The sequence below is a fragment of the Hemitrygon akajei genome, chromosome 1, assembly GCF_048418815.1.
Source record: "Hemitrygon akajei chromosome 1, sHemAka1.3, whole genome shotgun sequence".
Taxonomy (NCBI): domain Eukaryota; kingdom Metazoa; phylum Chordata; class Chondrichthyes; order Myliobatiformes; family Dasyatidae; genus Hemitrygon; species Hemitrygon akajei.
Window position 1 is genome coordinate 5,705,512 of NC_133124.1, and position 242,664 is coordinate 5,948,175.

Genomic DNA, 242,664 nt, shown 5'->3' on the forward strand with positions numbered 1-242,664 from the left:
ATTCCCTAAAGGTAAATTTTCAGGTTGAGTCTGTGGTGAGGAAGGTAAATGCAATCTTAGCATTCATTTCAAGTTGACTAGAATATAAAAGCAAGGATGTAATGTTGAGGCTTTATAAAGCACTGGTGAGGCCTCACTTGGAGTATTGTGAGCAGTTTTGGGCTCCTTAGAAAGGACGTTCTGAAACTGGAGAGGGTTCTAAAGACTACGCAAATGGCTTGTCAGATGAAGAGTGCTTGATGGCTCTGGGCCTGGTATTCACTGGAATTCGGAAGAATGAGTGGTGACCTCAATGAAACCTATCGAATGGTGAAAGGCCTCAATAAAGTGGATGTGGAGAGGATGTTTTCTATGGTGGGAGAGTCTAAGACTAGAGGATGCAGCCTCAGAACTAAGGGCCATCCTTTTAGAACAGATGAAGAGTTTCTTTAGTCTGAGAGTGGTGATTCTGTGGAATTCTTTGCCACAGACAGCTGTGGAGGCCAAGTCTTTAAGCACATATAGGGCAGAGGTTCATAGATTCTTGATTGGTTAGGGCATGAAGGCATACAGGGAGAAGGCAGGAGACTGGGGCTGAGAGCGAAATTGGATCAGCCATGATGAAATAGCAGAGCAGACTCTTTGGGCCAAATGACCTAATTCTGCTCCTATATCTTATGATCTAAGATCACAATTCTTCCTCATTCTGATGTTTGGTCTGAATAACAACTGAACCTCTTCCTCTTGCTTTTATGCACTGAGTTACTGCCACATGATAGGCTGATTAGATTTTTGCATTAATGAGCAAGTGTGCAGGTCTGCAGGTGTACCGAATGAAATGGCCACTGAGTACTTGTTCTAATGTAAAGAGCCGCAGTCTACAAGGCAGAAGCATTAAAAATCTTTCTTGTTTGAAATTCAGTCACTCTTAATTTATTAGGATTTTATCCTTCAGGAAGACATGACATTCAAGCAACAGTTTAACAAATTTCCCTTAAATACACTGAACACAGCACTTCAGTGAATTAAGTGACTCCATTGACCAGTGCTAAGGCCATTACATTTCTGTTTGCAGAAAAGCTGGGCATCAAAAGAAAGTTGGGCAAGAATATCAGTTCTGCCTTTATTTATTTAAGTGGCAGAAAGGGTGCAGAGATTTACCAGGATTCTGCCTGGACTAGAGGGCATTGATAGGTAGGCCTCCGTTAGTCTCGATAGACCCTGGATTTGGACCTTGTGAAGTTTCCAGGGCGCAAGCCTGGGCAAGGTTTTTTTTTTAAATGCAAGACCGGCAGTTGCCCAAGCTTGCAAGTCTCCCCTCTCCACGCCACCAATGTTGTCCAAGGGAAGGGCATTAGGACCCATACAGCTTGGTACTGGTGTCGTCGCAAAGCAATGTGTAGTTAAGTGCCTTGCTCAAGGACACACACGCAACCTCAGCCAAGGCTCAAACTAACAACCTTCAGATCACTAGACCGATGTCTTATCCACTTGGCCACGTCCAACACATAGAGGCATGGATAGAAAGGACAGCCAGAGATGCTTGCCCAGGGCTGAAATGGCTAATATGAAGGGGCATAATTTTAAGGTGTTTGGAGGAAAGTATGGTGGGGAGGGCAGGAAAGATGTGAGAGGTTTGTTTTTATTATACACAGATTTAGTGGTGGGTGTGGAATGCCCTATGAGGACTGATAGCAGAGGTGATAAATAATGGGCATTTGATAGGCATATGGATGATAGGAAAAACAGAGTGTTATGTAGGAGGAAAGGGTTAGATTGATCTTAGAGTGGACAGCATAATATTGTGGGCTGAAGGGCCTGTAATGTACAGTGTCCTATGTAGTACTGAACTAACTGGACAAGGCAAAAAAAATGGAACCCATTTAAAACAAACACGAGGGAAATGCTTTCATGACTAATTTAGTAACCCATCATTTAGATAACAGTGACCTCTTTAGGCTTGCGTTTGATGTTTTCCATTCGGTTGGGGGGTCTAACAGCTGTGATTCTCTTGCTGCTTCCTTCTCCACTGACAAGCCCGGTCTCTTTATTCCAGCTTCTCAGCAACTCTATTAGCTCCTTCTTCTCCAGTTCGGCTTGTTCCACCTCCTGACGATGCTTCCTTTCTTCGGCTACCAGTGTCCGCATATCCGACATCATACGAGACAACTGGCTCTGAAAGTACAAGTGGCAGCCTGAAATCAGGACTATAAAACACTTCACTTGACTAGTAAAATGTCAAAGAGAAACACCAGAGTGGGTAGGGGAAAGTTGTTAAGAAAGCATAATGGTGTATTGCTCTTCATTAGTCGTGAGATTGAGTTCAAGAGCTGTGTGTACATTTAGGATGACTCCATTGCATTTCTTTGTCTACCGTGAATGTTTGCATGAAAATTAATCTCAGGGTAGTACATGGTGATTCCTATATTTGATAATAAATTTACTTTGAACTCTGAAGTTATATTACTGCTCTATAAAACTGGATGGACTACACTTGGAGTATTGTGTCACCTCATTACAGACAAGAAATGGACACTTTAGAGAGGGTGCAGAGGAAATTTACCAGGACGCTCCCTGGATTAGAGAGCACGTTTTATGAGGATAGGTTGTGTGAGCTAGAGCTTTTCTTTTTTTGAGCAAGGGAGGATGAGAGGTGACTTGGGAGAAGTGTACAAGAAGATAAGAGGCTTAGATCAAATGGACAGCCAGATACTTTTTCAGAGGACAGAAATGACTAATACAAAGGGACATAGTGTTAAGGTGATTAAAGGAAAGTATAAAGGAGGATGTCAGGGGTATGTTGTTTTTTTTTAAAATACAAAGTAGTAGGTGCGTAGAACACACTGTCGGTGGCATTGGGGCATTTAAGAAACTCTTAGGTAGGCACATGAATGATAGAAAAATGGAGGAAGGAAGGGTTTGATTTATCTAAGAGTAGGTTAAGAAGTTTGCACAATATTGTGGGCCAAAGGACCTGTTTTGTGTTGTAATGTTCTATGTTCTACAACCAGTAGTAATGTTTTGTATCTTACTAAATATGTGCTTTGTGAAATGCTCTGCAGCCTTTTGAGGATATTGTCCATAAGCAAATTAAAAGACCAATGCTGCTCACTTGTAATTGATTTTTCATATCACCTCATGGCTACTTCCCGACCTAACTCACTGACAAAGTTACTCTTATCCAAACCTAAATGTCATATATCCAAAACTTTTAAGTTTCAGAGTTATTTTGCTTTTGTGCTGAACTCCTAGTTATCAATATATTTTGGAGCAAATAAAACTCAAAGCTGTTTTAGAGCTTAAGTTAAAGGAACACTTAGGAGGCATGATAGAATTCATCCTGCAGTTTGAGATGGCTGTGGAGGCCAAGTCATTGGGTATATTTAAAGCAGAGTTTGGTAATATTTTGATTAGTAAGGGTGTCAAAGATTACAGGGAGAAGGCAAGAGAATGGGTTTGAGAAGGATAATAAATCAGCCATGATGGAATGGTAGAGCAGACTCAAGGGGCCAAATAGCCTGATTCTGCTCCTACGTATTAGAAAATATTCAAATAAATATTAGTTCAAAGTTTATTTTGGTTGAACACTACATATTGATATTACATATGTTAAATTCATCTAGTCTGCACTCCTAGTGACAATGGATGGTTTGATATGGGTGCTCAGGATTCTTAACCAGAATTGTATTTGAGTATGGATTCATGTTAATCGAATTATAGTCTACTCCTGATGGGCAAAGAAAATGTCTCAAAGATAACATCAAAATCAGCTGGAAGGAATTCAGCACGACATGTAAAAACTGGGAAGACATTGCATTTAATAGATGCACCTGGAGGAAATCAGTTCAAGAGGGAGCTGCTACAGGAGGTCGACCTACTCTGTGCCACAGAGGACGAGTGGCAGCTGTGAAAGGAGAGACTGAACAACCAAAAGACCCAACCACTCACCACAGGCACCACTTACTCTTATCCACCAGATCACGTGGATCCCAGCCCACCAGTACACAACCACTTAGAACAGGAGTCCCCTACCACTAACCATGGACCGCAGGTTGGGAACCCCTGCCTTAGGACAACATTGGCTCGAGTGAATGCAATACAAATTATAGTTAGGACACCATGCCATGCATTTCCAAAGCATTTACAGTCACAGCTACCTATCTAGTTTTGTAAAATGTCTACAAGTAAGCATACTAACTTTAAGCTCCTCGATTTCATTTTGCAGGAAGCTCTCTTTCTGTACCATGTGTCTTCTTTGAGAATCTAAACGGGATTCCATTTCATGCTTTACTTCTTCAACTTTACAAATCATCTCAGACCTTCATGTAAAAAGGAATTATGGAGAATATCTGAGGTTAGATGTATGTTACCAAAGATGCATCAAGCTTTGACTAATTTCTGAAGCCATCACTAAGGATGGTGGGTTAGAATCTACCTTTGTACACAGCTCCAGTGTACACTTTTCACAATGTTTATTTCCATCCTCACTACCCTATTACAAGTTTAGATCCCCTTCCATTGCATCTCATCACCGACCAGTTGTAAAACCTGCACTTTTACCCATCTGTCTTCAATTCCACCAGCAAAATAAAGCTCATCACGTTCTTTCTAGTCAATTTCAGCATTGAAGATTTTCACATTACCCTTAAATTTTGACAAATCCAAGATGGTCAGTCATGTCAAATTCTTCTGACAGTCACATTAACATAATAAAACATCCAAAAACTCTTCAAAATCAAAGTCTTGAAGTATATTTATTATCAAAGTATGTATGCAGTACACAACACTGAGAGGAATGACCGCAGGGGTACTCTTACCGCTGACAGCCACAACAAAAGAAACACCATGGAAGCTTTCAAAAAAAAAATCAAACACCCAAAGTGCAAAGAACAAACAGCAGAAAGTGAGCGAATGACACACAGAATATCAAACATCAAACCACAGAGTCCTTGAAACAATCTTGTAATGTTTAGTGTAATTCAGTTCAGTTCAGTTTGGAATTGTGTCCTTCGCTGACTACAGGCTGCAAAGCCAGTCTACCCTGATCAAAATCACACAAACTAGCAAAAAAAAACGAGCACCCAGAAACTAGAACCATAGATAACATCAACTGCAGAGAAATTGCAAGCAATCAAGATCCAAGGATGAGAGGTGTACAAGATGATAAGAGACACAGATTGAGTGGATAGCCAGAGAGCATGCCCCACACCACGCTCTCTTCGGAGTTCGAATGCACCCGATGCATGGGAGCACGAGAAGAAGCAGCAATTTCATTTAAGACAATAGACAATAGGTGCAGGAGGAGGCCATTCGGCCCTTTGAGCCAGCACCACCATTCAATGTGATCATGGCTGATCATCCACAATCAGTACCCTGTTCCTGCCTTCTCCCCATATCCCTTGACTCTGCTATCTATAAGAGCTCTATCTAACTCTTGAAAGCATCCAGAGAATTGGCCTCCACTGCTTTCTGAGGCAGACCATTCCATAGATCCACAACTCTCTGGGTGAAAAAGTTTTTCCTCAATTCTGTTCTAAATGGCTTACCCCTTATTCTTAAACTGTGGCCTCTGGTTCTGGACTCCCCCAACATCGGGAACATGTTTCCTGCCTCTAACGTGTCCAATCCCTTAATAATCTTGTATGTTTCAATCAGATCCCCTCTCATCCTTCTAAATTCCAGTGTATACAAGCCCAGTCGCTCCAACCTTTCAACATAAGACAGTCCCACCATCCCGGGAATCAACTTCGTGAACCTACGCTGCACTCCCTCAATAGCAAGAATGTCCTTCCTCAAATTTGGAGACCAAAACTGAACACAATACTCCAGGTGTGGTCTCACCAGGGCCCTGTACAACTGCAGAAGGACCTCTTTGCTCCTGTACTCAACTCCCCTTGTTATGAAGGCCAACATGCCATTAGCTTTCTTCACTGCCTGCTGTACCTGCATACTTACTTTCAGTGACTAATGAACAAGGACACCTAGATCTCGTTATACTTCCCCTTTTCCTAACTTGACACCATTCAGATAGTAATCTGCCTTCCTGTTCTTGCCACCAAAGTGGATAACCTCACATTTATCCACATTAAACTGCATCTGCCATGCATTTGCCCACTCACCCAACCTGTCCAAGTCACCCTGCATTCTACTAACATCCTCCTCATATTTCACACTACCATCCAGCTTTGTGTCATCTGCAAAGTTGCTAATGTTACTTTTAATCCCTTCATCTAGAGATGAAGTTTTAAAAAGGCAGTGTTTTGTGGCAGTTTTTTGAGCTGAACGGCACCCAATCAGTCAACGGGATTTATTAGAAAGGGCGAATAAAAATAAGGCGGGGCAAGCTGAGTGGCAATTCTGTGAGTGAGCCAGTGTTGGAGTGGCTTTGGCTCATCAGGCTTGGGTGAGGTAAGTATCTGGTAAGTTTCTTCTTTATTCTTCATTCCTTGTCTGTTAGGGCACAGTTAGTGCAGTGAGAATGGCTCCAGGGACTGAGAGATGTGGAATTCTGGGCGACCTCCAGCCTCCCTGACAACCACATTGTCACCGAGCTGCAGCTCCTCTGAGAATGTGTTAAGGAACTGGAGCTGCAGCTTGATGGCCTCTGGCTCATACAGGAGACTGATGAAGTGATAGAAAGGAGCTCCAGGAAGGTAGTCACCCCTATAGGCTGCAGGACTGTCAGGAAGGGAAGTGGGCAGCCAATGCAGAGTCCCCCTGCGGCCATTGCTCTCAATAACAATTACACCACTTTGGATACTCAGCAGGCCAGGCAGTGTCTATGCAAAAGAGTATATTTGATGTTTTGGGCCGAGATCCTTCAGCAGGACTGGAGAAAAGAAAAGATGGGGAGTCAGAGTTGCAAGGTGGGGGCAGGGGAAGAAGAAACACACAGTGATAGATGAAACCAGGAAGGACCAAGTAAAGAGCTGGGAAGTTGACAGGTGAAAGAGATACAGGGCTGGAGAAGGGGGAATCTGATAGGAGAGGACAGAAGGCCTTGGAAGAAAGAAAAGGGGAAGGAGCACCAGAGAGAGGGAGATGATAGGCTGGTACTTACCATATTACTTATTACCCATTACTTATCATGTGAGGAGCATTTAATGGCTCTGAGCTTGTACTCACTGGAGTTCTGAAGAATGAGGGTTGGATCTACTGAGTGTTGAAAGGCCTCAACAGAGTGGAAGTGGAGCGGATGTAGTCAGTGAGTCTAACCAGAGGACTCAGTCTCAGAACAGAGGGATGTCCATTTAGAATGGAGATGAGGAATTTCTTTAGCCAGAGAGAGTGGTGAATCTGTGGAATTCTTTGCCACAGGGAGTTGTGGAAGCCAAGTCATGGGTATATTTAAGGCAGATATTGATAGATTCTTGATTCATCAGGGCATGAGGGGATATGGAGAGAAGGCAGAAGATTGAGGCTAACAGGGAACTGGATCAGCCCTGATGAAATGGTGGAGCAGACTTGATGGGCCAAATGGGCTAATTCTGCTCCTTTATTTAATGGGCTTCTCACTGCTGCCATCAGGGAGAAGGTACAGGAGAAGCAGGACTCACACCACCGGGTTCAGGAGCCCCTCAACAATCAAGCTCTTGAACCAAAGGGGACAACTTCACTCAACTTCACTTGCTCCATCACTAAAATGTTCTCACAACCTATGGGCTCTCTTTCAAGGACTCTACATCTCATGTTCTAGGTATTGCTTTTTTACCTATTATTATTTCTTTTGAATTAGCAGTTTTCTTTTGCAAACCGGTTGTCCGCTGTCTTTCATTGATTCTATAACGGTCCTTGGATTTACTGAGTATGCCCACAAGAAAATGAATCTCAGGTTTGTGCATAGTGACATATATGTACTTTGATAATAAATTTACTTTGAATTTTGTACTTTTTAAAATTTGCATCAATGATCAACACAGTCCAAGGATTATGTTGTGGGCAACCTGTAAATGTCACCAGGCTTCTGGCGCCAACATAGCATGCCCACAACTTATTAACCCTTACATGTGTTTGGGATGTGGGAGAAAAGCGGAGGACCTAGAGGAAAACTACATGGTCATGGAGAGAATGCTTAAACTCCCTACAAACAGTGTTGGGAATTGAACCCTGATCTTTGGTGCTGTAAAGCATTATGCTAACCACTATGCTACTGTGGTGACTATCTTTTAAGCTTTAAATCCAACTGGATAAAATTGATGTTACTGCTAATTTATTAACTGCTGCTGGGGCGGCACGGTAGGGTTGCATTTAGTGCACCAGTGTTGCGAAGATCAGAGTTCAATTCCAGCTGCTGTCTATAAGGAGGCTGGATATTCTCCCTGTGACTGCATGGGCTTCCTCTGGACGCTCCGCCTTCTTCCACATTCCAAAGGCTTAGGCTTAGTTAGCTGTAGCATGACATGTTGGTGCTGAGAGTGTGGCTACACTTTTTTTTAAAGATAAACATCCCTGGACTATGCTGACCTTTGACACACATCACTACTTCACTGTACATGTGACATATAAAGCTAATATTTAATCCCTTTTATCTTTAATAGCTATGAACTAGAAATCCAGTAAATGTTATCAGCCTAGCATTCCTTATTGTACAGAACACACGGATACACTGAAAGGCTTTGAGCGTGAGATTAAAAATGGAAAAAGTTAACTGGTAGTTATAAAAATCCAATAAATACTAGGAATTTAGAATCAAAGTTCTTGATGGGCTAAAGATAATGACCAACACAACAAGGTCAGGATTGTGAAGAGATCCGTTACATACCTAAGCAATTCCAGTTCTGTCCTCAGTTCTGCTATACAATTGTGCTGAGCGTCGTCTGCACTGAGTATGGCATAACCACAACCATTAGAGCACTCCCGGCTTCGGCATTCGCACACTGCCATGTGAGATTCCAGATTGCGTCGTTCTACTTGAACAGTACAACCTTCGCAGGAAAGTGAATCAACAAACATCGGACAAGTGTTAATAGAAATTACAAATATAGAAAAGAACAATATTGGAACATGCAATCAGTACAAGGAGGGAGTAGCATTCAGGACCACAGCAATCTTATTGAAACTTCTGAAATAGAGTTCAAATCTCTAATGTCTTAATAAAAGGATTAGCAACAATATCATCTTATGTAACAGGGCTTCTTAACTTGAAAATACAGGGTAAAGGTAACTGAATGCAGTAGTACCCTGTAACCATTTTCAAAAAGTGGCTAAGGTGATAACATTTTGCAAATCTGACACCAGGGAGAACACCTCGAAGTTCAAATTCAATTTATTATCAAAGTATACACAGGTCACCATATACCACCCGAAGATTCATTTTCTTGCTAGCATTCACAGTAGAATAAAGAGAAACAATAGAAGCAGTGAAAAACTACAAAGATGGACAAATAACCAATGTGCAAAAGAAGACAAACTGTGCAAATACAACTAAATAAATACATATATAATAGGTAACATTGAGAATATGAGTCGTAGAGTCCTTGAAAGCGAGTCTGTTGGTTGTGGAATCAGTTCAGTGTTGAGGTGAGAGAAGTTATCCACGCTAGTTCAGGAGCCTGATGATTGAAGAGTATTAACCGTACCAGAACCTGGTGGTTTGGAACCCAAGTCTCCTGTATCTCCTTCCTGATGGTAGTATTGAGAAGAGAGATTGACCTAGATGCTTGTTTCCTTGATGATACAGTCACTTTAAATATCTTTTTCTGGCACATGATGTTTTCAGAAATGTTCAGTAGCATGGGTGCAAAGAAAAAGAGCTAAATTAAGAAATGAAAGTCAAAGTTCCTCACCAGGAAACTGCAGTCACTGTGGATGGGAAATAACATCTCCTTCTCGCTGACAATCAGCACTGGCGTACCTAAAAGATACATGCTTAACCCAGTGCTCTACTCTCTCTACACACGACTTTCTGGCTAGGCACAGCCCAAACATCATCAATAAATTTGCCAATGATGCAAATATTGTTAGCAGAATTTCAGATGGTGCCGAGGTGGTGTACAAGAGTAAGACATACCAGCTGGTTGAGTGATTTTGCAACAACAATCTTGCACTCAACATCAGTAAGACCAAGGAATTGATTGTGGACTTCAGGAAGGGGCAGTTGAACCCATCAGTTCTCATTGAAGCATCAACAGTGGAAAGAGTGAGCAATTTCAAGTTCCTGGGTGTCAGCATCTTTGAAGAACTATCCTGGGCCTAGCATAGTGACGCAATTACAAAGGCAGCATGACAGTGGCTAGCTGTATTTATTCAGAGTTTGAGGATGCTTGGTATGACATCAGTCAGAAATTTCTACAGTTGTATTGCGAAGAGCATTCTAACTGATTGCAACACTATCTGGTATGGAAGGCAGCTGCACAGTATTGGAAAAAGTTGCAGAAGGCTGTAATCATGGGCACTAGCCTCCCCAGCATCGAGAATACCTCAAAAAGGCGGCATCTATCATTAAGGATCCCCATCACCAAGGCATGCCCACTTCTCAGTGTTATCAAGGTGGTGGTACAGGATCCTGGAGACACACACTCAACATTTCAGGAATAGTGTTTTCATCTCCGCCATCAGATTTCTGAATGGGCAATGCACCAACAAACACTACCTCAGCATTTTTTCTACTCTCTTTTTGAACTATATTTAATTAAAAAATATATATTTCTTGTTACAATTTATAGTTTCGTGTATTGTAATGTACTTCTGCTGAAAAACAAATTTCATGATACAGGTCAATGATATCAAACCAGATTCTAATAAAATCCAGTGACACGTACATTTCTAATCATGCATTGAAAAAATATCAAGTATTAATGGTAGTATTTTGGGAATGGATTACCAAAAATAATTAAATATCATGGTTTAGTAAAATGCAAAGCATATTTTGAATTTCCAAGTATTACATTAGGATTTATCCTGGGCCCAATATATTGAAGCAATTATGAGGAAGATACATCAGTGGCTATATTTCATTAGGAGTTTTAGGAGGTTTGGTATGTCACCAAAGACACTTGCAAATTTCTACGGATGTATAGTGGTGAGCATCCTAACTGGCTGCATCACTGTCTGGTTTGGAGGGGACACTGCTGCGGATCGGAAAATGCCACAGAGAGTTGTAAACTCAGCCAGCTCCATCGTGGGCACCAGTAACCTCAGCATCCACATCTTCAAACTGTGATTCCTCAAAAAGAATGCATCCATCATTTCAGACGCTCATCACCCAGAACATGCCCTCTTCTCACTGTTACCATCAGGGAGGAGATACAGGTGACTGAAGACACACACTTAATGATTCAGGAATAGTTTCTTCCCCTCTACTATCAGATTTCTGAATGTCCCAGGAACCCATGAACACTACCTCACTATTTTCCTTTCTTTTTGTACTATTTATTTTTTATATCTTCATTGCAACTCAGAATTTATTTTGTTTAGAGATACAGTGCAGAACAGTCCCTTCTGGCCCAAGAAGCCCAGCAACCTGCCTATTTAACCCTAGGCCAATCACAAGACAATTTAGAAACATAGAAAACCTACAGCACAATACAGGCCCTTTGGCTCACAAAGCTGTGCCGAACATGTCCTGACCTTAGAAATTACCTAGGGTTACCCATAGCCCTCTATTTTCCTGAGCTCCATATACCTGTCCAGGAGTTTCTTATCATATCTGCCTCCACCACCGTCGCCAGCAGCCCATTCCACGTACTCATCACTGCCTGCGTAAAAAACTGACCCCTGACATCTCCACTGTACCTACTTCCAAGCACCTTAAAACTGTGCCCTCTCGTGCTAGCCATTTCAGCCCTGGGAAAAAGCCTCTGACTATCCACATGATCAATGCCTCTCATCATCTTATACACCTCTATCAGGTCACCTCTCATCCTCGTCGCTCCAAGGAGAAAAGGCCAAGTTCACTCAACCTATTCTCATAAGGCATGCTCCCCAATCCAGGCAACATCCTTGTAAATCTCCTCTGCACCCTTTCTATGGTTTCCACCTCCTTCCTATAGTGAGGCAACCAGAACTGAGCACAGCACAGTACTCCAAGTGGGGTCTGACCATGACCTATATAGCTGTAACATTACCTCTCAGCTCCTAAACTCAATCCCATGATTGATGAAGGCCAATACACTGTATGCTTTCTTAACCACAGAGTCAACCTGCGCAGCAGACTTGAGTGTCCTATGGACTCAGACCCCAAGACCCCTCTGATCCTCCACACTGCCAAGAGTCTTACTATTAATACTATATTGTCATCATATTTGACCTACCAAAATGAACTACTTCACACTTATCTGGGTTGAATTCCATCTGCCACATCTCAGCCCATGTTTGTATCCTATCAATGTCCTGCTGTAACCTCTGACCGCCCTCCACACTATCCACAACATCCTCAACCTTTCATTTACAATTTACAATGACTATTTCACCTGCTACATGGTACACCTTTGGAATGTGGGAGGAAGCCCACGTCACAGGAAGGATGAACGAACTCCTTACAGATGTGTCCGAATTGAACTCCGACACCCCTGAGCTGTAATAGTGTTGTGATACTGTTAATACTTGTATGGCGGGGTAGAGACACATCCCTACCAAAGGCAGTGTAAGGCACTCCTTCCTTCTGATAGCCTGCATGTCATCCATGGACAAGGTGTAGCCCCTGAACAGGGTCACATGGGAGCAGGTGGTGGCTGGTCGTATGAACAGCTGGTGCAGATCACAAGTCCTGGTTATGCGACTTCTGACGCCAAGCAGACAATCTCTGAAGAGCATTGATAATGGCTGGGGTCACTTGTCTTGCAAAGACATTGCCCAGAAGGAAATGACAAACCTCTTCTATAAAAAATTTGCCTAGAACAATCATGGTCATAAAGACCAGGATCACCAATGTCATTTGACAAGACACATAATGGTGATGAACAATGACTGTACTACTGCTACAATACAATAAATTACACAAAACATGTCAGTGATGATAAATCCAACTCTGGTAAATAACATTCTTCCCCACAAAGGCAATTCCCATTACAGTTTTGTTTATGGAGGAACGTTAAACTCTGGGAAACTTTACATTCTCCGTTAACAAGTAGTGGATACAGCCCGATCCATCACAGGAAAAGCCCCTCCCACCATCTCCAAGGAGCATTGTCACAAGAGAGCAGTAGCCACCATCCAGGCCATGCTCTCTTCTTGCGGTTACCACTGCAAAAGAAGTACAAGGAGTCTTAGGTCCCGCACCGTTAGGTTTAGGAACACTTCAATCCTGAATTGGAGTGGATAACTTCACTCACCTTAACTCTGAAATGATTGCACAATCTATGGCCTCACTTATAAAGACTCTACAATTCATGTTCTCAGTATGTATGTATTATTAGTGTTTTTGTATTTGCACAGTTTGTCTTCTTTTGTACAATGGTTGCTCGTCAGTCTTTGTGTGTGGTTTTTCTATTGTACTTCTTTGTTCTGTGAATGTCTGCAAGAAAATGAATCTCAAGGTAATTTATGGTGACGTATACATACTTACATAATAAATTTACTTTGAATAGTGACATTGGATCATTAAGGGCCAGAACGTGATTGGATATTACTTCAACATTCCATTTGTAGCTTTGCCTTTTCTCGGCACTGTAGTGTCAACCTTCTTCATATATTCTATTATTCAGTGGCCTTTGGAGGCATAATATCCTCAACTGGTTAAAGGGAAAGGTTGAATAGGTTAGAACTTTATTCCCTGGAGTGTAGCAGAAAGAGGGGAGATTCGATAGAGGTATATAGATAGGGTAAATGCAAGCAGACTTTTTCCACTAAGGTTGGGTGGGACTGCAACCAGAAGTCAAGAGCCAAGGGTGAAAGGTGGATTATTACTGAGGATCCCACCCATCCATCCAGCATCCTCCAACTTTCTACCATCAGGCAGAAGACTCCGATGCAAAAAGACAAGAACGGTCAGGATGGGAAACAGTTTCTTCCCCCAGGCCTTTAGGTTTCTTTACTCCTTGCCACATCATATTCAAAGTGTCACTGGTTCATCTGTTCTGTATCTTACAGTATTTAATTTATGCACTTTAGTTCATTATTTATGTGTGATTCATCTGTAGATTTTATACTTACCTTCATATGTTATTGTGTGCTTTACACCTTGGTTCAAAGAAACATTCTCTCATTTCTATATACATTATATACATGTATATTTGTTGTGTCCAAATGGTTGTTGTGATGTGTCTAGTGTGGTAGTGTAGTGGGTAGTGCTTGTCACTCTCAATTTCAGCTTCCACCGCTGGCTAGCAGTCTTGTGAAAAGGAGAGCTGAATGTGTAAGTCTCTCCCTGCCAGTACACGGCCTCTCCAACAGCAAGCCTCATGTAGTGCCTCCTCGCTGGCGACACATGGAAACTGAACTCCTTTCCGACTCAGACTGAACTACAGAGGATGGGGAAGAGGTCTGGCCCTGTACATGTAGCACGTAGGCCTTCCAGTGTGTGGACATGTCCTGGTACTTGTGAACCAGATCCCCAGCTATGGGTAAGTAGCCCCACTGCCTTGTGGGCAGCCTTGGGAGAGACGAAAGCTATGGGAGTAAACCCAGACCGCAAATTCGGAATGGAGCCCCTCAGGCAGCTGGACATCTTTGAACAGCTCCAGCAGTCAAGCTGGTGCCAAATGTATTGCTCATAAGCTTTCCTTTGGATTACACTGGTGAGGTCAAGAGCGGATCGTGACTGGGCATCTCAGGATCTCCATACCTTCTACCCAGGCTCATTGTCCTTCAAGACAAATGGATGCCAACCAGTTAAATGATAACAAACTACACACACAAAATGCTGGTGGAACACAGCAGGCCAGGCAACATCTATAGGGAGAAGCACTGTCAATGTTTCGGGCCGAGATCCTTCGTCAGGACTAACTGAAAGGAAAGATAGTAAGAGATTTGAAAGTAGTGGGGGGAGGGGGAAATGCGAAATGATAGGAGAAGGCCGGAGGGGGTGGGATGAAGCTAAGAGCTGGAAAGGTGATTGGTGAAAGTGATACAGAGCTGGAGAAGGGAAAGGATCATGGGACGGGAGGCCTCGGGAGAAGGGGGGCGGGGGGGGGAAGCACCAGAGGGAGATGGAGAACAGGCAAACAACTAAATATGTCAAGGATGGGGTAAGAAAGGGAGGAGGGGCATTAACGGAAGTTAGAAAAGTTAATGTTCATGCCATCAGGTTGGAGGCTACCCAGCCGGTATATAAGGTGTTGTTCCTCCAACCTGAGTGTGGATTCATCTTGACAGTAGAGGAGGTCATGGTTAGACATATCAGAATGGGAATGAGACGTGGAATTAAAATGTGTGGCCACTGGGAGATCCTGCTTTTTCTGGCGGACTGAGCGTAGGTGTTCAGCGAAACGGTCTCCCAGTCTGTGTCGGGTCTCACCAATATATAAAAGACCACACCGGGAGCACCGGACGCGGTATACCACACCAGCCGACTCACAGGTGAAGTGTCGCCTCACCTGGAAGGACTGTCTGGGGCCCTGAATGGTGGTGAGGGAGGAAGTGTAAGGGCAGGTGTAGCACTTGTTCCGTTTACAAGGATAAGTGCCAGGAGGGAGATCGGTGGGAAGGGATGGGGGGGAACGAGTGGACAAGGGAGTCGCGTAGGGAGCGATCCCTGCGGAAAGCAGAAAGAGGGGGGAGGGAAAGATGTGCTTGGTAGTGGGATCCCGTTGGAGGTGGCGGAAGTTATGGAGAAATATACGTTGGACCTGGAGGCTGGTGGGGTGGTAGGTGAGGACAAGGGGAACCCTATCCCGAGTGGGGTGGCGGGCAGAATGGGGTGAGGGCAGATGTGCGGGAAATGGGAGAGACGTGTTTGACAGCAGAGTTGATGGTGGAAGAAGGGAAGCCTCTTTGTTTAAAAAAGGAAGACATCTCCTTCGTCCTGGAATGAAAAGCCTCATCCTGAGAGCAGATGCGGTGGAAACGGAGGAATTGTGAGAAGGGGATAGCATTTTTGCAAGAGACATGGTGGGAAGAGGTAGCTGTGAGAGTCTGTAGGCTTATAATAGATATCAGTAGATAAGCCGTCTCCAGAGATGGAGACAGAAAGATCAAGAAAGGGAGGGATGTGTCGGAAATGGACCAGGTAAATTTGAGGGCAGGGTGAAAGTTGGAGCAAAGTTAATGAAGTCAACGAGCTCAGCATGCGTGCAGGAGGCAGCGCCAATGCAGTTGTCAATGTAGCGAAGGAAAAGAGGGGGACGGATACCCGTATAGACTTGGAACATGGACTGTTTCACAAAGCCAACAAAAAGACAGGCATAACTGGGACCCATACGGGATAACAAACTTGACTTGAAATGTTTAAGGGGAACATGAGAGAGGATGTCTTCGCTCAGAGGGTGGTGAGATTGCAGAACGAGCTGCCAGTGTAAGTGTTGTGATACAGGTTCAATTTTAACGTTTAAGGGAAATTTGAAATGGGTGCATGGATGGGAGGGATATGTCAGGCTAAGGTCCAGGTGCAGGTCAATAGAACTAGGCAGAATTAATAGTTTATCAGAGACTAGATGGGGCAAAGGGTCTGTCCTACTATAGCACTCTATGACAATGGCAAGAGACTGTCTGTTACCAATTTCAGCAAGCACAAAATCATTTGAATCACGGCACCAAAACACACAAAAAGATGTTTTTAGAAGAGATTAAGAATTAACACTGCACTGTAAAAAAAATTCATTGTTAAGTACATACATACCACATCCATAGCACATGTAAATGCCACCTAAAGGAAAATGGGTAGAGGGAGACTTCAAATACTTGTACAAAGAAATGGAAAGTGGAGCTTTACTTCAGTTGCCTAAATCATTTGAAAACTGCACAGCACACAAGAGAGCACATTCATTATACTGCCATTACTATCGTGCAGATTCAAGGTTGTTTATTGTCATTTCCTGTATACAAACGTAAAGGAGAACAAAATAATTGTTACTCCAGATCAGACACAGCCCAAAAAACCCACAAAAGATGAAAAACACAATAATAATTTTTAAAAATAATTAAAATACTTAAAGTGATGCTAGGCACAGGAATGTCTGTACATAAGGTGACTGACAGGAAATGATAAAGTAATGGTGGTTGGGGATGTGGAGGGGTGGGTTAGTGGGTGGAGGTGTTGAACAGCCTTACTGTTTGGGGAAAGTACCGTAGATTCCGGACTACAGAGCGCACCTGATTAAAAGCCGCTGGCTCTAATTTTAGAAATAAAATCAATTTTTTAATTGTACAGGCCGCACCGGATTTTAGGCCGCACCGGATTTTCGGCCGCAGGTGTCCCACGTTGTAATATGAGATATTTACACAGAAAGATATTACACGTGAGGATTTTTTAACTTTTAATTAAATCCATATGGTAACAAAAACAAATACATATTGCAAATGCTTTTTTTCGAACCGTGCCCGTAACGCGGCTACTTTTAAATATACGTTGCGTATACTTCTTTACTGAACAACATTCCAATATCTCCTAACGACTGGTAAAAAATATATATACTGCAGCCTACCAGGAAAAGTTATTGATCGCCTTTAACTTAAAAGCAGCGTTCGCTCAGATCCAAAGCCGCTCGCGTAATGCGCTCCCTCCCTCCGTCCCGTTTTATCGCAAACTGGCATTTTTCCCACAAGACGCGGCGAAACCGGGTGTGACGTCATAGCATCCCGCGATGTAGTACAGAAAACAAATATAGTTAAAACTCTTCTAACTTTAACTAGAAAATGAATTACTAAGCGAAAATATTATAAACTAAATAACTGCCATAAAGGCAGCACAATGCTTTTCTTCGAGTGTTTTCCATGTTGATGAGGGTGAGTACAAATGACTGATTTACAATAATTTAATTGTGAAAGTGCGCTTGATTTATCATACAATTTCATTGGACCTCTGTGAACTACTCATCAATTTTATTGGTCTACTGTTATGAGGCAAAATGTTTACGAGGCGGCATGAAAAAAAATCATGTATTAGCCGCTCCGTTTTAAAGGCCGCAAAGTTCAAAGCTGTTCAAAATGTGGGAAAAAAGTAGCGGCTTAAAATCCGGAATCTACGGTATCTGTTTTTGAGTCTGGTGGTCCTGGTGTGGATGCTTCATAGCCTCCTCTCTGATGGGAGGGGACAAACAGTCCATGAGCAGGGTGGGTGGGATCCTTCATGATGTTACTGGCCCTTTTCCAGCACCTTTTTGTATATGCGTCTTTGATGGCAGGTGGGCTGGTGCAGTTGATGTGCAGTGAGGTGTGATGATACTGGAAACTAATCTAAGAAAAACAGAAATTCAAGAGATTCTGCAGAATAGCACACAAAATACTGGAGGAACTTAGCGCGTCAGGCAGTAGCTATGGAAAGAAAACAGTCAACGCTTTGGGCTGAGACCTTTCATCAGGATTCCTAATGAGGTGCAATGTGCTATCATAGTCAACATTTTTTTACATTGTTTAGAACCATTCGGTGACTTAAAAGCAGCAAAAACCTTGCAGGGCAGTTGCAAGTGAGATAGGAGACAGAAGTACATTCAAGAAGTTGAGGGGAAAGGGAATACTTTCTAAGCCAAAGAATTTAGCAATGGGTTCATTCACTCTCCCACACAGGTTTCCTGTCATTGCCAGATATGCCAGACGACCAATCATTCAATAAGGAAGTTCTTCTTACAAGTTCAGCTAAAATGGTGGCCAATGAAAGAAGCTCTGTGCAATGCACACAAATTGCTGGAGGAACTCAGCAGGTCAGGCAGCATCTATAGAAAAAAGTACAGTCAACATTTCAGGCCAAGACAGTTCGGTGGTCCAGCTCAAAACATTGACGGTACTTTTTTTGCATAGATGCTGCCCAGACTGCTGAGTTCCTCCAGCATTTTGTGTGTGTTGCTTGGATTTCCAGCATCTGCAGATTTTCTCTTGTTTGTGAAAGAAGCTCTGTGGTTATTTATTAAGAACAAGGTTAAAGGTCCAGAAATTCAGACCCATGAAGAGGATAAATCATGTAGTAAGTTAGGAATAAAACAAAAGAAAGAAACCAAGGTTTCAGGAGGGGAAGCAGAGGGAAACATCAGTAACTTCATCCTTATCAGAAACAAATTCAGAAGTGTTAAATTAATGATATTACTTAAAACATTTTTAATTATTTTGTTTTCTTTGCTGCCCATCTACTCCATGCCAAACTATTAATCTGCCTATTCCCATGATCCGCACCTAGACCACAGCCCTCCGTACTCCTACCCTTCATGTACCTATCCAAACTTCTCTTCAATGTTGCAATTGACCCTGCATCTACCACTTCCACAGGCAGCTCGTTCCACATTCGCACCTCCCTGAAGATAAAGATGTTTCCCTTAAACATTTCACTTTTCACCCTTAACTTATGTCTTCTAGTTCTAGTCTCACCCACCCTCAGTGGAAAAAGCTTGCTTGCATTTAACCTATAACTTTCATAAATTGGTAAAACTCGATCAAATCTCCCCTCATTCTCCTATGCCCTAGGGAATGAAGTCCTAACCTATTCAACCTTTCCCTGGAACTTAAGTCTTCAAGTCCCAGCAACACATTTGTAAATTTTCTCTGCATTCTTTCAAATTTATTGATACATTTCCTGTAGGTAGCTGACTAGAACTGTACACAATACTCCAATTTAGGCCTTACCAACATCTTATACAACTTCAAAATAACATCCCATTTGCTTCAGATTGCATTGAAAATAAATCTGTATATATATCTTTCTACACAATTTAATCAATTATTTCGGAAAGTGACACACACAAAATGCTGGAGAACCTCAGCAGCTGTTTGCTAAGACCCTTCATTAGGACTGAGAGGGAAAGGGCAAGATGCCTGTAAATTTCTCCTTCGGGTGGAGAAAAATTACCCCCCTCCCTTTTCTCCACTCTGACCTTTTACCATTTCTCACTTATCTATTATTTCCCCCTGGGCTCCCCCCTCCTTCTCTTTCTGCTATTGTCCACTCTCCCCTCCCATCAGATTCTTTCTTCTCCAGTCCTTGACCTTTCCCACCCACCTGGCTTCACCCGTCACCTTCCAGTTAGCCCCCCCCCCCACCATCTAATTCAGGCATCTCCCCCCTCCTTCTCAGTCTTGATGAAGGGTCTTGGCCCGAAACGTCAACTGTTCACTCTTACTCGTAGATGCTACCTGACCTATTGATTTCCTCCAGCATTTTGTGTGTGTTGCTCCGGATTTCCTGTATCTGCAGACTTTCTCGTGTTTGTAATGAGTTAGGGAAACCAATTTAAAACAATAGTTAAAGGCAGTTCTAACTAATAAAATACTGGATTAGTATAATTTTGTTACCTTTCACTTACCAGCATTTAAGCAGGGAACCCGGCTGTATTCACACTCTCTTTCATGTCTGTCAATCGCTTCTAAAGAACAGATTGTTTCACAGCCATGTTGTTTATTTCTGCACCACATCTGTAGCCGATTCAAATCATTTCGCATGTACCTATTGTCAAAGATTAAAAAGGAGAAAATAATTTCTATTTAGTCTTACAGGATACGTCCCAACATATTGATGAAGTTATAAAGAAGGAAAGACAGCAGCTATACTTTATTAGGAGTTTGAAGAGATTTGGCATGTCAACAAATATACTCAAAAACTTCTATGGATGTACCATGGACAGCATCCTGACAGGCTGCATCATTGTTTGGGGGGGCTACTGCACAGGACCGAAAGAAGCTGCAGAGGGTGGTAAATCTAGTCAGCTCCATCTTGGGTACTAGCCCTCAAAGTACTCAGGCCACCTTTAGGGAGCGGTGTCTCAGAAAGGCAGTGTCCACTATTAAGGACCTCCAGCACCCAAGGCATGCCCTTTTCTCACTGTTACCATCACGAAGGAGGTACAGAAGCCTGAAGGCACACACTCAGCGATTCAGGAACAGCTTCTTCCGCTCTGCCATCCGATTCCTAATTGCACATTGAATCTTTGAATGCTACCTCACTTTTTAAAAAAAATACAGTATTTGTTTTTGCACATTTTAAAAAATCTATTCAATATACATAATCAATTCACTTGTTTATTTATTATTATTTTAAATTTTACTTATTTTTTTCTCTCTGCTAGATAATGCATTGTATTGAACTGCTGCTGTTAAGTTAACAAATTTCACGTCACATGCCGGTGATAATAAACTTAATTCAGATTTTTATTCAATAAAATTATTTTTATTAGAGAGCATCTCTGAAGATCTGTCTATTGTCCAACATATTGATGCAATTAAAAAGGAAAGACAGCGGCTGTATTTCATTAGTAGTTTGAGGAGATTTGGTATGTCTCCAAGGACTCTTGCAAATTTCTACAGATGTACAATGAAGAGCATTCTAATTGGCTGCATCATCGTTTGGTATGGAGGGGTGGCAGCAGAGGCTTGGAAAAAGCTGCAGCCAGTCCAATCACTTTCCACCACAAATCTATGGAAGCTTGTCGAAGTTCTACATGTCATGCCAAATCTTTGCAAGCTCCTAAGGAAGAGGAGGTGCTGCTGTGCTTTCTTCATTATTGCCCTTATATGCTGGGCCCAGGACAGGTCCTGAACCGCTCCGCCTCTGATACTCCAGCTTCTTTCTCCTGAAGTTAATAATCATCTCCCTGGTCTTGCTGACATTGAGTAAGAGGTTGTTGTTGTGGAACCACTCAGCCAGATTTTCAATCTCTCTCCTATATGCTGATTCATCACCACCTTTGATTCAGCCTGCGACAGTGGTGTCATCAGCAAATTTAAATAGGGCATTGGAGTTGTGCTTAGCCTCACAGCCATAAGTATAAAGTAGAGGATAAGCATGCAGCATTTTGGTGCACCCCAATAACCCCTGCTGCAGCGAGAGCTTATTTATTTATTTAGGGATACAGCATGGAACAGGCCTTTCCAGCCCAACGAGCTGTACACTTGATTAGCACAGGTCGTCACTACTCAGTCTAGGCCTGATGCCTTCTGTGGGTTCACCCTCCTGAAGGATGCTCTCACATTGGCCTCAGATGGAAATCTCAAGGTCTTCATGGGCTGTGGGAGTTGACAAGCTGTATTTTGTGTTTCATGACTGAGAAATTAAAAGTACCGAGCTTAATATATTTATAGATAACTAGATATAATAAAAAGATTGTTTTTGGAGTGGGTTAAGGTCAGCACAACATCATGGGTACTGCAGAAGTGTTCAAATAGGCCCTTGATTTGGCACAAACCATGCAATTAAATCCATTCTCCTTGCAACAGTGCCTCCAGATCAAAACAAAGCTCTAAAATTAATAACTGAGTAAAATGGAAGATTTTTTGTAATTGTATTATATATTTTATTCCAGCACAAAGTTTCTCAACATTGCAACCCAAACGATTCCAAAAACTGGTTTTTAAGCTTATGAAAAACTAGCATTAATAAGAAAATGTGTTTGAGTTCAATATCAGTGACTTTTGTCGTTGATTGTTGGCGAGTAATAAGTAGTAAGACAAGTACTTGAGGACTGTTTTGCTCTATGCGGTTTCAAGCATTCAGACTCGGAGATGCCAGCAACTCAAGTGATGCTATGGAAGTGAAAATGCAAGAACTTCACTACTTCAGCAAGTTAGGAATTCAAGTCAAGTTGCTTTTTTGTCATTTCCACCATAAACTGCTGGTATAGTACACAGTAAAAACAAAACAACATTCCTCCAGGACCATGGTGCTACATGAAACAACACAAAACTACACTAGACTATGTGAGACAACTCAAGGCTACACTACACTACGTAAAACAATACAATAACTACACTAGACTACAGACCTACACAGGACTGCATAAAGTGCACAAAACAGTGCAGGGCAGTACATAAATAAACAATAAATAAGACAATAGGCGTGGTAGAGGACAAATTTCAATATAATAATAAATGAGGTAGACGTCTGTATAGAATCTGGGTATTCAGAAGTCTGATGGCTTGGGGGAAGAAACTGTTGCACAGTCTGGTCGTGAGAGCCCGAATGCTTTGGTTCTTTTTGCCAGACGGCAGGAGGGAGAAGAGTTTGTATGAGGGGTGTGTGGGGTCCTTCACAATGCTGTTAGCTTTGCAGGTGCAGCATGTGGTGTAAATGTCTGTAATAGAAACATAGAAAATAGGTGCAGGAGTAGGCCATTCGGCCCTTCGAGCCTGCACCGCCATTCAGTATGATCATGGCTGATCATCCAACTCAGAACCCTGTACCTGCTTTCTCTCCATACCCCCTGATCCCTTTAGCCACAAGGGCCATATCTAACTTCCTCTTAAATATAGCCAATGAACCGGCCTCAACTGTTTCCTGTGGCAGAGAATTCCACAGATTCACCACTCTCTGTGTGAAGAAGATTTTCCTCATCTCGGTCCTAAAAGGCTTCCCCTTTATCCTTAAACTGTGACCCCTCGTTCTGGACTTCCCCAACATCGGAAACAATCTTCCTGCATCTAGCTTGTCCAATCCCTTTAGAATTTTATACGTTTCAATAAGATCCCCCCTCAATCTTCTAAATTCCAGTGAGTATAAGCCTAGTTGATCCAGTCTTTCTTCATATGAAAGTCCTGCCATCCCAGGAATCAATCTGGTGAACCTTCTCTGTACTCCCTCTATGACAAGAATGTCTTTCCTCAGATTAGGGGACCAAAACTGCCCACAATATTCTAGGTGCGGTCTCACCAAGGCCTTGTACAACTGCAGTAGAACCTCCCTGCTCCTGTACTCAAATCCTTTTGCTATGAATGCCAACATACCATTTGCCTTTTTCACCGCCTGTTGTACCTGCATGCACACCTTCAATGACTGGTGTACAATGACACCCAAGTCTCGTTGCATCTCCCCTTTTCCTAATCGGCCACTGTTCAGATAATAATCTGTTTTCCTGTTCTTGCAACCAAAGTGGATAACCTCACATTTATCCACATTAAATTGCATCTGCCATGAATTTGCCCACTCACCTAACCTATCCAAGTCACCCTGCATCCTCTTAGCATCCTCCTCACAGCTAACACCGCCGCCCAGCTGCATGTCATCCGCAAACTTGGAGATGCTGCATTTAATTCCCTCGTCTAAATCATTAATATATATTGTAAACAACTGGGGTCCCAGCACTGAGCCTTGCGGTACCCCACTAGTCACTGCCTGCCATTCTGAAAAGGTCCCGTTTACTCCCACTCTTTGCTTCCTGTCTGCCAACCAATTCTCTATCCACATCAATACCATACCCCCAATACCGTTTGCTTTAAGTTTGCACAATAATCTCCTGTGTGGGACCTTGTCAAAAGCCTTTTGAAAATCTAAATATACCACACCCACTGGCTCTCCCCTATACACTCTACTAGTTACATCTTCAAAGAATTCTATAAGATTCATCAGACATGATTTTCCTTTCACAAATCCATGCTGACTTTGTCCGATGATTTCACCTCTTTCCAAATGTGCTGTTATCACATCTTTGATAACCGACTCTAGCATTTTCCCCACCACCGATGTCAGACTCACCGGTCTATAATTCCCTGGTTTCTCTCTCCCTCCTTTTTTAAAAAAGTGGGGTTACATTAGCCACCCTCCAATCCTCAGGAACTAATCCAGAATCTAAGGAGTTTTGAAAAATTATCACTAATGCATCCACTATTTCTTGGGCTACTTCCTTAAGCACTCTGGGATGCAGACCATCTGGCCCTGGGGATTTATTTGCCTTTAATCCCTTCAATTTACCTAACACCACTTCCCTACTAACATGTATTTCCCTCAGTTCCTCCATCTCACTAGACCCTCGGTCCCTTACTATTTCTGGAAGATTATTTATGTCCTCTTCAGTGAAGACAGAACCAAAGTAGTTATTCAATTGGTCTGCCATGTCTTTGTTCCCTATGATCAATTCACCTGTTTCTGACTGTAAAGGACCTACATTTGTCTTGACCAATCTTTTTCTTTTCACGTATCTATAAAAGCTTTTACAGTCAGTTTTTATGTTCCCTGCCAGCTTTCTCTCATAATCTTTTTTCCCTTTCCTAATTAAGCCCTTTGTCCTCCTCTGCTGGTCTCTGAATTTCTCCCAGTCCTCAGGTGTGCCACTTTTTTTTGCTAATTTATATGTTTCTTCTTTGGACTTGATACTATCCCTAATTTCCCTTGTCAGCCACGGGTGCACTACCTTCCCTGGTTTATTCTTTTGCCAAACTGGGATGAACAATTGTTGTAGTTCATCCATGTGATCTTTAAATGCTTGCCATTGCATATCCACCATCAACCCTTGAAGTATCATTTGCCAGTCTATCTTAGCTAATTCACGTCTCATACCTTCAAAGTTACCCTTCTTTAAGTTCAGAACCTTTGTTTCTGAATTAACTATGTCACTCTCCATCTTAATGAAGAATTCCACCATATTATGGTCACTCTTACACAAACGGCCTCGCACAACAAGATTGCTAACCCTTCCTCATTGCTCAATACCCAATCTAGAATGGCCTGCTCTCTAGTTGGTTCCTCGACATGTTGGTTCAGAAAACCATCCTGCATACATTCCAAGAAATCCTCTTCCTCAGCACCCTTACCAATTTGGTTCACCCAATCTATATGTAGATTGAAGTCACCCATTATAACTACTGTTCCTTTATTGCACGCATTTCTAATTTCCTGTTTAATGCCATCCCCAACCTCACTACTACTGTTAGGTGGCCTGTACACAACTCCCACAAGCGTTTTCTGCCCTTTAGTGTTATACAGCTCTACCCATATCGATTCCACATCCTCCAGGCTAATGTCCTTCCTTTCTATTGTGTTAATCTCCTCTCTAACCAGCAATGCTACCCCATGTAATGGCGGGAAGAGAGGCCCCGATGATGATCTCAGCTGACTTCACTGTCCACTGCAGGGTCTTGCGATCCAAGATGGTGCAATTTCCGAACCAGACAATGATGCAGCTGCTCAGGATCTCTCGATACATCGTCTGTAGAATGTGGTGAGGATGGGGGGGTGGGAGATGGACTTTCCTCAGCCTCCGCTAACAGTATTGTGAGAGTAAACACAAAGTACACTGTAGATGCTGTGGTCAAATCAAGACGTACAAAAAAGCTGGATGAACTCACCAGCAGGTTGGGCAGCATCCGTTGAAAGAAGCAGTCAACATTTTGGGTCAAGACCCTTCGTCAGGACTAAAGAAGGAGAGGGCAGGGGCCCTATAAAGGTGGGGGGAGGGTGGAAAACTAATCAGAGGTATTGTGTTCAATTCTGGTCACCTCATTATAGGAAGGATGTGGAAGCTATGGAGAGGGTGCAGAGGAGATTTACCAGGATGTTGCCTGGTTTGAAGAACAAGTCATATGAAGCTAGGTTAGCAGAGCTGGGACTTTTCTCTCTGGAGCGTAAAAGAATGAGAGGGGACTTGATAGAGGTCTACAAGATTATGAGAGGCATAGATAGGGTGGATAGTCAGTACCTGTTTCCCAGGGCACCAATAGCAAACACCAGAGGGCAAATGCACAAAATTAAGGGAGGGAAGTTTAGGGGAGACATCAGGGGTAGTTGTTGTTGTTGTTGTTTTTTTTTTTTTTTTACACAGAGGGTTGTGAGTGCCTGGAATGACTTGTCAGGGATGGTGCTGGAGGCTAAAACATTAGGGGTATTTAACAGCCTCTTGGACAGGCACATGGATGAAAGAAAAATAGAGGGTTATGGGGTAGTGTGGGTTTAGTACTTTTTTTAAGGATTATATGGGTCGGCACAACATGAAGGGCTGAAGGGCTTGTACTGTGCTGTAGTGTTCTATGTTTGCAGAAAGTAGAGACGCTGCTGGGCTTTCTTGGCTATGGAGCTGGTGTTGAGGGACCAGGTGAGATTCTCTGCCAGGTGAACACCAAGAAATTTGGTGCTCTTAGCGATTTCAACGGAGGAGCCGTCAGTGTTCAGCAGGGAGTGGTCACTCTGTGCTCTCCTGAAATCAACAACCTTCTCTTTTGTTTTGTTCACATTCAGAGACAGGTTGTTGGCTCTGCACCAGTCTGTTAGCCGCTGCACCTCCTCTCTGTAAGCTGACTTGTCGTTCTTGCTGATGAGACCCACCACGGTCGTGTCATCGGCGAACTTGATGATGTGGTTCGAGCTGTGTGTTGCAGCACAGTCGTGGGTCAGCAGAGTGAACAGCAGTGGACTGAGCACGCAGCCCTGGGGGGCCCCCGTGCTCAGTGTGATGGTGTTGGAGATGCTGCTCCTGATCCGGACTGACTGAGGTCTCCCAGTCAGGAAGTCTAGGATCCAGTTGCAGAGGGAGGTGCTCAGGCCCAGCAGTTTCAGCTTCCCAATCAAGTGCTGAGGAATGACTGTGTTGAATGCTGAACTGAAGTCTATGAACAGCATTTGAACTACGAAAAATTTGAAGGTATCACCAATTATCTTGAGCGTTAGAATGAAAACATAGATTTGGAGAATGCAATTATCGAACACATTGTATGGAGACAGTTTATTATCTGCACTAGGGATCACTGCTGATCAAAAGACTCAAAAGTCAATCAAAAGAACATGGCAGTGTGCACTGGATGAATTCCTCCATCGATAACTACTTAGAACTAATACACAGTTTTATAGTACTATAGTAGTATTAGCAGTGTTTTAATTTGTTCTTTCATTTAAATCTATAATTTATTACTCACTGAGATAGTAGTTTGTCTTTTTTTTAATGCCTTTTTAACCACTTTCATTAAACTTTGGCTAATTGGGCCAAAATATACTGGTCCTGATTTGTCCCAATTAACTGGAATCCGTTATATTATCAATTGCAGTTTGGAAAATTACCTGAATAGTGGTCGAAGCATGGATGTGTCCAGGGTCTGCCGATCTTCGGGGCAGTTATGGTTCTGTATGAGCCACCCATGAATACATGATGTACAGAAGGCGTGCTCACATGGAGCCTGTAATGGATTCTCCAACACATCTCGGCAAATGCAACACAAAAGACCTTCGTTTACATAGCCGATAAATCGTTCAATATCATATCCCATTCTATCGCAGAAAACATGAGTTAAAAGTTAAGATAACACACAAAATGCTGGTGGAACACAGCAGGCCAGGCAGCATCTATAAGGAGAAGCACTGTTGACGTTTTGGGCCGAGACCCTTCGTCAGGATGTTAAATGTTAAGATCATAAGACCATAAGACATAGGAGCAGAATTAGGTCATCCGGCCCATCGAGTCAGCTCCGCTTTTCAATCAGGGCTGATCCTTTCTTTTCTCCTCCTCAACCCCAGTTTCCGGCTTTCTCCCTGTGACCTTTGATGCCATGTCCAATCAAGAACCTATCAATCTCTGCTTAAAATATACCCAACAACCTGGCCTCTACAGCTGCACGTGGCAACAAATTCCACAAATTCACCACCCTTTGGTGAGATATAAGTAAGTGTAACACCCTGGGAAAGGACTCACTGCTAATGTAATGGTCTTTCTGTTGAAGCAGTGTTTGGGTTATGGTTAGAGATAATGGGTGCTTTGGAATGAGAGCAGTCCTATGAGGGAAGTGTGTTTTTGTGCTGTGTGCCTGAGAGCGAGGTGATCTGGGTCTTTTGTTCGGCAAGAGATGGAGAGAAAAGATGCCAGAAAGGAGAGGTTGTAGACACCAGCAAGGAGTGGACTTGGAGTGGGGCCAGGAGTCAATGAAGCCCGGGGAAATCGATCGGGGAAAGGGAAACCATGAGCTCCAACTTGTGCAAATTAGACTGTTTCATTAAAATGGGCCCTTTTCTTTTTGTTTTTCTTTACTAACCTTTTAGTCAAATTAAGAATAACAAAGCTAAATCGTTTAATTGTGTATGGTGTACTGTCTGTTATTTCATGGTACTGATTTGTAACAGGGTAACAAATACACAGCATGCACACAAACAGGAGGTTTTGCAAATCAATTTCACACGTTTGGTGGAGCCAGAGATTGTCTTCCCTAGAATTACGCAGCCGACAGAACCTGAGGGTTACATAAGCAATTTACATTTTTTTAAAAATACCACTGAATAAAACAGAAGGATGGAACTTACATCAGAGGGATATGGGAACAGCGGTGCATACTTCCTTGAAAGTGGCATCACAGGTAGATAGGGTCATAAAGAAAGCTTTTGGCACATTGGCCTTCATAGGGTATTTCTATATTGAGTACAGAAATTGGAATGTTATGTTGAAATTGTGTAAGAAGCTGCGGAGGCCTAATTTTGGGTATTGTGTGCTATTTTGGTCACCCACCTACAATAAAGATGTTAATATTGAAAGAGTACAGAGAAAATTTACAAGGATGTTGCTAGGAATGGACGACCTAAGTTATAGGGAATATTCCCCAGAGCACAGAAGAACGAGGGGAGATTTGATAGTATTCAAAATTATGAGGAGTATAGATAGTGGAAAAAGCCTGCTTGCTTTTTATTGCCCTTGTTTTTATCGCCGTATGATGGAACTTGCCCTGAGTTTGTAGAGATCATAGGTCAAGGGTGAAAGATGAAACCTTTAAGGGGAACAGGAGGGGAACCTCTTCACTCTTAGGGTGGTGAGCGTGTGGAACAAGCTGCCAGTGGAAGTGGTAATGCAGGTTTGATTTCAGCATTTGAGAGAAATTTGGATAGGTACAGGGATAGGAGTGGTCTGGAAGACTACAGTCTGAATGCAGGTTGATGGGACTACGCAGATTAATAGTTCAGCATGGACTAGATGGGCCAAAGGGCCTGTTTCTGTCCTATAGTGTTCTGACTCTAAAACCATAGAATTTTGTTCTGAATAATACATTTAATTTACACATCAAAAATTATCCCAAATATCCAACATTCAGCCAGAAAAATATCCACAATTTTGCAGACTTCATAAATGTTATTGTGTAAAGCAGCAAGTGGATTCCTTATTTAGAATATAAAATAAAAATTATTCCATAAGACCTTAAGACATAAGAGTAGAATTTGCCATGGACAGGGGAAATTGTGCCTACCCTGTGCACATTCATAACTTGCATCTATTATTCATAATCTGCAAGATTATTTTTTTTAGTTCCTTGGTTGGTTTGGGAGAAGATGAGATAATTTAATGCATGAACAGGTTTGCAGTGACTTAAAAATAGTATACTTTGGAAGAATTTCACCGAGACATCAACATTTCTGGTCTGCGGATCTGCTGAGGAAGTCTAAGGCCCAATTTCTACGAGTCCAAGTTCCACTGGAGGCTGGTGACCAAAGACAACTTATCCTGAGTTAGAGGAGTGTGTGTACGGAATCTTGTTGTGTTGTTCTGCCGAACACTGTGGACATGTTATGTTGGTGCCAGAATGTGAGGCACCACTTGTGGGCTGCCCCCAGCAAATCCCTGGGAGTGTTGGTTGTTAATGCAATGACACACATGATAAATAAATAAATCTGAATCTAAAGTATTACTCATGACTATATTTTCAAAACTAATATCCCCTATTTAATGCACTTGATTACATTGCTTCCAGAGTTAGAACAGTTTTACATTTAATGTGATTGCCAGACATTCAGAAGCATTGAGAATGATGAAAAATTAAACAATTAAGTGTTACCTATTTAAGTAATTCATAACACTGTACAATAAAGCTTACTTACCCAGATCCTTCACAACTATTCCTCACCAATGAGATTGACAAGAGTTGCTATTCCCACTTTGTATCGGTTCTGTGAACAAGGCTGCAAGATACAACATTCATATAACCATATAACAATTACAGTACGGAAACAGGCCATCTCAGCCCTTCTAGTCCATGCCGAACGCTTACTCTCACCTAGTCCCACTGGCCCGCACTCAGCCCATAACCCTCCATTCCTTTCCTGTCCATATATCTATCCAATTTTACTTTAAATGACAATACCGAACCTGCCTCTACCACTTTTACTGGAAGCTCGTTCCACACAGCTACCACTCTCTGAGTAAAGAAATTCCCCCTCATGTTACCCTTAAACCTTTTCCCCCTAACTCTCAACTCATATCCTCTTGTTTGAATCTCCCCTACTCTCAATGGAAAAAGCCTATCCACGTCAACTCTATCTATCCCCCTCATAATTTTAAATACCTCTATCAAGTTCCCCCTCAACCTTCTACGCTCCAAAGAATAAAGACCTAACTTGTTCAACCTTTCTCTGTAACTTAGGTGCTTATTCAATTCTTTTTGTAACTCTCATTCTCCTTTACAACTGTGATATACATAGAACATAACAGCACAGCACAGGCCCTTTGGCCCACAATGTTGTAGCAACCTTCAAACTTACTACAAGTATCTGTGCTGTACTTCTTTATGACTATCAATCTTACCCTTCTCTCCTCTGTGGCCCTCATATTTCTATCATCTATGTGTCTATCTAAGAGTTTCTTAAATGCCCCTAATGTATCTTCCTTTACCACCACCTACCGGCATTCCACGCTCTCACCATGTAAAATTTACCTCTGATGGCCCCCCTATACTTTCCATCAATTACTTTAAAATTATGCTCCCTCGTATTAACCATTTCTGCCCTGGAAAAAAATCTGAGGCTATCTACTGGTATGTATATTACAACTCCTGTTGTTTTCCCTTGTACGACTTCAGTGCACTGTTGTAATGAATTGAACTGTACAAACAGTAGCATGACTGGATTTTCACTGCACCCTTGGTACGTGACAAAAGTAAACCAATTTATTACAAAAATACCAATACTTTAATAATGAAGCGCTCTCAGCAGTTTACTATAATTTCTGCTCTTATGCTGTTCTTCATCTCATGTTCTCGATATTTATTGCTTATTCAGTATTATTTCGTTTTTCTTTTTGTACAGTTTGTTGTTTTTTGCACCTTGGTTATTTGTCCTTTTTGTATACAGTTTTTCTATTGTGTTTTTTTGTAGTTAATGTGAATGCCCATAAGAAAATTCTGCTCCCGTGTCTAATGTCATTTGGTCCATCAAGCCTACTCCACCATTCCATCATGACTGATTATTATCCCTCTCAACCCCATTCTCCTGCCTTCTCCCCATAACATTTGATAATAAATTTAAACATTTCTTACTAAGATTACCAACAGGGTTTTACTTATCCAACAATCTCCCATACTGAAAATATTGTCTTAAACTTTCCTTCCCATCTACTTCCTGCATGGATCTACAACCAGACACAGCCTTATCCCATCATCTCTCAAACTGAAAGGACCATCTTCTACATTCCTACCTCTCTTACCTCCATTATCTCTTCTCTTTACTCTAAATCAGCCCATCACCTTCACCTTCCTCCCTCTGGTACCCTGTCTCCTTTCCCTTATTCCTGGACTATCAGGACATCTCCTCTTTTCATTACTACCATTAAGGTGGTGGTACAGGAGCCTGGGGCCTGATAGTGGTGCTTTGCAGGGGTCGATGTTGTGACTGTTTCTTTCTATGTTGACTTGGACAGCTTTGTGGCCAAGTTTGCAGATGGTACAAAGACCGGTTGCGGGGCAGGTAGTGTTGACGAAGCAAGGAGTCTACACAAGGACTTGAAGAATAGGCAAAGAAGTGGCAGATGGATTACAGTGTTGGGAAGCATACAGTCATGTACTTTGATAGAAGGAATAAAAGCATAGAACAGACTATTTTCTAAATGAGGAGAAAATACAAAAATCTGAGGTGCAAAGACACTTCGGAGTCCTTAAAGGTTAACCAGCAGGTTGAGTTTGTGGTGAGGACGGCAAAAGCAATGTTAGCATTTATTTCAAGAGGACTTGAATATAAAAACAAGGATGTAATACTGAGGTGTTATAGCACTAGTGTAATGTAGTACTGATACAACACAAACAAAATGCTGGATATTGTATATGTTGCTTGGATTTCTAGCATCTGCAGATTTTCTCTTGCTTGTAACACTGATACATTTGACTTTAGCTTCTCCTTCTCAAATTTCAGAGTTAATTTCGATCATACTGTGATCACTTTCCCCCAGGAGTTCTTTTACCTTAAGCTCTCTAATCAATTCCAATTCATTGCACAACACCCAATCCAGAATAGCTGATCCCTGTGGGCTCAACCACCAGCTGTTCTAAAAAGCCATCTCGTAGGCATTCTAGAAATTTTCCTTTCTTGGGATTCAGCAACAGTCTGATTTTCCCCAATCTACTTCATATTGAAATTTCCGTGACTATTGTAACATTGTCCCTTTGGCATGCATTTTGTATCTCCCGTTGTAATTGGTAGACCACATCCTTACTACTCTTTGGGGATCTGTATATAACTCCCATCAGGGTCCTTTTACCCATGCAGTTCCTTAGCTCTACCCACAATGATTCACCACCTTCCAATCTTATGTCAACTCTTTCTAATGATTTGATTTCATTTCTTACCAGCAGAGCAACACCGCCCCCTCTGCCTACCTGGCTGTCCTTTGGATACAACCTGTATCCTTGGACATTAAGCTCTCAGCTATAATCTTTTTACAGACATGACACATCACACATGCCAATCTGTAACTGTGCTACAAGTTCGTTGACCTTATTCTATATACTTTATGCATTCAAATATAACACCTTCAATCCTGTATCATTCCTCTTTGATTTCGCCCACCTCTTACGTTGCAACTCATCCTGTTGACTGCAGTTTTGTCCTATCAACAGCCTCTCCTCACTACACAGTCTCCGTTTGTAAACCAACCACCTCATCCTCAGCATGATCACTCCAGTTCTCATCCTCCAGCCAAATTAGTTTAAACCCTCCCAAACAGCTCCAGCAAACCTGCCGACAAATATATTGGTCCCCCTGATGTTCAGGTGTAACTCGTCATTTGTACAGGTTACAGCTTCCCCAGAGAGATCCCAATGATCCATACATCTGAACCCTGCCTTCTGCACCAGTTTCCCAGCCACACATTCACCTGCCAGATCATCATATTCTTCCCCTCACTGGCACAAGCAGCAATCTAGAGATTACTACCCTGGAGGTCCTGTTTCTCAGTTTTCTAACTTGCTACCCACAGTCTCTCTTCAGGTAATCCCCCTCTCCCTTGAGAATGCCATGGACCTGATCTGTGACAGCGATGACCCTGATACTTAGATGGCAATGTACCATTTGGGTGTCTCTTCCGTGCCAAAAGAAACTCACCTCTGTTCCTCTGACGAAGATACCTCTTTATCAACACAGCAGTCCTCTCCACCTCTCTGCTCTTCTGAGCCACAGCTCCAGACTCAGTGTCGGAGCCCTGATCACCATGGCTCCTCCCGGTAGGTGGTCCCCCTCAACAGTACAACACCATAAGACTTAGGAGCCGAATTAGGCCATACAGCTCATCGAGTCTGCTCTGCCATTCCATCATGGCTGATCCCAGATTCCACTCAACCCTATAAACCTGCCTTTTTGCCATATCCTTTGATGTTCAGACCAAACAGAAAACTATCAACTTCTGCCTTAAATATACCTACAGACTTGGCCTCCACTGCAGTCTAAGGCAGCACAGATTCACCACTCTTTGGCTAAAATAGTTCCTCCTTACTTCTGTTTTAAAAGGTCGCCACTTCATTTTGAGGCTGTGCCTCTTGTCCTGGATAGCCCACCATAGGGAATATCCTCTCTATATCCACCTTATATAGTCCTTTCAACCTTCGGTAGGTTTCAATGAGATCGCCATGCATTCTTCTAATTTCCAGTGAGTACAGGCCCAAAGCTGCCACACACACTTTCATATGTTAATCCCTTCAGTCCCAGAATCATCCTTGTAAACCTCCTCTAGACTCTCTCTGATGACAACACATCCTTTCTGAGATATGGGGCCCAAAACTCCAAGTGCAGCCTGACTAGGTCTTATAAAGGCTCAGCATTATCTCCTTGCTTTTATATTCTATTCCCTTTGAAATAAATGCCAATATTGCATTTGTCTTCTTTACCACAGACTCAGCCTATAAATGAACCTTCTGGGAGTCTTGCACAAGGACTCCCAAGACCCTCTGCACCTCTGATGTTTGAACCTTCTCCCCATTTAGATAATAGTGCACACTATTGTTCTTTTTACCAAAATGCATTATCGTATATCTCCCAACACTGTATTCCATCTGCCACTTTTTTGCCTATTCTTCCACTTTGTCCAAGTCCTGCTGCAATCGCATTGCTTCCTTAGCACTACCTACCCCTCCACCTATCTTCATATCATCCATAAACTTTGCCACAAAGCCATCAATTCCATTATCCAAATCATTGACAAACAATGTGAAAAGTAGTGGTCCCAATACCATCCCCTGAGGAACACCACTAGTCACTGGCAGGCAATCAGAAAAGGCCCCTTTTATTCCCACTCACTGCCTCCTGCCTGTCAGCCATTCCGCTATCCATGCCAGTAACTTTCCTGTAATGCCACAGGATTTTATCTTGTTAAGCAGCCTCATGTGTGGCACCTTATCAATTGCCTTCTGAAAATCCAAGTAAATGACATCTACTGACTCCTTTGTCCACCTTTGAAGAACTCCAACAGCTTTGTCAGGCAAGATTTCCCTTTACAGAAACCATGCTGACTTTGACTTATTTTATAATTCGTCTCCTAGTACCCTGAAACCTCACCCTTAATAATAGACACCTACTTTCCTAACTACTGAGGTTAGGCTAACAGGCCTATAGTTATAATTTCCTTTTATTTGCTTTCCCTCCTTTTTAGAGTGGAGTGACATTTGCAATTTTCCAGTCCTCTGGGACCATGCCAGAATCAAGTGATTCTTGAAAGATCATGACCGATGCATCCGTTATCTCTTCAGCAACCTCTCTCAGGACTCCGGGATGCAGTCCATCTGGCCCAGGTGACTAACCCATCTTAGTTTGCCTCACACGTTTTCCTTTGTAATAGCAAGGGCACTCACTCCTGCTCCCTGACACTTACAGGTCTCTGGCACACTGCTAGTGCCATCCAGTTAAGAAGGATCCAAAGTACCCATTCAGTTCATCTGCCATTTCTTTGTCCCCCGTTACTACATCACCAGCATCATTTTCCAGTGGTCCAATATCAACTCTCACCTCCCTTTTACTCTTCATATAACTGAAAAAAACATTTAGTATCCTTCTTTATAGTACTGGCAGGCTTGCCCTCATATTTCACCTTTTCCCTTCTTATAGCTCTTTTAGTTGCTTTTTGTTGGATTTTAAAAGCTTCCCAATCATCCAACCTCCCATTCACTTTTGCTACCTTATAAGTCCTTTCCTTGACTTTTAGGCAGTCTTTAACTTCCTTTGTCAGCTATGGTTCCCTAGCCCTGCACCTTGAATAGTTTTGGAGAGTTCTCTCCAGAGAGGGATAGGAGCAGACAATTTGGGATAACATTTAATTGGGGTGGGGGAAATATGATGCTATTAGGCAGAAACTTGGGAACATAAATTGGGAACTGACGTTCACAGGGAAATGGTTCAGGGAATATTTGCATAGCGTTCTGCATAGGTATGTTCCATTGAAGCAGGGGAAGGATGGTAGGGTAAAAGAACCATTGTATACAAATGTAGAAAATCTAGTTAAGAAGAAAAAAAAGCTTACGAAAGGTTCAAGAAACTAAGTACAGTTAGAGCTCTAGAAAATTACAAGGTTGCCAGGAAGGGGCTTAAGAATGAAGTTAGGAGAGCTAGAAAGGGATATGAGAAGGCCTTGGCAAGCAGGATTAAGGAAATCCCCAAGGCATTCTACAAGTATGTGAAGAACAAGAGGATGAGCCATGTGAGAATTGGACCAATCAGGTGCGAAAGTGGAAACATGTGCATGGAGTTGGAGGAGGTAGTGGAGGTACTTAATGAATACTTTGCTTCAGTATTCACCATGGAAAAGGACCTTGGAAATTCTGGGGATGACTTACAAGGATGAAATGCTTGAGTGTATAAACATTAAGAAAGAGGATATACTGGAGCTTTTGAGAGAGTTCAGAGGAGATTTACAAGGATGTTGTCTGGATTGGAGAGTGTGCCTTATGAGAATGGGTTGAGTGAACTTGGCCTTTTCTTTTTGGATCGACAGAGGATGAGGGGTGACCTGATTAAGATGATGAAAGGCACTGACTGTGTGGATAGCCAGAGGCTTTATCCTACGACTGAAATGGCTAACACGAGCAATTATGCTATGAATTCAATTTATGATCATTGTCTCCCAAAGGTTCCTTTATCTTAAACCCTCTAATAAAATCTGGATTATTACACATCACCCAATCCAAGTCAGCCTTTCCACAGGTAGGCTCAAGCACAAACTGCTCTAAAAAGCCATCTCACAGGTATTCAATAAATTCCCAATCTTGTGATCCGACACCAAACTGATTTTACCCATCCCCTTGCATATTAAAGTCCTCCATTACATTTGTGACATTACCCTTATTGCATGCCTTTTCCAGCTCCCTTTGCAATCTCAACCCCATACCCTGGCTGTTATTTGGAAGCCTATATATGATTCCCATAATGTCTTTTTCTACCCTTGCATTTTCTTAACTCCACCCACAAAGATTCAACATTCTCTGACCCTATGTCACCTCTTTCTAAAGATGTAATTCCATCTCTTACCAACAGAGCCACACCACCACCTATGCCTTCCTGCCTGTCCTTTCAATACAAAATATATCCTTATAGCCTTCTTCCAGATACGACTCAGTGTTCCCACATCATACTGACTAATCTCTATCTGCGCCACAAGTTTCTCCACCTTATTCCGAATGCTACTTGTATTTAAATACAGCACCTTCAGTCTCACATTCTTCACCATTCAGAATTTTGCTTCTGTTGTACAATTTAACTCTTGGCTCTGTCTGCATTTGTAACCATTGTCTTGTCCTTCCTTACATTCAGATTACACCCATCATCTACTTAGCTCCATCATACTGTCCCCATCCACCTGTCATATTAATTTAAACCACTCCCAACAGCTCTAGTAAACCTGCCTGCAAGAACATTGGTCCCCCTCGGATTCAATGCCACCGTCCCTTTTGTACAGGTTACACCTGCCCTAGAACCAGTCCCAACTATCCAGAAATCTGAATCCCTGCCCCCTGGTCCAATTCTTCATCTATGCATTTATCAGTCACCTTATTCTACTCCATTCCTCACTGTTGTGCAGCACAGGCAGCAATCCTGAGATTACTACCCTTGAGGTCTTGCTAACTCCCTGTATTGTTTTCAGGACCTTCTCCCTTTTTCTGCCCCAGTCATTGGTACCAATACGTACAACTTCTGGCTGCTCACCCTCCCATTTCAGGATAGCGTGGACATGTTCACAAACATCGCGGACCCTGGCAACTACCATCCATGTTTCTTTTTCACGTCTACACAGTCCCCCATTACTGCTGCCATCCTCTTCAGTTCCCTACCCTTCTGAGTCACAGGGCCAGACTCAGTGCCAGAGACACGACAGCTGTTGCTTCCGCCAGGTAGGTGAGCCCCCCCCAACAGCACTCAAAATGGAGTATTTATTGTTGCAGGGGGCGGCACAGGGGTGCTCTCCACTGCCTGATGTTCTCCCTTCCCTCTTCTGACAGTTACCCATTTATCTGTCTCCTGTTGCATAGGGGTGACCACTTCCCTGTCTATCACCTCTTCACTTTCCCTAACAAGCTGAAGGTCATTGAGATGAAGCTCCATTTCGTTAACACTTTCCAAAGAGCTGCATCTAAAGTTGTGTACCTATTATTGAAGGAAATAGCCACAGATGTACTCTGCTCTGGCTGTACATTTCCCCTCCTTCTCCTGACAGTTACCCAGTTACCTATCTCCTGAAATCTAGTGGTGAATGCCTCCCTGTAGCTCCTGTCTATCACCTCCTCATTCTCCCGTATGAGTCGAAGGTCATGGAGCTGCTGCTCCAGTTCCTTAATATATTCTCTGAGAAGCTGCAACTCTCCGCACATGGTGCTGATGTGTTTATCCAGGAGAATGGACGTCTCCCAGACTTTTCACAACCCACACACAGTAGAAAACACTGCCCCAGAGCCACTCTCACTAAACTACTATGCCCTAACAGATGAGGAATGAACAAATAACAAAAAGAGATTAACTTACCAAATACTTTACTTTGACCAAGCTCAATGAGTCAAAGCCACTCTAAACACTGGCACACTCAAAAGAATGGCCGCTCCACTTGCACTTGTGTTATTTTTGTTTGCCCTTTCCAATGAATCCTTCTCAGTGACAGGTTGCAGCTAAACTCTGAGAAATTGCTGCAAGGCTCGACCTTTTAAATCTTGATCGCGGATCTGATTGAAAAGGTAGCTCTATTTATGCATTCCTGCTCAGCTATTGGTTGCAGCCAAACTGTCGTAGAAATCCTCCAGCATTTTGTGTGTGTGGAACCAAACACAATAGGATCCTTCCACCTCCCATGCTGAGCGGGCCCTCTCCCACTCTCCACTACCCCCTCTACCTGAAATACACTGTGGACAACAGCAGCTATATTTTATACTGAGAGGGTTATCCCCCACCTCTATCCCAAATGTACGACAATGTCTAGATTTCATGAGGAGTTTGAGGAGATTTGATATCTCACCAAATTCACAAATTTCTACAGATGTACTGTGGAGAACATGCTAACTGGTTACATAACCAGCTCATATGGAAAGACCACTCTACAGGATTAGATAAAGCTGCAGGAAGTTGCAAACTCTACCGTCTCCACCACAGGCACCAGACTCCCCAGCATCAAGAACACCTCCAAAAGGCAACATCCATTATTAAGGGTGCCCAAAGTCCCACACCCAATGTTTCAGGAACAGCTTCTTTCCCTCCATCAGATTTCTGAACTGTCAATGAACCCTTGAACACCATTTCCCTATTTTTTAAACTCTTTTTGCACTGCTTACTGATAGTAATGTTTTATATATTTCTTATTGTAATTTAGTTTTTTTATTATGTATTGCAATATACTGTTGCCAAAAACAACAAATTTCATGACATATGTCAGTGACATTAAACCTGATTAAACATAGAAAACCTACAGCACAATATAGGCCCTTTGGCCCACAAAGTTGTGCCGAACATGTCCTTACCTTAGAAATTACTAGGCTTACCCATAGCCCTCTATTTTTCTAAGCTACATGTATCTACCCAAAAGTCTCTTAAAAGACCCTATCGTATCCACCTCTACCACTGTTGCTGGCAGCCCATTCCATGCACTCACCACCCTCTGCGTAAAAAAACTTAAACCGACATCTCTGTACCTACTCCCCAGCACCTTAAACCTGTGTCCCCTTGTGGCAACCATTTCAGCCCTGGGAAAAAGCCTTTGACTATCCACACGATCAATGCCTCTCATCATCTTATACACCTCTATCAGGTCACCTCTCATCCTTCGTCGCTCCAAGGAAAAATGGCCAAGTTCACTCAAACTGTTTTCTTAAGGCATGCTCCCCAATCCAGGCAACATCCTTGTAAATCTCCTCTGCACCTTTTCTATGGTTTCCACATCCTTCTTGTAGTGAGGCAACCAGAACTGAGCACAGTAATCCAAGTGGGGTCTGACCAAGGTCCAATATAGCTGCAACATTACCTCTCGGCTCCTAAATTCAATTCCACGATTAATGGAGGCCAATACACCGTATGCCTTCTTAACCACAGAGTCAACCTGCGCAACTGCTTTGAGTGTCCTATGGACTCGGACCCCAAGCTCCCTCTGATCCTCCACACTGCCAAGAGTCTATATTACTATACTGTACTATATTCTGCCATCATATTTGACCTACCAAAATGAACCACTTCACACTTATCTAGGTTGGACTCCATCTGCCACTTCTCAGTCCAGTTTTGCATTCTATCAATGTCCTACCGTAACCTCTGACAGCCCTCTACACTATTCACAAAACCTTTGTGTCACCAACAAACTTACTAACCCATCCCTCCACTTCCTCATCCAGGTCATTTATAAAAATCACAAAGAATAAGGGTCCCAGAACAGATCCCTGAGGCACACCACCGGTCACCGGCCTCCATGCAGAATATGAGCCACTTGTCTTCTGTGCCTTCTGTGGACAAGCCAGTTCTGGATCCACAAAGCAATGTCCCCTTGGATCCCATGCTTCCTTACTTTCTCAATAAGCCTTATCAAATGCCTTGCAGAAATCCATGTACACCACAGATACGGCTCTTCCTTCATCAATGAGTTTAGTCATATTCTCAAAAAATTCAATCAGGCTCATAAGGCACGACCTACCCTTGACAAAGCCATGCTGAATATTCCTAATCATATTATACCTCTCCAAATGTTCATAAATCCCGCCTCAGGATCTTCTCCATCAATTTCTGTATAAAAATGATTCTGTATAAAAAGTATGCAAGGCAACTTTTTCAGTGTAACTCAGTACAAGTGACAATACCAACAAATCTATCACCAAACACAGGCTTTCGAGTCAACAGTCACCAATAAACCCAACAAGGGATTCCGAAGTAATTACCAGAAGTATCAATAACACATCATTACTTAAATAGCATTAGGTGAACATAGCCCAGCACATCACACAAACCAATCTTCCATCCTTGGACTCACTTTACACCACACGCTGTCGGAGCAGTGCTGCCAGGATAATCAAGGACATGACCCACCCAGCCAACACACTTTTTGTCCCTCTTCCCTCCGGGAGAAGGTTCAGGAGCTTGAAGATTCGTATGGCCAGATTTGGGAACAGTTTCTTTCCAACTGTGATAAGACTGCTGAACGGATCCTGACCCGGATCTGGGCCGTACCTCCCAAATATCTGGACCTGACTTGCACTACCTTACTTTCCCTTTTCTATTTTCTAATTATGGTTTATAATTTAAATTTGTATTATATTTGCTTCGATTTGTACTTCAGGGAGCGCGAAGCACAGAATCAAATATCGCTATGATGATTGTACACTCTAGTATCAATTGTTTGGTGACAATAAAGTAAAGGTACTTAACTACGGGAGCTAAACGTGCAGAGAAAAGGGCTGTGGTAGACAGAATTGAATGGATTTTTAAGCAGGAGTCTTCAACCCTTTGGTACATTCTCAATCATCCAGTATAGCCACAGTATCTACAATATCTATCTTGTAGATATCTATCAATATCATATATAACATGTGTAATCAACTCCCTCAGCATTACCGATCACTGACCAGCCAACCCTCTCCCAAGTCAAAATCTCACACTCGTTGCCCCTCACACGGCACAACCCCTCCACTTGTTACTGTTCACACACACCCTCACATCAGACACAACCTGTTACCCCTCACACACTCCCTGCCCAACACACAAATTCCCCACTCATTACCCCTCGCACAGCCCCTGCCCACCAGACACAATCCACCCCACTCATTACCCCTCGCACAGCCCCTGCCCACCAGACACAATCCACCCCACTCATTACCCCTCGCACAGCCCCTGCCCACCAGACACAATCCACCCCACTCATTGTCCCACACACCAGATATAAACGCCACATTTGTTACCCCTCCACACACCCTCACACCAGACACAATCTTCCACAACACCCAACCATGTCTTCCTTCGTCAGCCCCCCACCCTCACCGGCCTCACACCCCATCAGCCCTCGCTAGTCCCCCTTCACCAGCCCCTCAACCCATGATCACCCCCCCCCCCCGTCAGTTCCCCTCACCCACCCACACCCGGTCACCCCTTGTAAGTTCCTCCCTTCCACTTCATCACTACCGCTGGTTCCCGTCACCCCCATCAGTCCCCCTACTCTAACTCACCACACAGCTTGTCACCCCTTGCCAGTACCTCCACCCTCACCCAAACCCGGTCACTCCTCGAAAGTTTGTCCCACCCACCTCATCACCCCTTCAGGTTCCCCTCACCCACCCACACCCCGAAACCCCTCATCTGTCCCCCTACTCTAATCCACCTCATAGCCCGTCACCCCTCGCCAGTCCCTCCACCCTAAAATGCCCCACACCCGGTCACCCCTCGCCAGTCCCCTCCCACCCTAAAGCGCCCCAAACCCGGTCACCCCTCGCCAGTCTCCCCCACCCTAAAACGATACACACCTGGTCACCCCTCGCCGGTCCCCCCCCACCCTAAAACGATCCACACCCGGTCACCCCTCGCCAGTCCCCCCACCCTAAAACGCCCCACACCCAGTCACCCCACGCCAGTCTCCCCCACCCTAAAACGATCCACACCCGGTCACCCCTCGCCAGTCCCCCCCACCCTAAAACGCCCCACACCCAGTCAACCCTCGCCAGTCACCCCACCCTAAAACGCCCCACACCCAGTCACCCCTCGCCAGTCTCCCCCACCCTAAAACGCCCCACACCCGGTCACCCCTCGCCGGTCTCCCCCACCCTAAAATGCCCCACACCCGGTCACCCCTCGCCAGTCACCCCCACCCTAAAATGCCCCACACCCGGTCACCCCTCGCCAGTCCCCCCACCCTAAAACGCCCCATACTCGGTCACCCCTCGCCTGTCTCCCCCCACCCTAAAACGCCCCATACTCGGTCACCCCTCGCCAGTCTCCCCCCACCCTAAAACGCCCCATACTCGGTCACCCCTCGCCAGTCACCCCCACCCTAAAACGCCCTACACCCGGTCACCCCTCACCAGTCTCCCCCACCCTAAAACGCCCCACACCCGGTCACCCCCACCCTAAAACGCCCCACACCCGGTCACCCCTCGCCAGTCCCCCCACCCTAAAACGCCCCATACTCGGTCACCCCTCGCCAGTCTCCCCCCACCATAAAACGCCCCACACCCGGTCACCCCTCGCCAGTCCCCTCCCACCCTAAAGCGCCCCAAACCCGGTCACCCCTCACCAGTCTCCCCCACCCTAAAACGCCCCACACCCGGTCACCCCTCGCCAGTCCCCCCACCCTAAAACGCCCCATACTCGGTCACCCCTCGCCAGTCTCCCCCCACCCTAAAACGCCCCACACCCGGTCACCCCTCGCCAGTCCCCCCACCCTAAAACGCCCCATACTCGGTCACCCCTCGCCAGTCTCCCCCCACCCTAAAACGCCCCACACCCGGTCACCCCTCGCCAGTCCCCCCACCCTAAAACGCACCCACACCCGGTCACCCCTCACCAATCTCCCCCCACCCTAAAACGCCCCACACCCGGTCACCCCCACCCTAAAACGCCCCACACCTGGTCACCCCTCACCAGTCTCCCCCCACCCTAAAACGCCCCACACCCGGTCACCCCCACCCTAAAACGCCCCACACCCGGTCAACCCTCGCCAGTCCCCCCACCCTAAAACGCCCCATACTCGGTCACCCCTCGCCAGTCTCCCCCCACCCTAAAACGCCCCACACCCGGTCACCCCCACCCTAAAACGCCCCACACCCGGTCACCCCCACCCTAAAACGCCCCACACCTGGTCAACCCTCGCCAGTCCCCCCACCCTAAAACGCCCCATACTCGGTCACCCCTCGCCAGTCCCCTCCCACCCTAAAACGCCCCACACCCGGTCACCCCTCGCCAGTCTCCCCCACCCTAAAACGCCTCACACCCGGTCACCCCTCGCCAGTCTCCCCCACCCTAAAACGCCTCACACCCGGTCACCCCTCGCCAGTCTCCCCCCACCCTAAAACGCCCCACACCCGGTCACCCCCACCCTAAAACGCCTCACACCCGGTCACCCCTCGCCAGTCCCCCCACCCTAAAACGCCCCATACTCGGTCACCCCTCGCCAGTCCCCTCCCACCCTAAAACGCCTCACACCCGGTCACCCCTCGCCAGTCTCCCCCACCCTAAAACGCCTCACACCCGGTCACCCCTCGCCAGTCTCCCCCACCCTAAAACGCCTCACACCCGGTCACCCCTCGCCAGTCTCCCCCCACCCTAAAACGCCCCACACCCGGTCACCCCCACCCTAAAACGCCTCACACCCGGTCACCCCTCGCCAGTCCCCCCACCCTAAAACGCCTCACACCCGGTCACCCCTCGCCAGTCTCCCCCACCCTAAAACGCCTCACACCCGGTCACCCCTCGCCAGTCTCCCCCCACCCTAAAACGCCCCACACCCGGTCACCCCCACCCTAAAACGCCTCACACCCGGTCACCCCTCGCCAGTCCCCCCACCCTAAAACGCCCCATACTCGGTCACCCCTCGCCAGTCCCCTCCCACCCTAAAACGCCTCACACCCGGTCACCCCTCGCCAGTCTCCCCCACCCTAAAACGCCTCACACCCGGTCACCCCTCGCCAGTCTCCCCCCACCCTAAAACGCTTCACACCCGGTCACCCCTCGCCAGTCTCCCCCACCCTAAAACGCCTCACACCCGGTCACCCCTCGCCAGTCTCCCCCACCCTAAAACGCCCCACACCCGGTCACCCCTCGCCAGTCTCCCCCACCCTAAAATGCCCCACACCCGGTCACCCCTCGCCAGTCTCCCCCCACCCTAAAACGCCCCACACCCGGTCACCCCTCGCCAGTCTCCCCCCACCCTAAAACGCCTCACACCCGGTCACCCCTCGCCAGTCTCCCCCCACCCTAAAACGCCTCACACCCGGTCACCCCTCGCCAGTCTCCCCCCACCCTAAAACGCCCCACACCCGGTCACCCCTCGCCAGTCTCCCCACCCTAAAACGCCTCACACCCGGTCACCCCTCGCCAGTCTCCCCCCACCCTAAAACGCCCCACACCCGGTCACCCCTCGCCAGTCTCCCCCCACCCTAAAACGCCCCACACCCGGTCACCCCTCGCCAGTCTCCCCCACCCTAAAACGCCCCACACCCGGTCACCCCTCGCCAGTCTCCCCCACCCTAAAACGCCTCACACCCGGTCACCCCTCGCCAGTCTCCCCCACCCTAAAACGCCTCACACCCGGTCACCCCTCGCCAGTCTCCCCCCACCCTAAAACGCCTCACACCCGGTCACCCCTCGCCAGTCTCCCCCACCCTAAAACGCCTCACACCCGGTCACCCCTCGCCAGTCTCCCCCACCCTAAAACGCCTCACACCCGGTCACCCCTCGCCAGTCTCCCCCACCCTAAAACGCCTCACACCCGGTCACCCCTCGCCAGTCTCCCCCACCCTAAAACGCCTCACACCCGGTCACCCCTCGCCAGTCTCCCCCCACCCTAAAACGCCCCACACCCGGTCACCCCTCGCCGCCCCTCTTACAAATCTATCCGTCTCCAGTCAATGCCGCAAAACGTCGTAAATGCATGCCGGATGAATTTACGGCGGCCGTTGCCCATGGCAATTAGCTCCAGGGGGCGTGAACCCGCCGGAATAACAGGTGAGGCGGCAGAGCGGAGTGTGGAGGGGATCCTATATAAAACAGCGAGGGATCGGGGATTGAGTGCGGAGGGAATCGGACTTAAAACAGTATTTTATCGCCTTGGTGAGAGATCGGGGATTGCAGAGCGGAGTGTGGAGGGAATCCGATATAAATCAGATATTTATTGCCTTGGTGAGGGTGGGGCTGCAGGGTTGAATGCAACCCTCTCATTCAAGCTCTGTCCCACGGCAGCACTGATATAGAATTAAATACAGCCTCCTTCAGGGGGACAGGTGCTGGAAACACACTCACACAGATATATACATATACCCATCCTCACACTCACATAATGCTCACACCAACCTCTCCCTCTCTTTCTTTGTCACACACACAGGACTGGAAAATTCCAGTGGGCCAGCCAGCATCTGTGGTGATGTGGACAGTTGTTGTGTTGGGCCAGAACCTGTAACAAGATGACATTAGATTTAAAGCAGGATTTTTGGTGCCAAACTGATGAGTGTCCTAGATCATTTCACTTGCCACTTGTCTGAATTGATTACACAGCCTACACATGCACTTTGAAGGACTTGTGTGTCAGTGTTATTTTTGTTTGCACAATTTTCTTTTGCACATTGGTTGTTTGTTAGTCTTTGTTTATGTAGAGTTTTTAATTAATTATATTGTATTTTTTATTTCTTTGTAAATGCCTGCAAGAAAATGAATCTCAAAGCAATATACACTATATGGTGACATAAAACCACTTTTACAATAAATTTACTTTAACTTTTGAATTTAACAACTTGGCAGCACTGAACACATCTCTAATTCACTTTAAGAAATATTACATGGGATATTACAAAAAGCAAAACCCTAATCACTAGTTTAACAGCACGATGACCAGCTTGCAATAAAATGGACTTTTTTGTTCTAATTGTGTTCTTGAAAACAAATGTGTACAATTTATGTAGCAAACACGAGGAAATCTGCAGATGCTGGAAATTCAAACAACAACACACACAAAATGCTGGTGGAAAACTGCCACACAGATGCCTTGTGCAGGAAGGCACAGAGTCGACTGTACTTCCTTAGAAGGTTGGCGTCATTCAATGTCTGTAGTGAGATGCTGAAGATGTTCTATAGGTCAGTTGTGGAGAGCGCCCTCTTCTTTGTGGTGGCGTGTTGGGGAGGAAGCATTAAGAAGAGGGACGCCTCACGTCTTAATAAGCTGGTAAGGAAGGCGGGCTCTGTTGTGGGCAAAGTACTGGAGAGTTTAACATCGGTAGCTGAGCGAAGGGCGCTGAGTAGGCTACGGTCAATTATGGATAACTCTGAACATCCTCTACATAGCACCATCCAGAGACAGAGAAGCAGTTTCAGCGACAGGTTACTATCGATGCAATGCTCCTCAGACAGGATGAAGAGGTCAATACTCCCCAATGCCATTAGGCTTTACAATTCTACCGCCAGGACTTAAGAACTTTTAAAAAGCTATTATTAATGCTTTTTGAGATAGTGATTTAGATGCATATCATATTTTTTACTGAGTTAAGTATTGTATGTAATTAGTTTTGCTACAACAAGTGTATGGGACATTGGAAAAAAGTTGAATTTCCCCATGGGGATGAATAAAGTATCTATCTATCTATAGGGAGAAGTGCTGTCGACGTTTCAGGCCGCGACCCTTCATCAGGACTAACCGAAAGAAAAGATAGTAAGAGATTTGAAAGTAGTGGGGGGAGGGGGAAATGCAAAATGATAGGAGAAGACCGGAGGGGGTGGGATGAAGCTAAGAGCTGGAAAGGTGATTGGTGAAAGTGATACCGAGCTGGAGAAGGGAAAGGATCATGGGATGGGAGGCCTCAGGAGAAAGAAAGGAGAGGGGGAGCACCAGCGGGAGATGGAGAACAGGCAAACAACTAAATATGTCAGGGATGGGGTAAGAAGGGGAGGAGGGGCATTAACAGAAGTTAGAGAAGTCAATGTTCATGCCATCAGGTTGGAGGCTACCCAGCCGGTATATAAGGTATACCTAGTGTATTTGTGACACTAGTTCGTTAATTTTCTCAAACATTCTCAATGGCCAGATTTGACTATTTTTCAACATAATGGTTAATATTTGTTATCTACCCTTATGGAGTCAAAGAGCACTACAGTATGGAAATGGATGCTTTGGCCCATCCAGTCCATGCTGAACTATGATTCTGCCTGGTCCCATTGACTTGCACCCAGACCATACTTCTCTCATCCATATACCTGTTCAAAGTTGTCTTAAATGATGAAATAAAACCAACATCCATCACGTCCACTGGCAGCCCATTCCACACTCTCGCCAGCCTCCGTGTTCCCCTTAAACTTTTCACCCTTAACCCATAACCTCTAGTTCTGGTCTCATCTAACCTCAGTGGAAAAAGCCTGCTTGCATTTTAAAGTTCAAAGTAAGTTCATTATCAAAGTACATATACGTCACTATATACAACCCTGAGATTAGTGTACTTGTGGGCATACTCAATAAATCCATAATAGAATACAACCGTAATAGAATCAATGAAAAACCACACCAACTTAGGCATTCAACCAGTGTGCAAAAGACAACAAACTGTACAAATACAAAAAGAAAGAAATAATAAATAAATAAAGCAATGAATATCAAGAATATGAGATGAAGAGTCCTTGAAGTGAGTCCATTGGTTGTGGGAACATTTCAATGATAGGGCAATGAAGTTGAGTGAAGCTATCCCCTTTGGTTCAAGAGCCTGATGTTTGAGGGGTAATGACTGTTCCTGAACCAGTAGGTGTGAGTCCTGAGGCTTCTGTACCTCCTTTCCAATGGTAGGAGCGAGAAGAGAGCATAGCCTGCACACATCTATACAGGTTTGTCAAAGTTTTAGATGTCATGCTGAATCTTCACAAACTTTTAAGGAAGTAGAGGCGCTGTCTGCTTTCTTCGCAATTGCACTTACATGCTGGCCCCCGGATAGATCCTCTGAAATAGTAACACTGCAGGATTTAAAGTTGCTGACTGCTCCATATTTGATCTTCTGATGAAGGTTGGCTCATGGACCTCTGGTTTCCTCCTCCTGAAGTCAATAATCAGCTCCTTGTTCTTGCTGATGAGGTTATTGTTATGGTACCTCTGAGCCAGATTTTCAGATCTTGTCGAACACGCAGAAGTTGAGAGGGTTAACCGTTTCTTTTCTCACAGATGCAGAAACGCTGTTCTGCTGTTCTTTCCCAAATTGAGAGAAGCTGTAAAGCAGAGTTTCATCTGGGGTCCAATAAATTCCAGGAAGTCTGTGGATGGGAAAACATTACACCTTTATTTTCACTAATCTCTAACTGAAATATAGCATTTCTTTCAATTTCAAACGTAGGCAACAATCCACAGTAGTATTAGCAGTACCTCTGACTTTGTCACCAACAGGAATCACAGAGATTTTCATATCACATTACAGTTTTTAGAAATATCTCAAAATATTGCTCATCACGACTTGTTATTTAAAGCGTTAATAAAGCATATATTTACTATATCACAATTTTTAAAATTTTGATAACTATTTCAATATAATTGCTTTCCGTCAAAGCCGACCCTTGAGAGCCGCTGCAATCCATAGGCGGGCTAGCTATGTCATTGTAACACATTGCAATATAACACCACTGAAATCTACACGGCAACTTTTGAATGATGGTTTATAGAAGTTTAAAGGTAGTTGACAGACCAACATGAGGTGCACTAACGCCACCTACTGACGTGAAGTGCGAAGCAAAAAGTCACTATGTATACCTACCCATGTGCTACCCACAGCGCTGAAATAACGACACGCAGACTAGTTTCAAACTTCGCGGCGCTGGCATTTAATCCCTAGCGTCAGGGGTGCATTACCAAAGACTCCCCCCCCGGCTCGCCTGCGCAGAAAGTGGGTCGCCACACCCACTAAATCCACTCCCCCACAAAAACCTTGAATAATATCTAAAAGCCCAATGCTTTTCAGAAAATCAAATATTCACTTACATGCATTACGATGGTCCACGTTAAACTGTGCCTGCCCCAAAGACGTTTCCTTTGCAACTCCTAGGATCTGCACCGTTTCTTGGCAAGTGCATTCCCCACAAATGTATCGTACAGACTAATTCTGAACAAGGAATTAAAATTAAGTACATGCGCAGTACGGAGGATTTGTTGTCCGTGCTAAGCATTTTGGGAAGGCGGGAGCTTAAAAATCATCATTGGTGGACATTAAGAAAGTATCACTCCTAGACAGCTTGCTTATCGTTAATGTGTGGACACTTATTCAATTTTTTCTTCCGGTACTGAAGTAACAACTTACTAAGATGAGAAGATCGGCTGCTCCGAGCCAGCTCAGCGGCAATGTGGCTAAAAGAATGAAATTCATCCCTCCCGGCAAAACCACTAATCGTGCGCCTGTGTCAGGGGACACCAGACTCTTGAACAGGAACGAGGTACTGTATAAAATAAACTTCTGTCACATCTAATTGGAAATTAGGAGCGAGAAACTGATTGCGATAGTCTAAGGCTTAAGTAATTTAGCCTTCCGGGTTTCTAAAGCTCGCGAAAGCATATTGGCAAAAGTCTTAAATATAGTTTTTAAATAAATATATTAAAATATTTTGTACTTGCTTCCCATAAATATTGCTCTGTGGCATAGTTTATTCTTTTGTGGACCACCTTGGTTTGTAAATTATATCAATATATATAATTTATATAAAATATATTTGTCAATTATTTTATGTACATATAGAAATGTCAACATTCTAGCTGTAATGGCTAATAAGAGAGGGTGTAATTTGAAGATGATTGGAGGAAATTATAGGGAGTATGTCAGAAGAAAGCTTTGTTTTTTACACATGGAGTGGTGGGAATGTTGAACGAGCTGCCAGGGTTGCTGGTAGAGACAGACATGCACATTTGGGACATTTAAGAAACTCTGGATTAAAAAAATGGAGGGTTATAGAGGAGGGAAGGGTTAGATCGAATTTGGAGTAGGTTAAAAGGATGGCACAACATTGTGGGCAGAAGGACCTGTATTGTGCTGTAATGTTATATATTCTATAGCAATACATATCTGCTTCAAAATCTATATATCTATCTACAATACAAACAGGGAGGAATTTCTTTAGCTAGAGGGTGGTAAATCTGTGGATTTCATTGCCACAGACTGCAGTGGAGGCCAAGTCATTGGGTATATTTAAAGCTTGATTAGTCAGGCTATTAAAGGTTAAAGATGAACTATGAAAGCAAGCTAGCAAATAATATTAAAGTGGACAGTAAAAGCTTTTTCAAGTATGTAATAAAAGAAAGATGAGAGTGGGTATAGGACCACTAGAAAATGAGGCCGGAGAAATAATAATGGGACAAGGGATGGCAGATGAACTAAATGAGTATTTTGCATCAGTCTGCACTGTGGAAGACACTAGCAGTGTGCCAGAATTTGTAGTATGTGAAAGAAGAGAAGTGGGTGCAGTTACTATTAGAAGGGAGAAGGTGCTCAAAAAGCTGAAAGACCTAAAGGTACATAAGTCACCCGGACCAGATGAACTGCACCCTAAGGTTCTGGAAGAGGTAGTGTTGGACATTGTGGTGGCATTAGTAATGATTTTTCAAAAATCATTGGATTCTGGCATGGTGCCAGAGGACTGGAAAATTGCAAATGTCACTCCACTCTTTAAGAAAGGAGGAATCAGATTCAGGTTTATTATCACCAGTATGTGATGTGAAATTTGTTAAATTAGCAATAGCAGTTCAATGCAATACATAATGTAGAAGAGAAAAAAATAAATATAAGTAAATCAATCACAGTATACATATATTGAATAGATTTAAAAAATCATGCAAAAACAGAAATATTGTATATTTTTTAAAAATAGTGAGGTAGTGTCCAAGGTTTCAATGTCCATTTAGGAATTAGATGGCATAGGGGAAGAAGCTGTTCCTGAATCGCTGAGCATGTGCCTTCAGGCTTCTGTATCTCCTACCTGATGGTAACAGTGAGAAAAGGGCATGCCCTGGGCGCTGGAGGTCCTTAATAATGAATGCTGCCTTTCTGAGACACTGCTCCTTGAAGATGTCCTGGGTACTTTGTAGGCTAGTACCCAAGATGGAGCTGACTAAATTTACAAGCCTCTGCAGCTTCTTTTGTTCCTGTGCAGTAGTCCCCCCATACCAGACAGTGATGCAGCCTGTCAGAATACTCTCCACGGTATAGCTATAGAAGTTTTTGAGTGTATTTGTTGACATACCAAATCTCTTCAAATTCCTAATGAAGTATAACCGTTGTCTTGCCTCCTTTATAACTTCATCAATATGTTGGGACCAGGTTAATTCCTCAGAGATCTTGACACCCAGGAACTTGAATCTGCTCACTTTCTCCACTTCTGATCCCTCTATGAGGATTGGTATGTGTTTCTTCGTCTTACCTTTCCTGAAGCCCACAATCCGCTCTTTCGTCTTACAGACATTGAGTTGCTGTGGCACCACTCCACAAGTTGGCATATCTTACTCCTGTACGCCCTCTCGTCACCACCTGAGATTCTACCAGCAATGTTTGTATTGTCAGCAAATTTATAGATGGTATTTGAGCTATGCCTAGCCACACAGTCATGTGTATAGAGAGAGTAGAGCAGTGGGCTAAGCACACACCCCTGAGGAGCGCCAGTGTTGGTCGCCAGAGAGAAGAATATGTTATCACCAATCTGCACAGTCATAACCAACTTCTCAAAGCATTCCATCACTGTCGATGTGAGTGCTACCGGGCGATAGTCATTAAGGCAGCCCACATTATTCTTCTTTGGCACTGGTATAATTGTTGCCTTTTTGAAGCAAGTGGGAACTTCTGCCTGTAGCAGTGAGCGGTTGAAAATGTCCTTGAATACTCCGGCTAGTTGGTTGGTACAGGTTTTCAGAGCTTTACCAGGAAGGCAGCAGAAAGGAAGTTATAGACCAGTTAGCCTGACATCAGAGGATGGGAAGATGTTAGGGTCAATTTTTAAGGGTGAGGTGATGGAATACTTCGTGACACAGGACAAGATAGGATAAAGTCAGCATGGTTTCCTTGAGGAAAAATCCTGCCTGGTGAGCCTGTTGGAATTCTTTGAGGTGATTACAAGTAGGAGAGATAAAGGGGCTGCAGGGGATGTTGTATATTTGGACTTTCAGAAGGCCTTTGACAAGGTGCCCCACATGAGGCTGCTTACCAAGTTAAGAGCCTGTGGTATTACCGGAAAGTTACTAAATCTGTTGGAGCATTGGCTGATTGGTAGGAGGCAGCGAGTGGGAATAAAAGGATCCTTTTCTGGTTGGCTGCCAGTGGCTAGTGGTGCTCCACATGGTTCGGTGTTGGGAACACTTTTTATGCTGTATATAAATGATTTAGTTTATGAAATAATTGGCTTTATTGCCAAGTTTTCAGATGATACGAAGATTGGTAGAGGGGTAGGTAGTGTTGAGGAAATGGGTTGGATGCCGAAGGACAGACAGATTAGGAGAATGGACAAGAAAGTGGCAAGTGAAATATAATGTTGGAAAATACATGGTCATGCACTTTGGTAGTAGAAATAAATGTGCAGACTGTTTTCTAAACGGGGAGAAAATCCAAAAATCTGAGATGCAAAGGGTCTTGGGAGTCCTTGTGCAGAACACCCTAAAGTCTAACTTGCAGGTTGAGTCGGTGCTGAGGAAGGCAAATGCCATGTTAGCATTCATTTCAAGAGGTCTAGAATACAAGAGCAGAGATGTGATGCTCAGGCTTTATAAGGCACTGGTGAGGCCTCACCTTGAGTATTGTGAACAGTTTTGGGCTCCTCATCTTAGAAGAGATGTGCTGGTGTTGGAGAGAATCCAGAGAAGGTTCACAAAAATGATTCCAGGATTGAAAGGGTTATCATATGAGGAACGTTTGATGGCTCTGGGTCTGTACTCACTGGAATTTAGGAGGATGAAAGGAGGATCTCATTGAAACCTTTCGAATGTTGAAAGGGCTAGACAGAGTAGATGTGGAAAGGATGTTTCCCATGGTGGGAGAGTCTTAAGACAAGAGGGCACAGTCTCAGGATAGAGAGGTGTCCATTCAAAACTGAGATGCAGAAAAATTTCTTTAGCAAGAAGGTGGTGAATTTGTGAACTATGTTGCCACATGCAGATGTGGAGGTCAGGTTATTGGGTGTATTTAAAGCAGAGATTGATAGGTTCTTGATTGGACATGGTATCAAAGATTACGGGGAGATGGCCAGGAAATGGATTTGAGGACGAGGGGAAAAAAAAGGATCAGCCATGATTGAATGGCGGAGCAGACTCAATGGGCCAAATGGCCTAATTCTGCTACTATGTCTTATGGTTATGGAGAGTTCAAAGGAAGCATAAATCAACCATGATAGCATGGCCGAGCAAATTCGATGGTCTGAATAGCTTAATTCTGATACTATATCTTATGGTAGGTGGTGGTGTGGAGATGGCACTACCAAAGGAGGTGTAAGGTGCTCCTTCCCTCCACTAATGTGCAGGTCACTCTTGGGCAAGGTGTAGCATCTGTTTAGCCCTCTGATCAGGGTCACATGAATCCATGGGAGCAGGTGATGGATGTTGTTGCCTTCCTGGCTATGATGCCAGGCAGACAATCTCTGAAACGTATTGATAATGGTTGGGCAGTCACTGTCCAGAAGAAGACAATTGCAAACTATTTCTATAGAAAAAATTGCCAAGTACAGCCATGGTCATGGGAGGACCATGATCACCCATGTTATATGACAGGGCACAAAACAAATGAATGAATGATGTCTTGTAGTCTTAAATATAGTGGGTTCCAGTAATTGGGTGATTGTTTATTTGCGGTAAAATCTTAAAGAACAAAAACAAATCAAGAAAATAGCCAGGATTTCCATCATTTATTTGGGACACTATGCCGGTTATATACAATCATAAAGTATAAGAACAAATTTATGCCATTTGGCCCATCACGTCTGCTCTGCCATTTCATCATGGCTGATCCAATTTTCCTCTCAGCCCCAATCTCCTACCTTCTCATATCCCTTCATGCCCTGACCAATCAAGAATCTATTAACCTCTGCCTTAAATATACATAACGACCTGGCCTCCACTGCTGTCTGTGGCAAGGAATTCCACATATTCACCACTCTCTAGCTAATGAAATTCCTCCTCATCTCCATTCTAAAAGGATGCCCCTCTATTCTGAGGATGTGTCCTCTGGTCTTAGACTCTCCCACCATAGGAAATATCCTGTCCACATCCACTCTATATCAAGGCCTTTCACCAATTGATATGTTTCAATGAGATCACTCCTCATTCTTCTGAATTCTAGAGAATACAGGCCCAGAGCCATAAAATGTTCTTCATATGACAAGCCATTCATTCTTGGAATAATTTTCGTGAACTCTCTCCAGTTTCAGAATTTCCATTCTAAGATAAGGGTTCCAAAACTGCTCACAATACTCCAAGAGATGCCTCAGCAGTGCGTTATAAAGTCTGAACATTACATCCATACTTTTATATTCTAGCCCTCTTGAAATGAATGCTAACATTCCTCACCACAGACTCAACCTGCAAATTAACCTTTAGGGAATCCTGCACAAGGTCTCCCAAATCCCTTTGTGCCTCAGGTTTTTTTTTCTCCATTCAGAAAATAATTGACTCTTTCATTTCTTCTACCAAAGTGCATGAACGTACACTTCCCAACATTGCATTCCATCTGCCAATTCTATGTCAATTAGGAGAATTCCTAATCTGTCGTAAATCCTTTTTTTAGGCTGTCTACTTCCTTAAAACTACCTATCTTTACATTGTCTTCAAACTTTGCAAGAAATCCATCAATTTCATCATCCAGATCGTTGACACTCAACATAAAAAGAATTGGTCCCAACACAGACCCCTGTGGACACTACTAGTCACCAGAAACCAGTCAGAAAAGGCTCCCTTTATTCCCAGTCTTAGCCTCCTGCCAATTAGCCACTGCTTTATTCATGCTAGAATCTTTCCCTGTAATACCATGGGCCTGTAGTTTGTTAAGCAGCCTCATAGACAATAGACAATAGGTGCAGAAGTAGACCATTCGGCCCTTTGAGCCTGCACCGCCATTTTGAGATCATGGCTGATCATCTACTATCAATACCCGGTTCCTGCCTTGTCCCCATATCCCTTGATTCCCCTATCCATAAGATACCTATCTAGCTCCTTCTTGAAAGCATCCAGAGAATTGGCCTCCACTGCCTTCCGAGGCAGTGCATTCCAAACCCCCACAACTCTCTGGGAGAAGAAGTTTTTCCTTAACTCTGTCCTAAATGACCTACCCCTTATTCTCAAACTATGCCCTCTGGTACTGGACTCTCCCAACATCTGGAACATATTTCCTGCCTCTATCTTGTCCAATCCCTTAATAATCTTATATGTTACAATCAGATCCCCTCTCAATCTCCTTAATTCCAGCGTGTACAAGCCCAGTCTCTCTAACCTCTCTGCGTAAGACAGTCCTGATATCCCAGGAATTAACCTCGTGAATCTACGCTGCACTTCCTCTACAGCCAGGATGTCCTTCCTTAACCCTGGAGACCAAAACTGTACACAATACTCCAGGTGTGGTCTCACCAGGGCCCTGTACAAATGCAAGAGGATTTCCTTGCTCTTGTACTCCTTCCCTTTGTAATAAAGGCCAACATTCCATTAGCCTTCTTCACTGCCTGCTGCACTTGCTCATTCACCTTCAGTGACTGATGAACAAGGACTCCTAGATCTCTTTGTATTTCTCCCTTACCTAACTTTACACCGTTCAGATAATAATTTGCCTTCCTGTTCTTGCTCCCAAAGTGGATAACCTCACACTTATTCACATTAAACGTCATCTGCCAAGTATCTGCCCACTCACCCAGCCTATCCAAGTCACCCTGAATTCTCCTAACATCCTCATCACATGTCACACTGCTACCCAGCTTAGTATCATCAGCAAATTTGCTGACACAACACTTTCCTATCTCCTATCAGAATCCTTTTACACATATTTACCTTTCCTACCCATCACCTCCCAGCTTCTTACTTCATCCCCCTTCTTGCACCCACCTGGCTTATCTTATTAACTTCTAGCTTATACTCCTTCCCCTCTCCCACCTTCTTAATCTGGCTTCTTCCCTCTTCCTTTCCAGGCCTTCCTTTCCTTTCCATGTGTGGCACCTTGTCAAAGGTCCTCTGAAAATCCAAATACACAACATCAACTGTTTTTTTCCCCTCCCCCCCCCATTTGTCTATCTTGAGTGGAGAGAAGAGTGGACCATGGGAGAAAGAGAAGGAGGAGAGGCACATTGGGAGGTCTATCTTGAATTGTCAGTCAAGATTTTCTCTTGAGGAAGCCATGCTGACAAGGCTTATTTTATCACGTGCCTCCAAGTACCCTGAGCCCTCATCCTTAATAATCGACTCCAACATCTCCCCAACCATGAGGTCAAAGTAACTGGCCTATAATTTCCTTTTTTCTGCCTCTCACCCTTCTTGAAGCATGGAGTGACATTTGCAATTTTCCACTCCTGTGGAACCATTCTAAAATCTGGCAATTCTTGAAAGATCTTTCCTAATGCCTCCATAATCTCTTTAGCCACCTCTTTCAGAACCCTGGGATGTACACCATCTGGTCCAGATAACTTATCTACCTTCAGACCTTTCAGTTTACCAAGAACCTTCTCCCTAGTTAGGGTAATTTCACACACTCATGCCCTGACACCTGGAAATTCCACAACACTGCGAGTGTCTTCCACAGGTAACTGGGGCAGAAAGGACTAGATAGGGTGGATGTGGAGAGGATGTTTCCAATGGTGGGGGTATCGAGAACTAGAGGGCACAACCTCAACATTGAGAGGCAACCCTTTAGAGCTGAGGAAAGGAGGAATTTATTTTTTTTAGCCAGAGAGTAATAAATCTGTGGAATGCTCTGCCACAGACTGCAGTGGAGGCTAAGTCTGTGCATACATTTAAGGAGGAAGTTGATAGTTTCCTGATCAGTCAGGGCATCAAAGGGCATGGCGAGAAGGCAGGTGTATGGGGTTGAGTGGGATCCGAGATACTCCATGATGGAATGGCAGAGCAGACTTGATGAGCTAAATGGCCTAATTTTGCTCCTATGTCTCATGGTCTTGTGGTCTAAAACTGTGCCTGAGCATTTCCTAACTCATTCAGTTGCGCGTGGTCATTAGCCACTACTCCGTGCTTAGAGCAAACATTTTTAAATAGCATCACTTGCGTGGTTGTATTCAATAAGTAGTGATTTTTGTCACTGAAAGTTGATGAGTTGTAATTAGTAAGACAATTCAGACATGAAGAGAAAATCTGCAGATGCTGGAAATCCAAGCAACACACACAAAATGCTGGAGGAACTCAGCAGGCCAGGCAGCATGTCTGGAAAAAAAGTAGTTGCTATTTCGGGCCAAGACCCTACATCAGGCCTGGAAAGGAAGAGGGAAGAAGCCAGATTAAGAAGGTGGGAGAGGGGAAGGAGTACAAGCTAGAAGTTAATAAGGTAAGCCAGGTGGGTGCAAGAAGGGGGATGAAGTAAGAAGCTGGGAGGTGATGGGTAGGAAAGGTAAATATGTGTAAAAGGATTCTGATAGGAGAGAAGAGTGGACCATGGGAGAAAGAGAAGGAGGAGAGGCACACTGGGAGGTGACAAGCAGATGAGGAGAGGTAAGGGGGGGGGCAGAGTGGGGAATTAAAGAAGGGGAGGTTTTTTGCTGGAATTTGGAGAAATCAATGTTCATGCCAACAGCTTGAAGGCTACCCAGACAGAGTATGTTGTGTTGCTTCTCCAACCTGAGAGTGGCCTCATCATCACAGAAGGTGGGGGGTGGGGGGCTGGGGTGGTGGTGGAGATGTAGGCCAACATGTTGGAATGGGGATTGGAATTAAAATGGTTTGCCACTGGGAAATGCTGCTTTTTGCAAAGGTGCTTGACAAAGCAGGTCCCCATTCTACTCTGGATCTCACAAAATGGAATTAGTATGGGATCAGTGTGCAGATAGTTTATGCGGTCTCAGGCTGACTGGCCTGTTTCCATAAACAAGAGAAAACCTGAAGATGCTGGAAATCTGAGGGTCCTGCTGAAGGGTTTTGGCCCAAAACATAGACGGTACTTTTCTCCATAGATGCTGCCTGGCCTGCTGAGTTCCTCCAGCATTTTGTGTCTCTGTGTCTATGTCTATCTATCACCAAGTTATGTTTTCTAGGGCTGTAATGGGGATAAGGCGGTAGCTCTCCTCTTTGCAGACTAAGAGGATATGGAGGTGGAAGGATATGTACTGATTTAACCCTAGCTTGATCATGGGACAATTTACGATGGCCAAGTAACCTACCAATCAAAAGTCTTTGGACTGTGGGAGGAAACCAGAGCAGTTGGGGGAAATCCACACAGTCACAGGGAGAACATACAAACTCCTTACAGGCAGAGTTGGGAATTGAACCCCAGGCTGCTGGTACTGTAAAGCGTTGTGCTAACCACTACACTACCTTAGTTGGTCATTTTGAGCAGCTGCGTGATCCAGGACTCTGCTCTATGCACGGTTTTCAGGGACACATGAAGATGGCCATCACACTCTGCTAGTAGATCATCAGATGGTGATAGATGGCTTTTGGTCTGTCAGGATATTGAGGTGTCTGTGGAGAAATGTTGCCAACTGGCACATTCCAGGCTGCAGGAGCATGTGCTGAGAGACGCACTGAAGCTTGGTTGCAGCCATTGCGAGGGTTCAGTGAGGAAGGACCCATGGTATAGGTTTCTTCCACTACTGGAGACGGAGGGGCCGGGTTGGATGAAGAAGACCCTGGTTTATTGTATTAGTTAGTACACCACCCCAGGGCCCCACATGAGTGACAGCAGTGCTATTGACGTGTAGGAATGTAATTGAACAGTATGGAAAGCATTGACTATGAATGTAAAAATAAAAAGGCATTGCATGGTTTATTCTTGTAAATATTTTCTTTATTATGAATAAGTTTATTTTCATAGGAATAAAAATTATATTTTTCTATTTTATTCAGCAGTGGTGGCGTTATACAGTATCTTTATGTTTTTTTACCTGTACTTCTCAATTTGTTTTAAAGTTTATAATTTTGGTCAATTAGAGATAGAGTGGTGGAGTTGTGTTATGTCTCTACCAAAGGAGGTGTAAGGCACTCCTTCCCTCCACTAATCTGCAGGTCACCCTTGGGCAAGGTGTAGTACCTGCTTAGTCCCTGATCAGGGTCATGTGAAGCCATGGGAGTGGGTTGTGGATGGTCATATGAGCTGGTTATGCAACCACTGACCCCAGGCAGACAATCTTTGAAGAGGATTGATAATGGCTGGGGTCACCCACCTTCTAAAGACACCGCCCAGAAGAAGGCAATGACAGACCACTTCTGTAGAAAAATTTGTCAAGAACAATCATGATCATGGAAAGACCACAATTGCCTACATCATACAACATGGCACATACGAACAAAGAAATAAAAGATAAATAGGTTATCAATACAGATTTGTGTGAATTATTTTAGAATGATTTCCTTTTTGCAAATCACATTTTGTTTCAGCTACATCATGACAGTGGTGATCCCCTGTTGCAGTCCAAAGCAATGGTTACACAATGTGAAAGGCTTCAGACCTGCCCTTCTCCACAAACCTCGGGAAATGTGGTTGAACATTGTCATTTGGAAATGTCTAAACCTGATCACCTGACCATCTCGCCTGGTTTTCCTGTCAAGTTTCGAGGTACAAATCATGTCGAGGGTGAGTACCAGTTCACAACTGCTTTCATGATATTATGTTGGATATTATTGTGGTTTGCAGTTTCCTAGAATATTATCTGTGGTTAATGTCTGCCTCTGTATTGTGAGAGCAAACTTCAAAATTTAGGGCAGCACAATGCTGTTACGGCGCCAACGACCCAGATTTAATTGCACTGCCGTCTGTAAGGAGTTTGTATGTTCTACATGTGACCACGTGGGTTTCCTCTGGGTGCTTGGATTTCCTCCAACATTCTGAAGACCATTCTGCACTCTGTATTGTTTAATCTTGTACACTGTTGTAATAAATTGATCTTTACAGATGGTATGCAAGGACAGCATCTATCCCACTGTTATAAGACCACTGAATGGTTCCCTAGTATGATAAGATGGACTGTTGACTTCACAATCTACCTTACTGTCTACCTGCACTGCATTTACTCTTTACTCTACACTCTGTATTGTCTAACCTTGTGCAATGCACTGTTATAAAGAATTGATGTGTATGGATGGTATGCAAGACAAGCTTTTCACTGTATCTCAGTATAATCAACTAATTTACCAATTTCTTTAGGAAGTTTTGAGTATCTCATTGGATCTTGTCCTTTGTTCAGCTGGTAATTTAGATCTGTCTTTGCTTGAGATATAGCTTCTGAGGTAATGTTGTATCTCTGTAAAACTCTGGTAGACCACACTTAGAATGTTGTAAACACGTGATTCTGCAGATGCCGCAAATCCAGAGCAACCCACACAAAATGCTGGAGGAACTCAGCAGGTCAGGCAGCCTCCATGGAAATGAATAAACAGTTGACATTTCGGGCTGAGATCCTTCATCATTCTGAAGGTCACATTGGTGCAATTGGGTGGTGTGGATTTGTTGAGCTGGAAGGGTATGTAACTGCATCTTAAATAAATAAAACTCCAGATGAGAGTCAGGGCCTGTAGAGAGATTTTATTATTTACTCTGAGTGTACATGTTGGTATAATATGTATGGAAGTAAAACTGACAGCTGAAGTTCTGGCCTGACTGTAACTTAAGAGAAAAGTGAGATAAGAGTGATAGAAGGATCTCATTCACTGAGTTTTGGATTTATTTCATATTGTAGCCCTGAAATATACTGAACTTCAAGTTGAATTGAATCTTGAATCTAGAAGATGACTGAACATGACAAGACCCTTCACCAGATTTGCTGCACCTCCCCGGTCACACCATACACCCTGGACATAGCCTCAGGACAGAGATGAGGAGGAATTTCTTTAGCCAGAGAGTGGTGAATCTTGGGAATTCACTGCCACTGATGGCTGTGGAGGCCAAGTCATTGGGTATATTTAAGGCAGAGGCTGGTAGATTCTTGGTCAGGGCATGAAGGGATATGGGGAGAAGGCAGGAGACTGGGGCTGAGAGGGATCAGCCATGATGAAATGGTGGAGCAGCTCAATAGGCCTAATGACCTAATTCTGCTCCTATATCTTATGGTCTTATAATAGTAGTTCAATTCAACATTACTGTAATGCTGTGAACCACCTGAAGGTTTTTTAAACTTTTTTTTTGGGCTGTGATTGTCACACATGAAGCCAGCATTTACAGCTCTTCTCTAATTTCCGTCAAAAGTGTCATCTTCTAGGAATACTGCTGCTTTTCCTGAGGAAGTTCTCCCACAGTTCTGTTTAGTGCAGAGTTCCTGAATTCAAACCCGGAGGTGATTGAAGATCGTTTAATGTAGTTGGGTTGAGTTGTTCTCTGATCTTGGCAACTTACTTGCAAATGTTGCATTGGTGCGCTGATGATATCTCCTTGCATGGCGACGAAACATCAACCATCCGAACTACACATTTCACATTGTTTAATGTCATTTTCAGTACACAAGTGTAAAGGGGAACAAAATAATTGTTACTCCAGATCAGATGCAGCACCAATAAAACACAATAAGATAAAGAACAAATAATTAAAAAAAAAATTAGAATAGATACAAATACATAAGATAGCTTATGTAACTCTCGCTTCGGCTAGCAGCTTAATATGGGGGGGGGCGGGGATGATAGCCCCTGGCCCAGCCAAACTTAAGAAATCTCGTTTGGGTGGATGCTGCGCGGTGTCCCCTGTTACAAATCAGTACCATGAAATGACAAACAGTACACAATATGCGATTAAACGATTAAGCTTCATAATTCTTACTTGGACTATATGGCTAGGGAAGAAAGGGTCCCATCTTATTAAACAGTCTGTTGCGCAATGTTGGAGCTGACTGATAAGTCGATCGTTCACCATTTACCTCCTCCGATCGTCGCTGCCCTTTGGACCCTCGCTCCAAGTCCACCCTGTCCGGCGGTCTACCGACTCTCTCCATTCGCGTTTTCGCTCCACATCTCTCCCCAGCAAAAGACCACGAAAATCTCTCTTCCAGCTCACAAGAAAGAACAACAACATTCCTAACCCTGTTATCTCCAGTCATAACCCAAACATTGCTGCTACAGTGAAACCATTACATTATCAGTGAACCCTTACAGCATATTACACAGCAGTGAAACCCTACAGCATATTACACTTGTATACGTTGATTGTATGTCCATAAAGTGATGCTAGGCACAGGAGTGTCCATACATAAGGTGACTGACAGGGAATTTTAAAGTACTGGTGGTTGGGCATATAGGGGGGGTGGGTTAGTAGTTGGTGGTGTTGATCAGCCTTGCTGCGTAGGGAAAATAACTGATTTTTGAGTCTACCACATAGCCTTCTCCCTGATGAGAGTGGGACAAACAGTCCATGAGCAGGGTGGGAGTATCCTTCATGTCATTACAAGCCCTTTTTCAGCACCGTTCTGTATATATTGCCCTTGATGGCGAGTAGGCTGGTGTCAGTGATGCATTGGGCAATTTTGACTACCTGTTGTAGAGCCTTCCTGTCCACCACAGTGCAGTTTCTGTATCATGCAGTGATCCAGCATGTTGGGATGCTCTCTACTGAACATCTGTAGAAGGTTGTAAGTATTGATGTGGTTAGTCTCTTCAGCCTCCTCAGAAAGACGGTATGCAAGGACAGCATCTATCCCACTGTTATAAGACCATTGAATGGTTCCTTAGTATGATAAGATGGACTCTTGACTTCCCAATCTATCATACTGTCTACCTGCACTGCATTTACTCTTTACTCGACACTGTATTGTCTAACCTTGTGCAATGCACTGTTATAAAGAATTGATCTGTATGGATGGTATGCAAGACAAGCATTTCATTGTATAATAAACCAATTTACCAGTTTATTTCAGGAAGTTTTGAGCATCTCATTGAATCTTATCCTTTGTTCAGCTGGTAATTTAGATCTGTCTTCACTTGAGATATAGCTTCTGAGGTAATGTTGTATCTCTGTAAAACTCTGGTTAGACCACACTTGGAATGTTGTAAACACAAGATTCTGCAGGTGCTGGAAATCCAGAGCAACCCACGCAAAATGCTGGAGGAACTCAGCAGGTCAGGCAGCCTCCATGGAAATGAGTAAACAGTTGACATTTTGGACTGAAACCCTTCATCAAGACCTTGAAGATGTGTGTTTAGTTTTGGTGATCTCATTATAGGAAGGACGTAGAAACTTCAGAGAAGGTGCAGAGAAGATTTACTGGATGCTGCCAGACTAGAGAGCGTGCCTTATGGGGATAGGTTGAACGAGCTAGGTCTTCTCTCTTTGGAGTGAAAGAAGATGAAAGGTGACTTGATAGAGGTGTACAAGATAAGAGGATGGAAATGGCTAATATAAGGGGAACTAATTTTAAGGTGATTAGTATGAGGGAGATGTCAGAGGTAGGTTTTTATACAGTGGTGGGTGTGTGGAATGCCTTGAAAGAGGTGGAGGTAGAGGCAGGTATATTAGGGACATTTAACAGTCTCTTAGATAGGCACATCTGTAGGCTGTGAGACTAATGAATGCCCTGCAACCACTGCGAACTTGTCACAAGGGCAGCAAGCTGTTTACTGTTTACCTGCGCTAGGCACTACATGCAATGTTTTAATTATGTTTTATTTATTTATGGTAATATTTTATTCTTTGTGCTGTGTGTGATATGTTTTGTGGGTGTACTGTGCTCTAAAGGCATGTTGCTTCATTTGTTTATACTGCCAGATGACAAACTTGAACATAGATGAAAATCCAAGTACGCAACATCAAGCGATTCTCCTTTTGTCTATCACGCTTGTTATTTTGTCAAAGAATTCCAACAGGTTTGTCAGTCAAGGTTTTTCTCTTGAGAGAGCCATGCTGACTACAGCCTAATCCATGTATCCAGAGACCTCATCCTTAATAATCGACTCCGATAGCTTCCCAACCATATGGTCAGACTAACTGGCCTATAGTTTCCTTTCTTCTGTCTCTCTCTCTTCTTGAAGAGTGGAGTGACATTTGCAATTTTCCATTCTTCCAGAACCATTCCAGAATCTAGTAAATTCTTGAAAGATCTTTCCTAATGCTTCCATGATCTTGTCAGCCACTTCTTTCAGAACCCTGGGATGTACGCCATCTGGTCCAGGTAACTTATCTACCTTTAGACCTTTCAGTTTCCAAAGAACCTTCTCTCTAGTTATGGTAATTTCACACACTTCATGCCCGACACTTGGAAATTTCACCATACTGCTACTGTCTTCCACAGTTAAATGGTGCAGAAAGGACTGGTTAGCGTTGATGTGGAGAGGATGTTTCCTTTGGTGGGGGTAGCCAGAACTAGAGGGCACAGCCTCAAAATTGAGGGGTGACCCTTTAGAATAGAGGTAAGGAGTATTTTACTTTTTCGCCAGAGAGTATTGATTCTGTGGAATGCTCTGGCACAGACTGCGGTGGAGGCCAAATCCATGGGTATATTTAAGGCCATAAGGGCATCAAAGGATATGGCGAGAAAGCAGGTGTATGGGTTGAGTGGGATCCAAGATCAGCCATGATGAAATGGTGGAGCAGACTCAGTGGGCTAAATGGCCTAATTTCTCTCCTATATCTTATGGTCTTGTGGTCTAAAACTGTGCCCAATGATTTTCTAAGTAGCTGCAGTTGTGCGCAGATTGTGTCGCCATTAGACAGTACGCTGTGCTTGGAGCAAACGTTTTTAAATAGTGTCACTTGTGTGTTTGTGTCTCTATATTTGGTGAGTTATAAGTAGTAAGACAATCGATACAAACAAGAGAAAGTCTGCAGATGCTGGAAATCAAAGCAACACACATAAATTGCTGGAGGAACTCAGCAGGTCAGGCAGCATCTATGGAAAAAACTACAGTCGATGTTTTAGGCTGAGACCCTTCATCAGGACTGGAAAGAAAGGAGGAAGAAGCCAGAATAAGAAGGTTGGAGAGGGGAAAGAGTACGAGCTAGAAGTTGATAAGCCAGGTGGGTGGGGAGAAGGGGGGTGAAGTAAGAAGCTGGGAGGTGATGGGTGGAAAAGGTAAATGTCTGAAAAAGAAGGATTCTGATAGGAGAGAAAAGTGGACCATGGGAGAAAGAGAAGGAGGAGAAGCACACTGGGAGGTGATGGGCAGATGAGGAGAGGTAAGGGGGGGGCAGAGTGGGGAATTAAAGAAGGGGAGGTGATTTACTGGAATTTGTTGAAATCAGTGTACATGCCACCAACTTGGAGGTTATCCAGACAGAGTATGATATGTTGCTCCTCCAACCTGAAAGTGGCCTCATCATCACGGGTGGGGGGGGGGTTGGGGGGGGCTGACACGTCGGAATGGGAATGGGGACTGGAATTGAAATGGTTAACCACCAGAAAATGCTGCTTTTTGCAAATGAAGCAAAGGTGCTTGACAAAGCAGTTCTCCATTCTACATGGGGTCTCACAAAATGGAATTAGTGTGGGATCTGTGTGCAATAACTGAGTGGCAGATAGTTGGTGTGGTCTTGTGTTGACTGATCCATCCACGATCTCTTCAGCCACTTCTTTCCGAACTCTGGGGTCACACAGTCAGGTTCAGGTGGCATTTCTACCTTCAGACCCTTCAGTTTCCCAAGAACCTTCTCTCTATAACAGAGTTTAATGACCACTGACACCTGGAATTTCCACCATACTGCTGGTGTCTTCCACATTGGAGACTGATGCAAAATATTTATTCAGTTTGTCAGCCATTTCCTTGTCCCCCATGACTACCTCTCCAGCATTGTTTTCCTGCAGTCTGATATCCACTCTCACTTTTCTTTTGTACTTCATGTATCTGAAAAAACTTTTGGTGTCCTCTTTAATATTATTGGCTAGTTTACCTTCATATTCCATCTTTACCACTTTGATAACTTTTTAGCTGCCTTCTCTTGGTATTTGAAAGCTTTCCAATCTTCTAAATTCCACTAGAAACTACAGCACAATACAGGCCCTTCGGCCAAACAATGCTATGCCGAACATGTACTTACTTTAGAAATTACCTCTGGTTACCCATAGCCCTCTATTTTTCTAAGCTCCACATACCTAACCAGGAGCCTCTTAAAAGACCCTATTGTATCTGCCTCCACCACAGTCGCCGGCAGCCCATTCCACACACTCACCACTCTCTGCGTTTAATAATTAAAAAAATTACCCCTGACATTTCTTCTGTACCTACTTCCAAGCACCTTAAAACTGTGTCTTCTCGTGTTAGCCATTTCAGCCCTGGGGAAAAAAGCCTTTCACTATCCATACCATCAATGCCTCTCATCGTCTTATACACTTCTATCAGGTCACCTCTCATCCGCTGTCACTGCAAGGAGAAAAGGCCAAGTTCACTCAACCTATTCTCATAAGGCATGCTCCCCAATCCAGGCAACATCCTTGTAAATTTCCTCTGCACCCTTTCTATGGTTTCCACATCTTTTCTGTAGCGAAGTGACCAGAACTGAGCACAGTACCCCAAGGGTGCTCTTATCAGGGTCCTATATAGCTGCAACATTACCTCTCGGCTCTTGAACTCAATCCCACGGTTGATGAAGCCTAATACACTGTATGCCTTCTTAGCCACAGAGTCAACCTGCGCATCAGCTTTGAGTGTCCTATGGACTCGTACCCTAAGATCCTTCTGATCCTCCACACTGCCAAGAGTCTTACCATTAATACTACATTCTGCCATCATATTTGACCTACTAAAATGAACTACCTCACATTTATCTGGGTTGAACTGCATCTGCCACTTCTCAGCCCAGTTTTGCATCCTGTTGATGTCCTGCTGTAACCTCTGACAGCCCTCCACACTATCCACAACACCCCCAACCTTTGTGTCATCAGCAAATTTACTAACCAATCCCTCCACTTCCTCATCCAGGTCATTTATAAAAAATCACGAAGGATAAAAATCATGAAGACTAGTTGTTTTTCTTCCCACCATTCAGGACATTTATAAAGACAGGTGTGTAAAAAGGGCCTGAAGGATCTTTGGGTCCTGGGTCAGCCCAACCACCGACTAGCTGCTACCATCCAGGAAACAGTACCGCAGCATAAAAGCCAGGACCAACAGGCTCCGGGACAGCTTCTCGCACCAGGCCATCGGACCGCTTAAGTTATGCTGACACAACTGTATTTTTGGTTATCTTGACTGTCCTGTTGTACATCCTATTTATTATAAATTACTATAAATTACACATTTAGACTTTTCTTTTAGTGGTGGACTTTAGGAGATCTAGGCCTCATATGGAGCCAGTGATCATTAATGGAGAATGTGTGGAGCAGGTTAAGACCTACAAGTATCTGGGAGTACAGTTAGACGAGAAGCTAGACTGGACTGCCAACACAGATGCCTTGTGCAGGAAGGCACAGAGTCGACTGTACTTCCTTAGAAGGTTGGCGTCATTCAATGTCTGTAGTGAGATGCTGAAGATGTTCTATAGGTCAGTTGTGGAGAGCGCCCTCTTCTTTGTGGTGGCGTGTTGGGGAGGAAGCATTAAGAAGAGGGACGCCTCACGTCTTAATAAGCTGGTAAGGAAGGCGGGCTCTGTCGTGGGCAAAGTACTGGAGAGTTTAACATCGGTAGCTGAGCGAAGGGCGCTGAGTAGGCTACGGTCAATTATGGAAAATTCTGAACATCCTCTACATAGCACCATCCAGAGACAGAGAAGCAGTTTCAGCGACAGGTTACTATCGATGCAATGCTCCTCAGACAGGATGAAGAGGTCAATACTCCCCAATGCCATTAGGCTTTACAATTCAACCGCCAGGACTTAAGAACTTTTTAAAAGCTATTATTAATGCTTTTTGAGATAGTGATTTAGATGCATATCATATTTTTTACTGAGTTAAGTATTGTATGTAATTAGTTTTGCTACAACAAGTGTATGGGACATTGGAAAAAAAAAGTTGAATTTCCCCATGGGGATGAATAAAGTATCTATCTATCTAGACGGAGATGTAACATAAAGATTTTTATTGCTCGTGTATATCAATTCTGGTTCATTGCGCAACACCCAATCCAGAACAGCTGATCCTCTAGTGGACTCAACCACAAACTGCTCTAAAAAGCTATCTCATAGGCAATTTAGAAACCAACCTGATTTTCCCAGTCTACCTGCATATTGAACTTCCCCATGACTATTGCATTTTTGGCATGCATTTTCCATCTCCCGTTGTAATTTATAGGCTACATCCTTCCTGCTGTTTGGGGGTCTGTATACAACTCCCATCAGGGGCTTTTTTTACCCTTGCATTTCTGTACCTCTATCCACAAAAATTCAACACCTTCTGACCCTCTGTCACCTCTTTCTAACAATATGATTTTATTTTTTACCAACGGAGCAATACCAGCCCCTGCTTTCCTGTGTATCCCTTCAATACAATGTGTATCCTTGAACATTAAACTCCCAGCTATAATCTTTCAGCCATGATTCAGTGATGCCTACGACATCATACCTGCCAATCTGCAACTGTACTGCAAGTTCATCTACCTTATTCCATATACTGAGTACATTGAGATACAAATCCTTGAGGCGTGAGCTTGGCTTCCATGCCTCTGGTATACCGAGTTTTATCACACAGATTGGGCTTAGAATTTAAATTTACACATTTTCTTTTTGATTACTGGTGAAATGTTATATTATAAAATTTTAATATATCAAGATTTTTTTTCTAGAAATCAATTTTTCATAGATGCATTTAATTTGCTAGGGTATTTCAAAGTTCGGAGTAAAGTTAAAAGTAAGTTTTATTATCAAAGTACACGTGTGTCACCATATACAACTGTTTTTTTTCCTTGTGGGAAGACTCAACAAATCTCTAGAATAGTAACCATAAAAGAATCAATGAAAGACCATGCAACTAGGGCAGAAGACAACAAACTGCACAAAAGCCAATATAAATAAGTAGCCATATACAGTATACAATGAGCATGAGAGGAAGAGTACTTGAAAGTGAATCCATAGGTTGTGGGAACTTTTCAATGATGGGGCAAGCGAAGTTGAGTGAAGTTATCCTCTCTGGTTCAAGAGCCTGATGGTTGAGGGGTTATAACTGGCTGTGTGAGCCCTGAGTGTCTTGTATCTTCTTCCTGATGGCAGCAGTGAGAAAAGGGCATGTCCTGGGTGGTTGGGATCCCTGATGACGGCTGCTGCTTTCCTACCACTGTGTTTCAAATATATATACTCAGTGGTGGGGAGAGCTTTACCTGTGATCTGCTGGGCCGTATCCACTACTTTTTGTAGGATTTTCCATTCAAGGGTATTGGTGTTTCCATACCAAGCTGTGATACAGCCAGTTAATATACTCTCTCATAAGTGTAAAATGAGTAGAGCAGGGGGATTGCAGTTATAAACAAATAACTAAATTTTTGGCAGAACAGGTTAGACTTCAGTTATTGCATGGGATTCATGTGTTTATGGTCTCAGATTTCATGCTCTTAGTTGTGACTGGACCATCTTTGAATGTTTTCTTGGAATATTTAAAAAATTAATTTATTTTTAGGTTTGTCTGTTTTTTCTCGCGAATGACTTCACCTATTTAAAATAAATGATAATAACTAAACTTGTGTAAGCATAATCTGAATGTTTGCATCAGCCCATTACACAGATTGCATCCTAGCATGACAGAGGAAGCAGAGTTCTTGATTGACATCAGAAATAGCACAGGGAATGCAAATAACACAGAAAGCTCTGCAGTAAGATTACTGGGGCCCTGTCAGGGATCAGTGTACAGGCTACAGCATGCTTCTGCATACAGTTTAACAAAGAAGAATAATTCTTTGTCCGTAGTTTCATGTAAATTTTCCCATTTTCAATATAGACTTGAGACTGGTTTGTCATTAATATCAAAGCTGTAATTACAGCATGTTTTCTTATCCAACACAAAGATTAGGCAAAATTTGTTTAAGAAGGTTTTTGTTTAATACAGCAAACTGATAACTTTAGAACACCTGTACCTTTTGGCGGGGATTTGTGTTGATAAAGCTTACAAAAGCAGGGAAGAAACGGATTAGATAACAAATCAGTCCAGCATTTGATTGGTCTTAGTATCAGGGACTTGCTGTATGGACTTATTTTAGTCTGGAGCCTTAAGTAGGTCAGGCCTAGTTTAGTCAGCCCACAGATGATCTGCGGATGAACTCAAGCTGAAAGGAATTTCGAAGAACTCCTCCTGATAGGCGTGGGTCTAAAAGGGCTGGCCTAGTAAGGCTTCAGCTTACCGTGCCAGTGTAGGTTCTGAAGTTTGTGTGTGTGTTCTGTACAAAACATGCTTGGGAAAAAATCAAACCGATCCTCAAATTTTACCATATATGAAAAGATTGATTTGTTGAAACTTGTACAGCCTTACATTAAAGTGCTGGAGGTTCATAAGAATAACCAGGCTGTGATAGTTGAAAAGAATCGTTGCTGGGAAAGCATAGCTCACCAATACAATGCTGTTGGAGTGGGTCGCCCATCTCGCAGTGCACAGGCTTTGCGAACGTTATATAAACGGATTAAAGAAAGCGCCAAACAAGAGCTAGCCAGGAGAGAACAGCTGCATCCAGAATATAAAGGAAACGTCTCTGAGCCAACCAGAAGAATTCTAGAAATGATACCACACATATTACAACCCTTTTTGAAGGTGGTAGATGGTGACGACTTACAAAGGTAAGATTCTCCAGTTTTATAGAGTATAATATTACATTAAAATAACTCCCTTTTCATATTTCTGCTGCTTCTTCAGTCCATCACCCCTACTGGGCCATAAGCCACTGCCAGCAGCTCACCAGAGTCCTCTGTCCTGGGCCAGTCCTTCAGCCTTTCAAGGTGTAGCCCATTGAAGATCCTTCCTCTCCCAGAGATGGGGTCTTTGGAGCTTCCGTTGGGGTTTCTTTAGCTCTGGGTTTTTGCGGGGTGTGGTTGCTGGCCTCATACCCAACCTTCCTCCTTTCACAGCTGGGCTTGGGACCGTCCATGGTGGAGTTTTCATAGTTCTAAAATGGCCATTTCATTCATGTGTCTGAAACTGGGAAAATTGGATCACACATGGGGGAATTTTATAACAATAGGAGAAATTTTGTTGAGATGACCAACATGAGGAAATAATCCTAAATTTGGAGATTTCTAGTTTGGTTGGTGGTGTTCTTGCCTCTCAGATGGATGATATGACCACTGCAAAGACCATGAGACCATACGGTAGACATAGAACAGATTTAGGCTACGGTCAATTATGGATAACTCTGAACATCCTCTACATAGCACCATCCAGAGACAGAGAAGCAGTTTCAGCGACAGGTTACTATCGATGCAATGCTCCTCAGACAGGATGAAGAGGTCAATACTCCCCAATGCCATTAGGCTTTACAATTCTACCACCAGGACTTAAGAACTTTTTAAAAGCTATTATTAATGCTTTTTGAGATAGTGATTTAGATGCATATCATATTTTTTTTACTGTTTTGTATGTAATTAGTTTTGCTACAACAAGTGTATGGGACATTGGAAAAAAAGTTGAATTTCCCCATGGGGATGAATAAAGTATCTATCTATCTATCTATCTATCTATTGAGAGGACACTTCCCATAAGACCAAAAGACATCGGAACAGAATTAGGCTATTTGGCCCATTGAGTCTCTGCCATTCCATCATGGCTGATTTATTATCTCCCTTAGCTCCATTCTCCTATAACCTTTGACGTCCTGACTAATAAAGAACCCATCACCCTCCACTTAAAATATACCCATGACTCTGCCATCTGTGGAAATGAATTCCACATATTCATCATCCCCTGGCTAAACAAATTTCTCCTCACCTCTGTTCTAAATGGACGCCTCTCTATTCTGAGACTGTGCCTTCTAGTCTTAGACTCTCCCACTATAAGAAACATGCTCTCCACATCCACTCTATCTAGGTTTTTGAATAGTTGATATGCTTCAATGAGATGCCCCCCCCCCCCCAATTCCTCTAAATTCTAGTGAGTACAGGCTTAGAGCCATTAAATACTCATATGTTAACTCTTTCGTTCCCAGAATCATTCTTGTGAACCCTCTCTGGTGTCAGTGCATCTTTTGTTAGAAAAGGGGCCCAGTGTGCTGTCAGTACTCCATGTGTGGTCTGACCATTGCCTTATAAAGCCTCAGCATTACAGCCTTGCTCTTGTATTTTAGTCTTCTCAATTTGAATGTTAACATTGCATTTGCCTTTCTTACCACTGATAATAAATTTACTTTTAACACTCTATAGCTGCACCATTTTACCTGTGTATTCATATTTATTTTACTTAATCAATTTATTTAATTTCTGTCAATCATCCTTACCTCATCAAAGGCCACCCTCCATGGATTTTGCACTGACAGGACATGGTGCTGCAAATGTGCTGTATCTAATCTGATCAAAACATTTCCAGAGGCTACTCATTTATCTGCAAAAATAAAGACCACACTTTTACCACTGTAATTTAAAACTAAAGATAAAGAAAGTTTAACAGTACACAGGGCAGGTCAGGGCGGTACAATATGGAGAGCAAACTGTTGCCCACGCAGCAGGCTCCGGCTCGCCATGCAGCTAATGAATCCAAAGGAACAGCAGACGCCAATGCAGCTTGGCACCAGCGGTGTTGCAGGAGTTACCAGTCAACATTGAACTCAACACCAGACTCCAGCTCCATGTTTTTCCTCGGTTAGTCCTGAAGCTTTCCCCGTGAGTAGGTATCGCCACAAGGCAGCAGAGGTTTGAGATCAGAGTTTTCCTTCTCCTAGATGAGCTGCCAACCACTGCTGACGAGCCCCATCTGCCCGAAGTGACTGGTTTTACAGCTCCAGTGACCTGCCTTTGCCCCTTCTCCTGTCAGTAGAAACGATTCTGCTGGGCTTAGTAGCTAAGCCACACATGAAGGCAAGGAGCTGGACTTGGTTGTCAGAGGCTATTTGAGATGCATGCTATTGGGAACATTTAATAGGTAGTGGGAGCTCATCTCCCACTACCACCCCCCCCCCCCCACTATGACAACCTTAAGGAGCCTGTAAAATTAAAGAATTATTAGTTTGAATATTATAAACTGTGGCCAGTTACTCCTCCATTGTCCATTGTTTTAATCTCACAGGTCTCTGCTGTCTATGCTTTTTTCAACTCTATCTTTCAGGCTCCATTCATACTTCACAGATTCCCCTGTTTCCTGTGTTCCTCTTCAACTAATTTCATTGTAATTTTAAATAAATATTTTCTGATACTCTTTTTTTATGTAAGAGTATCATTTCTCCACATTATGCATTGATTTCTGTCCATTTATTTCTTTAAGATTAGCTTTGTCATATGCATATCAAAACATTGTGAAATCATGTCATTTGCATTAACTCAAATTAGATTATGTAGTCTCCAGCCTCATTATTATTTTACTCTTTGTCAAATGAAACCTGATTTTATTTTCTAACCTTTTAATCAACTCTTTGTCAAATATTGAACATCTAATTGTGTCAATGTTTCTGTGTTTATGTGGAATCTCATTATGTTAATGGAGGGCTATGGTTTAGGTGCAGGTCTTTGAGACAAGGTAGATTAATGGTTCAGCACAGATTAGATGGCCTGAAGGGCCTATTTCTGTGCTGCAATGTTCTCTGAATCTTTTCTCCCCCCTAATCATCTACGCTGTTTGTTACACTCTTTAGGTAACTAATAGATTTGTTGATTGCTGTTTACCCTATCATAAATCCACACTAGTGATGCAGTAGTTAAATTGCTGGACTAATAATCCAGAGTCTGGGATTTCCTATCAACAGAGTTCAAATGCCACTCTGGCAGCTGTGGAATTTCAGTTCAAGAATCCCAATCTGTCCAACCACCTATAAAACACATGGCATATTATGTTTTTCACCAATCACCTCCCAGCTTCTCTCTTCATTCCACTCCCCCCACCAACAATACCCACCCACCTTCTCCCTCACCTGGTCTCACCGAGTTTTTACTCCTTCCTGTTTTCCCCTGCACCCCATTCTCCCCCCCCCCCCCCCACTTTCCTATTCTGGCTCCTTTCCCCTTCCTTTCTGGTTCTGATGAAGGGTCTATGCCTGACTGCTTATTTCCCTCCATGGGTGTTGTCTGGCCTGTTGAGTTCCTCCAGTATTTTGTGTGTGGCTCAAGATTTCCAGCGACTGCAGAATATCTTATGTCACAAGTAATAGAATATTTACTGTTTCCCCAAGATAGTGCAATTCCAACAACTCCCAAGAATTCTGATACCCCTACTCAGCCCAAAACAGCCCTGCTGACTGACCATCCCCCCACCTCCACTGAACCAAAATACCCATTCCCTCCAACACCAGTGCACCCTGCAGTTTGACTATAAGATATACGGGCAGAGTTAGGCCATTCATCCCATTGAGTCTGCTCCGCCATTCCATCATGACTGATCCCGGATCCCACTCAACCTCATACACCTGCTTTCTCCATATCCTTTTTTGCCCTAACCAATCAGGAAACGATCAACTTTCGTCTTAACTGTACCCACAGACATGGCCTCCACTGCAGTCTGTGGCAGAGCATTCCAAATTCATCACTCTCTGGCTAAAAAAAAATTTGTCCTTACCTTTGTTCTAAAAGTTTTGAGGCTGTGCCCTGGATACCCCCACCATAGGAAATATCCTCTCCACAGCCACCCTGTCTAGTCCTTTCAACATTTGGTTGGTTTCAGTGAGATCCCCCTGCATTCTTCTAAATTTCAGTGAGTGCAGGCCCAAAGCTGCCAGACGCTCCTCATATGTTAATCCCTTCAGTCCCGAATCATCCTCATGAACCTCCTTTTGACTCTCTCAAATGACAATACATCCTTTCTGAGATATTGGGCCCAAAACTGTTGACAATACTCCAAGTGCGGCCTGACTAGTGCCTTATAAAGGCTTAACATTATCTCCTTGCTTTAATATTCTATTCCCCTTGAAATAAATGCCAACATTGCATTTGCCGCCTTTACCACAGAATCAACATGTAATTTAACCTTCTGGGAGTCTTGCACGAGGTCTCCTAATTCCCCCTGTACTTTTTGATGTTTGAACCTTCTCCTCATTTTAATGATAGTATGTACTATTGTTCCTTTTATCAGAATGCATTATTGTCCATTTTCCAACACTCTATTCCATCTGCCACTTTTTTGCTCATTCTTCCAATTTATCTAAGTCTTGCAATTGCATTGCTTCCTCAGCACAACCTACCCCTCAACCTAGCCGTATCATCTGCAAACTTTGCCACAGAGCTATCAATTCCATTATCTAAATCATTGACAAATAATGATTCATGTACACTATACATGTCCATTTCACGCACATCTGCTCTTACCCCATCCTCCTACCACCCTACCAGTGATAGGGTTTCTCTTGTCCTTACCTACCACCCCACCAGCCTCTGCGTCCAAAGCATAATTCTCCAGAGCTTCAGCCTTCTCCAGTGGGATCCTACTACCAAGCACATCTTCCACCCCTCCCCCCACCCCTAACTTTCTGCTTTCTGCAGGGATCACTCCCTACGTGACTCCCTTGTCCATTCGTCCCTCCACACTGATCTCCCACCTGCCAATTACCTTTGCAAGTGGAACAAGTGCTATACCTGCCCCTACACCACTACCTTTCAAGGCTTCCAGGTGAGATGACACTTCACCTGTGAGTCTGTTAGGGTCATGTACAGTGTTCAGTGCTCCCAGTGTGGTCTCCTGTATATTGGTGAGACAAGATACCACTAGATTGGGATACCACTTTGCCAAGCATCTATGTTCTGTTCGCCAGAACAAGCAGTATCTCCCACTGGCCACCTATTTTAATTTCACTTCCCACTCTGATATGTCTATCCATGGCCTCCTCCACTATCGTTATAAGGCCACACTTAGGCTGGAGGAAAAACAACTTGTATTCTGTTTGAGTAGCCTCCAACCTGATGACATGAACATCGATTTCTCGAACTTCCAGCAATGCCCACCCCCAAATTCCCCCCCCCCTTTTCCATCTCTCACCTTAACTCCTTGCCTGCCCATTGCCTCCCTCTGGTGCTCTTTATCTCCCCCCCCCCCCCCCCCCACCACTTTTTCCTTCTTCAGAATCAGGTTTATTATCATCGGCATGTGATGTGAAATTTATTAACTTAGAGTAGCAGTTCACTGCAATACATAATCTAGAAAAAAATAAAATGTACTTAAAAATAATAATAAGTAAATCAATTACAGTTAACATATATTGAATATATTAAAAATCGTGCAAAAAGAGGAAATAATATATTGTAGCGATGTACTACATACAGAGCTAGAGACGACACGCAGTTGGTAAGCCGTTTCGAGACTAGTTTATTCAAACTTCACGGCGCTGGCATTTAATCCCTAGTGCCCGCCCTCTCTGGGCAGAAATGACGTCAGAGGTGCATTACCAACGTCTCCCCCCGTGCGCTGGCTCACCTGTGCAGAAAGTGGGTCGCCACATAACCCCCTCCCCCACCCAGAACCGGTGATACACCCCCCAATGTCCACAGTCTGGATCAGCCTCTGTTTGGGAGCTCTGCCTCTGCGTCGCGGTGCCTGAACCTCGACCGGCTGCGCCAAGTTCACATGGGCTGGTTTGAGTCGGTCCACAGTGAAAACCTCCTCTCTCCCCCCAATGTCCAGAACGTACGTGGACCCGTTGTTGTTGATCACCTTGAACGGCCCCTCGTACGGCCGCTGTAGCGGTGCCCGGTGTCCACCCCTTCGTACAAACACAAACTTACAGTCCTGCAGGTCTTTGGGTATGCAGGTCGGGGTCCATCCGTGCTGTGAAGTCGGTACGGGGGCCAGGTTGCCAAGCCTTTCGCGTAGTCTCTCCAGGTCTGCTGCGGGTTCTTCCTCTTGCTCCCTTGGGGCTGGTATGAACTCACCCGGGACGGCCAGTGGTGCGCTGTACACCAACTCGGCCGACGAGGCGTGCAGATCCTCTTTGGGTGCTGTGTGAATTCCAAGCAGGACCCAGGGAAGCTTGTCCACCCAGTTAGGTCCTCTCAGGCGGGCCTTGAGAGCCGACTTCAAGTGACAGTGGACTTGAACTCCTCCTTCGCCAGGCGGAGCTTTTCTTGGGGGAGCCTTCGTGCGAGGGCGTGGAGGGGTGGTCCTTTGGTCGGGATGTGGTGCTGTACCCCGTGTCTGGGCATGGCTGCCATGAACTGCGGTGCCAGAATCGATGGAAAGTCCGCCAAGATTCTGTTGAATTCCTTGTCCAACAGTGTGATGGAGTCCAGGTGTGGGGCCGGCAACTTGGCTTCATCCAGGGAGAACATCTGGAAAGTCTCGGCATGTACCAGTCTTTTCCCTTGCAAGTCGACCAGCAGGCTGTGAGCTCGCAAGAAGTCTGCTCCCAGGAGTGGTTGGGCCACGGTGGCCAGTGTGAAGTCCCACATGAACCAGCTGGCGCCAAACTGCAGCTGCACTGTGCGGGTGCCGTAGGTTCGTATCGTGCTGTCGTTTGCGGCCCTCAGGGTGGGTCCTGGCTTCCTGTTGCAGGTGTCGTACCCCGTCGGGGGCAAGACGCTGATTTCCGCTCCGGTGCCGACCAAGAAGCGGCGTCCTGACTGTTTGTCCCAGACGTACAAGAGGCTGTCCTGGTGGCCAGCCGCCATAGTCATTAGTGGCAGCTGGCCCTGGCCCTTGCAGGGAGGGCGACAACGGCGGGCTTTTGTGCCCCACCTCTGGTGGTAGAAACACCACTGTTCACTGGCCTCCTCACTCCTGCCTCTGTGTAGTGTGCGCCCCCCTGCCGGGCCTGGTCTGGTCCGCTGTTGGGCGCGTGGCCTGGTAATCTGACCGACGGATGCCACGCTCTCCCTCTTGGCTTTCCGCAGCACGTCTGCCCGGGTCCGGGGGTCACTGAAATCTGCGTCGGCCAGCAGCAGATGTATGTCCTCAGGTAGTTGCTCTAGGAACACTTGCTCGAACATGAGACAGGGCTTGTGTCCGTCAGCCAGGGCCAGCATCTCGTTTATCAATGCTGACGGCAGTCTGCCTCCCAAACCGTCCAGGTGAAGCAGGCGGGCACCTCGCTCACGCCGTGAGAGGCCAAAGGTCCCAATGAGCAGCGCTTTGAATGCTTCATATTTGCCTTCTTCCGGGGGCGACTGTATGAAATCCGCAACCTGGGCGGCCGTCTCCTGGTCAAGGGTGCTCACCACGTGGTAGTAACGCATGGAATCAGAAGATATCTGCCGAATCTGGAACTGGGCTTCTGCTTGGCTAAACCACACGCATGGTCGCAGCATCTAGAAAGTCGGCAGTTGTAGCGAAACTGCGTGAACAGATGAAGAGTCGGTCACCTTTGGTCCAAATCCCGTTTGGACCGTCGGGGTCACCAATGTACTACATACAGAGCTAGAGACGACACGCAGTTGGTAAGCCGTTTTGAGACTAGTTTATTCAAACTTCGCGGCGCTGGCATTTAATCCCTAGCGCCCGCCCTCGCCAGGCGGAAATGACGTCAGAGGTGCATTACCGACGTCTCCCCCTGCGCACTGGCTATTTGTGAGCTGGTTCGCCTGCGCAGAAGGTGGGTCGCCACAATATATTTAAGAAGTGAGGTGGTGTCCAAGGGTTCAGCATCCATTCAGGAAGCCTGAATTGTTGAGTGTGTGCCTCAGCAACCTGATGGATGGTAATAGTGAGAAAAGGGCATGCACTGGGTGCTGGAGGTCCTTAATAATGGACGCTGCCTTTCTGAGACACCGCTCCCTAAAGATGTCCTGGGTACTTTGTAAGCTAGTACCCAAGATGGAGCTGTCTAGATTTACAACTCTCTGCAGCTTCTCTCGGTCCTGTGCAGTAGCCCCTCCATACCAGACAGTGATGCAGCCTGTCAGAATGCTCGCCATGGTACAACTATAGAAGTTTTTGAGTGTATTTGTTGACATACCAAATCTCTTCTAACTCCTATATAGCCGCTGTATTGCCTTCTTTATAACTGCATTGATATGTTGGGACCAGGTTAGGTTCTTGGAGATCTTGACACCCAGGAACTTGAAGCTGCTCACTCTCTCCACTTCTGATCACTCTATGAGGATTGGTATGTGCTTCTTCGTCTTACCCTTCCTGAAATCCACAATCAGTTCTTTCATCTTACTGACGTTGAGTTGCTATGGCACCACTCCACTAGTTGGCATATCTCACTCCTGTACACCCTCTCGTCACCACCTGAGATTCTACCAACAATGTTTGTATCATCAGCAAATTTATAGATGGTATTTGAGCTACGCCTAGCCACACAGTCATGGGTATATAGAGAGTAGAGCAGGGGGCTAAGCACACACCCCTGAGTTGCACCAGTGTTGATCATCAGCGAGGAGGATATGTTATCACCAATCCACACAGATTGCAGTCTTCTGGTTAGGAAGTCAAAGATCCAATTGCAGAGGGAGGTACAGAGGTCCAGGTTCTGCAACTTCTCAATCAGGATTGTGGGAATGATGGTATTAAATGCTGAGCTGTAGTTGATGAACAGCATCCTGACGTAGGTGTTTCTGTTGTCCACGTGGTCTAAAGCCCTGTGAAGAGCTATTGAGATTGCATCTACCGTCGACCTATTGTGGTGATAGGCAAAATTGCAATGGGTCCAGGTCTTTGCTGAGGCAGGAGTTCAGTCATAACCAACCTCTCATCACTGTAGATGTGAGTGCTACCGGGCGATAGTCATTAAGTCAGCTCACATTATTTTTCCTAGGCACTGGTATAATTGTTACCTTTTTGAAGCAAGTTGGAACTTCTGCCTGTAGCAGTGAGAGGTAGAAAATGTTCTTGAATACTCCCACCAGCTGGTTAGCACAGGTTTTCAGGTATTCCATCGGGACCTTCCACCTTGCAAGGGTTCACTCTCTTTAAAGACAGCCATGGCCTTTTGTCTGTTACCAATCAACTTCCCAGCTCTTCACTTCATCCCTCCACCTCCAGGTTTAATCTATTACTTGGTGTTTATCTCTCCCCTCCCCCCCCCCCCATCTTTTAAATCTATGGTTTTCCATGGATGCTGCCTGGCCTGCTGAGTTCTTCCAGCATTTTGAATGTGAAAAGCAGCAGTCCCAATACTGACCCCTGAGGAACACAACGGGCAGCCAACCAGAAAAGACACCCATAATTCCCACTCACTGTCTCTTTCCTGTCAGCCACTTTGCTATCCATGCCAGTACCTTTCCTGTAACACCATAGGATTTTATCTTGTTAAGCAGCCTCATTTGTGGCTCCTTATCCAACACCTTCTGAAAACCAAGATAAATGACATCCACTGCCTCTCCTTTGTCCACCCTGTTTGTTACTTCCTCGAAGAACTCCAACAGATTTGTCAGGCAAGATTTCCCTTGACAGAAACCATGCTGACTTTGACTTATCTTATAATTAGTCTCCAAATCCCCAGAAACCTCATTCTTAGTAATAGATTCCAATGCTTTTCCAACCACTGAGGCTAGGCTAACTGACCTATAATCTCCTTTCTTTTACCGTTCTCCCTTTTAAAAAGTGGATTGACATTTACAGTCTTCTAGTCCTCTGGGATCATGCCAATATCAAGTGATTTTTGAGAGATCATGAACAATGCATTTGTTATCTCTTCAGCAACTTCTCTCAGGACTCTGGGATATAGTCCATCTGGTCCAGGTGACTTATCCACCTTAAGATCTTGCAGTTTGCCTAGCACTTTTGCATTCTCCCCATATCCCTTCATGCCCTGACCAATCAAGAATCTGTTCCTTCCTTAAAGAATCTCTTCCTTAAATATACATAAACACTTGGCCTCTACAGCTGTCAGTGATAAATAATTCCACAGATTCACCACTCCCTAGCTAAAGGAATTTCTCTTCATCTCAGTTCTAAAAGTTTGAGAGTGAGAAGCTAAAATCAGTTGGATTGGTGTTCCATTGGAGTAAAGGAAACTGCAGAGGCATGTGAGGAGTTGGCTAATGTTGTTTGGAAGGGGACAATAGCAAGGATGACTGTAGAGTAGCAATGGTTGGAGTTTCTGGGAAGTCTCAGAATCAGGATTATATCACTGGCATATGTCATGAAATTTGTTGTTCTGCTGCAGCAGTACAGTGCAATACATAATAAAGTCATAAATTACAAGAAATAATATTAAGAAATGTATATAATTAAGTAGTACAAAAAGAGAAAAATACTGAGGTAGTGTACATGGGTTCAATGTCCATTCAGAAATCTGATGGGTGAGGGGAAGAAGTTGTTCCTAAAACATTTAAGTGTGTGTCTTCAGGCTCCTGTGCCGCCTCTTTAATAGCAGCAATGAGAAGAGGGCTTGTCTGGTTGATGGGGTCCTTAATGATAGATGCTGCCCTTTTGAAGATAGCCTCTCTGGTGGGGAGGCTAGTGCCCATGATGGAGCTGGCTGAACTTACAACTTGCTGCAGCTTTTTATGATCCTGTACCGTGGCCCCTCCATACCAGATGGTGATGCATTCAATTTGAATGCTCTCTACAGCATATCTGTAGAAATTTGTGAGAGTCCAGGTTAGTCTGACAGACAACCTCTATCACCAAGAAGATGAAGGGCAGTGGGCACAAGGAAACATTTCCATCTGCAGGTTGCTCTCCGAGTAGTGGACCATCCTGACGTGGAAATGTATTTCCACTTCCTTCGTTGTGGCTGTGTTTAAATCCTACCCAACAGCACAGTGGAGACTGGAGTACTCGACTAGTGAGGTGTTATGGGTAGAAAAGGTGTGACTATGTCAATGGGGCTACAATTACAGACCACCCAATAATCCTAGGGATTTAGAGAAACAAATTTGTAAAGAGATCACAGGCTGTTGTAAGTAACATAAGGTTGTTATAGAACTTTCCACATTTTGACTGGGAATCCCATATTGTAAAAGCACTAGATGAGATGAAGTTTGTCAAGCGTGCTCAGGAGAGTTTCCTTCATTAGTACGTAGAAGTCCCAGTGAGAGAGCGTGTGATACTTGATCTGCTATTAGGGAATGAGACAGAGCAGGTGACAGAAGTTTGTATAGGGGAACACTTTGCATCCAGTGACCACAATGCCTTTAGTTTCAAAGTAAATATGCAAAAAGATAGATCCAGTTCATGGGTTGAGATTCTAAATTGGAGTAAAGCCAATTTTGATGATATCAGAAATCATCTGGCAAGTGTGGATTGGGACAGGCTGTTTTCTGGCATAGGTGTACTTGGAAAGTGGGAGGTGTTCAAAATCAAAATTTTGAGAGTATGTGCCTGTCAGAATAAAAGATAAAGATAACACATGTAGGGAACCTTGTTTTTCAAGAGATATTGAGACCCTGGTTAAGAGAACAAAGGAGGTGCATAGCAGATCAAATAGGAACAAATGAGGTGCTTATGGAGTATAAGAAATGCAAGAGAACACAAGAAAGGAATCAGGAAGGCTAAAAGGAGCAATGAAGGTACTCTAGCAGACAAGGTGAAGGAGAATCCTACAGGTATGTTAAGAGCAAATAGATTGCAAGGGACAAAATTGGTCCTCTGGAAGACCAGAATGGTAATCTATGTGTCATGCCAAAATAAATGGGAGAGATCTTAAATGAATTCTTTGCATCTGTATTTGCTCAGGAGATGGTGATATAGAGTCTGTAAAAGTGAGGCAAAGCAACATCGACTTCATGGACCCTATACAGATTACAGAGGAGGAGGAGGTGTTTGCTGTCCTGCGGCAAATCAGGGTGAATAACTCTCCAGGGCTTGACAAGGTGTTCCCTTGGACTCTAAGGGAAGCAAATGCTGGGTCCCTAGTAGAGATATTTAAAACATCCTTAGTGACAGGGGAGGTACCAGATGATTGGAGGATAGCCAATGTTATTCTGCTGTTTTTGTAAAAAAAAAGGCTCTAAACAGAAACCAGGAAGTTATAGGCCAGTGCGTCTGACATCAGTTGTGGGAAACTTATTGGAAGGTATTCTAAGGGACTGGATGTATTAGTATTTGGATAGACATGGACTGATCGGCTTCATGCATGGTAGATCATATCTAACCACTCTTTTAGAGATTTTTAAAGGAAGTTACCGGGCTCTCACGACCAGACTATGTAACAGTTTCTTCTCCCAAGCCATCAGACTCCTCAATACCCAGAGCCTGGACTGACACCAACTTACTGCTCTCTACTGTGCCTATTGTCTTGTTTATTATTTATTGTAATGCCTGCACTGTTTTGTGCACTTTATGCAGTCCTGGGTAGGTCTGTAGTCTAGTGTAGCTTTTTTCTGTGTTGTTTTCACGTAGTTCAGTGTAGTTTTTGTATTGTTTCATGTACCACCATGGTCCTGAAAAACGTTGTCTCGTTTTTACTGAGTACTATACTAGCAGTTATGGTCGAAATGACAATAAAAAGTGACTTGATTTGACTTGACTTGAAAGTGGATGAAAGCAAAGCTGTGGATGTTGACAACATGGACTTTGGTAAGGCATTTGGGAAACTGAAAGGTCTGAAGGTAGATAAGTCACCTGGACCAGATGGTGTACACTTCAGAGTTCTGAAAGAGGTGGCTGAAGGGATTGTGGAGGCATTAGTCAAGTCGTCGCTTTTTATTGTCATTTCGACCATAAACTGCTGGTACAGTACACAGTAAAAACAAAACAATGATTCCTCCAGGACCCTGGTGCTACATGAAACAACACAAAACTACACTCGACAATGTGACAACTCAAGGCTATACTAGACTACGTAAAACAACACAAAAACTACACTAGACCACAGACCTACACAGGACTACATAAAGTGCACAAAACAGTGCAGGACAGTACAATAATTAATTAATTAATTAATAATAAACAAGACAATAGGCACAGTAGAAGACAAATTTCAATATAATAATAAATGGTGTAGATGTCAGTCAAGACTCTGGGTATTGAGGAGTCTGATGGCTTGGGGGAAGAAACTGTCGCACAAATTGGTTGTGAGAGCCCAGATGCTTCGGTACCTTTTCCCAGATGGCAGGAGAGAGAAGAGTTTGTGTGAGGGGTGCATGGGGTCCTTCATAATGCTGTTAGTTTTGCAGGTGCAGCGTGTAGTGTAAATGTCTGTAATGGCAGGAAGAGAGACCCCAATGATGATCTTGGCTGACCTCACTATCCGCTACAGGGTTTTGCGATCCGAAACAGTGCAGTTTCCGAACCAGGCAGTGATGCAGCTGCTCAGGATGCTCTTGATACAACCTCTGTAGAATGTGATGAGGATGGGGGGTGGGAGATGGACTTTTCTCAGCCTTCGCAGAAAGTAGAGACGCTGCTGGGCTTTCTTGGCTAGGAGCTGCTGTTGAGGGACCAGGTGAGATTCTCCGCCAGGTGAACACCAAGAAATTTGGTGCTCTTAATGATCTCAGTGGAGGAGCCGTCGATGTTCAGCAGAGAGTGGTCGCTCTGTGCTCTCCTGAAGCCAGCAACCATCTCTTTTGTTTGTTCACATTCAGAGATAGTTTGTTGGCTCTGCACCAGTCCGTTAACCGCTGCACCTCCTCTCTGTATGCTGAAAGATTAGTAATAATCTTTCAAGAATCATTAGATTCTGGAATGGTTCCAGAAGTCTGGAAAATTGCAAATATCACTCCACTCTTCAAGAAAGGAGAGAGGCTGAAGAAAGGAAACTATAGGCCAGTTCGTCTGACCTATAGTGATTGGGAATATGTTAGAGTTGATTACTAATGATGAGATCTCAGGGTACTTGGAGGCACATGATAAAATAGGCCGTAGTCAGCATGGTTTCCTCAAAGGAAAGTCTTGCCTGACAAATCTGTTGGAATTCTTTGAGAAAATAACAAGCAGGCTAGAGAAAGGAGAATTGTTAATGTTGTATACTTGGATTTTCAGAAGGCCTTTATCAAGGTGCCACATATGAGGCTGCTTAACAAGCTACGAGCCCATGATAGATTCTTCTGGCATGGATGAAATAATGGCTGGTTGGCAGGAGGCAAAGAATAGCAATAAAGGGAGTCTTTTCTGGCTGGCTGACAGTGATTAGTGGTGTTCCACTGTGTTGGGACTGATTTGTTTTTGTGTTTTATGCCAGTGATTTGGATGATGGAATAGATTATTTTGTTGCAAAGTTTGCAGATGATTTGAAGATAGGTGGAGGGGAAGGTAGTTCTGAGGAAGTAGAGAAGCTACAGAAGGACTGAGACAGATTAGGAGAATGTGCAAAGAAATGGCAGATGGAATGCAGTGTCAGGAAGTGTATGGTAGAAGAAATGAAAGGGTTTAATTGTTTTCTAAATGGAGAGAGAATACAAAAACCTGAGATGCAAAAGGACATGGGAGTCCTTGTGCAGGATTTCCTGAAGGTTAATTTGCAGGTTGAGATTGGTGAAGGGGGCAAATGCAATGTTAGCTTTCATTTCAAGAGGACTAGAATATAGAAGCAAGGATGTAAAATTAAATCGTCATAAAGCACTGGTGACACCTCTAAGTTTGTGAGCAGGTTTGGGCTCCTTTCTTAGAAAGGATATGCTGAAACTGGAGAGGGTTTAAAGGAGTTTCACGAAAATGATTCCAGGATTGAATGGCTTGACATGAAGAGCATTTGATGGCTCTGGGTCTGTATTCACTGCAATTCAGTAGAATGAGGGGGGTGACTGAATTGAACCCTATCAAATAATGAAAGGCCTGATGGACTGGATGTGGAGAGGATGTTTCCTATGGTGGGGGAGTCTCAGACCAGAGGATACAGCCTCAGAATAGAGGGGCATCCATTTAGAACAGAGATGAGGAGGAATTTCTTTAGCCAGAGAGTGGTGAATCTGTGGAATTCATTGCCACAGGTAGCTGTGGAGGCCAAGTCTTTATGTATATTTAAGGCAGACATTGATAGATTCTTGATTGGTCACATCATAGAGGGATATGTGGGTGAAGGCAGGATATTGGGGCTGAGAGGAAAATTGAATCAGCCATGATGAAATTATGGAGCAGACTTGATGACCAAATGACCTTATTTGACATTGTCCTGCATGGGAGGCTAGTCAAGAAAGTTGAATCGCTTGACATTCAGGATGAGGTAGTAGACGTTGGTTTTGTATGAGAAGCCAGAGAGTGGTAGTTAGTTGATGGTTGTCTCTCAGCTGGAGGCCTGTGACTAATGGAGTGCCGCAGGGATCCTTTGTTGTTTGTCATCTATATCATTGATCTGGGTCATAATGTAGCTAACTGAATCAGCAAATTTGCGGATGACACCAAAAATGGGGAGCGTACTGGACAGTGAGGAAGACTATCATGGCTTGCAGAGGGATCTGCATCAGCTGGAAAAATGGCAGGTGGAATTTGTACTTCAGTAGGACCAGTCAGGTCTTGCACAGTAGGGCACTGAGGAGTGTGGTAGAACAAAGGGATCTGGGAGTGCAGGTCTATAAGTTGTTGAAAGTGGCATCACATGTAGATAGGGTTGTAAAGAAACCTTTTGGCACATTGACCTTCATAATTCAATGTACTGCATGTAGAAGATGGGGTGTCATGTTGAAGTTGTATAAGGCATTGGTGAGGTCTAATCTGGAGTATTGTGTGCAGTTTTGGTCACCTACCTACAGGAAAGATCTAAGCAAGGTTTAAAAGAGTACAGAGAAAATTTACAAGGATGATGGGTCTGGAGGACCTGAGTTATAAGGAAAGATTGATAGGTTAGGATTGTATTCTTTAGAAGATTGAGAGGAGATTTGATAGAGGTGGACAAAATTATGAGAGGTATAGATAGGGTAAGTACAGGCTTTTTCCACCTGAGGTTGGCTGGGACTACAGCTGGAGGTCATGGGTTATGGGTGACAGGTGAAAAGTTTAAGGGGACCACGAGGGGAAACTTCTTCACTCAGAGGATTCTGAGAGCGTAGGATGAGCTGCCAGCATATGGGGTGCATGCAAGCTCAATTTCAACGTTTAAAAGAAGCTTGGATAGGTAAATGGATAATCGGGATTTAGAGGGCTATGTTCTCAGAGGTGGATGGGATTAGACAGTTTGAATAGTTTCAACACAGAATAGATGGGCTGAAGGGCTGGTTTCTTTGCTGTACTTCTATCTTTTATGACTCTATCTTCACCAGAAGGACATAATCAGCATTTGTACTTTTGATTGACTGTAAAGAACAAAATCAGCATAGACACCTAGAACAGATAACAGATTGCCTTTATGCATGAAGTCAAAATAATAGAAACAATGATCACAAATCATTGAGTCTGTGTCCATCAGCCCAAGTTGATAACCTAACAGATGCACATGCAACTGACACTATTTTAAAAACTGTTTGCTCTGTAGTGTCTAATGATCACACAAGTGCACACGACTGACACTGGTTAGAACCTGCTTGGCAACAGTCTCCTGTCCCAATTAAGAGCATGGTGTCCCAATTAAACTAAAGGGAATCTCGGTAATTTGCTTGATTGGTTTTTGTTCTTTCAGGGTTGTCTCAAATAAGTGGCTGTCCCGTTCAATCGATGACCCTATTAACTGGAATCCATGGTATTTTAATAGTTTCCTCCAATTCATTGCATCAATTTTATCTATATGTATCTGTTCTTTAGGCTTGGTGGAAATTCTGCATCTGAACAAGGTTCTTGTGTGGAACAGCCTGCCAGCTTGCATCCTCAGTCTGGAACCTCTGATCATCCATCCCACTCCTGTTCTGATTGGATTACACCAGAGTCAGAACCTGAACCTGAAGAAAAGCCTCCTCCAGTATTAACCCTTCCATCACAACCAAATGAAAGTGCTGAGCACCAGAAGAGGAAGGAGACTCAGGAGGCCACAAATGGCTCTGCTACACCGTTTTCCTCCTGTGAGGAACGGGTATCTCTATCACCATCTCCTCGACCTGCAAGAAGAGAAGATTATTTGGTCAGGCATCAACACCGTCACCAAGGTTCTTCACATCGCATGACCGGACATGAGAATGGAGAACTGCAGTGGATGTCAGCAGAGGAACATGAGATAATTATGGAAAATCAAAGGAAGTTTGGACTATACCTCGATGAAAAAAGGGAAAGCCTTAAAAGAAAACAAGCATTAGAGGAAGACTTGTTAAGGGCAAAAATCAAGGTGGAAGAATTAAAGGCAGAAAGATTGCAACAAGGATTGCCAGTTTCCCAAGATAAATGATGTTGTGAATACATACAGTATTTCCCCCAGCCAACGTGGGTTTTCATAACAGTAACTTCTTTACTAAATTTTAGATGAACTAAAGTTCAATTTAATTATCCTTAAACCTTACATGAACACAGCCGAACGAAACAGCATTCCTCTGGGGCCAAAGTCAAGATACAGTACCAGCAGCATATAGTTATGATAGCAGAAAACATATAGTCACACAAAAAATGTATAGCCCAAGTCCCTGAGTGGCATGGCCTGTAGATTAATGATGTAGGGGAAGTTATCCTTGCCCAGCCCATTTTTCCACTGAGCAAACACTAGAGGCCAGCACTGAGCATATGCCAACAAGAGGGTCCAGCTGCCAACCTAGTATGGATTCCAGTGTGCTCACAGAGGCTTTTGCTCTCTCCCACCCTATCTTGGCGGCTGTAACAGGTGACACCATGGTGTGAGGGCCTGGTCCGCTCAACCACCGAGGCAACGCAAGCTTCAGTCTTGCTATTGAGCCAGTGAACTAGACTTGCAGTATTCTACATTAATAAACTAATTAATAACTTAATTGTCTGATAATGGAGCCTATTTAACATTTGATTTTTAAAAAAAAATTAAAGTCAATGCAGAGTGTATGATTGATGCTCTACAAACTTCCTTGCATGTTCATCCCTCCAAAATCGATGCAAAATGGACTAAAGTTATTTACCTAGGTTCCTCTGACAGGACCTACCAAAGAAACAAGAACTAATGTATTTGTCAGCTCCCCTTCAAGCCAGTGCAGTCCTTGGTCTAAATCCTGCAACTCCCTTCTCAGCAGCAGTATAGGAATACTATCATTGCCGATAATAAAATAATTAAGACAACTAGGCCCAGGACACGTGCACTCTTAGGACTCAATCATACTTTATTTACTTGTGCACAAGAAGAACCCATGGCCTCTGTCTCCCACACTGTTGTGAAGCCAGGACAGAAAACCTGCTATTTTTATACAGAACTGGCTTATGAGTTATGGATATTGATCATTTGGTAAATTGTATATGTTTGAATTCCTTACTTGCAAGATCAAGCACCTTTCACAATAGAGGTGTTAAAAGTCAATAAAAACTACAATTTGGAAACCGATGCTACTTTGAAGTTAGTACTTTTAAGTCTCTTAGATGATGGCTGTGTTTCACATCCTTCCATTATTCCTATCATGTCTGTCTCTGGCACCCTCTATTGTTTAAGGTCTCACTCGTCTGTCATAGTCACCTCCATCTATCTCATCTGTAATAAACAGAGGTTCCTTCGGTGGTCTTGCTTCAAAGATCTCTCTTATCTGGGTTGACTACACACCACTGCAGTCATCCTCACCTGAACCTTGTTTTCAATCCTTGCCTTACCACATGTCCCACAATACCTTCTCCATGGGAACAAATAGGCAGTTCAAAAACATCTCAAGGGCAATTGGGAGGAGTAATAGATACTAGCCTTGCCAGATATATATAAAAAATGCCTTTAACTGTTTGTAAAAATAAGTTGTGTTTTTGCTGTCTTGAGACAAATTAGAGTGGATAAATATCCCCAGGGCCTGACAAGGTGTTCCGTCAGACCCCAAGAGAGGCAAGTGCAGAAACTGCCAGGGCCCTAGCAGAGATATTTGAATAATCTTTAGAAACAGGAGGGAAACCAGAGGAATGGAGGAAAGCCAATATTTAAGAAAGGGTCTAAATATAAACCAGGAAATTATAGGCTGGTAAGCCTGACATCAGTAGTGGGAAAGTTATTGGAGGGTATTCTAAGGGACCAGATATACAAGTATTTGGAGAGACAGGGACTTTGTGTGTGGTTGGTTGTATCTAACCGATCTTAAGAGTTTTTTGAAGAAGTTGCCAGGAAGGTTGATGAAGGCAAGGCAGTGGATGTTGTCTACATGGACTTTAGTCCAGGTCCCACATGAGTGGTTGGTCAAGGAGGTTCAGTTGCTCAGTATTCAGGGTGAGATAGTAAATTGGATTAGATATTGGCTTTCTAGGAGATGCCAGTGAGTGGTAGTAGATGGTTGCCTCTCTGACTGGAGGCCTGTGACAGAGATCAGTGCTGGATCCTTTGTTGTTTGTCATCTATATCAATGATCTGGATGATATTGTGGTTAACTGGATGAGCAAATTTGTGTATGACACCAAGATTGAGGGTTTAGTGGACAGTGAGGAAGCCCATCATGGCTTGCATCTGGATCAGTTGGGAAAATAGGCTGAAAAATGGTAGATGGAATTTAATGCAGATAAGTGCAATGTGTTGCACTTCTGTACGACCAGCCAGGGTAAGTCTTATGCAGTGACTAGCAGGGAACAATGAATGGAGTGCAGTAGAACAAAGGGATCTGGGAATACAGGTCCGTGAGTCATTGAAAGTGGCGTCACCGGTTGATAAATCCATAAAGAAAGCTCTTGGCATATTGGCCTTGATAAATCAAAGTACAGGAGGTGGGACATTATGTTGAAATTGTATAAAACATTGGTGAGGCCTAATTTGGGGTATTGTGTGCACTTTTGGTCACCTACCTATAGGAAGGATGTAAATAAGATTGAAAGAGTGCAGAGAAAATTTACAAGGGTGTTACTGGGTCTGAAAGACCTGTGTTATAAGGAAAGATTAAATAGGTCAGGACTTTATTCCTTAGAATGTAGAAGATTGGGGGGAGATTTGATAGAGGCATACAAAATTATGAGGGGTATAGACAGGGTGAATGAAAGTAGGCTTTTTCCACTGAGGTTGGATGGGACTACAACCAGGGGTCATGGGTTAAGGGTGAAAGGTGAAAAGTTTAAAGGGAACTTAAAGGGAAACATCTTAACTTGGAGGGTCCTGAGAGTGTGGAATGAGCTGACAGTACAGTGGTGCATGCAAGCATGAACATTTAGAAGAAGTCTGGATAGGTACATGGATAGTAGAGGTATGGAGGTCTAGGGTCCTGTACAAGTCAATGGGAGTAGTCAGTTTGAATGGTTCGTCATGGTCTTGATGAGCCAAAGGGCTGTTTCTGTGCTATACCGTTCTATGACTATGATACCAACAGTTTTGATGTGCTTTTGATATTTAAACCAAAATGAACAGATGCTTCACTTTAATACTTTAATGAAAAGTAGTGGGTGGCAAAGAGGAAAGGGGTGTTGGATGCAGATGTTTTTGATCTAAGCTTCTTTCAGAAGTCAAAAATGAGGCATAAAACTTGTTGCTCATCATCGTTTATTAAGTGAGAAGAGAACAAAGAATTGGGAAAGGAGAATATTGAGAGAAAGCAATAGCGGGAAAGGAACAAGGAAACCACATGCTCTGAGCTTATGAGCGAGTGAGGCATCCATTGGATCAGGGTCGACCAGAAATGCTTCATCCTAGCTGTCTAGATATGCAAGCCTGGGCAGTATGATATGGAGAGCAAGCTATGTAGTTAACTCCCCCTCTCTACACAGCTGATGAATCCAAAGGAATGGCGGAGACTGATACAGTTTGGTACCAGCAGTGTCATTAGAGTTGCCAGTCAGCATTAAGCTCAACAAAGGACTTCCTTCGGGACTCCAGCTCCGGATTTTCCTCAATGTTTACTCCCAAACCCTTCTCCATGAGTGGATATAGCTGCAGGGCAGTGAAAGTTTGAGATCAGAGTTTTCCTTCTCCTTGATGAGCTGCCAACCGTGACTGATGAGCCTATCTGCCCAAAGTGACTGGTCTTAAGGTGCCAGTAACCCGCCTTTGCTCCTCCGGTCAGTAGAAACGGTTCCACCGGGCTTGGAGTGAAGGCCAGGAGCTGGGCTTTGTTGTCAGAGGCTATTTGAGATCCTCCGAGATCTTGACACCCAGGAACTTGAAGCTGCTCACTCTCTCCACTTCTGATCCCTCTATGAGGATTGGTATGTGTTCCTTCGTCTTTCCTTTCCTGAAGTCCACAATCAGCTCTTTTGTCTTACTGACGTTGAGTGCTAGGTTTTTGCTGAGGCACCATTCCACTAGTTCCACTCCTATACGCCCTCTCCTCACCACCTGAGATTCCACCAACAATGGTTGTATCGTTAGCAAATTTGTAGATGGTATTTGAGCTATGCCTAGCCACACAGTCATGGGTATACAGAGAGTAGAGCAGTGGGCTAAGCACACACCCCTGAAGTGCGCCAGTGTTGATAGTCAGCGAGGAGGATATGTTATCATCAATCCGCACAGACTGTGGTCTTCCAGTTAGGAAGTTGAAGATCCAATTGCAGAGGGAGGTACAGAGGCCCAGGTTCTGCAACTTCTCAATCAGGATTGTGGGAATGATGGTATTAAATGCAGATCTGTAGTTGATGAAGAGGATCCTGACGTAGGTGCTTATGTTGTCTAGGTGGTCTAAAGGCATGTGGAGAGCCATTGAGATTGCGTCTGCCATTGACCTATTGTGGCAATAGACAAATTGCAGTGGGTCCAGATTCTTGCTGAGGTAGTAGTTCAGTCTAGTCGTAATCAACCTCTCAAAGCATTCCATTACTGTCGATGTGAGTGCTATCGGGCGATAGTCTTTAAGGCAGCCCACATTATTCTTCTTTGGCACTGGTATAATTGTTGCCTTTTTGAAGCAAGTGGGAACTTCTGCCCGTAGCAGTGAGAGGTTGAAAATAACCTTGAATACTCCCACTAGTTGGTTGGTACAGGTTTTCAGAGAAAACCTGCATGGAAAAGAGTACAGTCAACAATTTGGGCAGAGACCCTTCATCAGGACTGTATACTTTTCCACAGACGCTGCCTGGCTGGCAGAGTTCCTCCAGCATTTTGTGTGTGTTGCTTGGATTTCCAGCATCTGCAGATTTTCCCTTGTTTGCAGTTTCATACATACAGGTAACTATATAAAAATGCAAACCAGCATAACCTTAAATTGCAAAGAAAATAATAACTGCACAGTCTAGTCTAACATGCTTGTTTTGCTGTTGTTGTTTTGTTGCTTGTTGTGTTCTGTGTTGTTCTGTCGAGCACAGTGAGCATGCTATGTTGGTGCCTGAATATGCGGGAACACTTGCGGGCTGCCCCCAGCACATCCTTGGGTTGCATTGGTTGTTAGTGCAAACAACACGTTTCACAGTATGCTTCGATGAGCATGTGATAAATCTGAATCTGAATCGGAAGCTCCATTTGGAGAAGACAGTGCAGTGAAAGATGTACGGTGAATTAAAGATCTGTATTTTTTTTATTACTGCTATTAATTGATGCCTTTAAACTAGCAATGACAAGGGCAGTGTGTATTTCCCATTTCTAATTATGCTTCTACATTCCAACACTTAATCCATGACCCTGCAGGTTACAGCTTTTCAAGTATCCATTACGGCAATGTTATTTTATATTTATTTAGAGATACAGCGCGGAACAGACCCCTGTAGTCCAACGAGTCACACCTCCCAGTAACCCACCAATTTAACCCTAGTCTAATCACAGGGCAATTTACAATGACCAATTAACCTACTAACTAGTATGTCTTCCGATTGGGAGGAAACCAGTGCACCCAGAGGAAACTTCCATCAGATGGTTTTTTCCATCTTCGTCCTATAAGGAAGTCAATTCAGGACACTTGTCAGCCACTTGGTGAAAAATCTTTTCTTATCTACCCACCAGGATAGCGTAGTGGTTAGCACAATGCTTTACAGCTCCAGAGATCACCAATTAGGGTTCAATTACTGCTGCTGTCTGTAAGGAGTTTTTGCGATCACCCTGTGACCATGTGGGGTTCTTTCAGGTGCTGCAGTGTCCTCCCACATTCCAAAGACGTACTGGTTCGGGTTAGTAAGTTGTGGACATGCAATGTTAGTGTCAAAAACATGGGGACACGTGGGGTGTCTCTGACACATCTTTGTGTTGGTTGTTGACTCAAATGACATATTTCACTGTATGTTTCGTTGTACATCTGACAAATAAAGCCAATCTTTTTCTTCTCCTTTGGCCCAGTGAGAACATTATTAACAGGAACATTAATAAATCTATGGGTCACCGAGGGGAAAGATGGGAGAAAGACCTGGAATCTTGGTCGAAAAGTTAAGTGGATGGAATTTCAGAGTTTATTCCAAGGTGTTGGACAGTGAGCTGCTTTCTTGAATGTCTGTAGTCCATGTGGTGAAATTTCTCCGACAGTACTGTCTGGTAGAAAGTTTGAGGATTTTAATCCAATCGCATAGAAGAAATGGTCCTTTATTTCTAGCTTGGAGGAGAATGTGGAGGTTATAGTGTTCACATGTACCTCCTCACTTTTCCCTTTTAGAGTCAAAAGTTTAAAGTGAAATTTATTATTGGAGTACATATACGTCGATAGAGACAACCCTGAGATTCTTTTTCTGCAGGCGTACTTAGCAAATCTATAGACCAACAACTGTAAACATACTGTGCAAATGCTATGTATTTATATCTGCATGAAATAACAATACAACAGAGTCCTTAGATGAGTGTAGCTATCCCCTTTTGTTCAAGAGCCCAATGGTTGAGGGGTAGTAATTGTTCTTGAACCTGCTGGTGCGTGTCCCGAGGCTCTTGTGTCTTCTACCTGATGGCAGCAGCAATAAAAGATCGTGACCTGGGTGGCGAGGATCTTTGGATGCTGTGTTTCTGTGGCAACATTTCATGTAGAGGGTTTTACCCGTGATGTACTGGGCCGAATCCACTACCTTTTGTAGGATTTTCCGCTCAAAGGCATTGGTGTTCCCATACCAGGCCATAATGCAGCTGGTCAGCACACTTTCCACCACACATCTATAGAAGTTTGCCAAGGTTTTTGATGACATGCTGAATCTCCACAGATTCCTGATGAGGAAGCAGAGGTGCTGTCATGCTTTCTTTGCAAATATATTTATATGATAGGTCCATGACTGGTCTTCTGAGATGGTGACACCCAGGAATTTAAAGTTACTGACCCTCTCCACCTCTGATCCTCCAATGATTACTTGTTCAAGGACCTCTGGTTTTCCTCTCCTGGCATCTATAATTAGTTCCTTGGTGTTACTGATATTGAGTGACAGGTTGTTGTTATTACACCACTCAACCAAAATTTTAATCTCTCTCCTGTATGCTGATTCATCACCACCTTTGATACAGTCCACAACAGTGGTGTCATCAGCAAATTTGTATATAGTGTTAGAGCTATACTTAGCCACAGTCATGGGTGCAAAAGGAATCATAAAAAAGAACAGCACAGAGAGAGGCCCTTCAGCCCATCTAGTCCACACCAAGCCATTTCAGTTGCCTAATCCCATCAACTTGCATCCTCTGTACCCCTGCCATCCATGTACCTATTCAAATTTCTTTTAAATGTTGAAGTCAAACCCACATTTACCTCTTCCACTGGAAGCTTGTTCCATGCTCTCACCAATGTCTGAATGAAGAAGTTCCTCCTCATGCTCCCCTTAAACATTTCACCTTTCACCCTTAACTCATGACCTCAGGTTGTAGTCCCACCCAACCTCGGGAAAAAGCCTGCTTGCATTTATCCTATTGATATCCCTCATATTTTTGTGTACCTCTATCATATCTCCCCTCATTCTTCTATGTTACGAGGAATAAACTCCTAACTTATTCAAACTTTCCTTATAGACCCAACAACATACTTGAAAATTTTCTCTGCACTCTTTCAACCTTATTTACATTTGTCCTGTAGGTAGTTGCCAAACTGCACACAACAGGCTGTGAGGATCATCGCTAAGAGTTTTACCAATGATCCAGAATGGATAGGTCTCTGTGCTATTACATGCTGAGAGTCATCAGCACAGGCCAGACAGGGCCCCAAGGCATCTCATTAAAAGTTAAGATTCTGAGGAGTAAAGAAACAACCTAAGAGGATCATTTTAGGAACTGAAGACCCTCACTCAATGTTTTAGGAACAATTTAAAAACCGGAGATTCTGCAGATGCTGGAAATCCAGATAACTACTGGAGGAACTCAACAGGTCAGGCAACATCTACAGAGAGGAGTAAATAGTGGATGCTTTTGGCTGAGACACTTCACCCCATGCTCAACAAATTAGCCAAGTGGAACTACAACCATTTCTGAAGAGCATCTTTTCATTCTAGGAAGGATGTGAAAGCTTTAGAGAGGGTGCAGAGGAGATTTACCAAGATGGTGCTGGATTTAAGAGCATATCTTATGAGGGCAGGTTGAGTGAGCTAAGGTTTTTCTCTTTGGAATGAAGGAGGATAAGAGGTTGTCAGGATGATGAGAGGCGTAGACCAAGAGAACAGCCAAAGACCTTTTCCCAGGGCGGAAATGACTAATACAGTGAGCATAATTTTAAGGTGATTAGAGGAAAGTATAGGGGGGGTGGAGGCGGATGTCAGAAATAGTTTTTTTTCATGCAGAGAGCAGTGGATGCATGGAATGCCCTGCCGGGGGTGGTGGTAGAGGCAGATACATTGGGGCATTTAAGAAACTCTTGAAAGGCACATGGATGATAGAAAATTGAAGGTTATTTAGGAGGGAACTGTTAGATTGATCTTGGAGTAGGTTAAAAGTTCGGCACAACGTTGTGGGTGAGGAAACTGGACAGTGCTGTAGTGTTCTATGTAAGTTGCTGCATTGCATTTTTAAAAAAAGTTTCACAATGCAGACATAGTTTGCTGATGACAGAACGAGAAAATGTTTAAGGTGGGGGATGAAGTACCTATCTAGTATGCTACCTTAAACAGGATGTATTGAGTTTCATGAGCATTGTTGAATCTGCACCAGGCAAAAACTATATTCTACTTTGTAAAAACTTTAGCAAGTTTACAGTGAGGATGGAGAAACTTCAGACAAGATGCAGAAGAGACTTGTTCAAGCATTGTGCTGAGAAAATGTACAAGGATTTTGCCAGAACCTTGAGCACCTGAGTAATATGGAACAGTTGAATAGGTTAGGACTACGTTCCCTGGAGCGTAGGAGAACAAGGGGAGATTTGACAGGTATACAAAACAATAGGTATAGATAGGGAAAATGCAAGCAGGCTTTTTCCACTGAAGTTGGGTGCAACTTGAACTAGAGTTCATGGGTTAAGGGTGAAAGGTGAAATGTTTAAGGGGAACATGAGGGGAAACTTCTTCCCTCAGAAGGTGGTTAGAGTATGGTATGAACTGCCAGCACAAGCAGTGAATGAGCGTTTACTTTCAACATTTAAGAGAAATTTGGATAGGTGTATGGGTAGGAGGGTCATGGAGGACTATGGTCTGGGTGGAAGTTGATGGGACGAGAATGATTAATGGTTCAGTACAGACTAGATAGGCTGAAGGGCATGTTTCTGTGCTGTAGTGGTCTGTGTCTCTATGACTTATTGTTGAAACAGATAAATAGATTATTCTACCATGTTTGACCAGTAGATGGTGCTCAGACCTCAAGGAACCAGTAGAGATGAAACATTTGCCTCCAATTTATCACAAAGATCAAGAAGCCACCGGCTTCAGTTTCTCCATAAACTTCATTTATGAGTCGAGATTATTTCATTTCCAATACACAACTGTAAAGGGAAACAAAATAATTTACTTCAAATAATAAGCAGCTAAACAAAAACAATAATAATAAATAAAAATAATAAATATGAAAATGTAAGACCATAATACAGAGGAGCAGGTCATTCAGCCAATTGAGTCTGCTCCGCCATTTCATCACAGCTGATCTATTTCCCTATCCACTCCATTCCCCTGACTTCTCCCCATAACCTTTCATGCCCTGACTAATCAGGAACCTATCAACCTCTGCCTTAAATGCACCCAGTGATCAGGCCTCCACAGCTGCCTGTGGCAATGAATTTCACAGATTCACCCTCTGGCTAAAGAAATTACTCCTCATCTCTGTTCTAAATGGACATCTCTATGGTGAGGCTGTGTCCTCTGATCCTAGACACCCTCAGCATTGGAAACATCCTCTCCACATCTACTCTGTCAATGTTTTTCAACATTCAATAGGTTCTAACAGGTTTGTCAGGCAAGATTTTCCCTTAAGGAAGCCTGCTGACTTTGGCCTATTTTATCATGGGCTTCCAGGTACTCTGAAACCTGATTTTTAATAATCAGCTCCAACATCTTCCCAACTACTAAGATCAGCCTAACCTGCCTATAATTTCCATTCATCTGTCTCCCTTCCTGATATAATGTACAGTGTATAAGACAGCTTCAATGCAGTGATTGATTGGGTCCCCATAAAGCCAAAGGAGTATCTGTACATAAGGTGTCTTTGACAGGAATTGATAAAGTAATGGTGCTGGGGGGTGAGTTAGTGGGTGGAGGTGGAGTTTTAATTCCCATTGACTGTCCCTCTCTGGAAACTGCCTGTAACTAAATCAGACTTTGCAGCCTTTGCTTTTTATTCACCCACAAGATGAATTTAAGATTACATTTCTCCACCATCAGAAGACTGTCTATTTCATCTTCCGTAACATTGTCTTCTCTCACTTTTCCTCACACGGTGTTTAAACGCTTAATCTATGATTGGGCTGCAATTGAATATATTCAGTGGCCGCTTTATTGGGTATACCGTGCTCTTGCTTGATAATACAAATATCTCACCTGGCAATCATGTGGCAGCAATTCAAGAGCATTCAGACATGGTCAAGCGCTTCAGTTGTTGTTTGGACCAAACATCAGAATGTGGAAGAAATGTTATCTAAATGACTTTAAACATGGAAGGATTGTTGGTGCCAGACAGGGTGGTTTGAGTATCTCAGAAACTGTTGATCTCCTGGGATTTTCACGCACATCGGTCTTTAGAGTAGGGGTTCCCAACCTTGGATCCATGGGCCCCTCAATTAATGGTAAGACTCCATGGCATAAAAAAAGCTTGGGAACCCCTTACAGAGAATGGTGTGAGAAACAGAAAATAGTCAGTGAGCGGCAGTTCTGTGGGCGAAAACGCCTTTCTAATGAGAGAGGTCAGAGGAGAATGGCCAAAGGAAGACAATAGTAACTCAAATAACCACCTGTTACAACAGTGGTGTGCAAAAGAGCATCTCTGAATGAATATGCATAAAAATACTTAGTGGCCTCTTTATAAGGTATAGAAGTTACAAAATAAAGTGGTCACCACGTGTAAATTCATAAAGTATTGGAAATGATCATACTGGGCAATATAGAAGGGTCTTTTTTTCTTAGAGGAGGGGTCGAAAATCTCCTTTGATCCAGGTTGACTGTGGATATTGCATCCCAGCGCTCTAAATGACACACAGCTTGGATGGTCTTCTTTGTTCTGCATTCTGTAAGCTTGATGTCTATGTTTTAACTTGCATTAAACCTCATTCACCCCCTGTGCTTGGCTTTTCATGTTTGGATATGAGAGAGAAGTTTAAGAGCTTTGACCAGTGGCCAATCCGGACATCGGAAGTTTGGAGAGGAAGGGACTTCAAACAGGTTCACTGACGGAGGATAAAAGGCAGGAGCAGTTTGTGGCAGTGTAATAGAGCTTTGATCAGTGGCCAATTGGCAGTTGGGATTGATTGGTAAGAGCAAGTTAAAGGAAGGCAGGGACAAGTACAGCAGCCATTGTCTGAGTGGCTTCAGAGAAGAGAAGCTTCACTCAGACAAAAGAAAGCAAATTTCAAGTTTTTTCCTTCTCTTCTTTATATCTGCTCAACTTTATATCAGGCATGCTGTTGTGATAGGGGATTTGTTTGTTAGGGGAACAGACAGGAGGTTCTGTGGGCAAGAACGAGATTCCCTGATGGTGTGTTGCCTCCCGGAAGCCAGGATCTGGGATATCTCGGATGGAGCCCTCAGCATTCTTAAGTGGGAGAGTTAACAACCAAAAGTCCTGGTCCAGGTAGGTACCAATGACATGGGCGGGACAAATGATGAGGTTCTGCATAAGGAGTTCAGGGAGCTAGGTGCTAAGTTAAAATGCAGGACCTCCAGGGTTGTGATCTCAGGATTTCTATCCATGTCACATGCTTGTGAGGCTAGAACTAGGGAGATTATAGGGGCATAAGATTTTTGGATCATTGGTCTCTCTTCAAGTGAAGGTAGGACCTGTTATAGAAGGGACAGTTTGTACCTGAAATGTTTTCCTAGCAGGAACGTTTCTTAATGCTGCACGGTGGGGTTTCAGCTAGAGTTGCAGGCAGATGGGAACCAGAGTGCCAGAACAGTTAGTGGAGGCTGACCTCAGACAAAGTTAGGAATCAAAAGGTTGAGTATGGTGGGACAAAATCGAAAAAGTGAACACAGGACTGAAGGTGTATTTGAATGCACACAGTATATGGAATAAGGTAGGTGAACTTGTAGCACAGTTACAGATTGGCAGGTGTGATGCTGAAAGGTTATAGCTGGGAGCTTAATGTTCAAGGATACTGATTGTATGAAAGGATAGGCAGGAAGCCTGAGAAGGTGGTGTTGCTCTGTTGGTAAAAAAATGAAAGAGGTGACATAGGGTCGTAAGGTGTTGAGTTATTGTGGATAGAGCTAAGGAACTGCAAGGGTAAAAAGATCCTGGTGGGAGTTGTATACAGACTCCCAAATAGTAGTGAGGATGTAACCTACAAATTACAACGGGAGATAGAAAATGCTTCCCAAAAGGGCAATGTTACAACAGTCATGGGGAACTTCAATATGCAGGTAGCTTGGGAAAATCAGGTTGGTGCATTTCTAGAGTGCCTGTGAGATGGCTTTTTAGAGCAGCTCGTGGTTCAGCCCACTAGAGAATCACCTATTCTGGATTGGGTGTTGTGCCATGAACCAGAATTGATTAGAGAGCTAAGGTACAAGAATCCTTAGGGGAAAGTGGTCATAACATGAAGGAATTCACACTGAAATTTGAGAAGGAGAAGCTAAAGTCAGATGTATCAGTATTACAATGGAGTAAAGGGAATTACAGAGGCTTGAGAGAGGAGTTGGCCAGAATTGAATGGTAAAAAAAACACTGACAGGGATGACAGCAGTACAGCAATGGCAGGAATTTCTGGAAGCAATTCTTAAGGCACAGGATATTTACATCCCAAAGAGGAAGAAATATTCCTCTTTGAGGAAGAGGAAGAAAGATGACACAACCATGGCTAACAAGAGAAGTCAAAGCCAACATAAAAGCCAAAGAGAGGGCATATAATAGAGCAAAAATTAGTGGAAGTTAGAGGATTGGGAAACTTTCAAATACCAACAGAAGGCAACTGAAAAAGTCATTAAAAAGGTAAAGATGGAATATGAAGTATTGAAGAGGATACCACAAGTTTCTTTAGATACATAAAGTGTAAAACGGAGGTTAGAGTGAATATCAGGCTGCTGGAAAATAATGGTGGAGAGGTAACAATGGGGGACAAGAAAATGGCGGATGAAATGAATAAGTATTTTGCATCAGTCTTCACTGTGGAAGACACTAGCGGTATGGTGTAAGTTCCAGGTGTCGAGGTCATGAAATGTGTAAAGTTACCATTAGAGGAGAAAAGGTTCTTGGGAAACTGAAGGTAGATAAGTCACCTGGACTAGATGGTGTACATACACCCCAGAGTTCTGAAAGAGGTGGCTGAAGAGATCATGGAGCCATTAGTACTGATCTTTCAAGAATCACTAGATTTTGGAATGGTCCCGGAAGACTAGAAAATTGCAAATGACACTCCTCTCTTCAAGAAGGAAGAAGAAAGGAAATTATGAGCCAGTTAGTCTGACCTCAGTATTGGGAAGATGTTGGAGTAGATTGTTAAGGATGTGGTTTTGGGGTACTTGGAGGCACTTGATAAAATAAACTATAGTCAGAATGGTTTCCTCAAGGGAGAATCTTGCCTGAAAAATCTGTTGGGATTCTTCGAAGGAAAAACAAGCAGGATAGACAAAGGAGAATCGGTTGATGTATTTGGATTTTCAGAAGGCCTTTGACAAAGTGCCACACATGAGGCTCCTTAGCAAGTTATGAACCCATGGTATTACAGGGAAGGTTCTAGCATGGATAAAGCAGTGGCTGACTGGCAGGAGACATAGTGGGACTAAAAGGTGCTTTTCTGGTTGCCACCAGTGACTAGTGGTGTTCCACGGGTCTGTATTGGGATTGATTCTTCTTGCTTTGTATGTTAGTGATTTGGATGATGGGGTTGATGGCTTTTTTGTAAATTCTGCAGGCAGTAAGAAGATAAGTGGAGGGGCAGGTAGTTTTGAGGAGTTAGAGCGGCTACAGAAGGACTTCGACAGATTATGAGAATGGGCAAAGAAGTGACAGATGGAATATGTATGGTCATGCACTTGATTAGAAGAAATGAAAGGGTTGACTATTTTCTGAATGGAGAAAACTTTTTAAGAACTGTGGCACAGAGAGACTTTGGAATCCTTGTGCAAGATTTCTTGAAGGTTGATTCGCAGGTTGATTCTGTGGTGAGGAAAGCAAATGCGATGTTAGTATTCATTTCAAGAGGAATAGAATATAAAAGCAAGGATGTAATGTTAAGACTTTACAAAGCACTGGTGAAGCCTCTCTGGGAGTATTGTGAGCAGTTTTGGTCCCTATATCTTAGAAAGGATGTGCTGAAACTGGAGAGGATTCAAAGGTGGTTCACAAAAATGATTCCACGTTTGAACAGCTTGTCACATGAAGAGCGTTGATGGCTCTGGGCCTGTATTCACTAGAATTCAGAAAAATGAGGGGTGATATCATTGAAACCTATCGAATGGTGAGATGCTTTGATAGAGTGGCTGTGGAGAAGATGTTTTCTATGCTGGTAGAGTCTAAGACCAGAGGACACAGACTTAGAATAGAGGGATGTTTTTTTAGAACGGAGATGAGGAGGAATTTCTTTATCCAGAGAATGGTGAATCTATGGAATTCTTTGCCACAGGCAGCTGTGGAGGCCAAGTTTTTATGTATATTTTAGGTAGAAATTGATGGATTCTTAATTGGTCAGGTATGAAAGGAATCAGGGAGAAGACAGGAGATTGGGGCTGAGAGGAAAATTGGATCAGCCATGATGAAATGATGGAGAAGACTAAATGGGCCAAATGGCCCAATTCTATTATCTCCTATGGTCATAATAGAGGTATACAAAATTACTGTATAAATTACTTTAAGAAATGTATATAAAATTACATGAATAGTGCAAAAAAGAGTTAAAGTAGTGAGGTATCATGGATTCATTGTCCATTCAGAAATCCAATGGCGAAGGAGAAGAAGCCGTTCCTAAGATGTTGACTATATGTCTTCGGGCTCCTGTACCTCTTCTCTGACGGTGGCAATGAGAAGAGGACATGCCCTGGGTGGTGAGGCTCCAGAATGACGAATGCCACCTAGTTCAGGCATCACCTTTTGAAGATCTCCTTGATGGTGGGAGGCTAGTGCAACCCCCCCCCCCCCAACACACACACACACACACACTCACACTCACACCCCCCCTTGTCATGGTGCAGTCGTTGCGCTGAGTTTGCACATTTCAATGCCCTCCCTTCCCCGGTGTACTCTAATAATGGGCCCTAAAGGGGTTGGCTTTGTGGTGCCTTTCCTGGCATACACAGTGGAATATTCCATTTCTTTAGCAATGGGTTTGCGTAAATGTGTTTAAAGTAGATACTTCTGTTTATTTTGTAATTTGATTCTGACTACATTGTTGGGAGCATCACATTCCTCTTCAGTTTGCGTATAAGGAGAAGGTGGGAGTGGAGGATGCTATCACGTATTTGCTGCACAAATCACTCTCTCACCTAGAGGGGGTCAGTTGTGCTGTGAGGATTACATTCCTTGACTTCTCTAGTGCCTTTAACACCATCCAGCCCAAGATCTTAAGGCACAAACTAACGGAGATGGGAGTAGACTCTCACATGGTGGATTGGATAGTGGACTACTTGACAGATAGACCTCAGTATGTGCGGTTGGGAGACTGTAGGTCTGACACGGTGGTCAGCAGCACAGGGGCGCCGCAGGGAACCGTACTCTCTCCGGTCCTGTTCACCCTGTACACATCAGACTTCCAATATAACTCAGAGTCCTGCCATGTGCAGAAGTTCGCTGATGACACGGCCATAGTGGGGTGTGTCAGGAATGGACAGGAGGAGGAGTATAGGAAACTGATACAGGACTTTGTGATATGGTGCAACTCAAACTACCTGCGTCTCAATATCACCAAGACCAAGGAGATGGTGGTGGACTTTAGGAGATCTAGGCCTCATATGGAGCCAGTGATCATTAATGGAGAATGTGTGGAGCAGGTTAAGACCTACAAGTATCTGGGAGTACAGTTAGACGAGAAGCTAGACTGGACTGCCAACACAGATGCCTTGTGCAGGAAGGCACAGAGTCGAATGTACTTCCTAAGAAGGTTGGCGTCATTCAATGTCTGTAGTGAGATGCTGAAGATGTTCTATAGGTCAGTTGTGGAGAGCGCCCTCTTCTTTGTGGTGGCGTGTTGGGGAGGAAGCATTAAGAAGAGGGACGCCTCATGTCTTAATAAGCTGGTAAGGAAGGCGGGCTCTGTCGTGGGCAAAGTACTGGAGAGTTTAACATCAGTAGCTGAGCGAAGGGCGCTGAGTAGGCTACGGTCAATTATGGAAAACTCTGAACATCCTCTACATAGCACCATCCAGAGACAGAAAAGCAGTTTCAGCGACAGGTTACTATCGATGCAATGCTCCTCAGACAGGATGAAGAGGTCAATACTCCCCAATGCTATTAGGCTTTACAATTCTACCGCCAGGACTTAAGAACTTTTTAAAGCTATTATTAATGCTTTTTGAGATGGTGATTTAGATGCATATCATATTTTTTTTTACTGAGTTAAGTATTGTATGTAATTAGTTTTGCTACAACAAGTGTATGGGACATTGGAAAAAAGTTGAATTTCCCCATGGGGATGAATAAAGTATCTATCTATCTATCTATGTGTGGTATTTAGTTAACTTTGTGGGTAATTAAAGATGGTATGTCCTGGTGGCTAAAAAAAATCGATGTGGTTCCCGCTCAGTAGCAGAGAGCGATCAAGCTGCTTGGGATTCACACTGGACCAAGTACAAGAGTTGTTGTTGTGTTTTCTGGTAGGTATCTTTTTGTAAATATTGTCAGTTTTCTTTGCACTATTTTCGCTAATATTTGTAAGTTTGATTTTTGACGTATTGAATAAACACCCTTGCTCTAAAGTGCTAAGTGACACCAGCCATCTTTTTAGTCAAAACCCGTGTATCCTAACACACGGCAAGCTTTCTTCAAAATTGCATCAGTATGATGGGCTCAGGATAAGTGTGTGTTCTCTCGACTCATTTACTATTTTAGATTACTTTATAGTCATGTCAAGTTTATTGTCATTTAGCTACATACGAATGTTCCCAATGGATGGTAGGGAGACCCCTAAGGTCCTCTCAGCTGTTCTCACAGCCCTTTGTAGGGACTTCTGGTCCGATGCTCGACTGCTCCCATACCTGATGGAGATGCAACGTGTCAGGAACCTCTCAATGGTTCTCCTGTGAAATGCACAAGGAGATCCAGTTGCAGAGGGAGGTGTTAAGACCCAGAGAGGACAGTTTCCCCACCAGTTTCTGGGGTATGATAGTGTTGAAAGCTGAACTGAAGTCTATAAACAGCAGTCTGACATATGAGACTCCATTTTCCAGGTAGGACAGAGCAGAGTGGGGAGCAGAGGTTATGGCATCATCAGAGGATCGATTTGAGTAATAAGCGAAGTGGCAAAGTTCCTTAAGACACAGGAGCAGAATTAGACCTTCAGCCTATTGTCTTCTTCACCATTCCACCATGACTGATCCCAAATCTCACTCAACCTCATACACCTGCCTTCTCGACAGTTAAAGTCGAATCTGAATAAAACTCGGGAGACCAGCTTCTTATAGTTACCACAGTTTATTGTGCACCCTCCTGCAGGAATTTGAGACCCAGTTGCCAAAGGTAAGGCACATAAGTACTGCCACCATCTGACAAATGGGCCCCCTCTCTCTGGTTACAGCCGTATATTTATACATAGTAAGCCCCATACATTGCAAGATGTTATTTGAACTGGTACACCCACCAAGTCTGTTGGTGTGAAACTTAGTTACAGATAAGAGAGTCTGCCAGATCAAGGCTTAATTACAGATGCATGTTCATTCCTGTCCTTATTGGTGAGCCCTCCTCCCCCTACTCAAACGAGGGTACAATGTACAATGTTATCAAACTCAATGTCTCTCTGCAAGCCGGGGAGAACTGGTAATGAGCCTGTCTTAGCTGGCTGCTGAAGGCAGAGTTTACTTCAGTTCAAAAATTCCTATTCAGTCCCAATTATTCTTTTAGCCAGAAGTTTCCTAATTGGTCAGGGCATCAATCAATATACTATGGTCTTTGCCTCCCCAGCTGTCTGTGACAGAGCATTCCACAGATTCACTACTCTGGCTAAAAGAAGTTCCACCGAACTTCTGTTCTAAAAGCTCACCCCTCAATTTTGAGGCTGTGCCCTCTATTCTGGGCACCCCCACCATAAGGAACATCCTCTCCACATTCACCTTATCTAGTCCTTTCAACATTCGGTAGGTTTCAAAAAGATCCCCCCCCCCCCCCCGCATTATTCTAAATTCCAGTGAGTACAGGCCCAAAGCTGTCAAATATTCCTCATATGTTGATCCCTTTAATCCTGGAATTTTCCTTGTCAACCTCCTCCTGGATTCTCTTCAATGACAACACATCCTTTCTGAGATATGGAACCCAAAACTGTTGACAATACTTCAAATGCAGCCTGACTAGTGTCTTATAAAGCCTTAGCACTATCTCCTTGCTTTTATATTCTATTCCCCTTGAAATAAATGCCAACATTGCATTTGCCTTCTTTACCATGGACTCAACCTGTAAATTAACCTTCTGAGAATCTTGCACGAGGACTCCTAAGACCTGGACCTTTTGATTTTTAAATTTTCTCCCCATTTAGATAATAGTCTCCATCATTGTTCCTTTTACCAAAATGCATTATCATACATTTCCCAACACCCTATTTTGTCTGCCACTTTTTTGCCCATTCTTCCAATTTGTCTAACTCCTGCTGCAATCACATTGCTTCCTCAGCACTACCTACCCCTCCACCTATCTTCATATTATCCATAGACTTTGCCACAAAGCCATCAATTCCATTATCTAAATCACTGACAAACAATGTGAAAAGTGGAGTCCCAATACTGACCCCTGAGGAACAGCACTAGTCACCGGCAGCCGAACAGAAAAGGCACCTTTTATTCCATTTGCTGCCTCCTGGCTGTCAGCCATTCCTCTGTCTATGCCAGTATCTTTCCTGTTAAACCACAGGATTTTATCATGTTAAGGTGCCTTATGTGTGGCACCTTATCAAATGCCTTCTAAAAATCCAAGTAAATGACATCCACTGCCTCTCCTTTGTCCACCTTGTTTATTACTTTCTTGAAGAACTCTAATGGATTTGCCAGACAAGATGGACTCCAACACTTTCCCAACCACTGAGATTAGCTAACTGGCCTATAATTTCCTTTGCCTTCCTCCCTTCTTAAAGAGTGGAATGACATTTGCAATTTTCCAGTCCTCCGGAACCATGTCAGAATCAAGTGATTCCTGAAAGATCAATACGAATGCATCTGCTATCTCTTTGGCAATCTCTTTCAGAATTAGGTTTATTATCACCGGCATGTGACATGAAATTTCTTAACTTAGCAGCAGCAGTTCAATGCAATAAATAATATAGAAGAAAAAATAATAATAAGTAAATCTTATTCAGTATACTTTATATAGTATACATATATTGAATAGATTAAAATCATGCAAATAACAGAAATACTATATATTAAGATATATAGTCTCTATAAGTATATAATATCTATACAGTATATTCAGAACTGTGGGGTGTAATCCATCTGGACCAGGTGACTTATCCACCTTTGAGTTTGCCTGGCACTTTTTCCTTTGTAATAGCAATGGCACTCACTCCTACTCCCTGACATTCATGAACTTCTTGCACACTGCTAGTGTCTTCCACAGTGAAGACAGATGCAAATTTAGCATTAAGTTTACCTGCCATTTCTTTGTCTTCCATTACTACCTCACCAGCATCACTTTCCACTAGTCCCATATAAGCTCCCATTTCCCTTTTACTCTTTATATAACTGAAAAAAATTCTCGTATCCTGCTTTATGTTATTGGCTAGTTTGCCCTCATATGTCATCTTTTCCCTTAAAGCCTTTTTATTTGCCTTTTGTTGGATTTTCAATCATCCAAATTCCCACTCACTTTTGCTACATTATATGTCCTTTCCTTGGCTTTTATGCAGTAACTAACTTCATTTGTCAGCCATGTTATTTGAGAACAACTTCTGTGGGACATACCTATCCTGCACCTTGTGAACTATTCCCAAAAACTTCAGCCATCTCTGCTCTGCCCTCATCCCCGCCAGTGTCCTCCCCCAATCCACCTGGGCAAACTCCTCTTTCATGCCTCTGTAATTCCCTTTATTCCATTGCGATACTGATACATGTGCTGTGCTTCTCCCTCTCAAATTGCAGTATTAATTCAATCATGTTAGGATTACTGCCTCCTAAGGGTTCCTTTACCTTAAGCTCTCAAATAAAATCTAGATTATTACACAACACCAAATCTAAGCCTTTCCCCCAGTAGGCTCAGGCACAAGCTGCTCTGAAAAGCCATCTCATAGGCATTCAATAAAATCCCTCTCTTGCGATCTGACACCAACCTGATTTTCCCAATCCCCTTGCACATTGAAGTCCCCATTACAATTGTGACATTAACCTTATCACATATGTTTTCCAGCTCCCTTTGCAATCTCAACCCCACATCTTGGCTACTATTTGGAGGCCTATATATGATTCCTTAATGGTTTTTTTTTACCCTTGCAATTTTTTAAACTCCACCCACAAAGATTCAACATTCTCTGATCCTATGTCATCTCATTATAAAGATGTAATTCCCTCTCTTACCAACAGAGCCACACCACCGCCTAACCCTTCCTGCCTGTCTTTTCGATACAAATTATATCCTTTGATGTTAAGCTCACAACTATGACCTCCTTTCAGCTATGACTCAGATGCCCACATCGTCATACCAACCAATCTTTAAATACATCACGAGTTCGTCCACCTTATTCTGAATGCTACGTGCATTTAAATACAGCACCCTCAGTCCTGCATTCTTCTCCATTTTGAATTTTGCTTCTGTGTTACAATTTAACTCTTTGCTCTGTCTGCATGTGCACCTAATCATTGGCTTGTCCTTCCTTATATTCGTATTACACCAGTCATCTACTTGTAAACCTGCTGGCTCATTCTCAGCTCTCTCATACTCGTTCCCATCCCCTTGCCATTTTAGGTTAACCCACTCTCAACAGCTTTAGCTAAGCTGCCAGCAGGTCCAATGTAGCTGGGAGAAAGGCTTTAATGTGCTTCATGACCAGCCGCCCATTTCATAATGGTTGACGTTAATGCCACCGGACGATAGTCATTTAGGCTGATTACTGTCACCTCCTTTGGCATTGGAATGATGGCTGCCACCTTAAAAACCAAGGGGACTATGGATTGTTCCAGAGAGATGTTGAATATATCCGTTAGCATCTCCATCAGCTGGACTGCTCAATCTTTCAGAACCCGCTCTGGAATATTATCGGGCCCCACAACTTTGTGTGGGTTGACTCTGGCCAGGGTCTTCCTCACCACAGCTTCAGCCAGATGGAATGTCTGCTCCCCTGGTGGGGAGGGTTGTCTTCCTTGTCAGCACTTTGCTCTGCCCATAAAACTGGCATAGAAGACATGCAGCCTCTCGGGGAGTGAAGCGTCCTGCTCACTGACACGTAGGGTAGACTTGTAGTCTGTAATCTTCTGAATTCCCTGCCACATGTGTCTCGTGTCTCTGGTATCACAGAAGTGGCTGTAAGTTCTGAGGATGCTCCCATTTCACCTTCCTGGTGGAGCAGGAAAGCACAGTTCTTGCTTCCCTGAGAGCTGTCACATCCCCCAATCTAAAGGCCCCTCAGCCTGGCAAGGACCTCTGCAGTAAGCTAAGGCTTCTGATATGCCCTCACCCGGTAACATCCTCAGTACACTTCTCTGTGTAGTTATATTAAAGCAAAAGCAAAAATACATTAGGCTTCCTTTCTTCAGCGTTTAATCTAGTTCTGTAGTACAGGTGGCCCCCGATTTTCGAACGTTTGCTTTACGACAACTTGCTGTTTCGAAAGACCTACATTAGTACCTGTTTTCGCCAACCAAAGAGGATTTTCGCTTTTACAAAAAAAAAGACGCCCGCTTTATACATGTGTTTACCCCGAGAAAGACTTTAATGACCGTGAAACCTTGTGCGGGCAGTTGTTTGCGCATGCATGTACGTGCGTATGTATGCATGTATGTGCCGATTTTTTTTTCTCCAAATCGACTTTGGCTCGCTGTCTTCCTGATTTTGGTAAGTGAAACTACACCGTACATACAATATTTCTACTTTATATAGGGTGTATATTTATCATATCATTCCTGCTTTTACTATATGTTTGTGTTATTTGCTTTGATTTGGTAGGTGGTTTTTTGGGTCTGGGAATGCTCAAAAATTTTTCCCATGTGAATTAATGGTGATCGCCTGTCTGGATTTGATTCCCACTTCTGTCTGAGTGCCTCCGAGACTCTGTGGGTTTCCTCAGGGCGCTTCAGTTTCCTCCCACGTTCCAAACATGTATGGTTAGATGTGAGTTGTGGGCATGCTGTGTTGCTGGTGGAAGTGTGGCCACTCTTGTGGGCAGCCCCCAGTATAATCCTCAGGATTGTGTTGATCATTGATGCAAACATCGCATTTCACTGTACATTTTGATGTATATGTTACAAATAAAGCTGAACAATTTCTCCTTCCGGGGCGGCATGGTAGCACAATGGTTCATTTCCTGCTGCTGTCTGTAAGGAGTTTGTATGTTCTCCCTGTGACCGCTTGGGTTCCCTCAGGTGCTCCGGTTTCCTCCCATGGTCCAAAGAGGTACCGGTTGGTAGGTTAATTGGTCATTGTAAATTGTCCTGTGATTAGGCTGGGATTAAATCAGGGGATTGCTGTGCTGTGCTGTGCTGTGCTGCTCAAAGGGCTAGAAGGTGCTGTATCTCAATAGATAGATACTTTATTGATCCAGAAGGAAAAAAGTGCACAGATATAAATTTTAGAAGAGTAGCAAGAATAAAAAATAAGTTACCACAAACAGTCTAACAGGAGGAGGTCATCACTTCCCCAGCTATAGGTTGACTCATCATATAGGCCAGGGGTAAGAATGTGCTCTTTGGAGCACACAGTTGCCTTAGTCTATTATAAAAAGAGCTCCTCTGTTCAACCGAGGTGACACACAGAGGGTGAGAAACATTGTCCAGGATTGCCAGGATTTTCTATAGGGTCCTTTGTTCTACCACAGCCTCCAGTGTGTCCAGTTTGACTCCTATAATAGAGCCAGTCTTTCTAATCAGTTTATTGAATCTGTTGGCATCACCCGTGTTGATGCCATTGCCCCAGCACAGCACTGCATAAAAGGTTGTACTGGCGACAACAGACTGGTAGAACATGTGAAGGAGAGGCCTGCACACTACAAAGGACCTCAGTCTCCTCAGGAAATCGAGGGACTCTGGCCCTTCTTGTACACGGTCTCTGTGTTGGTGCTTCACTCAAGTTTGTTATCCAGGTGCACCCCAGGTACTTGTAAGTCCTCACCACGTCTACATCCTCACCATTAATAACAGGAGCAGTGCAGACTTAGTCTTCCTAAAGTCTATCTCCATCTCCCTTGTTTTACTGATGTTGAGCTGCAGAGGCCAGAAAATAAAAATAAAATATCTACATCATGACTTTTGATCTTGTGCTTTTATTCATTTTCTTCAGGTTTTGTGTGTTGCAGGGAACTTTTTTGTGATTAAACTGTTAAGCAAAGACAAAATTACATTTAAAAGAATTTCACCCAGTTTAATGTCCTTTTCACATTTTTAATCCAGCATAGAAAACCGAGAGTTGGTGCAGTTAATGTTTGTGAATGTTGGTGGGGCAGAATTCTGTACCCTGCAGAATTTATCAAAACCTTTGAAAAGCCAAAGCAGAGCAGGCTTCAGAAACTCTGTGACCTCCCTCAACCTCTGCTGAAAGCTAATGAAAGGCAGACAAAGAAGACAAAGAACACAAGGCTGGCTCTTTTTCAAGGGCCGTTCATCCTCCCATGGGGATAAAGCTAAGAATATAACTCCCATGGAGCACTTGGCATTGGGATCAGATTTCAGATTATCCCCCTGGATATCCAGCTCCAAATGAAGACTATAGAACCCAATCAAAGAATGAAGAACCTGAGGCTTCCATTTCTCACTGAATCAGAATCACTGGCATATGTAGTGAAACTTGTTGTTTTACAGCAGCAGTACACAGCTGTATACAATTAAAATGCTATAAATTACAATAAAAATCATATACAGAGGATACTGGTTAATTGGACTATCAGCAGCAGCTGCTTATTTAGGTCTTAAAGAGCAAAAATGAATTGAGAAAATAGCTGGGATTTGCTTTGTTTATTTGGGACACTATGCTGCTTAATTGGGACAGGAGACTACTGTTGAACAGTTTCTAAATAGCGTCAATTGTGTGCTCTTGTGTGGCCATTAATCACTATAGCGTGCTTAAAGCAAACACTTTTTAATTAACCTCAGTTGCTTGTATTTGTGTTCTAAAAGCAATGATATTTGTCACTGATAGTCAGCAAGAAATAAGCAGTAGGACAATTCAGAGTTGTTTTGTTCACTGCGGTTACAAGCATTCAGGCTTGCAGGTGCTAGAAATGGCCAGGAGTGAAAATAAAACGATTTCACTACTTCAACAAGTCAGGAATTATGAAGAATTTGAAGTTATCAACAATCATCTTGAATGTTACAATGAAGATAGAGACTTGGATAATGATGTCAGAAGCATTGTATGAAGGCAGTCCATTATCTGCGCTGATTTTGTTCATTTACAGATAACATGGCAGTATACACTGGATGAACTCCCCTGTCGATGACTATTAGGAACTACTGTGCAGTTTTATAGTACTGTAGTAATATTGGTAGTGTTTTACATAGTTTGTTACTCAATTAAATGGTAGTTTGTCTTTTTTATACCTTTATAACTATTTTCATGAAGCTTCAGCTAATTGGGACAGCAGCTTAAGAGGGCCAAAATGTACTGGCCCCAAGGTGTCCCAATTAACCTGAATCCTAAATTAAATCAGTAGGGCGAAAAGAGAACAAAAAATAGTGAGATAGTGTACATTGGTTCACTGTCCATTCAGAAATCTGATAGTGGAGGGATAGAAGCTGTTCCTGAATCATTGAGTGTGAGTCTTCAGACTCCTGTACCACACCCTTGATGGTAGCAATGAGAGGAGAACATGTCCTGGGTGATGGACGTCCTTAGAGTCAGATAGTTTGAAATATTGCCATTCTAATGTAATGATAACATTTACAATGTTAATTCATATTCTTTATCTCTTCATGGATGCTGCCTAAACATCTGAGTTCTAGACCACAATTTACCAATCCTATCTGGTCCTTTGGGTAGCAGGGTAAAGATGTGTCTCTACCAAAGGAAGTGTAAGGTGCTCCTTTCCTCCACTAGCCTGCAGGTCACCCTTGGGTAATCAGGGCCTTGTGAAGCAGGGGAGCAGGTGGTGGATGGTCGTATGAGCAACTGGGGCATATCACAAGTCCTGGTTATATGACCACTGACACCAGGCAGACAATCTCTGTAGGGTATTGATAATGGTTGGGGTCACCCATCTTGTAAAGACACTGCCCAGAAGGCAATGGCAAACCACTGCTGTAGAAAAATTTGCCAAGAACAATAATGGTCACTGACCATGACCTCCATCTCATATGCACAGCACATAATGATGATGATGATGAACCTGTATGTCTTTTTGAATGTGGGGAGAAACTAAAGCACCCTGAAGAGAAGATACAAACTCGTTACAGGTGGTGGCAAGAATTGAACTCCAATATCCTGATCAGTGGTACTGAAAAACAATACGCTGACTGCTACGCTAACATGTCACCCTTGGCACTTGGCCCTGTACCGAGTGGAAGAGCATATGTTTCAATAAAGCAGGTATAGATGACTGGAAATTATACATTTAGTCACCAATTGCTCTCTGATCCACATTGCCTTTCATTTTACAATCAGCTTCCTTAATATTCCAGGAAGACAAATTTTTTTGCAAAATGTATAAAATGCCATCAAACTAGAAATGCTTTCTGGAAAGCCAGCAAAGAGGCTTAAAAGTTCAAAGTAAATCTATTATCAAAATACATATACGTGTGTCACCATATACAACCCTGAGATTTGTTTTCTTGAAGGTATTCACAGTAAATACAAGAACCATAATAGAATCAATGAAAGACCGCACCAACAGGGCAGGCAAACAACTAACGTGCAAAAGACAACAAAGTATGTAAATACAAAAAGAAAAAAGTAGTAACAATAATAAATAAGTAAGCAATAAATATCAAGAGTCCTTGAAAACAAGTCGATAGGTTGTGGAATCAATTCAGTGTTGGGGTGAGTGTAGCTATCCCCTCTGGTTCAAGAGCCTGATGGTTGAGGGGTAATAACTGTTCCTGAACCTGGTGGTGTGAGTCCTGAGGCTCCTGTGCCTTCTTCCTGATGGCAGCAGCAAGAATAGAGCATGACCTGGGTAGTGGGTGTCTTTGTTAATTTATGCTTCTTTCCTATGACAGTGTTTCATGTAGATATGCTCATTGGTGGGGAGGGCTTTACCTGTGATGGACTGAGCCTTATCCACTACATTTTGTAGGTCTTTCCATTCAAAGGCATTGGCGTTTCCATACCAGGCCATGATACAACCAGTCAATATACTCTCTAACACATACCTGTAGAAGCTTGTCAAAGTTTTAGAGGCACTGCTGTGCTTTGTTGATAATTGCACTTAAATGCTGGGCCCAGGACGCAAACCAGAGGATGCTGGAAGTCTAAAATAAAAATGAAAATTTGTTAGAACTACTCAGTTGTATAGGCAGCGTGCCTCGACAGAAGAGAAAAAAAGTTAACATCATATATGTTATTGTTTCAGGTTAATTGTTATAATGAAAGGAAATGCACTGTTCACTTTCTCCGTTCTGGGGTCAGGACAGTAGCACTTGTCTTCTCTTCCCCCCCCCCCCACCCCCCATTGTAAGCAGAAATCCATTTGCCCTTGAAATTTAGTTCTGTTTATTGCAGTAAGTATCCTGAAGTCCTTTGAGTTAAATTGTTGAAGTTAGCCAGGAAGTGCTTTTGCTTCAGTTTGTTGTCATGCAGAAGCTGTATCATACAGTGCAGAAACAGCCCCTTTGGCCCACTGATTCCATGCCAACCGTCAAGAGCCTATTACACCAATCACTATTTCTACCAAATCTTGGATTCTGGTTCACAGAAAAGTAATTTATATTACACTGTTAGCTGATTTTATTTTTGTAGTCTTATCTTTTAAAAATAAATATATTTTTGCCTTTCCTTCAGTTTTCTTTCTCATCTCTCAGACCCCAAACTTAATCCCTCCTACCATTTGTTTTGACCCAGTAATTACTTTTCTTTCTATTTCACTTTCCTTTTCAAAATGTATGCTTATCTTGCTCAGTGCTTGGGAAGATGTTGGAGTCTATTATTAAGGGGATCGCTTTGTTGAGCACCTCAGCTCCATCCTTAAAAGCGGAATTTCTTGGCGATCAACCATTTCAATTCCAATTCCCATCCCTGTTCCGACATTTTGGTCCATGGTCTCCTCTTCAGCCACAATGAGGCCACTCTCATGGTAAAGGAGCAACACCTCATATTCTGTCTAGGTAGCCTCCAACATGATGGCATAAATATTGATTTCTCCAACATCTGGTAATTTTCCCTCTTCTTCATATCTCCACTCTGGTTTTTCTTACCTCTGCTCCTCACCTGCCTATCACCTCCCTCCGGTGCCACTTCTCCTTCCTGTTCTATGATACACTCCCCCCTCCTATCAGATTCTGTCTTGTCCATTCCTTTGCCTTTTCCACCCATCACCTCCCAGCTTTTTACTTCATCACCCTCTCCCATCCAGCTAGCTTCATCTACCATCTTCTAGCTTGTCCTCCTCCTCCTCCAATCTTCTTATTCTGCTTTCTTCCCCCTTCCTTTCCAGTCCTGATGAAGAGTCTTGGCCTGAAATGCCGACTGTTTATTCCCTTCCATAGATGCTTCCCGACCCGTTGAATTCTGCCAGCATTTTCTGTGTTATTCTTTTTGACTTTTTATACTTGTGGTTGCTTCTATAAAAAGTACAACCCCCAACACTGCTTATGCCACTATACTTCAAGTCTATGATATTTTCTTTGGAAATTTTGAATTGAAGAAGGCACCCTGGAAATGCAACTTCTTTTGATGCATATGTTCCATTAATATAATGTGACTAAATGATGGGCCCATCTGCAGTGCTAACATTGCGAACACAGAGAATAAACAGAAGGGATTATTATCTTCTCTCCGACACTCGACCCTTTCCCCTCCCCCCACCACCTTATTCTGGTTTCTTCTCTCTTCCTTTCCAATCCTGATGAAGGGTCTTGATCTGAAATGTCGACCATTTACTCCCTGCCTGACCTGACCTCCAGTGTGTGTTACTCTGGATTTCCAGCATCTGCAGAAGCTCCTGCGCTTATGATTTGCCGCTCCACTGTGAAATCTTTTTGAGGGATGCCTCTCATGAAGAAGTTTAAATCTTCTCTTCGGTGTGAGTTCAGCACGATCCTTTCTCGCTGCTCCATTCTGTGATCTCTGCTGCCTTCTGACTCTTTGTCCATGTGCTCACCCAGAATTCACTCCTTCCCCTCCCCCCACCACCTTATTCTGGCTTCTTCTCGCTTTCTTTCTAGTCCAGAGGAAGAGTCTCGGCCCAAAACCGTGACCGCTTATTCATTTCCATAGAGGCTGCCTGACCTGCTGAGTTCTGCCAGGATTTTGTGTGTGGACACGGATGGATTAAAGTACGATGGAAGATTCCAGGATGCTGAAACATTGCTCGACACATTGTAATGGTGATGGAGAGGCATGGAAAATTGTGCACAGTCTGTCCAACATGACATGTTACACCTCACTTTAAATTATAATATTAGCTGTGAAGTGCTTTAGAACTTTTGAGTTAAAGAAGACACTCATAATTACAGGCGACTGAGATTCAGATTAATGTATCATTGAGGAAGAAAATTATAAAGTTAAGATTAATTTTGAATTAAATGTTGTCAAGCTTGACTAGCTAGATATTGCTCAATCCCTGGGTCATGAGGGTGACGGGATAAGAGACAGACGCTGCCCTGCTTGTGTGAGCTAACAGCAGCCAGACATAGATCATGCCAGCAATGAGGTATTATTAACCTTTTTCCGAGATTGTCTAGCAAGTAGCAAATAGAGGAACTAACTGTGGACATGTATCTCTGAATTTGTGCATCGCACGGGAACGTTAGCAAACTTGCTGATACCTAACAAGTGCTTTGGAAATCTCTGATCAAGTATGTTTAGCTGTTGGGTATTGCTCAAAATTTACTGTATAAATCTAAGATGTAACTTGACATGATCAGAGTCATAAGATGACAGCTCTCTGTGATCACATAATAAAAGGGTTAACCATATACTGAGGTCTATGTCTTTATTTCTGTTCCCTAATGGAGTAAGGTCTGTCATTGTGATTGGCCACAAAATTCTTTCAGAATAAATTCATCAACGAACACACGTACATTGAAATTTTAATCAACAGCCAACACAACCAAAGGATGTGCTGGAGGCAGCCCGCCAATGTCACCATACATTCCAACGCCAGGATAGCAAGCTCACTGTACTTGGCAAAGCAACTCAGAACACAACAAAGCAGACCGCAACAAGCAACAAAACGACAACAAGACAACAAGCCCCTTTCCTCCCTCCCACCCATCCAAGCACGTGAACAGTCCTCCAAGTCTAGGACAGGACTCCGGGCCTTCAGCCTCCATTCACCATTCTCCATTCTCCAGGCCTTGACCGTCAGGCTTCAATTTCCATACTTCTGATCTACCCTCGGGTTCTGATATTTTGTGTTGACCCTCACATAGCCAATGTTGGTCACAAACTGACCGACTGTCATGCCTCCTGTCACACGGGCATCTAATCCCTTTTGATTACGTATTAAGTATAATGATTTGGGAATTCTATAAGTGTGAATTTCCTTTGCCCGGACGCCTGTAATGTGCTGAATTGACTCTGCGGTTGTGGTCTGCAGCCATTGGGCTGGCCTCAGTGCTAAACCTGTCTGCGGCTGTGACCTGCAGCCATCGGGCTGCTGGATTGGCTGTAACTGTGCACTGTCTTTGTGGCTGTGACCTGCAGCCATCGGGCTGCTGGATCAGCTGCTGCTCTGAACTGGCTCTGTGGTTGTGGATTCACTTTCAGAGACTTTGTAGTTCAGACTCTGGATTCACTTTCGGAGACTCTGTAGTTCAGACTCTGGATTCACTTTCGGAGACTCTGTCGTTCAGACTCTGGATTCACTTTCGGAGACTCTGTCGTTCAGACTCTGGATTCACTTTCGGAGACTCTGTAGTTCAGACTCTGGATTCACTTTCGGAGACTCTGTAGTTCCGACTCTGGATTCACTTTCGGAGACTCTGTAGTTCAGACTCTGGATTCACTTTCGGAGACTCTGTCGTTCAGACTCTGGATTCACTTTCGGTGACTCTGTAGTTCTGACTCTGGATTCACTTTCGGAGACTCTGTAGTTCAGACTCTGGATTCACTTTCGGAGACTCTGTAGTTCAGACTCTGGATTCACTTTCGGAGACTCTGTAGTTCCGACTCTGGATTCACTTTCGGAGACTCTGTAGTTCAGACTCTGGATTCACTTTCGGAGACTCTGTAGTTCCGACTCTGGATTCACTTTCGGAGACTCTGTAGTTCAGACTCTGGATTCACTTTCGGAGACTCTGTAGTTCCGACTCTGGATTCATTTTCGGAGACTGTAGTTCAGACTCTGTGGATTCACTTTCGGAGACGCTGTAGTTCAGACTCTGGATTCACTTTCGGAGACTCTGTAGTTCAGACTCTGGATTCACTTTCGGAGACTCTGTCGTTCAGACTCTGGATTCACTTTCGGAGACTCTGTCGTTCAGACTGTGGATTCACTTTCGGAGACTCTGTAGTTCAGACTCTGGATTCACTTTCGGAGACTCTGTAGTTCCGACTCTGGATTCACTTTCGGAGACTCTGTAGTTCCGACTCTGGATTCACTTTCGGAGACTCTGTAGTTCCGACTCTGGATTCACTTTCGGAGACTCTGTAGTTCAGACTCTGGATTCAATTTCGGAGACTCTGTAGTTCAGACTCTGGATTCACTTTCGGAGACTCTGTCGTTCAGACTCTGGATTCACTTTCGGAGACTCTGTAGTTCCGACTCTGGATTCACTTTCGGAGACTGTAGTTCCGACTCTGGATTCACTTTCGGAGACTCTGTAGTTCAGACTCTGGATTCACTTTCGGAGACTCTGTAGTTCAGACTCTGGATTCACTTTCGGAGACTCTGTCGTTCAGACTCTGGATTCACTTTCGGAGACTCTGTAGTTCCGACTCTGGATTCACTTTCGGAGACTCTGTAGTTCCGACTCTGGATTCACTTTCGGAGACTCTGTAGTTCCGACTCTGGATTCACTTTCGGAGACTCTGTAGTTCCGACTCTGGATTCATTTTCGGAGACTCTGTAGTTCAGACTCTGGATTCACTTTCGGAGACTCTGTCGTTCAGACTCTGGATTCACTTTCGGAGACTCTGTAGTTCCGACTCTGGATTCACTTTCGGAGACTGTAGTTCTGACTCTGTGGATTCACTTTCGGAGACTCTGTAGTTCAGACTCTGGATTCACTTTCGGAGACTCTGTAGTTCAGACTCTGGATTCACGTTCGGAGACTCTGTAGTTCAGACTCTGGATTCACTTTCGGAGACTCTGTCGTTCAGACTCTGGATTCACTTTCGGAGACTCTGTAGTTCCGACTCTGGATTCACTTTCGGAGACTCTGTAGTTCCGACTCTGGATTCACTTTCGGAGACTCTGTCGTTCAGACTGTGGATTCACTTTCGGAGACTCTGTCGTTCAGACTCTGGATTCACTTTCGGAGACTCTGTAGTTCCGACTCTGGATTCACTTCCGGAGACTCTGTAGTTCCGACTCTGGATTCACTTTCGGAGACTCTGTAGTTCCGACTCTGGATTCACTTTCGGAGACTCTGTAGTTCAGACTCTGGATTCAATTTCGGAGACTCTGTAGTTCAGACTGTGGATTCACTTTCGGAGACTGTAGTTCTGACTCTGTGGATTCACTTTCGGAGACTCTGTAGTTCCGACTCTGGATTCACTTTCGGAGACTCTGTAGTTCCGACTCTGGATTCACTTTCGGAGACTCTGTCGTTCAGACTGTGGATTCACTTTCGGAGACTCTGTCGTTCAGACTCTGGATTCACTTTCGGAGACTCTGTAGTTCCGACTCTGGATTCACTTTCGGAGACTCTGTCGTTCAGACTCTGGATTCACTTTCGGAGACTCTGTAGTTCCGACTCTGGATTCACTTTCGGAGACTGTAGTTCTGACTCTGTGGATTCTCTTTCGGAGACTCTGTAGTTCCGACTCTGGATTCACTTTCGGAGACTCTGTAGTTCCGACTCTGGATTCACTTTCGGAGACTCTGTAGTTCAGACTCTGGATTCAATTTCGGAGACTCTGTAGTTCAGACTCTGGATTCACTTTCGGAGACTCTGTCGTTCAGACTCTGGATTCACTTTCGGAGACTCTGTAGTTCCGACTCTGGATTCACTTTCGGAGACTGTAGTTCTGACTCTGTGGATTCACTTTCGGAGACTCTGTAGTTCCGACTCTGGATTCACTTTCGGAGACTCTGTAGTTCAGACTCTGGATTCACTTTCGGAGACTCTGTAGTTCAGACTCTGGATTCACTTTCGGAGACTCTGTCGTTCAGACTCTGGATTCACTTTCGGAGACTCTGTAGTTCAGACTCTGGATTCACTTTCGGAGACTCTGTAGTTCCGACTCTGGATTCACTTTCGGAGACTCTGTAGTTCCGACTCTGGATTCACTTTTGGAGACTCTGTAGTTCCGACTCTGGATTCACTTTCGGAGACTCTGTAGTTCCGACTCTGGATTCATTTTCGGAGACTCTGTCGTTCAGACTCTGGATTCACTTTCGGAGACTCTGTCGTTCAGACTCTGGATTCACTTTCGGAGACTCTGTAGTTCCGACTCTGGATTCACTTTCGGAGACTGTAGTTCTGACTCTGTGGATTCACTTTCGGAGACTCTGTAGTTCAGACTCTGGATTCACTTTCGGAGACTCTGTAGTTCAGACTCTGGATTCACGTTCGGAGACTCTGTAGTTCAGACTCTGGATTCACTTTCGGAGACTCTGTCGTTCAGACTCTGGATTCACTTTCGGAGACTCTGTAGTTCCGACTCTGGATTCACTTTCGGAGACTCTGTAGTTCCGACTCTGGATTCACTTTTGGAGACTCTGTAGTTCCGACTCTGGATTCACTTTCGGAGACTCTGTCGTTCAGACTCTGTGGATTCACTTTCGGAGACTCTGTAGTTCAGACTCTGGATTCACTTTCGGAGACTCTGTAGTTCAGACTCTGGATTCACTTTCGGAGACTCTGTAGTTCCGACTCTGGATTCACTTTTGGAGACTCTGTAGTTCAGGTTCTGTGGATTGTTCATTCACTTTTTTTTATTGTTTTCACGGTTTGTTCTCTTTTTTACACATTGGATGTTTGACAGTCTCTGGTGGGGGTTTTTTGTGGACTATTGTGTTTCTTTGTTTTATGACTGTCTGTAAGGAGATGAATCTCAAGGTCGTATACGGTTTCCATACTTTGATAATAAATGTATGTTGTACTTTGTTTTGGTGACTATTGGTTACACTTAAGTAGGCATTAGACATTAAATCTTGTTGCAGTACCAGGTGTTGATGGAAACTCCATTCACAGAATGATCTAGCACAGGCAGTTTGTAAATTACTTCTCCGGCAGTAAATACTGCCAGCTATGTGCCAAGCGTTATTCATTGTTGATCAGTGCAAAATTCCATAGAGTCATAGAAACAGAACCTTTGGCCCACCTCGTCCATGCTGAACTTATTTTGCCTCGTCCCATCGATCTGCAACTGGACTATAGCCCTCCATAACCATCCCATCCATGTACCTATCCAAACTTCTCTTAAGCGTTAAAATCGAGTCTGCATCCACTGTTTCCGCTGGTAGTTTTTACACACTCTCACTACCCTCTGAGGGAAGAAGTTCCCCTTCAGTTTCCTATTAAATATTTCACCTTTCACCCTTAACCTATCATTTGTAGTTTTGGTCTGACCAAACCTCTGTGGAAAAATCCCGCTTGCACTTAGCCTATCTATACTGCTCTTAATTTTGTATACCTCTCTCCAATCTCCCCTCAATTTTCTACAGGTTGGGAATAAAGTCCTAACCTATTCAGCATTTCTCTGTAACTCAGGTCCTCAAGTCCTGGCAACATCCTTGTAAATTTTCTCTGTAATCTTTCAATTTAATTAATATATTTCCTGTAGGTAGGTGACCAGAATTGCACACAATAGTCCAAACTTGGTTTCAGCAATTTCTTATACAACTGATATATAAGATGTGCAAGTAGAAAACTAAAGTGCCAACTACAACTTTGAAAGAGCTCTGAATATGCTGGTCTTGTGCTGGTGCTGTGAAATATGCATGTGGTGTAAATCGGCTGAATGGGTTTCTAGGATCTGAAACAAATTGTATATACCGTAGATTCCGGACTACAGAGCGCACCTGATTAAAAGCCGCTGGCTCTAATTTTAGAAATAAAATCAATTTTTTAATTGTAAAGGCCGCACCGGATTTTAGGCCGCACCGCTACTTTTAAATATACATAGGTATCGGTAACACAAATTACGTTGCATATACTTTTTTACTGAACAGCACGAACAACATTCCAATATCTCCTAGCGACTGGTAAAAATATATATACTGCAGCCTACCAGGAAAAGTTATTGATCGCCTTTAACTTAAAAGCAGCGTTTTCGCTCGGGTCTGATGCGCTCGCGTAACGCGATCGGGTCTAATCGGGTCTGATGCGCTCGGGTCTGATGCGCTCGGGTCTGACGCGCTCGGGTCTGATGCGCTCGCGTAACGCGATCGGGTCTAATCGGGTCTGATGCGCTCGCGTAACGCGATCGGGTCTAATCGGGTCTGATGCGCTCGGGTCTGACGCGCTCGGGTCTGATGCGCTCGCGTAACGCGATCGGGTCTAATCGGGTCTGATGCGCTCGGGTCTGACGCGCTCGGGTCTGATGCGCTCGCGTAATGCCCCCACCTTCCCGTATATATCCCACAAGACGCGGCGAAACCGGGTGTGACGTCATAGCATCCCGGGATGTAGTACAGAAAACAAATATAGTTAAAACACTTCTAACTTTAACTAACAAATGAATTACTAAGCGAAAATATTATAAACTAAGTAACTGCCATAAAGGCAGCACAATGCTTTTCTTCGAGTGTTTTCCATGTTGATGAGGGTGAGTACAAATGACTGATTTACAATAATTTAATTGTGAAAGTGCGCTTGATTTATCGTACAATTTCATTGGACCTCTGTGAACTACTCATCAATTTTATTGGTCTACTGTTACGAGGCAAAATGTTTACGAGGCGGCATGAAAAAAAACCATGTATTAGCCGCTCTGGATTAAAGGCCGCAGAGTTCAAAGCTGTTCAAAATGTGGGAAAAAAGTAGCGGCTTATAATCCGGAATCTACGGTAGTTTTGGGATTACTCTGTCGTCACTTTAAAAATGTTGTTGTTCCATTTTTTCTTTTCAAACTCTAACTGACATCTTTGTTTCAAATATTCAAATTGGTAGTAGTAGTATAAAGTTCTCCAAAGGGGTTGTCTATTGGTACGTCCTCAGGTGTCTGTCGAGGCCGATCCAGGATCCACATATTCTGGTGCAGGGTGGTGGCCATGGTTAGTGGTTGGGTATTTTGGTTGTTTAGTCTCTCCTGAGGCTGCTGCTCATTTGGAGGTCGTTCTCATGTAGCACAGATTTCCTCCAGGTGTATTTATGGAGTGTAATGTCTGCCCAGCTGTTAGATGTAGTGTTGAGTTGCTTCAGGCTGCTCTTGATGTTATTTGTGAAGTGTTTCCTTTGCCCACCAGGGGCTCGCTGACGTTCCATCACCTGGGAGTGAAGGATCCGTTTGGGGAGACGTGAGTTGCACATCTGGATAACATGACCTCTCCATCGGAGTTGGTGTTGCTTTATCGTGGTGGAGATGCAAATTAAGTAATATATAAAAATGGTCAACTTTATTCAGGAATAAGAAAAATTCCAACACATGCTGTAGTTAGAGGTCTTGGAGATGGGATTTTCTGCACTTAATTTTTCTAACTAGTGTCTTAGATTTAGTTATTGATCGTAATTTATGCAATAGTGTCCGATGCGTAATTAAGTTGAAAATAAAGATTAGCTTTATTTGAGAATGCTGTTCTTGGACTACAGTTCAGCTCCCCTCAGGAATGACAGGAAGCTCAGAGACCTCGGCCTGCACCCCACCTTGTGCAGCTGGATCCTGGACTTGCTGTTGGATCGCTGGCAGGTGGTAACACTCTCTCACCTCTGCCCCTCTGACCCTCAACACAGGAGCCCCCCAAGGCTGTGTACTGAGCCCCCTCCTGTACTCCCTATACACCCATGACTGTGTTGCCTCGCACAGCTCCAATCTGCTGATCAAATTTGCAGATGACAGGACATTGAAATGCCTTATTTCCAACAATGATGAGACAGCCTACTGAGCAGAAGTTAACGCCCTGACACAGTGGTGCCAAGAAAACAACCTCTCCCTCAATGTTGAAAATAACAAAGGAGTTGATCGTGGATTAACAGGCTAGCCCCTATACATCAATGGGATTGTATCTGAGAGGGTGAGTAGTTTCAAGTTCCTCAGGCTACACATCACCAAGGATCTCACCTGTACACACCAGTTGTTGGGCAAAAAAGCACAACAGAGCTTCTTTCACCTCAGGCGACTGAAAAAGTTTGGCATGAGTCTCCAAATCCTCAGGACTTTGTACAGGGGCACCATCGAGATCATCCTCACTGGCTGTGTCATCTAGTACGGGAACTGTACTACCCCCAATTGCAGGGCACTGCAGAGAGTGGATAGCCCAACGCATCTGTGGTTGTGAACTTCCCTCTGTTCAGGACACTTATAGCAGCAGGTGTGTAAACAGGGCCCAGAGGATCATCTGAAACTCCAGTCACCCCAACCACAAACTGTTTCAGCTGCTTCCTTCTGGCAAATGGTACTACAGCATTAAAGACAGGACCAACTGGTTCCGGGACAGCTTCTTTAACCAGGCAACACGAGTGAATCTGCAGATGCTGGAAATAAATAAAAACACAAAATGCTGGCAGAACTCAGCAGGCCAGACAGCATCTATGGGAGGAGGTAGTGACGACGTTTCGGGCCGAAACCCTTCATCAGGAGCTCCAACAATGTGCACTAATTGACTGAACTCTGATAAGTTTTAGCGCCTTTTCTGTATTTTCTTTCCCTTCATATATATTGTATCGTTATAAATCACTTAGTTTTAGTAAGATTTATAAAGTGTATTCTGTAAACGTACCTGGTGTGCGGTTTGATATTGTGTGTGCGAGTTTGTATTAGCGTGTATTTCACAGCATCCACGTATACGGGAGGTGCGGTTTGGCGGGTGGATGAATCTTCCCCTAGACATACACCAGCCAGTCGCGTAAGCGTTACATGTACATCAAAACGTCAAAACACAGTGAAATGCGTCATTTGTGTCAATGACTGAGGACTGTGCTGGTGGCAGCTCGCAAGTGTCACTCCTGTGTTTCCGGGGTCAGCTAGCGTGCCCACAGCTTACTGACGCCAGCCCGTATGTCTTTGTAATGTGGGAGGAAACTGGAGCACTGAGAGGAGAATCATGTGATCACAGGGAAAACATACAGACTCCTTATAGGCAGTGATTGCTGGCACTGTAAAGTGTTTGTGCTCATCGCTATGGAACCGTGCTGCCCCGCCACCCCGCCAACTGAACGCAAATCAAAGGTTTATAGGCAAGCAAGCGGAATGTTTTGAGTGCTGGGTTACGGTATGGTAGGTTGAATACATACTTTCTAGAAATACATTGTGGAACAGGCCCTTCTGGCATAGTGAGCCACACCACCCAGCAACCCTTGTGTTTAACACCAGCCTAATCACGGGACAAATTATAATGACAAATTAACCTTCCAACACGGTATGCATGGACTGTGGGAGGAAATTGGAGCACCCAGAGGACACACGTGTTAATGGGAAGGACAGACAAGCTTCTTTGATTTGAACTCTGAACTCCGGCAGCCAAAGCTAATAGCGTCGTACTAACATAGTGCCCTATTGAGGAAACTGGAGCAGCTGGGGAAACCCATGCAGTGACAGAACGTGTAAAGTTCACTCACACACACACACACACACACACACACACACACACACACACACACACACACACACACACACACACACACACACACACACACACACACACACACACACACACACACACACACACACACACACACCCAGCATTGTACTTGTGGAAATATTCTTGCGGAATTCCCACTGACAAGCACGGTAGAATGAGGCAATGATCTGCCCTTTGTGGTGGTTAATGGATTTCTGCAGGGGATCGGCAGGGTATCATTCTGGCTGGATTCCTGAAGTTGCTGTGTATGGTGGGGGGGAGGTGCTCTGATTGTTTATTTTCAAATGTAAATTCATTATCCTGTCACTTAAACCTATTCAGTGCTTCTCCATATGTTGGAGGCAAAGAACAGAAAGTGAATTCACACAATGTTTGTACTGAGCAAATTTTGTGCATCTGTACTTCTGTGCATTCTCTTTGATCACACTTAATAAGAATGCGAGTTTTAGTTTTGGTTACTCAGTGGTTTCTATTTACTTTCTGCGGCACTTGGAAAAATTCAGACTTTTTAACATGACTTTGGCTCTGTGGTTCCTTAACGTTGTTATAGTCTGGGCTGGTAGTGGGGACAAGCTCCCACTACCTATTAAATGTTCACAATGGCAGACATCTCAGATAGTCTCTGACAAACAAGTCCAGCTCCTGGCCTTCATGTGTGGCTTAGCTATGAAACACAGCAGAATTGTTTCTATTGACAGGAGAAGAGACAAAAGCGGGTTACTGGAGCCTTAAAGCCGGTCGCTTCAGGCATTTGGGTCTTGCAGGCTGTGGTTGGCAGCTCATCTTTTCTCTTGTTTGTGGTAGGAGAAGGAAAACTCTTATCTCAAACCTCTGCTGCCTTGCGGCTATACCCACTCAATGAGAAAGCTTTGGGAGTAAACTCCAAGGAACCCTCTGGAGCTGGAGTCCCTAAGGCAGTCCTACAATGAGTCCAACCCCTGCAACGCCTCTGGTGCCAAACTCTATTAGTCTCTGCCACTCCTTTGGATTCATCAGCTGCATGGAGAGGAGGAGCCGGCTGCGTGGGCAACAGCTCGCTCTTCAGATCATACTGTCTTGACTTGTGTCATACGGACAGCTAGGACACAATATTCACGGTTGACCCAATCAACAGAAGCCTCAGTGGGGTTGTACATCTCTTTCTGAATGTATTCTCAAGTGGTACGGATACTGTTTGTGATTCATATCTAATTAGAATGCTGTCAGAAAATTATCCACGTATGGTGGTCCTTCTGAAGGCCAATTGGCAATGAAGCAACACATCTTGCCATTGTTCCATTTTGGGTATTGATCTCAGCCGCAATGTGCTGAGAATTTGAAAGCCATTCCTGATGATAACATTAGTTTGCTACGAATCAGTTTATTCATCTAGATGAATCAGAATCAGGTTTAATATCATTGGCATATGTTGTGAAATTTGTCATTTTGCAGCAGCAATGCATTGTAATACATAATCATAAAAACTATAAATTACAATATATATAAAAATTAAATTAAGTATGTAATACAAAAAGAAGGGAAATACTGGGGTAGTATTCATGGATTCATTATCTATTCTGAAATCTGATGGTGAAGTTTTTCCTGAAACATTTGTGCAAGTCTTCAGGCTCTTTGATGTTACCTTCTTGCTGGTAGCTATGAGAATAGGGCATGGGGATCCTTTATGATGGATGCCACCTTATTGTATCCTTGTCATGGTGGAGAAGCTTGTGAGTTCCTGAGATCCCAAGAACAAAGCTCCCTGTAGGGCCATCCATGGCGTAAGGTTCCAGACAAAGAGCAATTCAACTAAGGCCTCGGTAGTGGAGCTGGCAGAGGATGATGACACATCACAGCATCAGTGAAGGTGGAAGAAGGCTGCAACGGTGAAGGGTCCCCAGTCATCTTTCATTCCATACCACTGGATCCTGACCCTGATCTGTCAAGGGTGGGCAGGGGGCGGTGGCTGCCCAAGCATCAGCCTCCCCACGTTAAACAAACTCACACGCAGGCATTCTCCGTTAAGGAAATCCACACTAACGTCCTGGACTGTGAGGATTGGAAGCCCCTCAGAATATGTGGATCCCGGATCGGATTCTACAGCCAGCTGAAGACACACCAGTGGGCAATCCATTAGGAGAACATCCTACTCAACTATTACTAATTTAAAATCCATTATTTTAGCAAAGTACAAGCCCAATTTCCATGTTTCATTCTGCGTGATAGCGGTTGCTGAAGACTTTCCTGTTAACAAGCAGTATTTGTGTTAAGCAAAAAAAAACAAACACCGTCTGATATGGTGGCCCCAATGCACAGTATCAGAGAGAGCTGCTGAAAGTTGTGAGCTCAGTCAGTTCCATCATGGGCACCAGCCTCACCATCATCGAGGACCTCTTCAGAAGGTGATGGTTCAAAAAGGCAGCATCCATCATTAAGTACCCCACCACCTAGGACATGCCCCCTTCTCATTGCTACCATCTTTATTGAGAAGGCTGCATGTTCCCAAAAAGTATGATTGATCTCACGGGCCTTGAGCAAAGTCTTCAGTGTGTCCTTGAATCATTTTCACTAACAACACGACAATGCTTCCCTGTTGACAGTTCCCCGAAGAGCAACTGCTTGGGGTATGTCTGCTGCAGATAGCGCTTTCGTGTCAGGAGTTCTGCCGTACCAATTGATTTTCATGATCTTCCATTTCCATGGTTCAGTCTACGCATGTGTCTCATGTGTACAGTCCACGTTTTGCACATGTAGAGGAGAGTGGGTAGGGTGAGATCGCGTTAGACTTTCAGCTCGGTCTTCAGAGTAATTCCCTTTTGCCCCCTAGACAGTGTCGCATAGTCTTCCAAAACTGGCACTAGCTTTGGCAATCCTGCAGCTGACCTCGTCGTCAATGTAAGCTGCTTTTGAGAGGATGCTGCCAAGATACGTGAACTTGTCAACTGCCTGGAGCTGCTGGCTGTTCACCGAGATGGATGGCTCCACAGAGGGTTGATCTGGGGCTGCTTGGTGCAAGACTTCCATCTTCGTGGTGCTGATGGTGAGACTGAAATTGTCACATGCAGTGGAAAATTTGTCGATTATGCCCTGCACGTTGCTTTGAGAGTGCAGTCCTCAGTGAACAGGCACTCAGAACTGTCTCTTTGACCTTAGTAACGATTTGAAGCCTGGGCAGGTTGAACTTAAGTCACCTGGACCAGATGAACTGCACCCTAGGGTTCTGAAAGAGGTAGTATTAGAGATTGTGGTGGTATTAGAAATGATCTTTGAAAAATCATTGGACTCTGGCATGGTGCCAGAGGACTAGAAAACTGCAAATGTCACTCCACTCTTTAAGAAAGGAGGAAGGCAGCAGGAAGGAAATTATAGATGAATTAGCCTGACCTCAGTGGTTGGGAAGATATTGGAGACAATTGTTAAGGATGAGGTGATGGAGTACTTGGTGACACAGGACAAGAAAGTCTGCATGGTTCCCTTCAGGGAAAATCCTGCCTGGTGAACTGTTGAAATTATTTGAGGAGATTATAAGTAGGATAGATAAAGGGAATGCAATGGATGTTATATAATTGGACTTTCAGAAGCTGCACCAGGTAACCGGAAGACACATTCAATGTTTTAGGAAGAGCTTCTTTCCCTCTGCCTTCAGATTTCTGAACAGACAATAGATCCAGGAATTATTTTTGATCTCGTTTTGCCGTACTTATATCAGAATCAGGTTAATTATCACTGACATATGTCCTGAAGTTTGTTGTTTTGTGGCAGCGGTACAGTGTAGATTGCTGTTAATTGGGACACATCGGGACCATTAAGTTTTGGTCCAATTAAGTGGCTGTCCCAAGTTTCATAGAAATAGTTAAAAAAGATATAAAAAAGACAAACTACAGTTTAACTGAGTAACAAATTACATATTTAAATGAAATACAGAACAAATTAGAATACTACCAATACACTACAATACTATATAACTGTTTGTTAGTTCCTAATAGTTATCTATCAATGGAGGAATTCATCCAGAGTTTGCTGCCATGTTCTTTTGATTGACTGTAAATGAACAAATGAGCGCAGACACCTAGTGCAGATAATAGACTGCCTTCATACAATGCTTTCAACGATTGCTTCCTCCAAATCTTCATTTTCATTGCAACATTCGAGATGATTGTTGATACCTGCAAATTCATCGTAGTGCCTAACGTGTTGAAGTAGTGCAGTTTTATCATTTTCACTCCTGGCTGTTACTGGCAATTCCAAGCCTGAATACTTAAAACCACAGAGAGCTAATCAGTTTTGAATTGTATTCCTGCTTATTTCTCGGCAGCTATCAGTGACAAAAATCACAGCTTTTTGAACACAAGCTGATGCTATGTATAAACAGTTTGCTCTAAACACACTATGATGTCTAAAGGCCATACAAGTGAATGAAACTGGCATCAGGTAGAAGCTATTCGGCAACAGTTTCCTAGTGTCCCAAATTAATGAAGGGAATCCCAGCTATTCTCTCAACTAGTTTTTGTTCTTTAGGAGTTTCCCAAGTAAGCAGCTGCCCCGATTAACTAATGGCTCAATTACCTGGAATCCACAGCGGTATATTTTATTATAATAAATATAGTATATACTGTGTATGGTATTTATATGTCATCATATGTCAGTGATAATAAACCCAAATGTGATTCTGAAGCAGCTTTATGTGGTAACTGCACATAAAGCAACAATCTAAACGTCCTTTATAGCCCCATGTATAAATGGCCCCCCTGAGCAAATAGATTAGTGAATATGTCCTGCACTGGAGTTACGAGATTTCAGAGTTCAGTGTTAAACTTCATTTACTAAGCTATTATCCCAATTATAACAGCAGTGATTAATACTTGTACCTTTTGAACCTGGCTTCAAATACTGAGTTGTAAAAATCCCTGTTGCAAATCTATTTCAGAGGCATGGTTGTTGTAACTTTCTTTGCAGGCTTTAAGCTCGAACTTTGTGTTTTGTATTCTGAAGATAGTATTTCTTTCTCTCTCTCTCTCACACACCCCTCATCCCCCTCCCCCTCTCTCTCCCTTTCTTCCTCCCCCACTCTCTCTCTCTCTGTCTCTGTCTCTCTCTCTCCCTCTCTCTCTCTCTCCCCCCGCTCCCTCTCTTCCTCCCCCCTCTCTCTCTCTCCCTCCCCCTCTCTCTCTCTCTCTTCCTCCTCCCTCCCTCTCTCTCTCTCTCTCTCTCTCTCTCACCCCTCCCCCTCTCCCGCATCCACCCTGGTTCCTGTTTGGGTGGTTAGCAGGAACTAAGGGTGAAAAGTGGAGGTCCGTGTCATCTGTGTACAAAGGAGTGGTGATCACTACTTCTACTTCTGATCTTGCCTTCAAATGCTGAGTTGTAATAATTCCAAAGATCTCAAGAATCGCCAGAGTCTAGTCTCACTGCATTTTTGATAACTGGACACTTTCTAATAAAAAAACTGGAAGGGGAAATGTGTGACTACTGCTTAAGTGTATATATTATTTCACTCTATAAACTTTAAAACCTCAAAAAATGTTCTGCAGCTGCACATATTTCAAATCCGCTAAGTTTATAAGAAATAAGTTTATAGCTAAAATGTTTAGAATAATGCTATTGATAGTTTTCCATTATACACTTAACGGCTTCAATGGATTAGCTGGGCGTTTCTTACACAGTCATTGAGGGATTAGTCTGACCTTCCTTGACCTCTGGTTTAGCATTATGCAAGTCTCAGGGTTTTATACCACACAATGGAGACATTCAGCACCTCATTACTCTAAATATTCAAGCCGACTGGGCCTTTTGCACATCATTACCTTAGAAAGCAGGTTTTTGGGTGTGTTTCTGAAGTGGGGGCTGGCCTTTTGGAGGTAGTCTGAATTTTTTTTAAAAGAACAAATCGAAGCTCTAGAGCCATTTAGTGAAAGGTCCGTTTGCTGAACAGTTCAGTTACACCATGGAGTCGACAAGGAAGAAGCAGAAGGAGCTTACTTTATCAGAGAAGATTCAGGTTCTTGAATTGCTTCAGAGGCAAAAGATCTCCCAAATGGAAGTAGCACGGCGCTTTGGGGTGACGCAGCCCGTCATCTCCAGGCTCATCAAGAACAAAGAAAAAGTCATGATGGAATGGCACAGTAACAGCAATCCAGATCGGAAGCGCAAAAGGGAGGGGAGGGAAAGTGATGTGGACACCGCCCTTTTCCAGTGGTTCCAGATTGCCAAGGCACAACACGTGGCTATCTCTGATGACGTCTTGGCTGCAAAGGCAAAGAGCCTCGCGGAAGCGATGCAGATCAGGACCTTCATCCCCACAGTCGGCTGGATAAGCCGGTGGAAGGCTCGGCACAACGCCTTTTCTCAGCAAGCACATGGTGACGGCGATGGCGCAAGCCAGTTTGATGGCATTGCAACGCCTGAGGTGGTGCCACCGGAAGGAATGACCGAAGAGGAGTTTCACCAGTACGTGGAGCAAGCTGCCATTAAGGTGTGCGTTTGGGACATAGCTGATCCAGAACCAGGAAATGGCATGAAGGTGATCACAAAGGCAGAAGTAATTGATTCTGAGGAAGAAAAATCCATACCTGTCTACAAAATGGCAAGAGGAAGCAATGGCCAACTAACGTCGTCTTCAAATCAACATAATATGTAAGCGTAACTACTTTTCCATTTCCCCCCAAAACAAATTCCTTGAATAGTCATAGAAAAATACAGCACAGAAACAGGCTATTCGGCCCTTCTAGTCTATGCTGAACCATTTAAACTGCCGACTATAACTATAACTTACAGAAAAGGTTAAAGTGTTCCATTGCAGATATTCAATTTTTTAAATTTTTCTCAAGAGAATTAAAACCATAAGACATGGGAGCAGAATTAGGCCATTTGATTCTTAACTTAGGTTCTCAATTTTATTCTTGTCTTGTCCCTGGTTTATTTAAGAACTTGGTTTTAGATCGAACTAGATACTTTCAGTCACTATATAGATATTTTGATCACTCTTCCCTAAAAATACCCAAGATGAAAAGCAGCTAACATGTGAGTAGCTTTGTTGAACAACTTTGCTGCATCCGCAGAAAGCAGGGTTTCTTAGTTTCCATTTCAGTTCCATTCCCCGTTCCCATTGTGACATGTTGGTCCATGGCCATCTCCTCCTCTGCCTTGATGAGGGCACTCTCAGGTTGGAGAACACCTTTTCCTGCCGCTGTCTGTAAGGAGTCTGCACGTTCTCTCCGTGACTCTATGGGCTCCCTACCCCCCCCCGTGTGCCTTGGTTTCCTCCCACAGTCCTAAGACGTACTGGTTGGTAGGTTAATTTGTTATTGTAACTTGTCCCATGATTAGGCTAGGATTAAATTGAAGGGTTACTGGGCAGCGCGGCTCAAAGTGCCTATTGCACACTGTATCTCAATGAATTAAAAGCAGTTAAATAAATTCCATCTAGGTAGTCTCCAACCTGATCGTGTGAATATCTGTTCCTCCATCTTCTCCTTGCCTCTTCTTCATTTCCCACTCTGGCCTCTTACCTCTTCTCACCTGCCTATCACCTCCCCAGGTGTCCTTCCACTTTCCTTTTCTCCTGTGGACCCCTCTCCTACTAGATACCTTCTTCTCCTGCCTTTTACTTTTTGCACCTGTCACCTCCCAGCTTCTCACTTCACCCCCTTCCCCCACCCACCTGGTCTAACCTATCACCCTCTAGCTTGCACTCCTTCCCCTCCCCCCCTCCCCCCCCCCCCACTTTCATTATTCTGGCTTCTTCCCCCGTCCTCTCCAGTCCTGATGAAGGGTCTCGGCCCGAAACATCGACTGTTTATTCCCCTCCATAGATGCTGCCTGAGCTGCTGAGTTCCTCCAGCATTCTGTATGTGAAACAAATACATTGATTAATTTTTGGTCACGTTTTGGGACAGGATCTTGTTCAGGGAGCATGTGCTATCATGAGAGGGTGGACAAATTTGGGTTGTTTTGTCTGGAGTGGTGGAGGCTGAGGGGAGATCTGATCGAGGTTTATAAGATTATGAGAGGCATAGATAGAGTAGACAGGGAGTATCTGTTACCCAGGGTTTAAAATTCTAATACCAGAGGACATGCATTTAAGATGAGAGGGGGAAGGTTCAAGGGGAATGTGAGGGGTAACTCAGACAGTGGTGGATGCCTGGAATGTGCCGCCTGATATGGTGGTAGAGGCAAATACATTTGAGGCTTTTAAGAGGCACATGGATGTAAGATGGAGGGATGTGGACTTTGTGTAGGTAGGAGGGATTAGTGTTTGGGTGTTTTTGATTTCCTTTTTAGCTGGTTTGGTACGACATTGTGGGCTGAATGGCCTGTTCCTGTGCCGTACCGTTTTATGTTGTACGTTCTAAAATTTCCCCTATAACACATAGTCCTCCATTTTTCTTTCCTATTTAAATTAGTAATCTCCTATTTCAAGAAATTCCTTAGAAATTTCCTATTTCTTTCCTATTGATTGAATTCAATAGGCTTTTGAAAGATAAAGGATGGGAGATTTGTGCAGGAAAATGACAGTTATAACGCAGAATGGTATTGAAATATGGGTAGATGCAGGGCACTGGGTAGCCATCTCCTGCCATTTCTTACATTATATATGATCTTGTTTTTGGTGGCATTCTGCTGCCATGTCCCCTAGTAATAATCAGTGGAGTATTTACTGACATATCAGCTATCTTATGTACTCATATTTATTGTGTTCTTTATCTTATTGTGGGTTTACCGGAGTTTACCAGAGCCAGAGTAACAATTATTTCATTCTCCTTTACACTTGTGTACTGGAAATGACGTTAAACAATCTTGATTGCAATGTACTGCTGCCACAAAACAACACATTTCACGATATTAAACCTGATTCTGATTCTGAAAAGATGTAACTCTGAATGAGGGAATTGTTTTATTTTTATACAGATCCTACGGGAAGAGTTCGACTTCAAGGAGGGATGTGTGTGCAGAAATGTCTAGCAGTTCTTGTTCACAACCTGGTACCTCAGGTTACCAGTCTTATTCGTTTCCTAGGTGGATTAGTCCCGAGTTTGGGTCAAAGGCTGAAGGGAAACTACGGTTAGCTGGTCAGCCAACAGCAAGCAACAGCTTTGAAGGATTCACTAAAACAGATACTCAGCACATCACAGCTATGTCCCTTTCTCCACCTTGTGTTCGAATACCCTCCACACCATCCCCTCGACCCCTGACAAGGGACGATCTTCAGTTTCTGCAGCATCACCACGCGGACATTCCGGGCTACGGGACCAGGCCTGAGAGGGAAGTACAGGCCATGTCTTCGAAAGAACAGGAACTGATTCTGGAAAACCAAAGGAAGTTTGGGTTGTATCTTGATGAGAAAAGGGAAAGCCTTAAAAAATTGCACGCACTGGAGGAAGAACTGCTCAGGGCAAAAATTGAAGTTGAGCAGTTAAAAGCATTACGGCTGCGAGAATTGTCTGTGTATAAGGACTCTTAGAAGTAGAACATAGAACATTATAGCACAGTACAGGCCCTTCAGCCCACAATGTCGTGCCAACTTTTTAACTTGCTGTAAAATCAGTCTAACCATTCCCTCCTACATAACATCCCCCCCTTTTTTTTTTATCATCCATTTGCCTATCTAGCAGTCTCTTAACTGCCCTAGTGTATCTCCAGTGCCTCTATCAGCACCCCGAGTAGGGTGTTCCACGCACCCACCACTCTTTGTGTATGATACCTACCTCTGACAATCTCTCTGTACTTTTCTCCAAATTACCTTAAAATTATGCTCCTTCTCATATTAGCTATTTCTGCGTGGGAAAAAATCTCTGGCTGTTCACCTGATCTATGTCTCTTATCGTCTTGTACACCTCTCATTCTCCTTTGTTCCAAAGAAAAAAGCCTTAACTCGCTCAACCTTTCCTCATAAGACATGCTCTCTAATCCAGGCAGCATCCTGGTAAATCTCTGCACCCTCTCTAAAGCTTCCACATCCTTCCTATAATGGGGCAACTAGAAATGAACTCAATATTCCAAGTGTAGTCTAGCCAGGGTTTTAAATAGTTGCAACATTACCTCGTTACTCTTGAACTTGGTCCCCAAACTAATGAAGGCCAGTAGACCAGATATCTTCTTACCCCTTATCAACTCCTGCTGCTGCCTGTAAAGAATTTGTATGTTCTGCCCATGACCGTGTAGGTTTCTAAGATGTACCAGTCAGTAGGTTAATTGGTCTTTGTAAATTGTCCCGTGATTAAGCTAGGCTTAAATCAGGGGATTGCTGGGTGGAAAAGCTTGAAGGTCTGAAAGAGTCTGTTCTACACTGTATCTCTAAATAGATAAAACCTTGTGCGGTAACTTCGAGGGAGCTGTGTACATGGAGCCCAAGATTCCTCTGTTCCTCCACACTGCTAAGAATCCTTCCATTAACCCTGTATTCTTCCTCCAAGTTTGACTTCCCCTATCAGGCACTTCTCACCTCGTTCTTCTTTTAGAATCTGTTCCTCACAGATGCTGCATTTGTCTTGAAACCATCTGAAGAGATGCAGAAATTCATAAACACAAGAAGTTCTGCAGTTGCTGGAAATCCAGAGTAACACACACATACACACACACAAAATGCTGGAGGAATTCAGCAGGTCAGACAACATCTACGGAAAGGAATAAAGAATTGATGTTTCGGGCCAAGATCCTTCATTAGGACAAACAAGTTCCCCAGTGCATGCACTAAGTTCAGCATGGCAAAGAGAATCAAGAATATTGCTTCATTCACACAAGGAACTAAAGCTGGGGTTGAAGGTATCTACCAAATTTCAATGTTGTGCACTCCCCTTTACGGTTGTGAGAAGTTGTCACCTATTACAAACAGTAATGATTAAATATCATATGTACATCATCAGTCTCCAGAAATATCTTTGGTCATTTGGGACTGCTGGATCACCAATAGTGAGGTCCCTAGGAAAAGAATCCTGTTTACTTAGACCTTAAAACATAGGAGTAGAATTAGGCCGTTCAGTCCATTAAGTCTGCTCTGCCATTCCATCGTGGATGATTTAGTATCTTCATGGCTGAAGTACACAGAGAAAAGGTGTTAAGATTGAATGCCTTCTCCTGTGGTTCATATCCAACTTGAGATCTCAGTGGTTCACAGGGAAGTCAGAGAAGGTCAGAAAATTCACTATATTCAACAATGCCTTTTATAATTGTGGAAAAACTTTGTGCACAATCTGGAAAAACCTGGTCAGTACTGGTATAGGCCCACGCTGAGGCTCACAGGTGGATCAGAAAACAAAGGATATTTGGCAAGTGGACACATGCCCTCTCTGAGACTATAGGAGCAGAATTAGGCCATTCAGCCCATTGAATCTGCTCCACCACTTCATCCGTGGCTGATTTACTATCCCTCTCAACCCCATTCTCCTGCCTTCTGCCTGTAACCTTTGACACTTTGACTAAACAAGAACCTATGGATGTCCACTTTAAATATACCCAATGACTTGGCCTCCACAGCTGTCTATGGCAGAATTCCATAGATGTTTGGAGAGATTTACTGCTTGTACCAAATTCTTTACCCACAGTATCATCATCTCAAATCCTTTTATCTATCAATATATTCTCTGTTCATTTCCTGTTTTCATGGTTTAAGTTCTTTTTTTTGTTTTTTTCTCTCTCTGCACATTGTGTGTTTGACGGTCTACTTTTTTAATGGGTTGTTTTGAATTTCTTTATATTGTGGCTGTCTGTTAGGAGACAAATCTCAAGAATGTAAATGGTATACATATTTTGATAATGAATGTACTTTGAACTTTGAATCCAACTCAATTAGAATTGAACTTTTTCTCCATTTTGTAATTAATTTTTATTGCTCATTGACATATCTAGGATGGGAAATTTAAAATTACACTTAAGATGGAGAGCTTTTTTGAGGAGGCAATTTGCAAAAAGAATTCTCAATCATTGTTAGATTAAATAAAATGTTTAAGTTTTCAAGAAAAACTATTGATTGGATTCACACCAGTAAGAAGTTGGGGGGATGATAATCACTGTTATTGAGGCCTTCCAATTTACTTCTCAAATTAAAAGGAAGGAATTTTACCGCAAGTGCAGAACTATAGAATATGATTTATTGATGTGGTTGTTCAACTTCAATAGAATAAATAGTCTTGTTAACTTAACTTTAAGATGAAGTCTGATTTGATGTTCTCTTTGGAAAGACTGATATTTGTTATGAATGTCCAAGATCAGGCATTGTAGGGTAATGTAATTGGGAGAAACACACATAATTCACAACCACTGACACTGAGTTGGGGTTTTGCTTTAAGAGGCTGGTCTGATGTGATGACGTTGTTGTGTGAGGATTTTTAGCGCACTTTTGTGTTTAGGTTTTGGAGTTCAATAAAATGTGCCACAGGGTTCATTACGCATAAAATGCCTCACTTTGTTTTATTTGCAAAAACCTAAATTGATGACCCCAGTGCTTTAGGACAATTCCAGAGTTATTGAACATGTCGGCCAACGCAGTCACTTTGAAACTGCTGGAGTTTTGGGGACAAAGTGCCGTCGTGTGGTTTGTACAAGCTGAGGCCCAGTTCGCTCTGCAAGAAATCACTGCTGACGATACTAAGTTCTAATATGTGGTAGCATCGCTCAGCAATTCCACGGCCGAAGAGTACTGAGTCTGCTTGAACATGGTCTTTAAACATGATAAATACTGATCACTGAAAACTCACCTTTTACAGACTTTTCGACTATCGGAGTCTGAGCGCGACAAACAGTTGTTCTCCTTCTCCGGTCTTGGCGATGCTAGGTCTCTTGAGCTGATGGATCATATGCTGTTTCTCCTGGGAAATCAGCATCCATGATTTATTTTTTAAAGAACTCTTTATTCAGCAAATCCCTGAGCAAGTTTGCATAGCCCTCTCTAATACACCCATGATGGGCTGCTAGGGAGCTTGCTAGAATGGCTGCTAGTCTACACTCATACAGATAGTAGTGCCTCATTCCTCCCTTTCCCTGCTTCAGTAATCACTGGTCTGCAAGGCCTCCGACATTAGGACACCGAAACTTGCATTGGTACGAACACTAGGACGTGACGACCGCCTTGCAGCTTCGACAGTGCCAGCGCATCGGGACATCAGAGGTCTATGAAGACTGTGTGTTTCAGCTGCCAGAGCCGTCTGCTGTTCATTGCGGACACCCTTTCAGGGTGACGCTTCCTGTAAGACATCGGTGCTCAAGTGAATGTGCTGCCAGCATCACCTATTGATGAGAAGGCAAAGAGCGATGAAATTCGCTGGAGGCCGCCAATGGCAGCAGGATCCAGACCTACAGGACATGACAGATGACTCTCTGCTTCAGTGGGCGACATTACCCATGGGACTTCATCCTAGCTAAAGAGGCTAGACCTCTGCTCGGTGCAGATTTACTGTGTGCCCGAGGACAGTTAGTCCATCTTACAAACTGCTGGCTTGGGTCATTACCCTGATCCCCCAGTAAGTTCCCCATGACACTGTCAAGTGCACGTACTACCGCATGTTTACTCAATTGCTGGGGGAATTCCCGGACCTCACCAAACCTACCATCTCCACCGCTGTCACAAAACATGGGGTTGTGCACCACATTCCCAAAACTGGCCCACCAGTCTATGCCTGTGCACATAGATTGGACCCAGAATAGCTGGGAAATGCAAAGACTGAGTTTGCCAACATGAAAGACTCGGCATTGTACACAGGTCAAGTAACCCCTGGGCTTCATCCTTCCATATGGTCCATAAGTCCAATGATGGTTGCCACCTATGTGGTGATTATTGATGCCTTAACAAGGCCACCACCCCAATTGTTACCTGGCCCCATACATCCAAGACTTTATGACACATTTAGTTAATTGTTTCCAAAGTCGATCAGGTGCTTGTCTGCTCGGGGGACATTCCCAAAAGAGTTGTGATAGCCCCAGTTGGCCTCTTCGAGTTTCTATTAATGCTGTTTGGACAGACTTTCCAACGGCTGATGGACTCTATTAAAAGACTTAGATTTTCTTTTTGTTTACCTGGATGACATACTTGTCTCCATTGGGTCCAAATTTGATGACATATCTCATCTCTGCACATTTTTTGAGTGCTTACGCCAACACGGATTGATTTTTAACTCCGCTAAATGCTAGTTTGGGTTGTCAACCATTGATTTTCTCGGCCATCACCTCACAGTAGAAGCGAAACCCCTCCTATCAAAAGTGGCCGCTTTTATAGATTTCCCACCGCACAGCACTACTAAAAGAACTACAGGAGTTTTTAGGTATGGTAAATTTCTATCACCGCTTCATTCCACGAGCTGCTAAACTTGTACTCCCCCTGTATAGTGCGCTTAAAGGCAATGCCCCAATCAAATGTTTGACTGGTCAGTGGAGTTGACCATGGCAATTGATGATATCAAACAAGCTCTTTCTAATGTGACCCTAGTGTGGCTGATTGCCTCTCATGGCCAGTCGTTGAGACCTTACACATAGGGGTTGACTGTGTCGGCATGGCAGCCAACCGAGTTACTGACTGAGAGGTCCAGTCTTACCGAACAGCATTCATGGGCCTGCGGTTGGCTGACGTTAAATTCAGGGAAGCTGGGGTTCTCTCCTGTGCGATGTCTCAACTGGTGGCCTTCACTCCTTCATGCCCGCAAACTGGAGAGGGACTGTTTTTGATGCCTTGCATGGTCTCTTGCATCCAGGCCTCTCACAGAAACCTCAGGAAGGACATGTATGATTGGACTGCAGCTTGTGTGGAGTGCCAGCAGACAACAATCAACTGTCATGTTCAGACACCACTGGCACCTTTTGAGGTCCGTAAGCGATGGTTTGACCATGCCATATGGACCTTGTTGGTCATCTTCGCCCCACCCCCCTCATGTGGTTTTGTGCACCTTCTTACCATAGTGGACTGTACCACCAGGTGGCCAGAGGTCGTCCTTCTAGCATCGACAATGACCACAGATGTGGCCAGAGGTTGTCCTCCTAGCATCGACAATGACCACAGATGTGGCCAGAGGTTGTCCTCCTAGCATCAACAATGACCACTGACATGGCTCGGGTGTTCATCAGAACCTGGGTTGCTTGGTTTGACACCCCATTCGATATTTCCTCTGACTGTGGCCCCCAAATCATTTCAGACCTCTGGGCTGCAATGGGCCAAAACTTCGGCATTATGCTACATCACACCACTTCGTATCGCCCGCAGTCCAATGGCCAATGTGAGTGGTTTCACTGCTCCTTAAAGGCTGCTCTGAGGGCTTCCCTGTCCAATGAGTGTTGGCATGATCGCCTCCCATGGGTCCTGCTGGGGCTCAGAACTGCTCCAAACGTGACCCTGTGGTCGTCCATGGCAGGTTTGTTATACGGGCAGCCATTATGAGTGCCAGGTGATTTAATTTCCGATGTTACGATCCCCTGGTCGGCCTCTCAACAGCATTCCACCCTCCTCAGTAAATTTAATTTCTTTTCACCTATCCCTACCTCCCTCCCATCATGGTCTACAGCACTCTTGGGTTCTTGATGACCTACATTCTTCCTCGTTTGTACACACCAATGTTCCCTTAGGCCCCCTTACGATGGCCCATTGCATGTTTTGGAACGGGAAGAAAAGACTTTTATCATAGATATGGGGGGGTAAACCTGAACGTATTTTGGTAGATCACCTTAAACCTGCCCACCAAGAGCTGGAGTATTCAGCTGCCATGCCCTTTGGCATCACAACGTGACCATGACAGGCTCACGATGCTGGTTTTAGTGAATTCTGGTGGTGCTTGTGTAGGGTAACCTAACTGGGAGAAATGTACATAGTTCACAACGTCCCAAATAAAGGGGAGCCTTGCTATTTTCTCAATTAGTTTTTGTTCTTTTAAAAGTTGTTCCAAAAAAGCAGATGCTCCGATTCACCGGAATCTACTGTGTGTATGTATACAGTATATATATAGTAGTGACATATATATATTATACAGTATATATACGTGTAAGTGTGTGTGTGTGTGTGTGTGTGTGTGTGATGAAACTAGATTGCATTAGAGTAATTTGAGTTTGTCTATACATTTCCTGATAAGCAAGGTCAAAAACTGAAACAAGGTCTACAAAATGCTTGAACATTGATGAAGAACAATGAGACAGTTTATAGTGAAGAGGTGGAGGAGCTGCCTAAGCAGTAAGGCAAATCAACATGTCCAGCCACCACTACATTACCATTTCCTGTCAGTCACTTTATGTACAGACACGCCTGTGCCTAGCGTCAATCCATCTGTGTATATAAGCTGTCTTATGTATTTATATTTACTGTGTTTTTATTATTGTGCTCTTTATCTTATTCTGTGCTACATCGGATCCAAAGGAACTATTATTTTGTTCTCTTTTACACTGGCGTACTGGAAATGACATTAAATAAACTTGAACATTACAGAAAGTTTGCAAAGGAAGTATCGTCATAAAGGGTTTGTTAATCCTACCCATCAGCAAAGAAAAAGTCTTTGGTTCTTTTCAAATAAATCTTTGTGCATCACTGTGGGTTGAACACCATGGAACTTTACAGACCGCCTTTGTCACTGGGACATGAAGCTGCATAGCAATTTGGGCCTCATTTTTCACTGCTCAGTCAAAGGCTGCATTTTCCACACTCACTCTGTTGTCGTAGCTGTCGGCAGGCAGGAACAGCAGAGGGCAACTTCAAATTATGTTGAACTTCAGTGACCCTGAGTTTGTGTAAACCTACAATGTTTTCAGAGCTCCACAAACTGAGGTACCATAAAGGGTTTTGAATTAATCTCAGGACAGTGCAAATGTAGGAACAGCTTCTTTCTCACTACCATCAGATTTCTGAACACACAATGACCGACTCACGAACATGACCACTATTTTTTGCTCTCTTTTTGCATTACTTATTTAATTTCTTTTATATGTATGCTCTTCTGCACACCACTGTTATAGTGCGTGGTTATTTGAGTTTCTGTTGCCTTCCTGTCAGCTTGAACCTGCCTGCCAAATTTTTGTCTCTTATAGGTTTTTTTGTGTATTACAATGCACTGTTGCCGCAAAACAACATATTTCGCGACACATGCCAGGGATCATCAAAGTCAGAATCTGATTTAATATTACCGCATACAGTATGTTGTGAAATTTGTTGTCTTTGTGGCAGTAGTACATTGCAATACATAATAATAGAAGAAAACATGAATTACAGTAAGTATATATATTAAATAGATAAATAAGTATTGCAAAAGTAAAAATAAAAAAGTAGTAAGGTAGTGTTCATGGGTTCAATGTCCATTCAGAAAACAGATGGCAGAGGGGAAGAAGCTGTTTCTGAATCATTGAAGGTGTGTCTACAGGCTTCTGGACCTTCTTCCTGAGGGTAGCAATGAGAACAAGGCATGTCCTGGGTGATGGGGCTCCTTAATGATGGATGCTGCCTTTTAGACCATATGACCATAAGACATAGGAGCAGAAATAGGCCATTTGGCCCATCAAGTCTGCACTGCTATTCAATCATGACTGATCCTCTTTTTCCCTCCTCAACCCCTCTCCATGGCTTTCTCCCCGTAACCTTTGATGCTGTGTCCAATCAAGAACATATCAAGCTCAGGCTTAAATACACCTAACAACCTGGCCTCCACAGCTGCCTGTGGTAATAAATTCCACAGCTTCACCACCCTCTGGCTACAGAAGTTTCTCCGCATCTTTGTTTTAAATGGATGCCCCTCTATCCTCGAACTCTGTTTTCTTGTCCTGGACTCCCCTATGTGGGAAACAACCTTTCCACATCTACTCTGTCTAGGCTTTTCAACATTTGAAACATGCGAGTACAGACCCAGAGCTATCAAACTTTCCTCGTCTGATAACCCTTTCATTCCTGGAATCATCCTTGTGAACCTCCTCTGGACTCTCTCCAATGCCAGCACATCTTTTCTAAGATGAGGAGCCCAAAATTGTTACAATACTCAAGGTGAGTCCTTGCCAGTGCCCTATAAAGCCTCACACCCCTGCTCTTGTATTCTACACCTCTTGAAATGAATGCTAACATTACATTTGTCTTCCTCACCATTGACCCTACCTGTAAATAAACCTTTAGGGTGTTCCACACAAGGACTCCCAAGCACCCTGGCATCTCAGATTTTTGGATTTCCTCCCTGTTTAGAAAATAGTCTGCATATTTATTTCTTCTACCAAATTGCATGACCATGCATATTCCAGCATTGTATTTCATGCCCATTCTCCTAATCTATCTTTCCTTCTGTAGCCTTCCTGTTTCCTCAACACTACCTGCCCTTCCACCAATCTTCATATCATTTGCAAACTTGGCAACAAAGCCATCAATTCCATCATCTAAATTATTGATGTACGGCATAAAAAGAAGCGGCACCAACACCACTAGTCACTGGCAGCCAACCAGTAAAGGATCCTTTTATTCCCACTCACTGTCTCCTACCAATCAGCCAATCCTCTAACCTTGCTAGTAAGTTTCCTGTAATACCATGGGCTCTTAACCTGGTAAGCAGCTTCAGGTGTGGCATCCTGTCAAAGGCCTTTTGAAAATCCAAACATACAACATCCACTGCATTCCCTTTATCTATCCTACTTGTAATCTCCTCAAAGAATTCTAATAGGTTTGTCAGGCAAGAATTTTCCTTAAGGAAACTATGCTGACTTTGTCCTATCTTGTCCTCTGTCACCAAATACTCCATCACCTCATTTTTAACAATTGATTCCCACATCTTCTCAACCACTGAGGTCAGGCTAACTGGCCTATAGTTTCCTTTCTACTTATATATACTTTCTGTAATAGATTTACTTATTTATTTTTCTATATTTATTGCGTATTTCGTTGTACTGCTGCCGCTAAGTTAACAAATTTCACGACATATGCCGGTGATGTTAAACCTGATTCTGATACTATATTTAAAGCAGAGGTTGATAGATTCTTGATTAGCCAGGGTATCAAAGTTTACAGGAAGAAGGCAGTACGATGGGGTTGAGACGGATAATATATCAGCTATGGTGGGTCTTGATGGGCCAAAAGGCCTAATTCTGCTCCTACGTCCTATGGTCTTATAAGTCCTGTGCACAGGAGAATGTAGATGTTTAAACCAAGAGAAAAGCTTTTACTGGTATGGATAAGACAGAATGTAAAACCGTGTGTGTGTGATTTTATTTCCTTTACTATTTTAATTCCTTACATATTTGCTGCTAATTTCCTTACATTTTTTACCCCAGTACCGTAAGCTGACTCAGAGTGATGAAGTAACACCTCTGAACCTGCCTTCAAAAACTCACACACATGTAGATATTGGTAATGATTTTGACCAACAGTAGGAAAATTCAATGAATTTCCCTCTTTGGGCCAACTCTGAAGAAACAGTGCCCAGCTTAATATAAGTGTGTATTCTACCTTTTACCTTCCTGTACATTGGTGATACCTGTCATAAATTGGGGATTGCTTCATCAAGCACCACCTCTCTATCCGCCAAAAGCGGAATTTCTTGGTGGCCAGCCATTCCTTTCCCCATTTCTGTTGCGTCATGTTGGTCCATGCCCTCCTCTTGTGCCAAGATGAGGCCACTCTCAGGGTGGAGCAGCAACATCTTGTATTTTGTCTGGATAGCCTCCAACCTAATAGATAGATGATAGATAGATAGATACTTTATTCATCCCCATGGGGAAATTCAACATTTTTTCCAATGTCCCATACATTTGTTGTACATACAATACTTAACTCAGTAATAATATGATATGCATCTAAATCACTAACTCAAAAAGCATTAATAATAGCTTTAAAAAAAAAGTTCTTAAGTCCTGGCAGTTGAATTGTAAAGCCTAATGGCATTGGGGAGTATTGACCTCTTCATCCTGTCTGAGGAGCATTGCATCGACAGTAACCTGTCGCTGAAACTGCTTCTCTGTCTCTGGATGGTGCTATGTAGAGGATGTTCAGGGTTTTCCATAATTGACCGTAGCCTACTCAGCGCCCTTCGCTCAGCTACCGATGTTAAACTCTCCAGTACTTTGCCCACGACAGAGCCCGCCTTCCTTATCAGCTTATTAAGACGTGAGGCGTCCTTCTTCTTAATGCTTCCTCCCCAACACGCCACCACAAAGAAGAGGGCGCTCTCAACAACTGACCTATAGAACATCATCAGCATCTCACTGCAGACATTGAATGACGCCAACCTTCTAAGGAAGTACAGTCGACTCTGTGCCTTCCTGCACAAGGCATCTGTGTTGGCAGTCCAGTCTAGCTTCTCGTCCAACTGTACTCCCAGATACTTGTAGGTCTTAACCTGCTCCACACATTCTCCATTAATGATCACTGGCTCCATATGAGGCCTAGATCTCCTAAAGTCCACCACCATCTCCTTGGTCTTGGTGACATTGAGACGCAGGTAGTTTGAGTTGCACCATATCACAAAGTCCTGTATCAGTTTCCTATACTCCTCCTCCTGTCCATTCCTGACACACCCCACTATGGCCGTGTCATCAGCGAACTTCTGCACATGGCAGGACTCCGAGTTATATTGGAAGTCAGATGTGTACAGGGTGAACAGGACCGGAGAGAGTACGGTTCCCTGTGGCGCTCCTGTGCTGCTGACCACTGTGTCAGACCTACAGTCTCCCAACCGCACATACTGAGGTCTATCTGTCAAGTAGTCCACTATCCAATCCACCATGTGAGAGTCTACTCCCATCTCCGTTAGTTTGTGCTTTAAGATCTTGGGCTGGATGGTGTTAAAGGCACTAGAGAAGTCAAGGAATGTAATCCTCACAGCACAACTGACCCCATCTAGGTGAGAGAGTGATTTGTGCAGCAAATACGTGATAGCATCCTCCACTCCCACCTTCTCCTTATACGCAAACTGAAGCGGATCCCGGGCGTGCCTGGTTTGTGGCCTCAGATTCTGTATTATCAGCCGCTCCATGGTCTTCATCACGTGCGACGTCAAGGCAACAGGTCTGAAGTCATTCAACTTCATGGCATAACTCTTGATTTCTCCTTCTCCCTCCCCCTCTCCTCTTCTTCTCTTCTCCTCTCTGACCTCTTACTTCTTGTCACCTCTCCCCGGGTCCCCTCCTCCTTCCCTTTCTCCTAAGGTCCACTCTCCTCTCCTATCAGATTTTTTCCTCTCCAGCTCTTTTCCTAACCCACCCACCTGGCTTCACCCATCTTCTTCTAGCTAACCTTCTTCCCTTCCCCGCAACTTGTTATTCTGGCATCTTCCCCCTTCCTTTCCAGTCCAGATGAAGGATCTCGGCCGGAAACATTGACTGTTTATTCATTTCCACAGATGCTGCCTGACCTGCTGAGTTCCTCCAGCATTTTGTGTGTGTTGCCTTTTACCCTTTCACCCATAGAATGTGGAAAACTACAGCATAGTATACTGTGACCCACAATGTTGTGCCTACCTTTTAACATACTCTATGATCGATCCAACCCTTCCCTCCCATTCTTCTATCATCCATGTGTCTCCCTGAGAGGTTCTGAAATGTCTCTAATGTATCTGCCTCTACCACCACCCCCAGCAGGGAGTTCCACACACTCACCACTCTGTACAGGACTTCTATCCGACGTCCCCCACTATACTTTTCTCCAATGACTTTAAAATTATGCCCCTCACATTAGCCATTTCCAGCCTGGGAAAAGTCTCTGGATATCCACTCGACCTATACCTCTTGTCCCATTTTTTTTAAAACTGTATTTTCATAAACTTTCTTAGGAAGCCTTCTCTCTGTATCCCTTCATCCCCTTAATAAATAAGAATCTATCATCCTCTCAACCATGAGAAAATCTGCAGATACTGGAAATCCAAAGCAACGAAGGCAAAAGTTCTTTAGCCAGAGGGTGGTGAATTTGTGGAATTTGTTTCCACTGATGGCTGTGAAGGTCAGAGTCATTTGGTGTATTTAAGGCGTAGATTGATAGGTTCTTGATTGGCCATGGCATCAAAGGTTATGGGGAGAAGGCTGGGGAGGAGTTTAAAAGGATCAGCCATGGTTGAATGACAGAGAAAACTCGATGGGCCAAATGGGCACTTTCTGCTCCTATGTCTTATGGTCTTAAAATGACGGAGGGACTCAGCAGGTCAGGCAGCATCAATGGAAAAGAGTAAACAGTTGGTGTTTCGGGCTGAGACCCTTCATCAGAACTGGAAAGAAGGAGAAGAAGTCAAGAATAAGAAGGAGAGGGGAGGGGAGGAAGATGTACACGGTGGCAGATGATAGGAGAGGGGGAGGGCCGAAGTAAAGAGCTGGGAAGTTGATTGGTGATAGAGATAAAGGGCCAGAGGAAGGTGAGTCTGATAGGAGAGGACTGAAGACAAAAATAGGGAATGGTGGTGGAGGAGGCATTACCAGGTGTTCAAGAAATCAATTTTCATGTCATCGGGTTGGAGGCTACCCAGACAGAATATAAGACGTTGCTCCTCCAACCTGAGTGTGGCCTCAACGTGGCAGTAGAGGGGGCCATGGATTGACATGTCGGAATGGGAATGGGAAGTAGGACTGGAATATCCTGCTTTTTGTGGTGGATGGAGTGAAACTGCTCGGTGAAGCAGTCTCCCAATCTACGTCGGGTCTCACCGATGTACAGGAGGCCCCACTGGGTGTATTGGATACAGTGAATGACCCCAACAGACTCACCGGCGAAGTTTTGCCTGGTCTGGAAGGACTGTTTGGGCCGCTGAATGGTGGTGAGGAAGGAGGTGTAGGGACAGGAGTGGCACTTGTTCCGCTTGCAAGGAGGGAGTCCAGTGGGGAGGGACGAGTGGACAAGGGATTTACATAGGGATCGATTCCTGTGGAAAGCGGAAAGTGAGGGTGAGGGAAAGATGTGCTTTGTGGTGAGATCCCATTGAAGATGGAGGAAGTTACAGAGGATTATGTGCTGGACATGGAGGCTGGTGGGATGGAAGGTAAATCGATCAATCTACCACCCCACTCACCTTCGGAGGTTGCATCTATCAACCCCTGCCTTAAACATACCCAATGACTTGTTCTACACAGCCATCTGTGCCAATGAATTCCACAGAATTAAACTCTCGGGTTAAAGAAATTCCTCCTCATCTCTGTTCTAAAAGGATGTCCCTCAATTCTAAGGCTGTGCCCTCAGGTCCCAGACCTATATAGAATGGTGGTCTAAATGAATTATTAACTTTACTTCCAACGGTTCACAATTCACAGACTGTATTCACTCTTCAGATTATGAAACATGTTAACTATGTTATGTATGAGGTGATTCATTTATCACCTGTTGAGGCCATCTATTGCCTGGGTTTGACCGTGGGTGTTGCGTCCCAGCTGTCTACATGATATGCAAGCCAGGGCAGTACGATGTGGAGAGCAAGCTGTTGCCCGTGTAGCAGGCTCCACCTCTCCATGCAGCTGATGAATTCACAGGAACGATACAGTTTGGCACCAGCTGTGTTGCAGGAGTTGCCAGTCAGCGCTGAGCTCAATGTAGGACTGCCTTAGGGACTTCAGGTCTGGCTTTTTCCTTTGGAGTTTACTCCCGGAGCCTTCCCCGTGAGTGGGTATCGCCACAAGGCAGTGGAGGTTTGAGATCAGAGTTTTCCTTCTCGTATGTGAGCTGCCAACCACAGCAGATGAGCCCCACAGAAGTGACTGGTTTTAAGATGCTAGTAACTCACCTTTGCGCCTTCTGTCTGTAGAAACAGTTCCACCAGACTTAGTAGCAAAGCTACAAGTGAAGGAGAGGAATTGGACATGGTTTTCAGAGGCCATTTGTGATGTATGCCAGAGGGAGTATTTACTGGGTAGTGGGAGCTTATCCGCACTACTACCCCACCCCCCCACCCCTCCTTTCCCGGCTATGACAACCTTTAGGAACCTTGTACAGTGAGCAGCCCGCACATTCTGCTGCCAATATACTGTGCCCACCATGTTTGTAAGGCATCTTGGTAATGTCAGTTGTCCCTATATTCCCATAGCTGATGTCGTGCTTCCGATTTGAATTACTTTTGCCAAGTGTAATTTAAACATATTGTGCTTTTCCGCAGATGCTTCTGCCCAGAAACAGTTGAAGCCAAAACAACCACTTGAAATAAGAAAACAAATCGAGAGGCCAACGCCACTGATGTCACTTCAGCCATCAAGCGTGGCGAAGCACACGGGAGAGAACGCCACTGACACGTTTGTTGCATACTACAGCGTCCTGTGGTGTAAGGCGTCAAAGAAGAAACACAAGAAGTGGGAGGGAGATGCAGTTTTGATTGTTCGGAAGACGTCTGTGCTTCTGAAGGACATAGAAGGCAAAGACATTGGAAAAGGTTAGCACTATTACTTTATAGTTTATTTAGCAGTCTATCTGTTCTCTCCATGACCATTGGGTTTTCCTCTGGGTGCTCCAGCTTCCTCCCATATTCCAAAGTTGTGCAGTTGTGGACGTGCTATGTTGGTGCTGAAAGCACGGTAACACCTGTGAGCTGCTCACAGCACAGCCTCGGACTGTGCTGGCCATTGACGCGAGCAACGAGAGAAAATCTGCAGATGCTGGAAACAACATGCTGGAGGAACTCAGCAGGTCAGGCAGAATCTATGGAAAAGAGTAAACGGTTGATGCTTCTGGCCGAGACCCTTCATCAGGACCGGAGGAAAAAGGTGAAAAGGTGGGGGGTGGGAGGGGAGAAAGAAATGTAAGGTGGTAGGTGATAGGTGAAACTGGGAGAGGGGGAGGGGTGAAGTAAAGAGCTGGGAAGTTGATTGGTGAAAGAGATAAGGGGCTGGAGAAGGGGGAATCTGATAGGAGAGGACAGAAGGCCATGGAAGAAAGGGAAGAAGGAGGAGCACCATGGGGAAGCGATAGGCAGGTAAGAAGATAAAGTGAGAGAGGGAAATGGGAATGGAGAATGGTGAATTGGGGGCATTACTGGAAGTTTGAGAAATCAATGTTCATGTCATCAGGTTGGAGGCTACCCAGATGGTATATAAGGTGTTACTCCTCCAACCTGAGTGTGGCCTCATTGCAGCAGTAGAGGAGGCCATGGACTGCATTTCATTGTATGTTTCAGTGTTCATGTGACAGATAAAGCTAATCTTTAAGATCTTAATCTTAAAATTTTTGGGTTGCATAAGGATTAACAAATTCTGTTTACAAAATGATTTTACCCCCTCATTTGAATTTTGAACAATATAAAATGGGGGGCAGGGGAGCACAGCAATGAATATTTTAAAGATTTAAAATGTGAAATGCATCATTTTCCATCAAAACAAATCAGTGAGGCTTGTGCTGGGCAGCCTGCAAGTTTCGGCATGCTTCCGGTACCTAAATAGTATGCCCATAATTCACTGACCCTAAACTGTACACCTTTGGAGAGTGAGAGGAAGCCATAGTACCTGGACAAAACCCACGCAGTCATGGGGAGAACGTACAAACTCCTTACAGACAGTGGTGGGAACTGCACCCCAATACTACCCATGGGGCTGTAACAGTTTTTCACTAATCACTATTTACCAAGTAATGAAATGCCTAGCATTTCATGTCGTGTTGAGTAATAATATTTGATTATTTTTCATTCTTAATTTGGTGAAAACCCTGAAGAATTTGTGATTAGATGAGAAAATTTATACATTTGAAAAGCTTCTATGTTGTAATTAAAGGAACGAAGCAGAGGTGAGAAATTTTAAATTTTGGGGGCAGAAATTATAGTAAATACCGGTAAGTCTGTTTCTTTTAGAGTATAGAATGTAGAAAATTATAGCACATTACAGGCCCTTCAGCCCATGATGTTGCACTGACCTTTTAACCTACACTAAGATCAATCTAACACTTCCCTCCTACATAGCCCTCCATTTTCCAATCATCCATATGCCTATGTAAGAGTCTCTTAAGTGTCCCTAATGTACCTAACTACCACCTCCCTGGCAGGGAGTTCTACTCAGTCCTTACTTACCTGCCCGCCCTCCTCCCCCCCCCCCCCCCCCATTACTTCTTTCAATCACTTTAAAATTATTCCCCCTTGTATTAGCCATTTCTGCCCTGAGAAAATGTCTCTGGCTGTCTACTCTATCTATTCCTCTTGTACATCTCTTTCAAGTCACCTCTCATCTTCCTTTGATCCAAAGAGAAAATCCCTAGCTCGCTCAACCTGTCGTCACAAGACAGGCTCTCTAATCAGGCAGCATTCTGGTAATTCTCTTCTGACCCCTCTCCAAAGCTTCCACATCCTCCCTATAATGAGGCCAGAACTGAACACGAAATTGCAAGTGTGCTCTAACCAGGGTTTTATAGAGCTGCCACATTTTGTTTGACCTTTTGTCTGTTTCCCATATTTTTTATTTTTATTGTGTATTTACTCTCCCATTGTATATAATCAAGTATCTTTGCTTCCAAAGTTTAAGTGTGTACGGTCCTTTGTAGAAGTAGTGCAATGACTCGAGTTGAGTGTGATGTTCTTCTAAGGGGTTGTCTATTGGTGGGTCCTCAGGTGTCTGTGGAGGCCGATCTGGGATCCACGTATCCTAGTAAGTGGTGGCTGTGGTTAGTGGTTGGGTCTGTTGGTTGCTCAGTCTCCTTTCACAGCTGCTGCTTATTCTCTGGGCAGCAAAGGAAACACTTCAAAGACAACATCAAAATCAGCTTGAAAAAGTCAATGTTATATTTAATAACCAGTAAGACATTGCACTCAATAGATATACTTGGAGAAAATCTTTTAAGGGGGACCTGAATTACAAGAGAACGACCTCCACACAGAGTCCTTTGTTGTATGAAATATAAGACCATAAGACATACGAGCAGAATTAGGCCTTTCGCCCCATCGAGTGTTCTCTGTCATTCCATCAAGGCTGATTTATTATCCGTCTCAACTCCATTCTTCTGCCTTCTGCCCTAACTAATCAAGAACTTATCAACTTCCGCATTAGATATATTCAATGATGTGGCCTCCAAAGCTGTCTGTGGCAATGAATTTGATAAATCCACCACCCTGTGGCTAAAGAAATTCCTCCTCATCTCTGTTCTAAATGAGTGTCCCTCTATAATGAGACTAGGTCCTCTGATTCTAGACACTCCCACCATAGGAAACATCCTCTCCACTTCCACACCATCTCAGCTTTTCAATATGCAATATGCTTCAATGCAATCCCCCCCTCATTCTTCTAAACTCCAGTGTATACAGGCCCAGAGCCATCAAACACTCCTTATACATTGACCGTTTCATTGCTGGAATCATTCTTGTGAATCTCCACTGGACACTCACCAGCACTAGCACATCTTTTCTGAGGTAAAGGGCCTAAAACTGTTTACCATACTCCAAGTGCGCACTGGCCAATGCCTTATAAAGCCTGAGCATTACATCCTTGCCCTTATAGTCATCATTGGTCAGGGTCAACTGTGGATGTTGTGTCTTAGCTGTCTAGATGCACCAACCAGGGCAGTATGATAAGGAGAGCAAGCTGTTGTCCATGTAACAGGCTCCCCCTCTCCATGCAACTGATGAACCCAAAGGGGTGGCTGAGACCGATACATTTTGACATCAGCAGCCTAGCAGGAGTTGTCAGTCAGCGATGAATTCAACATAGGACTGCCTGAGGGTACCCCACTCTGCATTTTTCGCTTGGGGTTTACTCCCAAAGCCTTCTTCATGGGTGCGTATTGCTGCAAGGCAGTGGAAGTTTGAGATCGGAGTTTTCCTTCTCTGAGATGAGCTGCCAACCATGATTGACGAAGCCCATCTGCCCAAAGTGACTAATTTTAGGCTAATAATATAAATATTTTATAAATACTTTTCCTTCTAAATCATATACTACATACGTACTTTGATGATAAATATACTTTGAAAGCCTTTGACTTTAATGGGTGATTATGCAGCAATGTCTCCAAATGAGTACAAATAAACTGGAGTTCTATGTTCTTTCTTTGTCTTTTAGGAACAGGATATAAATTAAAAGAACTTGCATCCCTTTCTGAAGGCCAGACGTTAATGATTGGTGGGAAGGAGATAGAGATTATGGGAACGATTTCAGCAGAGGACTTTATGAGTGGCCGCTGCTTCCACGCTACAGCTGCTGCTTCTTCAGACCTGTCACGGCCACCCACCTCGCAGCCGCCTTTGCTTAAACAGTTTACTTGCCCACTGAGGAATGCTGCTGGACTGAGCCAAACAGAAGGCTTTAAAAAACCCTTAATGGACTATAAGCCTCGGCATGATCCAAGTGCACCAAGTAAGCATTGTAACTGATGATTTGCAACTTTGCAGTTGCTGACTTAACTATGACAATGTTAAATAGTACTAGTGTTGTGATTAACTGCTGAATCCATGAACTCAGAATCAGAATCGTTGACGTATGTCGTGAAATTTGATGACTTGTGGCAGCAGTACAGTGTAATGCATAACATATTGCTGTAAGTTACAATAAGATAAATAAATAAATAGTGCAAAAAGAAACCCAAAAGTGAGGGAGTGTTCATGGGTTTATTGAAGCTGACATAAAACTTCGGGTGTGTGTCTTCATGCTTTATACTTCTTCTCCGATGGTAGCAATAAGAAGAGGGCATGCTTTGGGTGATGGGGATCCTTAATGATGGATGCTGCCTTCTTGAGGGATTGCCTTTTGAAGATGTCCTTGAATGTGGGAAGGCTAGTACCCATGATGTTGCTGGTGAGTTTACAACTCCCTACAGCTTCTTCCAATCCTGTGCAGTGGCCCCTCCATACCAGACAGTGATGCAGCCAGTTAGAATGCTCTGCATGCTAAATCTGTAAAGATTTACTAGTCATTGGTGACATACCAAATCTCCTCGAATCCCTGATGAAATGTTGCCGTTAGCGTGCTCTCTTCATAATTGCATCAATAGTTTGAGCCCATGATAGGTCGTCAGAGGTGCTGACACTCAGGAAATTGAAACTGCTCACCCTCTCCACTGCTAATCCCTCAACAAGAACTGGTGTGTTTTGCCTTGACATTCTCTTCCTGAAGTCCACAATCAATTCCTTGGTCCTACTGACTAAATGCAAGGTTGTTGTGACACCACTCAGCCTGCTGCTGAGTGTGTGGCTTCAGGCTCCTGTACTTCCTCCCTGATGGTAGCAATGAGAAGAGGACATGGCCTGGATGGTGAAGATCCTTAATGATGGATTGATGGATACTGCCTTCTTGAGGCATCGTCTTTTGAAGATGTCCTCAGTGCTGGGGAGGCGAGTGCCCATGATGATCTACTATAAATAGCTCTAATGGCAGGACTTTCAGCTCACTGAAACAATCAAAATTCCACTTTCACTAAGTGAATCTCGTTTTAATCTCCACACATTCCCCAGACTCTTCCACTCGTCTGTGCTCGAAAGACATTTGGCAGTGGCCCATTAACCTGCCAATCACCATGTCTCTGGGAGGTGGGAGGAAAATAGAATGCCTGCAGGAAACTCAGGCAGTGTGGTGAACTACATATACCTGTCTGGACACACCCCCTGCAGACTGCTCCTGTGGCTCCTCCCACAGACCCCTATATAAAGGCGATTGAGGTCTGAGCCTGGCTGCTCAGTCTCCAGGATGTAGTATGGTGGTCAACCACTGCTTGTTCCTTTTTCCAGTCAATAAAAGCCGATATCTCGCCTTTACGTCTCAGAGAGAGTTATTGATGGTGCATCAGGCAGTAATGAGAAAACAGAAAGGGTAAGATGAGGGAGCACACACTAATCCTCATAGAGGGGTCAGGTGGAAAGTGAGCAATTTCAAGTTCCTGAGTGTCAATATCCTGGGCCCAACATATCGAAGCAGCAACAAAGAAATCACAACAGCAGCTATATTTCATTAGGAGTTTTCTTTATTATTTTTATTTTTGAACTACTTACTTAATTTAACTGTTATATATATAAATATATACACATACATACACACACAGTCGGCCCTCCGTATCTGCGGGTTCCACATCTGTGGATTTAACCAACCGTGGATCAAAAATATTCAAAAAAATACCAGGAAGTTCCAAAAAGCAAAACTTGAATTTGCCGCGCACCGAGCACTACACTGAATCCACGGAATGAAGTGATGTGTAGGCATACCCTGCTGTAGCCTCCCGCCATCTCACAGATCCTCAGTCTCTCTCTAGCACTCGTTGTTTGAGCATTGTTCGCCTCGTGTCTCGTTCATTCGCTAACTTGTGTTGTGAGCAAGAGGAAGGATTTTAAGGCTCGTAAGGGATGGCTGGCTAGCTATGTAAAGCGCTACAGCCTCAAGAACTTAAAGATCATGGGAGAATCGGCATCGGCTGATGCCAAGGCAGCATCAGCGTTCCCAGAAGAGCTACAATGGTTGCGTCTGTACTGAACATGTACAGACTTTTTTTCCTGTCATTATTCCCTAAACAATACAGTATAACAACTATTTACATAGCATTTACATTGTAATAGGTATTATAAGTAATCTAAAGATGATTTAAAGTACGTATACGGGAGGGCGTGCGTTAATTATATGCAAATACTACGCCATTTTATATAAGGGACTTCAGCATCCCCGGATTTTGGTGTCCGCGGGGGGTCCTGGAACCAATCCCCTGTGGATACCGAGGGACAACTGTATATACTTACTGTAATTCATGTTTTTTTTACTATTATTATGTATTGCATTGCACTGCTGCTGGAAAGACAAGAAATTTCATGACGTGCTGATGATATTAAAAATAATTCTGATTCTGATGTGTAAATTCTATGCATCCACCACTCTCTGTAAAAAAAAACTACCTCTGGCATCCCCCCATACTTTCCTCCAAACACCTCAAAATTATGCCCCCCTCATATTAGCCAGCTCTGCCCTGGGAAAAGGTCTCTGGCTGCCACTTGATTTTGTACACCTCTATCAAGCCACCTCTCATTCTGGAAAGAGCAAAGCCCTAGCTCGCTCAACCTTTCCACGAGAGAGGTGCTCTCTAATCCAGGCAACAACTTCGTAAATCAAGTTGATTTGATCTGCCTCATGACATTTATCTTAACAATTTTGTCTTTCAGGCAGCATTCAGATTTGTTTTTTCATGTACATCGAAACATACAGTGAAATGCGTTGTTTGCATAAACAGCCAACACAAGAACATAAGAAATAGGGGCAGGAGTCGGCCATCTGGCCCGTCGAGCCTGCTCTGTCATTCAATAAGATCATGGCTGATCTGGCCATGGACTCATCTCCACCTCCCGGCCTTTTCCCCAGGGATGTACTGAGGGCAGCCTGCAAGTGTCGCTACACATTCTGGCACCAAAATACCATGCCCGCGATACTCAGCAGAGCAACACAGAACACAGCACAACAAAACGGAGAACAGCAAGTGACAAAGCAACAATAAAAAAACAAACCTCATTCCTCCCTCCCACCCACCCGTGGACATACACAGTCCTCTATCCCAGGACAGGCCTCTTTGGTCTTGGATATATTTAAAGCAGAGATTGATAGAGGTTCACGAGAATGATCCCAGGAATGAAATGGTTAATGTGTAGAAGCGTTTGATGACTCTGGGCCTGTGATTGCTGGAATTCAGAAGAATGAGGAGAGAATCTCATAGAAACCTATCAAACATTGAAAGGCCTAGATAGAGTGGACATCGAGAGGATGTTGCCTGTAGCGGGGGAGTCTAGGACCAGAGGGCCCTGCATCAGAATAGAAGGATGTCCCTTTAGATCAGAGATGAGCAGGACTTTTTTTAGCCTGGAAGTGGTGAATCTGTGGAGTCCAAATCATTGAGAGTGATTGAAGTGAAGTTAGACAGATTCTTGATTAGTCAGGATGTCAAAGGTTTGGAGGAGAAGGCAAGAGAATTGAGTTGAAGGGGATAATAAATCAGCCATGATGGAATGGTGGAGCAGACTCGATGGGCTGAATGGCCCGTTTCAGCTTTTATACATTATATTCTTATGGTGTTACAAAAATTATTATTCATTGCAGTAAAACTTATTGATTCATGGGTATAAAATACTTTACTGTTTTGGTGTATAATATTATTATATGTATAAGCACAGGAATAATTTTGTAAAATATTGAAGATAATGGTTAAATGTCTAGTTCTCAATTTACCAACAGATGCTTTAGTAGCGCCACGGCCAAATCTGAGTCACCAGTGGATCTTCAATAAAGCTGGTCTGCCAGTGGTGGATGTGGTGGTCGATCCCTACCTGACCGTACACTTCCGACCTCACCAGAGGGACGGTGTCATTTTCCTCTATGAGTGTGTCATGGGAATGAGGTAGGGGGCTCTCTTTTCTCATGGAATGGCATGGTACTGTTACAAAATTCTAATCAAAACCAATGGATGAGATCTATCAAGATTGTTATATCTTTCATTTAGATTTTAATTATGGAGCAGACTTAATGGGCCAAATGGCCTACTTCTGCTCCTATATCTTATGGTCCATTTAGTACAAAGTGTTTGTGAAAACATGACCCTATCTTGTTGAACAGGTATGTTTCATGTCGATAAAATTGTAAATAACCTCAATACAAATCCAATGCATCATTCCACAAATGCAAAGATATTCATTAAGGTAAATAGAACATAGAATATAAACATTACAATACAGTGCAGGCCCTTTGACCTGTGATGTTGTGCCATTCTTATCTATCGACTCAATCAATATCTATCAATCAATCGACTCTAACCCTTTCCTCCCACATAACCCTCCATTTTTCTATCATCCATATGGCTATTTAAAAGTCCCTAATGTATCTGCCTCCAACACTATCCCTAGCAGAGTGTTCTGTGCATACTTTCCTCCAATCACATTAAAATGATGCCCCATTGTATTATCCAATTCTACCCTGGGAGAAAGTCTCTGGCTGTCCTCTCTATCTGTGCCTCTTTATCATCCTGTACACCTCTATCAAGCTACCTGTCATCCTCCCTCTCCTTCAGGAAAGCCCGAGCTCTCACAACCTATCCTCGTAAGACATGCTCTCTAATCCAGGCAGCATCCTGGTAAACCTCCTCTGCAGCCTCTCTAAAGCTTTCACATCCTTCCTATAATGAGGCCATCAGAACAGCAGACAACATTCCAAGTGTGGCCTAACAGGGACTTATGGTCATAGGATGTGTCATTTCTGTAAACAACCAACACTCTGCAAGATTGTGTTGGGTGCAGCTCGCAAGAGTCACCATTTATTCCAGCGCCAACATAGTTGCTCGGCAGAACAGCACAAGCAAGAACAACCAAACAGTACAACACAACATGTATGAGATCTATCCAGATTGTTATGTCTGTTGATTCTGTTATGGTTACTATTCCATAGATTTATTGAGCATGCCCACAGGAAGATCAATCTCAGCATTGTATATGGTTACAGATATGTACTTTGTTAATAAATTTACTTAGAACGTGATAAAATTGTAAATCAAAATCAGAATCAACCAGAATCAGGTTTATTATCACCGGCACGTGATGTGAAATTTGTTAACTTAGAAGCAGCAGTTCAATGCAATACATAATCTAGCAGAGAGAGAGAAAAAAAAACATAATAAAAAATAAACAAGTAAATCAATTACGTATATTGAATAGATTATTAAAAAATGTGCAAAAACAGAAATACTGTATATTAAAAAAAGTGAGCTAGTGTCCAAAACTTCAAAAGCCATTTAGGAATCGGATAGCAAAGGGGAAGGAGCTGTTCCTGAAATGCTGAGTGTGTGCCTTCAGGTGTCTGTACCTCCTACCTGATGGTATCAGTGAGAAAAGGGCATGCCCTGGGTGCTGGAGGTCCTTAATAATGGACGCTACCTTTCTGAGACACCGCTCCCTAAAGATGTCCTGGCTAGTTTGTACGCTAGTGCCCAAGATAGAGCTGACTAGATTTACAACCTTCTGCAGCTCACTTTGGTCCTGTGCAGTAGCCCCTCCATACCAGACAGTGATGCAGGCACTACCACAAAGCAACTCAAATGCATCATTCCACATGTTAGAAATAAGTCAAAAATCTATCACCATAAAAATAATTATTAAAAGAATTATTTCATATATTTTCCCAGGAGCAGGCACAGGATCAGTACTTTAATCTAGAAATATTTATGTGCTACATAAAAGAATTTAATTAAAAACATAATTGCATGATTCTTGATAGTTTGGTTAAAAGACACTGGTGCATGTGAAAAATCTCAAAGGTCTGATTCTCGTAAGATGTCAGTTTGGTTCAGATTTAGATTTACAGTATTTACCACATGTACATTGAAATATACAGAGAAATGTGTGCTTTGTGTTAAGACCCAACCCAGTTCGAGGATGTGCTGGGGGCAGCCTGCAAGTGTTGCCACACATTCTAGCACCAAACAAAAGATAACTAGACACGATGCCGTTTTGTCAAATGGTGTGTTGCACACAGGTGGACAGTGCCTCGGCTAATTTGTGAATGCACAGTGTAAGAATGGGAGAGGCATATTTTGTCGAGATATGTGCCACTTTCTCTAATCCATCTCAGTGAATGGATGGACCTACAGAAGGTTCATAGAGCACAGAACTGGGCCCTTTGGCCCACCATGTACATGCTGACCCTTTTAAGCATCTACATCAGGGGCTTCCAACCTTTCTTACGCCATGGATCCCTACCATTAACCAAAGGTTCCGAGAACCCCAGTTTGGGAACCCCTGATCTACATGAATCCCATCTGTGTGCATCAGTATGGTATTTTTTTTTGAAGTCTTGTCAATTTAAATGATTGCCCCTTCAGTCTAGACCATAAGACATAGGAGCAGAATTAGGCCATTCATCCATCGAGTCCGTATCGCCATTTCATCATGGCTGATTCCAGATCGCATTCAACCCCATACATCTGTCCTCTCCTTTGATGCCCTGACCAATCGGGAATCAATCAACTTCCGCTTTAAATATACCCATGGACTTGGCTTCCACTGCAGTTGTGGCAGAGCATTCCCAAGATTCACCACTCTTTGGCTAAAAAAACCTCCTTACTTCGGTTCTAAAAGGTCACCCCTCAATTTTGACACAGTGTCCTCTAGTTCTGGATACCTCCACCAGAGGAAACATCCTCTCCACATCCACCGTATCTAGTCCTTTCAACATCCAGTTGATTTCAATGAGAGCCCCATGCGTTCTTCTAAATTCCAGTGAGTACTGGCCCAAAGCTGCCAGATGCTGCTCATATGTTAACCCCTTCATTCCCAAAATCAACCTCGTGTATGTTCTCTGGACTCTCTTCAATGACAACACATCCTTTCTGAGATATGGGGCCCAAAACTGCTGACAATACTCCAAGTGTGGCCTGACTAGTGTCTTATAAAGCATCAGTGTTATCTCCTTGCTTTGATATTCTATTCCCCTTGAAATAAATGGCAACATTGCATTTACCTTCTTTACCACAGACTCAACCCATGAATCAACCTTCTGGGATTCATGCACGAGGACTCCTAAGTCCCTCTGCACCTCTGATGTTTGAATTTTCTTCCCATTTAGATAGTAGTCTGCACTATTGTTCCATTTACCAAAATACATTTTAATACATTTCCCAACACTGTTTTCCATCTGCCACTTTTTTGCCTATTCTTCGAATTTGTCTAAGTCTTGCTACAATCATGTTGCTTTCTCAGCACTACCCACCCCTCCAACTATCCTTGTATCATATGAAAACTTTGCCACAAAGCCATCAATTCCGTTATCCAAATCACTGACAAACAATATGAAAAGTAGTAGTCCTCTGAGGAACAGCACTACTCACAGGCAGCCAACCAGAAAAGGTTCCTTTTATTCCCATTCTCCTGCTTGTCAGCCATTCCGCTACCCATGCCAGTATCTTTCCTGTAATGCCTTAGAATTTTATCTTGTTAAGCAGTCTCATGTTAAGCACCTTATCAAATGCGTTCTGAAAATCTACATAGGTGATATCCACTGACTCTCCTCTATCTATCCTGCTTGTAACTTCTTCAAAGAACTCTAACAGATATGTCAAGCAAGATTTCCCTTCACAGAAACCATGCTGACTTTGACTTATTTTATCATTATTCTCCAAGTACCCTGAAACCTTGTCCATTATAATGGACTCCAACACTTTCCCAACCACTGAGGTTAGGCTATCTGGCTCATAATTTCCTTTCTTTTGTCTTCGTCCCTACTTAAAGAGTGGAGTGACATTTTCAATTTGTCCCAGTCCGCCAGGGCCATGCCAGAATCAAGTGATTCTTGAAAGATCATGACCAATGCATCTGTTATCTCTTCACCAGCTTCTTTCAGGACTCTGGGATGTAGTCCATCTGGCCCAGGTGACTTATCCACCTTAAGACCTTTGAGTTTGCCTACCACTTTTTCCTTCAGTAATAAATAGCAATGGCACTCACTCCTGCTCCTGACACTCAAGGACTTCTGGCTTACAGTTAGTGTCTTCCACAGTAAAGACCAAAGCAAAGTACTTTGGTACTTTGCCCTCAGCTAGTTTGCCCTCATATTTCATCTTTTCCCTTCTTATAGCTTTTTTAGTTACCATTTGTTGGATTTTAAAAACTTTCCAATCACCCAACTTCCCATTCACTTTTGCTACCTTTTATGCCCTTGGCTTTTATGCAGTCCTTAATTTCCCTTGTCAGCCACAGTTGCCTAACCCTGCCATTTGAGAACAACTTCTTCTGTGGAACATATCTATCTTGAGCATTGTGAATTATTCCCAGAAACTTCAACCACCTCTGTTCTGCTGTCATACCCGATAGTATCCCCCTGCAAACCACCTGGGCAAGCTCCTCTCTCATGCCTCTATAATTCCCTTTATTCCATTGCGATATTGATACATGTGACTTTCGCTTCTCTCTCTCAAATTGCATTATGAATTCAATCATATTATGATCACTGCTTCCTAAGGGTTCTTTTATGTTAAGCTGACTAATAAAATCTAGGTTTTTACACAACACTCAAGATAGTCAAAGATAGTCTTTCTATAGTACTCTAAAAAGCCAACTCGTAGGCATTCAACGAATTCCCTCTCTTGCGATCCGACACCAACCTGATTTTCCCAATCCCCTTGCATGTTAGTTCTTCCATTACAATTGTGATTATTACGTAGCCTTATTATATGCCCTTTTCCAGCTCCCTTTGCAATCTCAACCCCACATCTTGGCTACTATTTGGAGTCCCTGATATGACTCCCATAATGGTGTTTTCACCCTTGCAGTTTCTTAACTCCACTCACAAAGATTCAACATTCTCTGACCCTGTCACCTCTTTTTAAAGGTATAATTCCATCTCTTGCCAACAGAGCCACACCACCGACTATGCCTTCCTGCCTGTCCTTTTGATACAAAGTATATCCTTTGATGTTAAGCTTCCAACTATGACTTTCTTTCAGCCACGACTCAGTGATGCCCACAATGTTATACTGACCAATCTCTAATTGCATCACGAATTTGTCCAACTTATTCCGAATGCTACACGCATTTAAATACAGCATCTTCAGTCCTGCATTCTTCGCCCTTTTGAATTTTGCTTCTGTGGTACAACTTAGCTCTTTGATCTGTCTGCATTTGTACCCAATCATTGGCTTGTCCTTCCTTACATTCCTGTTACACCCATCATCTACTTGTAAACCTGCTGGCTCATCTGCAGCTCTGTGACTCTGGTTCCTATACCTCTGCCATATTATTTAAACCTCCCCTATCAGCAAGGATATTTGTCTGCCCGCACCTGTACCAGTATCTGATTCTACCATCTCATCTGGCAGTGTATTCATTCACCCAAAGTCAAAGTAAAATTGATTATCAGAGTACATACGTGTCATCACATACAACCCTGAGATACTTTATCATACTTAGCAAATCTATGGAACAGTAACTATAAACAAGATCGATGGATAACCAACTTTGCAAAAGTAGATATAAAAAAAAGGCAATAAATAGCAAGCATGAAATAACAAGATAATAGAGTCCTTAAATGAGTGTAGTTACCCCTTTTCGTTCAAGAGCCTGATGGGTGAGGGGTTGTAACTGTTCTTGAACCTGATGGTGTCAGTTGTTCCTTCCACCTGATGGCCGCAGAGAGAAAAGAGCTTGGCCTGGGTGAGGAGGGTGTTTGATAATGGATGCTGTTTCCCTATGGCATCGTTTCATGTGGATGTGCTCAGTGGTGGGGAGGGTTTTACCCTCGATGTGGTGGGCAGAATCTACTACCTGTTGTATGATTTTCTGCTCAAAGGCATTGGTGTTTCCGTACCAGGCTGTACTGCAGCCGGTCACCACACTGTCTACCACTCATCCATAGACGTTTGCCAAGGTTTTTGATGACATGCTGACTCTCCACAGACTCCCAAGGAAGTAGAGCCTCTTTCGTGCTTTCTTTGCAAATATATTTATATGATGGGTGCAGGACAGGTCTTCTGACATGGTGACACCCAGGAATTTAAACTTGCTGACCCTCTCCACCTCTGGTCCTCCGATGATTGCTGGCTCATGGACTTCTGGTTTCCCTCTCCTGGTCTGCGATCAGTTCCTTGGTCTTATTGTGCAAAAAACTAAACATGCACCCTCAAACTCTTCTAACTTCCTTCTTCTCACCTTAAACCTATGCCCTCTTCGCTATGATATCCCCTCAACCATCGGTCTTGATTCCTGATTAATCCTGTTTGTCTCCTTAAAGCCTCCTCTGCCCTGTCCCCGGCCTGCTGTGGATCAGCCTGAAGACCCCAGCTGCCAATCACAACCTCAACTCTGTCCCCTTTTACCAATCAACTCTAATTTAGGCAGGACACCATGTGCTTGCAACTCATATTCACCTATCATTTAATATATATTTGCTACAATATTCATGTGGCTTAGCTACTAAGTCTGGCAGAACCATCTCTTCAGACAGGAGAAAGGGCAAAGATGGGTTTCTGGCACCTTAAAACCAGTTACTTCGGACAGATAGGGCTTGTCAGCCATTGTTGGCAGCTCACCTAGGAGAAGGAAAGCTGATCTCAAACCTTCACTGTCATGCGGCTTTACCCACTCATGGGGAAAGCTTTGGCAGTAAACCCAGAGGGAAAATCTAGAGCTGGAGTCCCTCAGACAACCCTATGTTGAATTCAATGTTGATTGGCAACTCCTATAATGCTGCTGGTATCAAAGTGAATTGGTCTCTGCCGTTCCTTTGAGTTCATCAGATGCACGGAGAGGGGGAGCTTGGGCAACAGCTTGCTCTTGTTACGGGTCAACGGTTCACTTTAAACGCCTGGACAGGGCGGGTGGATGATGCCAGTATAACGAAATGCGGACAGATTACTAGGACATTTGAGAGAGAGAGAGAGTTGAGACTTCAGACTGCAGGAGCTCGCTACAGTAATGGGTGAAGTTTGATAGTTTCCCATGCCCAAAGGATTGGGTTGATTAGCAGCACACAGTGCATATTGTATATATGACTATCACTTTGTACGATCCATACGTGGATTCCTGGAGTACTCTGTGGCGACCACTTTTTGTTAACCCTTAAATGGATTCGGGTGTGTTATGTGGTGACCACTCGTGCTAAGGAGTATTCCGTGACTGCCACCTTGTGATATCTCTACGTGGATTTTAGAACACTACTCGTTGGCTGGGATCTTCTGTGACTGTTACCTTGTTTTCCCAGCGTGGAACCTTTGGATTTTTTCGTGGACGCCTCCTCGTTACATTTTAATGTGGATTTACAAGTTTCTCTTCTCACCTATTTCGTGGATTACTAGAACTTCCAAGCTTGCCATCTTAAGACTATGAGAGCTGTCTCTAAGCCTGTCAGTTTGGGAGCCACAAACGCATAACACTGTTAGTTTCTGTTTAGGAGAGTAGTTTGTTTAATCTTCTGTATTTTGGGTAGATACTAATAAAAAATAGTTGTTTAACATTAAAACTTGACTCAGGTTCTGGTCTGTTGCTGCTGGTGTGTAACACTACATATCCTAATGCCCTGGCTTGTGCATCTAGACAGCTAGGATGCAACATCCATGGTGTACCCTGACCGACGGAGACCTCAGTCGTGTGCTGGGGAAGTTTTTTTGTGATTGTTCTGTGCGCTATTTTTATTAAAAGCAATGTTGGGCAATAGGTTCATATTAAGTGTGCCATGGTAGCACAGCAGTTAAGTTTCACGCTATTACAGCTCAGGGCGGAGTTCAATTCCGGTACCGTCTGTAGTTGTACATTCTCCCCGTGATCACGTGGGCTTGCTCCAGTTTCCTTCCACTGTCCAAAGACATACGGGTTAGTAGATGAACTGGTCATTGTATGATCAGATAGGTGGGCTGCTGGGCATTGCATCCCATTGGGCCGGAAGGGCCTGTTCTGCGTAGTATCTTTAAATAAATAAATACAAAATAAATAGTTTGGTTTAAAAAAAAACTCAAGTGCTAACTCACACAAAATGCTGGAGGAACTCAGCAGGTCCAGCAGCATCCATAGAAATGAATAAATGGTCAACGTATATGGCTGAGATCTTTTTTCAGGACTGGAAAGTGGGAAGAGGCCAGAATAAAAATTTGGAGGGAGGGGAAGGAGTACAAGCTAGATGGTGATAGGTGAAGCCAGGTGAGGGGGAAGGCAGGTGGGTGGGTGAGGGAGATGTGATGATGTGAGAATCTGGGATGTGATAGGTGGAAAGGGTAAAAGGTTGGAGAAGAAGGAATCTGATAGGAGAGGGGAATAGACCATGGAAAGAAGGGAAGGGGGAGGGGCACCAGGAAGAGATGATAGGCAGGTGAGAAGAAGAGGTAACAGGACAAGGTGGAAAATTGAAGAAGAGAAGAAGAGAGAAAGGGAGAGGGGAAAATTTACCAGAAGTTGGATAAGTTGATTTTACTGAAAAGGAAAGGGGAACTGTTTGTTCCTTTCTATGGATGCTGTATGACCTGGAGAGTTCCTCCAGCATTTTGTTTGTGCTGCTCTGGATTTCCAGCATCTACAGAATCTTTTGGGTTTATCAAGTGGTAAGTCATATTTTTGACTGAGCAAACTCTATAGCAGTAAGTATCCTTGTCTGTTCCTACTAGGCGCCTTACAGATCTCATTGATTTTACCATATTAATGGGTAATCAAAGGGGGCGGCAGTTAGCACAATTGCTTTATACCAATCAGGGTTCGATTCCCATTCCTGACTGTAAGGAGTTTGTAAATTCTCCCCATGACTACATGGGTTTCTTCCAGGTGCTCCAGTTTCCTCCGATATTCCAAAGACCTACGGGGTAAAGTTGGTAAGCTGTGGACATATTATGTTGGCTTTAGAAGCAAGGCAATACTTGGAGGATACCTCTTGAACAGTCCTTGCTGATTTGATTTGATGCAGGCGGCAGATTTCACTGTACATTTCAGGATCAAAATCAGATTTAATATCACTGACATTTGTCGTAAAATTTGTCATGCGGCAACAGTACAGTGCAATACATTTTAATAAAACTGTGAATTATAGTAAGAAGTGCATATATATTTTTGAAGTGACATTAAATAACTAGTGTAAAAAAAAAGTAGTGAGGTAGTGTTCATTGGTTCATGATCCATTCAGGAATCTGATGGCAGAGGGGAAGAAGCTATTCCTGAATCATTGAGTGTATGCCTTCAGACTCTTGTACCTCATCCTTGATTGTAGCAATGAGAAGAGGGCATGTCCTGGATGTTTCATTGTACAGGTGACAAATAATGTTAATCTTTAGATCTTTAGAATACCAAAAATTCCTTATGGTGTAAACTCTGCACGTGGCACAAAAGCAAGGTGCTCTGTTAAAGGATGTCCACTCTATCAAATTTACTGTGCGCTTCTGACTTTCAATAATGTAAATAAATCAATAAAGTATAATAAGACCATAGCACCATAAGATATAGGAGCAGATTTTGGCCATTACATCATTTCATCATGGCTGATCTAATTTTCCTCTCAGTCCCAATCTCCTGCCTTCCCCTGTATTCCTTCATGCCCTAACCAATCAAGAATCTATTAACCTCTGCCTTAAATATGCATGAAGACTTGGCCTCCACAGCTGCCTGTGGCAAAGAATTCCACAGATTCACCACTCTCTGGCTAAAGAAAATCCTCCTCACCTCCATTCTTAAAGGACGCCCTCTATTCCAAAGCAGTTTCCTCTGGTCTCAGACTCTCCCATCAAAGGAGACATCCTCTCCACATCCACTCTATCAAGGTCTTTCACCATTCGATAGGTTTCAATGAGGTCACCCCTCATTCTTCTGAATTCTAGTGAATACAGGCCCAGAGCCATCAAATGCTCTTCATATGACAAGCCATTCAATCCTGGAATCATTTTCGTGACCCTTCTTTGAACCCTCTCCAGTTTCAGCATGTCCTTTCTGAGCTAATGGGCCCAAGCCTGCTCACAGTACTCAAAGTGAGGCCTCGCCAGTCCTTTATAGTTTCAACATTACATCCTTAGCACTTAGATTCTAGTTCTCTTGAATGCTCACACGCATTTGCCTTCCTCACCACAAATTCAACCTGAACTCTGAAGTCCTCAGATTTGTGCCTTGTGCCTCAGATTTTTTGTATTTTCTCTCCATTGAGAAAATAGTCAACTGTTTCATTTCTTCTACAAACTGTTCAACACTCTATTGCATCTGCCATTTCTTTACCCATTTTCTTAATCGAAGTCCTTCTTTAGCCTCTTTACTTCCTCAAATGTACCTGCCCATTGACCTATCTCAATATCATCTGCAAACTTTGCAACAAATCCATTTATTCCATCCTCCAAATCATTGATATAAAATGTAAAAGGAATCGGTCCCAACACAGACCCCTGTGCACACCATTAGTCACTGGCAACCATCCGGAAAAGGCTCCCTTTACTCCCACTCTTTGCCACCTGCCAGTCAGCCACTGTTTTATCCATGCTGGAATTTTTCCTGTAATACCATTGGGCTTGAAGCTCGTTAAGCAGTCTCATGTGCGGCACCTTCTGCTCCTATATCTTGTGGTGTTGTGGTACACAACATCAACCAATTCTCCTTTGTCTAAAAACACAAAATGCTGGCAGAACTCAGCAGGCCAGACAGCATCTATGGGAGGAGGTACCTCCTCCCATAGATGCTGTCTGGCCTACTGAGTTCTCCCAGCATTTTGTGTTTTTATTTATTTCCAGCATCTGCAGATTCACTTGTGTCTCCTTTGTCTATCCTGCTTATTATTCCTTCAAATAATTCCAACAGATGTGTCAGGCAAGATTTTCCCTTGAGGAAGTCATAAGTCCAGGTGACTTACCTACCTTAAGACCTTTCAGTTTTCCAAGAACCTTCTCTCTAGTTAGGGTAACTTCACACACTTAATGCCTCCTGACACCTGGAACTTCCACCATACTGCTAGTCTCTTCCACATTGAAGACTGAAGCAAAATACTTATTCAATTCATTGCCATTTCATTGTCCCCCATCACTACCTCTCCAGCATTGTTTTCCAGTGGTCTGATACACACTTTCGCCTCTCTTTTGTATCTGAAGAAACTTTTGTTATCTTCTTTAATATTATTGGCTAGCTTATAATATCAATATTCTATAAGCATTTGATATTTTATGCTAATTTGTAACATTTATTTTATCATTAAAACTAGGCAGTTGAATTGAATTGACTTTATTTCTTACATCCTTCACATAGATCTTTACATTGCGTCTCCATCTAAATGTGCAATGTGTAATCATAGTAATTAATAATAATTTATAATAAATAGAACAACCAATAGAATACACTCAAATCAGCATGAGTTAATCAGTCTGATGGCCTGGTGGAAGAAGCTGTCCCGGAGCCTGTTGGTCCTGGCTTTTATGCTGCGGTACCGCTTCCCGATGGTAGCAGCTGGAATAGATTGTGGTTGGGGTGATTCAGGTCCCCAGTGATCCTACGGGCCCTTTTTACACACTTGTCCTTGTAAATGTCCTGAATCATGGGAAGTTCACATCTACAGATGCGCTGGGCTGACCTCCCCACTCTCTGCAGAGTCCTGCGATTGAGGGAAGTACCGTTCCCATACCAGGCAGTGATGCAGACAGTCAGGAGGCTCTCAATTGTGCCCCTATAGAAAGTTCTTGGAATTTGAGGGCCCATACCAAACTTCCTCAAATGTCTGAGGTGAAAGAGGAACTGTTGTGCCTTTGAATAGATAGTTGTATGGATAGTTTAATGCTGAACTACAATATGAATATTATCTATATATATATATGATAATATATCATATTATCACCTAGATGGGGTCAGTGGTGCTGTGAGGATTACATACCTGGACTTCTCTAGTGCCTTTAACACCATCCAGCCCAAGATCTTAAGGCACAAACTAACGGAGATGGGAGTAGACTCTCACATGGTGGATTGGATAGTGGACTACTTGACAGATAGACCTCAGTATGTGCGGTTGGGAGACTGTAGGTCTGACACGGTGGTCAGCAGCACAGGAGCGCCGCAGGGGACCGTGCTCTCTCCGGTCCTGTTCACCCTGTACACATCAGACTTCCAATATAACTCGGAGTCCTGCCATGTGCAGAAGTTCGCTGACGACACGGCCATAGTGGGGTGTGTCAGGAATGGACAGGAGGAGGAGTATAGGAAACTGATACAGGACTTTGTGATATGGTGCAACTCAAACTACCTGCGTCTCAATATCACCAAGACCAAGGAGATGGTAGTGGACTTTAGGAGATCTAGGCCTCATATGGAGCCAGTGATCATTAATGGAGAATGTGTGGAGCAGGTTAAGACCTACAAGTATCTGGGAGTACAGTTAGACGAGAAGCTAGACTGGACTGCCAACACAGATGCCTTGTGCAGGAAGGCACAGAGTCGACTGTACTTCCTTAGAAGGTTGGCGTCATTCAATGTCTGCAGTGAGATGCTGAAGATGTTCTATAGGTCAGTTGTGGAGAGCGCCCTCTTCTTTGTGGTGGCGTGTTGGGGAGGCAGCATTAAGAAGAGGGACGCCTCACGTCTTAATAAGCTGGTAAGGAAGGCGGGCTCTGTCGTGGGCAAAGTACTGGAGAGTATAACATCGGTAGCTGAGCGAAGGGCGCTGAGTAGGCTACGGTCAATTATGGAAAACCCTGAACATCCTCTACATAGCACCATCCAGAGACAGAGAAGCAGTTTCAGCGACAGGCTGCTATCGATGCAATGCTCCTCAGACAGGATGAAGAGATCAATACTCCCCAATGCCATTCGGCTTTACAATTCAACCGCCAGGAGTAAGATATGTTAAAGTGCCGGGGTTGATTGTATTTAATGTATTTAAGTAAACTACTTAAGAACTTTTTAAAAGCTATTATTAATGCTTTTGGAGAGAGTGATTTAGATGCATATCATATTTTTACTGAGTTAAGTATTGTATGTAATTAGTTTTGCTACAACAAGTGTATGGGACATTGGAAAAAATGTTGAATTTCCCCATGGGGATGAATAAAGTATCTATCTATCTATCTATCTATGATACTTTTATGCTGATTTATAAAGTTTAATTCTGATTTTCAAGTTTTACATCCAAATTTTCTGACAGATGTCAGTGATAATAAACCTGGTTCTGAAATATAAGCGATTATTTTCAGGACATCTGGCAGGTTCGGTGCTATTCTGGCTGATGAAATGGGTTTGGGGAAAACCCTGCAGTGTATTGCCCTGATTTGGACCCTGATGCGCCAAGGACTTTATGGGAACAAGCCTATCATCAAGAAGACTCTTATAGTCACACCAGGAAGTCTTGTGAAGAACTGGGTCAGCGAGTTCCACAAATGGCTTGGACCAGAGAGGTTAAAAGTTTTTGCAGTGGATCAGGTAGTATAATTTTACCCTTTATGTCTCTTCCTTCTTCTTTGATATTTTTATAGGGTTCCCATTTGAATAATAAAAATTAATTGCCAGTAATATTCAGCAATTCAAAATTCCATTGTTCAAAGTAAATTTATTATCAAAGTACATACATGTCTGTATATATGTAGAGATTGGTTGGTATGACGTTGTGGGCATCACTGAGTCGTGGCTGAAAGTAGGCCGTATTTGGGAGCTGAACATCAAAGGATATGATTTGTATCAAAGGATAAGCAGGAAGGCATAGTCAGTGGTGTGGCTCTTTGGTAAGAGATGGAATTACATCTTTAGAAATACATAACACAAGGTCAGAGAATGTTAAATCTTTGTGGGTGGAGTTAAGAAATTGCAAGGGTAAATAAATCATTATGGGAATCATATACAGACCTCCAAATAGTAGCCAAGATGTGGGGTTGAGATTGCAAAGGAAGCTGGAAAAGACATGTAATAAGAGTAATGTCACAATTTTAATGGGGAACTTCAATATGCAAGGGGATTGGGAAAATCAGGCTGGTGTCGGATCACAAGAGAGGGAATTTGTTGAATGCCTTGTGCTTGTGCTTAGTCCTACTTGGGGAAAGGTAATCTTGGATTCGGTGTTGCGTAAGAACCCAGATCTTATAAGGGAGCTTAATGTAAAGGAACACTTAGGAGGCAATGATCATAATCTGATTGAGTTCATACTGCAATTTGAGAGGGAGAAGCATAAATCACATTTATGAGTATTGCAATGGAATAAAGGTAGTACAAAGGCACGAGAGAGGAGCTTGTCCAGGTGGATTGGAGGGGGATACTGGTGGGGATGATGGCAGAGCAGAGATGGTTGAAGTTTTTGGGAATTAGTTCACAAGGTACAAGATAGATAAATCCCACAGAAGAAGCTGTTCTCAGATGGCAAAGGAAGGCAACTGTAGCTGACAAAGGAAGCTAAGGACTGCATAAAAGCCAAGAAAAGGGCATATAAGGTAGCAAAAGTTAGTAGGAAGTTGGATTATTGGAAAGTTTTTAAAACCCAATAAAAGGCAATTAAAAAAGCTGTAAAAGGGAAAAGATGAAATAAGATGGCAAACTAGCCAATAATAAAAAGCAGATACTAAAAGTTTTTTCAGTTATATAAAGAGTAAAAGGGAGGTGAGAGTTGATATTGAACCACTGGAAAATGATGCTGGTGAGCTATTAATGGGGCACAAAGAAGTGGCAGATGAATTTAATGGGCACTTTGCATCTGTCTTCACTGTGGAAGACACTAGCAGCGTGCCAGAAGTCCGTGAGTGTCGAGGAGCAGGAGTGAGTACCATTGCTATTACAAAGAAAAAAGTGCCAGGTAAGCTCAAATGTCTTAAGGTGGATAAGCCACCTGGGCCAGATGGACAACATCCCAGAGTCCTGAGAGAGGTTGCTGAAGAGATAACGGATGCATTGGTCATGATCTTTCAGGAATCACTTGATTCTGACATGGTTCCAGAGGACTGGAAAATTACAAATGTCAATCCACTCTTTAAGAAGGGAGGAAGACAAAAGAGAGGAAATTATAGCAACATACATAAAGTGGTGGAGGAACTCAGCAGGCCAGGCAGCATCAATGGAAAAGAGTACAGTCAGCGGTTTAGGCTGCGATCTTTCAGCAGAACAGCTGAAGGGTCTCGGACCGAAATGTCGACCGTACTCTTTTCTAAAGATGTTGCAGGGCTGCTGAATTCCTCCAGCACTTTGTGTGTGTCGCTTGGATTTCCAGCATTGGCAGGTTTTTGTCTTGTTTGTGAGAGAATAGTATAGTCCAGTTAATCTAACATCAGTGGTTGGGAAAAAATTGGAGTCTATTATTAAGGATGAAGTGTCAGAGCACTTGGAGGCTAATGATGAAATAAGTCAAAGTCAGCATGGTTTCTGTGAAGGGAAATTTTGTCTGGCAAATCTGTTAGAGTTCTTTGAGGAAGCAACAAGCAGGGTGGACAAAGGAAAGGCAGTGGATATCATTTACTTGGATTTTCAGAAGACGTTTGATAAGGTGCCACACATGATGCTGTTTAGCAAGATAAAACCCATGGTGTTACAGGAAAGATACTGGCATGGATAGCAGAATGGGGACAGGCAGGAGGCAGTGAGTGGAAATAAAAGGGGCCTTTCTGGTTGGCTGCCGGTGACTAGTGGTGTTCCCCAGGGTTCAGTATTGGGACCACTACTTTTCACAATGCTTGTCAGTGATTTTGATAATGGAATTGATGGCTTTGCAGCAAAGTTTACGGATGCTACGAAGATAAGTGGAGGGGCAGGTAGTGTTGAGGAAGCAATGCGATTGCAGTAGGACTTAGACCAATTGGAAGAATGGGCAAAAAATGGCAGATGGAATACGTACAGTGTTGTAAAATGACAACACTGACTCCCAGAAAGTTTATGTCCAGGTTGTGTCGGTGGCAAAGAAAGCAAATGCAATGCTGGCATTTATTTCAAGGGGAATAGAATATAAAAGGAAGAGATAATGCAGAGGCTTTATAAGACACTAGTCAGGCCGCACTTGGAGTATTGTCAAAGTTTTGGGCCCCATAACTCAGAAAGGATGTGTTGTCATTGGAGAGAGTCCAGAGGAGGTGCACAAGGATGATTCCAGGAATGAAGGGGTTAACATAAGAGCAGCATTTGGCAGGTTTGGACCTGTACACACTGGAATTTAGAAGAATGTGGGAGGGGAGATCTCATTGAAGCCTATTGAATGTTGAAAGGACTAGATGGTGGATGTGGAGAGGATGTTTACTCTGGTGAGGATATCCAGATCTAGTGGGCACAGCCTCAAAATCGAAGAGTGATCTATTAGAATGGAAGTAAGGTGGAGTTTTTTAGAAACATAGAAAACCTACAGCACAATACAGGCCCTTCAGCCCACAATGCTATGCTGAACATGTACTTACTTTAGAAATTACCTAGGGTTACCCATAGTCCTCTATTTTTCTAAGCTCCTTGTATCTACCCAGGAGTTGCTTAAAAGATCCTTTTGTATCGAGAAGTTGACTTCTCTAACTTCCATTAATGCCCCTCCTCCCCTTCTTACCCCATCCCTGACATATTTAGTTTGTTTTTTTTCTCTCCCTCTGCCCATCACTCTGCCTGTTCTCCATCTCCCTCTGGTGCTTCCCCACCCTCCTTCTTTCTCCCGAGGCCTCCCGTCCCATGATCCTTTCCCTTCTCCAGCTCTGTATCACTTTCGCCAATCACCTTTCCAGCTCTTAGCTTCATCCCACCCCCTCCGGTCTTCTCCTATTATTTCGCATTTCCCCCTCCCCCCACTACTTTCAAATCTCTTTGTATCTTTCCTTTCAGTTAGTCCTGACGAAGGGTCTCGGCCCAAAACGTCGACAGTGCTTCTCCTTATAGATGCTGCCTGGCCTGCTGTGTTCCACTAGCATTTTGTGTGTGCTGTTGTTTGAATTTCCAGCATCTGCAGACTTCCTTGTGTTTGCTCAGGGTTGTATGTTGTGATGTGTGTGTACTCTGATGATAAATTTTACTTTGAAGTTTGTACTTTGAGGGGTAATGAAGTGAGAAGATGGGAGGTGATAGATGAGGGGAAAGGTGAGTGAAGTTGAGTTGGTGAGGGAAGGGGAAAGAGCTAAGAGATGATAGATGGAAGAGGTTAAAGGGCTGAAGCAGGAGGCATCTGAGAGGGGTAAAAGGAGAGGACAGTGGACCACAATAAAAAGGAAAGGGGGAATAGAACCTGGGGTGATGATGGACAGATGAGGTGAAGAGGGGAGCCAGAATGGGGAATTCAAAAAGAGAAAGGGGGAGGGCGGAGAAATTACCACAAGTTGGGGAAATCGATGTCCATGCTGAAGGCGTCTCCTTCCCAGGCAGCAGCAGCTGGAGATCCAAAGGTATGAAGGACAGGTCTGCGCAACAGCCGAGGCCACGCGGCTCCCCAGTAATCTGAATACGTGTCAGGTTATGATACTTAGACTCAGAACATTAACAAGGAACAAAGGGGGGGGGGTGCTACAACAGATAATGGGAAATTTGAAAGCTAATGATGTAGGGCAGCAAGCAAAGCTGCTGTTGATCTGATCTGTCTTCGCAAGTATGAAACCAAGCAAGAATCATCCTAGTGACCACAAGATCGTAAAACATTGGAGCAGGATTAGGCCATTTGGCCCATTAGTGGCTTATCCATTTCCCTTTCATTGCCTTCACAGCTGCCAGTGGCAATGAATTCCACAGATTCACCACCTTCTGGCTAAAGAAATTCCTCCTCATCTCTGTTTTAAATGGACATCCCTCTATCCTGAAGTTGTTCCCTCTGGTCCTAGACTCTTCCACCGTAGGAGACATCTTTGCCACATCCACTCTATCTAGGCCTTTAAAAATTTGAAAGGTTTCAATGAGATCTCCCCTTCCTTCTTTTAAATTTCAATGAATACAGGCCCAGAACTATCAAACTCTCCTCATATGACAAGCCTTTCAATTCCAGAGTCATTTTTGTGAACCTCCACTGAACCCTCTCCAATGACAGCACATCTTTTCGTAGATAAGGGGCCCAAAGCTGCTCACAGTACTCCAAGTGAGGCCTCTGTTTCTGATCTTTGTTAATGTATTTACCTACAGGATCATAAAGTAGAAGACTTCATCGCTTCGCCACTGTACTCGGTTCTTGTCATCAGCTATGAGATGTTGCTGCGGTGCCTGGAACAAATTCAGAGCATTCAATTTAATCTATTAATCTGTGATGAAGGACACCGTTTAAAAAACAGCTCGATTAAGACATCCACGGCAATTCTTAGCCTCTCTTGTGAGAAAAGAGTGATTCTCACTGGTAAGTTATCAATAAGTCATTGGTGCAGAACTGAAAGCAAATTAATTTTCTGAGTACATATATTTATTTATTTAGTGACGCAGCAACCCCTGACAAACTCAATTAACCCTAACCTAATCACAGGAGAATTTTACAATGACCAATTAACTGACTAACTGGTATGTCTTTGGACTGTGGGAAGAAACCAGAGCCTCCGGGGAAAGCCCACACATTCTGTGGGAGAACATACAAACTACTTACAGAATGGTGCCGGAATTGAACTCCAAAGTCTGGAATGCCCCGAGCTGTAATAGTGTCGCACTAACCCCGATGGTACCAAGCTGCCCAAATATCACCATATACTGGAGATACATTTTCTTGAGGGCATTCACAGAAGACACAAAAATACAATAGAATCAATGAAAAATTACGCACAAAGATGGACAAACAACTACTGTGCAAATACAAAAGGACAAGTAATTAATAAGAAACAAATAATAATATTGTTGTTCTTTATGGTTTTATCTTTCTTTCAAGATGCAACTTGTATCTCCTCTGTCTTGATGGAAGCAGTACAGTCATCGTATTAGAACATAGAACAGAACTCTAGCCACCCACCCTATCTGTGCCTCTTATCATCTTGTACACCTCTATAAAGTCACCTCTCATCCTCCTTCGCTCTAACAAGAAAACTGCTTGCTCATCCACCCTATCTTCATAAGACAATCCAGGCAGCATCCTGGTAAATCTCTGCATTCTCTCTAAAGTTTCCACATGCTTCCTATAATGAGGTGACGAGAAATGAACACAATATTCCAAGTGTGGTCTAACCAGGGTCTAGTAGGTCTTCAACATTGCCTCATGGCTCTTGAATGCATTCCCCGACTGGTGAAGGACAACACACAAACACATTCTTAAGAACCCTATCGACTTGCTTGGCAACATTTTGGGGATCTGTGGATGTAGACCCCAAGGTCTCTCTGTTCCCTCCACATGACCAAGTATCTTGTCATTAACCCTGTATTCTGCCTTCAAATTTGACCCTCTGAAGTGAATCATTTCACACTTCTCCTGGTTGAACCCCATCTGTCATTTCGCAGCCCAGCTCTCCATCCTGTTAATGCCCCTTGCAACCTGCAACAACCCTCCACACTATCCACAGCTCCACCAACTCCAGTGCAGTACCAAGCCAACGGGCCCACCTAGGGTCCATGCTGAACTAGTACCATCGACCCACATAGAGTGCTGGGTAAAGGCAGGTGCATTAGGGGATTTAAGAGACTCTTAGATGGGCACATGGATGGTAGAAAAATGGAGAGTTATGTGGGAGGAAAGGGTTAAATTGATTTTGGAGTCGGTTAAATGGTTGACACAACATTTATGAGCCAAAGGACCTGTACTGTGCTGTAGTGTTCTATGTTCTATGGCACTTGCATAAGTTAATTGGTTTATATGTACATTTACTTTATTAAAGTTCAAAGTAAAATTTTTTTCAAAGTATATACAGTACTGGAGCGGAAAATGAGCTTGTAAATCTGGTGGGAGCAAACAATGTTGAGAATGGCGAGGGTGGAGCACCGTGGGAGGGGTGACAGAGAAGGAGTACCGGGGCAGGGGTTGATGCAGGTGCAGACACTCCTAGCCCTGAGGCACCTAGCAAACAGGCCTGTTGACTCTGTCTATCTACTACCCCTAATGGATTGGACTGGAGAACTGTTTTTTTTGTTATTTTATTGTTATTTAATTGTGTTTTTTGTGTAATTTTCTTGTAGATTAACTTCCTTATGTTTCAGAATCAGGCCTATTATCACTGGCATATGTCATGAAATTTACTGTTTCATGGCAGCAGTACAGTGCGATGAAAGGCCCTCTGTTGTCCAGGGTCGACCACAGATGTTGCATCCCAGCCATCTATGTGACACGCAAGTCAGTATGATATGGAGAACAAGCTGTTGCCCATGCAGCAGGCTCTACATTGAAATACATAATAATAAAAAATATATAAATTACAATAAGAAATATATGTGTGTGTGCATGTACGCAAGACTTTTGCACAATACTGTATTTGTCAACATGGAGCGGAGAAAGAGTTAAAACTCTGGCGGGAGCAAAGGATGTTGGGAATGGTGAGGATGGAGCTCCCTGGGATGGGTGAGGGACAGGTGGCAGGGAAGGAGTGCTGGGGCAGGGTGATGGGCAGTGTGAGTGCAGACAAACCCAGCCGTGAGACACCAGGCAAGGTCATTTGATTCCAAACGATTGGTTTATTGTTCATTACAGAATGTCTCTCTGCCCTTCCCCTTCTCTCAACCATGATTCCCCTCTCCCTGTCCCCACTCCCACTCTCAGTCCACAACAGAGACCCGTATCGGAATCAGGTTTATCATCACTCACATGTGAAATTTGTTGTTTTGTGGCAGCAGCAGAGTGCAATTCATAAAATTACTACAGAGTTGTGCAAAAGTCTTTGCCCTAGATACACCATATCTATGTGCCTAACACATTTGCACAGTACTGTGTGTGTCACCGTATACTATGCTGAGATTCATTTTCTTGTGGGCATTCACTGTAAATGCAAACGAACACAATAGAATCTTTGAAAAGCCGCACAGGACAGAGACAAACAACCGGTGTGCAAAATACAACAACACAAAGAAAGATAATAAATTATTAAGGAATCTGTGTGCAATAAGCAGTCGGTAAATAATCAGTGTGAAGATTTGATAGATCATATATCCAAAGTGAATTTGGTTGCATTACAGGTACTCCAATACAAAATGATCTTCAAGAGTTCTACGCTCTAGTAGAATTTGTGAATCCTGGTGTCCTAGGATCTTCATCCACTTACAAAAAGATTTATGAGGAACCTATCATCCGATCACAGCAACCTTCCGCGACCAAGGTACGAAAGTGATGTTAACTCTTAAACTGCCATGGACGATGCCGAGCCTGGCTGTGAAAGCTGGCATGGCCCCTTTATGGGTTCAGGATGGTCCTGCTAATTGTTTTGAGTGCCAGGAATTGAGTATTTAAGAAACATCAGATCTGTGTTCGGTGCTCAATCATAAACCTACTAGTGATATTGTCTAGCCTTTGTTTTGTGCTCGGATCCAGTTTAATACCTTGCTTTGGATACCACAGCATTTGGGTCCAAACCATCCTCATCAAGGACTCTTGTCACAGTACGAATGAGCCAACGTGGAACCAGAGAGGTATCAGAGCCATTCGTCAGCTGGGGCCAGCCACAGCGAGAAAATTTCCAGAAAGAGCCTGGAGATACGCGACCTCGAAGTCGCTGTTTGCCAGACTGTTACTGGGAGGAAGCCAAAGTCACTCAGCTGAGGCTGTCAGTCGCTCCGCAGTGCCAATCCATCTTCCAGCCCTGAAGAGATTCGGTGGTGACCTGGGTTACTGCCGCGGCTTCCTCGTGCAATGCTCATTGGTACCTGAACTCCAGAGTCCTGGGCAGCAAGGACTCATCATCTTCATCATCTGTCTTCTGACTGGAAGAGCCTGACATGGGCCACGGTGCATTGGAAACGTAGGTCAGAGATTTGCTTGGATTCGGAGGAATTCATGGACGCCATGAGGAAGGTGTTTAATCACCCCACTGGAGCCAGCGAGCTTCAGACCGCCTGATGGAGATTCGACATTCAACAGGGAGGACAGTCAGTGGCCGACTAGGTGATTGAAATCCAGACCTTGGCCCAGGAGAGTGGTTGAAACGAGGAGGAATTGACCACGCTATACTGGGACTCCAAGATGAGCTGAAGGATGCCCTCGCCTTCGGAGAGCCAGCAGAGATTTTAGAGGTTCTGATCGACCTGTCCATCCATTTTGATAATTGTCTGACAGAGTGAAAGTGGGACCAATTTAGGAGGTTGAGGAGAGCCATTCGGAGCCCAGTCTCTACGCATCGCAGATCCACTCCCCAGCCTCGGGCCATCATCAGCCCGTTGCCTACTCAATGCCCAGTCAAACCCATGCAGGTTGGTTGCGCTAGACTCCGCTGATGAGAGGTCCCGGCATTGGAGTCAAGGTCACTGCTTGTACTGCAGTGAAGCAGATCACCTGCAGCTGAACGTCCAAAGCTACAGCCACCTGCAAAGACCGTCCAGTGTCAGGAGGACTGTGACCATAGCAGCTACTACGCCCAACCTCATGGATTCTGGTTTCGTGCCAAAGTTGGTGTTAGCCAGGTTAAGAACCTGAGGCAGGTAAAGGCTTTTATGGACTCTGGGGCAATGGGTAATTTGCGGGATTTAAGAACTGTGAATTGGATATACTGCTGTGAGAATTGAGCCAGCCCATGCCCAGGCAGTGCGTAGGGACTGGGCTCAAACTGGCTCTCTTCGACAGTCCTGGACGGCCACCTGCTATGGTCCAGGCAGATTCTTTTTATTTGTAATTTATTGTTCTTATTGAAGTTCATCATCACACAAACATTTCCATGAGATGTTTTTCAGACATTGTACATATCTATCATATAATCATATATGTCACAAATCTCCACATAGCATTTATCTGAGGTATACACTTATAGAAAAGAATGGAAAGAAAAAACAAGCAAAAGGAAAAAACTATGTACAAGTAGGGAGTGATCTTTTTTTTACAACAGATTCATTGATTTGTGAGAATAAAATCAGGCCTATGAGGCATTATGTAGTTAAACCATTTTTCCCAGTATGTATCAAATTGTTCCAGCTTATGATTAACAGATGCTGTTATCTTCTCCATATTGTAAATTGCCATTGTAATTTCCATCCATGCATTTAAAGTTGGGCTCTCCTGTGATAACCATTTCCTAATAAGAGTCTTTTTACCAGCCGCCAACAGTATATTCATTAAATATTTATCTCATTTCAACCATTCTTAAAGTATATATCCAAAATATATGGTCTTACTCTCTGAGGGTATTTCACATTTAAAGATGTCTTGTAGGGCATTGTGTATCCCCCTCCAATAGTCTTTGATAACAGGGCAGTCCCAAAAAATATGATAATAATTTGCATTTTGATTTCCACAATTTCTCCAGCAAACAGGAAGGTTACTATCATAATGGGATTTCTGAGAGGGTGTAATAAAATATCTTATCAAGTTTTTCCATTCAAACTCCCTCCATTTCTGTGAACTGGTACACTTCCATTGATACCTCCATATTATTGTCCATTCTTCCTCAGATATAATTATCCCTCCTTCCTTCTCCCATTTTATTTTAATGTATGAAGTCGAATGTGTTTTAAGATTTGACAACCCCTTATACATGCTTGAAATGATTCTACTACCGTTATCTGAATTATATGCTTTTCTAAATAGCTCTATCAAGCATGTACTTGCCTTGGTTACATTTTTAAGCATCTTATTAACATACTGTCGCATCTGTAAATACCAATAAAAATTTTGTTTTTCTAATAAGTGTTTCTCTTTAAGCATTTCAAAACTGAACAGTGTTCCTTCTTTCATTATGTTGTAAAGAACTGTTATTCCTTTAGCTGTCCAGTCCTTAAATCTAGCATCCAATTTATTTGGTGTAAAATCCGAGTCATATGTACACCATTTAAGAATTGCAATATCTCCCTCTAGATTATATTCTTTTATAGTAGTTTTCCATATTTTAAGAGTCAATTTCACCCATGGGTTATCAATAGTATTTATGTACCTTTGAAAGAAAGGGGGAGGGGAGCACCAGTGGAAGATGGAGAACAGGCAAGGAGTTATTGTGAGAGGGAAAGAGAGAAAACAAAATTTAAAAATTAAAAATTAGTGATGGGGTAAGAAGGGGAGAAGGGGCATTAATGGAAGTTAGAGAAATAAATTTTCATGTCATCAGGTTCGAGGCTACCCAGACGGAATATAAGGAGTTGTTCCTCCAACCTGAGTGTGGTTTCATCTTGACAGTAGGAGAGGCCATGGATTGACATATCGGAATGGGAATGGGACGTGGAATTAAGACGTGTGGCCACTGGGACATCCTGCTTTCTCTGGCGGACAGAGCATAGGTCCACACCTACACTCTGTCCGCCAGAGGAAGCAGGATCTCCCAGTGGCCACTTCATTCCCTTCCTTTTCTGGAATGACTACTACTACTACGTCGACTCAGGCCTAGGGGGCCGGCATCGGGCACAATGACGGACTGTCCACTCCTCCCTCTCCCTCATCAGTGTGTTCAGTTCATCTACATTAGCCGCACTGCTATCTTCTAGGAGCGTGTTGACCATAGTCTTGGGAGGGCGCCCAGGGTTCATCCTCCCATGCTTGGGCTCCCATGTGGTGACTAGGATGGCGTAAATAGTGCCCCGCTAGTTGCAATCTTCTCGCCTCGATTTTAGTAGTGAGCATCGGTAGGTCGTCATAGAGCTCGACGTTCGTCATGTGCTGTTGCCAACTCACGACAAGAGCCATCCGGAGCATTTGTGTATAGCAACCATCTAGTGACTTTCTCATGGTCTTGGTGAGTGTCCACGTCTCGCATCCGTACGTGAGAATGGACTCTATGACTGCTATGAAGATCCTCTTTTTGAGCCCTCTGGTCAGGTTCGACCTCCAGATTTCCTTCATGTCGTTCATAGCCCTCCACGCCAGTGCCTTCCGTATCTTTGTGTCCTTCTCCGAACTCATCATTCTTGACCTGAGGTACCTGAAGTGTAAGACTTTCTTAATTATATCATTCTTTACGGTCTTGAGAGTACCTTTGTTGCAGTTGAACGCCATGTAGTCTGTCTTCTTAGCGTTTAGGTGAAGTCCAACTTTATTGCTCTCAATTTCCACTTTTGTCAGTGGCTGCTGTGCTTCCTCCATCTGGTCAGAGAGCAGGACTATGTCATCTGCAAAATCGAGATCTGTGAGCATAATTGTTCTGACCCTTTCGGTTCGTCCTAGTTTTATGGTAAAACCAAGCTTGACATGATCTTTGGTAGCTTGACGTAGAGCGTAATCAAGGACGATTATAAAGATGTAGGGTGCCAGAGTGTCTCCTTGCAGCACATCAGCTAGGAGCTCGAACACTGCTGTTTCTCTGTCTGGTGATACAACTTTCGCCATGGTCTCGGTATAGCTGGACTCTGTTGCTCTCAGTAGATGGTCTGGCACTCCGTAAGCTTTCAGGATCTTCAGCATTTTACCTCGGCAAATGGAGTCAAAAGCTTTGCGAAAATCGATGAAAGTAAGCACGGCTGGTAGGTTGTTCTTCTTGACTTCCTCGATGATTCTACGGAGAGCAAGTATTTGCATTACTGTTGTGCGTTTCTGCTGAAAACCATTCTGATTGAACCTTAGCTTAGGGTCAATGGCGGTGCGAATCCTGTTCAAGATCATCCGCTTGTATAGCTTTTCTAAGATGCAGGTCAAGCTGATACCGCGGTAATTATCTGTCTTCGTGAGGGATCCAGACTTGGGGACAGGGATAATGTTTGAGAGTGATCACTGTTCTGGTTATAAGGATGTAGGGTGCCAAAGTGTCTCCTTGCAACACATCAGCTAGAAGCTGGAACCTTGGGCACTTATCTCCATGGACTTTGTCACGGGTCTCCCGCTATCTATGGGGAATTTGGTCAACGTGGAAATTGTCAATCAGTTTGGAAAGGCAGCAAGTTCATTGCTTTGGGAAAGCTATCATCTGTGGTGGAGACGGCCGATATTGTCCTGGACGAGGTCTTCAGGATCTACGGATTCCCGTTGGACATTGTCTCAGATCGTGGTCCATATTTGATGTCACATTTCTGAAGGTGTTCTGATAGGGGCAACAGCAAGCCTTTCCCCCACAGTCCAACGGCCAGGCGGAGCAGACTAACCAGGATTTAAAAGGTGACTGAATTCAGAACAACTGGACGGGTGGTGTGACCATTTGATGTGGGCAGAGGTCACCCACAAAACCTCACAGCATTCTGCACACGAGATGTCACCGTTCACGTTCCAGTTTCATTATCCTCCGCCTCTCTTTCCAGAACAAGAGGCCGAGGTTGGGTCTCTGCAACCGAAGATTTCCTCCAACACTGCAAGCAAAGTGGGATAGAGCAAGAGAGATTTTCCTGGGCTCTACCCAGAAAGCGGAGATGAAGGTGAACCAAGAGAGAAGTCCAGGACCTGCTTTACAGCCGGGGCAACAGGTCTGGGTATACCTTCATGATTTGCCTCTCCAAGTGGAATCAAGAAAGCTGGTGCCCAAGTTCACTTTGAAATCCTGAAGAAATTAAACCCAGTGGCTTACACCTTGAAGCTCCCCTAGACTAAAAAGATCAATCCCAGCTTCCACATTTCTCAATTAAAACCTGTCTCCACCAGCTTCTTAACACCCCCCCCCCCACCATCAGCCCCACTGCCAACCAGGTTTATTGAGGGGTAAGAGGTCTTCACAGTGAAAGGACGTTCAGACCCACGTACTGTTCAAGGGGTTTAGCAACGCCTCGTGGACTGGGAAGGATTTGGAACTGAAGAGAGGTGCTGGGTGCCTGAAAGAGACATCTTGGATCCAGCTCTCATCCTCGATTATCATCACCGTTTCTCCCAGCAGCCAAGGCCATCAGGAATTGGCCGTAGGAGAGGGGGCCCTGTTATGATGAGCCCCCCCCCCCCAACCAAGCCAGCTTCTGGGATTTAGACGCTCAAACTTCCTGGAGTACCAGTAGCAGACCCGGCCCCTTTAAGGGTTTGGAACAGTCCCGCTAATTGGTAATCATATTTCGAGCGCCAAGAATCAAGTATTCCAGGAGCACCTGAACTGTGGTTTGGTGCTCAATCATAAGCCTACTAGCGATATCATCTAGCATTTGTTTTGTGCTCAGATCCAGTCTGATACCATGTTTTGAACCTTGTTTCGGATGCCCCAGCATTTTTGCCATCCTTGTCAAGGTCTCTTGTCTCATCCCTTTTCACCTGTTGGCGATCTGATGAGGTGCAGCATCAGGCGTTGCCCGCATTTCAACTTTTACGCCCAGGGGATTGAGGCCTATCTGTGTGTATGGTAGGGTCACATTTAGCGCAATATTCTACACACACCAGCTGCAAGTTTGGTTGTTCCGTATCCGTCACTGTTTGTAAGGAGTTTATATGCTCTCCCTGTGACCATGTGGGTTTCCTCTGGGTGCTCTGCTTTCCTCCCATGGTCCAAAGACACACTAGGATTAGTAAATTACAGGCACATCATGGTGGTGCTGGAAGCATTACGAAACTTGCGGGCTGCCCCCAGTTCATACTCAGTGATTGGTTATTGACAACAGTGACACATTTTCCTGTCTGTTTTATTTGAAGTGTGACAAATAATAGTAATCTTAATCTTAGAAGTACTACACCAGCCGCTGATTTTTAAGATGAGGCAGGGGAAATCCACTATGTATCAGAACTAGGCAGTGTCAGTTTTGTATGATAAGTTGAACTTCAGTCTCTTCGCGCGTATCTTTGTTTTCTGCTTTAAATTTTTGCCATTCTTTGCCACTGCAATGAGTTTGTAAAGGAATTGTACAAAAGGCATCAAGTTTCTGATCATAATATGCCTCTAGTAGACCACCCACATGCACCTCAAACTGGCTAGCTTCAGAATGGAGGGTGAACAGCAAGATGATTCAAAAAGTGACATGAATAAAGATTTTATAAGCAGATCTGATTGTGTTAAATTGGTTTCCAAGCCTCCAAATATTTAATAGTATTACAATAGAGTTGTTTCGGGTGTATGTGTTTGCAAGTTTAACCTATACAATTGTTCAGTTTCTAGGCCAAAATTGCCCGTAAAGCTGAACAATAAACAATGAAGCCTTGTTCAAAAATGCATTAATTCAGGAATTCTCTCCTCAACATTCCAGCCTTTGCTCATTTGCGATTTCTTTTTGTCCTCAGGATGAAAAGCAGTTAGGTGAAGAAAGGGCAGCGGAGCTATGCCGATTAACTGGGCTCTTCATACTTCGGCGCACACAGGACATCATTAACAATTACCTCCCTCCAAAGACTGAATGGATCATCTTCTGCCGCCCCACTGCGCTGCAGCTCGAACTCTATCACAAGCTACTGTCGTCTCACACAGTGAAATCTTTCCTGCAGGGAACGCTGGATAACAGCCTCCACTTAATATGCATAGGGTTACTGAAGAAACTCTGCAATCACCCTACGCTTCTTTATAATACAATAAAGGTATTGGTTTGAGGTGCAGATGAGCATTAGCTCTCTAAGAGCCAGTAGTAATCTTTATAAGATTATGAGAGGCATTGATAGAGGAGACAGCCAATATCTTTTCTCCCAGGGTTGAAATGTCTCACACCAGAGGGCATACATTTAAGGAGAGAGGGGGTCATTTCAAAGGGGATACAAGAGGCAGGGTTTCTTGCACACAGAGTGGTGGGTGCCTGGAATGCACTGCCTTTGGTGGTGGTAGAAGCAGATACGTTAGAGACTTTTAAGAGATATTTAGATAGGCACATGAATGTGAGGGAAATGAAAGGATATGGACATTGTGTAGGCAGAAGAGATTAGTTTAGTTGGCCATTTGATTATCAGTTTGGTACCATGGAATTGTGCCACGGTAGTTGTTGGGGGCGGCATGACTTGAAGGGCCAGAAGGGCCTACTTCATGCTGTCTCTCTAAATAAATAGATCCAATGCAGCTCAAAAAATAAAGAGAGTAAGATAAAGAACAGAATAATACAAAAAGCAATAAATGTAAATACATAAGATAGTTTTGACACATTGATTTTACGTGAACAAAGTGACTCTCGGCAGAGGAGTGTCTGGACTGACAGGAAATGATGAAGTAGTGGTGTTTGGGAGTGTGGAGGGTGGGTTAGTGGGTGGAGGAGTTGATCAGCCTTGCTGCTTGGAGAAAGTGACTGTTTTTCAGTCTGGTGGTCATGGCGTGGGTATTACTCTCTAATGGGAGTGGGGCAAAAAGTCCATGAGCAGGGTTGGTGGGATCCTCCAAGATGTTACTGGCCCTTTTCCGGCACATTTCTGTATATATTGCCCTTGATGGAGGTCGGCTGGTGTTGGCGATGCGTTGGTCAGTCTTGACAACCCATTGTAAGTATTCCTGTCTGCCGCAGTGCGGTTTCTGTATCATACAATCATGCAGCTTGTCAGAATGCTCTCTGCTCAAGAAAAGATAACAAAAGAATAGAGTGAAAATTTACAAGTATGTTGTTAGAACTGCCAGAGCTGAGTTATAGGGAAAGGTTGAATAGGTTAGGACTTTATTCCCTGTGCATAGGAGAATGAGGGAGGTTTGATAAAGGTATACAAAATTATGAGAGGTATAGAGAGCAGGCTTTTTCTACTGAGATTGAGTGAGATGAGAATTAGAGGTCACAGGTTAAGGATGAAAGGTGAAATATTTAAGGGGCACCTGAGTGGGTAGGTTCCAAATTTGGACTCTGAGGATAGTGCGACTGTGGAATGAAATGCTAGTGAAAGTGGTGAATGTGGGCTTGATAGCAATAGTTAAGGGAAATTTGGACAAATACATAGATAGGAAGGGTGTGGAGGGCTATGAAGGTGCGGGTTGATTGGACTAGGCAGAATAATGGTTCAGCATGATCTAGATGGACCAAAGGGCCTATTCTGTGCTATGTGCTCTATCACTCTATGACACTATTTCTTTTCCAAATGCCTACCATCACATCAGCAAATCAGCGGACATCAAAATGCTGGAATAGACCAAGCTGTTGGCCCTAACAAAGATGAATAGTTTGATAGTGAAAGTAATAATTTTAGCCTTTGACTTCTATTGCAACATGATTTAGGCGAGGAATGAAGAAACGTTTACTTTAAAAAACCACAGAGGAGCAGCTAACAGTTTTTTCAAGGATCAAGGATAAACTTTATTCACCAAATACATTTACATGTATTGGGAATTTGCTGTGGTGTGTTGGTCAGGACAAGACATGCAACAAAAAACAACCTTCAAAAAATATAGAGTGTAAATAATTACATAAAAAATAAAGTTAGAGGTTAAAGTACAGATATGGAATAAAATGTCCTTAAATACGTAAATGCCAGCATGTAAACAGCTTTACAAAGAAGTGGTTTAAAGTGTTTACAGTGCACTGCAGTGGCTGTGGGTAAAAGATGGGGGGTAGGGAGGGGGCTAACTAGAATGGTTGATCGGATTAACTGCCTGAGGAAGAAACTTTTTAAACAGCATCAAGTTTTTGTTTTAATAGCCCTATAGCACTATTGTTAACCTTTTCTGCTATTCTTGATACTTCTTCTGCAATAGAGTTCACTTCACAAAAATGTTCTGATAATTCTACATGGAGGCGAATGAGTATAGCTGTTCAAGGATTAATATTAATTTAAGAAGTATGAATTTAAAAAGTACTTTAATGTCTTAGTACTTTAATAGTTGGGTAAAAATGTGCTGTGTTTATAGAAATGGAGGAATTTGCTTTAGAGAGGTGTAGAGGAGATTTACCAGGGTGCTGCCTGGGATCAGAGAGTATGTCTTATGAAGAAGGGGTGACTGAGTCAGATCTTTTCCCTTTGGAGCAAAGGAGGATAAATGGTGACTTGATAGAGGTGTGTGTACAAGATGATAAGAGGCATTGACTGAGTGGACAGCTACAGTGTTTTTTCCAGGACAGAAATGGTGAATACAAGGAGGCATTATTTTAAGGTAACTGGAGGGAAGTATGGTGGAGGGGGGAATGTCAGAGGTTTAGGTTTTTTACACAGATTAGTGGGCGCATGGAACACACTGCCAGAAGTGGTGGTAGAGGCCAGAACATTAGGAACATGTAAGAAACTCTTAGATTAATGAAAGAAACATTGAGGGCTTTGTGGGAGGGAAGGGTTAGCTTGATCTTAGAGTAGGTTAAAAAGTCCGCACAACATTGTGAACCAAAGGGCTTGTACTGTGCTGTAATGTTTATGGTCTGTGCCCCTCAGAAATATAGCCCTGAATAATGTATGGAAAAGCATGTAACCTGCTACTTTGCAGTCAATATTTCTTTAAAGAAAAGCTTTCGAAGCACTGTAAGAAATTATCTTGTTTTCTGGCACGTTAGTTAAAATGGAATAAATAACCCGAGTCTCCCCACTTCCTTAGGGAAATGAAAATTGCTCCATAAATCCCGATTTTGATCCACAGTTGGACATGAACCCTTACAAAGATCTGACCAGCATATTTTCAATGAACTATGAACCAGATGCATTCACTGCCACGGGTTCAGGGAAACTAAAAGTACTGAGAGATCTTCTGGCGGGCATTCGTGCACAGAGTTCGGCTGAAAGGTAGGGAAAGGAGTTGGATTTCTATTTCTTGATAGTCTTAGACCATAAGACATAGGACCCTCACAAATGCCAACATATCTTTTCTTAGATAAGGGACCTAAGACTGCTCACAATACTCCAAATGCGATCTGACCAATGTCTTATAAAGCCTCAGCAATCTGAAAATCTAATTTTAGAAATATTTATGCATAGTCACGTAAAATTTTTGTATAAATGTATGAGTGCATTTGCCATGTGTTGATTGGCAAGCGTCTTAATTTGTTTGTGTGTGGTATTTCATTGATTCTGTTGTATTTCTTTGTTCTACTGTAAATGCCCACAAGAAACAACCTCAAGGTAGAATATGGTAAGTACGTACTTTGATGATAAATTTACTTCGAACTTTGATCAGGAGTGCATGGGTTGAGGCAGAACTGCGCAGGCGCGTGCACGTCGGCAAGTTAGACTGGCGGGAAGAATCTAAAAGGAGAGCATTTTTTCTTCAACATTTTGATTGGGGTACAACTGCGTAGGCATGTGGACGTCAGCGAGTTAGACTGGCGGGAAGAATTTAAAAGGAGAGCATTTTTTCTTCAATATTTTGATTGGGGTACAACTGCGTAGGCATGTGGACGTCAGCGAGTTAGACCGGCGGGAAGAATTTAAAAGGAGAGCATTTTTTCTTCAACATTTTGATTGGGGTACAACTGCGTAGGCATGTGGACGTCAGCGAGTTAGACCGGCGGGAAGAATTTAAAAGGAGAGCATTTTTTCTTCAACATTTTGATTGGGGTACAACTGCGTAGGCATGTGGACGTCAGCGAGTTAGACTGGCGGGAAGAATTTAAAAGGAGAGCATTTTTTCTTCAACATTTTGATTGGGGTACAACTGCGTAGGCATGTGGACGTCAGCGAGTTAGACCAGCGGGAAAAATTTAAAAGGAGAGCATTTTTTCTTCAGCTGTTTGATCGAGGCACGTCTGCACAGGTGCATTGATGTTAGTGAGTTAGACCAGCAGGAAGAATTTAAAAAGAAGATAGCTTTATAGAGTGCGTGTTGGAGTAGAGGGAGTCACAAGGCTTTGGCTCAGTAGGGCTTCGACAATAGAGGGTCGAGGCTTAGGTAAGTTACTTGTGAAGAGCAGGAATAGGAAGGATGTCTGCGAGACCAGTTTTCTGTACTGGGTGTTGGATGTGGGATTTCCGGGAGACTCCCAGCCTCCAAGACGGCCACATCTGCACCAAGTGCATCGAGCTGCAGTTCCTTAGGCGCCAGGGCCTGGGGAGACATATAAGTGGGTAATGGTCAGGAGAGGGAAAGGCAAGAGTCAGATGCTAGAGAGTACCCCTGTGGCTGTCCCCATTAACAATAAGTATTCCTGTTTGAGTACTGTTGGAGGGGGGAGGGGGACCTATCTGGGGGAAGCAACAGTAGCTGTGCCTCTGGCACAGAGTCTGGCCCTGTGGCTCAGAAGGTTAGAGAAAGGAACAGGATGGCAGTAGTGATAGGGGACTCTATAGTTAGGGAGTCAGACAGGTGATTTTGTGGAGACAGGAAAGAAAGTTTGCCTCCCAGGTGCCAGGGTCTGGGCTGTTTCTGATCGCTTCCACGATATCCTAAACTGGGAAGGTGAACAGCCAGAGGTCGTGATACATATTGATACCAACGACATAGGTAGGAAAAGGGAAGAGGTCCTAAAAACAGACTACAGGGAGTTAGGAAGGAAGTTGAGAAGCAGGACCACAAAGGTAGTAATCTTGAGATTACTGCCTGTGCCACATGACAGTGAGAATAGGAATAGAGTGAGGTGGAGGATAAATGTGTGGCTGAGGGATTGGAGCAGGGGGCAGGGATTCAGATTTCTGGTTTATTGGGACCTCTTTTGGGGCAGGTATGACCTGTACAAAAAGGACAGGTTGTACTTGAATCCCAGGGGGCCCAATATCTTGGCGGGCAGGTTTGTTAAATCTATTGGGGAGAATTTAAACTCGAATTGCTGGGGAGTGGGAACTTAACTGAAAAGACCAGGGAAGGGGTGGTTGGCTCACAAATAGAGAAAACTTGTAGGCAAGGTGAGAGGGAGGATAGGCAGGTGATAGAGAAGGGATGTGCTCAGCTGATGATTTGAGATGTGTCTATTTTAACGCAAGGAGTATAACGAATAAAGCGGATGAGCTTAGACTGTGGATCAGTACTTGGAGCTATGATGTTGTGGCCATTACAGAGACTTGGATGGCTCAGGGGCAGGAATGGTTACTTAGAGTGCCAGGCTTTAGATATTTCAGAAAAGACAGAGAGGGAGGTAAAAGAGATGGGGGCATGGAACTGCTGACCAGAGGTAGTGTCACGGCTGCAGAAAAAGAGGACGTCTTGGAGGGATTGTCTACGAGTCTCTGTGGGTAGAAGTTAGGAACAGGAAGGGGTCAATAACTCGAATGGGTGTTTTTTATAGACCAACCAATAGCAACAGGGACATCGAGGAGCAGATAGGGAGACAGATTCTGGAATGGTGCAATAATAACAGGGCCGTCATGATGGGAGATTTTAATTTCCCCAATATTTATTGGCATCTTCCTAGAGCGAGGGGTTTGTTGGGTATGTTCAGGAAGGTTTCCTGACTCAATATGTAGATAAGCCTACAAGAAGAGAGGCTGTACTTGATCTGGTACTGGGAAATGAACCTGGTCAGGTGTCAGGTCTCTCAGTGGGAGAGCATTTTGAAGATAGTAATCACAATTCCATCTCCTTTACCAGAGCATTGGAGAGGGTTAGGAACAGACAAGTTAGGAAAACATTTAATTTCAATAAGGGGAAATATGAAGCTATCAGGCAGGAACTTGGAAGCATAAATTGGGAACAGATGTTCTTAGGGAAATGTACAGAAGAAATGTGGCAAATGTTCAGGGGATATTTGCGTGGAGTTCTGCATAGGTACGTTCCAATGAGACAGGGAGAAGATGGTAAGGTACAGGAACTGTGAAAGGAGAGACTGAACAATCAAAAGACCCAAACTCGAACCACAGCCACCACTTACTTTTCCCCACCCTGCACCAGAATATGTGGATCCAGATCGGTCTCTCTAACCACCAATAGACAACCCCTTAGGAGAACGTCATACTCGAATTGATGCATATAGATATGTGGTTGCATCACTACAAGATATGGAGGCTCCACAGAGGCTCATAAAGATTAAAGTTTAGTTTTATTTGTCACACATACTTGAGTGGCAGAGTGAATATACTTCTCTACAAATGGAGTTGTAAGGTGCTCGTTCCATCCACTAGCCTGCAGGTCACCCTTGGGCAAGGTGTAGCACCTGCTTAGACCCCCTCACCCCACCGATCAGGGTTATGTGAAGCCATGGGAGCAGGTGGGGGTTGGTTGTATGAGCAGCCGGCGCATATCACAAGCCCTGGTGATGCCAGGCAGACATTCTCTGATGAATATTGATCATGGCTGGGGTTAGCCATCTTGTGAAGACACTGCCCAGAGGAAGGCGATGGCAAACAATTTGCCAAGAATGATCATGGTGATGGAAAGATCATGATCACCTACATTATACAATACAGCATATAACGAACGAACATTGAAACATACTGTGAAATGCGTTGTAAAATCAGTGCTGGTGGTGGCCTGCAAGTGTTGCCATGCTTCTGGACCTAACATAGCACGTCCACGCCTTGCTAGCCGTAACCTTATGCCTTTGGAATGATGGAGGAAACTGGAGCAACTGGAGGAAACCCACACATTTACAGGGAGACTATCCAAACTATTCAGACAGCTGTGGGAATTGAACACAGATTGCTGGAGCCATGTGACAAGAGCAAGTAATATCCGTGCTACAAACTTGTCTGGTCATGTATTTATGTCGTCTGTGTTGTAGCCCATCCACTTCAAGATTCGACATGTTTTGTGTTCAGCGATGCTCTTTTGCACACCACTGTTGTAACGTGTGATTATTTGAGTTATTGTCACCTTCCTGTTACTCTCCTCACCTCTCACATAAAGAAGGTGATTTTGCCTACAGAACTGCTGCTCACTGGATGCTTTTTGCTGTTTTGCACCATTTTCTGTAAACTCTAGAGACTGTTGTGCGTGAAAATCCCAGGAGATCAACAGAATCTGAGATACTCAAGTCATCCTGTCTGGCACTGACAACCATTCCACAAAGTCACATAAGAAATAGGAGCAGGAGTCGGCCATCTGGCCCATCGAGCCTGCTCCACCATTCAATAAGATCACGGCTGATCTGTCTGTAAACTCAGCTCCATCTACCTGCCTTTTCCCCATAACCCTTATTTCCCCTACTTTATAAAAATCTATTTAACTGTATCTTAAATATATTTAGTGAAGAAGCCTCAACTGCTTCCCTGGGCAGAAAATTCCACAGATTCACCACCCTCTGGGAAAAACAGTTTCTCCTCATCTCTGTCCTAAATCTTCTCCCCTGAATCTTGAGGCAATGTCCCCTAGTTCTAGTCTCACCTAGCAATGGAAACAACTTTTCTACTTCTATCTTATCTATCCCTTTCAAAATTTTGTATGGTTCTATAAGATCCCCTCTCAGTCTTCTGAATTTTAGAGAGTATAGTCCCAGACGACTCAATTTCTCCTCATAGGTTAACCCCTTCATCTCTGGAATCAACCTGGTGAACCTCCTCCGCACCGCCTCCAAAGCCAATATATTCTTCCTCAAGTATGGAGACCAGAACTGCACACAATGCTCCAGGTGCGGCCTCACCAGTACCCTGTATAGTTGCTCTTGAATACAATCCCTCTAGCAATGAAGGCCCACATTCCATTTGCCTTCTGAATAACCTGTTGTACCTGCAAGTCAACTTTTTGCGATTCATGAACAAGCACTCCCAAGTCCCTCTGCACAACAGCATGCTGCAATCTTTCACCATTTAAATAATAATCTGCTCTTCTATTATTCCTTCCAAAGTGGATGATCTCGCATTTACCAACGTTGTATTCCATCTGGCAGACCTTGGCACACTCACTTAACCTATCCATATCCCTCTGCAGACTCTCCACATCCTTTGTACAATTTGGTTTTCCACTCAGTTTAGGGTCATCAGCAAATTTTGCTACGCTACACTCAGTCCCCTCTTCCAGATCATCAATGGAAATGGTAAACAGCTGCAGGCCCAGCACTGACCCCTGCGGCACCCCACTCACCACTGACTGCCAACCGGAGAAACACCCATTTATACCAACTCTCTGCCTTACATTGGTTAACCAATCCACGATCCATGACAATCCACTTCCTTCGACTCCATCTATCCGTATCTTACTTATAAGTCTCTTGTGTGGCACCTTATCAAATGCCTTCTGGAAATCCAAGTATATGACATCCACTGTTCCTTGTGCGGCATCTTATCAAATGCCTTCTGGAATATATAACATCCACTGTTCCCCTCTATCCACTGCACTCATTATGTCCTCAAAGAACTCCGGTAAGTTTGTGAAACAGGACCTGCCCTTTCTGAGTCCATGCTGTGTCTGTCTAATGGAACCACTCCTTTCTAAATGTTTCGCTATTTCTTCCTTAGTGACAGCTTCAAGCATTTTCCCGACTACAGATGTCAAGCTAACTGGCCTATATTGCCCGTCTTTTGCCTACATTCTTTTTAAAAAAGTGGTGTGACATTTGCTGTCTTTCAATCCACCAGGACCTGCCCAGAGTCTAGAGAATTTTAGTAAATAATTAACAACGTGTCTACTGTAACCTCCACCAATTCCCTCAGCACCCTGGGATGCATCCCATCAGGACCAGGGGATTTACCTACCTTCAGGCTCTCTAGTTTGCTCATCACTATCTCTTTTCGCATTTCTTCCTCATTCTGATGTTTGGTCTGAACAGCAACTGAACCTCTTGTCCATGTCTGCATGCTTTCATGCATTGTGTTGCTGCCACATGATTGGCTGATTAGATATTTGCATTAATGAGCAGGTGTACCGAATAAAATGGCCACTGAGTGTATCCTATTGTATGTGTTTATAAAAATGCCAGTACAGGTTTTGTATGAAATGCTCTCACACAGTACACTATTAATATGGGAGCTTCAGAAAGTTCAGATGTACATTTATCAAAGTGTGCACAGTGTATCCATCCCTGAAGTTCGTCTCTGTCAGGCAGCCACAACACCAAAAAGCACAATAGAATCCACTAAAAACTCCACAACACAAACATTCACTGTGTGAAAAAGAAAGGAAAAAAAATCAGCAAACAATAAAAAAAATAATGCACAGAATATGAACCGCAGACTCCCTGAAAGTGAGTCCACAGCCACGGAGATAACTGGTCCAGGAGCCTGATGGCTGCAGGCCACAGCCGTGGAGCCATTTCAGTGCTGATGGCTGCAGGCCACAGCCACAGAAACAGTTCAGTGCTGAAACGAGTGCTGATGACTGCAGGCCACAGCCTCAGAGACAGTTCAGTGCTGAAACGAGTGCTGATGCCTGCAGGCCACAGCCTCAGAGACAGTTCAGAGCTGAAACGAGTGCTGATGACTGCAGGCCACAGCCACAGAGACAGTTCAGTACTGATGACTGCAGGCCACAGCCACAGAAACAGTTCAGAGCTGAAACGAGTGCTGATGGCTACAGGCCACAGCCACAGAAACAGTTCAGAGCTGAAACGAGTGCTGATGGCTACAGGCCACAGCCACAGAAACAGTTCAGAGCTGAAACGAGTGCTGATGGCTGCAGGCCACAGCCACAGAAACAGTTCAGAGCTGAAACGAGTGCTGATGGCTGCAGGCCACAGCCACAGAGACAGTTCAGTACTGATGACTGCAGGCCACAGCCACAGAAACAGTTCAGTGCTGAAACGAGTGCTGATGGCTGCAGGCCACAGCCTCAGAGACAGTTCAGAGCTGAAACGAGTGCTGATGGCTGCAGGCCACAGCCACAGAAACAGTTCAGAGCTGAAACGAGTGCTGATGACTGCAGGCCACAGCCACAGAAACAGTTCAGTGCTGAAACGAGTGCTGATGACTGCAGGCCATAGCCACAGAGACAGTTCAGTGCTGAAACGAGTGCTGATGGCTGCAGGCCACAGCCACAGAAACAGTTCAGTGCTGAAACGAGTGCTGATTACTGCAGGCCACAGCCACAGAGACAGTTCAGTGCTGAAACGAGTGCTGATTACTGCAGGCCACAGCCACAGAGACAGTTCAGAGCTGAAACGAGTGCTGATGGCTACAGGCCACAGCCACAGAGACAGTTCAGTGCTGAAACGAGTGCTGATGACTGCAGGCCACAGCCACAGAAACAGTTCAGTGCTGAAACGAGTGCTGATTACTGCAGGCCACAGCCACAGAGACAGTTCAGAGCTGAAACGAGTGCTGATGGCTACAGGCCACAGCCACAGAGACAGTTCAGTGCTGAAACGAGTGCTGATGGCTGCAGGCCACAGCTGTAGACTCAGTTCAGCACTGAGATGGGTAAAGTCTCACGTTATAGTGCGCTGTACACTGGTTTATCTTTTGCCCTTGGCCTTGACACCTTCATCTTTTTAATCTGACTTTGCATTTAAATTGCTTGTTTTAATTTCTCCTGTTGCAGAGTTGTGCTTGTTTCAAACTATACTCAGACGCTGGACCTCTTGCAAGAAATGTGCACATCCTCTGGATACAGCCACACCCGATTGGATGGACAAACCCCCGTCAGCCATCGACAGCACATTGTGGAATCGTTCAACAGCAAGCACAGCCAGCACTTTGTCTTCTTACTCAGTTCAAAGGCTGGCGGAGTTGGATTAAATCTGATCGGAGCATCTCGTTTGGTTCTGTATGATATCGACTGGAATCCAGCAAATGATATCCAGGTGATGTTTAATTGACATTTGTGTCTGAAACGATGCTCAGGTAAAAGATGAGGTCTGTAGTAGATACTTCATAAGCACTGAAGGCTGAAGGTTTTTGTGATTTGTAGAACATAGAAAATAAATATAGACCATGCTACAGGGATCAGCCCTCAAGTATTAACTCTCAACAATACTGTAATGATCATTCAAGCACAGAAAGAATCTGAATTTACTAACGAGTACCAGTTCATAAAACACATGAATTTACACAACTAAATACCGACGAGCACACCCACTGGATTTCCCTAACCCTCCATGAACAGTCAGAAGAGAAAAGGTATTGCCTGGGAAGAGGAGTCTATGCTGGCCAGGTGTTCTTTCTGATGCCAGTGTGGTCTCTGCGTTTCCAACATAGGGTCATCCACTTCTGTGATGGTTGGTCTCCACAGAGTTGTCACTGTCTCTGCTCCCAGAATCATCCATTCTTATTCTTTTCCCTGTCAGATCAATCTATGATGTTTCAGTTTCGTTGCCTCAAGGTTGTCTGACTGGCCTATGTTGGCTTCTCACTGGGTGTGGCCCGAGGCTCCAAGCAGTATTGCTTTATGGACAGCCCTTAAGCCCTGTGACCGGTAGGTGATTTCTGTTATTTCCACTCAGACAGGTTGAAACCAGTCCAACCAGTTCACTGGGCCCAGACAGCCAGGTCACAGGCTGTTCACGTAATAAGCAGCTTCTTATCTGAGAACAGTCTCAGGTTTATCAGATCATCAACAGAAATTCATTGTGTCCATGTTCATTTGCTCTGATTACGTTATCCCTGAATCGGTTCACAACATGGTGCCTGCAAGGACAGTCTCACAAAGGGGCCACCTCCATCCTGCAACCACATGGCACGAGCAAAGACTCCTGCGTTGTCTATTTTTACTGACCTTGCCTCATTACTATTTACTGATTTGTAGATTATAGTTCTTTCTGGCCAACAACCAGTACAGCAGAGGAACAGGTCATTCAGCCTGCAACAGTGCCCAGAAACAAATCAAACGGCTTACTAAACTAATCCCTTCTGCACAATGTCCATGTTCTTCCATTTTCCTCATATTCATGTGTGTATCTAAATATTTCTTAAAAGTCCCTAATGCAGCATCCCAGGCAGCACATCCCAGGTGCCCATCACTCTTTGTGCCCCTCACACCTTTGAAAATCCCCCCCCCCCATCTTAAATGCATGCCCTCTTGTAAAGGCATTTCAGCCCTGGGAAAAAGATTCTGTTTGTCTACTTTATCTATGCCACTCATAATCTGATAACCTCCATCAGATCTCCCCTGAGCCTCCGCCGCTCCAGAGAAACCAACCCCAGTTTGTCCATCCTCTCATTATAGCCCAAGCCCTCTAATATAAGCAACTTCCTGGTAAACCTTCTCTGCACCCTCTTTGAAGCCTCAACAATCTCCCTACAAATGGGTGACCAGAACTGTATGCAGTACTCCGGATGAAGTGTAATAAGAGTTTTATAAAACTGCAACATAACTTCCTGACTTTTGGACTCAATGCTTCAACTGATAAAGGCAAGCATGCTGCAAGCCTTCTTAACCACCCTATCAACCTATGAAACCACCTTCAAAGAGCTATGAACTTAGACACCAACATCCTCTGCTCATCAACACTGTTAAAGGTCTAGTAGTTTGCTAATAGTTTATACAATGCTGAATTTGCCATGTTAGTGTAAAAATAGGTTCCATTCTTTGTTTCATAGAGTATTAGAACATTACAGATCAGAAGCAGACCCTTTGGCCCATCTAGTCTGTGCCAGACTATTATTCTGCCTAGTCATATCAACCTGGACCTAGAATAGAGCCCTCCATTCCCCTCCCATCCACGTACCTATTCAAACTTCTCTTAAATCAAACCCACATCCAGCAGCTTGTTCCAACTCTTACCACCCTCTGAATGAAGAGCTTCTGCCCCAACTTGCCTTTAAACATTTCACCTTTGACCCTTAACCCATGACCTCCACTTATTTGACAGCAACGGACCCTGCATGGGAAGTTGGTCAAGAAGGTCCAGTTGCTTTGCATTCAGGATGAAGTAGTGAATTAGCTTAGAAATTGGCTTCATGCGAATGGTGAGTGGTAGTAAATAGTTGTCTCTCTAACTAGAGGCCTGTGACTTGTGCCGCAAGGTTCACTGCTGGGTCTGTTGCTGTTTGTCATCTATATCAATGATCTGGATGATAATGTGCTTAAGTGGATCAGCAGATTTGTGTATGACACCAAGATTAGGGGCATAGTGGAGAGTGAGGAAAGCTATCAAAGCTTGCTACGAGATCAGGACCAGTTGGAAAAATGTGTTGAGAAATATAAGATGGTATTTAATCCAGACAAGTGTGCGGTGTTGCACTTTGGGAGGACAAACCAGGGTAGATCTTACATGGTGAGCAGTAGGACACCGAGGAGTACGGTAGAACAGAGGGATCTGGGAGTGGAGATCCGTAGTTCCTTGAAAGTAGCATCACAGTTAGAGAGCGTCATAACGAAAGTTCTTGGCATATTGGCCTTTATAAATCAATGTATTGAATACATGTTATGTTCAGGTTTTATAAGACTTCAGTGAAGCCTAACTTGGAGTACTTTCTCCAGTTGTGGTAGGCTACCTATAGGAAAGATATAATAGAAACAGAAAACTTACAGCATAATACAGGCCCTTCAGGAAATAACATGTACTTACTTTAGAAATTACCTCAGGTTACCCATAGCCCTCTATTAGCTCCATGTACCTATCCAAGAGTCTCTTAAAAGACCCTATTGTATCCGCCCACACCAACGTTGCTAGCAGCCCATTCCATGCACTCACCACTCTCTGTGTAAAAAAACTTACCCCTGACATCTCCATACCAACTTCCAAGTACTTTAAAACTGTGTCCATTTGTGGCAGTCATTTCAGCCCTGGGAAAAAGCCTCTGACTTTCCACACCAGCAATGCCTCTCATCATCTTATACACCTCTGTCAGGTCACCTCTCATCCTCCATTGCTCTAAGGAGAAAAGGCCAAGTTCACTCAACCTATTCTCATAAGTCATGCTCCCCAATCCAGGCAACATCCTTGTAAATCTCCTCTGCACCCTTTCTGTGGTTTCCACATCCTTCCTGTAGTTAGGTGACCAGAACTGAGCACAGTACTCCAAGTGAGATCTGACCAGGGTCCTATATAGCTGTAACATTACCTCTTGGCTCTTGAATTCAATACCACAGTTGATGAAGGCCAGTACACTGTATGCCTTCTTAACCACACAGTCAACCTGCACAGCAGCTTCGAGTGTCCTATGGACTCGGACCCCAAGATCCTTCTGATCCTCCACACTGCCATTAATACTATATCAATAAGATTAACAGAGTGCAGAGAAAACCTTTAAGGATGTTACCAGGACTTGAGGACCTGAGGTTTAGGGAAAGGCTGAATAGGTTAGGACTTTATTCCCTAGAGTATAGGAGAATGAGAGGAGATTTGATAGAGGTATTAAAATTATGAGGTATATAGTTGGGGTAATGCAAGCAGGCTTTTTCCTTTGAGGTTGGGTGAGACGAGAACAAGAGATCATAGGTTAAGAGTGAAAGGTGAAATGTTTAAGGGGAACCTGAGAGAGAACTTCTTCATTCAGAGGGGGGTGAGAGTGTGGAACCAGCTGCCATCGGAAGTGGTGGATGCAGATCTGATTTCAACATGTCAGAGAAATTTGGATAAGAAATTTCTCTTCTCCCATCTTCAACTCTCCTCCTCTTGGATACCCCAGCTTACAGTAGTTCTCTGCCTGCTCTGGGTCTTTTAATCTCTAAATGCTGACAAGACATCAACCAGCTTGACTTCAGCACTACCCTCTCCTCCTCGAACCTTCCACCCACTGAACTCAGTTCTTGTTGCCTCACTACAGGAAGGATGTGGAAACCACAGAAAGGGTGCAGAGTAGATTTACAAGGATGTTGCCTGGATTGGGGAGCATGCCTTATGAGAATAGGTTGAGTGAACTCGGCCTTTACTCCTTGGCATGACAGAGGATGAGAGGTGACCTGATAGAGGTGTATAAGATGATGAGAGGCATTGATCGTGTGGATAGTCAAATGATTTTTCCCAGGGCTGAAATGGCTGCCACAAGAGGGCACAGGTTTAGACAATAGATAATAGACAATAGACAGTAGGTGCAGGAGTAGGCCATTTGGCCCTTCTAGCCAGCACCGCCATTCACTGTGATCATGGCTGATCATACACAATCAGTACCCCATTCCTGCCCTCTCCCCATATCCCTTGACCCCACTATCTATAAGAGCTCTATCTAACTCTCTTGAATCCAAGTCTCCAGAGACTTGGCCTCCACTGCCTTCTGGGGCAGAGCATTCCACATATCCACCACTCTCTGGGTGAAAAAGTTTTCCACATCTCTGTTCTAAATGGCCTACCCCTTATTCTTAAACTGTGGCCTCTAGTTCTGGACTCACCCATCAGCGGGAACATGCTTCCTGCCTCCAGTGTGTCCAATCCTTTAATAATCTTATATGTTTAAGGTGCTTGGGAGTAGGTACAGAGGAGATGTAAGGGTAAGTTTTTTTTACGCAGAGTGGTGAGTGCGTGGAATGGGCTGCTGGCAATGGTGGTGGAGGCAGATACGACAGGGAGACTTTTGGACAGGTACATGGAGCTTAGAAAAATAGAGGGCTATAGGTAACCCTAGTAATTTGTAAGGTAGGGACATGTAGCCTGTATTGTGCTGTAGGTTTTCTATGTTTCTATGTTAACATGGATGGGAGGTGTGTGGAGGGAGATGATCTGAGTGCAGGTGGGTGGAACTAGGCAGAATGATAGATGGGCCAAAGGTCCTGTTTTTGTACTGTAGTACTCTATGGCTCTAGTCTCACCTAGGGTCAGTGGAAAAACCCTGCCTGCATTTTCCCTACCTGTATCTTTCAGAATTTTATATACCTCTGTAAAATCTCACCTCAGTCCCCTAGGCTCTTGGGAATAAAGTTCTTTGGTAACAGTGAAGATTGCATAAACTTAAGCAAGAGTGTAAATTGGCTAATCCCTTAACTGTTCAGATTAGAACCACAATATGATTTAATAAATGAGCTTTGGATAAAATTGCTGCAGAATTGGATTATGAGATTATGAGAGTAAGATTCTGAGAGATATACGCAGAGTAGACAGACCTTTTTCCCAAGATTGACATGTCTGATACTAGAGGGCATGCATTTAAGGTGAAAGGGCATCATTTCAAAGGAGATGTGAGGTGTAAATTTTTTGACACGGAGAGTGTTGGGTGCCTGAAATGCGCTGCCTGGGGTGGTGGTAGAGGCAGAAACATTAGAGACTTTTAAGAGACGTTTAAGATAACGTATGAATGTGAGGACAATTGAAGGATATGGATATTGTGTAGGCAGAAGGGATTAGTTTTTTTTATTTTTCCATTTTTGCTCTCTTTTGCACTACTTATTAATTATATATATATATATATATCATTGTAATTTATAGCTTTTTTATTATATATCATAATATACTGTTGCTGCAAAACCACAAGTTTCACGACATGTGCCAGTGGGATTAAACCTGATTCTGATTGTGATTAAGCTTTTGGTTTAGTTGGCCATTTTAATTACTAATTTAATTGGTTCAGCACAAACTGTTGACCTAAAGGATTGTTCCTGTGCTGTACTGTTCAAAGTTCTAGAAAATAATTTCAAATACTTGCTTTGTGATGTTATTTATTACATAAATACAATGAATGTTATTAATGAATTTCAAGTTAATTTGTGGTTCAACACCTCCGTTGGTCGGGGTCGACTTTGGACGTTGTGTCCCAGTTGTCAACATGATACGTAAGCCAGGCCAGTACAATATGGAGAGCAAGCTGTTGCCCATGTAGTAGGCTCCCCCGTCTCATATCTGAGGAATCTAAAGAACAGGAAGTATTCTAAAGGCAGGGTGACATAACCATGGCTGACAAGGGATGTCAAAAATAAAAGCAAAAGAGAGGGCATATAATACAGAAAAAATTAGTAGTAAGTTAGAGAATTGGGAGGCTTTTGAAAACCAACATTTTAAAAACAAGTATTTTGCATCAGTCTTCACTGTAGAAGGCACTAGCAATATGCCAGAAGTTCAAGAGTGTTAGGGGGCAGAAATGAGTGCTTGCTATTACTATAGAGAAGGTGCCTGGGAAGATGAAAGATCTGAAGATAGATAAGTCAATTGAATCAGATGGAGCAAACACAAGGAAGTCTGCAGATGCTGGAAATTCAAACAACACACACAAAATGCTGGTGGAACACAGCAGGCCAGGCAGCATCTATAAGGAGAAGCACTGTCGATGTTTTGGGCCGAGACCCTTCGTCAGGACTAACTGAAAGAAAGAGATACAAAGAGATTTGAAAGTAGTGGGGGGAGGGGGAAATGCGAAATGATAGGAGAAGACCGGAGGGGGTGGGATGAAGCTAAGAGCTGGAAATGTGATTGGCGAAACTGATACAGAGCTGGAGAAGGGAAAGGATCATGGGACGGGAGGCCTAGGGAGAAAGAAAGGGGAGGGGAGCACCAGAGGGAGATGGAGAACAGGCAGAGTGATGGGCAGAGAGAGAGAAAAAAACAAACAACTAAATATGTCAGGGATGGGGTAAGAAGGGAAGGAGGGGCATTAACAGAAGTTAGAGAAGTCAATGCTCATGCCATCAGGTTGGAGGCTACCCAGCCGGTATATAAGGTGTTGTTCCTCCAACCTGAGTGTGGATTCATCTTGACAGTAGAGGAGGCCATGGATAGACATATCAGAATGGGAATGGGATGAGGAATTAAAATGTGTGGCCACTGGGAGATCCTGCTTTCTCTGGCAGACTGAGCGTAGGTGTTCAGCGAAACGGTCTCCCAGTCTGCGTCAGGTCTCACCAATATATAAAAGGCCACACCGGGAGCACCGGACGCAGTATACCACACCAGCCGACTCACAGGTGAAGTGTCGCCTCACCTGGAAGGACTGTTCAGCGAAACGGTCTCCCAGTCTGCGTTGGGTCTCACCAATATATAAAAGGCCACACCGGGAGCACCGGACGCAGTATACCACACCAGCCGACTCACAGGTGAAGTGTCGCCTCACCTGAAAGGACTGTTCAGCGAAACGGTCTCCCAGTCTGCGTTGGGTCTCACCAATATATAAAAGGCCACATCGGGAGCACGCAGTGAGGCAACACTTCACCTGTGAGTCGGCTGGTGTGGTATACTGTGTCTGGTGCTCCCGGTGTGGCCTTTTATATATTGGTGAGACCCGACGCAGACTGGGAGACCGTTTCGCTGAACACCTATGCTCAGTCTGCCAGAGAAAGCAGGATCTCCCAGTGGCCACACATTTTAATTCCTCATCCCATTCCCATTCTGATATGTCTATCCATGGCCTCCTCTACTGTCAAGATGAATCCACACTCAGGTTGGAGGAACAACACCTTATATACCGGCTGGGTAGCCTCCAACCTGATGGCATGAACATTGACTTCTCTAACTTCCGTTAATGCCCCTCCTCCCCTTCTTAACCCATCCCTGATATATTTAGTTGTTTGTTTTTTTTCTCTCTCTCTGCCCATCACTCTGCCTGTTCTCCATCTCCCTCTGGTGCTCCCCCTCTCCCCCTTTCTTTCTCCCTAGGCCTCCCGTCCCATGATCCTTTCCCTTTTCCAGCTCTGTATCACTTTCGCCAATCACCTTTCCAGCTCTTAGCTTCATCCCACCCCCTCCGGTCTTCTATCATTTCGCATTTCCCCCTCACCCCACTACTTTCAAATCTCTTAGTATCTCTCCTTTCAGTTAGTTCTGACGAAGGGTCTCGGCCTGAAACGTCGACAGTGCTTCTCCTTATGGATGCTGCCTGGCCTGCTGTGTTCCACCAGCATTTTGTGTGAATCAGATGGACCTGGAGTTCTGAAAAAGGTAACTGAAGCGATTGTGGAGGAATTAGTAAGGATCTTTCAAGACTCACTAGATTCTGGAATGGTTCTGGAGGACTGGATAAACCAGTGGCTGATTGGTTCATCTTCAGGTTGCCTGAAACAAAAATTGAACTGTTTGGCCATAATGACCATCGTTATGTTTGGAGGAAAAAGGGTGAGGCTTGCAAGCCGAAGAACATCATCCCAACCATGAAGCATGGGGGTGGCAGCATCATGAGGAAGGAAAATTATGTGGATATATTGAAGCAACATCTCAACACATCAGCCAGGAAGTTAAAGCTCGGTCGCAAATGGGTCTTCCAAATGGACAATGACCCCAAGCATACCTCCAAAGTTGTGGCAAAATTGCTTAAGGACTACAAAGTCAAGGTATTGGAGTGGCCATCACAAAGCCCTGACCTCAATCCGATAGAAAATTTATGGGCAGAACTGAAAAAGCGTGTGCGAGCAAGGAGGCCTACAAACCTGACTCAGTTACACCAGTTCTGACTGGAGAAATGGAACAAAATTCCAGCAACTTATTGTGAGAAGCTTGTGGAAGGCTACACAAAACGTCTGACCCAAGTTAAACAATTTAAAGGCAATGCTACCAAATACTAACAAAGTGTATGTAAACTTCTGACCCATTGGGAATGTGATGAAAGAAATAAAAGCTGAAATAAATCATTCTCTCTACTATTATTCTGACATTTCATATTCTTAAAATAAAGTTGTGATTCTAACTGACTTAAGACAGGGAATATTTTCTAGGATTAAATGTCAGGAATTGTGAAAAACTGAGTTTAAATGTATTTGGCTAAGGTGTATGTAAACTTCTGACTTCAACTGTATGTCAATGATTTGGATGACAATTGAAGGCATTTAAGTGGAGGGGAGATAGTGTTGAGGAAGTGGAGAGGCTGCAGAAGGATTTAGGCAGATTAGGAGAATGGGCAAAGAAGTGGCAGATGGAATATAGTGTCAGGAAGTGTCTGATCATGCACTTTGGTAGAAGAAACAAAAGCGTAGACTATTTTCTAACCTGGCAGAAAAATCAAAAATCTAACGTGCAGGGTTACGTAAAGGTTAACTTGCAGGATGAGTTGGTGGTGAGGAAGGCAAATACAACGTTAGCATTCATTTCGCAGGGACTAGACTATAAAAGTAGGGATGTAAAGCTGAGGCTTTGTAAGGCACTAGTGAGGCTCGCTTAGAGTATTGTCAGCAGTTTTGGGCTCCTTATTTAAGAAAGGATGTCCTGATGTTGGAGAGGGTTCAGAGGAGGTTCACAAGAATGATTCCGGGAATGAAAGCGTTATCATATGAGGAATGTTTGATGGCTCTGGGCCTGGACTCATTGGAATTCAGAATGAAGGGGTGGGGGGAATCTCATTGAAACCTATCGAATGTTGAGAGTTGTAGATAGAGTGGATGTGAAGAGGATGTTTCCTATAGTGGGAAAGTGTAGAATCGGAGCGCAGAGCCTCAGAATAGAGGGACGTGCATTTAGAACAAAGATGAAGAGGAATTTCTTTACCCAGAGGGTGATGAATCTGTGGAGTCAGCTGTGGAGGCCATGTCACTGTGTGTATTTAAGGTGAAGGTTGATAGGGTCTTGATTACATTGTTCCCCTCCGTGGTGCATTGGGTTGCTAGCTTCATTCTCAACCTAACATGGATAGAAAGCATGCAAGAAGCCAGCCAGATTCAAACCCTGGACCACCTGCCTCAATTTCCAGTGAGGATGCAACTACACCACCAACCAGCTAGGGTCTTGTTTAGACAGGGTGTGAAAGGTTATGGGAAGGTCAAGTCAAGTACCTTTTATTGTCATTTCAACCATAACGGCTGGTACCGTACACAGTAAAAACGAAACAACGTTCCTCCAGGACCATGGTGCTACATGAAACAACACAAAACTACATTGGACTTCAGACCTACACGGGACTACATAAAGTGCACAAAACAGTGCAAGACAGTACAATAATTAATAAACAAGACAATAGGCACAGTAAGGGGAAAATTACTATATAATAATAAATTATGTAAATGTAGACAATGTTTTAACAGGAATTGAGAAAGAAATGAGCAAAAATTGCAAATGGAGTGGAGTGGTGTTCGGGGGGTGTTTTGTGTGTGTGTGTGTGTGTGTGTGTGTGTGTGTGTGTGTGTGTGTGTGTGTGTGTGTGTGTGTGTGTGTGTGTGTGTGTGTGTGTGTGTGTGTGTGTGTGTGTGTGTGTGTGTGTGTGTGTGTGTGTGTGTGTGTGTGTGTGTATATATATTTTGAAGAGTCTAGTGGCTTGGGGGGAGAAACTGTCACACTGTCTGGTTGTGAGAGCCCGAATGCTTTGGTACCTTTTGCCAGATGGCAGGAGGGAGAAGAGTTTGTATGAGGGGTGCGTGGGGTCCTTCATAATGCTGTTAGCTTTACGGATGTAGCGTGTGGTGTAAATGTCTGTAATGGTGGGAAGAGAGACCCTGATGATCCCTTCAGCTGACCTCACTATCCACTGCAGGGTCTTAGGATCTGAGATGGTGCAATTTCTGAACCAGGCAGTAATGCAGCTGGTCAGGATGCTCTCGATACATCCTCTGTAGAATGTGGTGAGGACGGGGGGTGGGGGGGGGGGGGGGTGGGAGATGGACTTTTCTCAGCCTTCGCAGAAAGTAGAGACGCTGCTGGGCTTCCTTGGCTATGGAAAGGCAGAAGACTGTGTTTGAGAGGGAAAATGGATCAGCCATGATGCAATGGTGGAGTAGACTGGATGAGCTGAATTATCTGACTTTGCTCCTATATGTTATGGTCTCATGGTGTGACTGTTTGTTAACGGAACTAGGTTAGGAAATTCACTATGCTACTCGTAATTAATAGAAGTTCACACTTTATTGAACTCAGCAGGTCGGGCAGCATCCATTGAAAGGAGCAGTCAACTTTTTGGGTCAAGACCCTTTGTCAGGACTAAAGAAGGAGGGGGCAGGGGCCCTAGAAAGAAGGTGGGGGCAGGGTGGAAAACCAATCAGAGGAAAGATCAAGGGATGGGGGAGGGGAAGCAGGGAGAGGATAGGCAGGAAAGGTGAAGAAGGAATCTAAGGGGAAAGCACTATGGGTAGTAGAAGAAGGCAGAGTCATGAGAGGTGATAGGCAGCTAGAAGAGGAGACAGAGTGAAGGTGGGATGGGGGAAGGGAGAGAGAGGGAATTACCGGAAGTTGGAGAATTCAATGTTCATACCAAGGGGCTGGAGACTACCCAGACGGTATATGAGGTGTTGCTCCTCCAGCCTGAGTTTGGCCTCATCATGGCAGTAGAGGAGGCCATGTATGGACATATCCGAATGGGAATGTGAAGCAAAGTTGAAGTGGATGGCAACCAAGAGATCCTGTCTATTGTGGCGGATGGAGCGGAGGTGCTCGATGAAGCGGTCCCCCAATCTGCATCGGGTCTCGCAATGTAGAGGAGACCGCACCGGGAGCACCCTAAAGATTAACCACCAGGTTGGATTGGCAGTAAGGAAAGCGAATGCTATGTTGGCATTCATTTCAAGAGGAATAGTGTATAAGAGTAAGGAGGTGTTGATGAGGCTCTATGGGGCATTGGTGAAACCTCATTTGGAATACTGTGTGCAGTTTTGGGCCCCCTATCTTAGAAGGGATGTACTGATGTTGGAGAGAGCTCAGAGAAGGTTTATGAGATGATTCCTGGAATGCAGGGGCTGACATATGAGGAGCGTTTGTTGGCTCTTGGTCTGTATTCATTAGAGGATATGAACATCAAATTCTCCAACTTCCGGTATATGAGATGTTGCTCCTCCAACCAAAGTTTGGCCTCATCATGGCAGTAGAAGAGGCCATGTATGGACATATCCGAATGGGAATGTGAAGGAGAGTTGAAGTGGGTGGCAACCGGGAGATCCTGTCTGTTGTGGTCTCCACCTGAAATGTTGACTGCTCCTTTCAACGGATGCTGCCCAACCTGCTGAGTTCATCCAGCTTTTTTGTACATCTTGATTTGATCACAGCATCTGCAGTGTACTTTGTGTTCACACTTTATTGTCTCTACACAAACAATAACATAACTGTGTTGACCCCAGGCCAACAACTTAGAACAAGAATTCTATTCTTCCCTCTGTACCAATACTTACTCAGACCACTTGTCCAATTTATAACACTGGAATAGAGGATCTCGGTTGGCCAGAGGATCAATCCTTTCTTCACCCAGCCTCTGGTGTGGGTGTTCTTCCTTATGATGATGGGCTCATGAGAGATTTATCGCTGATAACACACTTGAAGTATCCACTTTTATATTCGTTCCTTCCCATTTCAAATATTGCATTCCAGTGTCACTGGCTGTAGGTCATGTGTCTGACCTACATCTTTTTATTGGCTCTGCTCTAGGCCACCATTGATTTTTTGCCCCCTTCCTAGCAAATGACAGTTGCTAATTTATGGCTCTGTGTTCTCTTCAGTAACCAGGTCGAATCACTCCAGGCAGGCACCAACCCCAACATTCACGAACCTGCTAAATCAAAGAACATTTCCCAAATAACTTATTATTTGGAAATTATCTCTAGTCCCGCAGATTACCTGTAGCATTCACTGTGTCTTCTTTAAAACACTGAAAGCAAAGCAAAATGGAGGATGTAAAAAAATTCCACAAAGTGGTAGCCTTCATCTCCAAGCACATGGCAGGAACTAAGACAATTGATCTGTCTGCTTCCACTGTCCTTGACCCATTCAAGTTTGACTGTTTTGAATCCACCATGGCCAACAACGGAATAGCAGAGGTTGATATTGTTTTGCACCAGCAGCATTACAGGAGTTGCCAGTCAGTGTTGAACTCAACATCGGACTCCAGCTCTGTATTTTTCCCCTCGGGGTTTACTCCCAAAGCCTTCTGCATGAGTGGGCAGAGCTGCAAGGCAGTGAGTTCAGAGTTTTTTCTCTCCTAGGTGAGCTCCCAACCACAGCTGACACGCTCCATCTGCCTAAAGCGACTGATTTTAAGGCACCAGTAACCTACCTTTGCCCCTTCTCCTGTCAGACAAACAGGAAGACCAGGGACGCACGCCATTGGGAGCATTTTAATAGGTAGTGGGAGCTTATCCTCACTGCCACATCCCAGCTATAACAACCTTCAGGAACCTAATTTGTGGTATAGTTTAAAACATTTGTAACTATTAATATTTCTTTTCCTGAAATGTAAGTAGTTTGGCTTTTAGTCAATGTGGTTCCATTTCGATTTCAAGGGAATTAAGGGATATAGAACATAAAACACTCCAGCACAGTACAGGCCTGTCAGCCAATGATGTTGTGCTGACTTTATATGTCCCCACCTGAGGAGCCACGTTTCCTTTGCTGTAAATCCTGGACCAAAGGGCTCAGCCTCAGAATAGAGGGATGTCCCTTTAGAATGGAGGTGAGGAAGAATTTCTTTAGCCAGAGAGTGGTGAATCTATGGAGGCCACCTCATTGAGTATATTTAATGCAGAGGTTCCACAGATTGGCCACTCTCTGGATAAAGAAATTCCTCCTCATCTCCGTTCTAAAAGGACACCCCACTATTCTGAGACTGTGTCCTCTAGTCTTTGACTCTCCCAACATAGGGAACATTCTCTCCACATCTGCTCAAGGCCTTTCACCATTCATTGAGGTCACCCCTCATTCTTCTGAGTTCCAGTGAATACAGGCCCAGAGCCATCAAACGCTCTTCACATGACAAGCCATTCAATCCTGGAATCATTTTCATGAACTTCCTTTGAACCCTCTCCAATGTCAACACATCCTTTCTAAGATAAGCAACAAGCGGCCCAAAACCGCTCACAATACTCCAAGTGAGGCCGCATTAATGCTTTATAAAGTCTCAGCATTACATCCTTGCTTTTATATTCTAGTCCCCTTGAAATGAATGCTAACACTGCATTTACCTTCCTTACCACAGACTCAACCTGAAAATTAACCATCCAAATCATTGACATACAACGTAAAATGAATCAGTCCCAACATAGACCCCTATGGAACAACACTAGTCACTGTCAGCCAGCCAGAAAAGGCTCCCTTTATTCCCACTCTTAGCCTCCTGCCAATCAGCCACTGCTGTATTCATGCTTGAATCTTTCCTGTAATACCATGGGCTCATAGCTTGTTAAGCAGCTCGTGTTGACAAGCAACCTCTTGTAGTTGGCCTTCTGAAAATCCGGGTACATGATATCAACCAATTATCCTTTGTCTATCCTGCTTGTTAATTCTTCAAACAATTCTAACAGATTTGTCAGGCAAAATTTTCCCTTGAGGAAACCATGGCCACTGCAAGCTATTTTATCACGTGCCTCCAAGTAGCCCAGGACCTTATCCTTAATAATCAACTCCAACATCTTCCCAACCACTAAATGGCCTAACTGGATGGTAGTGGTTTGGAGAGCTAAGGTCCCAGTGCAGGTCAATGGGAGTAGGCAGTTTAAATGGTTACAGCATATACTAGATGGGCCAAATAGTCTGTTTCTGTGCTGTACTTCTTAATGACTCTATGACTACCATGCATCCCACAATCTCTTTGACCTACTACCATCAGGAAGTAGGTACAGGAACACCAGGACTAGAACTGCCAGACTGGACAACAGTTTCTTCCCTCGGGTTGTGAGACTAATGAATACTATGTGATAAAGTCCCACAAAGGAGATTAGTGGGCAAAATTAGGGCACATGGTATTGGGGGCAGAGTACTGACGTGGATTGAAAATTGGCTGGCTGACAGGAAACAAAGAGTAGTGATTAATGGGTCCCTTTCGGAATGGCAGGCTGTGACCAGTGGGGTACCGCAAGGTTCGGTGCTGGGACCGCAGCTGTTTACGATATATATTAATGATTTAGATGAAGGGATTAAAAGTAACATTAGCAAATTTGCCGATGACACAAAGCTGGGTGGCAGTGTGAAATGTCAGGAGGATGTTATGAGAATGCAGGGTGACTTGGACAGGTTGGGTAAGTGGGCAAATGTATGGCAGATGCAGTTTAATGTGGATAAATGTGAGGTTATCCACTTTGGTGGCAAGAACAGGAAGGCAGATTACTATCTAAATGGAGTCAAGTTAGGAAAAGGGGAAGTACAACGAGATCTAGGTGTTCTTGTACATCAGTCAATGAAAGCAAGCATGCAGGTACAGCAGGCAGTGAAGAAAGCTAATGGCATGCTGGCCTTTATAACAAGAGGAATTGAGTATAGGAGTAAAGAGGTCCTTCTGCAGCTGTACAGGGCCCTGGTGAGACCCCACCTGGAGTATTGTGTGCAGTTTTGGTCTCCAAATTTGAGGAAGGACATTCTTGCTATTGAGGGAGTGCACCGTAGGTTCACAAGGTTAATTCCCGGAATGGTGGGACTGTCATATGTTGAAAGATTGGAGCGACTGGGCTTGTATACACTGGAATTTAGAAGGATGAGAGGGGATCTGATTGAGACATATAAGATTATTAAGGGATTAGACACGCTGGAGGCAGGAAGCATGTTCCCGCTGATGGGTGAGTCCAGAACTAGAGGCCACAGTTTAAGAATAAGGGGTAGGCCATTTAGAACAGAGATGCGGAAAAACTTTTTCACCCAGAGAGTGGTGGATATGTGGAATGCTCTGCCCCAGAAGGCAGTGGAGGCCAAGTCTCTGGATGCATTCAAGACAGAGTTAGATAGAGCTCTTATAGATAGCGGGGTCAAGGGATATGGGGAGAGGGCAGGAACGGGGTACTGATTGTTAATGATCAGCCATGATCACAGTGAATGGCGGTGCTGGCTAGAAGGGCCGAATGGCCTACTCCTGCACCTACTGTCTATTGTCTGTACCCTGCCAGCACCGAGATCTCATCATTAGAACAGCGACCTGTTTACTGTTTACCTGTGCTGCACACTTCACATGCATTTTGAGTTAAATTTTATTAACTTGCTATGGTAATATTTTGTTCTATGTGTGTGATATATGCGCTCCAGAGAAATGTTGTTCATTTGCTTTCATATACAGTACTGTGCTAAAGTCTTGGGCACATTTACATAGCCAAGGTGCATAAAACTTTTACACAGTACTGTATATTATCACTTTCCAGTCACCAAATAACACTTAACACTACTGAGCTACTAAAAAGCTAAGTACTCTCTGTTTTCCAACCACCTTCCAATTTTAACCAATTTACAGTACTGTGCAAAAGTCTTAGGTACCCCAGCTATGTATACGTGCCTAAGATATTTGCACGGTACTGTATTTACTTAGATAAAGCAAGGAATTGGCCCCTAAGGCTCTTTGAGCCACGCAGTCAGCAATCCCTGATTTAATCCTAGCTGAGTCACAGGACAATTTACAATAACCAATGAACCAATTAAGCTACCGACCGGTACGTCTGCAGGAGGAAACCCATGTGGCCATGGGGAGAATGTACAGACTCCTGACAGGCAGCAATGAGAATTGAACCCGGGTCACCGGTAATGTGAAGCATTATACAAACCACTACGCTACCGTGCCACCTGTACACTCAGATGACAATGAACTTGAACTTAAATGCGATTACCTAAAGCACTATCTATTGGAGCTTCAATTTCTGTGCACACAGACTTATTAAACACCATTATATTTTAAAAAGTGCACTGTGCCAAAGGTAATTGGAAGTTCAAAATACAATTTTTAATCTGACTATGGTAGAGACTGAACTACTCAGTTGTTGCTTTTCTCCCAGCTGATTTTTAAATTCATTGCGTTTTTCTTTCTGAAGGCAATGGCCAGAGTCTGGAGGGATGGTCAAAGGAGGCCTGTGCACATTTACCGACTGCTAACTACAGGTTTGTTTATCCAACTCTATGATAATTGTTATCTGAATGCACTTCCCCAAATACCATAAGACATAGGAACAGAATTAGGCCATTTGGCCTATCAGGTCTGCTCCACCATTCCATCATGGCTGATTTATTATCCCTCTCAACCCCATTCTCCCCGTAACCTTTCACACCCTGACTAATCAAGAACCTAGCAACCTCTGCATTAAATATACACAATGACTTGGCCTCCAGTGACATGGAATGCAAGACAACTGGAGATCCTTCACCTTTACTGCCGTTGTGATTTGCCATCATCTTCTGCCAGCTCCACTACTGAGGACTTGGTTGGACCGCTCTTTGGAACCATCACCTTGACCTTACCTCCATGGGTGGCCCTACCAGGAGCTAAGTACCAGATGGCCAAACTCCAGACAACATCGATCTTTGGATCTGAAGAACTCACAAGCTTCTCCACAACAAGGTAACAATCCTTAGAGAAACATCTCGAACAAGGGTATTTGTCACAACATTCGTCATCAGACTTGAAAGGAAATTTCTTCTCCTAGAGGATTGTGAATCTTTGGAATTCTCAGTCCGAGAATAGTGTGGAGACTCGGTCACCAAGTGTATTCAGAGACTGGATGTGTTGCATTGCATCAAAACATAGAGTGAACTGTGTGTTTGTGTCAACAACCAACACAGATGAGAATCTGGGGGCTGGGGCCACTTCCACCACACCACACTTCCAGTGCCAACATGGCGTACCCACAGTTTACCAACCCATACGTTTTTGGAATGTGGGAGGAAACGAGCACCCGGAGGAAGCCTACCGGGTTACAGGGAGATCCTTACAAACGGCAGCAGGAATTGAATGCCGATCAAGATCGCCAGCACTGTAAAACGTAGCGCTAACTGCTCTACTACAGAGATCAATAGAATTTCAGATTTTCAGGGAAACAGGGGATATAAGCTAGGTCCTGTTCAGCAGCAGAAAAATCTGGAGGAATTCTCTCCTCAGTCTGCAACTGGAAGACCTGAGTTACAAGGAAAGATTGAACAGGTAAGAACTTTATTCCCTAGAATATAGAGGATTGATGGGAGATTTGAGCAAGGTATACCAGATTATGAGGGGTATAGACAGGGTAAATGCAAGCATCCTTTTCCCACTGAGGTCATGAAAGGTGGTAAGTTGCAGGAGGCGAGTAGCTGGGTGACCGTCAGGAGAAATGGAAATAGGCAGTTAGAGCAGAGCACCCCTGCGGCCATTCCCATCAAAAACAAGTATACTGCTTTGGATACTTTTGTGGGGGATGACCTCCTGGGAGGAATGCCACGGGGACCGTGTTACTGGCACTGAGCATGAGTCTGTGGTGCAGAAGGGAAAGAGAGAGAAGAAGAGAGCGGTAGTGATAGGGGGCTCGATAGTGAGGGGAACAGACAGGAGATTCTGTGGATGTGAATGGGACACCCGGATGGTATGTTGCCTCCCAGGTGCCAGGGTCAAGGATGCCTCAGATCGCGTCCACAACATTTTGGAGAGGGAGGGGGAGCAGCCCGACGTCTTGGTACATATTGCTACCAATGACATAGGAAGGAAAAGCAATGAGTTCCTGAAAAGAGAATTTAGAGAGCTAGGTAGAAAGCTGAGAAGCAGGACCTCCCAGGTAGTAATTTCTGGATTGCTGTCTGTGCCACATGCCAGTGAGGGTAGAAACAGGGTGATTTGACAGATAATTGCGTGGCTGAGAAGCTGGTGCAGGGGGCAGGGCTTCAGGTTCGTGGATAATTGGGATCTCTTCTGGGGGAGGTATGACCTGTTCAAAAGTGACGGGTTGCACCTGAACCCAAAAAGGACCAATATTCTCGCAGGCATGTTTGTTAGAGCTGGTGGGGAGGGTTTAAACTAACCTGGTGGGGGGGGGGGGGTGGAAACTGGAGTGAAGGGACTCAGTAAAGGACAGATGGTAAAAAAGTAAAGATAGTGTGCAGTCAGGAGGGGCAGGCAGGTGATGGGACCTAGTTGCAGCCAACAGGCTGAGTATCAAATCATTAGGGATGCAGAGTCAGAAAGGATAGCAAATACAGTACTCAAGGTGTCGTATCAAAATGCACATGGTATGAGAAATAAGGTGGATGATCTTGTTGCAATGTTACAGATTGTCAGGTATGATTTTGTAGTAGGGAGATGAATGCCCAAGCTTACACGTTATATCGGAGGGATAGGAAGTTAGGCAGAGGGGGTGGTGTGGCTCTACTGGTAAAGAATGGCATCAAATCAGTAGAAAGATGTGACATAGGATCGGAAGATGTTGAATCCTTGTGGGTTGAGTTAAGAAACTGCAAGGGTAAAAGGACATTGATGCCAGTTATATACAGGCCTCCCAACAGAGACTGGGAGGTGGACCGCAGGTTCACTGTGGAAAACAATAGCAGTGTGCCTGATGTTGTAGTGTGTGAATGAAGTGAAGTGCAGTTACAGTTACAAGAGAGAAGGTGTTCAAAAAGCTGAAAGACCAGATGAACTGCACCTTATAAGGTTCCGAAAGAGATTGTGGTGGCAGTAGTAATGATCTTTTAGAGGACTGAAAAATTACCAATGTCACTTCACTCTTTAAGAAAGGAAGAAGGTAACAGAAGGAAATTATTGACCTGTTAGCTTGACCTCAAGATGTTAGAGTCGATAGTTAAGGGTGAGGTGATGGAGTACTTGGTGACACAGAACAAGATAGTACAAAGTCAGCATGGTTTCCTTCAGGGAAATCCTGTCTGATGAACCTGCTGGAAGTCATTGAGGAGATTACAAGTAGGATAGATAAAGGGGATGTAGTGGATGTTGTATATTTTGACATTAAGAAGGCCTTTGACAGGGTGCCGCACATGAGGCTGCTTACCAAGTTAAGAGCCCATGGTATTACAGGAAAGTTACTAACATGGTTAGAACATTGGCTGTTTGATAGAAGGCAGTGAGTGGAAATAAAAGATCCTTTTCTGGTTGGCTGCCAGTGACTAGTGGTGTTGGGACCACTTCTTTTTATGCTGTATATAAATGACTTAGATGATGGAATAAATGGCTTTGTTGCCAAGTTTGCAGATGGTACAAAGATTGGTGGAGGGGCAGGTAGTGTTGTTCGAACAGATAGGATGCAGAAGGACTTAGACAGATTAGGAGAATGGGCAAGAAAGTGGCAAATGAAATACAATGTTGGAAAATGCATGGTCATGCACTTTGGTAGTAGAAATAAATGTGCAGACTATTTTCTAAGCAGGGAGAAAATCCAGGAATATGAGATGCAGAGGGACTTGGGAGTCCTTGTGCAGAACACCCTGAAGGTTAACTTCCAGATTGAGTCGGTGGTGAGGAAGGCAAATACCATGTTAGCATTCATTTCAAGAGGTCTAGAATACAAGAGCAAGGATGTGATACTGAGGCTTTATAAGGCACTGGTGAGACCTCACCTTGAGTATTGTGAACAGTTTTGGGCTCCTCATCTTCAAAAAGATGTGTTGGCATTGGAGAGGGTCCAGAGGAGGTTCACAAGGATGATTCCAGGAATGAAAGGGTTATCATACGAGGAACATTTGATGACTCTGGGTCTGTACTCGCTGGAAATCAGAAGGATGAGAGGGAATCTCACTGAAACCTTTTGAACGTTGAAAGGCCTAGACAGAGTAAATGTGGAAAGTAAACACATACAAACAAGCTGGATGAACTCAGCAGGTCGGGCAGCATCCGTTGAAAGGAGCAGTCAATGTTTCAGGCCGAGACCCTTCATCAGGACTCAATGTGAAAAGGATGTTTCCCTGGTGGGAGAGTCTAGGACAAGAGGGCACAGACTCAGGATAGAGGGGCGCCCTTTCAAAACAGAGATGCGGATAAATTTCTTTAGCCAAAGGTTGGTGAATTTGTGGAATTTGTTGCTACATGCAGCTGTGGAGGCCAGGTCATTGGGCATATTTGATTGATAGGTTCTTGATTGGACACGGCATCAAATGTTACGGGAGAAAGCCGTGAACTGGGGTTGAGGAGGAGATAGAAAAAAGGATCAGCCATGATTGAATGATGGAGCAGACTCGATGGCCGGATGATCTAATTCTGCTCCTATGTCTTATGGTCTAAGTTTAAGGGGAACTTTTACCACTCAGAATGTGCTGTGAGTGTGGAATGTGCTGCCAGCACAATTGCTGCATTCGAGTTTGATTTCAACACATCAGAGAAGTTTGGATAGGTACATGGATGGTAGGGCTATGGTCTCGGTGCAGGTCAATGGGAAAAGGCAATTTAAAATGTTTGGCCTGGACTAGATGGGCTGAAGGGCCAGTTTCTGTGCTGTACTTCTCCATAGACTCTATGAGTATTTTCTTTGTCCTCTGGTTTCCTATCGTTAAATGAAATATGTATATGAGGGTGTCGATGAAAGCTCACCTTATCTTAACAAACAGATTGAGGATGATGTTAATATTCCTGTCTTTACTTTCCTGCAGGTGTTGAGAAGCAGAGGTTTCTCGACTTTCAGGAGAATTAATTATTTTAGATAAAACAATTGCTTTCAGATCTGGTTGCCCCATTACAGGATGGATGTGGAGAGGGGAGCAGAAAAAGTTAACCGGATGCTGTTAGGATTAGAGGTTTAGAAGGATGTGGAGACCAAGTCACTAGGTATATTTAAGGCAGAGGTTGATAGGTACTTGATTAGTCAGGGCATCAAAGGTTACGGGGAGAAGGCAGGAGAATGGGATTTAGAGGGATAATAAATCAGCCATGATGGAATGATGGAGCAGACAATAGACCAAATGGCTCTAATTCTGCTCCTACGTTCTAAATCAGGGGTTTCCAACCTGTGATTCACGGACCCTTCGGTTAATGCAGGGGTCCATGGCATTAAAAAGGTTGGGAACCCTGGTCCAAATCATTAGTACAGGTATTGTGTAACATCAGTTACACTAACTGGCCACAAGATGGCAGGATTTGTGCTAATGAACAGATACAGTAAACCGAAGCACTAAATTGGATATATTTCATGCTATATGTCCAAACAGTTTCAAAATTTAGAAACCTTTTAACCAAAATACTTCTGAGTGTTATTAGAAAGGAACTTTGTAGTGTTCTTTGCTCTAATAAATGTACACAGATTGAATTATAAATGGAAAAGATTGCCTGTCTATGGAAACCTGATCCGTTATTTTTAGCGTTTGAAGAATGACCGAAGTTTCCTGAGAAAATGCTATTTTCCACTTCAACAAATCACTAGAAAACATAGACAGGTTTATATATCCATATCTGTCTCAGATTTTTTGTCGCTGGATGCAATCCATCACATCGGGAAGCTTAGAATCACAAAGTTGCAGATTTTGAACTGAACTGGTACGATGTTCAAAGTTCAAAGTAAGTTTGTTACCAATGTACATAGATGTCACCATCTACAGCCCTGTTGAGTGGTCATTGTGTCCCTTTATAAATTGTCATTTTCTATTTTTTCCATGACATTTCATTGGTTTTACAGAATTAGCATTTATAACTCTTATTTATTAAGTCTTGACTAAACTGATTAAATGTTATTAATTTTATCTGAATGCAGTATTTTCACTACTCTGTTTCACAAGTTAAAATATTCACCTAGGTTATTTTGTTGTTCAAATTTGTTGTCATTCAACTGTACACATGTATACTACCAAATGAAACACTGTTCCTCCAGACCAACACAGTACATATAGCTCACACACAGAACACATAAAGTAATATTATTTTTGTGGTTGAGTTGCCATCAACTCTATGGATAGTGTAGTTGTCTGTTGGGTTTTGTGACAAGATACAGGAGAGGAATGCCAGGCCTTCCTCCCACACAGATACTGCTGCTGCCCAGCGTGGCACCCGGCCAGATTTGAACTCGGGACCCTCCGTCTCGAAGTCCAGTGAGTAATATTAATACAAGTAAATTACCAAATCCAGAAGATTGATACTTAGCACAAGTTAGAAAGTAAACTGTATAACACTTCTGGAGCTTCATACATGATGAGATGTGGGAGGAGGTCAGTAGTTTGATGGCCTGGGGGAGGAAGCTATTTCCCATTAAAACATTCCTTGTTCTAATGCTACGGTACCTCCTGCCTGATGGTTGGAGGTCAAAGATATTGCAGGATGGATGGGAGTGATCCTCAATAATGCTAAGGGCCCCATGTGCACAGCGATCCTGGTAAATATCTCGGCTGGGTTGAAGAGATAGGTGGATGGATGTTGTTCTTCTTCCTGTTCTGTTCTATGAAGCATATGATGTAGGTGTTTACAGAGATTGGTGGGTGCATGGAACACACTGGTAGAGGCAGAGCCAGAGACATTTAAGAAACTCTTAGATAGGTACATGGATGGATGATAGAAAAATGGAGGGCTATAAAGGACAGAAGGATTAGATTGATCTCAGAGTAGATTAAAAGGTTGGCACAACATTGTGGGCCAAAGAGCCTGTACTGTGCTGTAAAGTTTTGTTGCCTATAGGTGTGAATTCAGTTTGATATTCAGCACTATTTACACCTTAACCAGGAAACAGAAGAAAAGTTAAAGGAAAAAGTTGTATTTATGTCATGTACAATAAGTACATTGTTATAGTATTTCATGAAGTATAAACACACAGTATTACATCAACACCTGATTGATTCCTGATGACTGGCAGATTCCGCTTACTTGGGTCACTTCGGAACCAGTACATTCTGGCCCAAATTAGCCAAAGTTTCGTGAAAATAGTTAAGAAGGCATAAAAAAAACAAACTGTAGTTTAACTGAGTAACAAAATAGGTATTTAAATGAAATACAGAACAAATTAGAACATTATCAATACTACGACAGTACTATAAAACTGCATCTTAGTTCTTAATAGTTATCGATGGAGGAGTTCACCCAGTGTACACTGCCATGTTCTTTGACTGTAAATGAACAAAATCAGTGCGGACACCTAGCACAAATAGTGGATTCCATCAAAGAACATAGAAATCTACAGCATATTCCAGGCCCTTTGGCTCACCACATAACCCACTCTAGAAACTGCCTAGAATTTCCCTACCGCCTAGCCCTCGATTTTTCTAAGTTCCACGTACCCATCTAAGAGTCTCTTAAAAGACCCTATTGTATCCACCTCTACCACCTTTGCTGGCAGTGCATTCCACACACCCACCACTCAGTTACCTCTAACAGCCCCCTTGTACCTACTTCTAAGCACCTCAAAACTATGCCCCCTCATGTTAGCCATTTCAGCCCTGGGGAAAAGCCTCTGGTTATCTACATGACCAAAGCCTCTCATCATCTTAAACACCTCTATCAGGTCACCTCTCATCCTCCTTCACTCCAAGAAGAAAAGGCCAAGTTCACTCAACCTATTTTCATAAGACATGCTCTCCAATCCAGGCAGCATCCTTGTAAATCTCCTCTGCACTTTTTCCATAGTATCCACACCCTTCCTGTAGGGAGGCGACCAGAAATGAACACAGTACTCCAAATGGGGTCTGACCAAGATCTTATATAGCTGTAACATTACCTCACAGCTCTTGAACTCAATCCCACGGTTAATGAAGGCCAACACACCATACACCTTCTTAACAATGCTGTCAACTTGTGCAGAAGCTTTGAGTGTCCGATGGACTCGGACCCCAAGATCTCGCAGATCCTCCACACTGCCAAGAGTCTTACCATTAATATTATATTTTGTCTTCAAATTTGACCTACCAAAATGAACCACTTCACACATTTCTGGGTTGAACTCCATCTGCCACTTCTCAGCCCAGTTCTGCATCCTATTGATGTCGCTGTAACCTCTGACAGACCTCCATGTACCTATCTAAGAGTCTTTTAAAAGACCCTATTGTATCCTCCCCCGACTTTTGTGTCATCAGTAAACTTACTAACTCACCCTTCTACTTCCTCATCCAGGTCATTTATAAAAATCACAAAGAGGAGGGGTTCCCTGCGGAACACCACTGGTCACCATCCTCCATGCGGAATATCAACCATCTACAACCACCCTTTGCCTTCTGTGGGCAAGCCAATTCTGGATCCATGCCTCCTTACTTTCTGAATGAGCCTTGCATGGAAACCATATCAAATGCCTTACTGAAATCCAGATACACTACATCTGCTGCTTTACCTTCATCAATGTGTTTTGTTACATCCTCTAAGAATTCAATCAGGCTCGTAAGGCGTGACCTGCCCTTGACAAAGCCATGCTGACTATCCCTAATCAGATTATATCTCTCCAAATGCTCATAAATCCTGCCTCTCAGGATCTTCTCCAACAACTTGCCCAGCACTGAAGTCAGACTCACTGGTTTATAATTTCCTCTGTTATCTCTACTCCCTTTCTTGAACAAGGGAACAACATTTGCAACCTTCCAATCCTCTGGTACATCACCCATCTCTATTGATAATGCAAAGATCATCACCAGAGGCTCAGCAATCTCCTCCCTCGCTTCCCACATTAGCCTGGGGTATATCTCGTCTGGTCCTGGTGTCAGTACCTCCAGTTGAACTCTGTCTTTTTGTGTTTCCCTCTAGCTGTCAGTCTGTGGTTTTGTATTGCCATGTGCTCCCGTCCCTGCTCCTGCTCTACTCCGGCCCCTGTATCACTGAGTACTCCGTCTCTCACCTGTTTCTCATTATTACCTGTATTGCTGCCACCTGGGTCTCATTGTGCTCCACCTATCATCTGCCTCTCTGTTTATTGCTCCGTGTATTTCAATCCTGTGTTTTCACCTGTTTGTTGCCAGATTGTGCCAGTGAGTTTTCCTGAGCCTTTCCAGCATTTGTATCTGAATATCGACTCTGTCTGCCTGAATATTGACTCTGCCTGTTTCCCGATTCTGGTTTTTGGATTTTGTTGGATGTTTTGATCTCTTTCTGAATTTTGATGTCAACTTTGTTTGCACCTTGGGATTTGTTACTCAATTAATACCACTGTGTGCACAGTACTGGGTCTGTGATTGGATCCCTGCACCAGCGTCTTGACACCTGGCGACTTATCTAACTTAATACCTTTCAAAAGTTCCAGCACAACCTCTTTCTTAATGTCTATACACTCAAGGTCTTTTTCCCTGGTGAATACTGAATACCGCTACCTCCTCCACTCTCACTCCTGATTGGTCCTATTCTCATACAGCTCATCCTCTTGCTCTTCACACATTTGTAAAATGCCTTGGAGTTTTCCTTAATACTGATCGCCAAGGCCTTCTCATGGCTTCTAGCTCTCCTAATTTCATTCTTGTACTCCTTCCTGGCAACCTTGCAATTTTCTAGAACTTTAATAGTACCTAGTTTCTTGAGCCTTTCATAAGCTTTTCTTCTTAACTAGATTTTCCACATCCTTTATACACCATGGTTCTTTTATCATTCCATCCTTTCCCTGCCTCAGTGGAACACACCTATGCAGTATGTCATGCAAATGTCCCCTGAACATTTGCCACATTTCTGCCATGCATTTCCCGAGAACATCTGCTCCCAATTTATGTTCCCAAGTTCCTGTCTAATAGCATCATATTTCCCCCTACCCCAATTAAATGTTTTCCCAAATGTGTCTGCTCCTATCCCTTTACAGCATTATAGTAAAGGAGATAGAGTTGTGATCACTACCTCCAAAATGCTGTCCCATTGAGAGATTTGACATCTGACCAGGTTCATTTCCCAATACCAAATGAAGTACAGCCTCTCCTCCAGTTGGCTTATCAACACTTTGCATAACAAAACCTTCCTGAATACACCTAACAGCACTCCATCTAAGCCCCTTGATCTAAGGAAATGGCAGTCAATATAAAGAAAGTTAAAGTCACCCATTACAACAACCCTATTATTATCGCACTGTTCCAGAATCTACCTCCCTGTCTGCTCCTCGATGCTTCTTTACTGTTGAGGGATCGATAAGAAAAACTTAGTAGAGTTATTGCCCCCTCCCTGTTTCTGACTTCCACCCACAGTGACGCAGTAGACAATTCATTCATGACTTCCTCCTTTTCTGCAGCCGTGATACTAACCTTGATTAGCAGTGCCTCTCCTCTCCCTCTTTTGCCTCCCTCCCTGTCTATTTTGAAACATCTAAAGCCTGGCACTCTCAGCAGCCATTCCTGTCCATGAGTCATCCAAGTCTCTGTAATGGCCACAACACCACTGTTCCACATATTGATCCATGCTCTACATTCATCCACCTTGTTTATGATACTCCTTGCATTAAAATGGACACATCTCAAACCATCTAGCTGAGTGCCTCTCTGGTCTATGATCTGCCTATCCTTCCTCAAAAACTCCCTACGCTGTCACTACTTGTATGCCAACCGCCCCATCCTCTGCCTCTTCACTTCAGTTCCCACCCCACTGCAAATCTAGTTTAAACCCTCCCCAAAAGCATTAGCAAACCGCCCTCCCAGAATATTGGTTCCCCTCCAGTTCAGGTGAACATAAGAGATAGGAGCAGGAGTAGGCCAATCGGCCCCTCAAGCCTGCTCCGCCATTCAACAAGATCATGGCTGATCCAATCAGCCATGTGCAAAGTATCCCACTTGAACAGGTCACCCTTTCCCCAGAAATGGTTCCACTGATCCCAGAACTTGAAACCCTGCCCCCTGCACCATTTCCTCAGCCACTCATCCATCTGCGCTATCTTCCTGTTCTGACCTTCACTGGCTCGTGTCACCGGGAGTATCCGGAGATTACCACCTTGGAGGTCCTGCTCTTCAGCCTCCTTCCTAACTCCCTAAACTTACTGCACAGGACTCTACCCCTCTCCTGCCTATGTCATTGGTACCAACATGTACCACGACCTCTGGCTGCTCACCCTCCCCTTCAAGAATATTCTGCAACCGCTCAGAGACATCCTGGGCCCTAGCGCCTGGGAGGCAACATACTCTCCTGGTGTCTGTTTTGTTGCCGCAGAATCTCCTGTCTGTCCCCTACAGTCGAGTCCCCTATGACTTTTGCTCTGCCTGACTTCACCCTACCCTTCTGAGGCTCAGAGCTGACCTCAGTGCTACTGGTTTGGCTGCTGCTGCCTTGCCCAGATAGGTCATCCCCCTCAACAGTATCCAAAGGGGTATACCTGTTACTGAGTGGAATGGCCACAGGGGGATCCTGCACTGACTTCCTTTCCCTTTATGCTCCAAATTCTGCACTCTGGGTGTAACCACCAACTCAAAAGTCTTGTCTGTCAATTGCTCTGCCTCCCAGATGATCCCTGGTTCATCCATCTGCAGCTCCAGCTCCTTAATGCGGTCTTCCAGGAGCTGGAGTTGGCTGCACTTCCTGCAGGTGTAGTCATCAGGGAGACCTTCAGGCCCCATGAATTCCCACATCCTAGAGGAGTATTCCTCTGCCACATCTGCCATCCTGCCTGCACTGTACATTGGCAACCAACACCAAACCTTCTAGCCTGTTTCTTTGACCTCAGCCGCTTTTCATCGAAGCCTCTTGAGTCAAAACCTGACGCACCTTCGCTGGCCCACTCCCAATGATGGCCGGACTGCTTTCTCCTTCTGTACTTTGATTTAATTTGCAGCGCTCTGTTCCTGATGCTGGTTGGACCTCTGGAATGTCCGAACATCCACAAAGCTCTCCTTTCATACTAGCTTCGCCGACCTGCGAGTAACCTCTTTGAAGTACAATGCTCCCAACACTGATTGGAACCCTGGAATACTACCATACAATACTTTTGACTTTTGACCTCCAAATCTTCATTTTCATTGTAAGGTTCAAGATGTTTGTCTAAACTTTCAAATATTTTGTAGGCCCTAACTTGTTGAAGTAGTGAAACCGTTTCTTTTTCAATCCTGGCCATTTCTGGAATCTCCAAACCTTCACGCTTGAAACCACAGTGAGCAAAACATTTCTGAAGTTTCCTACTGCTTATTTCTCATCGAATATCAGTGACAAAATCACTGCTTTTTAAACACAAACACACGCAACTGATACTTATTTAAAAATTGTTCTAACTGAGCACACTGCAGTATCTAACTGCCACACGAGTACATATGACTGACGCTCAGTAGAAGCAAGAGGCTCCTGTCCTAATTCAGCAGAATAACTGAGATAACTGGATCATAAAGCTTTCTGTTTGAAGAACCTTTGCTGAGGAACTGACTGGTTTTAGTTTCATTTGGTTAGGCACGACTTCAGCTTCAAGTTATTACCCAGCTTTTGAGTATAGGTATGTAGATACGAGGTCAGACTTGATCAAATTTTGAATGCATCCACAAAGGAAACAGCATTATGAAGGACCCCACGCACCCCTCATACAATCTCTTCTCCCTCCTGCCGTCTGGGAAAAGGCTCCGAAGCATTCGGGCTCTCACAGCCAGGCTATGTAACAGTTTCTTCCCCCAAGCTATCAGACTCCTCAATACCTGAAGTCTGGACTGACACCTTACTGCCCTATTGTCCTGTTTATTATTTATTCTAATGCCTGCACTGTTCTTGTGCACTTTACGCAGTCCAGTGTAGGTCTGTAGTCTAGTGTAGCTTTCTCTGTGTTGTTTTTTTTTATTACATAGTTCAGTCTAGTTTTTGTACTGTGTCATGTAACACCATGGTCCTGAAAAACAATGTCTCATTTTTACTATGTACTGTACCAGCAGTTATGGTCGAAATGACAATAAAAGTGACTTGACTTGACTTGACTTGAATGTAATATAGACCATTGTCAAATTACCAAATAGAAACATAGAAACATAGAAAATAGGTGCAGGAGTAGGCCATTCGGCCCTTCGAGCCTACATCGCCATTCCGTCTGATCATGGCTGATCATCCAACTCAGAACCCTGTACCTGCTTTCTCTCCATACCCCCTGATCCCTTTAGCCACAAGGGCCATATCTAACTTCCTCTTAAATATAGCCAATGAACCGGCCTCAACTGTTTCCTGTGGCAGAGAATTCCACAGATTCACCACTCTCTGTGTGAAGAAGTTTTTCCTCATCTCAGTCCTAAAAGGCTTCCCCTTTATCCTTAAACTGTGACCCCTCGTTCTGGACTTCCCCAACATCGGAAACAATCTTCCTGCATCTAGTCTGTCCAATCCCTTTAGAATTTTATACGTTTCAATAAGATCCCCCCTCAATCTTCTAAATTCCAGTGAGTATAAGCCTAGTCGATCCAGTCCTTCTTCATATGAAAGTCCTGCCATCCCAGGAATCAATCTGGTGAATCTTCTCTGTACTCCCTCTATGGCAAGAATGTCTTTCCTCAGATTAGAGGACCAAAACTGCACACAATATTCTAGGTGCGGTCTCACCAAGGCCTTGTACAACTGCAGCAGAACCTCCCTGCTCCTGTACTCAAATCCTTTTGCTATGAATGCCAACATACCATTTGCCTTTTTCACCGCCTGCTGTACCTGCATGCCCACCTTCAATGATTGGTGTACAATGACACCCAGGTCTCGTTGCATCTCGCCTTTTCCTAATCGGCCACCATTCAGATAATAATCTGTTTTCCTGTTCTTGCAACCAAAGTGGATAACCTCACATTTATCCACATTAAATTGCATCTGCCATGAATTTGCCCACTCACCTAACCTATCCAAGTCACCCTGCAACCTCTTAGCATCCTCCTCACAGTTAACACCGCCGCCCAGCTTCATATCATCCGCAAACTTGGAGATGCTGCATTTAATTCCCTCGTCTAAGTCATTAATATATATTGTAAACAACTGGGATCCCAGCACTGAGCCTTGCGGTACCCCACTAGTCACTGCCTGCCATTCTGAAAAGGTCCCGTTTACTCCCACTCTTTGCTTCCTGTCTGCCAACCAATTCTCTATCCACATTAATACCATACCCCCAATACCGTGTGCTTTAAGTTTGCACAATAATCTCTTGTGTGGGACCTTGTCAAAAGTCTTTTGAAAATCTAAATATACCACATCCACTGGCTCTCCCCATCCACTCTACTAGTTACATCTTCAAAAAATTCTATAAGATTCGTCAGACATGATTTTCCTTTCACAAATCCATGCTGACTTTGTCCGATGATTTCACCTCTTTCCAAATGTGTTGTTATCACATCTTTGATAACCGACTCTAGCATTTTCCCCACCACCGATGTCAGACTAACTGGTCTATAATTCCCCAGTTTCTCTCTCCCTCCTTTTTTAAAAAGTGGGGTTACATTAGCCACCCTCCAATCCTCAGGAACTAATCCAGAATCTAAGGAGTTATGAAAAATTATCACTAATGCATCCACTATTTCTTGGGTTACTTCCTTAAGCACTCTGGGATGCAGACCATCTGGCCCTGGGGATTTATCTGCCTTTAATCCCTTCAATTTACCTAACACCACTTCCCTACTAACATGTATTTCCCTCAGTTCCTCCATCTCACTAGACCCTCGGTCCCTTACTATTTCTGGAAGATTATTTATGTCCTCCTCAGTGAAGACAGAACGAAAGTAGTTATTCAATTGGTCTGCCATGTCTTTGTTCCCTATGATCAATTCACCTGTTTCTGACTGTAAAGGACCTACATTTGTCTTGACCAATCTTTTTTCTTTTCACATATCTAAAAGCTTTTACAGTCAGTTTTTATGTTCCCTGCCAGCTTTCTCTTATAATCTTTTTTCCCTTTCCTAATTAAGCCCTTTGTCCTCCTCTGCTGGTCTCTGAATTTCTCCCAGTCCTCAGGTGTGCCACTTTTTTTTGCTAATTTATATGTTTCTTCTTTGGACTTGATACTATCCCTAATTTCCCTTGTCAGCCACGGGTGCACTACCTTCCCTGGTTTATTCTTTTGCCAAACTGGGATGAACAATTGTTGTAGTTCATCCATGCGATCTTTAAATGCTTTCCATTGCATATCCACCGTCAACCTTGAAGTATCATTTGCCAGTCTATCTTAGCTAATTCACGTCTCATACCTTCAAAGTTACCCTTCTTTAAGTTCAGAACCTTTGTTTCTGAATTAACTATGTCACTCTCCATCTTAATGAAGAATTCCACCATATTATGGTCACTCTTACCCAAGGGCCTCGCACGACAAGATTGCTGACTAACCCTTCCTCATTGCTCAATACCCAATCTAGAATGGCCTGCTCTCTAGTTGGTTCCTTGACATGTTGGTTCAGAAAACCATCCCGCATACATTCCAAGAAATCCTCTTCCTCAGCACCCTTACCAATTTGGTTCACCCAATCTATATGTAGATTGAAGTCACCCATTACAACTACTGTTCCTTTATTGCACACATTTCTAATTTCCTGTTTAATGCCATCCCCAACCTCACTACTACTGTTAGGTGGCCTGTACACAACTCCCACCAGCGTTTTCTGCCCCTTAGTGTTATACAGCTCTACCCATATTGATTCCACATCCTCCAGGCTAATGTCCTTCCTTTCTATTGTGTTAATCTCCTCTCTAACCAGCAATGCTACCCCACCTCCTTTTCTTTCCTGTCTATCCCTCCTGAAAATTGAATATCCCTGGATGTTGAGCTCCCATCCTTGGTCACCCTGGAGCCATGTCTCTGTGATCCCAACTATATCATATTCATTAATAACTATCTGCACATTCAGTTCATCCACCTTGTTATGAATGCTCCTCGCATTGACACACAAAGCCTTCAGGCTTGTTTTTACAACACTCTTAGCCCTTATACAATTATGTTGAAAAGTGGCTCTTTTTGCTTTTTGCCCTGGATTTGCCTGCCTGCCACTTTTACTTTTCACCTTACTACTTTTTGCTTCTACCCTCATTTTACACCCCTCTGTCTCTCTGCACTTGTTCCCATACCCCTGCCACATTAGTTTAAAGCCTCCTGAACAGCAGTAGCAAACGGTTAGGACATTGGTTCCAGTCCAGCCCAGGTGCAGACCGTCCTGTTTATACCGGTCCCACCTCCCCCAGAACTGGTCCCAATACCCCAGAAATTTGAATCCCTCCCTCTTGCACCATTTTTCAAGCCACATATTCATCTGAAATATCCTCCTATTTCTACTCTGACTAGCACGTGGCACTGGTAGTAATCCAGAGATTATTACCTTTGTGGTCCTTTTTAGTTTATCTCCTAACTCCCTAAATTCACCTTGTAGGACCTCATCCTGTTTTTTACCTATATCGTTGGTACCTATGTGCACCACGACCACTGGCTGTTCACCCTCCCATTCCAGAATGTCCTGCAGCTGCTCAGAGACATCCTTGACCCTTGCACCAGGGAGGCAACATACCATCCTGGAGTCTCGTTTGCGGCCCCAGAAACACCTATCTATTCCCCTTACAATCGAATCCCCTATCACTATGGCTCTCCCACTCCTTTTCCTTCCCTCCTGTGCCACAGAGCCACCCATGGTGCAATGAACTCAGCTGCTGCTGCCTTCCCCTGATGAGACATCTCCCCCAACAGTATCCAAAACAGTATATCTGTTTAGGAGGGAGATGACCTCAGGGGACTCCTGCACTACCTGCCTACTGCTACGCTGTCTAGTGGCCACCCCTTCCCTTTCTGCCTGTGTAGCCTTTACCTGCGGTGTGGCCAACTCACTGAACGTGCTATTCACGACTTTCTCAGCATCGCGGATGCTCCAGTATGAATCCAATCGCAGCTCCAGATGCTCATTGCGGTCTGCCAGAAGCTGCAGTTGGACACACTTCCTGCACACATAGTCGTCAGGGACACTGGAAGTATCCCTGATTTCCCACATGCTGCAGGATGAACAAACCATGGGGCCGATCTCAGCTGCCATGACCTACCCAATACTTGCCTCAACTTTTGAAACTTTCTCCTTTGAAAGGAACTTACCCGGCCTTACCTCACTTGTAATGAAGGTCGTCCTCAGCCTCTTCTCAACGAAGCCTCTTGAGTCAAAGCCTCAAATCTCCACTCCTTCACTGGCCGCTCCGCTTGAGGTAACCCTCTATTTATTTGTTTGAGCTTTTCAAACTGCTTGGTCACCTGACCTCGATTGCCCAATCAGCTGCTTTCTGTTGAGTCTGAGCTATTCAAATCTATTCAAATGGTCGTACATATCACCTGAGAGCAAGATATGACAGTCAATCAAAAGAACACAGCAGCGTACACTGGATGAATTCATCTGTCAATAACTACTAGGAACTAATACATACTATTAAAATACCGTAGTAGTTTGGGTAGTGAATTCTCAAGCAACTTCCTAATGATGAAGGACAAGATGAAAATTATTCATGATTCAAGTCAAGTTGATTGTCATTTATCATGCATAATATCAAACAAGACATTGTTTCTCCAGTCCAGGGTGTAAAGCACAGTAGTACACATAACACACAATAACTTAGGAAGTAAGAAATATGCATAGGTAAACAAAGTGAAGTGCATAAGTTAAATATTGTAGGTACAGTACAAATTATCTGGTGACACTTTGCAATGCGATGGAGTTCAGAAGCCTAATGGCCTGGGGGAAGAAACCGTTTCCCATCCTGACCATTCTTGTTTTTATGCATCAGAGTCTCGTGCCTGATGGTAGAAAGTCAAAGAGGATGCTGTAGGGATGGGTGGGATCCTTGATAATACTAAGGGCCCTGTGTACACAGCACTCTTGATAAATGTCCTCGGTGGATAGAAGAGAAACCCCTATGGTCCTCTCGGCCATTCTCACAGTCCTCTGTAGGGACTTGCGGTCCAATGCTCGACTGCTCCCATACCAGATGGAAATGCAACTTGTCAGGATGCTCCCAATGGCGCAGCTGTAAAATTCAGATAAGACGGGGTGGTGGGGGAAGCCATGCCATCATGCCATCTCCTCAGGATGTGGAGGTGCTGCTGGGTACACAATGCAGCACAAAAAATGACAGCAAGATAATAATAAGAAAATACAATCAATATAAATACATAAGATAGCCTATATACATAGATTGATTGTATGTCCATAAGATGACGCTAGGCGCAGGAGTGTCTGTACATAAGGTGATTGACTGGAAATGATAAAGTAGTGGTGGTTGGGGGTGTGGAGGGGCGGGTTAGTGGGTGGAGGTGTTGATCAGCCTCACTGCTTGGAGAAAGTAACTGTTTCTGAGTCTGGTGGTCCTGGTGTGGATGCTACGTAGCCTCTTCTAGATAGTGGTGGGACAAACAGTCCTCGAGCAGGTTTGATTGAGATCCTTCATGATGTTACTGGCCCTTTTCTGGCACCTTTCTCAATATATGTTGAGGAAGGATGTACCCTTCCCATTTTTTTGAAAACAGAGGAAGATATGTTGATATCCCAGGAGGTTGTATTGTCCCAGATGTTTATAAATTCAAATCTATGCCTGATATTCTGTTGGCTGCTTTCTATAGCTTGTTTGATTGTGATTGAATCCAAAAATGTTTAATCACTTAATCCTCCGATTAACTAATAAGGAGAGTTTCAGTGAGTAAAGCTCATTTTCCCGTGTTAATGCTTTTATATAATTGTAATACAAAGCTGAACTCCACTGGTACTCTCCAATCATTATTGATTTTGCAACTCTGTTGAAATGAAATTTAGAATTTAGTTTTAACTTCTCTTTGAATTTAAGAGCTGAAAGATAATGTTGCAACTCTATAAAACCCTGGTTGGACCACATTTGGAATATTGTATTCAGTTCTGGTCACCTCATTATGGGAAGGATATGGAGGCTTTAGAGATAGTGCAGAGGAGTTTATTTTTAACTTATAGAGATACAGTGTGACATCGTCTCTTGTAGCCCTTCAAACTGTGCCACCCAATATTCCCCCGATTTAATCTGAACCTAATCATGGAACAATTTACAATGGCTAATTAACCTACCGACTGGTATGTCTTTGGACTGTGGGAGAAAGGTGGAACACCCTGAGAAAACCTACACGGTCACAGGGAGAACATATAGCCTCCTTACAGGCAGTGGTGGGAATTGAACCCAGTTCTCTCTGGAGCAAAGGAGGATGAGTGGTGATTTGGTTGGGGTGTACAAGGTGAGTTGTAAGTCACTAACTTTTTCATCTGTTGTAGGAACGATAGAAGAGAAAATTTATCAGCGACAGATTAGTAAACAAAGTTTATCTGGGGCAGTGGTCGACCTGAAAAAGAAGCGAGACCATGCTAGCTTTTCCCTGGAAGAACTAAGAAATCTTTTTGAATTGGATGAAGGCTCTGATTGTCTGACTCATGACCTCCTCTCTTGCACCTGCCTGAAAAATGGGGAACTGTCAGGTAAGTCATAGAGTCATAAAACACTACTCCACAGAAATAGGCCCTTCAGCCCATCTAGTCTGTGCCATCCCATCAACGTGCTCCTGGGCCATAGCCCTCTATCTATTCAAACTTCTCTTAAATGTAGAAATCGAACCCGTTTCCACCACTTCTGCTGTTCCCTCTGAAGTTCCCTTTAAATATACTGAGCCTTGCTGAATATTGTAAACCAGATTTTGGTTATATTTCAATAAATAGCAAACTAATTATTACATATATTGAACTCTGTCGTTGAATGAAATCAAATCAGCAAGAAGTAGGTGTCGCCAGGCTTCCAGTGCCGACATAGTATACCCACAGCTCATTAACCCTAACCTTACGTGTTTGGAATGTGGAAGAAGCACCTGCAGAAAACAGGGAGAACGTACAGACGCCTCACCGACAGCAGCAGGATTTGAACCCTGATGGCACTTCCAAAACAACAACCACACTACAAACCCCATCCCCTGTGATTTTTTAAAAAATGATGGGTTCCTGGATTAGTCATCGGGTTTAAATGACAGCTGTTTTACTGCAAACTTTGTAAAAATGCAAAATCTGCCATTTTACAGGCAATTCTTTAAACGGTGAAGAGTTCAGCCAGACATTAAATCCCCTGCCTCTACATTCTGTTATAGCTAATGACAGATTCTGAACCAGGAATTTTTATTAAAAGGGGTTGAGGGTGTGTCGTTGCCTGCCTTGTTACATACAGCACTGTACAGAGGTCTTTGGCACATGTAAAAAAAAATTCTGTAAGGCGAAGATGCTTTCAAAAATAAGGAAATAAAAAGTTTTGCTAAATGCTCTAACTAGCAGTAAACAGTAAAAAACTAATTTAAACCAATTATTTGGTGAGTCCACCCTTTGCCTTTATATCAATTCTCTTAGGTACTCCATCGTACAGTTTTATAAAAAAATTGGACAGTTGTTCCATGCATCTTGGAGAACTTGCCACAGTTCTTGTGCAGACTTTGGTTGTCTCGCTTGATTTTGCCTTTCCAGGTAATCCCAGACAGCCTCGGGGATGTTGAGGTTGATTGATTGAGATATAGTGTGGAACAGACCCTTGCCCAGCAGCCCCCAATTTAACCGTAGTCTAATCACTGGACAATTTACAATGACCAATTAACCTACCAACCGGTAGGTTACAGTGGGAGGAAACCAGAGCACCCAGAGGAAACCCACATAGTCATAGGGAGAACGTACAAACTCCTAATGATATGTTGCTCTGTGGAGGCCCAAACTATCTGAAAACATATAAAAATTCTATGGTGCCTAACAATTTTGCACAGTAGTGTATACTAAGTGGCCACTTTATTCATACTTCCTGTACCTAATGAAGTGGACACTGTGTGTATGTTCCTGGTTTTCTGCTGCTGAAGCCCATCCACTTCAAGATTCAACATGTTGTGCATTCAGAGATGCTCTTCTGTACACCACTGTTGTAACATGTGGTTATTTGAGTTACTGTCAGCTTGAACCAGTCTGGCCATTCTCCTCTGGTCTTTCTCATTGGCAAAGCGTTTGCGCTCATGGGATGTTTTTTGTTCTCACCATTCTCTGAAAACCCTAGAGACCGTTGTGCATGAAAGTCTCCAGAGATCAGCTGTTTCTGAGATACTCAAACCACCCCATCTAACACCAACAATCATTTCCATGGTCAAAGTCACTTAGATCACATTTCTTCCCCATTCTGATGTTTGGTCTGAACAACAACTGAACCTCTTGTCCATGTCTGCATGCTTTCATGCATTGGGTTGCTGCCACATGATTGGCTGATTAGGTATTTGCATTAACGAGCAGGTGTACCGAGGAAAGTGGCCACTGAGTATATGTACAGTGTGTTGCAAGCAAGAACTATTACACTTCCAAGCTTTTGTGCCTCTCAAAACTGAGTTTTTCTAGGGATTACTCAGTTTACTTATGTCGCTGGACTGATTAGTTCTTAAGACAATAGGACGTAGGAGCACATTTAGGCCATTCAGCTCATCGAGTCTGCTTTGTGTTCCATCATGACTGATGTATTATCCCTGTCAACGCCATTCTTCTGCCTTCTCCCCCCAATCTTTTGTGCCCTGATTAATCAAAAATCTATCTGCTTTAAATATGCCCAATGACTTGGCCTCCACAGCTGTTTGTGGCAAAAATTCCACAGATTCACCACCCTCTGGCTCAAGAAATTCCTCCTCATCTCTGTTCTAGCTGGACATTGCTCTATTCTGAGACTGTGCCCTCTGATCCTAGACTCTTCCACAATAGGAAACATCCCCTCCACATCCACTTTGTCCAGGCCTTTCAATATTTGATAGGTTTCAATGAGATCCTCCCCTCCCCCCATTTTTCTTAATTCCAGTGAGTACAGGCCCAGAGCCATCAAACGTCCTCATGTTAACCCTTTCATTCCCAGAATCATTCTTGTGAACCTCTCTGAACCCTCTCCAATGCCAGCACATCTTTTAAGGTGTCCCCAGGAGAAACAATGTGCCAAAGGTGGAATTGTACTCTTTGTAACCATCAGATTTATTGTGTGAAAACTTTTTCAGAATGCTGCTCTAACAGCTTTATTTCAGCTAATGTGTTTTTTTTTCCCTAGTGGCAAACACAGCAGAAAAGTACCAGAATCCTCGATCTTGTCAACTGAGCCAGAGCTCAGGAATGGTTGATTCCCAGGAGAACCCTTCCATGTCCGAACTAATGTACTGGAAACACTACTCTGGAAAAGTCCAACACATTCCAGATCCTTATCTTGAAAGCACAAAAGAAAATATAACCTTCCTGTTTCAAAACATGACAAAACCACAGACTGTGTTCAGCTGAGGAGCCAATGGAAACAAGTATACATGCCTGCACTGGAATTTCATTTCAAGTTCTACTGACTTTGTTTAGAAGTTTGGATGAATGATGTTTTGGATTATCCATGGCCTATCTGTTCTCAGGTTTGGTGTTGTTGATCAAAGTATACATAATAAATTTGAACTTTGAGCATTGAATGTTGAAGTTGGAAGCTTTCAATGGCAAGAGTAGGTTTGTTGTGATGGTGTTCATCAATGCAGGAAAAACTTCTTTTCTGTGTGTGTACCAAAATCATCCCTTAACAGGATCACTTCAAAGCATTTCTAAGATCACAGGTGTTAGAAATGACAAATTATCAGTTTGAACTGGATTATATAAAAGTTTGTCTAGTGGGTTAACCATTTAATCTGCACACAAGCTCAGAAATTAATCATATTATTTTTGTCATATTCTGACAATGATTTGAATACATTTTCCCTGCAAAGTAGTGACAATATCTAGAGATTAGTATTGACATTGGATTACAATTTCCTACCATCACACAGTACTGTGCCACAGTATTAGGCACATTAATATAACTAGGGTTCCGAAGACTTTTGCACAGCACTGTATTTGTCAACATTGAGCCAAGAGTGAGTTTGTAAATTTGGCAGGAGCACAGAAGCAAAGGACTTTGGGAATGGTGAGGGTGGTGCGCCATGAGTGGGGTGTGGGACAGGGGTCAAAGAAGGAGTGCCAGGGACAGGGGGTGGTGCAAGTGCAGACTCACCCAGCCCTGAGACACAAGACAAGGTCATTCCAAACAGATTCCAAACAATTGGTTTATTGAATAATAGGCTTAATAAAGCACTGATGGGGCCTCACTTAGAGTATTGTGAGCAGGTTTGGGCCCCTTATCTAAAAAAGGATGTGCTGACATTGGAGAGGGTTCAAAAGAGGTTCACAAAAATGATTCCAGGATTGAATGGCCTGTCATATGAAGAGCATTTGATGGCTCTGGGTCTGTACTCACTGGAATTCAGAAGAATGAGGAGTGACCTCATTGAAACCTCTTGAATGGTGAAAGGCCTTGATAGAGTGGATGTGGAGGGGATGTTTCCTATTTTGTGGGAGTCTAGGTCCAGAGGACACAGCCTCAGAATAGAGGGGCGTCCTTTTAGAACGGAGATGAGGAGGAATTTCTTCAACCAGGGAGTGGTGAATCTGTGGAATTCATTTCTACAGGCAGCTGGGAGAGGTCAAGCCTTTTAAAGACAGTGGTTGATAGATTCTTGATTGGTCAGGGCATGAAGGGATACAGGGAGAAAACAGCAGACTCAATGGGCCAAATGGTCTAATTCTGCATCTATATCTTATGGCCTTTATGGTCTTATTACAGAACATCTCTCTGGTGCTTCTCGCTCCCTCCCCACCCCTTTCCTCTCTTCCCAAGCATGAATCAGATTTATCATCACTCACATACATCATGAAATCTGTTTATTGTTAGCGGCAGCAGTACAGTGCAATTCATAAAATTACTACAGTACAGTACAAAGGTCTCAGGCTCCCTAGTGATATATATGTGCCCAAGACTTCTGCATAGTACTGTACATGCTGAGATTATGTAAAGATTTCTGTATATTTTGATAGCCTATTGGCATCTTTCCCTTGTGGAATCTGCTTTGAATGACTGCACAACAACTAAGTGAAATATTTGGCATCAGAACAGGGTCAGAGTGTAGTGACCAATCAGTTTCCCCATCGAGCCTGGTGGTCACATTGTTTTCATGACTTGCGTTGTTTCATGCGACTGAGTTGCAGTTTGCAGAATCGCTTTTTAAACAGACGTTAAACAACTTTCTCAGTGTAAGATACCCTGTTGAATGTTCATCGTGTAGCTGAAGAACCATCTGCATTTCCATGACTGGTATATCAGTGTAAATAGATATCCTATGTTCCAATAGGATTGAAATAGTTTTCGTTTAAAATCCGGAGATATGCTAGAGTCAGAGTCACTGACATACACTCAGTGGTCGCTTTATTAAGTACTTCCTGTACCATGGGCCGGCACAACAGCGTAGTGGTTTACAGTGCCAGCCACCCAGACTCAATTCCCACTGCTGTCTGTAAGGAATTTGTACGTTCTCCTCATGACCATGTGGGTTTCCTCCGAGTGCTCGGGTTTCCTCCCACATTCCAAAGACATACTGGTTGGTCATTGTAAATTGTGATTAGGCTAACGTTAATTCGGGGGTTGCTGGGCGGTGTAATTTGAAGGGTATCTCAATAAAATAAATAAATAATAGTGGCTACTGAGGGTATGCTCATGGTCTTCTGCTGCTGTAGCACATCCACTCCTAGTTTTGACATGTTGTGCATTCAGAGATGCTCTTCTGCACACCACTGTGGTTATTTGAGTTACTGTAATCTTCCTATCAGCTCGAGGCAGTCTGGTCATTCTCCTCTGACCTCTCCCATTAACAAGGCGACTTCACACAGAGAACTGCTGCTCACTGGATTTTTTTTTTGTTTTTTGCAGCATTTTTTGTACGCTCTAGATATTGTTGTTCATGAAATTCCCAGCAGTTTCTGAGATACTCAAACCACCCCATCTGGCACCAACAATCATGTTGTGGTCAAAGTCACTTAGATCACATTTCTACTCTATTTTGATGTTTGGTATGAACAACAACTGAACCTCTTGACCATGTCTGCATACTTCTGTGCACTGAGTTGCTGTCACATGATTAGCTGATTAGATATTTAGCACTAACGAGCAGGTGTATCTAATAAAGTGGCCTCTGAGTGCATTTCATGAAATTAGTTTTTTGTGGCAACAATACATTAAAAATTGACTACACGTTACCATGAGGAATATAAAAATACCATGTATGTATGCCTAGGTGCATTGAAAAAATACTTGCAGCAGCATCAGAGGCAGAGAACATCAGATATGCAGCATTCACAAGAAAAACATAAATTATGCACAATTTTTTTTACAAGTGAAGACCACAAATAGAACAAAAAAATACAAAGTCCACTTTTCTTCAAAGTGAACAGAGTGGTCACAGTGTTGCTGAACTGTAGTGATTAGGGTTGTGCAGCTTGCTTGAAGAACCAAATAGTTGAAGTAGCTGTTTCTAACCTGGTGGTGTGGAGATTATCCCATTACCTACAGCATAGCCTCCCAGACTATGACAACCTTAAGTCTATGGCTCGCCCACTGGTGATCGAATCCAAAAAAGAGAAGCATCCTTACTGTATCTACTCTGTCAAACCCCCTCGGGGTCATGGAGACGTAAGAGGCCGCAGATTATAAACTTCAAAGGTTCCTAATGGAGGTTCTTGGCTGTTTATTAATTTCTATAGATGCTTCCTGACCTGCTGAGTTCTTCCAGCATTTTGAACGTGTTGCTCAAGAGACTGCAGACTGCAGGTCGAATCAGGTTTAGTATCGCAACAATATATCCTGAAATTTGTTGTTTTGTGGCAAAAGTACATTGCTATGCTCAATTAAAAAAAAGTTCCAAGTTAGCATATTAAATGGCAAAAAAGTACAACCTTGGCTGACAAGGGAAGTCAAAGCTAATGTAAAAGCAAAAGAAAGGGCATACAACAAAGTAAAAATTACTGGGAAGACAGGATTGGAATGCTTTTAAAACCCTACAGAGTGCAACTAAATGAATCATTCAGAGGGAAAAATGAAATATGGATGCAAACCAGCAAACGTTATCAAAGTGGATAGAAAAACTTCTTCAAATGGTAAAAAATAAAAAAAAATGATAGTGGATACAGGACTGCTAGAAAATGAGACTGGAGAATTAATAGCAGGGGCCAAGGAGATGGCAGATGAACTAAATCAGTATTTTGCATCAGTCTTCACTGTGGAAGACACTAACATTGTGCCAGATGTTGAAGGGTGTGAAGGAAGAGAAGGGAGTGCATTTACTATTACAAGAGAGAAGGTGCTCAAAAAGCTGAAAGACCTAAGGGTACATAAGTCACCCGGGCTAGATGAACTACACCCTGGGGTTGTCATGGTCCAGTCCGTAAAATCCGCATTCTGGTTCGCGGTCCGGTCCATGTTCCTTATTCCAGGTTTTCTGGTTTTCCCCAGTTTCTGTTGAGGCAGCTGATTCTCGTTTGGGCTGACTTCATAAATAGCTTCTTGATTCAGCCTCTGGCTGCTGGATTGTTCCTGTCCAAACCCCTTGTCTGTATCCCTTCCCTTCACCTTCCTTCTGGGAGCCTTGCTTCGCCTCACCTCACCTGGAGCTTTGCCTTGTCTCGCCTATAACCCTTGCCTTCATTGCTGTCAAGTTCAACCACCGGAGCAAGATAAGGAACTGTCTGGGTCCACGCCTTCGCTAGGTAGGTCCGGCCGTCTGCCGCTACCTCGTGTTGGGAACCATCTTGTCATATTCTGCATTCTGTGTAATGAGTCCCGGCCCTATGTCCTGTACCCAAGGAGGGGTCCTGGCTCTGTGTTCTGTGTAATGAGTTCTGGCCCTACGTCCTGTACCCAAGGAGGGGCCCCGACTCTGTGTTCCATGTTCATGTCTCTTCCTCGACCAAGGCTCTGCATTCCTGTCTCTGCCTCGACCAAGTCAAGGCTTTGGGGTCTTGTCCAGTCCTAGCCACGTCCTAGCACCTTGTCCTGTCCAAGCCACGGTTTTGTGTTCTCGTCTTGTCCGTGTGCCTTGCCCAGCCTAGTGCTGGGATTCCCTCATCCTTTGCTGGGGTTCCCTTGTCCTGTCCAGGAGTCTCTTGTCTAGTCCTGTTGCCTCTCCTCATCCTGTAGCCATGTCTTGTCCTCGCCTGGTTCCGG

The 242,664-nt window shown here is 43.7% G+C and overlaps 4 protein-coding genes across 9 annotated transcripts; 3 read left to right on the forward strand and 1 right to left on the reverse strand.

Moving 5' to 3' along the window:
- Positions 1-1,883: 1,883 nt before the first annotated feature.
- rnf41l (ring finger protein 41, like) lies at positions 1,884-50,192 on the reverse strand. Of its 6 annotated transcripts, XM_073026765.1 has the most exons (9): positions 50,073-50,192; positions 49,024-49,354; positions 30,542-30,622; positions 27,752-27,958; positions 20,304-20,443; positions 16,694-16,720; positions 8,741-8,903; positions 4,178-4,298; positions 1,884-2,154 (listed from the first exon to the last, which is right to left on the reverse strand). In XM_073026765.1, exons 4-9 carry the CDS (start codon positions 27,955-27,957, stop codon positions 1,915-1,917), a joined length of 897 nt encoding a protein of 298 aa, XP_072882866.1. In that variant the 5' UTR covers position 27,958; positions 30,542-30,622; positions 49,024-49,354; positions 50,073-50,192; the 3' UTR covers positions 1,884-1,914. The 6 variants fall into 6 exon arrangements, with proteins under 6 accessions (XP_072882866.1, XP_072882802.1, XP_072882933.1 ...); XM_073026701.1 differs by lacking the exons at positions 49,024-49,354; positions 50,073-50,192 and adding an exon at positions 45,964-46,026; XM_073026832.1 differs by lacking the exons at positions 49,024-49,354; positions 50,073-50,192 and adding an exon at positions 45,937-45,966.
- Positions 50,193-50,301: 109 nt separating this feature from the next.
- On the forward strand, positions 50,302-238,041 carry rad54b (RAD54 homolog B). Its single transcript, XM_073026484.1, has 14 exons — positions 50,302-50,521; positions 60,633-60,828; positions 151,701-151,970; positions 155,569-155,862; positions 159,703-159,865; positions 173,129-173,354; positions 177,981-178,188; positions 180,930-181,069; positions 187,996-188,286; positions 191,192-191,376; positions 198,929-199,190; positions 215,870-215,936; positions 234,843-235,043; positions 237,658-238,041. Exons 1-14 carry the CDS (start codon positions 50,393-50,395, stop codon positions 237,879-237,881), a joined length of 2,856 nt encoding a protein of 951 aa, XP_072882585.1. The 5' UTR covers positions 50,302-50,392; the 3' UTR covers positions 237,882-238,041.
- LOC140714886 (fibrinogen silencer-binding protein-like) lies at positions 71,447-90,371 on the forward strand. Its single transcript, XM_073026582.1, has 2 exons — positions 71,447-71,856; positions 88,703-90,371. The coding sequence occupies exons 1-2, from the start codon at positions 71,474-71,476 to the stop codon at positions 89,274-89,276; spliced, it is 957 nt and encodes a 318-aa protein (XP_072882683.1). The 5' UTR covers positions 71,447-71,473; the 3' UTR covers positions 89,277-90,371.
- LOC140736190 (uncharacterized) lies at positions 133,652-140,057 on the forward strand. Its single transcript, XM_073062093.1, has 2 exons — positions 133,652-134,340; positions 136,723-140,057. Exons 1-2 carry the CDS (start codon positions 133,652-133,654, stop codon positions 137,165-137,167), a joined length of 1,134 nt encoding a protein of 377 aa, XP_072918194.1. The 3' UTR covers positions 137,168-140,057.
- Positions 238,042-242,664: the final 4,623 nt, after the last annotated feature.

Excerpts from the sequence above, each read along its gene's own strand:
- rnf41l (XM_073026765.1), bottom strand. The coding sequence starts at position 27,957 with ATGGGATATGATATTGAACGATTTATCGGCTATGTAAACGAAGGTCTT. Across the intron at positions 4,299-8,740 it reads ACAGAACTGGAATTGCTTAG|GTCTGAGATGATTTGTAAAG; the intron begins GTATGTAACGGA and ends TTTTACATGAAG. Across the intron at positions 2,155-4,177 it reads ATGAAATCGAGGAGCTTAAA|AGCCAGTTGTCTCGTATGAT; the intron begins GTTAGTATGCTT and ends TTGTACTTTCAG.
- rad54b (XM_073026484.1), top strand. The coding sequence starts at position 50,393 with ATGAGAAGATCGGCTGCTCCGAGCCAGCTCAGCGGCAATGTGGCTAAA. Across the intron at positions 173,355-177,980 it reads AAGTTTTTGCAGTGGATCAG|GATCATAAAGTAGAAGACTT; the intron begins GTAGTATAATTT and ends ATTTACCTACAG. Across the intron at positions 235,044-237,657 it reads GAAAAATGGGGAACTGTCAG|TGGCAAACACAGCAGAAAAG; the intron begins GTAAGTCATAGA and ends TTTTTTCCCTAG.
- LOC140714886 (XM_073026582.1), top strand. The coding sequence starts at position 71,474 with ATGCTTGGGAAAAAATCAAACCGATCCTCAAATTTTACCATATATGAA. Across the intron at positions 71,857-88,702 it reads GATGGTGACGACTTACAAAG|GCTTGGTGGAAATTCTGCAT; the intron begins GTAAGATTCTCC and ends TCTGTTCTTTAG.
- LOC140736190 (XM_073062093.1), top strand. The coding sequence starts at position 133,652 with ATGGAGTCGACAAGGAAGAAGCAGAAGGAGCTTACTTTATCAGAGAAG. Across the intron at positions 134,341-136,722 it reads TCTTCAAATCAACATAATAT|GTGGATTAGTCCCGAGTTTG; the intron begins GTAAGCGTAACT and ends TTCGTTTCCTAG.